The sequence below is a fragment of the Lagopus muta genome, chromosome 17 (genome assembly GCF_023343835.1).
Source record: "Lagopus muta isolate bLagMut1 chromosome 17, bLagMut1 primary, whole genome shotgun sequence".
Lineage (NCBI taxonomy): Eukaryota > Metazoa > Chordata > Aves > Galliformes > Phasianidae > Lagopus > Lagopus muta.
The window spans coordinates 1,835,872-2,111,356 of NC_064449.1; the positions used below are offsets into that span (position 1 = coordinate 1,835,872).

Genomic DNA, 275,485 nt, shown 5'->3' on the forward strand with positions numbered 1-275,485 from the left:
ACCATCTCCCACACGGCCCAGGGCCACGTGGCACCGTCCCCACGGAGCTCACCAGGATGAAGTCGGTCTGGTAGGTGGAGAGCATCAGCACGGAGACGTGGTGCTCGGCCAGCGGCGCGATGACGGAGCGGGCGATCTTGGTGACGCCGGTGGCCTGGCAGCCGGAGGGCGCACAGCCGTTGGAGACGACGCTGAGCACCAACCATGTTGAGTCTGCCACCTGCATGAACTCGGAGGGCGGCAGCTCTGTGTGGGAGAGGGGAAACTGAGGTATGAGATGGGGCTGTGCTGTGTCCCCAAACCTGCCGGGATGCCAGCAAGGGGGGACAGCGGGTACCGGTCTGTGCAAGGCTGGGTGCTGGAGGGGGCAACGGCCTGCTGGGGACAGGGTAAGGACACAGGAGTGGATGCTGAGGGTGGCTGCCTGGGGACAGCAAGGACATTGTGCTCAAGGCACCACAGGGTGTAACACTACGTACATTCCTGCTCTGATGGCAGTGCAGGGTGCTGAGTGCCAGCAATATGGGGAAATGATTTGGTGCTGTCCCCGTGCAGCAAGGGGCAGTGTCAGCTCCACACATGGGACTGGGAATGCTGGTACTAGGGACAAACCTCCCAAATCTGGGATGTGCCTCTCATCCTGCACTTGCAGAGCTGGCTGCAAGTGGGTGCAGCACGCTAAGACCCTGGGGCTGTGCACATCTCCCACCCCATCCTCTGCCCCTGTGTCACAACGGAGGGGACGTGGGACAGCCTCACACAGTGCCCAGCTCTGACAAGCCACAATCCATGAGGCTGGGCCCGTGCTGGCAGGAGGCCAGGGCTGCCTCCCAAAAAGCTGCTGTTGTTGGCAGGGAATGAGTGTGCCGGCCGGTTCCTTCCTGCCCCACACCCGCTCCCCAGGAAGGAACGGATCAGGGCCACGCTGTTCCTTCGACACCCCGTGTTCCCGAGTGGGCACCCCCAGACCTCACTGCCCAGTGCTCAGCAGCAGCCAGGCAGCACCGGGCTGAGACCATCCAGCTCATTGCAGCGATGAGGGAGGAGTGAGGCTGGATCCGGAGTTCTCAAGCCCAGGGTGCTGGCAGCCGCCTGTTCCTGTGCAGGAAGCGCTCCCGAGGACGGGGACCGCGGGGCCGCATCCCCACTTAATGGCTTTTCAACACCCACAGGAACCAGGGGCCACAGCTGGGGCTGTGACCACATGGGTGCCCCCAGATGTGTCCCCACGCCTTGGGGAGCAGCCGGCCCCGGATCCTCGCCCAGCCCCAGTGCCGTGAATTATAACACGGGGGTGCAGCAGGGCCCCACGGGGTGACCCGGGGGTGCTGGCAGCCCCCCAGCCCGGCGCCGTGCAGCGCCTTGCAGCCATTGTTTGCTGCTTCCCGCCTGCCCCTCGGGATCGAGGAGCGTTTGGCCTTAAGGCCCCACATAAAACAATGCGTGGGGATCGGCCCCGGTTCCTCCGGCAGCAGTGGGGAGCTGGGCTGCAGCCGGGTGGGAGCGTCGCACCGTGGCCGAGCTGCTGACCTTTGCTCCTCGGGGCGTGAGCAGGAGATACAGCCCGGCCAGGGGGGTTTGGAGCACAGGATGGGGTCAGGATGTGCCCCCCAGCACAGCCCGTGGGGTCAGACCCCCGCAGCAGGGCTGCACTACATGGGGATATCGCCCAGTGCCACCTTCCAGGGAGAGGGACTGATTTAGAAGGGCTAAAAGACCCCCAGCGTGCCCTGATGGAGGGATATGGGGATACGGGGATATAGGGTTATGGGGACGGGCAGCATTCCCACTCCCCACCCCATCCCACTGCAGAGGCACAGCCGCGTCCCCGTGGCTGCGGGCAGCACCGGAGCAGCCAAACTGGGAGAACCTGAGCAGGGCAGTTCCCTGCTGACCGCAGAGCTCCGAGCATCACGCAGCTGAGGCCGGCCACAACTCGTCGCCGCAGTGGCAATACCTTTGAAGCCCTCCTCGTCCAGCATGATGGTGTAATCCTCGGGGGTCTCGGTCAGGCTGAAGAACTTACACCTGCCGGGACACAACGCGGTGCGGTGGGACCGAGAGGAGGAGGAGGAGGAGGAGGAAGGGGTGAGGAAGGGGAGCGGTACCTGCAGCGCTGCGGCAAGAAGAGCAGTTTGAGCAGCGGGTGGGTGTAGAGCCACAGCCCGCGGCGCGCCAGGGACAGCACCCGAACGCGGTGCTCCAAGATGTGAAGGTCCATGGCGGCCGCGCCGCACCGCGCCGGGGCTCCGTGGGGCTATAAGGGCCGAACGGGACCGGACCGCCCCGTCCCGGCACCGCCCCGGGATGCGGGAGGGGCACCCGCCCGCCCCGCCCCGTCCCGCGACGCTTTGGGGAGCTTTGGTCCCGTATTCAGCCAAGCCGAGGGGGTTCGGGATCCGCGGATTTCAAGGGAGGGGTGGGACGCAGGAACGCGGGTTCTTCCCCGCAGCCGCTCCTTCGTGGAAAGAGGGATTTTGGAAAAGGGGAGTGGAAGTTTTTGCACCATTCCTGCCTGCAGGGAGCACCATTTTGTACGTGGAAAGCAGAGAACTGAGGCTGAGGGGGTGGAGGCGAGGGGAGCCGAGCTGTTCTCGGCTCTGCTGGGAGACGGGCGGCCGGCCGAGAAGCCCCGGGGCTGGAGGTGACCTCCAGGTGCGTCAGCAGAGCTCGGCGTCTCTCATCTGCGCTTCAAACAGCGTTGGCCCCTGGGGCTGGGAGAGGTAGCAAGGTGGGTCACCTCCCTGCTATGTCCCCACCGTGCCCCTTTCCGGGACACTGGGGTGGGACGAGGGACAGCCACGCTGATCACTGCATGGGATGTGCAAGAGTTCTCCTCCATTTATAGGGATGCTGCCACTATTCGATGCCACCTCTGTCCCCACAAGCCACCAACAGGCAGGGAAGTGAGGCCCCAAACCACGCTTTGAGTGGACACAGGGAGCGTGAGCAAGAGCTGGGAAGGGATGTCCCAGCTCTTGAGCCCTGTCATCTCCCCCCATGGCACCCATGAGAGATGTTGAACCCAGGGAGCCGCACACGCTGCGCCTTTACACAATCCTGCTTTATTTCCCCTTTGTACAAAACCACGTTGCCCCGCTGTATTTTACAAAGCCTCCCCCTGCCCACGGCGACGGGGAGGGGGGATAAGAGGGGACCTTGCAGCGGGCAGCACCCCCAGCCCCGGCTCACCTCGGCCCTGCAGGGCACGGGGTCTGCCATCGAATCCCGCTGCCTCCGGTGCGTCCCGCCTGCAGTTCCCAACCTCGGCCCCCAGCCTGCAAGAGTTACTGCCACGGAGGAATAATAAATAGGCTCAGTGAATAGGTAAATTCATACTACATATTGGGCTACAGCTTGATACATCCTCACTAGATAAAGAGGAGGGGAAGGGGGAGCAGCGGCTGCTCCCGACTCCTCACGTACCCCCAGCCCCAAGCAAAGGGGAACTGGGTCTGGGTTTGCCCCGACAGTGTGGGGCGGGCAGGGGATGGGGGGAGGGATGCAGGAGACGTGGGGTGAGGGGATGAGGAGGGGGGCTCGTGCCTGGCCCCTGAGGGGCGGCAGGGGAGCTCGGGTGGCTCAGCCACCCTGTGCCAGGGCTCCCACCGCCGTGGTGCCAGCACCCTGCAGGGCTGGGGACAGCATGGCTGGATGCGTCCCCGTGTCACCGCGCTGGGTTGAGCTCCCACCGGTCACCCCACGGGACCCTAAATGGGCACCCAGACGGTGCCCCCACGGTGCCACACGAGCCCGCTTCGGCAACGTCCTGCTCCCTCCAGCCCCAAGCCCCCGTCGCCAGGCGCCACGAGGGTCCCCTCCCACCCTGGGGTCCCCTCCTGTCCTCGGCCACAGAGGGAACAGCGTCCTGGAGCCCGGGTCCGAACACAGCCCAGCTGAGCCCGGCCGTGGGGCTGTGCCGGCCCTACAAGTACGTGTCCTCGCTCTCCCGTGAGCACAAGCTCTCCTTGGACTGGTGGTGGGGGGAGCTCTGGGGGTGCAGCAGCTCACGGGCAGAGCCGGGAGCCCCGTTGCCCTCAGCCCCGGGGCTGTTGGTGGGACTGCTGGAGGCCTTCTCACGGTTTTTCTCCTTGCTCTTACGGGCCTTGGGCACCGGGGCGGGCCCAGGGGGGACGATGATGGAGGGCACGGGCTCCAGTGCCTTGCGGGTGGGGGGCTCGGCCTCGCTGATGGCCTTGGCACCGTGCAGGCGCGGGGGGGACTTGCACTGCAACTCCCCATGTGTCTCACGCCACTTCTTCAGCTGGATCAGGTGCTCCCTCTCAATCTGCCGCTCTGTCACTGGCAGCTCGATCACCTGCAGGGAGAGAGCTGTGCTGCCAACGTCTTTCCCTCAGTGACAGTGCCACCCCCCTGGAGCAGAGGAACCCCTAAACCCAGGAATGTGGGGGACACGAGCTCTGCCCACCCACGGGCACCCAGCCCCAGCATGGCACTGGGCCCCACGGCACCTCACCTCCTGCACCAGGAAGGTCTCCTGCATGATCTTGGGGCTGAGGGCCCTCAGCCGCTCCATGGTCTCGTACTGGCCCTGGCATGACTTGAGCTTGTCTGAGGAGCCCAGGGTGTGTTTGAGCAGCACCAGGCCCACACGAAAAATGATCTTCACCCCTGCAAGTGGAGAAGTGAGGCAGTGAGTGGCAAGTGGGATGGGAGGATACGGCATGGAGGACACCTGCTCAGCACACGGCCAGCAGGTGCTGCTAGCAGCCAGGCACACGTGAGGATAAACACTGGTATTTGGGACAATACAGCCCATTGGGAGTTTGTTTGTATAAGCACTGATGCAAGTAACTGGAGGGACACCTCCCATCAGCTCAGGCTGCTGAGCCCCACCCAGCCTGGCCTCACCACTAGGGATGGGGAACCCACAGTTTCTCTGGGCAGTCCGAGCCAGAGCCTTACTACTCTCTAAGCAAAAAGCTTCTTCCAAATATCTCCCCCCTTTCAGTTCAAAGCCATTACAATTTGTCCTATCACTTCACTCCCTACAGCCCCTTTAGGTAATCAAGGCCTCAGCAAGGTCTCCCTGGCACCTTTCCTTCTCCAGGTCAAACCACCCCCTAGCAGAGGCTGTCCTGTGCCATATCCCACCCTCAGGAGGACGCAGCCCTTACCTTCACAGAAGAACATGTCCCAGACACGCAGCACGGAGCTCCAGGGCAGCGTGCGAGAGAAGGCGCACATGAACCACTCCGTCATGTACAGGATGGGGTCAATCTTCTGCTTGCTCAGATGCTTGTAGGCCACGGGTGAGACCTTGTGCAGCAGCGAGAAGAGGATCTGCCCGTCCAGCTGGATGGCCTCCTGCAGGGACAGCATTGAATGACCCCAGGCCCTGGCTCAGCCCTGGGATCAGCTTCCCTGTGCCTGGCCCCCGTCCGCCAGGACGACCACTGTTAAATCTGTGCCCCATGGACAACGGCAGCAAAGCTATGCTGAGCTCCGGGTGTGGGAGTGCCCACGCAGCCCTTCTTGCTCTGTGCACGGAGCTGTGGGCCCCTCACTCACCAGCTTCTCGCTGTAGTAGCCGGGGAGGTACTTCTCACAGATCTGCACCAGGCACCAGAACGCTTGCTGCAAGCCAAGGGACAGCAGGTGAGCTGCAGGCACCACCAGGGGACAGCCCTGCAGCCCCGTTTTGCTCCAAGGCCCTGCACAGCTGAGGGCTGTGCTTTGGGGTAATGCAGTGTCATCAGCTGAGCACTGGTGCCAGCAGCAGGTCCCCCCATACCTCGGCTGGCATGTGCATGAGCAGGACAGCAGCAATCGGGGCCTGGGCCTGGCAGTAGCCCTCCTCTGGGCGGTACAGCGTGTAGGCCTTCAGCACCCGAAACAGGTCCTGCTGCCTGCAGGAGGGAGGAGATGTGAAGGGGGGCATCTGGCACAGCCCAGCGTCCTCCCCACAGACCCAAAGTGACACCACGGTGTCAGGTGCAGCTGCTCCACTTACCCGTGGCCTCCGCGTGAGACAAACATCTCGTGGAAGGGGAACTGCCGATGGAGATCCCGCTCGATCACATCCAACCACTTGGGCTCCCCCGGGAGGAGATCCAGCTCCTGGGAGGAGAAGGTTGGGGTGAGGGCACCAACCCAGCAGCAGCCCCATTCCAGCACCAGTGCGGTGTGTATGGAGCTGGAGCCACCCCAAACATCTGCCTCATCAGCTCGTGCTGCTTGGGGCGCTCCTCAGAGCTGCAGGCACAGGAAGGTCCCCAGTCACACTCACATCAAACTTGCCAACATTCTGCTCCAGCTTGACCTTGCTGCCGGAGAGGTACTGCCACGCTCGGCCCCGCAGTGAGGGTGGGATCCCCTTCTGGCACCGCAGCCGGATCTGTGCAGGGAACAAAGCTGTCAGGGGAGCTGCAGAGCAGCAAGGAGCACCAAGAGTCCCAGCGCAAGATGTGGGTCGGGCCAGCACTGCAACCCCCATTCCAGGGGCTGTGTCCTCGTACCGCTGAGGACAGGGTGCCCAGCCACGTGCTGTGCTGACACACCTGGACAGCCCGGGGTCTCCTCAGCCCCTTCTCCCCACCCCTGCTCTCAGCATGCCAGTAAGAGCTGCAGGGAGGCGTCTGGAGCTGGCTGAGGTCATGCAGCCTGCAAACAGCTCTCAACAAGCCTAGCTCTGCCTCAGAGCAACTGGAAAAGCAAATGTCATAGCCAAGCAGGGAGCGGCTGGCTCCTTCCCCACACCACCATGGCCCAGGCAGAGCAGAGGACTCCACAGCCCTACCACGGCCCTGGGGCAGAAGGGGCAGGCTCTGAGCCCCCGAGCTCTGTGCCCAGCCAGCCCCAGGTTTCCTTGGCACCGGCCAGAGCAAAGTCCAGGCTGGGCAGCGTGGGTGCCAGCTCTGCAGCACAGAGCAGACACAATTAACCCTGCAGCTGCCACCTGAAACCAGGCTGCGTCCCTTCCTGCTCCCGTCCTGCTGCAGCCCTGGTGAAGCAGTGCCACGATCTCCCTGTGGTCCCACGAGATGGACACTTGGAGCACAAAGCCCTGCACAGTTCCAACACAATCCCCTTGCCTCACTTCCTCGCTTGGGTGGCACACACCCTGTGCCCGAGCAGTGCCAGGGCTCTGCATGCTGCAGTCAACAGCTCCCTGAGGCACCACAGCCCTGGGCACCGCCTGCCCGCCCAGAGCTCGCTCTCCCTGTTTGCCAGCGTAACTCAGGAGCAAGCACTTACGTTCCCAGCACGGTGCTGACGCCATGCTCCCTCCTGCACCCTCACCACAGCACTGCTTGTTTACCCACTTGGGCCCTGGGAGGGCTTTGTGCTTGCAGGAAACACCATGGGCAATGCCCAAGGCAGCCACGGGCAGCTCAGCCGCTGACAGCTCCTGCTTCACTCCCCTTCCTGCTGGCAAAGCAGCCAGGAAGGAAGCCGCCTTGCTGGGAGCTCAGGCTCAGTTGAGCTGTGCAGCTGGGGCAGGCTGAGCCCTCCGGGCCCCCCCAGCTCCAAATTTTGGTCCTGCCATCACCCCCCACACGCCCTTTGGGAGACCAGGAATGCATACAGGCCGGGGGAGGCCACAAGCAAAGTGTCGCCGGAGCTGCCCATGTGTCTGCACTCCCACGGGCTGGCTGGAAAGGGCAGGGAGCAGCACGCAGCACTGGCACCGCTCAGCTTGGTGGGATCTGAGCCAGGACAGCTCCATTTCAGCATAGTGGAGAAGCACAGGTGCAAATGAGCCATTCGGTTGCAGGGCCTGAGCACAGAGCAGCTCTCTGGAGCAGCCCTCTGAGGCTCTAGGCTCCGACTGTGCTGTAGGACAGAGCGCATGGAGCTCCGTGGGGACCTCCTGGAGCTCAGCCTGAGCACGAGGGAGCTGTCTGCCAGCAGCACAGCTGCCGGGCACTCACCAAAGCCAGGAAAGCACACAGAGAGCAGCGCACAGCACGGGCAGAAACAAAGCGCCTGCCTGCTGCGTCCCCAGAAGCTCTCAGCAACCCTTTGCAAGCAGCCAAGAAGCAGACGAGGGATTCCTCTGTGGGTCACCAGGCACAGAGCGGCGCCCAGGGAGTGCCACAGATGGCTCCAAGTAGGGGCATGGCACGTCAGGGTTATGCCACCCTCCAGCCCTCCCCACCTCTGTCAGAGGCACGGCAGCACCCCGGGGCTGCGTTCCATCCCTGCTCCATTCACACCCTCAGGAGGTCGGGGAGCACCAAAGCAGTCCTGCACGGACTGAGCCTCCTGCCCAGCCCCAGCTCACAGGCTGCATCCCGCACATCAGCCTCCACCATTTCCTACCCATGGCCTTTTTTGTTGTTTTGTTTTCAGCCTGCAAGATGCTCAGAGCAGAAGTTTCCATGACCTAACAATTCCCATGGCTGCACACAGGCAGCCAAGCCAGCTCTGGGAAGCTGCAGCCCGGCAGGGAGCAGCCGTGAGCAGCAGCAGCCGGGCTGGAAGGGGAACAGCCCACCTGAGCCAACAGCATCACCCAAGGGCAACACAACTGTGGGGACCTGCTACGTGTGGGATGCACTGAAGTCTCACTGGGATGCTGCTGCACGCAGCTATCCCTCCCTGCTTCATGGAGACAGCAGGCAGGCACTCACCTTCTTGTGCTTTTTGGCCATCCACTTGTCCCAGTTGTTGAGCATGTCCAGCCACTTGGACTCACGCTGCCGCAGCACCTCCAGGGGAACCTCCTCCAGTCTGCGGGGCAAAGGGACATCAGAATAACTGCAAGCTCTGTACCCAACATCCCAGAGGCCACCCGTCCCCAGGCTCCCACAGAGGAGCAGAATGTTTTCCTGCAGTGCTTAGCTTTGATGGATAACCCCAAGGGGCTGCCTGCCAGTGTTTCTGTGCTAGCACAGCCCCTCTGCGGGGTCAGCTTGTCCCTGCAGGGTCTGTCTGGTGCCACATCTCTGGGCAGCCCCATCCCGGTGGTGCCCCATGAGGTCCCACCCAGGGTCAGATGGGGCCAAGCACAATCGTTTCTGTGCAGCCTTCAATCAGCTCCAAAGGGCTCTGCCAGCACGGGGACCATCGGCACGGGGTCAGGCAGCTCCGATGTGGGGAGCTGGGGCTCAGAGAGGCGTGGGAAGCAGGAGGGATGCTGGATGCCGGGCTGGCCCATTGCCTGCTGGAGCCATGCCAGCACGGCTGGGAGCCGTTAGCAGCCGACAGCAAGCCGGCAGCGGGCGACACGCAGGGACGGGTGCCACGGGGACAGCCGCGGGATGACAGCTCGGCCCTTCCCGGCGTCTCTACTGCCGGAACGCTCCGGGAGGGTGCAGCCGCAGCAGCTTTGCGGCCCGTCCTGGATGGATGCCGCCCGACGGGACCGTCCGGAGTACCGGAGAACGGACGGACGGACACAGCCGGCGTCCCGCAGCTGACACCCGCCCCGGGCACGCAGCCCTAACGCTGACCGCCGGCCCAACGTCCGCACCGGGAGCGCCTCAAGAAGCGACGGCCGGGAATCGCCGTCCCGTCCCGATCCGTCGCACCACGGGGCCGCCACCCGCAGCGCCGCGCCCCGGGCCGTGCCTGCCGTTCCCGCCGGGCGGTGCCGCTCCGCCACAACGGAGGGACCGGGAGCCGCGGGGTTCCCGCAGAAGCCGCCTCATCCCCGGCGGCGAACGGCGGGCAGAGCCGCAGGCCTCGGAGGGCGGAAGGAGAAGGGAGGCCCGGGCCGGGCGGCGGCGGCGGGAGGAGGGCCGGGAGCAGCGGGGAGCGGCCGGGCGGATCTCCGAGCGGATCTCCCAGCGGGTTCCCCCGCGCTCTCCCTCCGCTCAGCCCCGTTCCCCCCCGCCCGGCCCCACTCACGCTCCCTCGGCGCTGCGGCTGCCCACGATGAAGCCGAACTTATCGACGCGGCGCTCCTCGGGGCCGCCGTTCACCTCCGAGTCGGAGCCCAGCGAGCTGAGCTCGTCGCCGCCCGCCTCCGCCAGGCTTTCGCGGGTGCCCGCCAAACCCCGGGCGCTGCCGGGCGAGCCGGGCCCGCCGCCCCCGCGGCTCTTGGCCATGGCGGCGGCTCAGCGGCGGCGCGGCCGCTCCTCCATGCCGCGGCCACGGCGGCGGCCACGCCCCTCGCAGCCCGCCACGCCCCGACGCAGCCACGCTATTGGGTGAGACGAGGGGGAGGAGGCGGGAGAAGCGGCTCGACCAATCGGAGGGAAGTGCGGACGCGAGGGCTCGCCCACCCGGAGAAGGGATTGGATGAGAGGCGCGGGAGAGCTGTCAGTCAGAGCGCCGCCCTCCTCCTCCGGGCCCGGTAGTGGCAGAGAGAGGGGCGGGGCGTGCGGGGCAGCGGTGGGGGGCTGGGGGCATCGGGGGAGGGCTGGGGGTACTGGGATGGGGCAATGAGAGTCGTCTGGATGGGACTGGAGGCACTGGAACAGGAGCGGGGGGGAATAGGGTGGTACTGGAAGAGCATGGGGCCATTAGGGCTGAACTGGGGGCACTGGAACAAAGCTGGGGGCGCTGAGATTTGAACGTGAGCCACGGGGCGTGCACGAGGGAGAGGAGGACTGAGGGCAGGGGGCTGGAAGCACTGGGACAGGACTGGACCCTGGCTGAGCCAACCCTGGCTACATCGGGTCAGTGCTGAGCCCACAGGCACTGCAGTGCTACCCCATACTGGGGCACTGGGTCCACTCCAGGAGCTCCAGGACTCCACCATCCCCTGGCCAGCATAGAAGGGCTGTGCTCACAGCCTCCCAGCACAACCGCTGTCCCACCCCAGAGTAGCTACCAGCACCTTGTGCAGGTAGAATGGGCAGGGCTAAAAATAAAGCCCAGTGAGTGCAGCAGGGCCCAGCCCAGCCCTGGGTGACACTGGGGAACTGCCCCAGCTCATGCTGGGCCACACCTGCAGCCCCCAGCCCTGCAGCCCAACCCTTCTCTCACCGTGAGCCAGAGCAGCGCCGCCTCCAACCAGCGCTTGATTTCCTCCTAACAGCAAAAAAAGAAAAAGTAGAGATTTGTTCATGAGGACCCTTCACAGAAGGGGACAAATCACCAAAGAACCCAGCACAGAGCTCAGCACACCAAACCCTTTCCAGATTTTTCTGGCACGCTGCACCACAGGTCCTTCCCACCAAAGTGGCAGGCTCTGATAGCAGTTGTTTTGTAGGCAAGATACACGCGGACAGACTGCTACAACGTTTATCTGTGCTATTTAGATTGGCTCACTGCTGGCAGGGCTCCATGCGAGCTATTTCCAGCGCTTCAGCACAGAGCCTGCGGCGGGTTTTCCTGCCGGAGCTCAGCCCTGCCAGGCTTGTAACCGGGGCTTGGTGCTGCTGGAGGCTGGGAATGTCATCTGAGCAGCAGCGTGCAGCCCAGCCATCGAGGAAAGCACAGCAGGGAGGAGCAGGTTCTTGCACAACGCCGTTGGCACCAATTGCCAGAGAGAGAAGAGCTGGGTGACCTTAAATGCAGTCCCATGATGCTCAGGTCCTGTGCAGGATGCAGAAATGAGACTTCTCCATTTTGAAGCTTTCTTTGCAGTTTCTATCAGCTGTGGGAAACACCGCTCACTGGCTAGCTGTGTGCATGCTGCTTTCAGCAAACCTCTCTGCGCTACAATGACTCCCAGCTGCATTGCCGCTGTTAGCTTTGTCTTCAGGGCCGTACCCAACTATTGTCTAGCTTTGAAGTGCAAAAGGAAAGTACTCACAGCACATCCACTTCCCACCCCAACAGCCTGCTGACTTGTGCCGCTGGTAATTCAGCATCCTGCAGCACGGAGGCTGTGTTGGTGTGGACAGGTGGGCAGCTGTCAGCTAGGAGCAGAACCACAGCCACCTGCGTTGAGCTCCTGCCTCTGACAGCACTGCGCTTCCGCTTCCTCGGCTGCCTGGAAGCAGGGAGCACTGAGCAGGGTGTGGGATGTTGTCTCTTCCCTCCTGCTTCATCACTCTCTCCCCTGAGCACAACGTAAGGTAAACAGGATATTCCTGTAATGCCTGAGCACCTCCAATAAAACGAACACCCCCTTCCTCCCCTTTACCCCCTCCCCCCCAAAAAAACCAATCCATGGTTTTGGATTGTCCCAAAAGAGCAGAGGTACCCAAATCACAGGGCTGCTGGGGCAGCAACAGACAACCAACCTTCCTTGGCCACCTACATGTAGCTTAACTCAGCCTCACTGTGTTTGTGCTGTGTGTTTCAAACTGCAGTACAGCTCTCATCTATTTTCGGGCCCTATAGGCTCCCCAGGACCAAGGGATGCTGACTGCAGGACAGGAAGGATAAGACACGATTTCCAAGAGAGTTCTCACTGATTAGGCTTAGGCTCAAAATCTCTCTACACCCATACACAGACATGGGTACACACAGCTGTGTTATGCTCAGGAATAACTGCAGCACTAAGGAAATTAACAAAATCCTTTTCTTGCAGCCTATTGTATGAAATGCAAGCATTTCCTAGAATGAACTCTTTGATTATGAAAGCCAGCATTTCCCCATAACATGTTTAAAGACCAGGGTGAACAAAGTCCATCCAAAAAGCCTAAATCCCCAAGAATGAGAGCTGCCACAGACAGGATCCCGCACTGAGATGCACGTTTATTAAAACAAATCACAGGCTGTACAGAACAAGCATGAAGCTGCTTAGCACGCAGCCCCAGATCTCCTTTATCACAATGGAGAGCCATGCACGCTCATACTGAGAGAACAGAACTCCAAGTCAGGGTCAGTGCAAGAGGCTCTTGCAGATAGATATGAGACAGAAAGAACAAAGAGCTTACTGCTAAGTATATAAAGAAAGAAATTTTCAATTAGGGAAAAAAAAAAAAAAGGTTAAGTGAAGCAGCAAATACTGTAGTCAGACAGATGATGTTCTTGGTCAGAAAATCCCTCAAATAAAGATGGATCTAGACTAAGCTGGGCATGACCTCAATGCTGCTTCACTAGGAAATTCACTGTAGAGACAGCAAAACTGGACAGCATCATTCTAGCTAAGCACTGATCACTAACAGACTGCTGCAGCTACATACTAGCTCACTACGTGCACACAGCTTTCAGGGCTCTTTCAGCTTCCCCCTCTTATCAGACACCCAGCTATGGGTTCACTGATTCATTGTCTCCCTTTCTAAAGTGGAGTTGGTAGGCAGTCTACAGCTTGTCACAGCAGCCCCACGAGGCTGGAGGATTTCAATGGCTGGGGTTACACCAGTGGCAAAGCAGCCCTGTTACACCTCTGGACTCCAGAACTCCTATTTCTTTCTGCCTCCTCTTTCTTTGAGTGCCAGGTGAATCAGAGAGCCACTTGTCATGTTGTAATAAGCCAGGGAATTTGAATCCTTGATGAAGATGCCCTGTGGGGAAGACAAAAATAAAGACACAGTGACAGTAGAACTGTTAATGGTGCATTCCCACAAAGCCACAGGTAGACAAAGCCTTCCTAACACTGCTCTCAAAACAGGGTGATGACAAGAGTGCTGCAGGCTTCAGAAAAACCTTGAGGGATCCCAGTGTCTCAAAACTGGCACAGGAACAGGTAGGTGTGCTGGGATTACAGAAGAGCATAGCCAGATGATACACAATTGCTCTCTACAAACAGACAGATAAAATCAGTCACAAATGAAGCTATTTGGATCCCCTCCTCCACTTTTTTGTTCTTTACAAAATTAGTTAAGCTTTACTTCTCGCTAAGGGTTAACATTATCTGCCCATAGACTAATTCCAAAGGAGGTAAGAGCTCAAAGTTCACTGCTTAGGCAGCAGGTTGAGCTGTGCACATGCATGACTGAAAACAAGTTTCTAAAGAGGAGCAGTGCCTATCTAAAAGCACCAGACTCAAGAAACTGCCTCCCTTCAGTGTTTCAGAGCTCCCAGGGTTTCAATGTACTGTTGCTCACCTCTTGAGTTCATGACAAAACAAGGGTAAGTTGCTGCACTTAAAAGCAAACAAAACTCCAACCAAGAAGTCCTTCCACAAAATTGGCTGCATTTCAGAGAATGCCATCAAGCCTTCAGGCCTCATCTTTAACACAAAGCGAAGTTGCACTGATGCCACTATCAGAAGCCTGTCCTGCACCAACAGTGCACAGTAATGTAACAGTGTGCTGCACAGGCAGAAAAATCCATTCCCTCTGCTCTTTCCTGTATCTTAGTGGTACAACCTTTTCTTTAAAAAAAGTCCATTTTAGTGTGATGCACTGTAATGCAAACAACGCTGCAGGGCTTATACCCACCTCATACTGCAGCTTCTGTTTCCCAGCTGGCATCCCTGTGGCCTCATGGATCTTAACCTTTATAACAGACACCTAGGAAGAAAAAAAGCCTTGTTCAGACCTTTTTCTTCTATACAGATGGCCAACATCAAGATCTCTAGCACACAACCCTGCCTGGCAAGACACATCCAGGGAAACATCCAGAATTTTACAGCTCCTGTCATGCAGGTCAACCCTGCTCTCAACATGAACACACTCCACAAGAACAAAGCAAGGGGCAAAGGCTGGGTTAATAAGCTACATACCTGGTCTGAGAGTGGCAGAGTGAACACCAGCACTTGGCCATTCAGCTTCCATTCAGTCTTGTCCTGCATGTTGGGGACCTGGACTTTGACTGTGACTGGGCCCTAAGGGAAATAATGATAAGGTCTCTCACAGGCAAGGAGCTCAGGACTGTGATAAGAGCAGCACAGTATTTATAGACCTTCCCAATACTAACCACATATCTTCAATTCCCAGTGAACGCAGAGATGTTATTTGTCTCAGTTCTGAGAAAGTCACTTCACTGTTACCATAACAAAGCCTTAACTTGGATTTCTCCCATCAGTCTTTTTGTGGGCTGCTCACCACGCACACAGATAGAGTATTTTGGAGGGAACGTACACAGTATTAAAGAAATGGCTTCACAAGGCAAACAAGTGTCCAGGAGAACAGCACTCCCTTCCTGAAGGGCTTAAGACCCAGCCCAACATGATGCTGTTACTCAGAAGGGAATTCATTCTAACATTTCTGTTGTGTTATGGCAGTTCTTACCTTGCCATACCACCATGCTGACACTGATCTATTACATCTCCTTGCACCTCCAGCTTAGCAGCCTTCTACTTAAAAGCTTATCAGCATTATCTCTTGTTTACATTACTATAGCCCTACATCTCGCTGCCCTTAATTACAGAAGAGCACCATCTGTGTGCAGCACTACATTGCTCCTTCTAGTAAAATACAGGGCAGTTCAGTTTACTCAGGTATGACAGTAGGAAGGAACCATCTCAGCAAGTTCCTTTCTATTGAAATAGCTGCACATCAGCTCCCCTCTGTGTTCTCAGTGGACTTTACAACCCCTTTGAGCACAAGAAGCTGAACAGCCCAGCAGGGCCAGGACTGCAGTTCTCAACAAGCAGAGTTCACACACATACCTTGTTCCTGCGCAGAAACTCCTCCTCTGGAATCAAGCTGTCCTCACTCTTCAGTTTCTTTGAAACTGGCTCATCCTCCATAGGTGGTGGTGGGTGAACGGGAGGCATTGGTGCTGGGGAAGGAACTGGAGCCACGGGAGGTGCTGGAACAAATGCTGGAATGGGATGAGAGGAAGCACAACGCAGTCATCCACTGAGAATACAGCAGATAGTCCTTTACATGAGCTCTTTTAGCGGACTGATAAAGACTGAAAATAAATGCCATCATTCATGCAAGCAGTTAAGATAGCCAACAGTACCATGCAAACTTCAAACATCAGATCTTCCACAATGGGAAAGAGTCCAGGAAGAAACAACGAGCAGAATGGGAGCTTCCTGCAGATCTTGCAGAAAAGAAAAGGCTCTGAATTTAGCACAGAGCAGTGCCAGCACCTCAATTTAAATAAAAAGGAAAAAGAACCAAGACAGAAGTGTTTTTATGTTGTGCTTCTTAATTTAACACCACCACAATGCTATGAAGCCACTACAAGGAACAGAGCCAGAGCCAGATAACAGCTTTTCCTCTGGCAGCTGCAACTTCCCTAACAAACTGTAACACTCAGCCAGGTGCTGGCAGATCCACTTTATTCTGGTTCAACTTGGAAAGTCGCAAGGATTTGTAGTGTGCACCCAGTCAGGCTCCCATGGACACCAACAAGACAGAACTCCCATGCTGGAGCAGATGACTTGATCCAGAAGCCAGACTACCATTTATGTCACACTAAACATTAAAAAAAATAATCCTTAAAAAAGAGATTTATAGTTTTTCAGTGCCAATTACGCACCATTACTACAGACAAACAGGGAAAAAGGAATCAAGCCTCAAACCCACACTAGACAGGAATCAACTGACAATTAAGTGGAAAGAGCTGAAGTCACTGACCTGTTGGTACTATCATGGGAGGTGGGCGAGGGCTCATGATGGGAGGAGCAGATGGAGGCATGGGGACAACGTTGATCCGTGGGGTGTGGATTATTGGTGGCATGGGGGTGGCTATGACAGAGCCTGGAGGTAAACGGACCACGGAGGTCATCGGGGGACGAGGCATGACAGGAACTGCAGAAACAACAGCAGCACGGACAGGAGGAGGCATCTGCAGAGAGAAGGCCATTTTTTCTTAGCAGGTGCATGCAGGAATGAGCATCCCAGTGCTGCCCACAGTTCTGATTAGATTAAAATCACCAGGGCAACACAGGGAGGATTTCTGCTGGGCAAAGGCCTGCTGGGAGCCTTAACAAGCCCACCGTATGGCAGTCCCAGCTCCCTGCAAACAGGCACAGAACCTCATTAACACATCAAGCAGCTCTTGCTTCCCTCACCACTCAGGGACTGTGAGACATGTGGCGACCTTGGAGAAGGAGTGAGCAAAGCCCTTGCTCCAGGAGAACACAGGCAGCGAGTCATCAGTGAACATTCCTTACTTGACACTTCTTAGTTTGTCCACATCATGTCTCAATTTTTTAAAATGTTTAAAAAAAAGAGGTCCCAACCCATTCATTCTTTTGCCATGCTTCCCTCCCCCAAGGTGTCACCACCCATGCTCTTCCCCTGTGCAACTCATCCAGTCTTCTTGATACAGCTAAGGATTAAAAACTCCACCTATACCTTATTTTCAGTTTTTAACTGCAAGTTTAATAGGGATGTTTGGAAGGTTTAAGAGCAGTTTGGAATGCTAACTTCTCTCAAAAGCTGTTACCAGCCAGTGTCCTGCTATAACCCTGAAGCTTTGTCAGGACTCCCTTCCAATCATCCATGGTCACAGCTGCTTTACTTATGGCAGCCCCAGCACTTACTGTGGGTGGACGAGGCACAGAAGTGATAGGCTGAGCACTCGGAGGGGGATTTGATGCTGATGAAGGAGGGGGTGGCTGGGGCATTTCATTGGGTTTGCTAGGACCAATCTTCTCCTTGCTGTCATCTTCTGGCACCAGTCCCTTGGCCTTATGGATAGCTTCAATTTGCTCTTGAAGAGTAATATTGGCCTGAGCAGCCTGTTGTGTGCGGGCCATGCTGCCTGAGTGGCCATCCCAGGTCACCTGTCAGGATAAAAAGACATCAGAGCAACCCCAGCCTGGGCAGACTACGATACGAGCTACAGACAGATCAGGACACTAGTTTTACAACAGTGACAAGGTCAAAAAGAATCCTGAGCATTCACGATGCTGCAAGAACCTATTAAAGCAGTTTCCACTCTACCTTTTCCTCTGGTTTCTGAATTTCCTCTTCACCAATCTTCTTACCAATGGCAGTTTCTTCCACACCAAAGATATCGGTACGGCGCTCCGCCAGCTGCTTCAAGCTGCTTTCGATATCCAAACCTGCAAGCAAGAAGAAACTCTTCCACTAAGTGAATAAAAAGAGACTTGATCCTTCATTAAATGACCTTTAAAACTATTTGCTACCTAATGGCCTAGAGCTGCTCTTTTCAGAAAGGAACTGCAACCGAGGACTGGCCAGCAGCAGCTAATGCTCTCTGCCTTTATCTTTGCAGAAGGGCTTCAGTGTACTAGCAACAAAAGTATCAGTATAATCAGGACGCTGAGGACGTGAGACAGAAAGCTACATTTAAGATGTAGCTTTTCCCCTGTTAGCAGGAACTCTGAGGAGCAGAGACATGCTAAAACGTTCACAGAAGGATTCAGAAGAGGAACTTGCAAGCCTTGCCAGATGCACAAGCTGACCTGGGGCATAGACCTCATCATCGCTCTGCTTTTCACGGATGGAGCGATCGCGCTGCTCCAGCCATCGAGGATCCAGCAGACCAATCCTCATGTGCTCTTGCATTTTACTGGCAGGAATCTTCTCCCCAGTGATGGGGGAAACAAGATACTCGTCTGGAGCTGGGGCAGGCGGTAACGGTTTTGAAGCTGGAAGAACAAAACCACGCTGTTAAAAGCACACCACCAGAGGATGCAGCCCAGAAACAAACAGCTTGGTGATCCTTCATTAACACAGCTGATCTCTGGCAGCTTGATTCACCTTTGGGATCGTAGTCTTTCCTCACGATGACCTGATCTGGTGTGGGAGGAAGAGGTGGCGGCATCGGAGTTTCTGGAGGAGGAGGAACTTTCTGACTTTCATCTTCGTCATCTGAGCCCTGATTTAAAGAAAGAAAATCAAAACCGTGCTCCAGCAGTCAAATACTCCCACGAAAGACTTTAGAGAGGCGTAAAAAAATCCTGTGCAAAACTACAAGGACTGATTAGGCACCTTCAAAGTAACTGAGCTATTTTGGCTCTCAACACCTCTACTACAGTGGTTCCTTTGGGTAATCATGAGTGCAAAAATTAAGCAGACCCAAAAAAGGAAGCAAGTAAGCCTCAGCTTCCACATTACCACAGCATGGCAAGCCAGGGCTCACGGTTAGCCTTGATGATCTTGTTTCTTGCTAACAGAAAAACTGCTTATATGCAGTGGTTAAAAGGAAGAGTCTAAAATGAGTCATTTTTCAACATTCCAGACCCTGGTGTGTGAGAAAAGTTCAGAAGGCTGGATGACAGAAATAAACTCATATCAATTCACCGGGTGACTGAATTCCCAGATTCCTCTTGTAAATTGTATCACCACAGAAAATATTACATACACCATATTCCAGTATTCCAGGTCGTTTTGAAATCCAGTCAGAAGAATGGAAATCTCATTCCCTCAGTATACTGAGAAATGTACTATAATGAAGACCATAATAAAGCCCAGGCAAATCTCACAGGGCAAGAATAAAGCCAATTCTGCTGGCCACCTACCTCATCCATATCCTGCACCTGCGTGTCTTGATCCAGCTGAGTCGAAGGCTCATCTGTTTTCTCTTGTTTTTCATCTTCTTCATCTGACTCCACCTCCATCTCTACCTCCTCACTTTCCCCAAACTTCTCATAGCGCTCCTGGATGAGGATTCGAGCTCCCAGCTCTTCTGGAGTGGTGGGAGGTGGGAAATTCCCTACAGTGCAGAAAACACAGCTTCTGTTTCTTGATCCCATTCGATTGCACAATGGGAAGAAAACACAAATACCAGTTTTTTGAGAAACAGTTTTTCTACAAAACAGGGGCAACAAAAGCTCCTGCCAGCTAAGGTATTTGCTCGTCCTGTTTTAAACTCCATCACGACCAACGTTATAACAGCACCTGGAGACAAAGTTACTTAAAGGTGAAAGCACCACCAGAAAGCGGGACAAGTTTTGCTGTCCTGTTTTGAGACAGAAAAGCAGACACTGCCACAGCACACTACTTGATTCCAAAACACAAAGAATCCAGCCCTGCCCATCATTAGGAAGCTTTTTCATTTTGAAGGCTATACAGCTGTAAAACCCCACCTCTTCCTAAAACCAACACTGTACTCAGAGGAAGCACAGTTTCCTGAGGTTACAATGCCTCTTTTCAGTACCTTGCTCGTTGGGCTGAAAGTCCACCGTTTCCACAACCACAAAGTCATGCCAATCAATCTGAGCATAAGCAACACGTTCCTTCTCCTTCTCTTCCTCTTCCTTCTTTCTCTCTCGCTCCTGGAACTTTGCCCACTCCACTCTGTAATACACCTGTACAAGCAGACCCAGAGTTAGCACCAAATGTCACACCAAAAATACGTAATAATCATCTCTACAGTGTCTAAAATTTATCCTAAAAGCCCTCTCAAGGTATTTATACAAGGACTGCTTTGGAGGCCAGGCAGGGATAACTGTAACTTATGTAGAAGCTCTAGGCCTGCCTACTGAAAGAGCACTGCACCAGCCTCATGAAGTGGCTTTCTAAAGCTGAAATGTGGATCTCTTGAATCAAGAGCAAGCCAGATGTGACACATTAGGTCCTCCCAAAGATTCACAGCAGGGAATTGACAGACAACAAATTAGATGTATGCAGAGACAGAATTCAACACATAACTGAAATGCTTCAGCAATTTTGAGAGTTATTCGTGTAATACCTGATCCAGGACTTCTTTGGGGTTTTCAGCCTCCTTCTTGAGCTTGATGAGTAAGCCTTTTGGTGGGATCAAGATCTGAAACACATTTTGCAGGACAGTTCATGACTGCTTTTTGCCAAAATCTTAAGAGTAATTATTCTCTTTCTATATTAATAGTAGAGAACTCTGTGGCTATATCCCATCTCTCCAGTCTGGTCAAATCATTGTACTTGCAGTTAAACCACTCACTTTTGCTCTACCTACACTCAGTACTTTAAGAAATGCCACTTTTTGAATTTATTTATGTTACTTAAGAATATCAAAGACTAAAGCAATAACCCAGAGCATACAGTGCTGCATGTTGCCAACAAGCTGCAAGAGATCCACCCTTTTTAAAGGGCAATTTTAAAGGATGGACTCCTAGACCTGTGTGTATTTCTAGCCCAGCTGTGTTTTAGGGCATCATAGTCCTCAAAATCAAGGGTGCTGCTGAAGAAATCGACCTGAGAGGTGCACTGCCACGAGTACCTTTGTGTACTGCTCAACCAGCTTTGTGAAGTAGTTGAAGAGGCTGTGCTGCGGGCGAAGGAAGTCAAACTGGTAGTTCCTCTGTTCCTTCTGCATCAGCTGAGTCAGGAACTGCCTCCCGTTCCGAGCCACAAACTGCGCTGTCAGCTTCACCACATCCAAATCAAAGGCAGAAATCGAGGGTGGATCTGCGATGAACTCAAACTCTGGAGGTGGCTCTTTTGGAACAACCGTCTCCTGGATCACCTGGGCCTGCACCTACAGAGCAGGATGGGGACTGCTCAGTGACTGCAATCGAGTTGGCACTGAACACTCCACAGGGCTAATCTTCCCTTGAAGGAAAACAAGGTTAGTCTAGATATTCTGGCAACTGCAAGGACTGGAAGGAAAGCAGTAATGCTGGGTTTCTCTCTGTAGTTGGGTGTACTTTCAAACAAATACTGTTCCCTCAGCTAATGACACTGCAGGCTATCAGGACTTCACCACAATCCTCCAGTCAATTCCACAATGCATAAGGTCATGCAAAGCATGTAGAAGGCTCAGTCAGCATCCTTTTTCCACTCTGTATCTATGAAGACAACTAAGCAAGATTAGCAATGTTTTGTACACATGTTCAGAAGATGATGATCCCACTGGCAGGAAAGAGCAACAAAACAAAACAGAAGTGTATCTCTGAGACAGTGTATGCAACGTGCCCAAACTGAACCCCAAAGGATATTTGAGGATTGTGTATGGTAGCCCTAAATTCATACACTCCACGTGAACACTGAGTCTTAAGTATCATACAAGTCAATGCATAACTAAATATAATTAAAATGCACCAAATAATACAATTTATTGATCTTTCACACAACTTTTTAGTTACCAGCAACCAGGGGATGCACATCTGCATCAAAAGAAAGTCCCAGATGCTAAATTTCATGCCTGTGAGTTGTCCTCTATTGCGACCATTGAGAAATTAAGCCCTTCCTTCACACTGTCTTTCTGCTTTCATCATTCTGCCTAGCATCACGATGTGAGAAACAATTAGTGAGAAGCAATCGAAACGAAAAGGAACATGTACCTTCTGTGGAAGCTGCTGCTGAGCAGTTTGCTGCTGTTGCATGACCTTGGGAATGGCAGCTGAGGGCTCCTGTGCTTTGCCCTCCTTGAACTCGCTGACTTTGTGCCGGTAGTACGCATGGTAAGGATCGTTGGGATTCAAGAAATTGAACTTAGGGTTATTTATTTCATTCTGACGAATTCGAGCTTCAAATTCTGGACCATTTCTGCAGGGTGGAAAAATAAGTTTAGATAACGGGTATCAACTCAAGCACAGAAGCCCGTCTCTTTCACAGCAGGCTGTGTTCATGCGTCTGCCTTCCAGCAGGCAAGTTTCTCTCCTGCGTGGAAGAAGTTTACCTCTCCCTACCTCTAAATAACCCACACCCAACACAGCAGCCAGTCACACACATGCAGTTATGTGTACATGAGCTAATTCAGTCTTCAGCATTTCACAGCAAACATTTTTAGGACAGTTAAAAACTTCCCATTCCACTGGGAATACTCAAATCAAACATGACTGGATGATGACATGGTTTATTGGAAGATATTCACGAGCTCCTTACTAGACTACCAAGTTCTTAAAACTAGTTTCATTTCAAGAAGGTTCAGCTAAAGAAAAGGTAGGTAATCACCAGCCTGCTCAGAGATGGACCACACTGGAGAGCTCCATTGCTGCATTTAGGAGAGCCAGTTTTAGCTCCTCTACTCCCACCTGAAGTTAACAGCTACTTATTTTCTGAGGGGAGATTAAGAAAGCTAAAAGCTTGCTGCAGCATGCTTCCCTTCATACTCTCTGGCCCTTTTTAGGCACTAAGTCTCTCCCAAAAGAAGATGTTTCTACAATAGGAGAGGATAAACAAAGTTTCTTCCTTATCTTGAAAGAAGCTCAGGCTCCTCAGTAGCATTTTAGAGATCAGTTACACAGCAAGTGTCTCTGACCAGACCATCATTTAGTGATTGCCTTAAACCAGCAGTTCCATTTTAGCAATGTGGAAGCACACAGCGTCCAGCCTGCCTGGATGCCATGCAGAATTCACATAGCCAGCTGAGGAATTCACTTCCTGTGCTATTTGTACTCGGCCAGAAAGACCGAGATCCAGTCCCTTGATACCCCACATAGCATGAAGGCAGCCAGAAATACTTCAGCATTTTAAGAGCATAGAAGAAGACGGCCAGGCCAACAGCAGCAGCTTGTGTTTGCACGTTGATAACAGGAGGAAAGAGCCCGAATGAGTAAAACACATCAAACTTTCAGGTTTCTCCCCCACCTATGACATCTATAGCTGTGATCATCAACCTGCTAATCAAAACGTGCCACACACATCACAGGCAGCTTGGCTACCCCAGACCTCTCCCTGAGAACATGCACTTCTACCCCCTGGGCTATAGAGGGGGAGAGACATTGGAGTCAGCATGCCCCAGAGGCTGAGGCACTTCATGGAGCTGTAGGCAAACAAGGATGGGACTGAGCCTTGGGAATCCTAAAAGAGGTGACTGCCTACACATTGTAAAATAGAGTGAAAATAAATTAATGGCTTCTTTGGCTCAGTCAGTGAAGTGCTAGTAACAAGGCTTCCTTTCCTTTCTACCTGGAACTTTGTTTGCCCTTCAGGCCATTTTAAAAAGAATTTAATTACTACCACAGCTTTTCTAGCAAAGCACACGTTACATCTCTGAGAAGACAACTGCTGCCTCTTTTCTACAACCTCTCTGGTAAAAATTCAATCATTGAAACCTCTGTGGAACGCTGTGGGACTGTGACCAGTTTCAGCTTCTGGAGACAGACAGACAGTAGCACTGGGAGGTGAGAGGCAGAAGAATCCCACAGAAGACAAGACAACACTCGTGCTGTTTACCTGGCTACGAAGCTGGCAGTCTTGTCAACAATATTCCTGACCTCAGGAGGAGGATAAATAATTCCCACCACAGGCTTGGCTGGTGCTGCTTCCTCTTTTGGCTCCTCTTCTGGCTGCAATAAAAACATTTTTCTTACAGTCTTTTGTACTGTTACCTAAGTAGAAAAATATTCCTGTACCACCACCTCACCATCTCTGGAAGATACCTTTCACTCCGCAATATTTGCAACTAGTCAAGACAGTAAATTCAGATTAAATCTAGCCTGGTAACAAGAAAAGGGACTACAAATGATCTCAAATATCACATTATACATCAGCATCAGAGTGTGAAAGCACAGCCTGGTAGTTTCCAAACATACACCAGGTTTATTTTTAGTGAGTTGAGCTGTAAAATTCACTTCCCTCTCTCTATCAGTTTCCTCATCTGCACCTGGAGTAACAGACCTAAGGTACCTTAGTGAGCTGTTCTGAAATACCATGCTGAGAGAGTGCTCTGTAAGAATTAAGTACTCCAAACAGCAACTCCTGCAGTGGACAGAACTGCCTATTCTCCTCAGTCTCCAAAGCATTGAATTTTCCTGGCACCAAGACATGGTTTAACAATCTGAACCTGCAGTCCTGCAAGGCAGCAGCACTCCCCAGCTTCCCAGACAGGGAGATGGTGTTTGTCAACCTGTCAAGGGCACCTGCTGCGGGGGCTGCTGCACAGAGGCAAGCAGGAAGGCTGTCCCACGGGAACCAAACAACTCTTCCCAGTGTTTCTACTCTTTCAGCTTCAATCCAGTGCAAGTTTATAGATGCTGAGCCAAGATGTAGCAAAGCGTGCCTCTAACACCACACATAGGAATAATTCAGCACTGCTGGACAGCTCTGGAAGTTAAGAGCATTGCAGGCTGGATATTTGGATAAATTTATTTTCAGAAAGAGCAGTGCTGCACTGGCACAGCTGCCCAGGCAACAGTGGAGTCACTGCCCCTAGAAGCTTTCAAGAAATGTGTGCATGTGGCACAGAGGGATGTGGTCAGTGGGCACGGTGGGGTGACAGTTGGACTAGATGATCTCAGTGGTCTTTTCCAACCTTAATGATTCTACAATTCCTAATGGTCTGCAGGGCTACCAGAAATGGGAATCTAAGTGCTCAAACCAACATTAAATAACACACAGCTTCCCATCCTACTAAGGCTGCATTAAAGACTTCCCCATAGCTGAGAAGAAATCAGCAGGGTGTTTTCCTCTCTGCAGCTGTGGGAGGACCTGAACCACAGCCCCAACACTCTCCCGAGGGCAGCTTTGCCTTTCAATGCAACCAGCTGCAGTTCTTTGCAGGATGCTGAAGGTGCCTCCCTTCCCTCACAGCACTGCTTTCACAGAACAGACACACGGGACATCTTTATAATCACTGAAAGCCTGGCAGGTTGTTACCACTTGTTAATTCCTTGAAAGCTTCAAGAGATAAACTTTTAATCGGGCTGCATATTAGGAAATATTTCTTTTCCAAAGAGTGGTGCTATGGTAGCACAGCTGCCCAGGCAGCGGTGGGGTCGCTATCTCTGGAGGTGTTACAGAACTGTGGAGCTGTGGCACTGAGGGATGTGGGCAGTGGGCACGGTGGGGGTGGGCTGAGGTTGGACCTTGGATCCAAGGGATCTTTTCCAACCTTAATGATCTAAGAAGCAAATTAAGAGGAAGACACAACGACTCCTTTCAACTTTCATTCCCACTTCTTCCAAACAGCAAAAAACATTAAGCCCAGGGATGTCTGATCACCCAGCGCCGTGTCGCCTCGCTGCGATGCCGCAGAGCTGTGGGCAGCCGGGAGGCCGAGGGACAGGGCCGTGCACGGGGACAGGGCCGCCGCTGCAGGCCTCGCTAACCCCGCCCGCGCAGTTCGCAGGCCCGAAGCCCTCCGGCCTCCCCTCAGCGCGGCTCTTACCGGTTTGCTCTCCGCGGGAGGCGCTGGCTGCGCCGGAGGCCCGGCCTGCACGGGACCGGCCGGCATGGCGCTGCTCGGGATCTCTCGGTAAAGGCCGCAAAGAAAGGGGCAGCGCCGCTCACAAAATGGCGGCCGGGCGCCTTGAACTGCGCACGCGCGCCGGAAGTGACGCACCGCTCCGTGGCAGGAAGGGGCGGGCAGACGGGGGGCGCGCATACGCCGAAGGTTGTTCCGTTCGCGCACGTGGGGCGCAGGGGCAGCGGGCGGAGCTGCGCATCGCGGGGCGGGGCGTTGCCATGGCAGCGGGTGCGGCGCCGCGGCCTAGGCCCAGCCGCCGGCCCTACACCCTCACCTGTCCCCGGTTGGCCCCTCCCGGCGTCCCGGCTCCCTCAGTGCCCCCACCGCTGCTGCTTGCCCTCCTCAGGCACCTCTCACCCCAAATCTTCCAGCCCCGGGGACGCAGCACCTGTCCCCTCCATTCCCCTGGCAGCCCTTTGGTGTCACCCACGATTCGTTTTTAGCGCTGCCCACCTTTGCCCCACAGAGACTGTCCGTCCATCTGTCCATCTGTCCGTCCACCCAGCCTCGTCCTGCAGCATGGCACACCTCCTGGGTCACCCTGGCTGCATGGCGAGCCTGCAGGCCGACCTGAGAGACCTGCAGGGAGCCATCGCCGACGTCACCTCCCGCACTGGCCCTGCACGCTTCCCCTCCTGGAAGTTCCCCAACAAAGTGTCCTGTGAGCTGGATCTGGTGGTGTTGCTGGAGAGGTACAGCCACGCCGAGGGCAACCCCGAGTTCAGCCAGCACGCACATGTGGTACTGCTGGAGCTGGTGATAGACAGGTGAGCAGGCAGAGCACCCTGCAAAAAGCAGCTGGGGCACAGCGGCTCCTTCCCCATGGAGGGAAGATGTCTGGCCTGTTTGATGCGGTGGTTTGGGCAGCGGGCTGGAACTGGGTGGTCTTTGAGGTCAAAGAATCATGAAATCATTGGGAGGGAGCTGTCCAACTCCCTGCAGTGAACAGGGACACCCACAGCTAGATCAGGGTGCTCAGAGCCCTATCTGGCCTGGCCTTGAATGTCTCAATCCCTTGGAGCATTTTTCGGGCCCTCCTCTGGCCGTGCTCCAACAGCTCCATGTCCCTCCTGCACTGATCCCTCCCCATCTGGATGCAGCACTGCAGGTGAGGTCTCACAGCACACAGCAGAGGGGCAGATCCCCTCCCTCTGGCTGCACTGCTTTGGATGCAGCCCAGGATACAGTTGGCATTTCAGGCTGTGAGGGCAGAGTGCTGGCTCATATCCTGCTGCCATCCATCAGTACCCCCAGGTCGTTTTTGGCAGGGCTGTGCTCAATTCTTTAGTCCCCTGCTTGTATTGATAGCGGGGGTCCCTTCCAACTCAAGCTATTCTTTGATTCTATGAAAACAACTCAATTTTAAAGATGAGCCATGCCCTCATAGCTATCTCTGGATACCTGGTCCTAACAATACGCCTTCAATAACAGCAGTGAGTGCCCCACATCTTTATGGAGAGTCTAACTGCAGCCCCTTGGAGTTACATCCTGCTGCTGCAGGGGGATTTAATCCTTCCCGGTCTTGTTCCAGGCCTGAGAGGTTATACATACACTGAAATCCAGCCTCCTTTGCTGCCGTGCTGGTTTTTCAGGCTCACTGCTCTGTTAAATGCCAAGGGCCTTCTTCCCATTACAAATATTTTATTCCTCTAAGCTGTGTTTCTTTTCCACAAAGGCTGCTGCTGCTGCTGCAGAGCTTCACGGGCTATGCAGAAAACCTGCTCAGCGAGCGAGCTGTGCCCCCAGCGGAGGCAGTGGGACCCTGCATGTCGGCGGGGCTGACGGTGAGGAGGTACTGGCACAGCATGCTGCGACTGGGAGCCTGCTACCAGCAGCTTCAGACTGAGGTGGGACATACAAGGGTGTGCGGGCACAATGGCTCAACAGCCACACAATTATGATATGCCAGGCATGCCCATGGCACGGGGCTGATGTTGCAGTCTTTCTCTGAGATGCCATGGTACATGTAGTGGCTGCTCCAGATGCACTCCCTGACTGTGACCTCCAGGCTTCCACCAGGGTTTTGGGACTGGGGAGCCTGGCTGCTCTTATTGCTTGGAAAAAATATTCTCACCTTACCAATGTGCCACCTCTGTGGCTCTGCTGACCCACACTGTGTGGGGCTGAAGTGGCTTAAATCAGTGAAATGATTTGTGGTAAAAATGCCATGTGTTCCCCTGTGTTTTATTTTCAAAATGTGCTCCTGGCTATTTTCTCACATAGCCAGGAGACAGTACAGTGAGGTGTGACAGAAGGGAAAATAACAAAAACAAGAGCCAGGGAGGAAGTTCTGCTGCAGCAGCCTTGTGAAACCACAGCTCTGCTATCTAGCAGGCAGTGACCAAAAAGCTACCTGTGAGCTTGAGAAATTCAGTTCCCTTGTGCCAGGCAGAACCAACGGTAACCCATGCTGTGTGTAAACATCATTTTGCTTACAGGGCACCTGCTTTCATGGTAACATAATAAACAGTGAACCCTGAGCACTGTACTCCAGCAACCTCTGAGGGTGCACGTTCTGACCTTGTAGCTTCTTGGCTGCACTGATATCTTGTCCCTATCCTTCATATCTCTGCATTCAGCTCTCCTGAATTGTTTGCTGATAATGGATCACAGAATCACAGAATCACAGAATCACAAGGTTGGAAACAACCTGCAAGATCATCCAGTCCAACCCCCCTCCCATTCCTATCAGTACCACAAGCACTAAACCATCTCTCGTAGCTCCTCATCCAGGCGCCTCTTGAACAACCGCCAGGGACGGTGACTCCACCACCTCCCTGGGCAGCCATTCCAGTGCCTGACCACCCTTTGAGAGAAGAAGTTTCTCCTAATATCCAGCCTAAACCTCCTCTGGTACAACTTCTGGCCGTTTCCTCGGGTCCTACTATTTGCCTGGGAGAAGAGGCCAGACCCTTTTGCACTACAACCTCCCTTCAGGAAGTTGTACAGTGCAGTGAGGTCTCCCCTGAGCTCCTCTTCTCCACACTGAACAATCCCAGCTCCCTCAGCTGCTCTTCATAACATTTGTGCTCCAGACCCCTCACCAGTTTCGTTGCCCTTCTCTGGACACGTTCCAGGGCCTCAATGTCTTTCTTGTAGTGAGGGGCACAAAACTGAACACAGCACTGGAGGTGCGGCCTCACCAGTGCTGAGTACAGGGGATGCTCACCTCCCTGCTCCTGCTGGCCACACCATTTCTAATGCAGGCCAGGATGCCGTTGGCCCTCTTGGCCACCTGGGCACACTGTGGGCTCATGTTCAGCCGAGCACCAACCAACACCCCCAGGTCCCTTTCCTCTTCACGATCATCCAGCCACTCATCCCCAAGCCTGTAATGGGGCTGCATGGGGTTGTTGTGCCCAAAGTGCAGAACTCGACACTTGGCCTTGTTGAACCTCATCCCATTCATCTCAGCCCAGCGATCCAGCTTACCTAGATCCCTCCGCAGGGCCTCCCTGCCCTCAGACAGATCCACACCACTTCCCAACTTGGTGTCATCTGCAAACTTACTCAGGGTACACTCAATCCCTTCATCTAAGTCATCAATGAAGACATTAAACAGGATGGGCCCCAGTACCGACCCCTGGGGGACACCACTTGTAACAGGTCTCCAGCTGGACTTCACTCCATTGACCACCACCCGTTGAGCACGGCCCTCCAGCCAGTTCCTTATCCAACGGAGGGTAAAACTGTCCAAGCCATGGGCAGCCAGTTTCCGCAGAAGGATACTGTGAGAGACCATGTCAAAGGCTTTGCTGAAGTCTAGGTAGACGGCATCAACTGCCTTTCCCTCATCTACCAGTCTGGTCACCCAGTCGTAGAAGAAGATGAGGTTCAGTCTGGGCTCTATGTTTGTGTCCTGTGCTCTTTTCACCAGAAGAAGACTTGCAGGAAGGATATCGCTGCACTCCAATCCACCTCTGAGGCTGAGAGAACTGCAAAGGAATGCTTGAAGGACTGCTTGCCATCTACTTCAGAGTCAAGCACACCCCCAGGTGCTGCCCAACCCAGCTCCCCATGGCAGGCTGTCAGCAATACCTCAGGCAGCTCCCAGCCCAGATCTGCCTGGAGCACTGAGGGCAGCTGCAGCATCCACATGCAGGCAGCAGAGCCTCCAGCACCCTGTGACACCTGTGACAGCTTCCAGGCTGGCTTTCAAGAGGTCAGCAAAGCCATCATCAGCATCTGCCAGAGCCAGAACATCCCCTCAGCTCTGAGCAGGTTCCAGGAGGTGGTGGAGGGCACTGAGGGGAGAAGGATCCTCTCTGCAAGTGATGTGAGCTACTGGGTCTCGGAGCAAAGCAAAGACCTCTCATGCATCAACAAACACCTCCACACACTGCTGGAGCAGCTCAGCCCTCTGAAGTCTGAGCTGTCAGAGTCAAAGAAGGAGAAGGATGAGCTGCAGAAGCAGGTGGAGGACTTTGCTCGGCTGCTTCAGGTGGAGAAGGAGACCCAAGCACGGCAGAGGAAGGAGGCTGAACAGAGCCTAGAAGTAAAGAACAAAGAGCATTTGGAGGCTGTAGCCAGGCTGGAGCAGGACAAGGATGATCTACGGAGAGGTACAGTGCTGTCTGCTGTCCCCTGCACCCCCTCCAGGTCTGGGGGTATTTGCAGGAGGCAGCAGCCTGCAGTCAAATCTTGGTTCCAGCACCACGAGCAGGGCTTTGGCCACTAGTTTTGCTAAGTCCTGCATCAGTGGTGAGAAAATGCTCCCTGTAGGGTCATTACATAGTTTTCAGATGTCTGGCATGGCTGAGACAAGGGGACGAGCCATGCTGTGGGTTTACCTGGCCCTTTATCCATGCATTGACAGCAGCTGCTGGAGTAGATGAAGGCTCCTCCACTGGCATCACTGGCTTTCCTGATGTCCTCATCATCTCCCAGCTTCTGCTGCTGCTTCTCCATTCCCATCATCTCATTTTCTACCACTGCAAGCTCCACACGCTCTCTGTGTCCCATCTCTGCAGCATTTCACATGCTGGCAGCTGTTCCCTGCTGGGAGCCTAACCCCCAGCAGTGGGAGCTGCTTGCCCTCATCATCTCACTGCCTCCTCCCTGCTGAAGCACAGCATGATACAATTACTGGGTGAAAAGATGCTTTGGCACAGTCGTTTTCTGCCTCTTTGTTTTAATTTCTTTGAGGAGCTGTTTAATGTTTAGTAGTCTTTTGTGCTGATTTAGGAGCTGCTCTGCTGGAAGAGCGAATCTCTGCCCTAAAGGAAGCACTGGCCATGAAGCAGGCTGCTGTGCAGGAGCTGGGTAAGGACCTGGGGTGCTCATCCAGTTGGCACATCTCTCCCCGAGTCTGGCTCTGATCTCACACATTTTTCACCCATGTAACTCCTGGCTCTCCCAGAATCTGTTGGGTTAAACCCAGTGGGAATGAAAGGATGACATGACCTCACTGCAGTGCCCAAACATCATCCAGTACCAGGGTGGGTTGGTACTGGTGCTGGCTGAGATTTGAGGTTCCCTGGGACACCAAGAGCCCTGCTACCATCCCTCTCCAGCACTTGCAGAGGCTGTAGGGCCCCTAAAGACACCTCCTGGCTTGGGAGCATCTTCCTATTCTGCCCAGCCTGTGCCACAGTTGCTGTGCCTCCCCAGAGGCAACCAAGCAAACTTTGCTGGAGGACTTGAAGACTGCGATGGTGGCCAGGAGCCGGGTGCTGGAGCTGGAGGAGGAGGTGCAGCTGCTCACCAGACAGCGGGACAGCCTGGGCCAGGAGCTGAGTGCAGTCACTACCCAGCTGGAGAAGGAGAAGGCCAAAGTGGAGAGCACACTGAGGCACGAGAAGGTATGAATAGAGCTCTCTGGAGCTGTCCAGTTGTGACCACAACCTCTCACTGCCATGGGTGCTGCTTCTCCCTGGCACTGGCATCAGGGCAGCAGCAGCCTCCAGCAGGCTCACCTCCCTGCACAGTCCCTGCAGGCCAAGCAGAGCACCCTGCTGCAGCAGCTGGACAGCCTGGACCAGGAGCGTGAGGAGCTGCAAGCTAGCCTGGGGGAGGCTGAGGAGAACAGAGCCCGGATGGCAGAGCAGCTGCAGGAGAGCCAGAAGCAGAAGGAACAGAGCATGCACCAGCTACGAGTGCAGCAGGTACCCAGCATTTGTCAGGGGAGCAGCCAGGACAGGACACAGCTGTGCCACAGGGCTCCCAGGAGCCACCTCTGCCCCATCTCACACTTGTGGGCAGTTCTCCCAGGACAGTGGCTCTGACAGCTAATTTGACATTGCCACAGGGCCACTTCCACATAGTGACCCTTCTCTCTTAGACTCATTTCACGGTTGCTCGAAGCAGCCTGTGCTTCAGACACACAGAGATCATTACAGATCATTACAGGGACGACGCTGTCCCTCTGTTTGGGGATATCCTTATCCCATTAAGGACAGGCTTCCCCAGTCTGTACCATAATGAGGTTTGGGAAGGTGCCCCCCAAACTCACCCATCTGTTGTGGCCCCACAGGAGTTGCTGGACACGTTGCAGCAGGAGAAGCTGAGCCTGGAGCAGTGCATCTCCAAGCTACGGGAGAATGTCTCTGGGCTGGAGGAGCAGACAAAGGAGCTGAAGGAGCGGGAGAAACTCCTGGTGTTCTTCCCTGAGCTCCACATCCCCGTTGAGACACAGTTTGAGAGTAAGGCACAGGGCAGCGGGCAGCAGTGCCTGCTTTTGCAGCAGCAGGCTTGTACTTCTGGGGTCTCCTGGAGCTCAGGCGGAATCCTGTCAGCCCTGGGCACATTGGTGTCACTTGTGTAACAGTCTGTCCTCCTGACATGAGTCAGTTGCAGCCAGGAAGGGCTCAGTCCCTGTGAGGCACTAAGCCGCTACCATCTTAACCTGATTCTTTATGTGGGTGCTGTGTCCCACATCTGGCACAAAAGCAGGGCAAGGAGTTGGACATGGCTGCATTTGTCCTTGCTGTTTCAAATGACAGATTGGGGTCCCAGCTGCCACTTCCAGGGCCGTGCTGTTGTTCTCCAGTTCAGGAAGGTTCATTTCCAGCAGCTATCGCCTTGCTCAAGAGGGAGGACAGAAGAGCAAGTGGTCCCAGGGAGCAGGGACAGGCTCTGCTGCCAGCACCTCTGTGCTGGTAGTGTGTTGAGTTTGGGATTGACATGAAGTGCCATGTTTCATTTGCAGGCACTGGGAACATCACCGAAGACATGGAGAAGCAGCTGCAGGCCAACCACATCAGGATCGGTGTGCTGGAGCAGGAGAACACGAGGCTCATGGCTGCACTGGCCAAGGTGAAGGCAGCAGCTCAGCAGGGCGTGCTGCAGGTGAGCTGGGGGGCTGGCAGGATGGGGTACACTGTGTGCCCCAGGGCCACCCTGCAAACCCTGTCCCACAACCCCTGGGGATCAGTTCCTTGGCCGTGCACTTAAAGGAGGTAAAAAAGTCTCCCAGGAGAGGAAGGCTGTGGTGCTCCTTATGCAGCATTGCCTGTGGCTCCGGATCTGCTTCTCGTGGGGCTGAGCAGGACAAAGCCCAGCTCCCTGGTTCTGTAGTGTCTCTCCAGAGATCAGTCTGGTTGAACCAGCAGCAGTAAGCTGCTTTGCTGAGGTGCCCGGGGCTGGTTCCCAGCTTCCTTACATCAGCCCTCGTGGCTGCTGTGCCTCCGTTTCGCCACTACCTGCTCAGCGGTGAAATCCACCCACGGCAGAAGCCAAGATAAGCAATCACAGAGCCAAACACAGGAGTTTCACCTCCTCTCTCTTCCCCAGCACATCCCACAGACCCAGCTGTGGACTCAGCTCAGCACTCAACGCGGAGGGGAGACTGCAGGGTGAGTGGGAGCACAGAGGACAGCACTGGGGGGGCTTCCACTTCTTACCCCCTTTCAACCTCTTCCACTTCTCCCCTCCACAGACCCCCGAGCAGCCAAGGCAGCGGAGATGGCACAGGATCACAAAGAGCCACCAGCAAGGCCTGGCAGCGATCTGTGGGCAGCCAGCAACATCAGCTGCTCCCGGCAGAACCTGCACGTGCGGCCAGAACCTGCATCACGCTGCCAGCAAAGGGCCTGGTGCTGGCTCCCCACAAGCCCAGAGGGAGCAGCAGTACAACCACAGCGCACCACTTCTTGCACCGCAAATAGCTGCTTGGGTAACTGAGGAAGAGATGAAGCATTAATGAGCAGCACACAGCTACTCTCTTTATCCCTGCAGGACCTCGTTACCTGTTGCAAACATGAAGGTACATTCCCTTGGGAAACTCGGTCTGCCTGCCTGTTGTTCTGTGCCCAAGGAACAGTGTTGCTGAGTGGGTGTAACACTCATGGGCAGTGGTTCCACAGCATCTGGGAGGCTGAAAGAAGGCTTGGCTAACAGCCAGCCAGCAGCTGTTGCTTCACCTTGTTTGCTGCAGGATGGTGGCCGCAATAAACCTGTCTGCGCAGCTTCCCCTGCTGGCCCTCTGTTGAGCAATGTGAAGTGCAGGGCAGTGGAGTGCATGGGTTGGGCTGCTGTGTTCCCCTCCTCCCACAACACAGCAGCCCCAGCACCACTGTATAGTGTTGGTGACTGGAGTGGGTTCAGGTACAAGCACTGCTGGCAGCAAGAGGACCAGCATGCAAGGAAGGAGGCCTGGGGGAAATTTTCAGCAGGCAGAGATGGCTCTGAACAACGAGCAGAGCAGGGCTGGCGGCATTCCTGGCTACTGGAGTTCAGCTGCCTGTAGCTCAGCTGCTGCTGCAATCCGTGGCACAGCTCTGATCCTGACCAACTCAGAAGCACCCACACAATGCCTAAGCACAGCGAGGCTCAGGGAGCTGTTCCCAGGAGGCGGCTACACAGCTTCGAAGAGAACTCACAGGCTTAACTTGCCAGCATGGGCTGCAGCCTAGAAAGCTCTCCTGCAGCAGAGAAAAGTGGTCAGCAGGGCCAAGGACCGCACAACACAAGACACAGCAGCCTCTCTGAGCTCTCTATTTAATAGCAACGGCCACAAGTAGTGCTGCAGCTCCAGCTGCCACATGGAACAAGAGCCCTTGTGGGCTCACAGCGAGTCCCCGAGCACTCTGTGTTCAGCTAACTCGTACTGTCCTTTCTAATAAGTTAGTATAAATAAGGTGGTCCATCCTCCCCCCCACCCCCACCCGTCCCTCAGCTATGGCAGAGCCCCAGGTGCAGGCGGGCTCCCAGCCTGGTGCTGCCCACCTGTTGCAGCCACAGGCAAATAGAAAAGACTTAGAAAAAATGATGAGCAGGGAGAGGGAACAGCCAGACCTGCGCTCTTCCCTTCAGTACCTGCAGACTCCGCCGACAGCCTCAGTGGCCCCTCCCCAGTTATACCCACGAGTGCTTTCCCTGGCACCCATCCCCCAGCCATTTGATTAATGCCCAGCCATGCCCCTGGCCCCTCTACTCACACCAAGCAGGGAGAACCCCCCAGAGTCTTCACTCTCCTAAGGGCCAGGCTCTGCCTGGTGCTGCAAAGGGCATGGCTGCGCTGAGCCTTGCTCCAGTTCCAAGCACAGCTCACCCCACGCCTGCCCTGTTCTTCCCCAGCTCTTCCCAGAGCAGCCATGGGTCCGTCTGTCCCTGGAGCACGTCCGTTGGGCCGACTAGCTCTCTCCACAGCAGTTCCCTGCAAGGGAGAAGGATGAGGGGGTGTCACACAGGGATCACAAGAGCAGAGCAGTCTGTGGCTGGCACCACTTCCTCCCAGCCCTCGTCCTGGCCTGAACACGCTCCCCAGAGGGTGAACTGGGGTGCAGGATGTGTGGGGCCCCATCAGGATCCCCCAGTCCTAGAGCTGCTCTCACCTAGGATGTTATGCTTGCAGAGTGGGCAGGTCTGCTGCAGGAGGAGCCAGGGGTCCACACAGTCCCGGTGAAACTCGTGGGAACATGGCAGCACGCGCAGCCACTGCAGGGAGAGAAGCAGCTGGGACACGTGAGCCACGAGGAGCAGGCAATCTGCCCCCTGCCCGCAGAGGGGGGCAGCCCCCAACCACACGTCCCTCTCATGAGGACACCCCCACCCTGATGAAGCACGAGAAGGCTCAGCCACCACAGAACAGAGCCAAGGGGTGGCGTTAGCACGCGTGGCCCCAAATCGTCACTGGGACCAACCCCACCAGTCTGACCTGGCTCTTGCTGAACTGGTCCAGGCACACGGCACAGCTGTCTATCTCGCAGGCCCGGCTCCGCAGCGCCTTGCCAGGATTGTACCGCCGGGTCTTCAGGGCCAGCAGCCGCCGCCGAATGAGCTGCTTCAGGTCCAGCTGGAGACGCAGAGCGGGAGGTGAGGCGAAACGAGCGGAGCGTAGAATCATGTTGGTTGGAAGAGATCCATTAGAACATCAAGTCCATCAACTAACACTACAGTTCCAACACTCAGCTATGTCCTTAAGTGCTATGCCACACATCCCTTAAATACCTACCAAATACTTTCAATATCTCCAAGAGATAGTGACTGCTGCCTCCCCGGGCAGCCCTTCCCACACCTAACCACCCTTTTTGTGAATAAATTTATCCTCGCATCCAACCTCAACCTCCCCTGGTGCAATCCGAGCCCGCTGCCTCACGTCCCATCTACACTTCATGTCAGAGAAAGAAACCAACGCCCTCCTTGCCGCAACCTCCTTTCAGGAAGTTGCAGAGAACGAGGTCTCCCCTCATCCTCCTTTCCTCCAAACAAAACAGTCCCCTCTCCCCACGTCCCACCTCAGCATCCCGCTCCGACAGGCCTTGCCGTGACTGCCGCTGCGCCTGCACGATCACCCCCGTGCAGAGGAGCAGAGCGACGAGCAGGATGGTGTTCCACAGCTGCTGCAGGTACTTCTGCAGGAACAGCACCGCCAGGCGCTCAGGGGGCGAGGGGGAGACCCTTGCTTCACCCCCAGCCTCACCCCCAGCTGCGGTGACACCGAGGAGTGGCCATGGGGACATCTGTGACGCACCTGGACCTGCGAGCTGTTCTCCCCGGTGCAGATGACACCCTGCCACTCGCCATAGAGGCCCCCTCGGGACAGGCCACAGGTGGACCACAGGGTGAGCGTCACCCCCTGCAAGGCAGGATGCCACGTCACCACAACAGCATGTTGCAGCACAGGAGGCAGGACTGAGAGACACCGGCAGCTCCAACAGCCCTTGCAGAGCTGGCTCCGGCTCCTTGCAGGTTTCCCCGCTGCTGGGCATGGCCGTGCCTCTGTCCTCATACCCAAACAGAGGAGATGGAGGACTTACATACCAGGTTCTCCAGCAGCACCGCCTGGTATGTGATCTTCGCTGTCGCCCGTAGTCCTCTATGAGCAAGAGGCACAAAGAGCATCAGCCACATGCAGCATCCCCAGCACCCAGCAGCCCTATTCCTGCTGGGCACTGAGGGAGGCCGCTCCTGAGACGTGTACAAGGACAGAGGGACACACAGAGGAAATGGCAGTGACATTTTCCACCCAGTCCTCTCAGCAACTACACAGAGATCACATCCCTGCTCCGTGCCTGTTTCCCAATCAGTGAAGCCACCACACATGCCCCTGCTCCCAAGTCAAGCTGAACGTGCCAGACACCTTCCGAGCCCCTTCTGCCTCCCCACATTGCACGAGTGCTGGCTGTGCTCTGCTGCCCACTGCACAAATCAGGCTGCTGCAAGGGAACGCTCACCGCAGCAGTGCTCCCAGCAGCCTGGTGACGTTGTCCGAGGATTGGATCACGATGATGGGCTTGGCAAGGAGCTGGGAGACATCCAGCTGCACCAGACAGAAAAGCAACAGCTGTGAGTGGGGCAGGTGCCCAGCGTGCTAGGAGGACTGCAGGGCTCTCCTACCTCTCGGATCGCATTCTGGTTCAGTGCCAGGATGAGCAGGGCTGAGGCCCCCAGCACCAGGGCTCGCTTCATCTGCAGGGACAGAAGGCTCAGCACAGCGGGCTGGCACTGCCCACATCCCTGCTGAGCACCCCAGAAGGTGCCTGTGGGTTGCTGATGGAGCTCTCACCTTGCTGACCACAGCAGCAGTGAAGGACTCCTCCTTGGCACTGCGAGGGCTGTCTGTTGGCTCCTCACCCACGGGCACCACCCCGATCCAGCTGTCAGCAGCACCCAGCTCCGGCTCCGCATCCCCCACCTGGACACACGGACAGGTCAGGGACACACGGACAAGTCAGGGGCTGACGGCATTCCAAGGCAGCTGGGCAGCAGGCAGGGTGAGGGGACAGGGCTGGCAGCAGGGGAGCTGTGAGGGGGGCACACAGAGGGGACGTGCCGACATCACACCCCCAGCCGCCCCCATCCAGCCCCCACACCGCCTCCCATGGCTCCAAACGCTCCCAGCGCTCCCCTATACGCCCCCAATTCCCACCTTACCCCACCAACCCCAATCCCAGAGCTCACACGGGTCCCATCTCCCCCCGGTTCCAGCACTCCCCAGTTCCCCATATCGACCCCAAATACCTTCCCACACCCCACCTCCCCCAGCTCACCAACACCAGCCGCCCCCCGATCTCCTCTTCCCGCGGCTCCCCGCTGCCCGGCCCGCTCCCTCCTCCCAGCAGGGCCCCGTGCAGCGTGTAGGAGCCGCCGGGACCCGCCGCCGTCCCGTCGCCGTCCCCGGCCGCGTCCCCCGGCCCCGACACGGCCACTTCCACGTGGGCGGAGGCCGCCGGTCCCGGCCCGGCCCGGCTCAGCGCCAGCAGCGGCGCCAGCAGAGCGGCACGCAGCGCCGCCATGGCTGCACGGAGCCGCCGCACAGCGCCCCCATGAGGAGGGGAGGTCCGAAGGGAAGGATGGAGGATGAGTGCTTTTGGAGGGGGGGGAGGGGAAAAGAGGATGGGATGAGGACGAAGAGGGAAAGTGGAGGGGGAGGAAGCTCTGCTCTTCTTCCACGCTTTTAATTCAGCTGTTAAACACGACCGGGCTCAGTGCTGACATCGCATGCTCTCTGCTCCTTACTGAACGACAGGCTGGGATGGAGTAATGGAAATGGGGGGGAGACTGGGATGGGGGTTGAGAAGGGAAAGAGAACGTGAAGGGGAAATGGGAAGGATTTGGGATGGGAAGGATAAAGTAGAAAGTGGAAGGGATAGGGATGAGGTTGCTGATGGGTAGTGGAAAAGTGTGCATGGAATTGGATGGAGATGGAGATGAGAGAGAGGCATCGGTACCAGCTGTGGGATGGAGATTAATCTGGGTGCAGGGACAGGTACTGGGACTGGGATGTGATTGGGAACCACCACAGGGAGCAGGGAAGTGACAGGGACCAAACCTACCACTGGTAGAGCACCAAGCATGGGGACAAGGCTGAAGGGACAGTGGGCCCCCATCCATGTCCCCTCGACATGGCACCATATACACACATCCAGGCACACACGTGTAATGCTGGCACAGCACTCCCCAACCCCTTGCAACCCAAGCTAGGAACAAGTCTGCGGGGCTGTGCCAGAGGCAGTGGCATTGAGAACATCTGTGGGGATCACAGCAGCTCCCAGCCCAAGGGATAAGGGTCCTCGAGCCTGTGGGACATCCCTGATTCCTCAGGACACACACAGCCCTCCTGGGAACACAAGCATCACTCCTGCCCACAGATACCTGCACAACCCCTGCACCCCATTCCCCTGGTGCCTCCATCTGTCCCTGGCCCCAATCTCTTATCCCTGTTTTCCATTCCCTGTCCCCAGCTCCTGTTCCTATCTATTGCCTTCCACATCTCCCACCCCTGCTCTCTGTACCCTTTCCCCTACCCCATCTCGCAGCCTTGTCCCCACCTCTGTCCCCTTCTCCACCTCTTGTCTCTGCCCCCATTTGTGTCACCCGCCTCTGTCCCATCTCCCTACCTTGTCTCTTGTTCCTATCTTCTCTCCCTGGTGCTCTGACCCCAGTCCCTCATCTCAGTCCTCCCCTGTGCCTGAGACTTGTCTGTATTCCTGCTTCTTTTTATAACCCCACCTTTCTACCCTGCCCCATTTCTAATCCCCATCTCTGTCTCCAGTTCCCATCTGTCCCTTGTCCCAATGCCTCTCCATGTCCAACCTCTGTCCTCCATCTCATCTGTCTCTTTCCCCACCTCCCACACTGACCCCACCTTTACCTGCTCCATCCTCTTCCCTGTCCCCATCTCTGCCCCCTGTTCCCATCTGTCCCCTGTCCCAGTGCCCATCCATGTCCCCACCTCCTGTCGGCTGCCCCAATGCCCATCCTTGTCTCTATCTCTGTCCTGCCCCATCTCCTACCCTGTCTGCATCTGTCCCATCTCCACCTCTCCCCTGCTACATCTCCCACCCCTGCCCCCATCTCCTTTCCCCTCCCCCATCTCTATCCCACCTTCACCTGTCCCCTGCCCCAGTGCCCACCCCCATCCCTACTCCTGTCTCCATTTCCCACCCTGTCCCCACCAGTCCCTACCCCATCTCCTATCCCCTGCCCCTATTGCCGTCCCATCTCCACCTATCCCCTACTCCTGAGCCCATCCCCATCCCCGTTTCCTGTCCCCATCTCCCAGCATGTCACGACCTCTGTCCCATCTCCACCTGTCCCAATGTCCCAATGCCCACCCTTGTGTGCATCTCCCACCCTGTCCCCACCACTCCCTACCCCATCTCCTATCCCCTGCCCCCATCCCTTTCCCATCTCCACCTGTCCCCATCCCCATCCCCATCTCCCACCCCGTCCCTCCACATCCCCTGCCCCATCACCCACCCCGTCCCAGCCGCACACCGGGCCGTACCCGTGCGGCCACCCGTGCCGGGCACAGTCCAAGGCCGGCACCGGGTGCTGGAGGCGGCACAGGGCGGAGCCGCCTCGCCCAGCTCCATCCCGGCCGCCCTTAAGAGGCGGCGCCGGGGGCGCGGGGCCGGCGCCGGCACCATGAGCGGCCGTGTCGGGGAGCTGAGCCCGCGGCAGGCGGAGGCGCTGGCGCAGGTGAGACCGGCACCGGGGGGACGGCGGCGCGGGGCGCTTTGATGCGCCCACCTCGGCCGTGGGGTCCGCGGGGACCCCCGGGCTGCACGGCGCCGGGACCGGGGTCTCATCACCTCCGGAACCCGGCAGCAGAGGGATGCGGGACGCGGATCCGCGGGACACGGGGAGGCCCGATGACACAGCTTTGCTTCCCCCTGCACGGCGAGCATCCCAAGGGCTCTGCTTGCACCCCGTTCCCAGCACGGAGCTCGGCACCCGGAGGTCCCGCGGGACGGCGATACCGCTGGATGTGCGCCGTGCCTCCCTCCGCCCCACGACGCTTCCATCCTGCAAAAACGTGGCGTGGGGGAAAATCTCCCTGCCTGGGAAGGCATTGCTGCAGGGTGGAGGGCGCCCAGCCGAAATGGTGGCTGTCACCTGCTGGGGGACACCCGGTGGCTTTGCTTCGTTCCACCTGCAGCAGCCATGCTGGCGTTTATTGGCCTCTGTGGGCATCGATCACGGAGGGTACGACAGTGGCTGCGCTATCTTATCGCCGAACTGCGGCCCGCGGGCGATGACCTGGGCGGGTACGGCACGGTGCTCAGTTGGGTTTGGGACGGGACACTGCGTGGTTGCAACCCTGATGCAAAGAGCTGTGAAACCTGTCCCCTCCCACCCGCCCGCGACCGTGTTGTTTTCCTCTGGGTGAGGGAGTTAATCCCGGGTTTAATTACACCTAAATTCAGGCGGGGATAATCCGGTCAGCCTCGTTACGGGCTGGTACGGTGCATGGGGGGATTTACACCGCCTGCCCCAGGGCAGCATCCCTGCTCACTGCCGACCTCGGCGGTGCCCGAGGCATGTGCGACGACCGCGTGGTGCACAGCCCGGAGCTCGGAGCGCCGCGCAGGGGGCAGAGGGCTGACGCCTCGCTTTGGAGGGCACGGGCTGGCTGCCTTACACGAGGATACCGGTCTGGGGACCCTCCCGCAGCAGGCATGGGAGCAGAGACTGCTCTGTGCTGCCGGCTGCCCCGGGGACAAACTTCAGGTTTTGGGCACAAGGCCACATCCCCAGCCCCGCTGACGGTGGTGCCCCTTCTCCCCGCAGTTTCGAGAGAACATCAAAGACGTGCTCCCTTCGCTGCCCTTGCAGGACGATCATTTTCTCTTGAAATGGCTCCGAGGTAAGCCCGGGGGGCGCGGTGGGGCTGGGACATCCCGTGGGGGCTGCGGGCACCACGCCGAGGTGCTGCCCTCACCTGGACTTTAGCAAGCTGGCAGCGGGGCAGAGGGCGGCAGGTTCAGCAGCGACGTCCCGGCTGCGCCCCGCGCGGGGCTGAGCTCCACTCTCTGCTCTTTTGCAGCACGCAGCTTCGACCTGCCCAAGTCAGAGGCCATGCTCCGCAAGGTGAGGGGGTCCCCGTGCTGGGGGAGCCCGGCCGAGGGGCTGGGGTGTCCTTGAGACCCCGTGTGCCCTCACCCCGACTCGCTCTGCCCTGCCTTCACAGCACGTGGAGGTCCGCAAACGCATGGATGCCGACAACATCGTTGCATGGGAGGCACCTGAGGTGGGGGTCCTTGGCCCGTGGTGGGTGTCCCCAGCCTGAGGTGGGCGTCCCCAACTGACGGTGCTCCCGCAGGTGATCAGGAAGTACATGGCTGGAGGCATGTGTGGATACGACCGGGAGGGCAGCCCCGTCTGGTACGATATCATCGGGCCACTGGACCCCAAGGGGCTGCTCTTCTCTGCCTCCAAGCAGGACCTGCTCAAGAACAAGTTCCGTGACTGCGAGTTGCTGCGGCAGGAATGCGAGAAGCAGAGCCAGAAGGTGGGCGCCTGCGTGGCTGTCCCCACACATCCATATCCCCACCAAACCCACAAGACCCCCCCTTCCCTTCATGCACTGTCACCAGCCCTGCTTTATGCCAGCTGCACAAGTTCCTGCCCGTCCCACCAAACAGTCCCTGCTGCCACCTGTGTCCCTGTCCCAGCACCACACCTTTTTCCTGCACTGATGCTCTAGAGGAAGCACTGGGCCCGTTGGGGGTAAAAGGGGCTGGCACTGGGCTGCCCTCTGCCCCAGGGGTGGCAATGACCAGGAACAGGTGGCAGGAGGGACTTGGCAGTGGCTGATGCTTCTTGGTCTATAAACTCATCGTCCCACCTGACGACTCTGTCCCTGTCCCAGCTGGGCAAGAAGATTGAGATGGTGATGATGGTCTACGACTGCGAGGGCCTGGGCTTGAAGCACCTCTGGAAGCCAGCGGTGGAGGCGTATGGTGAGGTGAGGCTTGGAGGGACCACAGTGGCCACTGAGGTCAGAACTTCATCCCTTGCTGGGCTGCAGGGTGACCTCCAAGGCTGCGACTCAGGTCCCAGGCCTCACTGCAGTTTGGGCAGGTGCACGGAGCCTCTGTTTAGGGTTGTCACCTGTGCAAAGCCTGTGCAGATGGGGCTGCCCCAGGGGGTGCTTGGGGCAGGAGGGTGTGGATGCAAAGCTCTCTCCATCCTGCAGCTCCTGGCGATGTTCGAGGAGAATTACCCCGAGTCCCTGAAGCGCCTGTTCATCGTGAAGGGTGAGCAAGGTGTGGGCATGCAGCTGGGCATCATGCTGGGATGGCTGCCCTGACACCCAGCTCTGCTCATCAGCTCCCAAGATCTTCCCGGTGGCCTACAACCTGGTCAAGCACTTCCTGAGCGAGGACACTCGCAAGAAAGTCATGGTGCTGGGATGTGAGTGGGGCTGCGGTAACCCTCACCCTGCCCATGCAGCATTGGGGTCCCCACCTCAGGCTGAGGTCCCTGCGTGGGACTCAGCCCCTCTGAACGCCCCGCTATCCCACAGCCAACTGGAAGGAGGTCCTGCAGAAGTACATCGACCCCTCGCAGATCCCAGTGGAGTATGGGGGCACACTGACAGACCCTGATGGGAACCCCAAGTGCCCCAGCAAGGTGAGGAGCGGTCCCTGCAGTGTGAGGGCTATGGGATGGCCGTGCCCTGTGCCCAAAACTATCCCTTTACAGATCAACTACGGAGGAGAAGTGCCAAAGCAGTACTACGTGAGGGATCAGCTGGCACAGCGCTACGAGCACACAGCGATGGTCAACAGGGGCTCATCCCACCAGGTGGAATACGAGATCCTCGCCCCCGGCTGTGTGCTCAGGTGAGGGGGGTCCGTGCTATGAGGATGAGGATATTGAGGCAGGCGGCGGTGACCCCGGGTCTCTCTGGCAGGTGGCAGTTTAATTCAGAAGGGGCCGACGTGGGCTTTGGGGTGTACCTGAAGACGAAGGTCGGGGAGCGGCAGCGGGCAGGCGACATGACTGAGGTGCTCCCCACCCAGCGCTACAACTCACACATGGTGCCCGAGGACGGCTCCCTCACCTGCTCCACGCCTGGCATCTGTGAGTGGCCCCTAGTCCCCACCCCCGTGGTCTGTCCCAGCACCCTGACCTCCCCCACCCCTGGTTCTGCAGACGTCCTGCGCTTCGACAACACCTACAGCTACATCCATGCCAAGAAGGTGAACTACAGCGTGGAGGTGCTGCTGCCTGATGCCACCTCAGCCCAGCAGATCCAACAGCTCGGGGACAAACTGGGCGAGGTGGCCCTGGAGCACAGCCTGTGATGGCAGCACGGAGGATGGAAGAAGGGGGGCTGGTGCCCCATGGCTCAGGGACCCGGGGGGCTGTGCCCGGGGTTGTTGGCCCCTCTGTGCCTTATGTGGCCCTCAGCAGTGGGGCTGGGTGTGGTGGCGGCAGTAAAGAGATGGACAGTGACGTGGCTTGGCTCTTTGTTGTCCTTCCATCCCATCCCCAGGCCCTGCTTCCCCTCATCACCGGACCCTATTCCTCCCCTCAGCCTCGTACCCAGATCCCGTTGTCCCTCTCAGCCCCATGCCCCAGGCTCAGCTGCCTCCCTCAGCCCTTATGTAGGCCCTCAGCCCCACATCAGGCCCCCGCGCCCTCCCCTGCCGTGCACCCACAAGCCCCGCATGCCGGCTGCGCATCCCACCCACGTGGCGGCTGCGGTCGGGTCACGTGCTGCCCGGCTTTGACTTCCCCGCCTCCATCTTAGAGCCGGGCAAGGGGGCGGGGCTAGGCGGGCGGGGCTAAGGGCGGTGTGCGGAAGGAGGAGGCGGGGTCTGATATGGTGACGTAAAATGGGGGCGGGGCTTCGAGCGGGCACGGGCGGGAGCGCACCATGGGGGCGGAGGAGCCCGACCTCTACCGGGACACGTGGGTCCGCTACCTGGGTGAGCTGCGGCACCGGGGCTGGCATCGGGAACGTAGCAGTGGGGCTGGCACGGGGAACCCGATATCGACCATGGCAGCGAGCACTGAGTACCGACGCTGTCAGAGCTCTCGGTACCGGCGCTGGCTCCGGATGCCGGTACCGGGCGTCGGCTCTGCCACTCCCCGAGCTCCGGAACGCTCCGTCCCCGCGTTCCTGTCCCGTTAAACCCCCTGGGCCGGACCCTGCCCTCTGCCATCACCTTTCCCCCCGCTATCCCAACGCTGGGATCAAGGTGACCCTCGGGGTTGGGGTGACGCCGCCTCCTTGTCGCCTGCTGCCCCCCCAGGCTACGCCAACGAGGTGGGTGAGTCCTTCCGTCCCATCGTCCCGGTAGCAGCCGTGTGGGCCAGCTATGGGGTGGCCACAGCCTACGTGACAGCCGATGCCATCGACAAGGGCAGGAAAGCTGCGGCGGTGAGTGGCCCCCCCTGCAGCCCCCGCATCCCCACATGCCCCCATCCCACACCCGCTCTGCTCTCCCAACAGACCCACGCTCAGGACCCCAGCAGGGCACGGCGGGTGGGGGTGGCGGTGGCAGATACCTTCGTGTGGCAGAGCCTGGCCTCGGTGGCCATCCCAGGCTTCACCATCAACCGCCTGTGTGCCGCCTCGCTGGCCCTGCTGGCCTCCCTCACCCGCTGGCCTCTGCCTGTCCGAAAGTGGGCCACCACCGCACTGGGGCTGGCTGCCATCCCTGTCATCATCACCCCCATCGACAGGTGAGAGTCACAGGAGCGAGTGAGGATAGCCACAGTGATCCCTGCTGCAGTCCAGGAGAGGTGGCATGGAGTGAGCTTGGGACACATCCCTACAGTGGGGATGGAGGAGCCGAAGGGGATTAGCAGGCGCTGGGGATTAGTGGGGTGACACTGGGGACAGCAGGAGGGTGGATGGGGCACATTGCAAAGGGACCCTGAGATGACAGTGAGGGGCCTGTCACCTTGCCGCAGGTCTGTGGATTTCCTGATGGATTCCAGCATCCGCAAGCTGTATGGCACCGAGGAGCCCCCGTCTGCACCCTGAATCACAGTGCCATGCAGAGCTGGGAGGGGAAACTGAAGCACACTGCTGGCTTGGGGCACTGCAGCCCCTGCACTGTGAACCCACACTCAGGTTTTGGCCACGGAGTGGCTGCATGCACCCTGCACTTGGTCCAAATAAACTATTTCAAACCTTACCTGCTGCAGGTGGTGTTTGGGTATCAGGAGGGGACACAGCAACAGCTCCCTAAGGAGGACACCAGGCTGGGTAGCATGTCCTGCCCCAGTGCTCAGCACCCTCTGGGAAGCCCCATCCTTGGGTACTGCAAGGTTCCTGCACCCTCAGCCCACCACCCCCATGCAGGGTAGGGCTCCTTGCAGTGCCTAGGACAGGCAGCCCAACCCCAAAAGCACTCATGTCCTGCAGGATACAGCCTCACCACTGCATCCCAGGCCTCCCCAGCCTGCTGGGCACAGCACCAGCTGTCACATTGTCCTGCCTGGAGGCTACATGCCCCATACCACCCTCAAGAGGAGATGGAGGGGGAAACAAAGAACTCGCATATTTAAAGAAAAGTGACTTTTTATTACAGAGAACATCTCACAGCGCTCCCAGCTCAAGGCTGCGGTACTCCATCCTGCTCTGTTCACGTTTCTCCTCCTCCCGGGTGACCAGAGCTCCCACCACAGCCTGCAGCTCAGCCTGGAAGGGACACTGCCTCCTCGGGGGTCGTCGGACAGGCCGTGCTCCCCGCAGCCTCCACGCAGCCAGACCCAACCCCAGCAAACTGCCCACAATGACGGCCACCACCACAATGCTGCCCACCAGGGCCAGCCCAGCCAGCAGCAGCTTCTTCACCGTGCGGCACGGCGCTGCGGGACGAAGCAGTTAGTGGGGTTGGGGCATGGGGAGCCCAGCTCCCATGCACAGTCAGTCGATTTGGGGGCATGGGGAGAAGCTCAGGGTCGTTTGCTCACCTTCAAACCACGGCTCCAGCTCCCGCACCAGCAGTGGGCCCGCTGTCTCCCAGTGGAGCATCCCTTCTCCTGGGAACTCTGTGAGGATGCGCACCCTACAGCTCCACTGTGTCCGCAGCCCTCCCCACCCAGCACAGCCCCCAGGGATGTACCTGGCTGCTCTCCAAGCCCAATGTCACCAGGGGGACACTGAGTGTCACAGCAATCACACACTGTGTTCCGGGAGGGATCCTCTGCATTTTGCCACCTGGGAGGGAAGGCCAGATCTGGGGATCTGTGGGTCCCCAGCTTCCACCCCAAGATACACATGGCACCATGCCCGTGGATGGAGATTCCTTTGGGTCTCAACTCCTCCCAGTAGGGTCCTTTGGTCGAACTCACCTGGCCGTGGTGTCATTGTAGAAGCAGGACATCGGGCTGTGCCTCCTGGCACCCCATGCTGACAGCAGGCAGTGCACGTAGACCTGCCAAGACAGCAGCCATCCTCACTGCCACCTCTATGGCCTCCCTGGGGCAATGACCACCCCACTGGGAAGCAGGAGCTGCTGGGGACAGGGGCACAATGCCCACGAGGCGACAACTAGCTGGGGAGACCCAGGTCTCCACCACAACCTCACCTCCTCCTCAGGCTCAGCCTCCAGCACAGGGGCCAGGATGGAGAGCTGGAGGACAGACATCCCTCTCTGCTGCTGGACGGACACACTGCCCAGCCCTGAGCCATGCAGACACCTGAAGAGACCCAAGGACAAGTTGGGGACATTCTCAGGCTGACCCCAGCACCTCTTTCCCCACCACTGACCCATGGCTGTTCACCACCATGTAGCTCTTCCTGGGGTGAGCCTGCTGCCCTGATCCCATCCCATAGCACTGCTCCACCAAGATCCTGGGGTACACGTCGGGGCTGGCATCCACCCTGGCCTCCAGGTGCAGCACAGCACTGCGGCTGAGCACCAACGGCCTCTTCGTGGCACCGGGGTCCCCTGGAGGAGAAGGAAAGGAAGGCTCAGGACAGCATCCTGCTGCAGATGGGACACAGAATTTGGCTCAGAGCACCAACCATAGGGGTCTTTGCCTCCAGCGCTCCCCAGGTTTTGGAGCCCCCACATAAGAGAGCTCTCATCCCCTGCTGGATGGCTGCCAGGCTCCATCTTATGGCCACCCCCCCCCCCCCCAATTTAGCACTTAACATACAACACAGAGCACTCACCATCCAGCAGCCTTAAGGTAAACTTCACAGGGGGCTCCTCCGAGCAGGGCTGAGCACACAGCCCACCAGGTGGGGTGGCAACAGCAGGCGCCAGGGCCACAGTTTGTGTCCCCACACCCAGGGAGACCCTCAGAGCGACTGCTGTGTGACCAGAAGATGCTGGAGCAGCTGGAGCCATGGTGGCCTCTGCAACGAGGTGAGAGATTGACTGGCAGGGCTGGGGATGGGGTGGCTGTGCCAAAGCCATGCTAGGGACATGCAGCTCCTCAGGTGTCCCTGGAGCTCATGGAGAGGAAATAGCTTGGGGACACATGGAGCTCACAGAGCTCCCCTCCACCAGCAGAACACTGGGAACAAGCAGCAGGTCACCCACTCCCCACTCCCCACCTCCCCCCTACAACCAGCCCTGCTCACCTGCTGCTCCCAGCACAGCCCCACTCAGCAGCACCCAAAACAGCCTCATCCTCAGAGAGCAGCAGCACAGCCCCAGCCCTGCAGGCCTTTAAGTAGCAGGTGGCTGCAAACTGCCCTCACCTGGAGCTGCTTGGTTTTTGTTTTGGTTTGCTTTGATTGTTGTTGTGGTTTTTCTTTTTTTTTCTGAAGGGGTGGAGGAGGAAAGGGAAAGGGATTTGCTTGATGTTCTGTGCAGTAAAATTTCACACAGTCCTGATTGCTCCATTTAGTTTTGTTCCCACCACGTGCTTCTGCTCCTGCACTCCTTTTGGTGTCATCACCTTGTTGTGGTGTTAATGGTGCCGCATGGTTTGGTCCCACAGTCTGTCCTGGTGCTCCCATGGGTGCTCTTTGTCCCACTGGACAATACAGGTCCCACCATATGGTCTCAGTGCCATGTATGATCTCAGCCCTACCATCCCACCCTTGTCCCACTCCTCACCACACCAACCTTCCGCCCTGTGGCACCCACACAGCTCCATTAAGCACTCCTGCACTGCAGAAGTGCAGCTACTGGGACAAGAGGTTCTCCTATGGGCAAGTGGGTTCTAAGTCAGGCCTGGGGACCTGGAGAAGGCCATGAAGATCCATGGAAGCCTCCTTGCAGCCCCCAAGCGTCCGCTCCCTGCCCATCCCAGCGAGCATTTTTGGGTCTTGCCAATTCAGTGACACCCCACAGCTACATCCAGTCCCCATAGAGAAGAACAAAGACCAACGGAGACCAGCTGGACCATTGGTGTATTAAAAACTGCCAAATATACAATACAATTATCTTACAAAAGTAGAATTGCTTTTTTTTTTTTTTTTTTTTTTTTTTGGTCATTGTTTTATTGCTTGCCTTCACAAACAGCAGAACATGAACGCACAGCAGGTAGCAGAGCTGGGCTCCCCGCCGCTGCCCCAGGCAGGTGACAACCTGCTGTCACCCCTGCAGCCACACGGTGCCACGGCCTGGGCCACTCTTGGCTTTGCCCCATGCCATTGTCATCCAGCCCAGCCTGAACACCCGAGGGCTCCCTGTGCTCCCCATTGGGGCTGTCCCCACCACCAGCTCTGCCCAGTCTGTCGCCACGCTGCACCCAGTCTGCTCCTGCCTTGTCCCTGTGTGTCACTCACCCCAGGCGCTGGCACTGTGGGCTCCATGCCTGCTCCCCACACCAGTTCTCACCAGACCTCGTGGTCCTACCAGAGTGTCCCCAGGAGGGATCAGCACCACGAGGTCTTCTAACTGGGAAAACAGCATGCTCGGGGGACCTGCTGCCACGGGGTGCTGCGGGAACACGCTGGGGACCACTGCTGGCACAGGCTTTGGGGTGGTTTTGATGCTCTCCAAACTCAAGCATGGACAATGCTTAGAAACCTGACGGGGCTCACTGGGGGACCAACAGCCACAGGTTCACTGAGGACCCATGGGCTGGGGAAGCCCAAGCAGCATGGTTGGTATGATGGGCTCGGACAGGGAGCCCAAAGTCTGGGATGGAAGGATAGGGAGTGGTGAAAGCAGCCCTTTGGGTGTGAGTCAGTGTGAGCTCCAAAACCACTGCAGGTCCCTGGCCCCATGCTCCATGGGTCCCACTGCTGTCTGACCCGCTGTGCACTTCCAGAGATGTGGTGGTGGATGTCCATCACTGCAACAGGGACACTGGGGCCCTGCCCTTCACGTACCATCTCTGGCATTTCCACATGGAAAGAAGAAGTGGATCCTGTTGGGAAAAACCTCAAACCCCCAAGCAACCCATACAGCCTGCGTCCTCCAAACTGGGTCCCCACGTCACCTCCGCCACTCTTGGGTGCCCGGGGGTTGGCTGGGGACCCACCATGGTGTCCTGCTCGTGTCTAAACCAAAGACACACGAAGGAAGGAAGACGTGAGCCGCCAGCTCTCCTGCAGGGCACCTGCTGCTCCTACCACTTGAGGAAGTCCCGCACGCGGCTCCACAGCTTGGTGATCCACAGGTTGACCCCGAGGTCCGTCAGGTACTGGATCTCAGGCGTCAGCATCTTGCGGCACAGCTTCTGGTGCTTCTTGTTGATCTTCTTCTTCAAGTTGTAGCCCAGGATGGATTTCTCCCCCAGCGGCTGCCAGGGCTGCATGGACGACTCCTGGATGGCGCTGGCGTCCACAGCGTGCCCCCCGTCAATGCAGATGCTCTTCATCTTCTCATTCTCCCGCTGCAGCTCAGCCACGTCTTTGGCCATCCGCTCCCTCCCATAGGCCTCCACTTTCCGCCAAAAGGTGGCATTGAAATATCGGTAGAGCTTGGCATCAATGAGGTTCCAAGCAGTCGCCTTGTCGTAGAGCTCAGGCGTCAGCCGGGACACGGTGGAACCCTTGCGAGCGTTGAGCTTGAAGTAGAGGATATCCTCCAGCTGCCAGCACAGCAGCTCCTTCAGCAGCACCAGGGACTCGTCGAAGTACTCCAGCAGCATGACCAGGTGGAAGCGCTGCTCTATCTCCCGGATGCGCTGCTCCACCAGCGGGCTGTCGGCGTTCATGTTGTTGTCGTAGCCCAGATCGAAGAAGAGGAGGTTTTGGAGGTAGTGAGCGTTGAACCCGTTCGGGTCGTAGTAATGCCAGGGGTCCCGCAAGAACTCGGCCAGCTTGTCCTCCCCCGGCAGCTTCCAGGTGAGGGGGATGATGCGCCCGAAGTAGTGGAAGGAGGACTCGAAGAGGTAGGCAGGGTCCCTCAGCACCGTCACAAAGGTGGTGTCCGCCGGCAGGAGCTTGCGCACCTCCTCGTAGTGGAAGCGCATGTGGTTGCAGATGATGTTGAAGCACATTCCGGGCCGGTAGTGCTGCACCTGGCTCCGCTCGAAGAAGGAAGGGTAGTAGAAGTCATTGCGGCCGTTGGGGAAGGCGAATTTGAGGCGGTGCTTCTCCCCGAAGCGGAAGAGGATGTTGAGGATGGTGCTGCTGGCTGTCTTGTGAGTTTTCATGAACATGATGTCCAGCTTGGGCCGGCAGCTGGCTCCCGAAGCGCCGAGCGTGCTGTTGGCTGTCACTGGCCCCTTGGCTTGCAGCTGGGAGGAAGAGCAGGAGGCGACGGGGATCCTGGTGGGGAGGAGAGAGAGGGCAGCGGTGAGCAGAGACATAACGGCATGGTATGGCTGTCAGAGGAGGCAGCAGAACAAACAAGCCCCGTGCTACGTGAGATGCACAGAGCTGGTAATGGATGCTCCAGGATTGAGTGACTTCGGGCAGCTCCATGAAGCTGCAGAGCTGATCCTCGCTAACGCCGTTGTATTGCAGTGCAGGAGAACAGGAGAAAGAAGCTTACAGAATGCCCACACACAGAGCTGTTTTATAAATGGGATAAAGTTAATGTCCTCCATAGACACGCTGCTCCCATTCCTGGGGAAACAGCCGTCACTTGAGCCCTGCTGAGTGCTGGGTTTGGAGGGGATGGGTAGCAAAGAGCATGGCACCCAACTGTACCCATTGTACACCCCAAGGCGAGCACCCCCAGCCTCCCCAGGAACCTTCCCATCACACAGACAGCACCAGGTGTGTCATGTGAGGACAGTGACATCCCAGGGCAAAGCCACCAGGGTCAGCCTGGGTGACACGGGGTCCCCACACTCACTCTGTCATGCTGACTTGCAGCGGGGGCACGGCGTAGGAGTAGAGCAGCAGCATGAAGCTGGTCAGGAGGGTCCCCAGGATGAGCCCCTTGCACATGGACCTCCAGGGCTTCCCATGTGGATGCAGCATTGTGGTCACCTGCAAGGGGCAGAGGAGATACAGCTGTCAGCAATGCAGGCGGTAAGGGATGGGGAGCGTGGGGAGCAAAGCTTATGGGAGACAAATAATGAGAAACAAAGCATGAGGAGCATCACAGGAGGCTTTTAGGGGCTAGGAAGTGGAGAACCAGTGCCAGGCTCATCCTTGGCCAAGAGGGATTTGCAGCCAAGGTGCCGCAGCTCTGCCTGTGCTGCACTCTTCCCTGTGCTGCAAAAACCAAAAGCAATTCCCTTTGCAAAGGCAAAACCTGGAAAGTTGAGGTGGGAGGAACAGGAGACTGCTCTGCTCCAATGCCAGCAAACATTGGGGATGGAGACAACTTGGCACTGAGCACTGGAGGTCCTGATCCGTGCTTCTGGGCTGCATGAGAGCTGGGGCTGGCGTGGACCTGCCTGCAGCACACACACACACACACACACACACACACACACACACACACACACACATCCATACACACTCGTGCAGGCACGCACAGGGGCACACACACACCCCCTGCGTGTGCACATCTCTGCCTGTTACACGTGCAGACATTGCACACCTCTCATGCACTCCTGCCTGCACGCCAGGCCACACACAGCTGTGTGTGCACGCAGACACGGAGCTCACACGCACACAAGGACGCGGCTGTAGGTGCACGCACACCTCCAGGCAAGGGCACAGACACCCGCAGCACTGCCGACAAGGACACATTTGCATGCATATCCCCCCCTCCCCCTCTCCCCCCAGCACCGCGCACCGCGGCTGGGCTGCCCAGGTGCCGCATTGCAGCAGGGCTTTGCTCCCAGCAGGACGCGCAGAGGCGTCCATAGGGACAGCGGCCGAGCCGCCCTACCCGCCTTCCATACGGCCTCCATCCGTCCTTCGCACCCTTGGGCCGCCCTCCGGATAACGCGACGCAAACACCCGCTGCGGTTCCTGCAGGCTGGCACGTACAGCGACCAGCAAAGACCTCCAGGGGGTTTTTAAAGAGAAAAACTACGCGGAAACGCTACCGGCCCCCGGGCGTCGTTTCGCCCCGCTGTGCACGAAGCCTCCCCGCAGCGCTTGGCTCCGTCCTCCGCCTGCATCTCTCCTGCCCCGTCCCGGCGGAGGGCAGCGAGCCACGCCGCAGCTGAGATTTCCATCTCGATGAATAATGGATGGAAAGCGTAACCAGACGCCGGGCACGGCTCGCCCTCACCGACCTCTTCCGAGCCGAGTGCTGCTCCCTGGGCTTTCCGAGCGGCAGGAATGATGGCGAGGGCACGGCCGAGCCTCCCGCAGCATCCCCATGGCTGCCGGCACCCGGCCCCGCTGGCAGGGATGCCGAGGGGATGCTGAGCTCCACCCGGGCCGCCTCTGGCGGGGTGTTCCTTGCAAACAGTTCCCAGCCCAGTTACTCTATTGACTTTGCCTTAAATGAGTGGCTTAATTATTAATAGCTCGGCAGGAGAAATGCAGAAGTGGAGGCTTTGTGCTGGGGCTCCCGTCGCAGCGGAGCGGCTGCTGGCGCCGGCTCTCATCCGTTGGGTGGAAAGTCCCACCGCAGCCGGCAGCCGCAGTGCGAAGTCGCGGCCGTGCCAGCCATGGCCCCCGGCACATCCACGTCCCAGCCCCGGCCCCGCATGCCCACGGGTCCGATGCTCCCCGCAGCAGCCATCCCCCTGATTTTCCCTTATGGGCACCGACCCCTTCGCGAGCTGAATTTTAGGGAACCGCACACAAGGCACCACCGCCTCCAGCCCCCGGCGGCTCTGGCTCAGGCTCTCCTCACCCTATGCCCATCACTGGCACGCTCCTCCCATCCCCCACGCCTTGGCATCTCATGCCACGGTCGCCGGCGCCCACCCTCCCCTCACCTCCCGCGACCCCCCCCTTGTCAGGCCCCGCGTCCTCAGCCCCCATCACCTCTTCCTTTGCTCCAGCTGCTCCCTGCAGTCCGTCCTTCTCCTCTCCTGGGCTGGCCGGGGCGTGGGGCAGTGCTGCTCCGACATGGAACAGGCTCTCCCCAAGCAGCCTGCGGCAGCTGCCTCGACCCTACGCCATCCCCTAAACGGCAGCTCCAGCTCACCCGACCCGGTGGGGATGGAGAAGCCGAATAAGAAGGATCTCCCTCCCCAGAGCTGCCGGTTCGAGGCGTGGAGCGAGGCTCCCGCTGCCACCCCGAGCGCCGTCTCTCCTCCGTCTCTCCACCCACCGCCGGAGCACAGAGGGCTCATTCACCCCGCTGCCACCCCGCGCGCACAACAACGGGGCCGTTTGTCTCCATCTGCGCCACCGCCATCAACGGGGACATTGTGGCCGAGTGCCCCGGCTGGCTGCAGCCAGAGCTGACCCTGCCCAGGCCCGGCCTGGTGCTGCCAACCCGGCACCCCCGATTATGGGGTCGGGATGAGGGGGGAAGTGGGGTTCCTGGGGTTGGTGGGGCTGGGGGATGCTGGAGCACCTTGCTCTGTAAGCATCAAGGAGAGGTCGAACACAGCGAGTGCTGGCAGTACTCACTCAGTGACTCTTGCAGCTTTTTGGCCCCCAGCACGTAGGGATGGTGGCTGTTTCTTCTCAGGGGCATCTCCTCCCTATGCAGCTCCATGGGAAGAGCTCTTCCGTATGGGAGTGGCTCCAGCCTGGGTGTTCTCTCCACTGGAGCTGCCTGCCCTCCCCTTCCCCTTGTTGCCTGGCATCTCTCGCTGGCATTTATGGCCCCACAATAGCAATGCCCATGCTCTCTGCTCTCCAGTACATCACTTGCCACGGGACAGGGAAGGCAAGTGCTCAGATGGGCACCCAGAAGGGCACCCGGAAGGGCACCCCAGGGGAGTCAGGATCTCTCCTGCTTTCTGGGGTGTTCTCTGTTTGGTGGGAGCCAGCCTCCCTTTGCCATCAGTGCATGGCAGGTCAGAGGCCACACACCCCACGGCTCCTGTGTTCCATGGCAATGTCAGCAGAGCTGTGAGGAAGCTGGTGAGCAGTGTTTCCGTCCCACATCACCCCACCAGCAGCCACAGAAGGGATCATTGTGCGCCGGATGCAGCCCTGGCTCCTTCCCACCAGCCGGGGCTCTGCATCCCTCACGCCAACTGAGTGCAGACAATGCAAAGCTGCTGCCCCATCACAGCCATTGCATTGAGCCCAGCAACAAGAAAAGCAAGAATGGTTTTCATCGCAGCAAGAAGAGGAGTGGAGAACCATCCCCTGCTCCCAGGTGTGATGGAGGCACTGGCTGTGGAGCATGCAGGTCCCTGCTCTCCTGGGACACAGCTCATGGTGTCCCCAGCTGCTATGTCACAGGCTGAGGGAATCTGTGTATGCAACCTCAGGATCTTCAAAATAAAAGCCTGAGCCTGTGCCAGCCATCCTGGCCTCCATAGCCAGAGGAGAGAAATGAGTGCATCCACAGGTGGATTGAGATGGCACACTACGGCTGGGGAACAAGTGTCCCCTAAAAACCCCATGAGATGGCACAGCCCTCTTTGGGGCACAGTAGAAGAGCACGTCTTGGGGAGGCCTGGGTGGGGACAGGACCAAGTTCCTCCCTTGATGAGTTGGTTCAGGGCACCGAGCAGCCCAGAGAGGTTCCTTTGACTTCCACCTGGCTGCCCCACACAGCAAAACTTCCTCTGGGGAAAGCAGGGTCCGTGCCAGGTTGGTGGCAGCACCCAGCTCCAGCCTGATGCATTCCCCACTGCGCCCAGCCCCGACTGGATTAGTGCCAGTGATTTATCACCCATCTCTCCACCTGAGGCACATCTGTCACAGCAGATGCTCTACGTGAAGCACACATGGCACTGGATTAAATCATGCACCTGTTTCCGGCTGTGTTGCCTTTCCATCCCTGTCCCCAGTGCTTCCTATCATGGATGGGTCCCAGTGCCATCTGGCAGCTTTCTGAGCCAGATCTCAGCCAGGAGAAAGAGCCCTGGCCCTTCTCATGTCCCACTCCTCTTCTGAAGCTCTCTGCTCTCCCTTCTTCCTACTGGGAGGATTTTCACCCAGAGGAACACAGCACCCAATAGCCGTGGATGGGACGTGGCAGTGCTGCTCACTCCCATCCGCATGGCGATGCTCACAGCTGTGGGACACAACCAAAGCAATCCGTGTGTGTGATATCAGCTCTCACAGCACTCTTTTAGGAATTCTCTTTTAGGAATGACACTGAATCCACCCCAAACCCAATGCAGTATAGCAGTGGGGAGGGAAGAGGCCCTGTGTGTGCACTCACCTTGCCGTGGATTGCAGCTCCAGGATGGCACTGCCACTGCCTCAGGGTGCTCTCATCACTGCTCCCCATCCACCACCAACTGCTGGGGAAGCACCTGCTGGAACAGGGAACAGAGAGGGCTCGACTCAAACACGGATGGACAAATATGGGGAAACACAGCTTTACGGCCCATCTGGGACTGGGGAGTGCTGCCAGTGATGGTGAAGAAGGAGGAGGTGGCAGCTTGCTGGGCACACAACCAGGCCGTGGTCTCTTCTGTCCCCACAGCAGCCCCATGTCACCGCATTCTGTAACAAGGTGTGCTGCAAAGGCCCCAGGAGGCAGCACAGCCAAACATCAGCCCCTGACAGAACACAGCCTCCGCTCCCCAGACCCTCCATAACCCTCACAGGCACCCGGCTCTGATCTCCATAATGGGCCAGGAAGCACAGAACACAGATGTCATAGGGGAACACGTGCTCCTCTGCCTCCCTCCCCAGGCCTCGGCACCACACAGCAGCGCAGGGCTGTCCCCCCCCCGCCTGGCGGCACACGGGAGGCACCTTGCAAGGCCTCGGGATGGCAGCTGTGCTGGGTGCGGGGTCACAGGGCAGCCTGGGCCAGGGAGGTGCTGCAGAGGGGGACTGAGTGAGCCCAGGTGTTGTTGGGTGGGGGGAGAATGGGAGGGAGAAGGGGAGAGAAGGAGAGGGGAGAGGTGAATAGGGGAAGGAGAGGAGGGAGGAGAAAAAGAAGAAGGAAAGGAGAAAAAGGAATCACAGAATCCTAGAATCACAGGGTTGGAAAGGACCTACCAGATCATCCAGTCCAACTGCCCTCCCCTTACCACCGCTACCACAAGCACTAAGCCACATCTCGCAGCTCCTCATCCTCTTGAGCACTGCCAGGGATGGCGACTCCACCACCTCCCTGTGCAGCCATTCCAGCACCTGACCACCCTCTGAGAGAAACAGTTCTTCCTTGTGTCCAACCTAAACCTCCTCTGGTACAACACCCCCAGGTCCCTTTTCTCTTCACTCTCATCCAGCCACTCGTCCCCAAGCCTATAGCACTGCATGGGGGTTGTTGTGTCCAAAGTGCAGGACCCAGCACTTGGCCCTGTTGAACCTCATCCTCTTCACCTCAGCCCAGCGATCCACTTATTCAGATCCCTCTGAAGGGCCTCCCTACCCCCAGGCAGATCCACACCACCTCCCAGCTTGGTGTCATCTGCAGACTTACTGAGGGTGCCCTCAATGCCCTCATCTAGGTCATCAATAAAGATATTAAACAAGATAGCCCCAGTGCTGAGCCTTGGGGACACCACTTGAAACGGGTCACCAGCTGGACTCCACTCCCCGGATCCTCCTTGTAAATGGGAGTCACATCAGTGAGCCTCCAATCCTCTGGGATCCCTTCAGATAACCAGGAGCACTGATAGATGGTGGAGAGCGGCTCGGCAATCACCTTCTCCAGCTCCTTCAGCACACTGGGGTGGAGCCCATCCAGCCCCATGGATTTGTGACAGCCCAGACGGAGGAGGAGCCCTCTAACCATCTCCACCTGAATCACCGGGGCTGTATTCTGCACAGCATCCCAGACTTCCGGATCAGGGTGTAAAGCACCCTGAGGATAACTGATCTGCCTATTAAAGGCAGATATAAGGAAGGAGTTGAGGACCTCAGCCTTATCTTTATCCTCAGTGGTCACATTCCCCGCTGTATCAAGTAAAGGATGGAAATTCTCCTTGGCTCTTATCTTTGATATATTTGTAGAAGGGTTTCTTATTCTCTTTTACTGCAGTGGCCAGTCTGAGTTCAATTGGGCTTTTGCCCTCATAACTTCTTCCCCGCATACTTTAGCAACTTCCTTGTAACCTCCCCAGGTAACCTGTCCCTTCTTCCAGAGGACACAGACTCTCTTCCAGAGTCTCAGCAGTAGTTCCCTGTTTATCCACACCAGTCATCTCCCCCTACAGCTCGCCTTACAGCACTCAGGGACAGGCTGTTCTTGTGCCTTTAAGATTTCCATCTTGAGGAGCATCCAGGCTTCCTGGACCCCTTTACCCTTGAGAAGCAACTCCCAAGGGACCCGTGCATCCCGAACAGTCAAAGCCCGCCCTCTAGAAGTTCAAGGCAGCAGTTTTGCCAAGTCACCCTTCTGACATCTCCAAGAACAGAGAATTCCACAGTTTCATGGTCACTGTGCTCAAGACAGTTCCCAACTTTCCCATCTCCCACCAGTCCTTCTCCATTAGCGAACAGCAGGTCTAGCAGGGCTCCACCCCGGTAGGCTCTCCTACCAGCTGTGAAAGGAAGCTATCTTCTATGCACTCAAAAAAACCCTTGGGCTGCCTCCTCTGTGCTGTATTGTATTTCCAACACATAGCAGGGAAATTGAAGTCTCCCATGAGCGCGAGTGCTGGCAATCGTGCGACTTCTGCGAGCTGCTCACAGAATGCCTCATCCATCCCTTCATCCTGATTAGGTGCTCTGTAGCAGACCCCCACCAAGATGTTGTCCCTACAGAGCTCCCCCCTGATCCTTACCTACAGACAGTTGAGAACTTATCGTTCCCAACCCCAAACTCTTCAACATCAAAACAGTCTTTAACATAAAGGGCCACACCACCACCCTTCCTTCTTCATCTATCTCTTCTGCAGAGCTTGTAGCCATCCATCACAGCACTCCAGTCGTGGCAGTGGTCCCACCATGTTTTGGTAACAGCAGCAAGGTCACAGCCCGATGCACAATGGCTTCCAGCTCCTCCAGCTTGTTGCCTATGCTGGGTGCATTGGTGTAGATGCACTTCAGCCAAGCCACCTGCCTCACCCCCAGCTCAAGCATCGTTCCCCTGGGCTCATCTCTTTTTGTTTTGTCCCCTTCCCCCACTGTAGCTAGTTTAAAGCTCTTCCAATAAGCCCCGCTAGCTCCTGCACTAGGATTTGTTGCCCCCTGTGAGATATGTGGGTTCCATTGACAGACAACAGGCCAAAGGCCAAGTAAACTGCCCCCCAAGTAAAGAACCCAAAGTTTCTGGCTCAACATCTGCCTCTGAGCCATTTATTCATTGCTTGTGCTTTCCAAGCCCGCTCCGTGTCCCTCACTGCTCCTGAAGGTATAGAACAAAAAACCACTGGAGCTCCGGCCCCTTGAACTAAACGCCCCGAACCCCTGAAATCTCTTTTTGTCATCTGTAGGCTCCTGTGGGCGATTTCATCACTTGCCCACCTGAACTACAAGCAATGGAAAATAATCATTGGACCTAACAGCCTTGGGATTTCCTGGTTCTGCCCTTGACCCGGGCTGCAGGAAGGCAGCTCGCTTCCTGGTGGTTTGGGGCCGGTCTGCAAACGGGGCCTTGGGTTCCTCTGAGAAGGGAGTCACCCACCACAACCACCCTCCTCTCTTCCCTGATGGAGGCAGCCTCCAGGTGCGACCGCCTCGCCTTAGGCTCCCTCCCAGGCAGATCCTCCATCACCCCCCTGCTCACCTCCCCTTTCATTTCCAGCATCTGACACCTGCAACCTTCCAGCACCGTGTGGGCACTGCAGGCTGTGCTCACCCACCGACCATCCCTGCTCTCAGCGGGCAGCAGCAGCGCTACTTACCTGCTGCTCTCTGCGAGCAGAAACCAGCTTCTGCCCTTTTCAAGATTATTTAAAGCTTACCATGTGCCAAGGTGGGTGGTGGTACATTTATAGGCCATTTAAACTGTGCCACTAACATGCCAGCTCCACCCCTGCTCGCCCAGCAGCCTGCCCATGAGCTGCCAGCACCCTGCGAGTGCTGCAAGCGCAGCACTGCTGCTGGCTTCAAAAAAGCCTTAGAAAGAGCTTTTTCACTGGCCTTTTTCACTCCAGATCCCTTGTCCGGTGCAGTTCTTACCTGCTCTGAAGGTAGCCTCCTGTACAATCAATGAATATAGAGATGATCTAGTCTAGTCGAGAGCTTGGCTCATGTAATCATTACACTGGAGCAGAAAAGGACACTCACCCTATCCTGGGTCCGTGTAGGAAACTCTGGTGGAGGGGACCTCCAGAAGAGATCCTTCCCCACTGGCAGCCAGCTCTTAAATGGGTCTAGGAAAGGTGCAGCCAGGCTCCACTCCTTCCTGCAACACAGGTGAATTGCTTTCACCTGTGCTCCCGTGGCTGACTCATTGCTCACCTTAGGTGATAGGATGGTTAGAGGTTCAGGCTGTGATTCAGCAGTCCCATACATCTCCACAGCAAAAAAAATGAAGGGAAGAAGGGAGGAAAAATGGGAAGGAAAGGAGGAAGGAACGAGGAAAAAAGGGAAGGGGGAAAAATGGGAATGGAGAAAAAAAGGAGAAAAAAAAAAGGAAAGGAAAGGAAGAGGAAAAACAGGAGAAAAGGGAAGAGGAATGGAAAAGACAACAGCAGGACTAGGGGAAATGGATCCAAGTTGAAGGAGGGAAGATTTAGGTTGGATGTTACGGGGAAGTTCTTTACTAGGAGAGTGGTTAGGCCCTGGAACGGGCTGCCCAGGGAGGTTGTGGATGCCCCGTCCTTGGACGTGTTTAAGGCCAGGTTGGACGGGGTCCTGGGCAACCTGATCTGAATGTGGATGTTTGGTGGCCCTGCTGGGCAGGGGGGTTGGAACTACATGATCCTTGGGGTCCCTTCCAACCCGGGTGATTCTGTGATTCTGTGAAAAGGTGGCAAAGGAGCACAAAAAAGAACGTACACTAAAATTGCAGTGCCCAGGTCTAGCCAGATCTGATAAAAGCCTCACACTGCCCTGTGAAGCTCAGGACATCCTGTGGGCTCTCCTCACATTCCACACTGCTGGGCAGCCCTCTGTGACCTCCATGCTGCTCCCAAGGGATGGTGGAAGCAGCCCCATGCTCTCTGGGTGCTCCCAGGCTGTGCCTCCCCAGTGCAGGAACACACAGCGAGCCCTGGGAGGTGACAGCACCCAGCAGGGATGGGGCAGACCTGCAGAGAGCTGGAATAGGGCATGGTGCACAGTGAGAAGGTGCAAGGTGAGAACGCAGTGCCACAGAGCTTGTGGGCTGAGTCACCTCCAGCCCTGGGTGACATTTGTGGACTGATCCACAGCTCCTGGCTGAGCCCAGGGTTTGGGCACACACCACTGCACCGTGGCCCTGCCACAAGGGTACAGACAACACATGGCACAGGGAAGCATCACGTTTTAATTAGAAAAAAAAAATAAAATCGCAATACAATAGAAGCAGAGGCCAAATGCAGCCCACAGTGTGGGTGGCGGAGAGCAGCTCAGTTCTGGGTGGCAGGTGGGCTCCTCTCCAATGCTGAGCACAAAGCCTGCTTCTCATGCTGGAGCCCTCACCCCTCTGAACACAACACCACCAGGTCCCAGCAAGGCCAGCAGCCCCAGAGCAGGTGGGACAGGAGCAGTCTGCACATCCCAGGGCTGCGGGTGTGCAAAGTGAACAATGCCAGAGGGAGGAAGCTGCAAGAGCCCAAAGCTTCCCTTGGCCTCCTGTTCTTCAGGCACCACTCGCTGCCCTGAGGACGCTGAAAGAGCACAGAGGACGTGCCCACATCACTGACCCTCAGGACAGGCAGTGGCACTGACGATCACTCCTCCACTTCCTGCGTGGAGGGAGTCCTGGATAAGGCACAGCAGGAGGTGTATTTACTGATGGGCAATATTTTAATTCAGTATTTCTGTCCCAAGAGGAAAGCTGAGGGTTTTTCTCCCACAAATGATGGTTGCTGCAGCCATTCCAGCCAGGCAGGGTTAGCCCCTCCTCGGGGTCCCAAAGTCTCATCACGCTCGTCGCGCCTTCTTGGTTTTCTTCTTCTCCTCTTTCATAGCAGTGTCGTGCGCTTTCCTCTTCGCAGCCAGTTTGTTTGCCTGCACAGAAACACAACCCCAGACCCACAGTCAGGTCTGTCCCCACACACAAAGAGCTGCTCCAACCTCAGACCCACTGAGCTGTTCGACGCCAGGGGATGGAGACGAGCAGTGGTGCCCTGAGCTGCACTTGCTGGCCACACACTAAGGTCCCAGGCAGGCACAGGGAGCTCTGCTCAGGGAGTCTGAATGCCTGCGGCCTGGTAATGCTGGGGAAGAGACCTGTACAGTCTCAGCCTTGTGCACCAGAGATCAACATCCTCACTGCCTCACCATGTACAGAGAGGAAACAAAAACTCAAAACATGCAGTGTGGGACCAATTTGTGATGGTGCAGCCATCCTGGAGGAGGGGATTCAGCTCTGCCAAGCCTCACAGCAGGGCAGGGAGACCAGGGCTGCAAGGCAAAGCTCCCCCCTGCAACCAAAGGTGGGGAGGCGCAGGCCTCCTTCCTTAGGTCACTCCTTCCTTACAAGATGAGGACAGACCAGGATATATCTTTAGCTGCAAACTGATTTTGGGATGACCTACAGGGATCCACGGCTTGGGGCATCCCTACATTCATACCTCTCGGATTTTGCGTTTCTTTCCAAACATGATCTTCTTGTAGAGGTATTTCTCCCTTTTCTTCATCATCATGATGGCCAGGCGCTTCTCCTCGCTCTGCTGCTCCTGCTCCAGGCGCTGCTTGTCCTCCAGCCGCACTTTGCCAGCAGTCACCTTCACGGGAAGTGCCTGCAGAGAGCAGAGAGCTCAGGGCTGTGTGTGCCAGCAGCCAGCCCTTCCCCAGGGCACATCCACACTGGTCAGTGGTAATACAAGAGACACAGCATCCTCTCTGGTCACCCCCAGACCAGGTGGCTTGCAGATTCGTGATCCTTGAGTCCCTTCCCACCCTGCCATTCAGTGATTCTGTGACCCCACTGCCATGTACTGCACCTTGTTGCTCTGCGTCTTCTGCTCTTCCATCTTCTTCAATTTCATCTCCTCTTCCTTTTCGGACTCATCTTCTTCCTCCTCTTCCTCCTCTTTATCATTGTCATCCTCCTCTTCCTCCTCCTCACTCTCTTCCCCTATGGAGAGATCACTGTTACTGACTGTGGAACACGGAGGCCCTGCAGCAGGCAGAGCACTGCTGAAGCAGCAGCACTGTCTGGATTCTCTCCAGCTCTGGGAGCCTCACATCACCTGGGTCCTCGCCCCGCTGCATGGCCAGCAACTTCAGCTTCTCTGGAGGGATGTAGTCTCCTTCCTGTTCTGTCACGAAGGGTGAGAGGTGTGGGGGCAGCAGCACACCGGGGAAATAATCGGCTACAGGGAGGCACAGCTTGGCATTGACCGAGTCAAAAACCCACTGAGGCTGCAGGTAATACCTGGAGGCAGAGGGTTACGAGGTTGGGGGTCAGACACTGCCTTCTTGCCCCATGTTCTGGTGTCCAAGAGGCTGCCAGACTGCAGTGAAGCAGGTTGGGAGCAGACAGAGCAAGGGAGAGTTCAGGACCATCCATCAGCCTAGATGGCCATTCTGGGGATGGGACACCTGGCTCACCTGCCCACAACCTGCTGCTCCACCTGGGGCCGGTCAACAATCTGGTGGGTGATGGATGGGTCACTCACATCATAAGTGGCACCGATGCACAGGGACTTGTCCCAGGACACCTGGCCACCAAAGCACCTGCCAGTCAAACACACCAAGAGGTTGGTCACACAGCAGACACTCTCGGGCTCACAGTGGCCTCAGCAATGCTACTGGAGAGGACAGGGAAGGACAGCACGAGGTGGTAGAGCTGCAGGACCACCTCCCACCACATACCGGATGATGAAGGCCAGGGGCTCTCGAGGCACCTCCCTGTTGAGGAAGAAGCGCAGCCCTTCAAACAGCTTTTTGTGCTTCTCCAGGGCCTCCTGCTCCTTCCTCCTCGCATCCATCTGCTCAGCAGTCTCCTGCTCGGGGGCAAAGCAGTCAAACCTCTTCCCCACATGCAGCACAGCCAAGCCCCTCTCTGCTCTCACTGTCCCCCATTCTCCTGCCAGCCCTCCCCGTCCCACACTGGGCACTGACAGCCTTCTCTCAGCCGTAAGATGTGCTGAGGACAAGATAGCACACAGTGTGGGTCAGCCCTGGACACCAGGCTCTTACCCCCTCCACAGGGAACTCATCCATCTCCACATCTTCCTCTTGGGTTGGGGCCACCACACGTGCCAGGCTGGCGCTCAGAGCTGACAGTTTCTGCAACCAGAGGAGACCAAGATATAAGGTTCAGCCAGGGCTTTGGAATGGGAAAAGGAATAGGGGGTCACAGAGGAAGCCCCAAAGACCAAGCACAGCTCCTCCTCTGGCCACAGCAAAGGGATGAGAAGTTGGGATCTCCACCATGCATGGATCAGGCTCTGCTCCTCAGCCCCTACACCAGTGCCCCACACCAGGAGGGGTCCCCAGCCAGGACACTGAGGACACACAGTGTCCTTGCACACAAACTCCTCATGTTGACCATGCAGGTAGCAATGCCCCTCACCTCCAGGTAGCTCTCTGAATCCATGGCATACTCCTTGCCTTCCACAGGCTTTAGCTCAACCTCAGCTTGGCCATCGATCTGCAGACAAACAGAAAGGTGGGGAGACAGCTCTCAAGCGTGGTCTGCCCAAACATCTTCCCCCTCAGCCCCTTACATCACCCATACAGGTCCCCAGGAGCAATGCTCCCTGCAGCAGCTGCTCCCACCAGCCTGGCGTGTCCCCAGGGCCGGTGGTGGCTTTACCTTGGGCGGGTAGTGCAGGTTGAGTGAGTGGTAGAGACGAAAGTTAACGAAGCCCAGCAGGGTGGTGTAGAACTCAGTGAAGGTAGCCATCACACGATAATCCACATCTGTTGGGTGCTGTGGGCACATGGGGAGGGGAAGGATACAAGGATGAGGGAGCAGATTCCCTAATAAGGGACAGCATGCTATTCACCCAGGGCCAGCTCAGGGAATGAAGCTGCTCCTCCAGGTGATACGTGCAGGTCATGACAAGAAATAGCAGGGCCAGGAGCTGAAACACAGCAGGAATACAGCCAGCCCCCACGACAGCCAGGATGCAAGGGACCAAGGAAAGTTATGGGCTCAGTGAGGGGATGCTGCAGAGGTGACACCGCCATGGGCTGTACCAAAGGCCACAAACTGGGAATGTTCTGACCTAACCAAATCCCAAAAACCGTGGGACAAAAGGAGAGCACTACAGCAGCTATGAGCTCCTGTCTGCCAGCGGTTCTGGCCCAGCAGCACCCACAGCTCTACGTCTTGGGATGGCTGCACAAGGGCTGTGCAAAGACGATACAAGAATCAACTCACCCCAGTACCTCCATCTGAGCTAACTGCCAGTTAATCTTCAATTAGTGGGCAGAACATATTTTAATAATTGACAGAAAGAGAAAAGAAGGAGCTGAGTAGACTGGCACAGCCTAGCACTGAAGTCTGATAGGAAGGGTTGTGCGATACACGGCTGCCAAAGGCCTCCTGGCCTTCACCTGTTTTGTCTCTTTGGCACAAGAGCAAGCAGACGTCCCCAAAACCCCACCCCAGCCCAAGGAAAGGGAACAACAATAACAGCACAGGTCTCGTGTACTCACATCGTGGGCAAAGGCGTAAGGGGTGATCCAGGTGATTGGCTGCCCCAGCACCTCTGCCTGGTAGTAGATACCCTTAATGGAGAGGAAGACCTGGTGGGAAAAGAGCATGATGAAGGCTACAGGCGCTCCTGGTTCTTACCAACCTTCCCTGGACGGCAAGGATGCAAAGGAGCACTGGGGACAGGCAGCAGGATCCATCTCTCCTTGGAGTCCCCACCTTGCGCAGTGAGCGGGAGGCGATGACGTAGTTGAGGAACTCAACAGCCAAGCGCCGGCACAGCTGGATGGTCTGCACATGGCACTTGCCCGTCCGTGGGAAGGTAGAGAAGAGGAAGCACATGGAGAGGGCATCATCCAGGTCCCGCAGTGCGTCCACAAAGGTTGGGTACCTGCAGCCAGGCAAGAGGAAATGATGCCATCACACCTGGCTCCAAAACCCCAGAGCTGCAGCAGCTGGTGGGGACCTCATGCAGCCAAGGGGCGGGCAAGTGCAGTCACTGTGGAATGCCAGGCAATCTGTGGGGTCAGGGCACCCCTGCTGGGCATCCAGAGTCTCACAGAGTCCTTCTGACAGCACTGCAGGGCTCCGGACTGCCCTGGGAGTCAGGAACCTCCCTAGCTGGGGGACAACAAACCCGGTTTGTCATTTCCTGCTCTGAGATGAGAGCCTGGAGCACATGTTGGGGCAGGAAGAAATGTTGTGACCCCGCAGCTCCAACAGAACACCTTCACCATTCCATAAAGCACGTCAGGGCAGCTCTTAGCTCCCAGGGCTGCTCCTCTCTCCCTGCTGACACAGTCAGTTCCCATACACCACCGGGACAACACAGAGATTTGCCAGAGCAGCTCCCCCCTCTCCTGTGGGTCATCTCCTTTTCCTCTGGCAGTAAATTAACCACCTGCATTGGCACGCTGGGTCTTTCTCCCAGAGTGTCAATGGAAAACTCAGGGGAGGACGGGAAAGTTCTCAGTGTTATCATGGAGAACCTGGAGCCATTCACAACAGCCAAGAACTCCCTCATCACTCACATCTCACAAGCTTCTCTACAAACCCAGAAACTCTACACGATGCTCAGCAATGCCCAGAGAAGGATGTGTGCTGCTGAGGAGGGACGGCCCCAACGAAGGCTCCATGGGCTCACCTCTCCTTCACGATGTGGTCGAGTTTGTAGGTGGGTTTGTTGTCCTTCAGCCGCTCCGCTGTGCCCCACTCACTCTTCCCATACGCCTTCCTCAGCTTACGGACAAAGATCTGCAGGCAGAGCAGGGCTCAGAGCACTGCAGGGCCAGCACAGCCCCCAGCTCTCAGTGCACTGATTACCTTGTATTCCCGGAACTTGTTGACGATGGGCTCATGCAGGAGGAATTTGATGTCTTTGAGGAGATAAAAGGTCCGTGCCGCGGTGGAGCCTTTGTTCACCTTCTTCTTGTGCTTGGGCTCATGGGGGTAAATCCCCTTCAGGATGCAGAGGCGCCTGTTGAGGAGGGATGGGGTGTCAGCCTGCTGCCCAGCGGCTCTGCCATCACACGGCCACCCCACGGGAGGCAATGGATGGGGCTGTGCTGCAGGGGCTGTGACCCACCTGAAATCGGGCAGGCTGAGCTGCAGCTTCTTGCGTGCCTTGTTGCGGGTGATGTAGTTGGTGGCAGAGCCCCGCTGGTACTGGGGGGGAACACATAGGGGTCACGGGGGGGAGAACCGAGGGAGCCCCAACGGGATACACGTGGGGGTACCGGGAGAAATGGGAGGGCTGGAAGACGGGAACGGGGGGAAACGGGGGAACCTGGAGGGAAACCGCGAGGGATGGGGATGAGAATAAGGAAAAGCAGAGGAGAAACTGAGAGAAACAGGTAGGGGAGAACAGGGAGAGCCGCGGGCCGGGACGCAGCCGTACCCCCCGCTACCTTCTTCTTCTCCAGCCCGCCCATGGCTCCGCTGCCACGGCCTCGTGCTCCGCCGCGCCGAAGGACCCGGGCTGCCCTCGCACCGCCTGCACCAAACTGGTCCGCGCCTGCACCGGAACCCCGCCGGGCCCGCGCAGCCCCGAGCTTCAGCGGGGCTGAAGGGTGCGGGTGGGACGCGGGGACGGAGAGCGGTGAAGGGAGGCGGTCACTCAGGCGCGCCGCGGGCAGCTCCAAGCCGGCCGGCGGGGTCCTTCGGCGCGGGGCACGCTGGGACGGAGAAAGGAGAGGGGCGGGGCCTCCGCAGGGGCGCGGGCGTCGCGCAGGGGGCGAGATGAGAAGTTGTGGGCGTGGCTACGGCAGGGGGCGTGGCTTTGCCCTCAGTGCGATGGGCGGCCGGTGGGCGCTGGGCCGCAGGATGGGCGCGTTGCCGTTCGCGTGCCATCCCCGCGGCTCTGCGTTGAGCCCCGCTGTCCCCGTAATCCCTTCCCGGGGCCGCCGCCGTCCCGTCACGCTGCTGTGCCAGCGGCCCGTCTCCTGCTCGGTGCCCCTGACCTGCCCCGCTTTGTGACTGACCCAGCGCACAGGGTCGTGACCACCCCATCTGCTGCTCCTTATCTGCGCCCCGCTCTCGCCTCCAGCCAAAGTCCTCGCCCCTTTCTGCTGACTCGGCCCCGGAGTGCGGAACTGCCTCACTCATCGCCTTCCTGCTCGGCGCCGCTCAGCCTGCTGTCACTCGCTGTCACTCGCTGTCACCCACCCGCCGTCCCCTCGCCGCGATGTGGCTGCTCCTGGCCCTGCTGCAGGCTGCGGTGCTGCCCGCCCGGCCCTGCGGTGAGTTTGAGCCGCCCGAATGCTTCATATCCGTGCTCCAACGCGGGGCCCCCGGGGCCAGGCTGTGGGTGGGAGCGCAGTGGTGCCAGGCGTTGGGTTTCCCCCGTTCCCTTTCTCCCTTTTCCTGCCTCGTGTCCCCTCTATGCTCGGCCTCTCCCTCAGCGTTGTGCGAAATTTGGGGGTTCAGCTTCACGGGGTAGAGGGTGAAGACGTGGGGTGAGGACGCTCCGCTTCCCACCTCCACCGACGCTCTTTGTCCTCCCCGCGTCCCCCGGCGCTGGGCTGCGCTCACTCCTTGCCCCCATCCTCACGGGGACCCCTGGCGACAGAAGCTCCAGCAGAGGCAGCGCTGGCGGTGCGGGCGTTTGCTGCACGACTGCTGGGGCTGGCGATGGAGTCGGGGCAGGATGCCGACCCCGGGATCTACGTGGGGCTGCGTCTCGGCAACGAGCACGATCTGAGCATGGAGCAGCGCTACCTGCAGAACCTGCAGGACACCTTCCAGGGTCTCTACGGCCGGTAGGTCCCCAGCGTGTTACAGTGGGACGGCCCCTGTCCCTTTTGTAGTCCTACTGATGCCAATCCCTGCAGGAGTCTGCACGCAGCCAGCCACCCGTCCCATGGCCATCAGCACCGCGACACGTAGGTGATGGGATGGGGATGGGGAGGTTCCCGTGCTCCTCCATGTGCTGACCCCACTGCCTGCAGGGATTCCGTGCCGGAGACGGGGCGTCTGGCACTCTACCTGCTGGGGCTGCGTGCCACCTGCCCCCCACCAGACCCCACTACCCAGCGCTTCCCTGTGACGTGGCTCAAGTACTACCTGGAGAAGGATTGGGCAGGTGAGGTACCCCACCTACAGCAGGGACCCTATGGGTGCTGGCACTGCAGCTCTGCTGCCACCAGCTGGCTCTTGTGACAGCGGTGCTCTGTCCCCAGGCTCCCGGCATCACGGCCATCCTCTCACCAGTTACTACCAGTACAGCCTGGGTGTGCTGGCTCTCTGTGTCCACCACAAGCGGGTGCGTGAGGAGGTGATCCAGCGACTGCTGGTGGCCGAGCAGCACCGGCGCTTCAGGCACGTGGATGGCAATGCAGTGGGTAAGAGACAGCAGGGACCCAAAAAGTGGATCCACCATGGGGTGGGTGTGCAGCATCTGGGCTGACACAGCCACCTCTGCAGACACAGAGGCAGTGGCAGCATTGGCCTTCGCCTGCCTGGAGAAGGAGAAACACATCGGGGCTAGGCTGGCAGCAGAGCTGCAGGCAGCTGTGCACAGGACCAAGGCGAGGCTGGTGGAAGCACAGAGAGCAGACGGCCTCATTGGGAACGCCTTCAGCACTCCCTTGGCCATGCAGGCGAGTGTGGGCATTGGCATGGAGCAAGTGCAGGAGCGTGAGTGGCTCTTGGTGAAGGTCTGAGCTTGAGCCCTGCCTGAGCACTTCCTTCCTTCCTCCCCTTCCAGGTCTTCATCGCCACCAACACGTGCAGGACAGCATACGGCCGTGCCATGGCTGCACTGCTGCGTCACCTGGACAGCTTCACCAGTGCTGCCACCATGGCCCAAGCGGTGCTTGCTCTGAACGGCCGCAGCTACCTGAGCATTGCCTCCATGCAGTGCCAGGAGGAGCTGGGTAGGAGCAGGGGATATGGGGCACTGGGTGGCCAGCATGGGGCTGGCACTGATGCCACCATGGCTCCTTGTCCCAGGCACACTGACACCCATCTTCTTGGAGCCAATGCCCCTGGGGCCACACAATGTGACTGTGCGGCTGGTGGTGGAGTGCCCAGTGCTGGGGTGTCCCCAGCAGCTGCTGTATGACAGCCTGGTGTCTGCGCCTGCTGGGGCCTCGCTTCTGGATCTGCTCAGGGCAGCCCCGCCACAGGGATCTAAAAACTTCACGTGAGTGGTCCAATGGTCAGGGGGCTCTGAGGCTGTCCTCTTGTCCTCGTTCCCTCTGCTGTGTCCCTGGGACTCCCAGATCCCTCCTCTTGCTCTGCCCCCAGGTTTGAGACCCAGGATACCACATATGGCCCCTTCCTGACCTCGGTGCAAGGCATGGCTGCGAGGCCAAAGGAGCGGCACTACTGGCAGCTGCTCAGCAGGCTTGGCACCAGCCTGCATATGGGTGAGTGATGGGGGGACACGGAGATATGGGGGCACAGGGATGTGTCCCTGACCCTGCCACCTCACTGCCACCCTGGCCACTGTGTCCCTCTGCAGGTGTTGCTGACTACAGACCAAAGGATGGGAACACTGTCATCCTGCGCCTGAGCGAGTGGTAGTGGGGCTGGTTGTGGGGCTGATGGCAATGAAATACTGCAGAACCTCCAGGCTGTGCCGTGCTTTCTCTGTGCGCTTGGGCAGGAGGAGGATGGGGGTGGGGGTTGGGCACAGCCGGGCTCCGTGCTTGGGATTCCGTGGCCTCATTGCTGCTCGGGTGGCTGAAAGCCTCCGGGTCGTGGTGTGCTCAATGCTCCCGAGAGTGCACGACCCCCTGGAGCTGCTCGTGTCCCAGGCAGGGCCACCACCATAATGGGGATCACGGAGATTTCAGCAGCTGAGGTGCAACTGTCTGCCCCCACATCAGGGGCTGAGGGTGATGGCATCGGTGGGGACCGTTCCGGCCCAGCCTTGGGATGCTTCAGTCCCAAATTTGCCTGGAGTCGACCCAAACAAAGCCTGTGCTGGGGGTGCTGCACGGGGCGGGGACTGATGCCGGTGCCAGGCCTGCGAGCCACGGCGCCCGCCTATGAGTCACCCGGGGACACTGACGCAGCCGCTCCGTCACCGGGAAGGCCGTCCCTGCTCCGCCGTCGCCGCTCCCCCGGCTCTGTTGGGGATGCGCGGCCGCCGCCTCCCAGCTCCCCGCGCGGTTATCATCCCCGCCGCTCCGCTCTCCCGCATCACCGCTCGCCTGCCCGCACCGCGCTGACGTGCGCTGGTTGCCGGGGAGGACCCTGCCCGCCTTCTCTCCCCGCCATCAAACTTTGCTCCTCCGCACCGGCGCTGCCCGCACATGGCATCCCACGGCTGAACCCGCCGCTCGTCCATCCCTGCCATGTGTCCTCGGTGCCCCGGTGGCGATGAAGCAGCGATGATGGCCGCCGGTGGGACCCTCCGTCCCCGCAGACCGGACCAGGGACAGCCGGGGGAACGACCGCCGCTACGGCTGGTGCTCACCGTCGCGGCGTGGCTGGGCACCGGCACCGCTCTGGCCGGCCTCAACAAATGGATTTTCTCCGCCCACGGTTTTCGCTACCCTCTGCTGCTCTCCTCCCTGCACATGCTGGCGGCCGTGGCTCTGGGCTACCCGCTGGGCTGGGTACGAGGACCGCCGCCGCCCGTCCGGCCCCGCGCGCGGATTTACCTGCTGAGCCTCACCTTCTGCGGCAGCGTGGCTTTGGGCAACCTGGGGCTGAGCCTGGTGCCGCTGGACGCAGCTCAGGCCGTGCACGCCACCGCCCCGCTGGCCACCCTGCTGCTATCGGCGCTGCTGCGGGGCCGCCGGCACCATCCGCTGCAGTACGCGGCCATGGGACCGGTTTGCGCCGGGGCTGTGTGCAGCATCGCCGGAGGTGTCCGCTTCCACCAGCCCGGGGGCTGCGTCCTCCTGGCTGCCACCGTCCTGCGTGCCCTCAAGTCGCTGCAGCAGAGTAAGTGCCGCCTGTCTGCCCTCGGGATGTCCCGGTGATGCCGTACCGGGGATGTGCCAGCACTCGTGGCACTGTCATGGTGCTCTGGGTCCCAGGGATGCTCTTGGTGTCACTGCTGCTCCCTCTAGTTTTGGGGACATCCCTGTCCCAGCATCACCTCGTGGCCCTGCTGTCACTTCACCCTCCACCTCCACAGCCGTCCCATGTCCTGTTCTGCCCCTTCCCCAGTGTTGCCCCACCCCCAGCATCACCCCCTGCCCACCCTGTCCCACTGTCACCTCGGTGTGACCATCTTGTTCCCCTGCCCTCCGGTCTGTGCCTGCTCCTGGTCCCATCCCCATCCTATCCCTGTCCCATCCCAATCCCAGCCACCATCCCACCCCCATCCCTTTATCCCCATCCCCTGCATGTCCCCATGTGGAGCTGCGCTGTCCCCACTCAGGGCCCCTGGCCATGGCCAGCAGAGTCACCCAGGCCATGATGTCCTTGGCAGGCGGTGGGGAGGAGCACCCTGACCACACTGTTTTTTTGGAGGGCTGGGAGCATTTCTTCCACCTATGACTCACATGGGCATCACTGCTGTAGCCACAGCCCATGACTCACAGGGCTACGGGATGGGGATGGGGATGGAATGGGGTTTGGGAGGGGAATAGGGATGAGGATGGAGGTGGGATGATTTTGGGATTAGGATGGGTGTGGGGACAGGGTGGAATAGCCTGGGAACTTATGTGTCACCTCTGGCCCCATCGTGGGCACTGTGGTGGAGATGAGAGCTGAGCATGTGCCACCCCTGGACTCACTCACCCCCAATGCCATGGGATGCCAGGGTGGGCTGAAGGCACCCCTTCTTCTAGTGATTTTTGGGCTGTTTTTTGCAGCAGGGGCTCTATCTAACTCTGCCCTGTCCCCCCCCAGGCCTGCTGCTGCAGGAGGGCCGCCTGGACGCCGTGTCCCTGCTGTGCCTCACCGCCCTGCCCAGCTTCTGCCTGCTCTTTGGGGCAGCCGTGGCACTGGAGGTGGCCCCAGCGTGGCAGGGCGTGCTGCACTACGACGGCTCGCTTTGGGGCTGCGTGCTGCTCAGCTGCCTGGGCTCCGTCCTCTACAACCTGGCCAGCTTCTGCGTCCTGTCCCTCACCTCTGCCCTCACCATCCACCTCCTGGGCAACATCACGGTGGTGGGCAACCTGCTGCTCTCCCGCCTGCTCTTCGGCAGCCGCCTGAGCGCGCTCAGCTACCTGGGCATCGCGCTGACGCTGGCTGGGATGTTCATGTACCAGCAGCCACAGCTCATTGCACGGCGCTGGGCCGTGTGGCTGCAGCACCGGCCCCCCCGGCACCAGTAGGGATGGAGGTGGTGGGATCTGAGTGTGGCACAGCTCTGCGTGAGCTGGTGTGCAAGGCTCTGTTTGCACGTCTGCGTGCTGCTGTGCTTGGCACCGAGAGCACAGGACTGTGCTGATTTGCACAGCTCTGCGTGCACTGGTGTGCATGGCACTGTGTGCACACGTCTGCTGGAGTGCATCTGCGTGCTTGGCGCTGCGTGCACAAAACTGTGCTGATTTGCACTGGTGTGCATGGCACCGTGTGCATACGTACGTGCTGGGGTGCACAGCACTGTGTGCTTGCAGGTGTGCAAGGCAGCGTGTCCATGTATGAGTGCTGGTGTGCGTGGCACTGTTTGCACACTTGTATGCTGGTGTGCGTGGCACCGTGCCTGCTGGTGTGTGTAGCAACATGCACATGTGTGTGCTGGTGTGCACAGCACATCTGTGCTGGTGTGCATGGCACGATATGCCCACAAGTATGCTGGTGTGCACAGCTCTGTGTCCTCACTCAGGGTGCTGGTGTGCACAGCAGCGTGTGCACGTGCGTGTTTGGTGTGCACACTGTGCATGCACGCATGTCAGTCCACATGGCCATGTTTATGACCTGTACGTGTGTGTTCTGGACATGCCAGTGTTTGTGTGCACAGCTCTGTGCATGGGGCACACGTGTGCTGGTGTGCACGGGCTCTGCAGGTGTGAGTGCGTCTGCACGTGGCAGTGTGTGCAAGGAGTGTGTGAGTGCTGGTGCGTGAAGGTTCCACGTGTGCAAGCAGGTCTCATACGTGTGGGCACGTGTGCTGCTGGGCAGTCTATGCGTGTGGAGTGCGTGTGCAGAGCATTTTGTGCAGGTGTGCACAGACTGTGTGTGCGAGTGGTGCTCCGTGCACAGCTTTGTGCTTGAGAGCATGAGCCTGTCAGTGCGTGCACGAGCGTCTGTGCACAAGTGTGTGCAGATCCTTGCAGGTGGGGATCCTTACAGGCTCAGCTTGTGCACAGATTCTGTGTGTGCCAGTGCATTTCTGTGTGTGTGCACGTGTGCACATCACTACTGAGCTCTGCTGGGTGGAGTGAGCATGGGGCATGCGTGCACACAGCTCCTGCCCCCATGGGACGGAGGGTGTTGGACCCTTGGGGTGCTGCGTGTCACCTCCATGCTGGTGTCCCAGTGATGTCACCCTCCTGCTGTTGGTGATGGCACGGTGGGCACGTTGGACACTGCACACTCATGTGTATTCCTGAGGAGGTGCAGTGGCACTGGGACAGCTCTGAAATAAAGCTCTATTTTTGTCATACTCCATTCTTGGCTGCCATGACATCGCACCCTGACCGCCTGTGCCCCCGCTCCCAGTGGGGGCTGTGACAAGAGACTTTAGCCTGAGCCACCCCGCATGTGCTGGGGCTCCAGACTCAAATGCTGTCTTTCTTCCACTCACTGGGATGGTGAGTCTTGAGGCTGCTTGCAGAAACACCTCAGGAACAGCTCCTCACAGCAGGGCCACCACGGTGCCACAGGGCCACTGCCATTGGTGCCAGCTTCTCCAGGGCACCTGGGGCTGGAGTGGTGCCCATCCCACAAAGTGCCCAAGGGGCGCTGAGCTATCAGAACCAGCCCGTGCCCTTGCCAAGGGCTTGGCAGGCACAAGCTGTGCCTGTCCCTTCTGCCTGTTTGCTTTTAGGGCTCAGATTTCAGAGGCTTTTCCATAGCAGGAAGGACGAGATGGCGTTTTGGGTTTCCTTCTGAAGGGTAAACCACACTGTGGACACCAGGAAAAGCCCCCAGCACAGCCTGGCACCCACACTGTCCCTTGCCATGGGCTGGAGGAGAGGTACTGGGCCAGGATCCCAGTCTTTACCTGGTTTGCCCTCTTTTTAACACTTTGTAGTGTTGGTGGCTGTCCCCTCTCTGAGTATTTCAGGCCGTGACCTCAGCCTGCTGGCATTCCTGATGCTGGGGTGTCCCGAAGGGGCGCAGGCATGGGGCAGCTCCCAGCTCCATCCCTGCAGAAGACAGTGAGCTGCCATGGCCCCGTGCTTTCTGACACCCCCATGGCTCATGTGTCCCCAGTGTGGGGACTTTACCATCTCTTCCAGCCCCTTCTAACAGTGCCATTGAAATGTTCTGTACAGGGATTAGCTGCTGCCCCAGGGTAAGGCAGTGCTAGCAGGGAGGGATCTGCAGATGGGAGGCAGCAAAGACAAAGTCTGGCTGAGTAAATGCTGTCCCTGTGTCACATGCTGGGTGATGCTCCTGAAGAGGGGGGCGGTGAGACCCCACCTGTACTGCTGCATCCAGGCCTGGGGAATCTGGTAGGGGAGGAAGAGGGATCAGCAGCAAGGAGCAGGATGTCAGTAGGTCTCTCCCAGCACTGTGCTTTTCTGGGTCTCTCCCAACCACAGCAGAAGAACAGATATTGGTCTGCTGTGTTCGGACCCAGAGTCATACCCCAACTAGGAAAAACAAACCTTGGTACTGTTCTGAACACCCTGCCTTTTTGTAAGCACAGTTTGTGCTGAAATGAAACAACAGCAGCACGTGACGAATGGCTTCGGTATTGCCAATGGGAGCATGGCATGAACGATGCTGTACGGCCTTACTTACAGCATGCCCCCAGCCTCTGCTCACAGCCCAGTCCCTCCTCCTGTAGCTGCAGAGACTCCAACCACTGGCAGGCAGTGAGAGTTTATTTCAGAGCTCTGCTGCAACTCCTCCTTCTGCTTGCCTTGGTTCCCAGCTGGGCCACACTCAGAACATCATCATCATCCTAGCTTCCCTTTCATAAATATCAGGTATCATCCCGAAGGGCGAGTGGACCATGCGGACGGTGTTGATGCCGAACAGCAAATACTCGTAGTGGATGAGCTGCCGCCAGAAGCCGTTGTTGGGCCGGATGATGGGCCGGCACGAGCGGACCCAAGCGTGAGCACTGGCCAGCGACATGGCGTGGTGCTTCATCAGGTAGGCTATGCAGACCGTGGCTGAGCGGCTCACCCCGGCTGCGCAGTGCACCAGCGTGCGGCCCCCGCGCTCACCCACACTGCGGATCAAGTCGGCAACAGAGTTGAAGCAGGCAGAGATGCGGGCTGTGGGGATGTCGGCCACCGGGATGCGCAGGTACTCGATGCCGGGGTGGAACATGTTGGCCAGCTCAAGGGAGACGTTGATGATGGTGGTGATGCGGTTGGCAGCCAGGAGCTGCGCGTTGCCCGCAGCCACGCCGTCGCTGAGGTAGAGGCAGGGGGTGATGCGGGACAGCCTGTGCCTATGGAGGTGCAGCGCAGCTGTCATAGCCCGCGCCTTCGTCCGGCAGCAGCGGTGGACACTGCTGCTCCTCCTTCCCTGGGAAACAAACAGCGTCGAGCGTAAGTGTAAAGATGGCCACGCACAGAGCGTAGGCTGAAGGGGACCTGGAAGATGATCTAGTTGCAACCTCCCTGCAATGGGCTGGTGGCCAGCCATTAGATTACGCTGCCTAGAGCCCCGTCCAACCCGCCCTTGAATGCCTCCAGGAACGGGGCATCCACAACTTCTCCGGGCAGCCTGTCCCACTGTGTTCCTCCCCTCATCCTTGGGCATGACCAACCCACATGGATGCTTCTCACTGCCGTCATTAATGAGGTTTTGCCTCATTTTTGAGCCCAGCCCCCAGTATGGCTCACAGTGGGAACACTACCATGAGTACATGGAGCAGGACTAGCCTGAGCTGGGGCATGGCCAGCCCTGTCTCCAGTGTCCTGTGTCGTGTTCCCTGTTCTCTGTCACCTGCCAGCCCCACACTGCAGTGGCTGGGCCGAATTCCCCACTCCACTGATTCCATGGTAGCGCTGCATGCACAATGGGGGGCGTGGGGCCATGGAGGAGCTGGGTGGTGTGCGGCCCCGTGTCACCTTCTTCCCACCACCCGAGAGCAGGGAGCCCACCAGGGCCTGGTGAGGGGCTGAGGGACCCCTCATACTGCTCTGGGGGTGATAGGACTCCTCACACTAGTGTGGGGCTGTGAGACCCTCTTAAAACTGCTGGGGGCTGTGGGGCTCCTTAGTGCCATTGTGGGATTGGTGGGACCCTTCACACCAATATAGGGATGGGGGGGCTGCCTCATACTGTTCTAGAGGTGGTGGGATCTCCTCATATAGTTTGGGGGCTTAGAACACACTGACGTGGGGCTGCGGAACCCCTCCCACTAGTATGGGGACGGTGGGATCCCTCACATCATCATGTGGATTGTGGGACCCCTCCCACTGGTTGGGATCCATGGGACCCCTCACACCAGATGGTGGGACCCCTTACACAACCACACCAGGTCCCCACGCACCCCAAAAAAGGCATTGCTCGTACCCCACTCTGTGTGACCCGATTTCCTATTGCCCGGAGCAGCTGTGTTGTGGACTTTGACATCAGTGTGGGTGACCATGAGCTCTGCAGCTCCCTGTCCCGATCAGCCGGCCGCTCCAGCCACCATACCCTGCTGCTCCTGGAGAAGAAGGTGACAACCTCCCTCCCCTGGGCTGCCATCCTGCCAGCATAGGGGAGGGTTTGCTGTGCTCTCTGCTGTGTTTTGGAGGCTGTGCTTTGGAAAAAAAGGAGGGAGTTCCTCATCCCCTGGCAGCAAGAGCCACAGATGACGAATGGCTGAAGAATGTCTTGTGCAAATGCTTTGCTCCCAGTTCCTCAGAACCCTGAAATCATCACTTCAGCCCTTAAATCTTCAGCCTGCCAGGTCCTAATGCAGATGCCAGGGGCTTTACTCTGCTTTGGGGCTCTGCGCAGCAGAGAGGGAAACAAATGCTGGAGTGGTCAGACCGAATCTGCCCTTAGATGTCATTGCTAAAATAGCCCTGCAGTGAGACACGAGCAACACGTTGACACCTGTCCTCCCAGGAATGGGAATGAGCCAAAGGTTTCACAACATCTCAGCTGCCTGATTGCCCCCTAAGGCCTTGTGCTTTGAGCAGTAATGAGTCTGTGAGCCATGGCAGGCGAGACACCCTCTCCTGCAGGAAGTGAGGATGCCAGGTGAAGTCTGGAATTACAATTCAGGGTGTCATCAGGCAGAGCTGGACGCTGACATGTTGAGGATCCTCATCAGCAGCCTCACAGGGGGGAGCTGAGATGTCTTTTCCTCCGTTCACCATTCCCTGAACCGGGGCTGACGGTCACCTGTGTGCTCTGTGCTCAGCAGAACACGCAGAGTTATGGGTTTCAAGGAGTTGGGGCAGCACAGCTGCTGTGAGTGAATTAGCATGAGTGCATCAGCAAAACCAGTGCTGCTCTGGTAGCTGGGCAGCTCCTGCAGTGTGGCACTGAAGGACACGGTTAGGGGATGGGTTGGGGTTGGACTTGGCCATCTTGGAAGTCTTTTCCAACCTTAATGATCCTATGATTCCATTTTTTTATTTTTATTTTTTAATCAGATCGATGTTTAAAGTGATAATTATGGATTTTGGAGCTTCTTTGGAGCTTTGAGGTCACCTTCGTGGCAGGGAGGGAGGGACCTGGCAGGATGTCTTCTTTCACAGAGACAAGCATCACTTCTAAGATCTTTACGTTGAAGTTAGGATAGAGGTATAAGGTCTTACATTTGCCTTCTTAAAGGTGAAGCACTTGGAAGAGGCCAAAAAGAAGATTGAACGTTACCACCAACGGTTGAAGCAGCAATTTGTGAAAGAACAGGAGAGAAAAACAGCCCGGTGGAAGAAGGCATCAGAAAGGTTTGAAAAATCCCTGGAGGTGTTCAGCCGCAGAGGTAGAAAGCCGTCTGCCCCTGCTGCTGCGGCCAGGCTGCGAGCAAAGGGACGTGAGAAGGGATTGGGAGAAACGTCCAGAGAGCTCCTCCCGCAGGCTGTGCTGAGCTGACCGCTGTGTTTCTCAGCTGCTTGCTTGGATTTTCAGCTCGTCCTTCCTGGAAGCCAGTGCTCAGCCTGCTTACAGCAATAAACAGCACCATCCCTCGCCATTGGGTTCTACTCCTTTCATATGGATGAGGCTGATGTGGGGGCATGGGCTGAGCAGCAGCACAGCCGTAAGAGGCAAAAAGCCTTCCAAAGGATTGCTTTCCTCTGAGGCAATAGAAAAGTAATGGAAAGCCACTAGAAGATTTTTGGGGGCTTGTCTTGGTCTCTCCTTCCTGTGCCTTTAGGGAGGATCCAAAACGTGTCATGGCTGCTTGGATCAGAGAGCCAGAGGGTGCAGACAAACCCCTCACTGGAAAAAGAAGAAAGTTTGGTAACTTAAGGCACTAGGGAGAAAAAACAACAAGGAATGAGGTATTGAAGAAGGATCCCTCAAGGAGCAGAAGATCAAGTAGATTTTACTGACTTTCCTCTGTCCTTATCCAAACCAGGGATATTCAGAGTCATGGTAGAATCCCCAAAGCAGGATGGAGTTCAGCTTATGGACAAACCACAGCACTGAGGGTATTTACCCTGATTGCCCACCCTGGTTGCTGCAGTGCTGCAGCACAGAGTACATTCTGCTTTTCCTTAAGAGATTCATACACTTGTTTTTAAAATCCTCAGCATCAGGACAGCACACCTGGCTGGATTGGACATGATAAATTTCTTCTTTCATGCTGGCACTGGGGACAGGCTGGTGTCTGCCTACATCAATTAGCTTGAGCAGCTCTATAAAGCAAGAAGAAGCGTGGTGAAAAACATGGAAGTGCCAAGAAGCAAATAATGCAGCACAGTTTTGGAGGAGCTGGAGGCTGTTAGACTGGGGTGGGTTCTGCTGGCTGCCTCTGGGTCTTCCTTGTTGGAAAACATTGGGAGAAATGGGGAAGTTTAACACTGAGCATGGGCTCAGAGTTTGGTCCAGACACCAGATTTGTGTGATCAAATCATGCTGGCGCTGCACCCTTTGGCACGCTGGGTCTGAGTGCTGCCTGATTCCCAGTCCTGGCCGTGCAGGAGCTGCTGGCAAGGCTTTCTGCTGATCAAAATAACGCGCTGTGATCTCAGTGCCCCGACACCTCCGGGGAGCTCTGCTGCCTGCAGCCGACTGCAGAGGGTGCTGGTGGCTGAGACTGGAACCAAGGGCAGGATAAATCCCAACAGCAGCCAGCACTGCCATCCGACCCCACCAGCTCCCACCCGTAGCAGCCAGAGATGCGCGCACGATGCCCTCCCTCACCGAAGAGGCTGCAGGGACAGAAGGCTGCAGCGTTATTCAGACGAGCTGCTCCTGTCCAAAGCCCCACGTGGGGAATAGCGGGTGCGCACAGGCTGACAGCTGGGAGCCACTTGGTTCATAGAATCCTAGGCCGGAAAAGACCGCTAAGATCACGTAGTCGGACTGCTGACCGAGCCCCGCCACGTCCCTCAGTGCCGCATCCCCATCTTCTCGAAACCCGCCGCAAACAGCGACTTCGGCCATTGCGCCTTTGCGCCTGAACCCACCCGCTGCCACCGCCCCCAAAATGGCCGCTCAGAGACGTCACGGCCTCTCCTCGCTTTTCATTGGACAGTACCGCTGCCCGTCAAGCGAACGAAGACGCTGAGTGGTTCCAGGGTGTCCGGAAAGAGCCCGCCCCCCCGCACGGGTTGCCTAGCGACCGGGGGACGCCGGCGGCAGTGCGGTCCGGTCGGCGGTGAGCGAAGCGCTGCGGGAGCGCGGCTCCGTACCGCCCTTCTGTCGGCCGCACAGATCCGCGCCTTCTCCCACAGCCTTCCGAGGATTGCAGAGCTGCAGTCTGATCTCTGCCTCGGCTGCTGCTTAGGAGCTGGGAGCTCTCGTCGCACCGCCTCGAAAGCCAGGAGCCCCTCGCTGCCCTCCCACGGCTGCGCTCCCGCTGCTTGACAGCCTCCCGGGGCAGCGGTCAGCCCTGCTGGCAGCCCCGTGCCTTCGTGGTCTTACACTGAGATGCTCTATCTCTTCTAGACCTGAAAACAACGAAGTCCCATGTGTTTAATGGGAGCTGTGTTCCAGCTGTGCTCTGAGTATCAGTGCAGAACACAAAGGAAAGAAACAAATTGCTGGTAATGGGCACAGAGGCTGCAGAGAAGGCAATGATGGCAGCAGGTGCCGTGAAGGCGTTAGATCTGCGCTGGTTGAAACCTAATAGCATTGAGACAGAAAGAATCCTATCTGTCTTGGATGAGACGATTGCCAAGCTGGAGCTGAGCTCCTTGATCCCACATATTATCGGCTCTCTGGACAGGTTTGCTGATCTGCTGGGACCTGAGATCACAACCAACCTGATGGAGTACCAGAAGCTTTCAGAGCAAATGGAGCAGCTGCTTGCCGCTGCTGAAGAAGAGGACACCACCAATCTCCACTTGCTGGGACAACATCTGAAATGTTGTGTTAGAAATACCCTGAGACTCTTGTTGGCCATCCCTTCACTTTGTAAGGCTCTGAAACACGAAGTTTGGGCACGAGAGCCGGCAACCGAAGCATTTATCAAAGCCTTCGGGGAGTTCAGGAATGTTATGCTTGAGCGACTCCTGACGAGTCCTACAGAAGAGGAAGAAACGGTTCGGCTCATGGAAGACATCTCCCTCCGGATCAACAGAAACACTGAAACAATCACAGCTCTGCAGGCAGAACTGGCAGCAGCAATCAGGACCCGAGATGAGGAGGTATGACAGTGTGAGAAATGTTTTCCGACAAAGGGTCACTGAAGCAAAACTTCAGTAAGCTGAAAAACAATCCCTTTCCTGCAGGTCCTAAAGAGGAGGTTCCGGAAATGATTTCTAAATCAGATTCTGAATATAATTTGAAAATGTTGATTGAATGCTTCATGTTTAAGCTTGGCGTGTTTTGAACCTCACAAGCCAACTTCAATGGCACAAGTTACTGAGCTTAAAAAGGAGCTGCAGGACAGGCACAGATGACTGCAGTAGTATTTCAGCAGGACTACAGTGTCAGCTGCCAGAGAGGCTCCATTCACTGCTGATGAAATGATGGAAAGTCATTCTAGAGAGAGATTGTTCCGATTAAAATCTATTTTTTCATGCCAGCTCTGCCTTCACTCTTAAAACTAATATTTCTGAGACTTCCAACTCTAATGCAAGCTACCTTGGAGCATTTATAATTAATGTGTGATGATATAATTTCTTTCTTTTTTTTTTTTCCCCAGTGAAGGCAGCTGAGGTATGGATTAGCTAATGGGCATTTCCCAGGCTCTTCTCGTGAGTCTGTGGGTTGAGCCAGAATTCAAGCCCTGGACTCCTGACAAGCAATCCCTTGTTTTATGTGTGTGCTTGTCTTTCTGCAGGAGGGGTCAGAAGGGAAGGTTTTGTCTCAGGCTCACTGCATGGAATGGCTCTGATGGAGACGAGGGCCTGCTTTCCCCTTTCCCTACCACTCCTGGGAGATCTGTGAATTGAGACACATGAGATTTTTATGTGTAGTTTGGCAGCTTGTCAGTGCATAACGAGCAAGTGTGTTTCACTGCTCCAAGCAGAGGATCCCTCTTAGAGGCGGCCCTCTGAGCTGTGTCCCCCAGGCAGTCACTCCAAGCCTTACCTGAAACCAAAGGGATGATCCTGGCTCCTCTAGAGACATGGCAGGCTTCTTCAGCCTGCAGTGCCAGTGAGCCTGACACTCACCTCCACCTTTGCAATGGTGTCTTTTTCCTCCTGACCGCTTTATGCTTCACCTGCTCACCCTGATGACATTTCCTTCTGGTTTTCTGGGTCTAGATTCAGAACAAAGACAATATGATCAAAGATCTCAAAAACAGCATGGAAGTTCTAGATGAATCCTGCAAGAACAACATCCTGCAGGTCAAGTGGGAAGGTGAAAAACAGCAAAAAGAAGAGCTGCAAGCTTCCCAGGCCAGGTGTGCCAGGCTACAGCAGGACATTCAGCAGCTAGAAGCACAGCTCAATAAGCAGGTGCTGGAGCATCGAGCATCAGAGTCTGCTCTCAGAAAGGTAAATGGTAGAACCTGTTGTAGAGCTGCCAGGTCTGGCTGCAAGTGATTGTTCTGTCCCTGCCTTTTCCTGGATGCACACGCTGTTTGTCAGTGTACTGTGCTGTCCTCGTGCTCTGCTGATTTCAGCAGAAAGCAGGCCTGCCGTGCTGCTGGGAAGTAGCCTGCTCACAGTTCCTCCTCCTGTTCCCTAGCTCTGGAAACTCCCCTGAGCAGTGCTGTGACACTGCATGAGAGAGCTTGTGCTCTAGTCAGAGTTCAGAGGCTGGGCAGTTGACAAAGCATCAAATGCAGGTTAGAGCCACCGTTCAAAATCCAAGCTATCCAACTGCACCTCCTTTAATGCAGTGGCTCTTTTTTTTTTTCTTTTTTTGGGCAGCCAGGCTGTTGCAGTGATCGCTGTGAGGAGTTGCTCAGCTCATGCAGAGAGATTTACTGACCACAGAGATCCTCCTTTCCCTTTCCTTGTCATGTGCTGTACCCCTGAGCAGCCTGAAATTAACTTTGTCGTGCCAATAGCTGAGAAGTGCCTCATCTGACCTCCTAGGATGGCTTGGAAGCCCGTGGGCCAGTGTCATACAGGAAATCATGTGGCTTGTGGCAGGCTGGGGCTGGTCTTTCTCTCAGAGTACAAATACAGCATACTTGGTTAGAGTACAGGGTTAGGCTGCTGTTAAACTGTCTTACACCTAGAAATACGGCTTAGTTTTAAGAGGCTCCATATTTGTAGGGCTTTCATGTTTACTCTTTCTCCATTACTTCAGTTCCAGGGTGGTTGGCCCAGTTTGTGGATGACTTGCCTCATTCCATGAGAGGTTTTCATTTCCTACCACAGAACATACCTTTCTGATGGGTTTCAATCCTCAGCCCTCCTCCAGCTCTGTACTATAGAGCTGATAAGGTGCTTTAGGACTCAGGCAATGCAGGTCTGTTCCATAAGAATCTCCAAATCAGGAGCAAAATATAGGTCAGCTGATGCAAGCTTGCCACAAGGAGGAGATATTCTACTCAAATATAATGATGCTAGAGCTCAAAGCTATGAGGCTGTTTTCTAACTCAGGATTTTACACAGAATCATGGAATCACAGGGGTTGGAAGGGACCTTTAGAGGTCATCTAGTCCAACCCCACTGTGAAAGCAGGTTCCCTACAGCAGGAACAGGAAAACATCTGGGTGGGTTTTTGTATCTCCAGAGGAGATTCTATCACCTCTGGGAAGCTTGTTCCAGGGCTGTGTCACCCTCGAAGTCCAGAAGTCCTTTCTCATGTTCCAGTTTGTGCCCGTTGCCCCTTGTCCTGTCACTGGGCACCACCAAAAAGAGCCCTGGCCCCATGCTCTTGACATCACCCCTGAGATATTTGTAGGCACTGGTAAGACCCCTCTCAGCCTTCTCTTCCCCAGGGTTCTCAGCCTTTCCCCAAAAGGGAGATACTCCGTGCTTCTCATCGTTTCTGTGGCCCTCTGCTGGACTCTCCAGCAGTTCCATGTCTGACTCAAAGTGGTGAGCCCAGAACTGGACACAGTGCTCCAGATGTGGCCTCTCCAGCGCAGAGCAGAGGGGAGCAGAACCTCCCTTGACCAGCTGGCCACATTCTTTGTAATGTACTTTTAGATACCATTGGCCTTTTTGGCTCCCAGGGCACAGTGCTGGCTCACGGTCACCCTGCTGTCTGCTAGGACACTCAGGTCCTTCTCTACAGAGCTCCTTTCCAGCAGCTCAGCCCCTAACCTGTACTGATGTGCAGTTATTCCTCCCTGGGTGTAGGATTCTCCACTTTCCCTTGTTGAACCTCATCGGATTCCTCTCTGCCCAACTCTCAGTCTGTCCAAGTCTGGCTGAAGGCAGCCTTATGGTGTGTCAGCCATTCCTCCCAGCTTTCTATCACCAAGCTTCAAGTGCCTGCAAGTAACCTGTCTTGTTTTGTTTCAGAGAAAATGCAGAGTGGAGACGGAAATTCTGAACTGGATCCAGGCATATGACACAGACATGGCAGAAAAGCAGGTATCCTCCCAAAAGCATTACTGCCATGAGCTGACACATTCAGATGGATCCCTACTGAATGGACGTTTGGCTCTCACACAGGAGGCTGTGAATGTGAGGGGCAGTTCTCCATCCAGTAGACGTGCGGGCATTGGAAAGTATCATTGTCCTAACTTTGTGTGGCAACGTTCTCTGCTGCTTTTATTTTAGAAAAGGTTGCATCCGATGCTGAATCCTGCAGAATCTGGGGGAAAATGAAGTGCCACATTCTGTCAGACAAATCCTCCTGCTGTTAGGGAACCAGGCTTTCACTTTTGCTTCAATTCTCAGTTCCGTTGGCCCTGTCTGGAATCCAAATCATGCTTCTATATCCTCTGTCCCCCTCAAGAGATGCCAGACAAGTGCTAAAAAACTTTACAGCCTGCAGGCCACTGTCTTGACATCCATGTTAACCACAGCACCTCTGAGATGGCCTGAGTTACTTTCATGTACCTGACCTTTTCACAGAGATGAAGGAAAGCTACTGGATTATTGGCAAAGTAAAATGTAGAGAGGGATCTAGGATCTGTATGCTCATTCTTAGAAATGATCCTATGATTCCTCCCTTGTCAAGTGTTTAGTAATGTCCAAGTATCCTGGTTTTCTGTCTGCTGACTGGCTGGAGCATGATGTCCCAGCAGATTTGGGCAGAAATTGCTAAGACACACATCCATGTTGCTGGTTCCTGTAACCTTCCGCTCAGCATGGCTTGTTAAAGGAAAGGAATAAAGTGCTGCTGAGTTCTGCAGTACAGTTAAGCCATTAAAACCCTTGGCGTTTTGCAGGCTGACACGATCTGGCTTTTCAGTGGAACATTTTTTTTTGCCCAGAGCATATGCAGGAAAGGCTCTGACCTGTGGCTCTGTCAGGCTCCCAGCTGAGGATGGATGCTGTCTGCAATGCAGAGAGAATCAGGAGAGTATTTCTTCAGAGGAGTGCGAACACATTAGGACCTGGCTTCTCTTGAAATTCCGTGGGCATTGGGAACATGCCTCCTTTTCAGTCCCTTTGGAAAGGTTCAGCTCAGCTCCTGTTCCAGGTCTGCCTGGATTCAGGAAGGGTAAAAGAACCCTTATCTAGGAATGTATAGGGAGAAGCTGCTGATTGCCCTCAGTAATGCTGTAGCTGGTATTTACCTATTGTCTTGGCAGGCTGAGTTTGAGGAGGTTCATGCTGCCTACACCAAGGAGAAGGCCGAGCTGTCCCTGCTGATGGAGAAACATGCTGTGCTTCTCCAGGAGTATTCCCAGATTGAGGAGGAGCGCAGGGTAAATGAGGAGAAGAAGAAGCAGGCTTTGGAGAAACTGGCTGTCATGACCCTCGCTGCCACCCGCATCCAGGCCTTCTGGAGAGGCTACTTGATCCGGTCTACCTTCAAGCCGAAAAAAAAGAAGAAGGGCAAGGGCAAAGGCAAGGGCAAAGGCAAGAAGGAAAAGAAATAATCACAAAACCTATTTCCTCTCCTGTCAAAGTAGCTGACTTCTTTGAGACAGAGCACTTCCAGATAAAAGCATTAGGGTTGAAATAGCATTTGCAGTAAGACCCAAACGGTCCAGGGCTGGAGCTGCCTCACGTATTTTGAGTATAACAAAGTATTGGCATGAAGACACGTCTCACTGTTACAGGTTTAGCTTTGCTAGCTCTAAAAGATGGAGGAGGTCTTCTGGTGAAGGGACTGGGCTAGGTGTACCAAATACTGGCTTCTCTCCAATTCTGTTGTTACTGAAGGTGGGAATAAAATCATTCCTGGGGGTGGGATGAAGTTCTTCACCTGGCTCAGTTTCTGCTTGTGTGCATTTGAGAGAATGTTTCCCTTTCCACACAAGGAAGCTGCAGGATCACGGCTGATCCACAAGAGAACTGACACAACAGGGCCAGTTTCAACAACGTGCTTCTCCTTGGATTCTCCAAGTGTTCGATGCCCTGTGAGCACACTGTTACCTTTCCCTTTCACAGAGGTGTGAGTCAAACGTGTTTAACCCTTCCCTGCCTCTCATTTTCAGTAGCCATGTAGCAACTTCATACCAGAGTTCTTCACTTCTCTGCCCCTGAGAGCTGAAACTGGTCATGGATACAATTACACAGAGCGCTTTGTCTTACATGTTTCATTTTCTTGGTGGAACTAGGCTGTTCATGTTACAGTATGGCACTTCCAAAGTGCAAAAACTGGACAGTTTTGCATTCCCTGACTTTGGAGTTTCTTCACTGCAGATTGTTTTCCCAGGACAGCGCAGTGATGCTGGGAGCAAACCCCCAACAGCCACTAGTCCTTTTTCTCCCCCTCTACCTCTGTCCATAAATGGATATCTATAGCAAATGGATCACGATACCATGACACCGAGGCAGACAGGGACCATTTTGCTAAGGGCAAGAGCACCTGGAGATGTTCAGGCCCTGCCAGATTTTCCTGGGTTGTTTATTTGTTTAAAAGCATGGGGTCACTGTGACATATCCTCAACGTGCTCAATACGAATCACAGGATTTTTGCCACCTGTGTAGTCCTGTGCAGGTTGCCAAGCACATCCTGAAATCACTCAGGCCTGGACTCAAGGATGTGACAGGCAGGATCAGGTGAGACTCCTCTCTACTCAGGCATGATCGAAGGATGTTTCTTCACTTCTTTGCAGCCACAAGAGATTCTAAGCTCTGTGGAGACTTTCAGAAGTTTGCACCCATGTGAGTAGTATGGTTACGCTTACGTCAAGAGGGATGTTTCATCTCAGGGTTTGATCTTACAAACACCTACAGCCCTTGAGATGCTGGCAAAAAAAAAAATATAAATCTGGACATGTTTTTTTTAAACTTTCAGCAGAGGACACTGTGTTGTAGGGGCTGATTTTGATGTCTTCCAGTCCGAATTTGTCTAAAGCCTCCAGAGGTTATCTCCAGTGTATGGGAACTGTTGAATGGCCTGAAGCACTGATGGAGCACCTGGGGAAAGGAGCCGGTCAGCCCTGGGAGCACAGGTGAAGGCAGTTCAGCTGTGATAGGAAGGGATGGAGCCTGGCTGCACCTCTCTTAGGCCTCATTGAAGGGCTGGCTGCCATTGGGGAAGGGTCTCTTTCTGGAGATCTTTCCTTGGTGGAGCTTTCCCCCTGGACCCTTCTGACAGGGATGAGCAATCTTCTTCCCTTTATAGCAGCTCTCTGTTGTGCCAGTCCTTTTGTTATCGCGCCTTTGTTGTAGTGCCTTTATGGTCCATGTTTCTCTCAGGTTGCTTTCAGGTATGAAATTATGAACTGTCTCAGTTTCTGCTAGTGCTATTGAGGGGGGTCTGATGGGAGGAAGCGTTCAACCAGATTCAGGAGAGCAGTGGAGCTGTGTGCAGATTCTGGCTACATCCTTTTTTCACCTGAGGATCTGGACCAGGCAGCTCCTAAGGCTCCAAGCCAAGTGTTCTCATTAGAGATGCCCCAAAGCTGGTGTCAGGGGCCTGGTGAGGCACTTCTTCCATTGCTGCTCCACGTGGCTGAGCCCAGCTTCTAACAGCCCTCATTCATGGGACTTCGTTCCTGCAAACTGCCAGAGGCGCAGGTGATCAGCGAGCTGTGATGTGATTAGTGGGATAAGAGCAGATCAGCCAGATCAGGGAAAGGAGATCCCTGCCTCTGGGAGGGAGGAGGCACAGAGGAGAGGGCTGTTGGGGTGACCAAGGTCCTCGTGGTGCGTCGTTGGGCGCTGTGTGGAGAATGAGGGACCTGGAGGTGAGGGGCTGCCGCTGCCTGTTCCAGCACCACGGGGAGTGAGATCCTGGGCAGCCTGATCTGGTGTGGGGTCCGGGGGGCCGTAAGTCCCCTTCTGATACAAACTATGCTGTGATTCTGCAGTTCTGTGATTCTAAGAAATGCCACGGTGCTGAGGGGGTGCGCGGGGCCGCAAAATGGCGGCGGGAGCAAAATGGCGGGGGGCTGCGGGATGCCGCGCCCCGAGAGGCTGAGGGGCCGCGCGCACTTCCCGCCCCGCCGCCAGGGGGCGCTCTCGCCGCGCGCCGCCTCACGTGCCCGCCTCCTCTCTGCGGCCCCCCCCCACGTTCTCCGCATGACGCACCGCGGCGCCGCCCCGCGCCGGTGCCGGCAGAGCGCAGCGCAGCGTTTCGGGGCGGCGGGGCCGCGCCGCGGGTTCTATGGGGAAAGCGGCCGCGCTGTGCAGCGGCAGCACCCGCGGGCTGGTCTCACTGCTCAGCGCCGTCCCTTGCTTGGCTTGCCACGAGCTGCCGGGCTCCGGTCGCCGCGCCATGAGCGCCGAGACGGCGGGTGCGGGGAGCCGGGGCGGCGGTGGCGGAGCGGCGGCGGGGGGAGCGCCTGCAGCGCCGGGCTCCGACACCTACAAGGGCTGGCTCTTCAAGTGGACCAACTACCTGAAGGGCTACCAGCGCCGCTGGTTCGTGCTCAGCAACGGGCTGCTCAGTTACTACAGGTACCGTGCCCGTCTCCTCGGGGTAGGATGCGCTGGGCTCGGGGTTCGCTCGCAGCCGTTTGGGAGCGGGGTTGGTGTACGGCTGGTCGACGTTCTGTAGAGGCTTATAGCTCTGAGTTGCTCCAGGTGTTGTCAGGAGGTCCGTTGAGCTGAATGCAGCTTTCCCTTTCCCATCCCAAATTCAGCCCCGCTCTGCCCTCCTCGGTCGCCCCGTGCTGCAGGCAGGTTGTGGGTCCCAGCTCCTGATGGAAGCAGCCCGGCTCCTGGCAGAAACTCGACACGAGTCCTGAGGTCAGCCCTGGGCTGTCAGGGGCCATAAGTGTACCGCGGTGCATCTGCCCGCCTGCAGCTTAACCCCAAGCTCAGAGCTGCTCCCTATCCACAGCCCTGCAGTGACCCTGCAGCCCGCACTGTGTTTGCACGCTCAGCGTTCAGACACGGCCGGGCAGAGCTGTGCCTTTGGGTCAGTGGCTGAAGCTCAGTGCTCCGCTTGCAACCACGTCAGAATATTGTCTTTGTATGGCTGCCAGGTCTGTCACGAGCAAACAAGTGGCGTTCTCCAGCAATTGCCTGAGAGTTGTACAGCTAAGGTTATTTTAAGGCAGTTTTACGTGTTTTAGGCTGAAACGACAGAAAGCTCCCAGGAAAGTGAGTTGGCAGTGTTATGTAGAAGGGCTTGCAGCCCTGCAGCCGCCGATGCTTTGTGGAGCGTTGTTGGGAGGGCTGCCTCTGACACCAGGAGCTTCTCAACCTTTCCCCCCATTGAGCCCAGAAAGAGCTGAGTTAACACATCTGTGGGGCAGGAGTGTGAGAGCAAAGCACAGAGCGCAGGGGGAGGTTTCTCCTAAACAAGTGGGAGGGAGATCTGTGATGCTTTTCAAAACCAGCTCTGTTAGAGGGCAGCCATGCCGACCCTGCTGGTGTCAGCTAGGCTTGCTTGTGGCAGAAAGCTTCACAGAATCCTGGGGAAATGGGCATTTGTTTTTCTTTTAAGAACTGTTTTTAGCTGCCTGATAGCAGCAAGGAAGCGCCAGGTATCAGGCAGTGTGTTTCATCCCTCGTTTATGTCAGGAAATTGCTTGATTGTTTGACTGGCAAAGAGTCTGAGTTTGGATCCGTGTTCTGGGGAAGCCCTGTGCTGCTGTGAGCCACATCTCCTGTTGTCTGCTGGGTCTTTGTGCTCATCCCTGCTCTGTGGATGCATGCTAGAATTTTCTGTTTCTGTTTGTGCCACCAAAGGCTGCACAGGTTAAATTGTGACCTTGCAGGTGCCACACTGTGCTGTCCTCTCTGTGGCTTTTGGCACCTGTGCCATTTGAATTTTGGAAGACCGTTCTCCTGATGCACTGTCTTGATGATATAGGTGTTGGGTTTTCAGAGCTGGCTTGAGGAAGGTGGTAAAACTTCATTCTGCTTGTCAGCTCCATCAAAACACTGTTCCCTGTTGCCTAAGTGGCTTCCTTGAGTGTATTGATTTAGCTGCAGACTGAAGCTTTTCTTATTTGAACTTCCTGCTGTTCTCTGCTTAGCTTAGCAAGGGGTGAGGAGATGGGGAGCTGCACAGCAAAATTGTTGACCTGGAAAGGGTCCCTGGTCTTTGGAGTGACCTCCTCCCTTCCAGATGCTGTGTGCAGGGATACAAGACTCTGCTGCTCCTGCTTGGGCTCTGCTCTGCGGGGTGACTGAGGTTGGACTGTGATAAAGGCAGCTGTGTTTCACAGGGCTGTGCTTGAATAGTTAAAATACAGCTGAGAAAGGGTGGGACGGGGCACATGGCATGAACTTCATGCACATCAGCCTTCTTCCTGGGACTTAATTACAGGACAGCACCCGGAGCATTGCTGGTCCTATTCAGCCAGGAGACTCATCTGCAGGAAAACCACCACGACTTTCTCATTACTTCTGAATGACTGGCATTTGGAAGGTTGAGTAGCTCCTTGGCTGCTTCTACATCTTAATAGCCACTGACTGTCTCTTTTAGGCTGTGGGGTATTCTGGCTGACTTGGAAGTCCGCAGCACAGAGGTGATGTTGGTGTTGGGAAGCAGCGTTCAAGCACGGCACAGCTACTTGTCTCATTAATGAGCAAAGCTCTCTTCCCTAACAGTACTGGCAGGTTGCCACTTGCAGATTTATCGCTATCTCTAATTGGTGTGTATATAGGAGAACTTAATCACCTTGAACAGGTACAGGTTTTCAAGGAGAGTATCTTTAGGTAAGTATTAATTCATCAAAGGTTAGCATTGGCTCTCGTGACCGAGGTTCTGGATGTGGGCTGCCTTCTCTATAAGCTTGCTCTTATTTCAGCTAGCTCGAGTTTCGTGCCGTCTCTTCTACAGGTTTGGTGCCTTAAAGCAGTGCCAAATGGGGGGGGATATTTCATGCTGTGTCTAATTTGCTCATAGTTATGATGCAAAAGGCTCCTGGCCAGCTCGCGGCCTCAGCTCCCCTTTCAGTGCTGGGCAGTGCTCCTGCAGGAACGAGCTGGTGCCTGGAGCAGATTAGCTGTCCTGCCTGCCCTGCCCTGCTGTGGCAGCTTGCTTCCCTGGAAAAGCTGCTTCCCAGAACAGGCTTCTTCGCATAGCTCTGTTTATCCGGCAGTTAACTCTCGCTTAGCATTTTAAGATCTTGAGTACAACCCAGAAGGTTCTTTTCTGGCTCCAGCTGAGAGCTGGGGCAGGGAGCTCACTGAGAATCACAGAACTGGGGGCTTCCAGAAGATGCCTCCGGTCCTCACCCCCTGCATGATGCAGGGCCCACCCTGTGAGGACAGCCAGGGCCTTTGTCTGCTGGGCTTTGACTTTACCCCCAAGGTATGAGACTGCACAGCCTGTGCAGGCCCCTCTGCCAGTGTGGGATCGCCCTCTGTGTTGAAATGTCTTCCTTATACTTAATCGTCACGTAATAAAGTGAAGGGAGAGGTACCTCCCTACAGTGGTTTTATAACAGCTCATCTCTGCGAGCACAGAAGTAGCTGAGTGTCCTTGACCATTTTTCATCCTCCAGGTGATGGAAACATGCAGGTTTTCAAGACAGCCCCGTAGCTGCGTAGTAACTCTGAGCTACTTGTATTTAACCAGCTTTTTTGTGATGCTTGTTCCCAGTCATCTTGTTTTCACAGGATGCTTGCTTTATCCATATGGTGCTGTGCTGTTAATCACTGTTCATTTTTCTGTTTTTGAGGAATCCCATCTTGGGTGCTTTGTAACCAGAGACGCAATGCAAGTCAAAGCAGTGCTCAAGCTGTCAGTTTGCAGACCAGGTTCCTCTGTTCCCAGTTTATTGCTGCATGCAGGGAGTCCCTCATCTCTTAAATCTGGTGTAATGGCCCATGTGCTTTATTGGATGAAGCTGCAGCAAAAGTAAGTGCTTTACTGCAGTAAGCTTTGCATTTTGAGGTGGCCAGAGGAGCAGTGCACTCAGTTTTTGAGGGGTGTAGGTGTAACCTGCACTGCTGACTTGAGGTAGACTTCAGACAGCATCACACGTGCTGCAGTTTTAGTTCCTGGAGACTATTGTGAGTATGGGTAGTACTTATGGGCTCACCTGCATGGGTGCCTATGGGAGAATAGTTACTGTCTGACCACTTCTGGTGTCAAATGCTCCAGCTTTTACTGTGGTGTTTGTCCTCAGCTGTCCTCCATGGAGGCTGTGGCAGTTTGCTCAGGGCTCCCTGGTTTGAATTGCTTTCCATTCAGTGCACTGTAACTCACCACAGGGCCCCTCTGCTGTTTCCATGTTGCAGCAGGTTGGGCTGCTGAACCTTTCCGTATCGTATCCTGCTTGCATATTCATTACACTGTAGCTATAGGTAACTTTGGTAATTGTAGGTGACTTGAGTGCACGGTGACATTGGAGCCCTCTGCTCCTTGCAGGGACCTCAGACCCACAGCTGATGGCAGAGCTGGAGTCGCTCTGAAACATGAGTTGTTGTTCCCTGGTGTCTTGGAAGTCCCCGCATTGGAGTGTGCTCGAAGATGGGGCTGGTGGAGGTGTTAGATTCCCCATCAAGTCTTCATTATGCCGTTCAATTATTTTAATCGTTCTCCCATCAGCTTGGCAGGGCCCTTGATACGTTTTATTCCGACCTTTGTTTGGTTTTGATCGAGAAGCTTGTTTAATAATTAATGGCTTCATTTCTCTTTGTCTGATGACTGCAGGCGGACGGGGCGTGCTGCAGCTGGCTGCGCTGCTCCTGGGTCAGCCACTGCTGACTCACACGGCTGTGTGTGCTGAGCCTCCAGGCCCTGCAAACATCAACTTGAGAATTAAAAATGCCAGTTTGAAGGCATGGTACGGCGGGGCTGTTGGCACAGCTCGGCTGGCAGCAGGAAGCAGAGCGCATCCCCTTGGCTCCTCGCTCCTGGTCGCGCAGTGTTGCGTCGCGCTGCTCAGCATTTGCTGTGCTGTGGTGAAATTCTGCAGCGTAAGTGTGCAGCGTGGCTTCTGTGTGCATGTCAGCAGTGAGCTGTCACGCTCGGTGCAGCAGCTGTGTGCATCCAGCAGCCCTTCCCTTCATGCTCCTTTGGGCCACGCTGCATTCCTGTCAACCTTCCTGAGCCTTTCTTTTTTGCCTTTCCTTTTAAATCTCGCTCTTCGAGATGGGATATTCCTGCTTTGAAATCACGACTGAATAGATGTGTGTCCCCACTGTGACTGTGGAGGAGGGCCTTCATTTCCTAAAAATAGTCTTAATTCTCCGTGTCTTTCTAGATAAAGAGCACTGTGCAGGCATGCACAGCGGGTTGGAGTGGTTTCTGCTCTGCATGGGAAGATAAATATGGTGCTGTAGGAGTCGGTGCCTTGCCTTTCCTTCTTTAACATGAAGCAGTGATGCCTAAAATCTGTTATTAGCAGCTAAAGGTTTCTGCTCAGCACTTTATAAGGAACAGAGCAGAAAATGATGTCCTTTACACCTACTGCTTGTGTATTGCTGCTATATGCAGAAGACCTCTTTCCTTTGGGTTGGGGTTGGTGTGGATGCCTCAGCAGTGTGGCTGCGTTGTTAATGAATGGAGGAGGGCCTTTTTCTTCAGCACAGCCTCACTGTGCTGTGTGCTGGCAGTGGGCAGCCAGGTGCCAGGCCCCAGCAGGGCTGCTCGTAGCCAATGCCTGCCCTGTGTGTGTCTGTTCACAACCTGTCCTTTTTCAGATCTCCTGTGATTGTGGAGGGTGGTGGCCCGTGTTGGAGGCATGGAAAGCACACAGGTCATGGCTCAGAGCAGCTTGCAGGGCTCCTGCCAGCAGGACAGAGACACAACAGGTGTATCATGGACGAGAGTTTGGGACCTCCTAGGACAGTGATGTTCTCCTCTTGGTGAGCGCCCAGCAGAGAGCTGAGAGCAGGCATGTGCTTCAGTGAGCATCTTTCTGCCTTGCAATGTGCAGCAGGTGAGCGGTGCCACCTGAGCCTGCAGCTCGTTAGGAGTTAAACCAAAGGTTAACTCCTTCATTGAATCCTTTTTGGAGGCCCTCCTGACCCAATTGTGGTCAAGCTTTCCTGCTTCAGAAGCCCCATCCTTTGTTATTAGGATGCATACCTTCAAGCATTGATGTTTCCAAGTGTGTAGCTGTATATACACACACATGCTTACTCTGAATGATGCTGTGAGCTCTGCATTTGCCATTTATTGTTCCCGTGTTACCACTTAGGTGTTACTCAGCAGATCTTGTGGAGCAGAAAGTGCTACAGGTTTATTATGTGTGGTCAGGTGAAACTAATATACGGCTTCATCCAAGCAGTTTTTCCTTTCCCTGCTGCTTATGTATCTGTGTTGCTGCAGGACTGCTGCAGGCTCCCATCTCGGCCTCTCCTGGGATGTAATTTCTGAAAGCAGCAGGAGGTAAGGCAGTTCTCAAACCAAAAGCCGTTTTGCCTGAAGTCGTCTTTTGTTTTTATGCTGCTGGTAGGTTGCTGCATATTTCATGGAAATAGTACAAAAGGTGACAGAATCGTCTTAGTCTTGTGTGATTTAAATTGAAGGTGCACTGCAGGCTCTGGGCTCCTATTGCTGGTTTGCACTGTTCCTTTCTTTGTCTTGAGACAATGCGTGGGACTCCTGGTGAAGCTGTTTGGTGTTCACAGCAGCTGTGTCTCACTAAGGATCGATTGGGAGTGCTGTGTGGCTGGATATGTGTTGAGTGCTTGGTCATGTAATGTGATTTTTCTTTTTATAGGTACCAGATTACACAATACTAGCCCAGTATTTGCTTTGGAGTATCTTTATCAGTGGTGCAATCACAGCAAGTCTATGGATGGTACAAATAAGAGCAGAGAGGCTGCTGTGCTAGAAAGTGCACCATCAGGTGGGAAACCCAGGAGGTGGGTTTTCACTGGAGGCAGGGGCCAAGCACTGGGGTCCTGCAGTGCATTCCTGGTGGTGCCCAAACTCTGGCTCCATAGGGTGCAGAGCAGCCCAGTCTGGTTGCTCCTGCATACAGCAGGTTGCACTTGGCATCCCAAGGTGCCACCTAATCTCTGTTAATGTATGGTTCTGTCCTTGTGTGGTTCCTGCTCTGCTCTCTCTGTGGGTGAGGCTCAAATCACGCCACAGGGATGTGGGGTAGGAGTGCCCATAGGGGTGTACCTTGTAATGGCTGGGCCTTGCTGCTGTGCACTGAGTTGGGAAATAAGCAGGGTCCACTGGAAGTCTGAAAAGCTGCTTTGGTGGGGAGTCAGCAAGGACACTGGTGCTTAAAGTGTGGTTCAAGCAATATAACTGCACTGTGTGCTCTGTGCCTGTTATGAAGTGGATCCTTTAATAGTGCTGAGAGTTCAGTTTTGTAGAAACCAGCAGTGCTCATCAAACTGCTCCAGCCCAAGCTTAGCAGTAGTGGTTCCTGCACTGTTTGCAGTTCTGCTTTTTTTTCCCCCCTTCAGTTTGGTAGTTTGATTCTCTAAAGTTAAGGTCAGACTAGAGGAAGGGCTCCTGTCTGATATTTGGGGGTTGACAAGCCAATACAAATGCATGCACATCATCTAGGATGTGACTAAACTGCTTTGCTGGTGTATTGTGGGTTTCATTAGAGAGTGTTTAAATACAGAATGGATGGGAATTGTGGACCTGGCCAAGCTCACGTACCTTAGGAGCAGGGTTTACTTCAGGAGCTGAAGGATAGGAACCCTGCCATGTTCTCACCTGTGTGCTCGTGTCCGTGTAGCTGCTTGGGACATCTGCAGCCCTAAGATGCCTTTACAGTGCAGTGTTGAATATCTTGGGCTTCTCCAGTTTGGGAGCGTCGCAGGTTCATGCGTGACCTGCCATCCCTGGTGAAGCACTGCTGTGATGTCACTCGCTCAAAATGTGACGTGGGAACAAGGCTTTGCTTTTCATTTCCCAATGCACAGCAGCTGTAAGCAGGCATATCAATGTGTGGGCTGTCTGCTGGTGGGAACAGGAGGAGTTCAGTTCCACGGGCCTCCAAGCGCTGCAGGATGGTGGTGGCACCTCTGCAACGAAGCTGGGAGCACACAGCTGGGCTCTCCTTGCTGCTGCCACAGGAGCTGCAGTCAGATGCAATGCCCCCTGTGTTGTACAAGTAAAGTCTGTTGTTACCATCAGGTGTGTTTCTAGTTTACGACTGGGGTTTGTTTATGGAACTGCTGGTTAATCTGCACTGATTTCACATGCACCTCACTGAGTGCTGTGGTGCCCTGTGTAGGTGTTACAGTGAGCCTATGCCCCACCAGCAGGAACAGCCTATAAGTGCACTCCATGCCCAAGAAAAACACTGAGAGAGGGCTTATTGGTCAAGCTTTATGCTGCTGCAGCTGGATGTGGTGGATGGCAGCTGCTGAGCAAGACTTTAGCACAAGGAGCAGGATGGGAAGCACAGCACCCTGCTGCTGAGGTGCTGAGAGCCATTCAGTCTTCCAAAGCCATCTTTTGTCCCAGTTGTTTTTTCCTTTAGTTGCTAATGGGAGAAAACATGATGGATGTTTGTTGGCTTTGTAAGAGAGCAGAGAGAACAGGGCGGTGGTAATGTGTGATGTATTAAGGGAGAGTTTATAGCCAGAGGAGTGAAAACCTGGCAGAGATGCTTCAAACTGCTGTCTGGTTTCAGTGTGCTCGTGTGATTGAAATGAGCGAGGGCACGTCGTGCTGCTCGGTGCTAAGTGCACCTTTTGTATCTCTAATAAAACCTCAAGAGGAATGTTTCTGCTGTGCCAGATCTCTATAAAAAGAATCTGCTCCTGCGTGCGAGCGTTGCGGGTCTGACAGCTTGGTTTTCTCCACTTGATCTTCAGGTAATCTAGCTCCCTTTCTTGGGGAGGAAAAAAGAGCATTTTGCTGCTTTTTGACTGGTGTGTAATTCTTAGTGTGCTGTTCTGGGAAAGGCTTCCTACAGCAGCCCTCCTTCTGCTGCACGTTACAGCCTTCCTTTTGCCCTTGAGATCCATCTCTCCCAGCAGCACAAAACCTCCTCCTTGTCACTGTGCCTCCAGCTGTTCTTCCACCTGCTGTCCTCTGGGGCCTGGAGGACCAACTCCTCCACACCAACACGTGCAACTGGGGGAATGCTTCAACCTCCTGCAGGAACCAGGAGTGTTGTGATGTGCTTTTCCAAGCACCAAAGACCTGCAGTGCTAGGTAGGCTGCTTTTGCTGGAATTGGAGTGCGTGATTTCCTTCCAGTGCTGAGCTCTGCTTGCCAACATCTGTTTTCAGAGGTGTGACTGTAATCTCATAACATACTGGAGGAGTTTCCATGGATGTGCTGGTGTCAGTCAGTGCACACAGTAAATAGCTTTCTGCTTTTCCTGTTTTCACTCTTTTTCTGCACTGACAAAGTGAGTGGGTCACTGCCCCTTTGTGTGGTAGTGCGTTGCTTTGGCCAGTTGGAACTGTCCTAATTAGAAAGAACAAATATCCACTCAGAGCTCAGCCCCTAGGAGCAGGTCAGACTTCAAATCATGGAATTGTTAAGGTTGGAAAAGACCTTTAAGGTGCTCAAATCCACCCCCATGCCCACTGACCCTCAGTGCCACATCCTCACTGTTCTTGTGCCCCTCCTAGGACAGTGGTGTTCTCCTCCAGGTGAGCACCCAGCTGAGAGCAGGCAGTAGATCCCAGGCAGTGCTGAAGCAGCTGTAAGAACTGCACATAAAGCTCCCTAAGCATCTTACTGCTCCAAGGGGTTTCTTGCAAAACAGTATGCTGAGGTAACACTGAACGTCTGGTTTGAGCAATTGGGACATTCACTTAGAGCTCTAACTCACCCTTTTCTAAGTGAGAGCAGCTCCTTGTGAAGGAGGTTGGCTTTGCCTCCCCCCCCCCCCCTTGGCTGCACACTTAACTTTTCTGTTCCTGCTAACCATGATCAATATCCATGGGATTTCTGCAGCAAACACGCTGCCCATCAGCACTGGTCCCAGTGCAGAGGATGGCATGACTCAGATGCCCAAGATGAATTTCTGAAGGCGTGTGTGACCTGCATGTGCTCTGTGTGGCTGTGTATTCCTGCATGGAGACAGAGGGGGAGTGTGGGTCGCACTCAGTGCTCCTTATTTTGGTGCTCTGTCACTGATCAGTTAATGCCTTGCTCTAACCATTGGGCCTTTTCCATGTTTCATCCCTGCCTGACCCTGAGCAGAGGCTGCTGATGGAAGCTGATGGCAGGTGGAACTTCAGGAAGAAATCTCAAGATGTTGATGATGGAAGGCATGTTGGGGTGTTTGGTATTGCAGGGAAAGCCCTTGAGATCAGCTGTGCAAGGTCACCTGGGCATCTGCAAGATCTGCCAGATCCCTTGGATCTGCCAGGCTGAATCATGGGCCAGTAAGCAGTTAACTCCTGATTTCTATTTTAAAAAAGCTCTTGGCATCTCTGAAAAGCCAGCTGCCAACTTTTTATTTTTTAGGCTGTGTCATAAGGAATGGGAAAGATCCCACGTTGCGTTGTACTGCCCCAGGCACTCGCATTGCACCCATGGTTTAAGTTCTTGCATTTTCTTTTTGTTTCATCAGTTATACGGGAAAAGAAATGCTATTCACTGAATTGCTAACCCCTGTGCTTCCCAGGAACGTGTCCCAAAGGATGCAGTGGTGAGCCTGTAAATCTGACCATCCTGCAGGCATTATAGTGGAGATCATGGAAGTAACTTATGTATATATCTCAGTTCCTGAGCTCATGCACTCTTCTGCTCAGGCAGCAGCTTTGTGCCAGCTGCCCGAAGAGCTGGCTGTGAGCTGAGCCCAGGAGCTGTGTGGTTTGATTCCAAATGCAGTGATCTAGCTTTGCCTCTTACCCAAATGATGTGGGTTCTGCATCCAGTTCACCTCTCCTCATCAGGTGTGTATCTAGAAGAAATAGCTCATCCAGACAGAAATTCCTTGCTGTGGTTTTAGTGCTGTTTCGAAGCTGGCAAAAAGAAAAGTGCTGACTTTAAAATGATCTTCAGTGTTGGAAGTTGCGGGCTGTAATTCATTCACAGCATCTCCGAAGGGAAATTGGTACTGAAAGCATTAACATCAACTGCATCTTGCATAAGGGCAGCAGCCCACAGCAGGAGAAACATTCTTGGGAAGAAGCTCGTCTGCCCATGTTAGGTCTGAGCAAGAGTGGATGAGACTTGTGCTCAAACCAGACCTCTGTAATCTGAAAACCCAGGGGCATCCTTAGCAGTCTGAATAGCGTTATGAATGCACGTCAGTGGGGTAAGAATACAATGTCTGTCCTCTATTGGCTGTGCTGTGCACTCATGTTCTCAGACGTGGTGGTGAGAAAATGCAAACAGGAGGTGACTGTGGTTTTATCCTGATCATTTAACACCATTTCCAAGGGCCAAGAGGCCAGTGCGAACTTAAAGGCTGCGGCAGTAACAAGCGCAATTACTGCCTGAGGCTCACGTCTGCTGGGTTGCATTTGTGTCAGCGTTCTTGTGCAATAAGAGCATTTGTCAAATTAACCTTGTGTATGGTAATTTGTTCGTTCTTGCTTAAAACAGAGCCACCAGACATGTAATTCACGCGTCTCGCCGTTTGTAAGCTAACTGCTGCCCACGTGATGGGGTCTGGACCAGGCCTTTTAACTGAGACGGTGGACTTAGTGGCAGTGCTACCCACAGATCTTGATTTGTTTCTTTTTTTACTTTGTGTGTGTGATCTTCATCTCAGTTGACCATTTTTTTCTAAGCAAAAAGACTGATCTGGTGTTTTTTTTTGAGAAGTGGGGAGGGGGGGGTTTGTATCATTGCCCTCTGAAAGCTGAGCCTTTGTGGGCTGCATCACCTGCCCTGCTGGGCTGTGCCTGGGGGCTGTGGTTTGCCACTTCTGTTTAAGCATTGTAGTTACTGCAACTCACAGAAACACCAAGGTTGGAGAAGACCTTCAAGATCATCCAGTCCAACCATCCACTCATCACCAGTAATTCTCATTAAGCCACATCCCTCAACACAAAATCCATATTAGTTCCTTGAACTAATGTGATGCCACGAGTCTCCTGTTAGTAAGGCAGACACTTTAGGATCCCTTCAATTTCACCAGCTCCTTACCACACTCAGCTTCATCCCCATCTTCCATCAAATCAGCCATATTGTCCACAGCACTCAGACCTCTGTGCCCCAATCATTCCTTGTGATTGCATCCCGAGTTCAAGGGAATTGCTCCTCCAAGCTCCAATTTCCACCAGGGAACATCACAGTTTGAACCAAGTCTGCTCACTTCTAGGCAAACTTCTACAAGACCTCACCTTGGATTTAATCAGGAATTAAACCATGTGGATGTGGAGGATACCAAAACATGAACAATGAATAATCTGATGCACGGGGGAAAGGTTTGTAATGAGAAATAAAGGCATGAGAAACAAAGGAAACGCACTGCCCTGGGATATTTCACTTACAGCAGTGGGTTATTAACTGCAGAGCTTACCATTTGCAGCAGAGCACTGTGTCACAGCACATGCTCTGACATGTTTGGACATGGAAGAATAGGGGAAAAAAGGAAAGAAGAAAAAACAAACAAACAACAACAGAGCACCCTCTCACCATCCTTTCTGATTGCTGGGGTGAATGGACTGTTACAAAACATAGGTTTTCTAACTCTTTCCTTCCCTGTCCCAGCTTATGTAGACAACAAAGAAGTCACTTTGGTCGTTGTCAGCGTCCTTTTACCCAAGGAGGCTGCTTGCTTCCATTGCAGAGCTTTGTGGTTTGCTTTCCACCTTGTAACAAGGTCCCCAGACTCACTGAAATGCCTGCAGGTGTTGCCTGTCTCGTCCCCACGCAGCCCATCAGCTGCTCCTGGTGGCAGAAGCACCAGCCCAATCTAAAACGTCTTTCTGCTGAGCAAATCAATCCCTAAGCACAGCATAAAGGGATGAAATAGCTGCTACTGTAAACACCCTAAACATCAGATGATACCTTGTGTGTTTTGCACATCTGCAGCCAGATCCCCGTGCTCACCATCATCCTGTTTCTGAACTTTTATTTGGAAATAAAGCTCACGTAGTTGTGAGGAGCTTCTTTAAAACGTTAAGCGCCTGCAAATTACAACATCCTACACGTGCAACTGGAGAATAAGTTGCAACTCATACACCTCTTTGAGAAGCCTAAAGATGATAACAAATACCTGTTCATTTAGGAGCCCTGCACCCAACACAACTCATTTCTAACACAGAGTTTGGGAGGTACAGGTAAGATCCTGCTAACTGGGAAGGACCTGGTGGGGAGGAGAGCAGCCATACTGTGCACCTATTTGTGGCTGGAGTGTTGTTGGAGCCCTTTCTTGGATGGAGGAGGATCTAAAACACTCTGAATTAAAACCTTGCTATGCACATTGCCCCAGACCCATAACATTTAAAGGCCCTGTGAGCTTCTCAGATTCAGTCATAGCAGCACAGAGCACCTTTCCCATACAGAGCAAGGGGATGGCACCCTGTGAGCCCATGGTGACGGCGATACCCTTATCAGCCGTGGCCACTGCTGGTGTCACCAGTGGTTAAATGGAGATAGCATGGCTTGCAGAGAGGAGCTGGAGCTCATGGTAACCCAAATGCCACTTGGCTGCTCCTTTTGTTTTCCGAGTGTTGGCTCACTGAGGTTTTTCTTTATCCCTGTTGGCCACTGCTGAGGTTCCCTTGGCAGAATGTCTGCACTGTGCCTACCAGAGAGTGATGTGTGTTACAGATGGTAGTCCTGAAGAGTGCATGTGGGAATAGATTGCTTCCACAGTGTCCTTCTGTGTGAGGTGGAGGCCCTGGGGAAGCAGGACATCCTTCTCATGGGGGAAGGAGCTTTGTGCTGGAAAGAGCTGGGACTTGTTTGCGTTTATTTATCACAGCATCACTGTATGCTTGGTTTGGAAGGGATGTACAGCCCCTCAGCCTGTGCTGTGAGGCTGGTTGCCCCAACTCCAGCCTGGACCTGAGTGCTGCAGGGAATGGGGCAGTCTGGGTCTTGAGAGCTGCCAAGCTGACGTGTCTCTGAAGTTCCCTCGCCTTCCCCATCCATTAGACCTGCATCCATTCCAAGGTTTGTGGCTGGTGTTGAAGAAGCCGTGGGCTGGGCAGTGCTGACATAGGCAGAATGCACTGCTGAGGTTCTGCCTCCAGCCTCTGTGCAGCATCTGTGATGGATGCGGTGCCTCGTGCTGTGCTGAGGCTGTGGCTGAGGATGTCACTGTGACAAATCACCTCCCCGTGCCTCCCCTGTGCCTTTTCTCCTCTTGGGGAGAAGGCGCTGTGAGGAGAGACAGCTCCTGTTTGTAAATGACACGGAGCAGAGAGGTGTTCTTTTGGTTGTTTCCTTGCAAAGGATTTCTCTGCACAGCCGTGGGTGCTGCAAGTAAACTGGAGCATCCAAATCCTGCAGCTGTCCTTGCACCCCTCTGTTTGGAGGAGAGGTGTCAGGCTGTGCAGATCCAACCCCTTCAACACTGCTGGTTGGTGGCTGCAGCCTGCTGCTGTGACACAACAGTGCTCTGGGACAACAGCCTGGATCTGTTGATTGTTTTTCCCTGCAACCTGATTGTCACTATTCTGTCCCCATCACCACTGTGGCCACTTGTGGATTAATCAGCCCGTAAATGAAAGCAAACAGAGCCTTTTTGCAGGAATCTCAGTCCAACCCTTGCCATATGCTTGTTTGGGTCTTGTTTGCAAATGTGGTAGGTTTGGTGAAAAGAAAAAGAGGAAGCAAAAAAAATATCTCAGCTGTTTGTCATGTGGAGCTTGTGGTTCGTATGAGATGTGCTGAGCAAGCTTGTGCTGTGCTGGTTGTGTGCATCGCCTGCCCTGTGAGCGGGGGAAGCTGCTCCTGGCCAAGGGCAGGCTTTCTCTTGGACCCTTTGCTCTGGAATTGAGTTGCTGTAAAAAAAAATCCTTCCTTGAACTGAGAGAGAGTGAGAATGCTGGGGGGTTTGGTGTCTGTGCTGGTATCTCTAACGTCAGCCACGTGAATGGGAGATCATGCTGGTGCGTTCTGGGCTTCCTGCTGCCGTGCAGCATCCCTGGGACATACGTGTGGGATTTCTGCTATTCTTTCATTTCTCTTGCTTCAAAAAAAAAAAATAAATCCTTGGGCTAAAAATATTCTCCAGGTTAATAATGGAAGCAGAATGTTCTGCATGTGGCTTTCTAGTCAGGCAATTAAACACCGAGGCATCTTCTGAAGCAAGCTTCAGTCTGAACCTTTGCTCTCCCCATGGGTTTGTTCCCCTCCCTCCATCCCCAGGCAGGACTGTGAAAGGGGTGACAGTTATCTTTGCTCAGATTTATGAAGGAATGTCTGAATGCTTTTTGAAAGCACTTTGGTTTGATTCTTGTCCTGCTGTGGAGTCGCAAGGAGCCACCAGCAGCAGTCCTGCACCCTGCTTGGCTGTGCACCCCTGACTCCAGCAATGAACTTGGCCGCTGCTTCTCCCAGATACAGAGATATGCACTTCTTTGGGACTTTCACACCCGGATTTACTTCCTTCTCTCTGGGGAAATGCTCCAAAAGTGCCAGCAGAAGGCTTGGCCAAGGCTCAGCTTGGTAAGCCCTGATCCAATCCGTGGCTGCTAACAGAACCATGCTCAGTGATGTGCTCTTCAACTCCTCCTGCTTGGGAAGTTCTTTCCAAGGATGTGCCAAGTCTCATGGCTCTCTATGGAAGAGTTGCATTGTTTTCATTTTCTGTTTTCAAAAGCTGATGGGTGTGGGCAATATCCTGGAGCTGCTAATCTCAGTGTGACCTCAGCCATCTGCCAAAAGGTCTCCTGCAGGCTGAGGGAAGGAGGCCATGTGGCTGCAGGGCTGTCCTGCAACAGCTGTGCTGTGCTAACTGCATTTCTTCTGCAGCATTCTGTCCCCATGGGAGAAATAGTTGAGCCCAGCACATCTGCATGCTGAACAAACAGAGGCTGAGTGGGTAAAATACTGAGGAGCCAAGAGGTAGGATCCAGTTAATAGATGGGTGATGCTGATCTGTGACAGCCTGTTCTCTGCCTCAGGGTCACCTGAATGCTTTGAGAGTGATGGAAAGGGAATGCAGCATTTGGGATGTGGGGCTGGGTGTGTTGGTTGCTCAGGCTCACAGCAGGTAAATGGTTTTGATCTCACAGAGGAGATATCTCTTGGAGGACAGGGTGAGCATATTGCAGAGGTCATTGCCATGGGTGCGCCTTGACTTGTGTTTGGATCTGTGGTGATGCTTAGTGATAGAGTGGTGCCAGGAACGTGGGAGCAGGCAGTAGTGACCCTTCCAGCATAGGGAAGAAGTCTCAGCTCGGTGTTTGTGCAGTGTTTTGCTGTGGATAACCCAGTTTAAAGAACTAACTCGCCAGTGTGAAGCCAAATGTAACATAATGAGGTCCCTACATGTGCTGTACCTACTGAGCTCAGCCGCACCGAAATACATTTGCAGCCACAGCAGTTCAGAAGCTCACCCTGACCCTGTGGTCGCTTGGATGGTGTGTGTGCTGCTAAGGGAAAGGAGAAGCCGAGCTGTAAGGGGATGAGGTGGTGCTCAGGGGAGGGAATCAGCAGAGCGATGTCTCATACTGCTGCAGGATCCCCTTCCGGTTAGGATGCTCCCTGATATTCTCTGTCTGCAGCTTCTTGGGATGCACGTGCAGTGTGGGCACTCACTCCTTCCTAAACTAGGGTGACTTGCATGGTTTCAAGAGGCTGAATTTTCAGAGGGCAGCAGTGATGGCCCCAGCACAGAGCAGCTTAGCCCCAAGCATCCATCATCCTTGCTTGCTGTAACCAAGGAGTACCTGGGGGCAGAGCGTGACCTGGTGCTCGCACTGCTTGCTGCCTCCCATTAACATCCTGCAGAGCTGCACAGTTGGAGTCACGGGGCACAGCAGCATCTTGCCAGCATTAAAGCAAAACCTTTGGCTGTCATGTGTAAAGCTGTGATGTCACCAAACTGAAGCTGCAGAGCTTAGGTGAAAAACTTAATCCTTTCTTTTTTTTTCCTTTGGCCTTTACTCTGTTGCTAAATCTGAGCTCTTATCATACAGCAGTGAAATTCAGTCATTGCAGAGTGAGAGCATCTTTCTTTTGCGTAACTCTGGAGCACTGGATGTGGCTCAGGTGTTCCTCCAGGACTAGCAAGGAGGCCTTTACATCACGATTTGCTCTTTTCTGTTATACCTCATCTGCCGGGTTGTGAGGTAAGAGATGCTGAGAATGAGACTGCAGGTGTTTTACGTGGGAGATCTCTCTGCATAGCCAAAAGCCCAGAGTTGTCTCGTTAAGCTCTGTGTGTTTAGATCTGTGGTATTAAAGTAACCTTAACAGCTTCTCTGGTTGTCTGCCATATGCCTTGCACGCTGTGCACAGCTATGACTTTACATCCCTGAATTCAGTAAGAGCTTTGTTCTGAGCAGCAGAAGATCCCGGCAGCGTCCAGCTCTCCTCTCGTTGAACCCCAGTTCGGCCCCTTGCAGCCTGCCCACGTGTTTTCCCATATGTGCAGCTCTCGGATTATTGCAGAAAGTGAAGAATCACAAAATCTGCCCCGGATCACGTTATGCAATAGTTGAGCTGCTGGCAGTGAATAAGCAGATCCAGCTGAACACAAGTGCTTCTGAAGGGCACCTCGTATTTTCTGCATGCGGACAGAGGAAATGGCTTGTTGGCTGGGAGCTGGGTCAGGTGCCTGGCTCGTGTGTGGGTGCTGAGTGATGGCAATTGATTTCCCATGCAGATCGGTGCTGAGAGGTGAGATAGCTTGAAGAACAGAATCCTGTACCCAATTGCTTTTCTTGGGTGGGAGAGCAGCGCTGAGTTATGGGACTTAATTTAGTGAAGTCACCTTGGAGACCTTTTGTTTCCTGTGTAAGAGAAAATCATTTTAGCTGTTTTCTAGAAGTGAAAAGTAATCCCTCCTGGGAGAATGCCAGTACATGCTGCATCACGAGGTGAATGATTCTGGCGATGAATATCAGTGCTTGGCTTTGTTTTGAGCCAAATCACCCCTCTTGCAAACAAACATTGCCACGCTGCATCGCTGAGTTTGAACTTCACACTTAGGAGGTGCCAGGGGGCTTTCCTTCCTGCAAGGCTTCTGTCTGCACGTGGAGCCTGCAAAGCAGTGCCAGAGCTGAGTAGGTGAGGAAAACCCTGGGGATGCTGTGGCTGGTAATGCAGAGTGGCTCTTACTGTTGTTGTCTGTGTACCAGGTTGGGATGCAGCTCCTTGCACCCTGCGTTGGTGATGCGTTGTTATTACAGCCATGCTGAAGGTTGCAGAGAAGGAAGCAGCTGGAAAACTACTTTGAACCATCTGGGAACAGGGGAGATGCTCCTGGCCCTGGTAGGGATGCCTTGTGCCCATCATGCTGTTGGTATGAGCTGGGGCTGTGTGCCTCTGGGAGCATTTCTGCTGCCCAGCAGTTGATGGTTTGTTCTGCACCCAGCTTCAGAGATGTGACTGAACTTGTTCAGCAGTCGTGGCCAGCAGTCACTTCACCTCATCTGTGGAGGAGCCAGTGGTGACCCGGGGATGAGAGGGGCTGGGCAGGAGAACCATGGCTGCTGATGTGGATGGAGGGAGCTTGTGAGTGTGGTAGAGAGGAATAAATGGAAACTTTGACAGAGCGTGGAGGTGGATGGAGACAGCATTCTGCACGTGAAGGGTCAGTGATAGAAGAGATGTGGCATTGCCCTGTAGGGAGCAGCAAAGCCATCTGCCCAGCTGGGTGCCTGAAATCAGGTGAGGATGATCCATCCCTTCTAGGGAGGTTGTGCCTGGCTTCTTCTCAAGCATTCGAGTGCTTGAGGAGCACTGCCCTTGCCTTGCATTGTGCTTTGCCATCTCCCACAGTGGTTTTCCTTCAGCAACAGCTGTGTGATGCTCTTTATTGCCTCCTGGTGAGTGCAGCCCCTGAGCATTTCTGCCATGCCACTGTCCTCAGGAGTTGGAGCTGCCAGAACTGGGGCCTTCCTGAGGAAGGACGGTGCCACTGGCCTGGGGGGAAATAAAGGAGCCATTCCTGTGGAAAGAAATTCCTACCAATTCCTGTTATTCCTCTTGCAATTCAGTGAGCAACCACCTAGTAATGTATCCTGCTGAAATGTGAGAGGGATCCATCTAATTATTGTGAGACATCTCAATTCCAACAGGTTTCGGTCGGGGGAAGAGGACTCTGGGAATGATTCAGATGAGAGCCATCTGGAACTACACGACCCTTCTGTCCTGCTGTTCTGTACCCATCTATCAATCAGAAAACACTCTGATTTGTTCCTGAGGACAGGGCCTGGCTCAGCCCCAGGGGCTGGGGGATGGGATTGTGGTGTTTGCAGCCCCAGCTGAGAGCAGGCAGCCCTGGGCAGGAGCTGGCAGCAGCTCGCCCTGCCCTATGCTGGGATTGGCATTGCTGGCACTGCAGGGTGGTGCAAAGATGATGGGACTCCTGGGCTGAGTGCTTGCAGGGCTATTTTAGGCAGCTGCAAATGCTGCAGTGCGTGTGGAAGTGGTTTTGGGTCTACTTAAGCATTTATCTTTGAGCCTGAGAGCCTTTGACACATCCAGTCTTTGCATGTTCAGTCAGCAGGGATGCTGTCGAGGAGTTCTTCTTCCAGTCTGTGTGCATACCTGGGGTTGCCCTGACCCAGGTGCAGCACCTTACACTTGCCCTTGTTGAACCTCATTCAGGTTCCTGTTGGCCCACATCTCAGCTCCATCCCATCCAGCCTGGAGGTGCTGCTGTAGGCAGGCATGGGCTGTGGGGGGTGAATGAGAAGCCTGATCCCTGAGTAAGGATCTGGAGAAAGGTTTGTCCTAACCAGGAGTTTTGCCTCTTGTGTGTGATGGTAGCAGCATACCTGCTTCTCCTTGCTTTGCTGGGCTGGGGGAAATGAGTGTTGAGTGTTGACTGTTGGTGAGTTCAGCCCCAGGAAAGCCTCCTGCTGTTTGTGCTTAGCTGAGTAAGCCTGCTGAAATATGCAGCAGTCCTTCCAGCTGTAAAGGTGTTCTGAAAGCTGTGGAAGAATTGTGCTGTGCTCATTTGCTTTACAAATGAATATCTTTGCATGCAAGATCTTATCTAACTTGCACATAGGAGAATGACTGAAAGGATAAGATGGAGAGAGGTGGAGTGGTATGGGGAGGGAGAAGAGCTGCAATGCCAGTGAGAAATGCCAGTGGTACATGGCTGGGGGCACACAGGAGCGTGTTGGCCACCCCAGGTGGATGCAGAGGGGTTTAGTATCATTGAATCATAAAATCATTAAGGTTGGAGAAGACCTTGATCTTAAAATCAAGTGCAACCCCAGCTCACCCCCATCACACCCACTGACCGCTTCAGTGCCACATATCCATGTTACTTGAGCACCTCCAGGGCCAGTGACCCCACAACCTCTCTGGGTATCCTGTGCCGATGCTTTTGGAGAAGAAATTTTTCCTAATATCTAACCTGAACCTCCCTGACACACCTCGAGGCCATTACCTTTCGTCCCTTACCCTTCCCTGTGCTCTGTTCCCTTGCAGGACGCAGGCGGAGATGGCCCACACGTGCCGTGGCACCATCAACCTGTCCACAGCTCACATCGACACCGAGGACTCGTGCAACATTGTGCTGTCCAACGGGGGCAGGACTTACCACCTGAAGGCCAGCTCAGAAGTGGAGAGGCAGCGCTGGGTCACGGCGCTGGAGCTGGCCAAGGCAAAAGCCATCCGCATGAGGAACAACCAGTCAGGTAGGGCATAGCTCAACGTGCAGGCACGCAGCTGGATCCTTGGGAAAACATCCCTGTAAACCAGCTCTTTTGTGCTTTCTGTATCATGCAGAAACCCTGGCGGATACTATTCTGCAATTAAAAGTTGTTGACCGTTTCCCATTGAGGCATAAGGGGTTTTAAGCAGTGTTGCATGCAGCGCACATCTTTTGATCTGGTTATGCAGCCTTACACCAATCTTTAAAGCCCTGGTAGTGGCTGTACATTGTAGAGAGCCAGCACAAATGAATTTATGGTGCTTCTTCTGGAAGGAAGGATGCACGTGCCTTTCTCCTGGGGCCCTGGCTGGTCAGTGTGATTGGGGGACATTGCAGGAGGCACCAAGCCCTGCAGGGAGCAGAGCCCTGGGGGCACTGGTCCACAGTGAAATCCTAGAGCAGTGCCTCTCCTGTTCTCCCCTAGTTTAGGGCATTGCTGTAGATGAATGATACGCAGATGTAATTGTCTGTGCACACTGCCTTTCTCCCCTCTGCACACACTAAGCTGTGCTTTGGTATTTATTAGTGTGTATTTGGGACAACTGTGTTATGTAAAGCTGTCAAACCACCATGCGTGCTCCTCCCCGTAGTGTTGTTTTTAGTGCTCTGTTGTGTAATGGATCTGATAAGCACTTAACAAGTAATATTTCAGGAATATTTGAACGTTCATAGCTCTTCTGGGATTCACGTTTGGTTTTCTTCCACAAACAAACGTGCCTTAAAATCACAGAAGGCAAAAACCATGAGTGTATTAAAAAGGCAATCAGCCACCCCTGCCGCCCTAAAATAAAACCTCTCTGCTCTCATCTTGAGTGCTGGAAGTCAGACCTCATGCAGGAGAGATGTAGTAAGCACCTGCTGTTGTTCCATTCTGCATGTAATGAAAACGTGGCTTCGTCGAACTTCTGAGGAAGGAGGAGTGTGAAGGTGAGACAGTGAGGTAGCGTGGTAAGGTCTGTTTTGGGACATCTGTAAGTGCTCTGTGTGTAAGTAAGATGGCCGTGAGGCTTTCAGAAGGGTTGCCAAGGAAGGGTCAGTGCACCAAGAAAAACCTCTGCTCCCTGGTGGAAGCACTGCACCAAAACCACAGCACGGGGTGTGCTTGATGAGACGTGCAGCTCTTCTGAGCCAAGGCTGCATGCATGGGGAAGGCACTCCTAATGCTGCTTGCTTATGAAAACGCACAGTCAAGAGAAAATTGGTTTGTCTGCAATTCTGGAAGGCAGTGCATTCCTGTTTCCATCCCTGGATTGATGGGATGGCTGTTTTGGATGCTGGCTGCAGAGCACAGTGCAGGCAGTGTGTTTTATGGAGAGCAGCAGAATGCAGAGCATAAACAACTCAGCTTGCAGGAGAATGCCCCCAGCCCTGGGCTCGTGAGCTCTGACTTCTGCATAATTAGCTGTCCCACAAGGTCATATAGAAGTTGATTAGTGCCTGAGCCATTTTCTCGTTTCCCATAATTATTTATGTACTCCGTGTTCTGTGGCACCAGTATCTACAGACTTAATTACATAAAGTATGTTGAACCCTCTGTCCTGTGATTGTGCACCTCTGGACTGTATGTAAATATTGATGGGAGTGTGGCTGGTGGAGGAGATGTGGGCAAATCTGTGGTCCAGCCATGGCTGCAGCGAGCTCACTGGGTGTGCGGGTTGCTTGTGGGGCTGAGATGGGTCTGAATCAGGATCTTGCACCCGGGGGAGGTTGGCACGTGCCTTGGTGTTCATCTCATCTCTGGTTGTTGGGCTGTGGGTGCTGGTTGTGCAATGCAGAGCTACAGTCTGAGCCTTTCGGAGGATGTCGGTGTTGTTGCCTGTGGAGCTGCATGCAGTTATTTTGGTTCAGCTTTCCACAAAAGTGACAAACGCAGAGCCTTGCTGTCTTGAGGCTCTGGATGTACTGACTTGCTGGCTTCAGCTGACTCAGGCCATGGTCCCAAGGGACGAGCAGCACAGAGGCAGTGCAGACTTCAGGTGGCGGTGCTCACTGTCTCACCGTGATGCTGACCCAGTTCATGCTGGGCTCTTCTGTCAGCCCAGCCAGCAGCAGAGCTGCTGTAAGGGACAAAGACCTGCTCCATCTGGCTTGTGTAGATGTGAGGTAATGGCCTCAAGTGGTGCTGAGGAGGTTCAGGTTAGATATTAAGGAAAATCTCCGGAAGACTGGCACAGTGGTATTGGCACAGGCTGCCCATGGGAGGCTGTCCTTGAAGGCGTTCGAGGAACACAAAGATGTGAGGTGTGTGGTCAGTGGGGGTGGGTTGGGGAAGGACTTCATCATCCTGACAGCCCAGGTCCCCATGCAGCCTGGCCCTGGAAGGCAAATGCTCAGCGTGGGGCCTTATAGTGGTTTCAGAGAACTCCTTGAAGGGTCAGAGCAGGGCTGGTGGTCTCACTGCTGGCATGCCGAGATCCTTCCAAGTCCTTTCCTTGCATTCAAAAAGGAGCAACGTAGTACTGTGATGTTAATTAATTAAAAAAAAAAAGAACTTGACCTCTTTTTGTGAAATGCTTTGAAGATGAGCCACACTTGAGTTGCTTCTGGAAATAAAACCTGACCTGAGTGTGAGCTGGGATTCTGCACTCCCTCTTTCCTGAAGGAGTAGGAGCTGTGGGTTTTGCGCTGTGCTTGGGGAGCTCCAGGGCTCGTGGCTGCGTGCTGCTGCTGGGCCAGGGCTGCAGTTTGAGCTGCTCAGTGGGGCTGCTGTGGGCACAGAGGGCTGGGCAGACAGCAGCTGCTGGAGATGGCTCTGGAGCAGATGAAAGCTGTCTGTTCCCCCAGTGGTTTTCTTGAACTAAACGCATGCAGAAGCAGTTTTAATGGGACTGTAGCTAGCTGGAGCTGTGCGTTGAGATGCCATTTTCACAGAACCGTTTGTTGCTTCTATTTTTAAGGAATAGAGAACCCTATATCCAAAGTCAGTGTTGGATAGGAGATGTTGCTGCTTCCTCTGCTGCGTAATTGAGGGGGATTTGATTTCCTCTGTATCCAGTGCAGGGCTGAGACTATTTTGGTAACGAGGCATGAGCTGGGACATGAGCAGTGCTCACAGATGTGACACAGGAGCTTGCTGCCCTTGTCTCTCTGCTGCAGGTAGCATGGGGTGCTTGGGACAGAAAGCCAGCAGAGAGCTGAGCTGCTGCCATGCATTTCTTCACTGTGGCAGCATCCCTCTTAATGCCATTAACATGGATGCATAATGTAATGTTAGGGCAGAAGGGGCTGGCTTGGGTGAGTGCCTCACATGCAGCCCCTCTGTTCATCCGACTTGAAACTTGTATTTCTAATGGTATCTCTAGAATGTGTTGGTGAGGATGAGCCAGCAGAGCGTGTTTGTAACTCAGACACAACTGCATCCTGTGCAGCATCAACTGAGAAGTGGCAGCGGGACCGGAGGGGTATTGTGCCCTCTGCTCCATCCTCAAGAGTCCCCACCATTCTATGTGTAAACCTGACACCTAAGGGACACCTGGTTCAGCCTCCCCATGGGAACAGCCAACGCAGTGCTGCATGAAAGCCTGCTCATCGGCCCTGAAAATCACAGCTTTCTGTAATCACCCTCTGTCTGCATTAATGTAAGCCCCTGGATAATTCCAGTGCTCTGTTTCCCATATTGCATCACCCCTTGGATTTCTGCCCACTTGCGCCCAGGCTCTCAGCAGCCTGAAGCTTTTGGGGGCACTCTGCTGCCCACACTCCTTTAAGTTCCCTTCCAAGCTCAGCAGTTCTGTGATTCTGCTGGCTTAACCAGCTGTTTTCTTAGCAAATGAGGCATGATGGAAGCAGCCTTACAGGGGCTCGTCTGCAGGTGGGGGGAGGCTGGGGGGCTCAGAGCAGTGCAGAACTGCTGTCCCACCCCTGGGTTTCCAGTGGGCTGTTCTGCTGCCTCGATGTGCTACTGCCTTGGAGGTGCTGAGCAGTTCCTCTAGTTGCAGAATTGATAACGTCAGTTTTGTTACTGGATATGTTTTAGCTGTTTTGTTGTTTTTCTGCCCAAGCAAGGAGTTTGTTTGCAGCAAGCTTCTTGTCTTGAGAATGCGAAGCTGCAACACATCTGCAGCCCCCCCGGCTGGCTGTGAATTGCCCTTTTGTGGGGGCCCTCCATCTCCTCCCAGCAGCCAACAACCCTCACTGCTGCTCTGACTGCAGCCATCGGGACAATCGCACTCCTTGTTGGCCTCGTGCTCCCAGCTCACTGTTTGACTGCCGCCTCCCGTCGGCTCTCTGCACCAAACCTCTCCCTTTTCCCACCCTCCTCGTGGGGTTTCTCTATCCTGTTCCTCTGTGTGGTGCTGCTTTGGGATTGCTGTCCCTCTTTTTGGGGGGCTCTGCTCTCGGCTTTCCCACTCTTCATCATCCCTCATTGGTTTGAGCTTGGGAGTGTTTCTCTTTCCAGTGGGCAAGCAGGATTTCTGTAAGGACCTCACAGTGGTGCTTGGCCCCCAGGGTTTCCTATGTGTGTTCTTTAGGCTGTGGGATGGCTCTGCTGTCTCTGTGTGTCTCCCTGGCAGTGCCCATAAAGGACTGATCCTGGTGCTGGTCTGCTGCTGGAAATCATTGTGTGTGAGTTGCAGTGTCACTACCCGAGCTGTGGGGACTCAGTGTTGAGCTTCCTTCTGCACGTTTATCCCCTGTGAGATAAGGCTCTGTTAGGCTCATTGTAATCATGGAGCCATTAAGGTTGGCAAAGACCACTAAGGTCATACCACCAGTAGTCCCACTCACCACGTCCCTCAGTGCCACATTTCCACGTCCCTTGAACATCTCCAGGGACACTGACCCCACCACCTCCCTTTGCAGCTTTGCCAATGCGTTGCTTCTCTTTCTGAGAAGAAATGTTTCCGAATATTAAGCCTGAAATAATTACTCTTGTTATAGTGTCTGATGTCAGGGTTGGGTGTGGGCTGCACTCGAAGGATGCTGGCATTGCAGTGCAAAGCTTCCTGCTGGCCATGGTTCGTAGTTGTGCCAGATTGCTGCTGGGGCTGTCTGCAGCAGGTTTGTGTGCTTCACCTGTCCTCAGTGCCCTCTTTGGGTTCCCCGACTGTTTGCCTTCACTGCTCAAACATGACCTCTGGGGAGAGAGTGGAGCAAGCCTGCTATGGAGTCAGCTATTAAGGTGCCTGTAAGTGGCTGTGCAACCAGAACTGCTCAGCCTGCGGTGCTTCCCTGCCTGGGCAGTGGTTTCTGCTCACACTGGAGCTGCCTGACACAGAGTTCTAAGCAGCAGAGAGCAGCAGCCTGCAACAATGGGAAGCTGGAGAAATTGTTTAGGATTTTAGTGTATTTCACAACTCAGGAAATCCCCCTTTTGGAGTAACTTGTGTTGAACTTGTTTTGTTATGCTCTGTTTGCAAGTCAGGAGAATTACCCAAGCAATACACTTACCTCCTTGATTTGGTGCTGATCCTTCCTCTTGTTTTGCCCATGCATCTATTATGTCATCATGTATTATTCTATATATATAATCTGTGAGAATCCCCTGTACCAAAGCAGCCCAGAAATCAGTTTGTAGGTAGGACTGGAGCTTGGCAGTGCTGTGGGAGCTCAGCAGCTCTATGTAGGGCACCTCTGCTGCTGCATCCTCATCCCTGCGGCTCTGTGCTGGAGCTGGAAGAGTTTCCTATGCAACTGCAGCAGCCAATGGCAAAGGAAAGATGGGCAAAATGCTGCAAGTACTGTGAGTAGGTAGTTTTATAATTAAAGGAGGGGTCATTTCCCTGGCTGAGAAATGGCTCCTGCTTGTTCTTTGCCTCTGTAAAGAGTTGAAGCAGTAGCATCTGTGCATTAGTGCTGGGCTTTGTCTATTGAGAGAGGACTTCCCAATGGTGGTTTGGTGCACTGAGGTCAGAGCACAGCCCCCAAACAGGCTTGGAGCTGGAGCTGCTGCAGACAGAGCAGGGACAGATGTGCTTATGTGCATTCCTGATTCTTCCCACCTTAGTCTGATCTTGGCATGACCTCCAGATAGCTTCTTGCTTTATTATCTGTGTCCTTCATCCCTGCAGGTTTGGATGCTCTAACTTGGCTGATGCTCTCCCACTCTCAAGCTCAGAAACTCTGGGGAGCCAAGAGCAAAGCATATGAGTTTCTGTTGGCAATCAGAGCCCTGCTTGCTGGAGTGTGAGAGCTGCTCTGAGCCCAGGGCAGGTTGTAGACAAGATAAATTGGCCTTGCAAAGCCGTCCTTGCACTGCTCTGCGCTGTGTGCCTCATCTCCTGGACGCAGGCTGGGCTGTCACTGTGGCTGCTGCAGGCTGCAGTGTGCTCCCCACTGGCTGCAAAGCTCTGCTGCGGTGTGGGTGGCAGCAGTGGGAGGGATGAGCTGTTTCATTGCTTTGCTGTACCTGCTAATATTAGCTTGATCTGTCACTTTGCTCACTTACAGCAGAGCTGGGAAGAAGGTGATGCTGTACTGATTGCCAAAGTGCTGGGCTGCTGTGTAGCGCTCAGCTGTGCTCTGGTTTGAGCCTACTCTGTACTTGCAGACCTGCTGGTTGGTGTCCCAGCCCCACAGCAGCTCATTCACACAGCCACAGCCACATAAACTTGCATTTGGCATGTGCTGAGCACAGGCTGTGTGCCTGCTTACAGCTGGCAGAGGCTGTGTCTGACAGGAAGCAAAGCAAACACATGGTAATTGTGTGCTTACAGCGAGGAGCATCACATCCTTGTCAGAACTTGCATCCTTCCCTTATTTTCCAAAGGGGTGCTGTGGCTGGTGGCTGTCTGTCTGATCAGGAGCAAGCCAGCTGCAGTGGGGACATCTGCTCATGTCCTCATTTGTGTCCTTGCTGCCACCTGGTAAGGCCCCATGCTGACATATCCCAGCATGTAGCAGCTGGGCAAGGTTCAAACCGAGCAAGTGTCACCTGGAAGTGACCTGAACAACGTGGTGGGGATACCTAGTGCCAAAGGGGAAGTGTTTCCAGCTCTGTGTATTTCTGGGTTATTATCAAGTGTGTTTTATTTTTTTCTTCCTGGCACAGAAAAATGCTGTTGAAGGAAAATCAATTTTTAGGCCTGAAAATAATAGTAGTTCTTGCTAATTAGAAATGAGTCAGTAAAGAGTGAATGGCTGCATGGGGGGCCTCCTGCCTTGCTTTTGGTGCACCCGAGCACATCAGCTTCCGTTCCCCATCTGCAGAACAGTGAATTAGCTCACAGCTTGAGGCTGAGGATGCAGATGTTGTGCTGCAGCCATGCGACGGTGGTAGGTTGCCCTCTCCTGGCACATTCCCTCTGCAAACCCATGTCCTCATCTCTTCCTTCCAGCACCAAAACCAGCCTGCTGCTGCAGGAGTTGGTAGCTTCAGCCCGTAAGTATGTGCTTGAGGAGCAGTGCCAGCTCTGTGCTGTTCTCTGCAGGGAGAGGATCTCCCTCTGGTGGTGAAGCTGCTCACTAGGAAATGAGCCTGGCTCCCCCCCTCGCTGCTGGGGCTCAGCCTTAGGTCTCCAGGCCCTGCACAGCCTGCTACTTGAGGCTGTGCTGTTGGCAGGATCTGGAGCTGCCCACCCTGCAGCTCTGTGTGTCCCTTAAGGCTGATGATGCAGCACGGCACTCTCAGAGGACACAAAGGGGGTATTTAAACAATTTCATTTAATATGATCCCCCCCTGTTTCCTAATGGCATCCTAGCAAGTGGTCCAGCTCTGCTTTTAGCATCCCAATTTAATGTGTTTCCTGTTGTGAATAATACTGGGGGGAAAAAGTACCTGTGGAATTGAACTGTAGCTCTCGGCTCCTGTCTAAGCCTTGGTGACCCTTCAGGTCTTCTGGATCCTAAATTGCCCAGTAGATGGGTACGTTGTATTGGCACTGGAGGCTTAAGAATGGGGAAAATGGAAAGCTCTGAGCGCTGTTAGAGCTGAAGAACTTCTGACTTCTGCCAACCTGAGTCGTGCTGGGTGATGCTGTCAGTAACTGAGAGCAGTCAATGTTAGTGGTATTGTTGGCTCCTGTTCTGCTCTGTGTGAGCTCCATGGCTTTGGTGCCTGCAGTGGGGCCGAGTGTCCTGGGAGGGCCAGGAGCCCATTGCCATGGGGCTGAGGAACAAAGCATGCAGAGGCAGCTCTGTTTGGGCAGGCTGCAGGCAGCTATTGCTTACGTTTCAGTTTCTTCAGTTTCCTTTGTTTTCATTTTTGGTGACTCCAACATCTTGGTTGGCAGGGCTCTGCTTGCAAACCCCTCCATGGGCTTGAAATTCCCAAATGAAGCAACTAAAGCTGTGCATTCCTTGCTGCATTGCTTTCCAGGCCAGATAGAAATGCCAGATGAAGTTCTGGGGTTCCAGGTGGAGTCCTCTGTTACTGGTTTTGTCATTGCTTCTTGCCCTGGTTTTTGGATGGGGCTGCACTGACACATAAGAGCAGTTTGAGCCAGTGCAGAGCTGTGCCTGGAGGAGCCCAGACTGGTCTGGGTGTTGGCAGTGGTCAAGGGGAATGTGAGCAGTGCAACAGGGCCCTGCAGAGCCTGCTACTGGAGCAGAGGAGCAGCAGCACAGTCTTGCTGGGTTTGCATTTGAATGGGTATCAAATCTGGATTTACAGCTCAAAGTTGGTGTGCTTTTCTGTGTTGGGGCACCTGATCTGTGGTTCCTTGCCTTAGGAAAGGAAGTTGTAGGAGCGCGTTAGCAGCTCTGAAGATAACAGGTTTCCTGAATTAGTTGAATAGAGGGAACTGCCACGAGCAGAGGGACTAGAGCTCCTTTGGCAAAGCTTGCACCATTTTAAGGAGGCATCTGTGTGAAAACAAATACTGGAAATGCAAAAATGCAGTTTTGTTTCCTGATGCTGAGGTTCTAGAGCTGAGAGCGCTGGCATTTTGCTCCTCCATTCAGAGCTGTGTCACACCTGTGTTTTCTTGTTTGCACTGCCATGCGTGGGCCAAGTGAAAAGCAGACCAATTATTTGCACAAAAATTACACGTTTTGGGGCACTGCTGATAGTTTCATTCCTCTCTCAGCCCACCCACCCCACCATGCCCACTGCCCACATCCCTCAGTGCCGCATCTCCAGTTCTGGAACACCCCCAGGGATGGTGACCTGCTCTCTGGGTAACCTTTGCTAATGCATCACTGCTCTTTTGGAGAAGAAATTGTTCCTAATGTCCAACCTGAATGCCCACAGCAGCCTCTTGCTGCAGTCCTGCTACCTCCTGTGTGGGGGCTGAGGAAGCTCCATGGCTCCATCCTTGCAGCTCTGTCGGTGGCTATGGGGAGTCAGGTCACCCCAGCACGAGGTACAGAGGTGAGGACCTCATTGCTTTCAGCTGCTTTTAAGTATAAGCAACATTTGCAAAGCTTGGAGAGTTTTCTTGTTGCACAGACACAGCATGAGTGACTCATCCTGGAAGAAGCAATAGGGATAGAAGCAGTAAGGTGACATTTCTGAAAGATGAGAGCAAAGGACCTGAAAAGAGGAAAATAATTATTTTTGGTTATTTTGGAATGAAAAAGGAAGGAATCACAAAGGTGTGATTCAAACACACCAAAGGCTTTAAGTAGTAGAAAGGCAGCCAGTTCTCTGTGGAGTCTGCAGAGGGCAGAGGCAGCCCTGGTGCTGTGCAGCACAAAGACCTTGGGCTGGGAAGGGCCCTGCCTGGGCAGAGTGCCTGTCTTGAGCAGCCAGCCCATGGCTGGGCTTGGGGGGCTGTAAGGACCCTTCCACCCCAACCATTCTATGGTTCTGTGATCCTTAAGGACCCTCCCAACCCAAACTATTCTCTGAGATTCATTCTATGTTTCTGTGACACGAAGCATTTCCCACATACATCTTGCTGAACCACAGGCTGTGACTTCTGCTCGGTTACTTGTTTATGGGCAAAATGAATTGAATTTAGGGATAAATCAATATTTTATCAGGGAACTTCAGACTGGTTCTCCATGCACTGAGGTGAGCCACTGCAGCTTTGACTTCTGTGCATGCAGGAGACCTTTGGCAGCTGGCAGAAGGGATCTGGGCTGCTTGTGAAGTTTTGTTGATGCCAGGCTTATGGAGAGCATCTTCTTTATGTTTTCATTATGTCTGTGATCCTCCCTTGCAGATCTCTGCAACAGCAGTGTAACTGAACTGTGCTGGGGTCGCTGCAGGAGCCAGGAGTGCATGTGTTAGATCCCACATGGGCTTTCCCCTCTCCACACATCACTTGTGTTTTTCCTCTTGAAAAAGCTTGGTTCTTACCCAGAGCAGAGGTATTTTTCCAGAATTTGCGCTATTTCCACCCAGATTGCCTTGAAAATCCGGGCATGTCTTTTGAGATGTACATACAGAAGATGGAATACAACCTGTGCTCTGTTGCTGTCCAGACGTTGGCATTAACAGGAGCTGGAGGAAAGCAGTCAGGGCGCAGTGCTGCTCCCTGTGCAAATGTGAAAGCTCTCGTTGATGTGTCTTCATTTTGCCTTGTTCCCTGGGACTGATAAAGTCTGAAGGGCTGGGAAACCCCATCCTCCAGTGCTTGGGGGGGTGAGGCAGCAGCCATCAGTGCCGTGTGTGCACATGGCAGAGGTTCTGCTTGGGAACTGTTGGCTGCGGCGAAACGGGGCTGCGTGAGTGAAATGTGTAATGAAGTTTCTTACCAAAAATGAAGGAATTCTGATGTATATTTTAAGCGAGAGTCCTAAAAATAACCTCTAGCAGCATTTAAAGGGACCGACTACCAAACAGCATCAGCTTCACCAAACTGCATCCCTTTGGCTTTAGCATCCCTTTGGAGCTGCATCCCTTCTAGCCCATTGCTCACCGTTTTTGAGATGACTGTGCCGAATCCTGCCCTTTAGTTGCCTGGGGCTGCATGTTTCTCCCTTTTGGGGGGCAGCACACCTCTTCCTGGCACAGATGGAGTTAATTAAGGGCTGCTGCATGCTGGAGCAAGCAGTGGTGCATGCCGGGCTGTGGGGCTGCCGAGCCCGGTGCCGTAGTGCCCTGCTATCAGCATGGAGCGAGACACAGGGCTGCCTGCTCCATAAGGACATCTGCTGAATAAGAACATTCTCTTTTCCTCTGTATTTTTTTTTTTCCTCCAACCTAAAGCCAACAGCCATGCAGCTCTCAGCCTCCGCCAGCGCGGCCCCGTGGTGGGCATGAAGGGCAGGGGCTGCTGGGAGGCAGGATCCGTCCGCTCCTTCTGCAACTCCACCTGCCTCAATAAGTTCCCCAAGGGTCAGTGCTTGGTGGGGAGGGGTATTGCATGGGGATAGGGGCTGCATGAGTGCTGGGTTGGGGTTGGCATCATGCCTGGAAGTGGCTGCTGGGATTGTGTGCTGTGCCCTGGCTGTGTTCTGCCTTCTGGCTTTATCAGGTGTTGGAACAGCAGAGTACTGCACCCAGTGCTGCGCTGATCTGCTGCTAGGAGGGTTACGTTTTGCATATCTAGCATCAAAGAATTGATTTGTTCATCATGGTGAATTAATTCCTGCACTGGATGCTCTGTTCAAATCTGGTGTTTGATCTCAGCAAATCAGGTAGGTTTTTGTTCTAGGAAAAAGTACTTTCTCATTAAGGCATTATGAGAGCCTGTGTGTGTGTGACAGTGCCTAGGGAAGCACAAGATGCCTGGCTGTCCTCTGGGAAGCGTTTTCCTGCTCAGCTGTGCTTGCCATCCCTTGTTGCTGCCGGGGTTATTCCAGGCATTTCCCACCAGGAGTGCTGTGAGAGCAGTGGGTTCCCCACAGCTCTGCTGGGGTCGGTGCTGGGACGCATCCCACTGCCAGCCATGTGCTGGAGGGGCTCTCATCCACTCAATGCTTTCCTGGGGTGCCGCAATATTTTCAAGGATGGGAGAGGCAACAGTCCTACAGAAATCATTAGGTGTTGCTGCTGTGGGATTCGTTGCCTAACTCTTGGTGAGGTGGTGCTGTGCAGATGTAGGAATTTAAGCCAGTTGTGGTGACCCAGGGCTTCCTTTAGGGCCAGGGGACAGCTGGGCACCCTGGAGAACCCTCTGCTTCCTCCTGAAATAGGAGCTGGGATCACAGATTGGACTGCAGGGAGTCACAGGGACTTTCCATTCCTGCTGCAATAAGTCAGATGTGTCCTTCCACCCACAAGTGGTTAAACTTGCTGCTCCCCCATGGCAAACACCGAGACCACTTTATTTTTATGAACATATGATGGGAAATCATCACTGCATGGGAATCAGCCTCCACTTGGGCTGCTCCCTGTGGCACAGAGATGGCCGCCCTGCTCCCATGCAGAGGCTCACCAGAAGTTATTTTATCTAGGTGTAATTTCTTTCCCCAGAGAACCAAAAAAAAAGGGGTACAAATAGGTCCAATTGAAATTTCAGCCATTGCAGCTTTACAGCATGCTTTGGGCAGATGATGAAAAATAGCTTTTTAATCAAATCCAGATTGTCCCCTACCCTCTGGTTTTTGCAGCTGGATGCTGTGAGGTTGCAGTGGCACGCAGTGCTCTGTGCAGGTTGGCTTCAGCAAGGAGTGAGATGTGAGCTGAACCCACAAGCTGGGAAAACACTGGCTTTAAAATCCATTCGCTGTGCAGCAAGGGAGTCCCTGGTAAGCACAATTTGCTTGGAGAGCACAGTGCTTGTTCTCCAAGTGAAAATATTTCCCGAGGATGCCCTACTTTTCACTTAATTATGTTATAGTAGCTGTTTTCGACCAAAATAAAGGCATTAAATCTGTTTATCTCACCAAAAAGGCACCATCTGAGGTACATTTAATGTGCTGATGACTGTAACAAGAGACAAGCCCAGCCTTCTGGCTGGCATGTAGTTCAGTTTGGGATCCCAATGCTGTTTATGGCAGGATCCCGCTTGCAGTTGCAGCAGGAATGTCCCTGCCGGGTCATGTTGGAGCAGTGGGTGACCCTGCTGTGTGATAACAGCAGAGGACACCTGTTGTCAGTAAAGGATGAGAACGTGGATAGTTATCTCCTGGTGGAAGCAGATCCTGGGAGCTGCCTGCATGCTGCTGGAGGGGCTCACAGCACACGTTGGCTGGGACATGCAGCAAATGCTTGAGGAGGGGTACTGCCATAGCTGCACAGCAGTTCTTATTTGTTCTGTGGGGTTTTGTGCTGCCCCTTAATGGTGTTGTTTCCTCTGCCTGTTGATGCCAGTCTTAGCAACTGCAGAAGGGGCTATTTGGATTTGCACATCCCTGGAGCATTCCCTTAGCTGGATCAGATAGAATAGCCATGACATTAACCCCTTCCAGCTCTCTGCGTGCGACCAGTGTGGAAATCCTCCCTTATTTTAACCAGAGCAGATAACCAAGGGCTCACAGGTGTCAGGGAAAAGCTGCTCTGCTCTTTGGAGCTGCTCAGAAGCACTGCTGGCAATGTGTGCTTATTAGCTAATGCTTAATGCAAAGGAAAGTAGTTAGGGAAAAAGTGACCATCTTGACAGGCTGATGGTGTAATTAGAGAGCAAAAGTGCAGTTAAAGAATTGGAAGGAATGGAGATGAACTGTGAGCTCCAGCCACACTGATCTGCAAATAGAAGCCCTGTGTGCCCTCAAATTGATTTACTTTTTGCTTTTTTTTTTTTACTGACAAGGCTGCAGCCATGGCCAGCACAGCACTTCTGGAGGAGGAGATGCTGCATTGGGGTCACTTGGGTGGGACGTATGGTGGAGGAGCAATCCTAGGGAATGCCTTTCCAGTAAGTCAGTGGTGGTGGCTGCTGTGCAGAGTGCAGCATGTGGGCAAGCATCAATGAGCTGCTCCCCATCCTGCTTTGTGCTCCTGTGGAGTTCTTCATCATTGCTGTGCTTGTAGCCTAGGGGAGATTAACGCTGAGTTTGTCTCATCCAGCAGAGTACCAACCCAGCATCAGAGGGAGGGATGCATGTTGGTTTTATGGGCTGTGCGGACTCACTGCAGGGATGGTCAACTCCTGAGGAGTGTCCAAGTGCTGAATGAGGTTCCCTGACCGCCCTGGGTCGAGTGTGGACTTGGAACACGCTGCATTTCTCCTCACCCCAGGGACGAAGTGATGGTGGGACACAGTCACCAAAGGCAGCAGTGGGCAGAGCAGTGCTGTCCCTGACTTTGGGACTGCAAGCCTGCAAGAAACAGATCCTGGGGCTGATGCATAAAGAAGGGGGGGTGTTAGGAGACAGGAGGGTGGGAAGTGGGGTTTGTCCCCACTTGGCTGTGGTCTCCTTGCACTGGCTTTGCAGCACATCACCTGTGGGACCATGCTGTCTTCCATGAGTTACTGCGTTCTGACAGGAGCAGGGATTTGCACATCCCTGGAGCAATATATCTAGGAAATATTTTGTCTGTCCAATCTGTAGGATACATGGACAGTGGGTTGGGTGGCTTTATTCTGTTTTGGATGTTTTTCCCTTGTTGAAGGGAGGGAGCAAAGCTGCATTTCTCTGCAGCCCTCCTTGCATGGACTCCTGGCTCTCCCCACTCACATCTTGCTGCCTCCATGAGTTTCTCTCTCCTTAAGCACCGAAATTCTCCTGGACAGGTTTGGAATTCCTAGAAGCTTTGTGAAACCTCAGGGTGTGAAATTCCTCTGTGCAGAGCACTCCTGCTCCTCCTTGGCAGCTCTGGAGCTCCTGGTGACCCCAGGGATGCTGCAGCTTTGCCACCACCAAGTTCTGTGGTTGGGGCTGCATTATGAGTTGATAGAAACAGTCCTAAAGAGCAGTGTTTCCCTCTTTGAGGTCAGCCTGCAGTTACTCCAGACTCTGCTTGCCCTGCAAAAATGGCTTTGCCCCTTTGCAAGCCTTCAGAGCGTGACCTCACTGCTGCAGAAAGGGATGTGAGGTGGCAGGGAGCCCACATGTGGCAGAAATGCTTCTACCCAGCAGTGCTTTAACTTTGTTTGAATGTCTCACCAAGCCCTGGCTCTGATGGGCTACTTTGTCATGAGTTGACTGATTAGATTAGCGTCCCATTTGGGACTGCAATGAGTTGGTAGGGTTGTGTGTCCATTAATGATTGAGTTGTTGGGGTTGTTTGGCCATTAATGACTTCTCTTTGGCTCTCTGAGGAATCCAGTGCCCTGCTAATTGCCTGCTCCAGTGCTGGGGAAAGCCTTCAGCCCAGAAATAGGAGGGGAGAAGGAAGGAGGGCGGTGGAGCAGTGTCACAGCATCCTTCAATGTACAGGTTTCAGCCTCTTGATGGTATTTAGCAGAAACACAAAGTGGGGAAAATGTGCCCACAAAGTGGGGATCGGTGCCTGCAGCCTTGCTGCTCTTTGTGAATTAAGAGATGCTGAGTGGTGCTGATAAAGCACAGCTTTTAATTAATGAAAATGTAACCACGTGAAAATGCACACTTTGTTGTGCAGGCATTCATCCGACCTCATGTGGGGGAGATTAGCAGTAATTAGGGAAACCCTGGGAGCAGAGGTTAGCTCTGTTTGTAAACACCAGCATCCAGCAGTCGGCTCCCCATGCAGCACCCATGCTGTGTCCTCATCCCAGGTGGGTTTGCTATGTGCTCTCCCTCTTGGGTGAAATTCTGTCTGTTTCTGGGGATTTGCCCTCGCTTTCTGTTGCTTGTTCTCTACAAAGGGACTAATAAAGCTTTTTCTTCCAGTTGAAACCCTTGAGCAGACTGTCCTGGCAGCCATTCTTGCTGATGAGGTTGGTGTATGGGGGTGTGCCATCAGGGCTTCACTTTGTCTGCTTGTAGGGTGTTGGAAAGGCTGTTTGCATCCCTCTGTCTCCACTGGCACTCTGTGACCTGCATGGAATTGTAAGGAGCTGGGTAACTTGCACCCACCCCGATCCTCTTACTCAGGGGTAAGCTGAGCCCAGGCAGATTTACATGTGCATAAGGGCACACATTAGCCTTGCATTCTCAGGAGTGCTTTCTCGGATATCTTTGCTCATGCAGCTGGCTGAGCTGAGCTTACAAGTCTGCAGGGCAGTGCAGGACGTGCATTACCCACTGAGCAGAAGCATAGACTTCAAGCTGGGTCTTTGCAGTGCCACAAGCAGCCCTCAGCCCCCAGCATGGCTGTGTCTGGCTGCCCTGCACACCGTCCTGCTGTGGGTATAGCAGGGACATTACAGCAGGATCTCCTGCCTCCCCTGCAACTGCAGCTCCTGCCCCGTGGCTCAGTCCCGTGTCACTTTGTTCTCATTACAGAGGCTTTGCAGGGAGGGAGGGAGCTGACAGAGCTTCAGTGCATCCTCTGTGCTTCCCCAGCTGTTTCCCAAGAGCCTGCAGCAGGCTGTGTTTTACCTGCTGACTGGAGGCTTCCAGAGAAAGGCTTCATTCTTTTAAAGAAAGAAAATAAGAAATCCCATGCCAAGTTCATCCTTGGTTGCACCAAGTGTGGCATTACTCTGCAGAGGGTGGCTGCTCCAAGCCTGGCTGCGCCATCACCGTGTCCCCAGCTTTGCTGTTGGGGCAGGAAGTAGAGCCCAGCATGCTGTCAGCTCCGTGCCCTATGCTGCTGAAACCAGAGTGCTGCCTGAGGCTGGGAGGTATTTAAGCATTGTTAAACATGGATTGGTGATGTGCTTAGGAGATATCCAACAGCTGAAGTGGTTTTTGGTGGCTGTGTGCTGGGTGCGGTGGCTGACACCGAGGCCAGGTGTCACCGAGGCCAGAGCAGGGATGTACAGCCTTGCTGCTCCCTGCCTCAGCTCCTGCTCTGAAGGAATCGTGGAGTAATTAAGGTCAGTTCTAAGATGACCTAGTCCAGCTGTCAACCAATCCCCACCATGCCTACTGAACACTGTCCCTAAAGGAAGACCTTTGTGCCAAGGGAAGGAGATGGCAAGACAGGAGCCGGCTGCAGGTGAGCCTTGTGTGCTCAAGTCACTGGGGGTTTTGCTCTTTGGTAGCTGTCAGGGCTCTTCCTCCAGCATATCCTGACATTGCCATTTATGCCACTTCTGCATCTGTCATGGCTCGTTGCAGCTTAAGGATGCTGCTCATGCACAGCCCAGTGCTATTCGCTGCCCTCTCACGGTGCCATCTGGTTGTGAATGCCCAAACACAAATAACAGAGTTCATAGGCTTTTTTGTATATGCTTTGTTCACCTGTTGAACAGGAGCAAATGATGTTTAATTATTTATGACACTTGCATTTATGTGTCTAAATATTCATCAGCAGACTCAGAGGTAGCTCTGAAGCCTTAGGCTGCATGCATCCTCCCTGCGGTGCTGTACCAGTCTGTGTGTTGGCTGTGGATTCTGAGCTCAGCCATAAAATAGAGAAAGCATGGTTCAGTGAAGCACATGGGCTTCCTTATCCTGGTGCCTTCTTTTCAGTGGACCCAATGGGAAGGTGGAAATTGGAATGGTATGGAGCCTGGGTGCATCTACACTAACTAAGGAAGCTGTGACTCTGGCTGATGCCCACAGCTTGAGCTTTGGAATTAAGTTTTCTCTTTTAAGTACTTCCTCAACTATGGATTTGTTGATCTCCCTTCCACTTGCTGATTCGAGAATACCCCAAAGGAATGATCTCAGCATTATCAGTTCGAATTCTGTGGTGCAGGTTGTGTTGCATGCCAGCAGTGAGCTGGGGAGTCATTTTGTGTCATTGCCTTTGTGTCGTCTTTGGTGAATCTGCAGAAGGGAGACCCTTGGTTGGACCTTGATCCTCATTGCATGGCACACGTGGGCTGGTAGGGACAGGCGTGGAGCTTCCAGGCTGGATGAGACTCTGGGCAGTAAGTGCTTGGTACCACTGGGTGGGCTTTAGGGTTCCTTCCACCCCTGCTACAATTCTATGATTCTAAAAGGGGATTTCACTGGGGGAGATGGCTAAAGATATCAGCTCAGGAGCAGCCTGGGCGGCTTTGCAGGTGTGCATAGAAGCACACTGCCCCTGGCACCCACAGTCAGCAGTGCTTGCCAAGGACAAGCAGGTGTCAGCACAGCCTGGAGCTGGCCCTGCCGCTCAGGTCAGCCTGCAGTGCGTTCCTGTTCGGAGCTGTAGGATGATAAAGTTCCTATTTTTATCAGAACATTTGTTTTTTTCCTCTCCTGGCGGTGTGATGTGCAGTGTGAGCAGCCAGCTGTCTGGTAATGAATGGTTAGTTCCCTATAATCACACCTTCACAACTGGAAGATTTTTCATTTTGATTCTGAGCTGCTTCTTGGCTTCTTCTCCTGCCCATTGTGGATATGAAGAACAGATCATTCTACTTCATAAGAATAATTTGTAGACCACATCTCCAGTCCACGCCTTAGGATTGCAGTGTCCCAAACGGGGCGCAGGCTCTTGGGCACTGATCAGAAGGCACACTGTGTCTCAGAGAGCACTGCTCTGTTCATATAACCCCAAATTTGCTTTTTTTAAGCTCTCTTTTCAAAGCTCCATTGTAACTCACACTGGGCTGGTAGCTCCTTCTCTGCCAAACAGGCAGTTGTCCACTCTCTGCTTGGTTGGAATCTCTCCCACAGTTGGTGTCTGCACTCAGGGTAGGGTGCTATCCTGCACTGACCACATCCCTCAGGCTCCCTTTTTCACCACTGTCTCCGTACTCTGAGGTTAAACCCAGTGCTTTCAGCCCATCTTTGTTGCCTGCCTTACCAGTGGGTTGAAGTTGTTTGGGTGATTTCATCAGAAAATCCCACATATGCTGGAAAGAGAGAATGACTGCAACCCAAACGTAGTGCTGAGGGTTATTGACTGGTAATATCATCTTGTGACTGCAGCAATGAGATGGCCGGATTGCAGTCATCATAATAAAAATACTTTATGTTTTCTCAGTGCTTTTCTTTCAGAAAAGCAGAAATCCTTTAGGTGCATTAATGGGCTGCGATGCCAACTCCCATTCAGGGTGGTGCTTCAGTGCTTCATGGGAGGAAAGAATGCAGATAACAATAAATGGATTACAGTTCTTTGCATGTCCACTGCCAGCACCTCTGTGGCCTTGTGCAGTAAGGAGATTGAAGTCCAAAAATGAAATCCGTTTTGGGTTATTGGAAATTTGGTTCTGTGTTGTGTAAATAGTTCTGCTGGCACTACAGCAAGCCTCATTTGCAGACTGTTGGCCTTCTTGATTGCATCACCTTCTGATGGCTTGCAAGAAATGGCCACTGCAGCGTACTTCCTTCCAAAGAGCTGTCCTGGTGGGATCAACCCTGCTGCCTTCATTATGGCTTTGCAGCTCCCCCACATTCCTGTACCAGGGTGCATTTGCCTCATGAGCTGGAATTTGTCCTGAGTAAGAGGTGAAGCCATCAACTTAACTGCTCCTTAGCCCTTCAGTTTCTTGTTCTTAGATTTTTCAGTTGTGTCCCTGTGGTGCTCGCTGACCTGAAAAACCAAGCAAGCAGTATAACGTGTCACAGTCTCACTTCACTTGGGTTTGGCTCCAGCCAGTTGCAGTGGAGTTATAATGAAACCACAATTACAGAAACCAAGAGATGGAGTCAGAAGCAAAGAATACGCTGTCCTGCTTTATTTCAGTGTGGTGAGGTGTAAGGGTGCAATACTGGCTAAGTTGGAGGTCTCTGCTCCGACCCTGGCCAAGGTTAGGTCACATCTGTGAAATCCTTAGGTTTGAATTTCTGCATAACCTGAGCATTTGGCTTCACACTGTGCTCCCAATGGATTTCTGGCAGATCTGCTGGCACAGACTGGGAGCTCTGGGTCCTTTCTGTGCTGCCCCAAGCTGAGTGCTGGTCCTGCTCCAAGGCTGCGTCCTTGGGTCATCCCCACTGAATGAGATAGAGATGTCACAGCTCGTCACAGCTGGTGAATAACTGCTGTTTTTAGGCCTGAACAGCTTTCCATTTGCATTAGCAGTAGAGGAAATATCCTTGCCAGGTTGGCAATAATTGCAAAGCGATCACCCAAATTTGGAACGATTTATGACCATTTGCTCTGTTATTTTGATGATTAAGTGCCAGTGTAATTCTTTACAACCAAAAAGTTCCGCCTGGGCCTGCTTGTGCAGATGCTGTAGGAATTCATCCCTCTCTTGGCAGCTGGGTGAAGCTATTAAATATAGACACCCATTGCCATTTAATATTCATAGCTATTAAAAGCAACGCAAGCCATTGTGGAAATGGCTTCGGTTGAGGAATGGTTGGTGATCAGTGTCCATGTGCTGCTGCTGGTCCTGGGAGGAAAGGCTCTTGTTCCCAAACCAGGTCTGTGGTGGTGGCTGCAGAACACCAGAGGGACCAGTGGGTGTTTGCTGCAAGTGCTGTTGGTGTTTCTATAGGTTTTGCCCGTGGGTCCGTGGCAGAGGTTGGGTTTGGTGCTTATTTGTCCCATAGGCCTTCGCTGTGTTGCCTGGAAGAGGCTCCAGACCAAATCAATGTGGGGTTTTTCTTGCATTTCCATACGAAGCCCCTAGGGCAGGTATGTGGAGAGGCATACACTGACATTTGTTAGATCCAGGCCCATTGAGATGAAGCTATGCTTTCTCTATAGGCAGCCTTATTATCTGTGATGATGATGGTGTCCTGGGAGCATCAAGCACGGGTTGGTTGGATGCAGCTCATAAAGAAAGCAAGGGTGGAATCTGTGAGTTGGCTGCTTCTGCAACCCTCTGACTGCGGAGCAGGGACTTTTCCAGGTGCACTTCAGATCTGAGAGCTTCCCAGCTATGGAGAGAGACGAGCAAGCTCAGTCTGAGGAACAGACTTCCCACAGGGAAGCAGTTGTGGCACAGAGCTTCCAGTCCTGGGGATGCTCTGGCCGATGCCTGTCTGCGTGTGGCAGCTTTTGTTGTGCTTTAACAGTATCTTTCTGGGATCAGTGCAGGCTGCTTGTCTCAGGAACCTCTCTTGCTCAGCCCAGTGTCTGTGTCCCTGCCTTGGAGCAGGAAGCCAGATTGAATTTATTGAGTGGAACCTTGAGAGGCAAGCAGTTCAGAGCTGCAGGAGAGTCTGGGTGGCAAGTTAGAGGGGATGCAGGATGGAGCGAAGTTCAAGGTGATGTGAGAAGGAGAGAAGTTAGAGGGGGTGTAGGAAGGAAGGGTATTTCTGGAAGTGAGGATGCAGGGATGGGAATGGTTTCTGCTTATGGGGCAAAGGAGGGTCAGGGAGTTGGAGCAGAGCCTTTGTGATGGATCCCAAGAGGAAGGTAGGAGGTGGCCCAGGGCATTAACTTTGTGCCTTTGTGTTAGGGACATCACTGCTGGGTTCAGAATGCATTTTGGGAATTTCAGGATAAAAGCTCATCAACCCCATGGCCTTTTCTTACAGACCATCTTAAACAGCTCTGCCGGCTCCATGCATCCACAGAAGCATCAAAATGCACCTGAGCAGCAGCACATGGGGTTGCTGTAGTGGCACAGCCCCCAGCTGCTCACCTGCCACCTCTGGTGTCACCGGTGTCCTTGTGGGCTGTGTGCAGGGAAGTGCCACCTCCTCCAGCCCACAGCTCTCCGCCAGCATGGGGGAAAATGCTGCAAGCAGGGTTTAGCTGAGGGAAGTTCAAGAGGCAGAAAATAAGGCTGTGATGGGAGCATCTGCCTTGCTGAGCTCCTCGTGAGCTGCTGCCCTGGGCTCTGAAGGCTGGTGTGTGCTGTGGGTTTGGGAAGCAGCCCGAGGAGGCTTATGGCCACTGGCTGCTGATCCATTTTACATAGATTAAATAGCATCACAGCTCCAAAAATAATCCTCCAGGCTTGCGGCGAGGCCCACTGTTCCTATAGCAACTGGTTCATACCAGTGCCCTACAAATAAAAATCAAAACAGATTTCCTTTAAGTTTGTTTGCAAGTCAAAACAAAGTGGGAAACGGAGAATGAAAGACTCTGGGCTGAACAAACTGAGGGCCCTCAGCCTCTCCTCACACACCTTGTGCTCTGGACCCCTCTCCATCCCACAGCCTTCCTTTGGACGCCTTCTGATGGCTTCATGTCCTTAAAGCTACTCAGAGCTAGGGAGGCACAGATAGTTTCCCTTGCCATCAGTAGGGAGAGCAGTGATGGTTGAGGAGATCCTGGGTGCTCCATCAATTCCTTTTTGCCCACTGTAACATGGAGATGTCCCTGTGGTTGTGGTGGAGGGCTGGGAGCCCATCCTGGGAGCTGTGGGTGTTGGGAGGGCTGGGAGCTGCTTCGGGTGCTTTGCGCAAATGTTTCTCCTTCAACTCGCTCTGATTTGATTGTAACCGCAGCTTTGGGTTTCCTTCCTTCTGTGCTTTGATTTCAGTTCATTACAGCCAATTTTTGCTGTTCTGCGAGTAAAGCGAAACACCTTCTGGGTGTTTATATAATTCTGCATGGCAGCAGGAGATGGGAGAGGGGGATCTGGGGTTAAACACTGCCTGGAGCAGGCAGAGAGATCCTTCCTGCTGCTCGCTGCTCCTAAAGCACTGTTTTTTTTGCAGCTGCAAATAAGGGAAGATTGTCTTTGAGAAACATCACTCATGTCTATGCACAGAAAAATGCCAAATTTGATTCTTCCCCTGCAGTCACACAGAGGGAATGGTGGCTTTGGCGTCACGGTGGTAGCTGCCTGCACAGTGGCTGTGATGGAAACCAAAGTGGATTGTGCTTGTGGTGGGTACAGGGCATTGTTTGGCTTCTGAAGGGTGGCTGCAATCACCTTCAGTCACCAAATGGGGAGAGAGAGGTTACCAGGGTGCCTTGTGTGCTCCAGGGTGACAGATATTGCAGAAGTGCTGAAACAGAATGCTGGCCTTCGGGAGGTTCTGGTTACTTCTCCTTACTGATTGCTGAAGTTTTCCCTCTAGATCTGTTGAAGATGGCATGTTCAAGTCACCAGCAGCAGAAGCCTGGTGCACCCTCTGGGATGCATCTTGCAAGCCTCATCTTCTCTCTCTTCTCCCCCTGCCCATCACGTCCATCCTACCCTGACCCCATCCCTGTGTGCTTGGAGCAGCAGGACTGTTGTTGCTCATGTTGGAACCAGATGGTCAGTAAGGTTTCTTCTGATCCAAGCCATCTGAGGGTTCTGTGGTTCATTGCTGCTGGCTTCTGCCAGAGTTTTGTTCTGCTTTCTCCTTGAGCTGTGTAGGACAAGCCCTTCTCTGGGCTCTGCCTCCTTGTCCCAATTCACTCTTCTTGAATGGCCTTGGAGGAACGCCCAGCACGTGCCTGGGTGCATAGAAGATGGGCGCTCCCTGTGCTGGCCCTGCTATGTGAGCCTGGGAACCTCACCTCCCCCTGCCCAGGTGGTGTGTAGGAATGCACAGCTCTGTTTTGGGTTGGATTTCTCTTTTTCATCACTCAGATGTTCTGGAGTTGCAGCTGTAACCATTCCCGTTGTTGTATCTGAGATTCTGACTGTGGTTTTTTGCCCTCTCAAGCAGGGGGAAGGCTGGGGGTAGATGCTGTTTCTTAGACTATCTGTTCTTTGGCACAGAGCGGACCTGGCAGAGCAAGGTTCAGCTGTGGGGCTGGGTGCCCAAAACCCAACCCCTATGGCTGGGAATGGTATCCCAATGCTCCCTGAGCTCTGGCAGTTCAGGGCTGTGCCCACTGCCTGGGGAGCCTGTTCCATATCTGCTGCCTTCTGATGCAGGACCTTTCCCTAATGCTCACCCTGCGTCACCCCGTTGCTCAGGCTGAGCAGCCCTGTGCTGCATCCCAGTGGCAGCGGAAGGAGCCCTCTGGACACCCCTGGATGCCATCCCAAATTGTTCCTTATGCCATACTCTGCATCCTCATGCAGAGGGGTGCCAGTGAGATGGGTGAACGGGGAGTCAGGGCTGGGCTCGGTGCCCCTTCCCTCTGCCCTGGCACATCCCAGCCTGTAGCCTGTGCTGGAGGAGGCAGAAGGTCCCCCTGCCCGCTGGTACAGTCCAGGGGTAACCATGGAAACTGCTTTTTTTTTCTTTCTCCATCCCTCCCTTTGCAGATGACTCGGGTGATGAGGAGCCCGCCTCACAGTCAGACAAGAGTGAGCTGCACGGCACGCTGAAAACCCTCTCGAGTAAGCTGGAGGACCTGAGCACTTGCAATGACCTGATTGCCAAGCACGGGGCCGCCCTGCAGCGCTCGCTGAGCGAGCTGGAGAACCTGAAACTGCCAGCTGAAAGTGGAGAGAAGATCAAGGCTGTGAATGAGCGAGCCACGCTCTTCCGCATCACCTCCAATGCTATGATCAACGTAAGTGTCGCCGCGTTTGCACGGAGGCAGAGGGAGATGCATCTCCTCCTCCTTTTCTTCTACTGCCCTTCCCTCTCTCACAGCCCCATCTCATCCCCTGTACCCCAGCTCAGGGTTGTGGTGAGCATGGTCACAACCCTCAGGGTGCTGGGACGGAGCTTTGTTGAGTCCTTACAGCATGCTTGCTGGGCGAGCTGCCCCAAATCTGGTTGTGAAGCATGGTACATCCAGAGGTTGGGGCGCAGAGGGCTTTCTGGACCATTCCTGGGGGTGGCTTTCAGGCCAGCTCAGCAATTCAGAGCCTGCTGTGGGTTCAGACCCCCATCCCCTTGTTGCTTGCACCTTTGCTGATGTTGGTGAAGCCACCCTCATTTTGCCCCACGGGAGTTTAATCCTGCTTTGCTGGAGCCCCTCTTTGCTCCCTGCCCTGTGCTTCACAATGGGCTTTTGTACAGCTCCTTCTGGGGTGTGGAGCTGTATTTCCCAGTGAAACAGCTCTTCCTGGAAAGGGGAGAAACAAAATGAGATAAAATATTTAAAGGGGGGAAAAAAATAAAATTAATTGAAGCCTGACAGTCGTGGAATAATGCATGAAGGTAAAGCTCAAGGAATTGTAAAGGGAGGTTAGCTCTCTCAGCCCTGAGCAAAACAGAGGTCATATGCCACCTTAGGTGTACATGGAGGAATGCCCCTCCAAACAGCTGTGTGCTGATGCTGGAGGGTGTTTGCTGGGGAGAGGTTTTCCTGTGACAGTGCTCTGTGTTTGGGGGTGCCTGTGCACCTGTATGGAGTTGGGTAAAGTTTTGGGAGCAGGGTTGGCACAGTGTGCCTGGGTTTGCCATTGGGATGTGTCAGCAGCAGCCAGGAGAGGAGTTTTGGGAAGGGTGAGCAGGGCAATACCTGCTGTGTCTGTGCTGAGGAGGTGGTGGTGGTTGTGGCACGATAAAGGCTTGAGTGAGGGCTTGGCAATCTGGACAGTGTGAAACAGCACTGAAACAGGGAGGAAAAGATGGGAGGAACTCAGCGTGGTGAGCCCACAGCAGACTGTGAGAGGCTATGGATACCAGAGGTTTTTGAGCAGCGTACATCAGCTTGTGGCTGAGCTGCCTGGGGGATCTTTGGGGCTCCCCATGGAGGGTTTAGAGAGTCTTGTAACAGCCCCAGGAGCATTTCTGCACTGGATTTGCCATGTTAGCACAGGGTGATGCCTTCTGTGACCTGCTGTGCTGGCAGCCGCTCTTAGGGTGGCTGCATGAGTGCAGAGCTGCCTGCAAATCTGTAAGGAAATGTTGGATGTCCCTACAGACAAGTCCATGGCACCCAGCCATCTCCTGGCAGCAGAGAGGAGCACTCTGTCTCACGGATATCCTGCCATCGCTCAGTACGCTTCAGAAGGGCCAGAGCTCTATGGGGTCCCTTCCCAGTTTGGGACCCATGTGACAAGTGGTGCTGCATCCCCATCCTGTTTCCATCCAGTGGGGTTATGTAAATGTCCCCGTGCTTCGGGAGCAGCAGGAGGCAATAAGGAAATGCATATGGAAATCCAGCAGCCGCCTGTTAAGGTGACCTCTGTGCTGCAAACGTGCTGTGCGTGCCACTGGGGGCTCCCTGCAGCCCCCCTTCTGCTGGGGGGATCTTCGTCCTCTCCTTCCTCGCTCTGCTGTCCCCGCACGAGGGGAGAAGTACAGACACAAAAGGATTGGATACACAGCAGGGCAGCCCCCAAAATGTGCTCCCAGCCCTCTGCCAGCCACCCTTTTGCTCTGCTCCTGTCCTGATTTTGCAACCTTGCGTAATAACGCACCGGCAGAGCCACGTGGCAGAGCCGAGCCCGACGGCGCTGGGACTTTGAGGAGCATCCGAGAGGAGACGCAGCCAAGCGATCTGCCACGGGGGAGGAGTGGGAGGTGCGTAAAAATAAGGAGAAACTAATTAAGGGGATTATTATCCTCTTAATAAGAGGAGCGGAGACGAAGAGCGGCGTGGGCTGAGTGCGAAAAGCTCCGTCTTGGAGCTGGGCAGCAGGCAGCAGCCCCATGGACGTGGCAAGGGAACTAGCTGGGGCGGCAGGAAGAGCTCGGTGTGCTGTGGGTGTTGCTGGAAACAGGGTTTTAATGGGAATGGATTTTGCTACAACAAAGCAGAGGCGGCTGAGCCATGTGCTGAGTGTAACTGTCGCTGTCTTCATTTTTCCTCTTTTTTTCTTTTTTTATGTAGTTTCTGGATTTGATTGTGGTGTGAGCGTAGGGAGCAGCAGGGTCGGCTGCATGTGACTGCTGGGTGAGTTCTGAGCTCCAGGAGCAGCTCGGCGTCAGGAGGAGAGAAGGCAGAGAAGAGTGAGGGTATGCTGTGGGGCTGGAGATGCTGAGATTTCGTGGAGTTGTATTTGGGGACGAGGTCTGTATGGTCACCGGGACCCAAAGGACTGTCCCTACAAGAGGCCAGACTGCTTTCCCCAGGGGGATTTCTCTTAATCACAGCAGTAGTTACCTTGAGCATTGTCAGCCCTCCTGGAGCTTGGAGACTTTGAGTGCACCCCACAGCCCGCTGGGAGGATGGTGGGCACAGCCTTGGTATCTCTGTGACTTGCTGAAGGATGTGGTTCCCTAGGGCTGGGAATGGGCTGCTCCAGTCCTGCCCAAATTTGCTGTGTATTAATGCAGTGCTGAGCATCCTCTGTCCCTGTGGGACAGTGCTGTGATTAATCTGTGCTACTAAAATGGCCTCGCTGTTAAAGCAGACTGATGTGCAGCATGTGCTCCCAGTGGCACCACACTCACTGTTGTGAATGGCTGCAGGGACAGCTTAACCCTTGCCTGTGCCTATGTTGGATTGCAGGACTGCTTAAAGCTGACAGGAGTCCCCTAAACCCGCTGCAGACACAGCAGAAGCATGGATCTCACCTCCCTCCTGCCCCTTACCAGTATGCATGGCACTCCCAGTTCAGCCTAGTACACCCATGGGGCTGGAGGAGCCCTGCACCCTATCACACGTGCTGATTTTGCTCTCAGAGCCCATCCTTGCATGAGCTGTGTCAGTTATCTGTGCTGCACTCCAGTGCTCTGATCAGCGCATAGGAAACCATGTCACCGACCCAGAAAACACACAGCTTTGGGATTACATCTCCATCCCAGCCCTAATCCCCAGCAAGCAAGGAGGCTGGGGCCGAGGGGCTGGGGTGATCTGCACTGCTAAAAGCTGGGACACAAACCCCATTCCTTCCCCTACAACATTTCACCAAAGGCAAGGGCTGGAGGTGAAATCACTAAAGGCTGCACGCTGGCTCTGCAGCCTGGCTCTCCAGTTACCTATAAAGGCATTCGTGTGTTGCTGGGTTGGCAGTGCAAACCTGGAAGTGGAGATCTGCACCCAGGTCCCTTGGCTGAGCTGGGACAGTGCTAGGGAGCAGTGTGCTGCTCTGGGGCTACAAAGGAGCAGGAGTTGCCATGCATCCCAGCATCACTGCTGGGCCGGCTCCTTATCCTACTGAGTGTGGCTGTTGGGCTGGAGGGATTATAGGAGCCTCGTTAACATAGCCACACTGGGGGATTTGCTGCTGTCCCCACTCTAATCCCCTGTAAGGGCTGGATTACATGGCCCCAGCTGCTGGGAGCGGGGCTGGGGTTGCCGTGGAGGCTTCACCCTGGTGAGGGGCACCTGGCTAAAGCTTCTGTGACTGGGGGACAGGCTCCCTGCAGCCTGCCCTTGTAGGGGCTGCTTTAACAAGCCCCCACAGCAAGGTTTGGGTGCAGCAATAGGGCTGGGTGCTGGCAGGGCCCTGCTGTGTGTCACCCTGTAGGGAGCACCTGGGAAGAGCGTTGGGTTCTCCATGCTGTGTACTAAGGTGTGGGCTGGAGCAGCTCTGATCCATGCCTCCACGCTGAGGCATTAATGAGCTTCCCTATACCCATGCACTGTTATTTTTGGTGGTGTTCTGAGCTGAGCCCTGCGCTTCACAGCTCCCTTCTTGCAGCCCTGTGCTGGGCAGCAGTGGCCCTTGGCGTACCTGTACCCTCCTTTCAGGATGCTGCTGAGCAGCTGGGTCACCCTGAGGGCTCTGTAGGGATTTGCTGCCGTTTCAGCCATCTGTGCAGCTCTGGATGTTCCCCTGCACTGCTGCTCCATGTGTCCTGGCTGTGGGTGCTGTGCTCACCATCCTTGCCATCCAGCTGTGTGTGAGCTGATGTGGGGTTGAGACCAGCTCCATCCTGCGCTCCTTGCGTTTCCCATTTTGCTTTCTGTCTCCACTGGGGATGAAGAGAAAAATAAACCCTCTCTTGGTTCAAATTCCATGTGCATCTCGCTGCTCTCAGTGCAAACTGCTACATTTTGTATTGTGCTGTGTGACCGGAGCACTGACGTGGTGTTAATGTGTTCTGAGCTAAAAAGAGGATCAGAAATGGCCCTTCCCTTGGGATATTTTCTGCTAAGCAGCAGCACAGCTGTGTCCCTGCCTTTTGATGAGTCCAGGAAGGAAGGGAGCACTTATCTACGCAGCACCAGGAGCGTGCAGAGCAGCAGGATGTTCTTTCCCATGATGAATGAAGAAACAGCTTTTGCTGCATAATGCACCTTTGTAAAGGAGATGATGGGGTGCATCTGGCTGTTCCCTTCTCCCACGCTGGGTGACAGAGCAGTCCCATGGGGCTGTTCCTGCAGGACCCTGTGCGGCTTTAAGCACCATTGGCATCCATCATCAGGCTGTATGGTTGGTGCTGGGGGCAGCTCTGCTCGATGGGGCTTCCTGAGAGTTGCAGAGCCTGATGTGATGGTTCACCTGAGTGCATCTGTGCTGATTCACTTCATCTGCGTGTTCTGCATGGCTCATCGCTGCCCACAAGGTGTGTGACACTGTCACCTCATCAGTCTTCAAGCAGACATCGGGTCATCGCTGTCAGCCACATCAGTGTATAGCCTGTGGGATGTTAATGACGTTCTCATTAGTCTGCAGCAAGCTGTGCAGTCTGGTGTTGCAATGAGAGTGTGAATGCTGCTAGATCTGTCCATCCCAGCGGGGTCTCTGTGACACCCTGTGTCTCCCTGTACTGGGATCTGCAGGAGCCTTGGGGTTGCTGTGCCACAAAGCCTCCTTGTGCCTCTGCATTCTGATGGCATTTGCAGCCCCGTTACCCTGCACTCGGTTGGAACCTGATGCGTAATTGAGGAGAGAAGAGCTCTGCAGTCCTCTGCCACCTGCCTACAGGTGTTGGTGGGCTCCCCAGGACCTTGTGCCTGCACTGCGGGGCTCGCTGCCATCTGTGCTCACTGGTGACGTGCCAGAAGGGCTGGGTGATGGACAGTGAACCTCTGGGCCGCTCAGAGGTGACTCAGCAGCCTCCCTGCCTGCCCCCCTTCTCCTCCCATTTCCTTCTTCCCTATTTTCCAGCTGCCTCACCCAAACCCTGACCGAATGCTGTGCCCTATCCCATGTCCCCTCTGATCCGAAGGACCCAAAGCAATCTCCCACTGTATGGGGCGTGATGCAGATGGCTCTGTTATCTATAGGATGGCTTTGCTGTGTGCCCCTGCCCTGCTGGGGGGCCTCTCACTCACTGACCTCCCCAGGGATGGCCCTGAGGACGGCCGTTCTCCCTGCACCGTGTGGATTTACAGCTCTGTCTTGCTTGCAATCCAGCTCAGGTTAAATTTAGCTGCCACCCCATAAGGATTTTATAAGCTGGATTTCTCTGCGTTGCTCCTACAAAGGCGCTACGGCTGTGCTTGTCTGCACCTTTGAAGTGAAATGAACGGCTGGTGACCCACACCAGGATTGGCCTGAGGGGGCATCAGTGACTGGGCCACCACTTTGTCCTCGGCCACATCCTTGCACAGTGACAGCTTCACAGAGCGTTGTCACTGCTGGGGATGAGGTGACAGCCACCAACCGGCACGGGAAGCGGCAGTGCATGGATAGTGACATGGATGCTGCAGGCTGCCCGCCAGCATTGCCACTGCCACTTTGAGGTAGGCTGGGAACGGGGCACGTCCCATGTTTGGGGCTGTGCAGCATCACTCTGGGTGTTGTTTTAGGGTGGCTGGAGCATGGATGGAGTTTTAGGCTCTGCTGGTGTGAGCGGGGCAATATGGCACTGCTGTGATGGCGTCTTGCCCTGTGAGGAAGGACAGGCTGAGCTGCAGCCCCAGCTCTTCTCCCAGCTCTGGGGATGAAGCCTTGGGGCTGGGGCCTGTCCATGCTGCTGTGATTGCTCAGTGCTGTCTGCAGGGTCACCAGTGGGCAAAGGCAGCTCCTCCTTGCTCTGGTGCTGCTTCCTGTTGGCTGTGCTTCAGAGAATTTTTGTGCCCATAGATGTGCCCTTTCCTGGAGCCATTTCCAAAGCACACAGCAGCTGTGGCTCCGCAGCAGCACTGGCCCTGCAGAAAGCACCAGGATGGATGCCATCAAGGGATGATGCTGTCCCAGAGCAGCAGGGACCTTCCTGTCCCCATGCCGAGCAGCAGCGTGCCACCACAGTGTGCCCAAGGGCTTGGAGACAGCACCCTACCAACTGCAAGGGGAAGATATGGATGGGGAAGGTGCAGCTCTTTGGGATTTTTGCTCATTCAACTGCATGAAAGAAGCCGTGCCACATCCTTTGATGGAAGGCAGCAGCGAGCAGGGCTTGAGGGCTTGATTGCTTCTGACAGCTGGGGAGGACTGCAGCCCCAGAGACCATCAGAGCACAGCGCTTTGTGTGTGCTTCTTTGTCCTGGGCAGAGATCAGCATGGGTGTGCTGCTGGTTGGTGCTTCACAGAGCTGCCCTGGAATGGCACCCGCACATCTTCTTATCATCAGTGAATGTGAGGACAGCCCAGCTGGTGACAAGGGGCCAGGAGGAGCTGACGTGCTTTTCTTTGGGACACCAGCACCATGTCTAGGTCCTGGGATTTCTCCTACAGCCACTTCAGCTCCGGAGGGCCCATCTCCTGTTCCTGTCGTTTCCTGTCACACCCCAAACATTCCATTTCCCGTCGCCACCTTAAAATCAGTGCTCAGCCACAGCAGGGTGCTGCCAGAGCAGCGTTTCAAAGCCCCTGGAGCTGGGACAGCTGGCACTGCTCTTGCTGGTGCCAGCCAGCAGCACTAAATGGGTGTTTGGGGTCGGGATGGAGACCTTCAGAGCAGGTAATAAGCTTTGCTGCGTGGGGAAGGTCACGCTGCTATCTGATTACTTACCCTTCTGCTTTCATCCTCTTATTGCAATGCATCAGCGTAATAGGAGAGGCGAGCCTGCCAGCTCGACGTGGTTTGGTTTGAATGGGTGCTGGGAGGAAAGCTCATAGAGGAACGAGAGATTTTCTTGGGAAGGCTCCAGCCTGCAGCTGGGTGTGAAGGCACTCAGGGCATTAGGGCACGGGGTGCCTGGTAACAAGGGAATGGGGACCAGCATGGGGAAATGTTGGAGCTCGGGTTGGTGCAGATCTCTGTAGTCACAGCAGTGCTTCCTAAAGTCAGAAATGGAAATGGAAAGCATGAAAGCTGCTGCTCTGTGCTGCTTGCCTGCAGCATTGTGCAGCGTTTCTGGTGGCGTTAAGCAAAAAACTTCTTCCCCTGGATGAGATTCAAATCTTGCTCCTGGCCAAAGGTTTGAAAGAACCTGATGAGTCAGAGCTTTTCTTGGATAAACCCTTTTAGAATCCATTCACATTACAAGAGCCAAAACCCTGATGTTGTGTGGCTGGGAAATAACTCAGCATTCAAGTGCCATCTCCCTGCTTCTCAGTGCAAGAAGTTTAATGTATACTGAGTCCCAGAGATTTAGGGGAGGGAAGAGGAGGAGCAGCCCTGCCCCTGTGCTTAACCTGGGGCTGATCATACCGGAAGCAGCTGTGCTGAGGAGGCTCACTGCCCCAACCTGATATAAAAATAACCTACAAATAGAGCTTGGAAGGTTCAGACGCAGGACATGCAGCTCCTGGCAGCGTCCCTGTGCTGAGCAGATATCCTGTGCATGGAAATGTCCCATTGCACGCCCTGTGCACAGGAGAGGCACGGTGCTGGGATGCACACAGCATCCTGTGGGCTCTCGTGCTCAGTGTATCTGTCCATGTCCCTGTGTCTGGTGTGTCCCCTTCCCTGGAAAAGGGCACCTGCTGGGGCTGTCACCTGCTGTCCTGCCTGACTTCTCCAGGATGGGGATGTCCACATCTGTATGAGCTCAGCCGGGGCTCCCCAACTTTGGGGATGTTTTTCCTAGCCGCGGGGTTGTGGGAATCCTGCAAAGCTTTGGGCTCACAGTTCTCTCAGCTGATTTTTCCCCTTCCTCCCCTGCAGGCTTGCCGTGATTTCCTGGACTTAGCAGAAACTCACAGCCGAAAATGGCATCGGGCACTGCAGTATGAGCGGGAGCAGCGGATCCGGCTGGAGGAGACCATCGAGCAGCTAGCCAAGCAGCACAACAGCTTGGAGAGAGCCTGCCGTGGGGCACCGGGCAGCACAGGCAGCACCGGCACTGCCAAGGGTGAGCCCAGTGGGTGGGGATGGGGGGGAGGCACGGGCAGTGCTCTCTGTGAGAGTGCTGCACCCCTGGACCATGGCTTGCTTGTGGTGTTTCAAATCTTATCCCTGCTAACAGGGCACATCTCAGGTCATGGTGTTTGGAGGAAACCCAGGAATCCCCAAATGCTGCTGAATTCACAGCTGCAGCGTGGCTCGTGTCCCAACTGGGACTCGTTTGCTGCTTGCAAAAGTTATTTATCGGGCAGTAAAATCAAATGGCTTTTGGATAGCAGTGCCAAATCTCCTTCCCTGCAGGAGGTGTTTGTTACAGCCTGGTGGCCAAAAGCTGCGTGTAGAGCTGTGTCTTGTTTTAAAAGAGTGTATGGGCTTAAGGGAGCAGTGAGCTGCTGGAGGTTAGTGCCTGGTACAGGAGCAGGCACAGCAGCAGCCTGAGCCCATCACAGCGGGCATCCTTGCTCCTTGAGAGGGACACAGGGACAAGGAGGTGGCTGTGCCTTGCCTGCAGGTGGCTCAGCAGCATGGGGTGCAGCAGGGATGGGGATGGAGCTGGAGGTTTCCTCCTGGTGCTGCACACACAGGACACACAGATGCTCGCAGTACCACCACCCACAGCTCTGTGATGGGAAGTTGCCCACCTCATAAGGTTGTGGTTTAATAGGAAATAGCTGCAGGTGTGGGAATGGATATTTCAGAGGTGGTCAGCACTGTGCCATCCTGGCTGCTGGAATAGAGGCTGTGTGGCAGAGCACTGAAGCTGGTACCTGCAGTGAGGCTGTGCCAGGGGGCAGTGCCACGTCTCAGAAGTCCCCTCCTGTTTGGTGTCTGGTGTGCACGTGGCTCAGGCTTTTGGCTTGCTGGCAATGGGAGAGGACAGAGCAGGAGACAGTGGTGGCAGTGAGTGTCAGTAGGTTTGGAAGGGGACTGGGCAGCAGCTGAGCATCTCAACCCCTTTGTGCCACCAGGGAGTGTGCAGTCTGCCAAAGGAGAAGCCAGTGATGAAGATGAAGAGACGGAGTATTTTGATGCCATGGAGGATGCACCAGCTTTTATCACTGTAACCGCAGACCCCAAGCACCACAGGTACGAGCTGCAGCCTTAGGGGTTTGGTGAAACTCATGGGAAAAGCATGGGAAAGACTGCCTGCTGTGTGCTGTGCTTGGCTTTGGGACAGCACCTGAGTGGTAGTGGCTGTACTGCACTGCTGTTCCCACCTTCACCAGGTGGCACTTTGTCCCCACAGGCGTTCGGGCAGTAACCTGAGCGGGGCCAGCGAGGGCCACCCTGAGGACTGGAACCTGGAGGACAGCGTGAGTTGGGCAGAGTGGGTGAGATGTGCAGTGAGATGAAACGGCTTTAGGATTGCACCTGGGTCCCTGGCCGTGGCTGGGTGAGCGCTGCTTAGACCTGTGCTCCTCCTCTTGCTTTTGCAGGTATTTGAAAGCTCAAATCAAAGCAGCTACAATGAGTCCTGCAAAGATCTCCTGCCGAGGAAAAGGAGACGGAGCCGCATCCCTGACAAACCCAACTACAGCCTTAACCTCTGGAGCATCATGAAGAACTGCATTGGCAAAGAGCTCTCCAAGATCCCCATGCCTGTAAGTGAGCCCCAGGGGTGTTGCTGCCATGCTGAAGCTGCTGACCTCAGGGTTTTGGTTCAGTGCAGAGCATTTGGGTTACTGCTCCAGGTAGTCCTGCAGGTGCTGCAGCAGCCTCTGAGCAGGACAGAGAGCATGTGGCAAACCCAGCCTGGGGTCTGGCTGCCATTAATGTGAATTGTCCAGTGCTCTGAAGAACCAGCACAGGCAGAAAGCTCGAGCAGCCAAGCAAGAGGATGCTCAGCATGGAGTTGTGCTGCTGATTGTTTTGTGGTAAATGGCTCTGCTGTTGCATTAGGGGCTGTCTGCATCAGGCTGGCTCTTTCTTTAGGGCTGATTTCTGCTTCTGTGCTGGCTGTGGAGGGCCACAGTATGCTTATGGGGTGCACCCTGGAGCTGGGGGACATTGCCTGAGCATCTGCAAACCCAGGGAGGAAGAGGGAACCAGGGCACCTGGAATCTCTGCAGATGCAAGTGTTTCACTCAGGGCAAGAGGGAGGGGACCTTGCTATTTGGAAAAGTGGAGGAGAAATCCCTGTTGTTATTAGACTAGAAATGTGTAACTTCTCATCCTCTGTGAGTGCAGGAGTATCCTACTGCTGGTTTGTACCTGGAGTGGGCTGTGCTGGTTGCTACCCACCCACACCTAACACTGCCTATAGCAAACTTCCCTCAAAACTGTAGCAGAAAGCAGTTTCCAGAGCACACCAGCCCTGTCCAGGCTGATGGCTCACTTGCAGATCTTGACCAGCCCAGTAAGTGTGGCATGGGTGCCACTGCAAGCAGTTCATTTCCCCAGAACCTGCCACGTCCTGACAAGCACAGGAGAATAGATTTAATGTCTTAGAATGGTACCTGATACACTGGAAGTTAAAGGGTGAGTTTGTCCCTTCCTTGTGCTGTTGCCAACTGAGAGCTGCAGCCCAGCACTGTCAGTTAGCATTGCTGCAACAGCATCAAGATTAGATAAGGACATGAAGGGTACAGAAAACAGCTCAAGATGTGAAATACCGGCAGCTGTGGTGCTGAGAGAGGAAAGCTCTACCTTTCTTAACATTCAGACCCACCAGAGCAGCCACAGCCTGGCAGCAATGCATGGCTGCATGTCCCAGGGGACGTGATGCATGGAAAACCTCCCTGTGCACACACTGCCTTCCTTCATTTGAATTGAATGAACACTGCATTACTTGGGAGGAGGTCATCTTCATCCCTCTGCTGGAAGGTTTTGCTGTGTGACAGTGCTGGTGTGGGATGCAGCTGCTGCTTTGTTGTTGAGCTGCCTACATCTCTCCTGAGGTTCTGCTGAGCTGGCACTGCTGTGCTCCTCGGTGGATGCTTTGCTGCCTTTGCTACATAACCTCATTTCTTGGATGCTATAAGATTGCTTACTGACTAAATCCCAGAGTGGAACAGTCTGGAGTTTGTTTTCTTTAATATAAAGCATGTAACTTGGCTTATGGAAGTGGTTCTCCCATCCTTCAGCCATCTGCTCGTTCCAAAATAGAATTTTTGTTGTGAACTGGAAGCAAAAAGGGAATTTCAGATGGTTTGGAGGCAAAAGACTTTCCACTCATGCAACAGAAAATATCTCACTTGTCCTTTTTTTTTTTTTAATGATTTCACTTGTTTCTGATACAAACAATTGCTGAAGTCAAGCACTTATTTTTTTCCCATTTGCAGCAATGGTTTGGGCAGTATATTGCAAACATCTCTAATTAACAAAGCTACGATTTAGGGCTGGAAAAAAGGTGAGCTGAGGCTTCCCCTGGGACAGGGCTGTCCCTCTGCCCATTGCTCTGTGCTGTGTGGCTTTCATCGGTGCCCCTCAATGGGAGTTTAGGGTTCTGTCATTCACTGGGCTCAGGGATGGAGGTGATGGAGGTGCTCAGGGATGCTGAGTTGATGTGGGATGTTCCCAGCAGAGAGCTGGGCTCACTGCTCAGGGTCATTCAGGGGTTTGGGGCACGTATGACCTGCCACAGTGCTGGGTTAGCTCATGGGCTGCCAGCTCCCAGCCTGGCTGTTCCCAGCTCAGCCCAGCTGGGCACTCCAGAGCCCTCAGGCACTTGTGCTATGGTTCAGGGAGCACGTTATAGTGCGAGTCCCTTGTTTTATTTAACATGTACTTGGTGCTGCAGAGGCAGTGCTTGTGCAGAACTCCCTGCCACATCCAGCCCTGTGTCACAGCGCATCAGGATGTGGTGCTGGAGTGCCCAGCTGGCATCCATCCTGCTTTGCTGACCACCACTCTTCTCCCCGCAGGTGAACTTCAATGAGCCACTCTCCATGCTGCAGCGGCTGACAGAGGACCTGGAGTACCACGAGCTGCTGGACAAAGCAGTCAAGTGTGAGAGCTCCACAGAGCAGATGTGTTTCGTGGCAGCCTTCTCAGTGTCTTCCTACTCGACGACGGTGCACCGCACAGCGAAGCCGTTCAATCCATTGCTGGGGGAAACCTATGAGCTCGACAGGCTGGAGGAGCTGGGCTTCCGTTCCCTGTGTGAGCAGGTGAGCTGTGCAGAAGGGCTCCGTGTGCCTGTCCTGCTCTTTGTGTCAAAGCAGCCCTTTTGTGTAGGAGATGCAGCACCTCCCTGTTTCAGTTCACTTCATGGCTGGATGGAGCCTCGAGATCTTGTTTCTTTCTTGTTATATTGCAAAGTTTTAATTTCCAAGCTTGGTGGCAACCTGAGAACCTCCAGCATCCCTGTGTGCTAATCACAGAGTACATCTGATGCTCATCTATCAACCAGCAGGTCTTAATTGAAAAACCTAGGGAGCATAATGGGCTGAGACCTTGGAAGGAAATTGGCTCTTTAAAGCATAGCATGCTCAGCTGGTGCTTCCCATCCTCCTGGGGATGGACAGGGCTGTTTATCACCGCTGTAGGCAGGAGATCATTTCTGGAGGGGCTCTGGGCTCCCCAGGAGGTGGCTGTGCTGTCCCAGAGACAGTGACCATCACGTTTCCCAGCACTCAGGAGCAAACCCATGGCCTCCATCACTGCAGAAACCAGTGTAGATTCAAGACCTGCAGTGCCAGTTGGCACTGAGACCCCTGGGGTGAGGGCTGTGTGGTAGCTGTTCTGTGGGGCTGTGCTTGCAAACTGTGTCCTCCAGGTGCCCAATCCCCTCTGGCAGTGCTCTGGAGATGCTGCACCTTGTTTAGAGGGAGGCAGGAACCTTTTTTGACCAGAGGAGGCAGCCTAGATAGCTCCTCAGAAGGGCACAACGTGTGGAAAGGGTTTTGCTGCTAGTCCAGATGTGGAGCAGGCTCTAGGTCACACTGTGCCCCTGTGTGCCAGTGAGAGCTATCAAGGGAGTAAAAGTTGCTTTGGTAGGTGACCTCCAGGATTTGTATCCCTGCTGACTCTACTTTCTGGCATTTCTGACCCTTCCATGTCCAGCCTGTTCCAGCTGCCTTGGGTGTACGAGTACATGAGTTTTGGGTGCTGACGCATGGTGGGGGCTGGAGAGGTTCATCCAAAATTCGGTTTGCTGTAACTCAGAGCAAAACAACTCTGTTGCCACACTCTGGAGCATTTAATCTCTTAGCAGAGCCTCTAAATCTGCCTAAATCCTGGCCCCATCTCAACGGGCAGATTGGGGGCAGGCTTGAAGCAGCCCAGTGTTGGTGGTGCAGTCAGCACGTGCTGCCCTGGGTCGTGCTGGCACCGTGGGATGGATAGATGGACAGACAGATGCTGTTCCCATGGCTCTGAACATCCCTTGGTCCACTGACATGCTGAGTGAGGCGTTGGTAATCCAGTGCCTGAAATCCAGTTATCCAAATAGGATTTTCTCCTGCCAGTGACAGTGGGATTTAATGGAGAGGTTTTGGCTCTGCTCACAGTTGTAATCCAGTTGCTCAGGGCACTCAGGCTGTAATTACCCTGGTGCAAAGTACCTCTGAACACGGTGGCTTACATATTCCTTCCAAGGGACAGTGCTTGAGTGGTGTCCCTAGAGCCACCAGGCAGGCTGTGCTGCAGCCACATCTGCTTTTCCTGTCTGTGTCCATGGGAAGGCACTGCAGTGCTGGACAAGCTGCGGGCTCAGCCTCTGAGCATCCTTGGGACCAAAACTGTCACCTCTCTTTGGGTCCTCCAGTGATGACTGAGCACTGGATGGGGCCAGCACCTGATGGGCTGTCCTTTCTCCCTGCCAGGTGAGCCACCACCCCCCAGCAGCTGCCCACCACGTCTTCTCCAAGCGAGGCTGGACGCTGTGGCAGGAGATCACCATCGCCAGCAAGTTCAGGGGCAAATACCTCTCCATCATGCCTCTGGGTAGGTGACCTGGCCAAGGGGCTGAGGGCTCACTTGTGCCATATCCTATGACTCTGAGAACCAAGCAACATGTTCCTCGTGGGCTTTCAAAATGAAAGCTTTTGGAGGACAGAAGGCAGGCATGGTGCTTGGTGCTCGGGCACCCGTCCAGTCCCCACCCTGAGCCCAGGGCTCTCCACAGGTGCCATCCACCTCGAGTTTCACTCCAGTGGGAATCACTACGTCTGGAGGAAAGTCACTTCCACTGTTCACAATATCATCGTGGGCAAGCTTTGGATTGACCAGGTCAGTGCCTGTGGGCTCTTTGGGGAACGGGGCAGTGTGGGGCCAGGTCTGGTGTGGGGTGTTTTACTTGGGCCCGTCATGCCGTGGGGCTGGAGGGGATGGAGTGGGGAGCAGATGTAGTTCTGCACTGAGGTTGATGTGCAGCTGCACAAATGACGATTAATGGCTCATTTGTCTCCTTGCAAAGTCTCTCACTTGCTGTGATTCTGTGTCTTTTATCTAGTCTGGTGAAATAGAGATTGTTAACCATAAGTCAAAAGATAAATGCCAGCTGAAATTTACCCCCTACAGCTACTTCTCCAGGGATGTCCCCCGAAAGGTACGTAGCCAAAAATCTCCCTGCTTTTTCTTTTGGCCTGGCTTTGCCCTTCCAGCTGGGTTCTGTTCTCCCAGCTGAGCTCATGGGGTCCCGGCACTGGGGTGGGATGCAGCCAGCATGGGGCTGCGGAGCTGCACCAGCAACTCAGTGTGCCACAGGTCCTTGCAGGTGGGGGTTGGGGACAGAGCTGACAGCTGGGACCAGTGTATGGCACTGGGGAGGATGAGGGTGGAGGGCGGAGGGGCTGTGTCAGCATGGGACCTTGCTGGGTTCTGTCCTTATGTCTGAGGATACAGAGCACCACTTGAGTCACTGTATTTCACTTCTCGAGGACTCTGGATGCTTTCAGAAGCCACCAGAGCCATCTCTTACACTGCTGTCTCTCCTGCCAGGTGACAGGGGTGGTGAGTGATGCTGATGGCAAAGCCCATTATGTCATGTCGGGCACATGGGACGAGAAGATGGAGTGCTCCAAAATCGTGCAGAGCAGCCATGGCAGCGCCGGCTCCGAGGGCAAACAGAAAACTGTCTACCAGACGCTGTCCCCAAAGGTCTTGTGGAAGAAGTACCCCCTCCCGTGAGTCCCGTCCTGTGGTGTTGCTTGCTGTGTGTCTGGCGTGCTCCTTGGGTTGGAGTTTTGCTTTCCTGGCTGCTGGCTGTGGCAGGGAGTGATGTTGTCCCCATGCTGGCTTTGCTTTTAGTTTCTCCATACCAAACCAATGAATCTGTGCTTCCCCTGAGCCCCTGCAGGCATCACTGGCATCTCCTCCTAGCCTCCCGAAGGCACCATTTCCACTTATGGGGTGGGATGCAGAGCTCCTTAAGGGTGTTTTTTGGGGATCAGAATAACAGGTGTAGTATTTTTGGAAGGCTGGCGTGAGACACGAGCACCTGAAGGGACAGGAGCCCTATTTGTGGTCCTCATCGGGTCTGTCTGCCTGCAGGGAGAACGCCGAGAACATGTACTTCTTCTCCAGCCTGGCCCTCACCCTGAATGAGCCCGAGGAGCGCGTGGCTCCCACAGACAGCCGGCTGCGTCCCGACCAGAGGCTGATGGAGAGCGGCCGCTGGGACGAGGCCAATGTGGAGAAGCAGAGGCTGGAGGAGAAGCAGAGGGCTGTGCGCCGCAGGAGGGAGGCTGAGGCTGTGGAGGCCCTGGAGGAAGGTGGGATGCTGTGAGGTGGGGAATGAGGGGCTGCAGGGAAACCCTGTAGGGTTGGGGAGGAAGGGCAGACTGCTCATCGTGGAATCGTTAAGGTTGGAATAGACCTCCGAGATGAAGTCCAGCCACCAACCCATCCCCACCGTGCCCATTTGTGGAATCACAGAGCCATCCGTGTTGGAAAGGAGCTGTAAGATCACCAAGCCCAACTGCCAGCCCATCATTACCGTGCCCACTGAGCGAACATTTCATTGTTCTCTGGGTCTTTATCACACCATACTGAGTGCTCCCTCCCATGGGCCACCTGTAGCCGGATTGCCACATCCCCGTCAGAAGATAATTAGTGATGTCCCTAAGTGCCACATCGTTTTGAGGGTTGAGGTGGAGATGGGCTGATGGTTGGGCTGGATGACCTCAGTGGTCTTTTCCAACCTTAATGATTCTGTGATTCCACCTCCACATTTCTCAAACACCTCCAGGGACAGAGGCTCCATCACCACCCATTCCAACAGCTGACCACTTTTTCCAAGAAAGGAGTTTTTCCCTGTACCCAACCTCATCTTCATGCCTTGCTTCTCCCCATGCAGGCAAGGACTACGAGGGTTACATCCCGCTGTGGTTTGAGCGGAAGGTGGATCCCATCACAGGGGAGCTGATCTGCACCTACAAAGGCGGCTACTGGGAGGCCAAGGACAAGCAGGACTGGAGCTCGTGCCCTGATATCTTCTGAGCTGCCGTGTTTGCTCTGGTGTGGCCAGCCTGCAGCAGGACAGACAGATGGAGGGACAGCGAGGACACACGGCAGCGTCCTGCCAGTGCTTGACAGTGCAAATAAACACACACACACAGGGAGAAATCTGACAAAGAGAATCTAAACAGGGATTCCAAACCTATTTTTTTATGCACTAATAAATAGCATCTTTTTTTTTTTCTTTTCTTTTTTTTTTTTCTTTAAATGGTGGCTTTTTCAGCTACTAATTAGGAAAGAGGACACGTGGCTCTGGTTCGTTTTTAGCCTCGGGTATTTATTGCTGTCAGGAGCTGCTGCCTGTATCTTTCAGCACCTCGGCTGCATCGGCTGAGACAACAACTTCCAAAGATGCTCGCGTCGTGGGATGCCGTGCATTTGTGTGAGCTCTTTCCTTTGGCATCTTTTTCCCCCCATTTGTTAAAAAGAAATTCTGCTCCTGCTTCAGATTCTTTCAAAACCAAACGAAAAACCAGCTGTGAATCTCTGCCCAGAAAATAGCAGGGGTTGTGGCCATTGCTGGAAGGCTGCGGGTGGTTCCTACAGCTGTCCCCATCACACCCATCAGGATGTTTCAGCCTGATGACCTGCTTTGTTTCCATGACTGTGGTGCTTCTGGTACAAAGAGGGAAGACCCAAGAGGTGACAGAGGGAACCAGAAACCTGCACACCTGCATTTCATTGTTCTCTGGGTCTTCATCACACTGTACTGAGTGCTCCCTCCCGTGTAGCCGGACTGCCACATCCCCATCAAGAGATAATTAGCAATAATGAACTTTGAGGCAATGGGAACTGAGAAACCCACAGAACACTTATGCAATCAGGTTCCTCCACCATCAGTCTCCTCCTGGTTGGCTTCTCTTCCAGCACCTGCTGCCTGCAGCAAACCTGTGTGTACAGTATACATAGACCTTGTATGGCATAACAGTAGTGAGTGGCTATTGGAGTGGCAACACCCACTGATCTCAACGTGCCCCTAAATCTTATTTATTTGCTTCTAATTTATATATATATATATATAAATATATATAAATATACATAAAATTATTTTGCTTAAATTTCTATGGTACACAATAGATGAAAAATGATGAAGACAGAACTCATCTGTCTGAGTTTTTGTAGCACGAGGATGAGTGCTTCCCTGGGCCCATCCCCAGGCAGGGTGTGCAGGGGTGATGCTGATTCATTCCCAAAGTGGAGAAGCGACGTTTTGCTCCAAAGCTCTGAAAGCTGCTGTGTGAGCTGGTTGAATGCAGCTGGCTCCAGCTGTGCCGCATCCAGCCCCAGGACACGCAGATCTGCATTGGAGATGCTCCCACCTGAATAATGCCTTATTTTCTTCCTTTTTCTTTTAAATATTTTTCATCCATGCAAGAGAGCTGGGAAAGGTGAGCAGCCTCTGCACCCCAGAACATCCCAGAGCTGGAGCCCCGTGTCCCCAGGATGCAGGGTGACGTTGCTCAGGGACTGTTGGCACCACGTCCTACAGTGGGACGCTGCAAGCTCCTGTCCTCTGTTCTCTCCCAGGATCACCGTCACAGATGCTGCACAGCTTAGCAGAGCCTGGGGAGTGTGAGGAGCACCCAGCAACACAAATCCCCCCCCACCCCCCGTTTTTTAGGCTAATTTTAAAACTTGTGGTATCTTCCAGAGATCACCGAACGGCAGCACTTCATCTGAGCACCATCTCCTGGTCTTTCTATTTCCCCCATACTCCCCACCAAAGGATTTTAATGTCATTCTACTGTAAATGCTGTTGAATGTATTTCTTTTCGAGCAATATATTGTGAGTGACCCCCCTCTTCTCCTACACGGTAATAAAACTTGGATTCAGGAGTTTTAAAAGATGCAGTGCTGAGGTTCTCTCTCGCCCCCCAGATCTGCAGCTTGGGGGTCCTGGGGGGAGCCCTGGGGTGGCGGGGCTTTGGGCATGAAGTGACCCTGCTATCCAAGGAGTGTTAGTTGTCCATTGGGAGGCCATGGAAGGTTCATGCCCAAAGGAGGATGGCCCAGGGGAGGGGATTGAGGGATGGTGGCCATGGGGAGGTTGTCCAGAGCAGGAGGTGGTTTGGGGGAGGAGGGGTAGGTAAGCAGAGATAGGAGAGGTGGCAATGGGGAAGATGCTCTGCATGGAAGAGGTTCTCTGGAGGAGGTGACCCAGAGGGGACAGAGGACCAAGGAAGGGGTTGTTCTAGGAGGGCCAGGGCAGGAGAGGATCTGGGAGGAGGTTGTAGAATCATAGAATGTCTTAAATTGGGAGCATCGAGCTCCAGCCTCAGTGATTTGGAGAGATGGTACTGCAGTGTCCCAGGGAGAGGATGGACCCCCAGGGGGAGGAATTCAAGGCTGGGAGGGACCAGGAAGGTGTTCTGATGGAGGAGGAGCAGACACGGAGCCTCAGGGGCAGTTCCTGGGGTGGAGGCCCAGGGGAGGTGGAGGAGGCCCTTGGGCGGGCTGGGACTGGCCAGGACACCACAACGTTGCCAGGTGACAGACAACAGCGTGCTGATCAGCTCCGGGCTGCATTGAGCTCGCTGACCTCTCCTCTTTTACCAGGGAGGTGCCACTCTGTGCCCCCCAGCCATCACACAGCTGAGCCCAGCTGCATCCTGCTTGGGACGTTCACTCTGAAGCGTAATGAGGACCTTGAGCCTTCTGGAGCAGAACCCTGCAATCTGGGGTGCTCCATCCGTATCCTCCCCGCAGCAGCGCAGTGCTGGGACACGTGGCAGAGCCTGCAGTGCCTCTCCTGACACTGTCAGTGTCCGTGGGACGGCCGGTGAGTGGGGATGGGGAGCTTCACTCTGTGCACAGCATCCCCATTTAAATAAGGGACAGTGCAACACAGAGGGCAAAATGGTGAGCGGTGGAGAGCAGAGCTTATGTAGGGCTCACATCAGGTGGGCGTTCCTTGCTGCAGCAGTGGAGCATGCAGCATCCTGTGCCTTTACTGCCATGCTGTGCTGTTGTGCTATGGGATAAATTGCTCTACCTGAAGCCCACACAGTGATTCCTGCTCTGTTTGCATTTTGGCAGGGGCTCCCGCTGAGGGCAGAGCTCTGGCTGCAGATCCCAGCTTGGGGGGCTCCAGACGTGTTGCTCCCCACACAGGGCTGGTGGAACGTGGAGTGCGAAGCTGCTGGGGGTCACGGTGGGGCAGCAGGAGCAGCTCCAGCTCTGTCTGCACCGAGGATGTGGCTGCCAGGTGTTGGGAGGACACAGGGGGGATCTACGAGGAGGAGGACGATGGCAGTGGACAGGATGGGGCCCTGCTCCCATGGCAGTGCCCTGAGCAGGATGTGTCCCCAGAGCTGATGAGGAGGGGAAGCCTGGAGTCACTGGGAGCCAGGATATCCAGGCTGAGCCAGAGTGGGGCTGAGACCCCCTGCCTGGCCTCCTCCAAGCACCCAGCACAGGGCAGGGGGGATGCATCCCACTGGGGACCACACTCCAAGGCAAAGCCCTCAGTCACCTCTCTGCATGGTGGGGATGGGGAAGCTGGACATCTCCGGAGACCCTCAAGCAGCTCAGCCAGCAAGAGCAGGGCCAGGGCTGTGGGACATCACAGATGGCAGGAGCTACCAGCACGCCGGGGGTGGCATGGGGGGGATTTCATCCTCGCTGCCAAGAAGGAAGATGGTGATGGGTGGAGGAGAGCTCTCTGTGAGTGTGCTGTTGGCCTTGGGGTACTGGGGGCTGAAGCAGGGGTCCAGGAGGGGTTACAGGGGGCTTGGTGGGGCCAGGGACCCTCCTGGGGATGGGTGATGGTGGGGCCATGTGGCAGTGAGGGTGGGCAGCCTAGAGCCAGTCCCACTCGTTGGTGGGTTTGTGGTGTCCCCAACCTTCTTTTACAGGCACCAAAGCAGCAGTGGGACCTGCTGGGAGATGCAGCCCCTGGGCAGAGAGGCAGCATGGGGTGTCTTGCCCAGGGCATGCAGCAGAGCCCCGGTGGCAGCACTGGAAGCAGAAGGCCATCCTGTCCCACAGGGTGCGTGTGGATGGGCATGGTAGGGTGGCTGTCCCCATATGGAGTTCCTTGGGTCCCACACAGGACCTTTTCCAGACCCTACAATGGCCGTGGAAAGGCTGTCAGCACGGGGACGTTTATCAAAGAAATGAATTGCGAATGAAATCCTGAAGAAAAACCCTCCAGCGTAGGGGCGATTGTTCAAAACCAGTTTGTAAAAGTCATTGCCTTCATCAAGTTAATTAGCTGCATAAGTGCTGGCTGAACGCCGCAACAATGCCCAAGGCTGGATGGATTGGTGCCATCCACCCTTGTCCATCCTGCTCCCTCCAGCTGGCAGCGCTGCACCGGGCCCTGAGGAGCAGCCAGGAGGGGATGCAGGAGCCAGGAGCTGGAGATTGGGGCATGCAGAGCGATGGGGATGGGGTCAGGTGTGTGCTGTGGGGTCCTATGGGCAAAGAGGGAGTTTTGGGGTGTCCCACTGGGTGATGCTCTCCTTTCTGCAGGGCACGTGCGTGGGATCGTGTGGAGAAAGGGGTGAGTGCTCTGAGATGGATGAAGGGGGGGACAGAGGGACAGGTTGGGAGGCAGCAGGGCAGGGACTGTGCTGGCTGTGCCATAAGAGAGGATCGAGGAACAGAAGGAAGGTGGAAGGGGGGTCCTTGTCTCAGCAGGGGCAGAAGGGCTGTGCTGGATGCCCAGGGAACGTGAGGAGGAAAATGCTGCATCTCAGAGAAGAGAAGCGGGAGCTGCAGGAGGTTGGTGCCCACCAGAGGTGCTGTGGGTGTGGGAGGGATGCGTCCCTTGGCAATGCAAGGCTCTCACCCAGCCACTGAGTGTCCCGTTTTGTGATACGTGTGAGCTCCTAAAGCCAAAGCGAGGTGATCTGTGGGAAGGTTTTAATTGCAGAACCAAAATCACAGCACGGTTGGGTTGGAAGGACCCTTACAGCCTCCCCAGCACCAATCCCTGCCCTGGGCTGGTTGCCCACCATCAGGGCTCCATGCAGCCTGACTTTGGGCACCTGAGGGTCCGTGGCTCTCAGGAGGGAGACCAGTGCCCCAGGTGCAGTGGGGTGCTGGGTAGCGACACAGCCTGCACTCGAGGGATGAGCCTTGCTGGCATTGGCCTGGGATGTGACACCTTTCCTTTTTTGTGACACTTTTCCAGAGGCTCTGTGGGCTGGAGCTCCAGATGCGCTCCGTGCTGCGGCAGAGGCAGGAGGCCCTGGGGCAGCTGCGGGCAGTGCTGCGGAAGGAGAGGATGGCTGTACTCCAGCAGCTGCAGGAGAGCTTGCAGAAGGTCAGGGATGGAGTTGGAGCATGGGGTGTTGGTGGCTTGGTGCCTGAGACCCTATGGGTGACCCTGTATGTGGGGACTGCAGGTGAATGGGGCCGTCTGTCAGGAGAACTGTCACCTGCAGGAGCTGGCAGCCCCAGGAGCCCTGAAGGAGCCATCGACCCCAGCCAGAGCACTGCGGGATGCAGAGATGTGTGTGTGGGACCCAGCCTGGCCACCCCCTCCTGATCCTTCCAAACCTGGGTTGAGCTGTGACACAGGTGCACAGAAATTCTGCCTCTTCCCTGTCCCCAAGCACTGTGCCTGGCCTCCAGCAGCACCAACGTGGGGTCCCAGGGGTCCTGCACCACATCCAGCGCTGCCTGCGGGAGCTGCAAGTGAATGACTTCAGTGTGCTGGGAGCAGAGCTGGGCACTACAGCAAGTGAGGAGGTATGGGGACAGCCCGGGACAAGGGACTTGCCCACCTGCCTCAACCAATGGACAAATCCAGAGTATGAGGTGCTCTGTCACTGAGTGCTCCAAGGGATGCTCAGCCTGGTGGGAGCAGCCTCACAGCAGGGCTCAGGGCACTGTGGTTTTGTTTCTAACCTAGGGACCTTGGGTAGATCCTATCACCACCGTATGGGGTTGGGCTCATCTGTGGAGGGCTGAAGGTGGGAGGGGACCTGCTGGTGGGATGGGACCTGCTATGGGGAAACCATAGGGTTCCTCAGGAGTCCTCATCTGCGTTTTCTCAGATGAAGAATGGGGTTCTTCTGCACCTCTCCCACTCTGCACCATATCCTCAGCCTTCCATCTCCCACCCTGGGATACAACCATGGGACAATCCTTAAAGGCAAATTGGATGTGGTGCTTCCTTTTCTGTTCCACCACGTTTTCATGGGTTGTGGCTTTCTCCTAGAGGTTCCTGATGCCACCTCTTGCCGTTCCTCCAAGCCCCAATGGGAACAAGCTCACTGCTACGATCAGGACTCGAGATGACGCATGGAGGTGGTGATGCATCCCTCTACTTCCCCATGCATACCCTGAGTTATGAAGCTGCTGAACGGGTCCCATAGAATTTCCTACATAGAAACTTCCCTTAGGTCCTGGCTGGGCTCCTTCCCAGGGCTGGGGACGGTGGGACAGCATTTTGGGTGTGATGAGTGAGGTCGTGTGCCTCCACCAGGCTGCTGTCCAAGGCCCTGCTGGGAGAACCCGGATTCCCAACCAGCATCTTTGCTCCTCACACTCATTTAGGAGCTTGGAATGGAGAGGTCCATGTTGCAGGGGTGGTTGCTCAGTGGGGTGGGGATGAAGCTTTTGGGTTGGGGTGAGATATGGGGAGTGAGGGCTGGGGGAAGCCTTGTGCCTTCCCAGGTCTTGTTGTTGGCTGGGCCGTGCACATGGGGAGCGCTTTGGGATGGCTGCAGGCAGAAACACTGCAGGAAAACAAAACAAAACAAAATAAAAGAAGTTTAAAAATGAGGAATTGTTCTGTTCAGGAGCTTTCAAATAATTTTAAAGAAGAGAAACGCATTTCTCAGTCTTCACACATCTCAGTGGAGAAAATAGTGCTTTTAATTTGCAGGAGAAAGCCCAAGGAGAGTTCCTCTGCGTGCGAGGGGGGAAATGAGAATTTCGTGCAGTGCTGATTGCTGCACTTCCTTGCAGGAGGAAACAGGGAGTGGAAATGGAAATCTTCGTCTGCTTTCTTCCCAATCAAAATAAAAATGTTTCCTCATGATGTTTTTCTGGACTGGGGAGATTTCTGAATTCACTTGTGGTGCACAGCTCTGTTTATAAGCTCCCTTCAGGCACTGGAAGGCTACAGTGAGGTCTTCCCAGAGCCTTCTCTTCACCAGGATACCCAAAAATGTGATATTTCTGCTTCACCTCATGCTTGGAAGGTCTGGGATTCTGATGCAACCTTGAAATCACCCAGTGCAATACATGTCCCTGGGGAAGGCAATGCAAGGCCCTTGAAACAGATGTTTAACATACCTAAAACTGAGCAAAAAACCATTGCTCTGTGCCAGGAATGATGGCCTAGGATATAGATTTAAAAGAAAAAAAAAATGCTATTTTTGTAATTATTGTGGGAAGTTCTGTTGGAGTAACATGTAATTATAGAAACTGCCCTCTGGTACAAGCCACTGTTCGAACTCTGATGGATGAGAGCTGCTCATCTCCCCCAGGAAAATGAGAAGTTCAGTCTGGGAAGGCAAAGCTATTTGTACTGTGATAATGGTGACTGTGATTATATGGCAAAGGTGCCTGGGACTGAACTGGTAACAGTAAAGGACTGAGGGTGTTTCTGGGGGGCTCTTATATCAAGAAAACAGGGAAATAGTTATCTCCATGTGGTATAAGTAGAAAAATAATAAAATGGAATGGAGTGGAATGGAGCTGGACAGAATGGAGTAGAACAGAGAGAGGGGAGGGGAGGGGAGGGGAGGGGAGGGGAGGGGGAGGAGGAGAGGAGAGGAGAGGAGAGGAGAGGAGAGGAGAGGAGAGGAGAGGAGAGGAGAGGAGAGGAGAGGAGAGGAGAGGAGAGGAGAGGAGAGGAGAGGAGAGGAGAGGAGAGGAGAGGAGAGGAGGAAAATAATCCAGTACAAAAAGAGGGTAAAATAAACTGAAGCCAGATTGATCCTCAAAAATGGCTGTTTTTCTACTATGGACAGAGGGCACCTCTGACAGTACCCATGACAGTACTGCTTAGCAGGAAGAGTACTTGCCTTCTGCTTGAGTGATTGTGTATGTTTTTATGGAGAGCACTCACCCATTACAGATATTTACTTATGGAAAGTGTCTCCTAATGCCTGGGGATTGCAGGCACTTGTGCTTCCTGGCTGATGTATTTGCTCTGTGCTGATTAAGTTCCCCCTCTAAGGAGCGCAGGGTAATCGGTGGCCTCCTCATCTCACGAGAACCATTTCTGTCTTCCCTGACGTGGGCAGAGAAGGGAGGAACACTTATGTCAGATTAATGGGACATCAGCAAGGCGAGAGACGTCTGGATAATTGGTGGCATCTGTCGCAAGGGAGGTGTCATCTTCCTTCTGCAGGAATGGCTGGTGAGGGTAATTAGCAAGAATTACTGCATAGATGTTGGAAATTGTTCACCAGTTATCAACGACGTCTCCTGCATGCTGCTGGGCAGAGCTTCTCCCAGACACCTGCTGAACAGGGAACGGGCATCGGGCTGCTTTATTCAGTGCATGACATGCACTGCCCTCCTTCACTGTAGCCCTCCTGCTTTTTAAGCCGTGCTGCTTAACCACAGCCATCTGGGGCCGTTGTAAAGGCTCCCATCATTCGTACGAATTACAGGTATGGGCTAATTGAAGGCCAATTTACTTTGTGCTGACACAGGCTGGTGCTCACGCTGCTTTCCAGGGTGGCGGTTAATTTCAGTCCCATCTGATGGCAGAAGTGCCAGGTAAGCAGAGAACTTCTGCTGATGATGAGAAATACCCGTAGCCCCTCGTCGGTGTTGACTAAGTGGAAACGCACTTGCCTTGTGTTAATTAACTAATTCCCACTCTTCCTGGGCAGCTCATCAGAAGTGTTTCAGTGAATGTCGTGACTCAATCCAGCCAATCGACAGGGAGCACGGAGGTTTTATGGGAGCTCGTTTCACATTTGCTGATTAATTTCTGTGATTCCGTGATGCCACTGGCTCACTTGAGACGTTTTTCTCCTGGTTAGTTATTAGTGTCTTGCAGTAATGCAATGTGCTGAACGGCTACAAAGCAGTGCAGTGGTGCTGAACTAACGGCGTATTTGCTGCCTATGATCCAATTCCAATCACTCCTGCAGGATGCCACCGAGTCAGAATCATTTTCCCTTGCCATTTTGTGGGTGCTGGGGATGATGAGGGTGAATTAACTCCCCTAAACCAACAAGTAGCAAATAACATTTTGCTCCCAGAGGGATGCTCAGGTTTTGTGGTTGGGGGACCCGTTTGTGCAGAGCACCCACCAGCCCCAGGACACCCCTGGGTAGCTGTGTGCTCTCTGTTCCTCTTTCCTCCATCCCTACAGCTGCTACACGTCCATCCATTTCCACCCTCCTTGTTGTTAATCAGCCACAAGTGTTGTTTACAATGCATAACTCAGACATTTGCATGAGATGGGGGATATGGCTGTTAAGCACGATTAGGCTTGTCTTATGCTGATTAATTCTCTTAATTTGTAGGTAATTAGATTTATTAGTTGCATTTCTACCCAACGGTTCCTGCCATTATTTATGGCTGGGTTGCTGACTATCAGTCAGTGCTTTATATGTCTCAAGTTGCTCCATTCCCGTGCCCTGTGGAAGATGTTTGCTCCTCGGAGGTGTTTGTGCACATGGTGCCTTTCCCCATAATGGTGATTGAAGAGGAGGGGATTTGTCATTGCCTGATTAATTCCCTTGAAAATGTTTTGTGTTCACCAGTTTCGCAGTCAAACATAGGGCTGCTGGCCATGAAAGCTCCCTTTAGGGCTCAAGAGAATGAGAATAATGGTTGCCATCACAGAAGAGCCTTATCTCTTAGTATTTCAGTGCATTAACCATTTTTCCCATTCTTTAATAAATCTGAAATGATTTTCAAGAGTTGTTTCTACGACAGGTGAAAGCAAGTAATAACCTGACACCTGATGGATTTCATGCTTGCTTCTTCATCCCGCTCAGCTTTGCACTTCATTCTTTGCTTTGCATTTTACAGAGTACAAAGAGTCCCTGAACCTGCAGATAAGAGCCTCTCTCAGCCCTGTAACTCAGGATTTATGCAGCTGCTACTGCTAAGATGATCTTGCACAACTTGCATAGTAAAGCCCTGCTCTCGTTCAGCCCGCTGGCATTTCTTCAACCCAAACTGCTGCTGATGGCTTTAGAGTGTGGGAAGACGATGGCTGAGGCTGCTCCAGGCACAGGAAAAGAACCAAGAGAGGTGGCAGTTCCTCACCACAGCATCCTGGGGCCTTTTGCTGCCCATGGCCATGCACACAGCATCCTTCTTGCTTGACATCAGCGGGCTACAAGCGAGCTTGGAATCCAACCCGGGCATCTGGTCTTTTTGTTGTTAGTGGATATAGATCGGTTGCAATGGCCATTTTGAGTAGATCCTTTCCTTACCCCCCAGACCAGCTTATTTGGAAGCTCTCCCTTTTACACAGTCCTTAGTAGAGACAAATCCCACTCTGCAGTGACTGTTACAGGCAGATAAACCCGAGCATCGTCTGCAGACAGGCGGTCACCCACTAGATGGCAAATTTGCTCCACACAAAGCCACGCTCAGCGCTGCTCATCTGCAGAGAGCACAGGAAACTGCAGATGTGTTAAAAAAGAAGGCAGCAGGTCCGATTTACTGAGAGACTTAACGATTTTTCACCTGCATAGCCAACAGGATATAGAGCAGCATCAAGGCTATAAGCCAAATGGGCAACTGCAGGAGCAGCTGGGCTTTGCATTGGAGTGCATTGGTGGCAGGGTAGCAGAAAGGGATGAACTGCTTCCTTCTGGGACACAACCAGCTGTAGCAATCTATATGAAACCACAGCTGAGAGTATCTCGAATGTGGCAGTGCTTGCTTCCTCTGGAAGTCTGCTGTTCCAAAGTACTACCTTTCAATTTTTCATTATCACCCAGTAATGGGGAGCACGCTGGCCTCTGCTGAAGCACGAAGATCTGACATGGAGAAATAGGAACAGCTGAGGCTTGAAACATTTCCCACATGCCATCTGTAGGATCTGAACCTTCGATCTATCACCCAAAAGCAAACCCATGGACTTGGGCTTTTATGTAGCCCCACAAAGGGGGCACAAGACACAGCTGCCCCTCTTCATGATTATTTCCATTAGCTCTGCTGATTATGAATCATAATCTTTGTTGACACTCATGGACTGCTTGCAAGACCACTGTTTTGTGCTCTGCATGAAGTCACCCAAGGAGAAACCAGAGGCTTCTTGGTTCTCTGGAGCATGGGGAGAAAAGCATTATAAAAAGGCAGCAGCACCTTTTGTATGTGGTGATAGGATGACCAGAATGCTAATGCAGTGGGAAATAGTTCTCATAGGTAGGAATTGCCTGTAATAGAAAAGCAAATCCACTTTTTGCTAGATACAAATTCCACTGAGCAGTTCAAAGCCTAAATGAAATATTTGTAGAGGCTGTAATTGAATTAGAGCTGATGGAGAAAGGTTGTCGTTCTGAGCTCTGTGGAACTGGAGGAATCTGCAGCTTTGGACCAGGTGGAGGAGATTTGTGGAGCACAGCTGAGGCTCTTAAAGGGGGAGAGAAGAAGGAGAACATGGAGCTGCTTGGTAGAAGGAGGGTGATATTTAGCTATGGGGCCAGAGGGCAGGAAATGGCAGCACTGGCAGTGGTGTGGTTCTGACCAAACTGTTACAGCAACTGCCAACCCAATGCTAAGGAAGGTGATGTATCCTGTCTCTGGTGGTGACAAGGTGGGTGCTGATGCTTCTGATGAGGACTTTATGCCTTATCTCTGCTCTAGGACACCAGTTTGGTAGGTTTGGGTATGGGGTGAGGGAGAAAGCAGTAATGCAGCTGATTTGGCAGCTGCTTGGTAGCATGGCATTTGCTGAGATCTTTCTAATGTCAGCCCCTTTGTGCAAGGCAGTTTCTTCAAGCTGCTGATGGGAGCACTGCATTTTGGGGAACTGGGACGAGATACATAAATAGGCAAGGAAAAGTTGTAAGGCTTTGTAGGTGTGAATTGACTCTCCCCAGTACAAGGAACCAGTCATGTTCTTGTTTCCAGCATGCACACTGAAGCCACGCAGGGACCACGCAGCTCTGCTCTGCCTCTAAAGCATCTGGCAAGCTGTCATCTGCCCACCACGTCCACTCCGCATGCTGCATGTCACTCAAAGCTCTTTAATACTTGTCTGATCACTTTGGTCTTTTTTATGTGTTGTACCCAGCTGAGGGGTTGGCCATCTTCCCCTGTGGGATCCATGCTGACCTACAGGTGACAGTTGGTGTCGAGGTGGGGAAAGCAGGCTGCAGTAGAAGCCAGCAGCAGGAAAGAGTGGCTGGAGCAATACAACTTGAGGCTTTGGATACCAGAACAGGGCAATACTGTGGGCAGCCTCCACCACAAGACAGCAATGGACAGTCACTGTTGGCCATGTGCTACCTGTTTTGCCCTTGAAAATCTGATGTTTGCTGTCTTTGGGATGAGAGGCAGCTTCCCAAAGCATCACCTATGCTGCATCAAGGGTCACTCATCCACCAGTGCCCACTGCTAGCTCAGGCACTGCCTGCTAACAGTATCTTCTTTCTCAAGTGCACTCAAGGATCAGCTAATAATCTAGGTACAAAAGCACGTAGCAAAGAGGATGAGAGTGCAGCAGAGAAGCTGAGTAAATGTTCCTCTTCTGTGGAGGAGCTTACTGGAGTCCCCAGCCCGGAACATTTCTTAATGGGGACGAGTCAGAAAATGTGTCTCAAAGCGATGTTTCAGTAGATGAAGTTATAAAGCACCTCAACAAAATAAACGGTGCCAGTTCAGCAGCACCGAGTGGTTTTCAGCTGAGCTCTTAAGGAATTCAGGGATGAAATAGCTGAACTATTAACTGCATTAAGTCTACTGTGAAACTTCCTACTTAAAATATTCTCACTATAGGGGGCAAGAAAGCAGTGAGACCTTGATATTTATTTATTTTTTTTTTAATGTTTTTGTGCAGATCCAGGAAGAGTAGATCATTAATACTGATGCTTAAATGAGGTAAAACTGGAGTATGGAAGGGAGTTAGGGAGTGTGTTAGTGAGGTGTGATTTATGGGAAGAGTCAACAAGGCTTTTGTGAATGGGAGGACTACCTGAAGGGTCAGCAAGGGATCATATATCAAAATGCTGAGAAATGCATGGTGTGGTCTGCTCGAGTTTCCAAAGGACTTCAACAGATTCTTTGTTCCAAGGATCTCAGAGAAACCTTATAGGAGCTCTGAGTTGCTTTGAGAAGGAAGGTGCTCCCATAGGTGAGCTGATGGAGTCAAAGGGAAGGAGACACAGGTCAGCCCTTGTGGTGAAGAACCCCCCCAAGGCTTCACCTTGGCAATGATTTAAACTCAGGCTCCAGCTGGACCCACAACTGAAACATGAATCAAGAGCCCTACAGTCCCACATGGTGACTCCAGCTGGCTTGAGATTCACTTGCAGGTGAAACGGGGTGTTTTACAAGTTGGGGTTGTGTTCTGTTCATTCCTGATATCCACTTTTCTTACTTTCTGACCACAGCAGAGAGCTGAGCTGACTCCAGCTCTTATTCTTGAGTGATATTTTTTCAGAGCCCACCACAGTGCATCTGAAATCAGGATTTGTTCTTCCCCTGTGTGTCACTTCACATTTATCTGTACTGAATTCTATCTTCCATTCTGTCACCCTATCAATATTATGTATTTCCTCTTGTTTAATTTGTTGCTCCTTCTCTCCTCTGCAGGGAGAGAAATGAAACACTTGGCCCTACGCATCCTCTCAGGGCTCTCATGAGCGTGGCTTCTTTCACACGTCCACTAACCCAATCCCTTCCCTATGCTGAAGGATCCTGTCCTCCAGGTTTTCCTCATACAAAAGCCATTCCAGGCCTTCCATCACCCTCCTGTCCTCCCCTTGTACCCGTGTCTGAGATGAGGGGTTTGAAACCACAGCATGACTGAACCAATGATTTATACAGCAGCAGAACTGCACTTCCCATTGATCAGATAATCTACCGTTCTCTAGGAGCTCTTCCTTGAGGCTGCACGCCGTGTGTTACCGGCACAGATGGCCCATCTGACAGTTTAGATACCGTCTTACAAATGGCCTTCCTCCACCTTTGCTTAGTTCTGGAGTCCTCTTGTCACAATGACTCACTGGAGTGCTCCTCTCCCAGACCTGTTTGGTGATTGCCTCCCCGTGATTTACAGCTCAACCTCAGCTGTTCTTACCTGGCATCCAGAGAGAAATGTGCCATCTCCCTCTCCTTGCACTTGTAATTTCATAGTGTTTGGCTTTCCATTCCTCTTCCAAAACCACTTTGCAAGGTTGTTTGCTCTGTTACTTCACTCCTGCTTGGGAAGCAGGCTGATTTTTGTTAGTAATATGGCCAACTTCTGCACAGCAACCACAAGGCACTAAATGATGCTCATGGTTGCCTTAGAAAAGACTGATGCCCTCATGTTCTGACTCAGGCTGTCTTTTACTGGACGCGATCGTGCTGTAGGTGGAGCTGCTCTATTTGATGCCTGGTGGGTTAGCTCCCTTATAACATTTCAGTGATCATTTGCTGTAGGACATGGGCTCTCAATGGAGGTCAGAGGAGTGGAGTGTGCAGACTCAGAGGAGGAGCACTGGTGATGCAATTAGGAATTAAGCCCAAATAGGTATTATTTTGAGACATGAAAGTAGCTCTGTTGGGACAGAATGCTCTCTTTCTAAAGGAAGTGGATGCCTGGCCTCTGTTTCCATCCGCAATGTGTTTCATACTGATTTTTCCATTGGGATATTAACAGCTCCTTAGAAATCATCACCCTGAACTGTTCTATACCAAGTGACAAATTACCTGTAAAAGATCTCAGTGAAAGCTTCTTCTGGAGTCGAAGAATTGATTTCCAGATATCTCAGCACTTCTTCCATCTTCTCAAAGACAGCACTTCTCCAGGGCTGCTTGTTCTCTGGGACACTCAAGAATGCCAATAACAAGGGAGTACATCACATCACATCACATCCTTGCATGCAGGCAGCAGTGTAAGGGGAGCATGCATTGTGACTGTCATCATTTTATTCACCTCACGTGTTCAGGACCAGGACTGCTCACAGCTGCATCCTTTCTGCTGTGGTCCATCACACCACAGTGGCCCATGCATCGAGAGTTCATCCATGCCAGTAAGGGAGATAGGGCATCCTTCAGGTCATCCGTGCATCCAGCTCCTTGTCCACATCTGAGATGTATTTGAAGTGACAAAACTGACCCTGAAACAAAAGCTGTTTGCTGTTCAAAGAGATGTCTGAAGCTCTCATCTAGATGGTGATTGATAGCATGCACAGTGAACAGCGTGCCGAAGGAGCCTAGTGAAATAGGAGCTTTTTTTCTTAATTTAAATTTTTATTTATTTAATATGTGTATGTATGAAGCCTCCTCCTTGTGTGACCCAGGATTACTTTCAGACGAGGCTCTCTGGCTCTGAACTGCCTTCAGGTCTGCTTGATTTATGGGGCCTTGTGTGAGCTTCTGACAGACAGAGCTTCAGCTGGCCACGTGCGCCCCCTCTTTGAGACGTGATCAAAAGTTCACATTTGAACCTGTGCAACCACCCGTTTCAGTGCTAATGACTGCAATAGGTGAAGCCTGAAGGCTGACTTTGGGCTCAAGTTTTTCTCCTTGCAAATCACAGAATCACAGAATCACCCGGGTTGGAAGGGACCCCAAGGATCATGTAGTTCCAACCCCCCTGCCTAGCAGGGCCACCAAACATACACATTCAGATCAGGTTGCCCAGGACCCCGTCCAACCTGGCCTTAAACACGTCCAAGGACGGGGCATCCACAACCTCCCTGGGCAGCCCGTTCCAGGGCCTAACCACTCTCCTAGTAAAGAACTTCCCCCTAACATCTAACCTAAATCTTCCCTCCTTCAACTTAAAACCATTTCCCCTAGTCCTGCTGTTGTCAGCCCTTTTGAAGAGTTGACTCCCCTCCTGGGTGTAGGTTCCCTTCAGGTACTGATAGGCTGCAATGAGGTCACCCCGCAGCCTTCTCTTCTCCAGGCTGAATCAAGCATGCAAACTGCTTGCTGCTGATTCGGTGCTGTAAGTTTGCTCCTACACCAAGTGTTGGGTTTTGGACCATGATGTATTTGCAGTGGTGCACATTCAACCTCAATCTCTGGTCACCTCAATTCGCTGTATTGTTAACTTGTAGGAGGTATACAGAGAAACCTGTCTGAAGGCATCTGGAAGTCTGCCCTGGTTTCCTTTGCCTTTCCCTTGTCTCTGCTTAAGAAGAGACCTGAGTTAAGATTTACAAGACCGTGGAAGAGCTCCTCTCCCCTGCTTCAGAGGAAAAATTGCTGCTCTGCCCCTTTTTGCTGTGATCTCATCAGTGATTGCAAAGCTGGACACCATTCACCCACCAGGTGAGCAAGGGTAGCACTACTGCGTGTATCTCACGTTCAAATAGCAAATGAGAAAGATGTTTGAAAAGAAAACCAGATGCAATTTCCCCTTTTGTTTCTTTATTGTTATTAGAAATCAGAAAGTTTTCAGAAAAGAAAATGGAAATGATGGATAAACCCCAATAAACCCTGTGTTTTCAGACAAAAACGTACCCAACGAATTAAAATATTTCTCAGCTTTTACACTAAAGCCATCTCCCAGTCCTCTGCCCCTTAGGATTGCCTCTGAAGGTGGCTCTGTGTTGGTCCCCAGCTCTTTGCCATCAGCTCTGTGAGATGTGCTCCATCTCTGTGAGCCACACAGTGGGGCTGTTATCCCACCTGACGCAGGGATGGCTGAGGCTGGTTGGGCTCCTCCTGCAGCAGCTGTTTGTGGCAGGCAGATCTCTCACACTTGCAGCTTTTTGACCCCCTTGAAGTGACTGTGGAGCCCGGTGGTGTCCCTGCTTTCCCCCTTTCCATTGAAGTCATTTCCACCCCTTTCCATTGAAGTCATTGATGGAGGCTCTTCCGCTCAGTGTCCCCATCTGTGGTGGAGCTGTGCATGATGTGGTGGTTGGTGATGACTGGTTTTAAGGTCTGGCTCCAATGAAGAGCATCTTCAAGCTGCCTTAGGATAGCACCTGCTGCTCTGATCTGGGCTTGGAGGAGCCCAGCTCCTCATGGCTGCGTCCTGTTCCAGGGGATGGTGCTGGTGCACCGTCCTGCTGTGCGATTCATCAACAAACCTTGGTAGCCTATCCGTGCTGCTCATTGCTTTCCAGCCTTTGAAAGCCATCACAGAATCATTAAGGTTGGAATAGTCCTCTAAGTCCCCCAAGTCCAACCCATCCCACCATGCCCACTGTGCTCCTCAGTGCCACTTCTGCATGTTTCTTAAGCACATCCAGAGTTGGTCACCCCATCACCTCCCTGTGCAGCCTGTGCCAATGCTCTACCACTCTTCCAGAGATGTTTTTTCCTAATATTTGAGCTGGACTTGGTGGTCTTTGTCTGTCTCTTCCAACTCAGGCTGTTCTATGATTCATGCTACCCACTGTGGTGCTTCCTCAATGAGTGCAAGAAATCTAAACCTGGGAAACTGCTTTGCTCAGATCAGTCAGTGTGCCCTGCTCTGTCTTCCTTTCTTTGCAAACTAATGCTCCTGAGCACACATCAAGGGTTAATTTGCCTCTTGGTGCAAGGGAGAAGTCTGCAAGTACAGTACCCATGCCATATGCTGAGGATTTAGCTTTATAATCATCTTGGCTTTAGCAGCAAAGCTGGGAAGAGAAGCTTTTTTTGTATTTATTATACATAAGAAGATCTCGGTGGTTAAGAATGTACACGGCTGAAAATGGGAAAGGAGAAAAACACGACTTTGATGAGCTTTAAAGATTTAAGAGACGGGATCTGCATTGCCAAAAATACCTTTGTGGAACCCGGCTGCTGGGAGGGGTGAGGCACGTGAGCGGGGGCACCTTGATGCCATGTTCACCCAAGGGTGCCACGAGTCAAGCAGTTCGTAGAATCATAGTGTCATTAAGGTTGGAAAAGACCACTAAATTCATCAGGTACAACTGTTGACCCGTCCCCACCATCCTCACCAACCATGTCAATCTCTTCTGCTGCACTACACGAGGGTTTGGCTGGCACAGCGCCTCTGTCCTGTTCCCCACCCCATCCTGGCACACACGTGGCACCCCAAAAGCTGCTCCAGGTCAGAGGATGGCTGCTGAGAGCTGTCTTTCCAGGGATTTTAATGCTCCATTAGCCTGAAGAGCTATTTACAAGGCTGTCTCTTGAGAAATCAAGGGATTCCGACACACTTACTCAAACGCGTGTCATCAGGATGTAAGGGCTAACTGCTGTGAATGAGAATAAACCCCAGCACACCATGGCTATCGATCACAGGGGGTTTTTTATGGCTGTTCTTGATGAATGAAACTCCTTCCCATTGGAGGCTGCAGCTCAACTCGGGTTCCTGAGTGGTGGATTCAGCATTCGACCCTGCAGTCAGCCCAGAGCTGTGTTGGAAGTAGTGTGGGATTTTCCACTGTGGGTTCCTTTTCCTCAGCAGGCAACTTCTGGGTCTTCTGAACTCTCTTTTCAATCCTTCCTTTGGGTGCCAGCCCACACCACCTATCACTCTCTATGGGTGATGGAAGAGAGATGCCCATCAAACTGCGCAGGGTGACGGGGTTTCGGCAGCAGGGGGGAAAATGAGATGCATGGTGCCTACATGGGGAGGATGGAGGTGTGCATCGCAACCTCCAGGTCGTGGTGATTTCTCATGGTGATTTCCCCACTCGGCTCTTGCCCACGTGGTCTCTTTTTGCTCTGCTTGGAGTCATTTGTATGAAATGCATGACCTGAATGAAGGCTCCCTGGTATCAAGCTGTGTTGGAAATACCTCTGAAACCGTGGCAGTAGTTTTTGAGGCATAAATATTTTCTCTTGTGGCATTTTGGTCTCTCTGCTTTGGGGTGGAGGGAACAAAAATATTTGTCAAAAAATGTTCCCCTATGGACAGAGTTTCTGCAAGCACATTTCCAGAATGGAGGGGGGGAAAAACAACCAAAATAAAACCCGAAAGGAAAAAAAAAAACAAAAACCACCCATATTTCTATCATAGTCTTTGCTGTGAAAGTCTCCTAATATGGCCTGGCTCCAGCAATATGTCTCATTTTTTCTTTTCTCCTTTGCCAGAAGATTTGTCTTTTAAAAATTCATTGAGCCCTCCGGTGTGGCCCCGTGCCAAGGTTGTTGGAAGTCGCTGGGTGCTCTGGTTGCTTTAATAACTCAGAGAGGATTAAAGTTCAAGGGCAAGGGTTCGGCGCTTTCGGAAAATCAATTCTCTCTTGACTTGACCACCCAAAAAGCGGGGGAATGTGAAATTAATAAGAATCAACCCAAACCCCTGGGTAGAGTCCTTCCGCTGGCGAGAGAGTGAAATAAGGCTTAGAAAGTTATTCTGCCCTTTTGCATCTTAGCTTTAAAACTTTGGATCTTTTTTTTTTTTTAACCCATACTAACAAGTCGTGCTTGCAAGGCTAAAATTTCACAACACCAACCCATTGCAGACCCTTTCCTCCCATTTTTCTGCTGTTCTGACGTTGGTCTAAGACAACAGGTCAAGCCCACGTGATCGCAGGTTCTCACTTGCTGATTCCCCTCTGTAGCCCTGGTTGTTCCCACTGTTGACATGTAAGGAGTGGTAGAAGACGTGCCATGGGCATGCTGTTCCCAGAGGGAGGTTATATTTCAGGTGTATTGAGTTTTTCCTGTGCACTGGCTAGAATATACAAGCCTTTAATGCATATTATATGCCAGCACCTAATTAAGCAATCAGCAGCAGGGCTCTCCTGTTCAATTTTTCAACGTTGTGTCTTTAGTTACAATATGGGAAGGTTTAAAATGCTGATGAGTGATCACCCCCTTCCTTCTCGTCTTCTTCCTACTGCCAACAACTGGCAAAGCTCTACGGTTGGTTTTCATGTTTTTGATACTTAAATGGACAAATTAGCTGTGCTTTCTCTACTGAACCAGGTCAAATCCTGTTCCTCCTCCTAGAGAGGATGCTTTGGAATGGTGGTCAGCCCACTAAATGGCCCTGTTTGGTGTCCCAAATAGGGATGAGGCACTTTGGGGGAATTTGGGCACATGGTGGGCAGGTCTGAACATTTGCCCAGTAGTAATCTAGGTTCATTTTGGCTAGTTTGGGTCTGAGCCTAATCCCACGTATTTTGGTGGGAGATAATAGCTGAACAATTGCTGCTGTCACCACCTTATCCTAAGGTATAACTTTTAAAACAAACTTGCCACTCTGCTTCCTATGCTTGCAATAGCCCAGGCTGAGTTGCTACCAGGAGAAACGGAGCTGATTCCGTTGTCTTTCTCAGTAGCCCTGATTAGAAACATTTGGTCAAAGCTGGCTGTGCCTCCTCTCTGTGTGCTGAAACCCACCCCCGATAACTCACACACATCACATCACAGTTGTGAAGGAAATCCGCTGCTGGGAGATGCCAAAATGCAAACAAAGCCCCACAGCAAGTAAATGCAGGTGATTTGCACTGTGTAGCATCTGGGTTACGACATTAGAAAGCAGAACGTTAAGATCCACCCCTCCCCCCCCCCAGGCCCATCCAAGAGGGAAGGCAGACTCCATAGGTACTCTGATGGGCTTTCTGCCCTGCCAGCTGTCATGGTAACCCCACTGATCAGCTGCCACATCAGCATGGCAAAGGAACAAGTGTCAGGTTCAGCAAGAGCTCTGTCTGCCCTTGGGCTGCACTTTCCTTCCTCCTCCTTCAGCCAAAGGAACAAAAGCACATATGCCTGGCTAGGAGGACCTTCCCAACATCTTCATCCTGGCCATGGCCCAGAGGGAGGATAGAAAAAGTCCTTCAACATGGCCTGGGAGGAGCAAATTCCTCCCAAGTCCTGCTTTCTTCTGCTTTAAGTTGCTGGCACGCTTGCAGGGCCATGGATTTGCCACAGACAGCACAGTGGAGGAGGCAGAATCCACAGTGGGATCAGGCAAAATTTCTTTTGGGAGATGCTGGGCATCTGCAGTATATTTTAAAGCATGTCTCCTGAACCAAAACCATGAATTCTCTCCATTTTGCATTTTTTATCATCCCCTTTATATTCTGCATAGGTTCTATATTGTGGTCAAGCTTGAGTTCTCCATGTCAGCTCCACTGCATTGCTCTCGATTCATCATTTTGCTGTGCAGGATGAATGAGGAGTGACATTCTGATCACATGTGTCTATGAGGGCTCAGTTTCTCTGGTGCTGGCTTCTCTACTGTTTTGAGTATCTCATTCACATTGGACAGAAATAATCCTCATTGGGTGCACCCTGCCCACATGGCGTTTTTTGTCTTTCTGGTTGGGTTGACATACGACCCTTTGATAACTTTTAAGTTCACTCACTGGAGCAGTTTTCTGGGGATATAATGTCCCCAGAAGCTCATAAACTTCTGCAGAGTTGGTACGAGTTCCTGGGGGGGTACTGTGACAGCCTTCATCCTTGTCAATGACCCAGAGCCAAGCACGTGTTAAATCATCACATGGATTCTGCAGGTGATGCAGATGGGTGCACGGGGACAAGTCAGTGTTTGCAGAATGAGCCGAGCTCCTCAGCAATGAGGCTTGCAGGCAGCATGTGCTTTAAACTTGCTACATGCAAGGTGATATTTCTGGAAAGGAAACTGCTTTTACCTGTGAACCTGAATGCTGCAGTGAACAAAAGTGGAGACGGGTGTGAGGGTGCTGGAGAGAACTGAATGAATGAGCTGATGTGGCCCATAAAGGCTCTGGCTGGTAATGAGCAGTTACAGTAAGATGTGGGCAAAAATAACGATGGTTTCGTGCAGAATGTTTCACTGTTAATTTAGTGCATTGGCAGCAACATATTAATCCGTTCAGCCAATAAAATAAAGAGAAATAAATTCCTGATGAGTGTTCAGTCATCTCTGATATGTTCATCCTTCCCTTTACTAACACTCGCTCCATCCAAATCTGGGAATGATGATGCATTGCCTCTAAATGACTCTTCTTCATTTTCTTTCTTCCCAGGAGAAGTGACCAAAGTTGGGATCTCCCATCAGCCTCACGTTTTGGACCTGCTTCATCTCTGTGCCAGAGGAGGGTCAGGTTGGATGGAACAATTTCTTCTCAGAAAGAGTGGTTGGGCATTGGCACCCAGGCTGCCCTGGGGGTGGTGGGGTCACTGGCACTGGAGATGTGACACTGAGGGACATTGCCATGGTGGCCATAGGTTGGTGATCTTGGTGGTCTTTCCCCACCATGATGATTTTGTGATTCCCCATGCCTATGCCCTAATATACATGGGACAGTTTTCCTTGACCATCCCAACTCTGCCAGCTTCCAGGACGTGCTGCCAGGAGCACATGTCCCTTCTAAAGGCTGTTTTGGGGCTTGGGAGCTGTGTGTGCATAAGGGTGGGAGGGCAGGGAGGGCACTGGGCACATCAGCTTCCTGAGTATTTCCACTGTGCTGGTGTATGAACTGCAATAAATTAAAATCACGAGCAGAATGGCATGTTCTGTCTTCAATTTTGAAACAGCCATCAGTGTCTCCTGCCTGGCTGCTGGCTGCTTTGCTCTTCTCATGATGCTGTCTCAGCCCATCCATCCCTGTCTGCTCCTCCTCTCCCCAGCTCCTTCCCAGCGCTGGTATGAGATTCATTTCCCAGAGATCCTTATCTACGCTGAGTGGGGGGAAAAAAAATTGCTTCACATTTGCACATCAAAAGAAGGCCACGTCTGCTATCGGGAAAATTAATAAGAATTAAGAGCCTTTCAAAAAGCCCTTTCAAAAAAAAAAAAAAGACCCAATTAAAAATATTCTGAGACTGGAAAAGCTCTCGTGTGCTCGGGTCTGGGCTGAATGGACCCTATGGTGATGGCAGAAACTCTTTCCTTGTTCAGGCAGCCAGGAAAATCCCCAGCCACTGCTTTCTGGGGGAGGAACAGACATCAGTTAGTGAGTGGGAACATCCTTCCCATCATCTGATGGGGCATCATCTGAGAAGAGAATAATGCAGAGAGAAGTGCAGGAACAGCATGTGACAAATGAGGAAAACAGTTTGTTTATAGGGTGCAACAGCAGAAGGATAATCTTTTGTGATGCAGCTTCAAACAGAGGAAAAAAATCTGTCAGTCTCTGAGAACAAAGAGAATATTCTGGAAGCTGCCATGCTTTATTTACTGTTATTATTTATGTGTTTCAAACTGTGTATTTATCCTCTTTAATTTTAGAGGAATGGAGTTGGGTACCAAAGCTGCGTTTTGTGATCTGTTCCTACTCGAAGCTGCAATGTCTGGCAGCAGAGGGATGGACGTGGCCAACCTGGAAGTGTGAGCAACCCTGAGTTGGGATGGCACTGAGCTGCATGCCCATCGATGTGGGATTCAAGAGTGCAAAACTCAGATGTTGTTTTGGAGATGTCTGAGCTGACAGTCCCAGATTGGGCTCACTGCAACCAGTGGAGTCTGGGACATGGTTCATCTGAGATGACATGAGCTGAGCTGTAGGATGAGCACTGCCTGCCCTGGGCTGTTCTCTGCATCACTGCAAAGTGTGGGTCTGCTGGATGTCTCTTTGCATGGAAGCATTGTCAGGCTCTGGGGACCCCAGTCCCACTTTCTTTGCCACCCCTTGCTGTGCTGCACCAGCCTGATGCTCCAGATGCGGGGTAAGTGGGGTGTGCACACCCTGTAGGGTGGCAGGAGTGGCTGATAAATCATGGTGGGTCATTGGTAAGGAGAAGAAAACTCTTTCCTGCTTGCTGCCTATTACACTGTAAGGAGGACTAAAAGCCCAGCAGTGCCAATCAGCAGCTTTTATGGAATCAGAGAAACATAGAATGGGGTGGGTTGGAAGGGACCTCAAGGATCACCTAGTTCCAAATCCCTGCCAAGGGTGGGGTTGCCACCTGTGAAGCCAGGCCCCAATTCATGTCAATGGCACCACTCAGCCTGATATCATCTGCAAACCTGCTGAGGGTGCACTCGATCCTACCATGTCATTGACAAAGATGTTAAAGAGTATCGGTCTCAAGATGGACTCCTGGTGGGCACCACTCAAGGCTGGCCTTCACCTGGACTTAGAGACACTGACCACAACCCTCAGGCTGCAACCTTCCATTCTTTATCTACTGAATAGTTCAGCCTTTGAACCCATGTCTCTCTAACTTGGACATAAGGATGGTGTGCAGGACCACATCAGAGGCCTTGCACAAGTCCAGGTAGATGACATCAGTTGTCCTTCCTTTGTCCATCAGTGCCATCACTCCATCATAGAAGGCCACCAGGCTGATCAGGCACGATCTGCCCTTAGAGAAGCTGTGCTGGCTGTCTTGGATCACATTCTTGTCTCGCATGTGGGTTAACATAGCTTCCAAGAGGATCTGCTCTACAATCTCCCCGTGCACAGAAGTGATGCTCACTGCCCTGTAGCTCCCTGGGATCCCCAGAAACCATCCCCAAAGCCTCACACAGGAAATCATTACCGCTTGCTCTGCTCCTGATACTCTGCTGTTCACCTAAGAAAGGGAGAAGGGCTTGTGATGCCAAAGCAGCCTCCTGCCACCTGCTCACCCTAACCCCAGTCCACCAGCCACATTCCCCCAGCATGGATTCGTTCCCATCACAGAGCAGATGCAAAAAATCCCACGTTTCTGAGAGAATTGCCTTCGTGTTGAATGACATTTCTGTCTCATTTTAAACCTGGGTGACTGGCAGTAGGCTCAGTGCTGGATGGGCTGTGGGAGCAGTGCTCCCATCCTCTCACAGAAATGCACATAGATCAGAAAGCACAGAGGGCTCTTAATAACGTGTCCACATCCAGCCCATCTCTTTACACTCAGTGTTATTCCAGGAAGATAGCACTTCACAGAAGCTATAAAAGACACATCATCTCTCAGTGACACTCTGGGACAATGCAGGATAAAATTCAATTAAATGCAAAATCCGAAAGAAGTCTGATGGAATTTCAGGTGCTTTTCAATTCATCACTTTTCAATATTTCTTGAAATTCCCCAGAACCAAATATCCAGAGGTCATTTCAAAAGCTACAACAAAGAATGTGCCGGGGTAGTTCTCATCAGGGACCCTGGCTTGCTCTGTGATAGAAAACTCTATGAGTCAGAAATTTGGGACCAGAGGAAGCTTTGTGCTGAATAATTACAGCTGCCTGTATCTTCATCACGTGTTGTGACTTTGCTGGAGCTGATCTTGCATCTGAACCAAAGTGCAGGCACGGATCCACTCTCCTGGTTTTCCTGGCTCTTCAACATGCACACTTTGTATTGAAAGGAGCACAGGGATGGATGTGAGACATACTTTTCTTTAGAACAAATGGCTCAGCTTCACTAATGGAGATGCTCACACCGTTTCGGTTCGCCAGTTGCTCACTGCTAACTTATTTAAAACTCATTCTCTGTTGATTAATGCCTGGTAATATTAGAAGGGTAACCTGCTGCTGAGATGTGTACATTAAATCTGCTGATTTGCTTTAATTAGAGGGAGAACTATTATTGGGAATCTGAAAACAAGTTAATCTCTTCTTTCACTGGTACCTCAGAGCAGGGCAGGCCCAGGGGAAGGAGCAGAGTGGCATTTGGGACACAGCATAACTTACTTACTCTTTACACTTCCAAAATGTGTGCACACCAAGCATTTGATGTCCTAATGACACACAGCGAGCCAGCTTTATTTATTGAAAGCCCATAGAGGCAATTTGGAAGTGATAAAGCCCCCAGACCTCCCAGCAGTTGCAGCTCACTGCCTTGCTATGTGCTTCAGCTTTACAGCTGCATGATGATGAGTAACACGAGATTGGTAACTTGGCCCATTTTGGAAACACAACTCTTCTCCTTGGCACAACTCAATTTGTGACCAAGAAAAGTCAGAATTGGGAATGGTTAGAGATGGAAGGGAGCTTAAAGATCACCTGGTTCCAACCCCCAGCTCTGTGGTTACCTCCAAAGACAAACATCCCTGCACACCCAGAGTCCTTGACTTGACTTGAGCACTGCATGAAATCACATCACTGGGGACAGGCAGAGCAGACCAGGTGGGGATGCCCTCGAGCTCATTTCAGCCTCTGAGCAAAGCAGAACCACATCTTTCCTTGTCCAGGCCACAGCAGTGACTCCTCACTGCGGATATCTGCATTTCAGTCCTGCTTGGCAGCATTGTGCGTCAATGGGAAGACTGATCCATCATTGCTGGGACAGGTTAATCTGATTTATCAAGTCTCGGCTGGCAGACTGAAGAGTAATTTTGTCTTGCTGAAAACGTGGAGAAGTCGTGTGCTTGGACAAACAGACAGGATTTCACTTCATCACTTAAGAATCCATTCGGGAGTTGAACAGCTACATTCAGTTTCATATCCATGAGATGGGGCAAGGAGCAGATGGCAGCACTGACACATCTGAAGGACCAGAAGCATCACCCTGTGATCTGCCTAGCTTCTCAGTCCAAGGAAGGGTTTCGGTTTTTGGGTCTGAAAGCTGATAGGCAACAGCCACAATTTAGTGTGCAAATCCAGATGGGCCTGGGTCAGGACTTGCTGAATGGTTCTGGGCAGCTCCCTGTATAGCACTGTGGATTTTTTGACCCTCTTTTTCCCTCCAGCACAGTGGTATGATCAGCTTGAGACTGGCAGACCTATTTTAGATGATGGGAAAAAGGGAGAGCAAGCGCTGACAAAGGCTCAAAGGCCCCTTTGTTCTCCTCCTGACCCACCACAGCTTCTCAGCCAGGCTTCAGGGCCACACTCCAACACCTTTCTTTCTCAGCATCCATATCTATTTAAAAAAAAATGAACCCACCCAGGTACTGTCACATTTTGCTGCCATTTCTATAGCAGTTTTGCTTCTTTAGCTCCTGAGAACTGAAGTCGAAACTGTTCTGTGATATACAGCTTGCTGTTCTGAAAGCAGGGGCTCAAACAGAGCAGAATGTGTTTAAGAGAACAGACAGAATTGGAAGAAGTGTTGAGGAAAAAATGTGTAAATGTGGAGATCAGTAATGAGTTAATCCAATCCACGTGGTTCAATTTTCCTGTGCTATGTCTAATTTATAAGGTTAATTTTTCATCACTTCTTATGAGGTGATTAATTATTGTATGCTGAAATATAAGAATAATATTGTATGCTCCAAAAAATTCTTTGCTCTGCTGCAGGTGTTCACCTCAAGGAAAAGAGAATGAACCTCCTAAAAGACAATCTGGTCATGCTGAACCCCAAATCTGCTGCTAGAACACACTGTAGTACAGCCTGCAAGTTATTTTCTGGGGCTCTGGGGGTGTTTTTAACAGCTTTCTCCAGAATACCCTGGGTTCCAAAATGGATGATGCACATCCCTGTGGCACTGAGTGACATGGGTTAGTGGGCATGGTGGCAACGGGCTGATGATTGCACTTGATGTTCTTAGTGGTCTATATGGTTTATATTCTGTATGGAAGCATGCAACAAATGCTTTCAGGCCTCTGCTGCCCATGGAAAAACGCTGCTTGTGGAAATGCACTGGAGTCAATCGAGGTGGATGCATTGAGATCCATGATGTCCATCCATGAGGATGACATGTTCTGCCTCTATCACCTCTGCCAGCCAGTCTTGCTCAGAGCCTGAGCTTTTCCAAAGGCATCATTCGGGTAGCAGAGAAATGCTGAGCTGGCATTGGGTTTTAATTCAGTACTCATGACAAAGGAGAGCACTGGCACTGTGTGTTTTCACAGCAGCTTCCAAGGACGTGGCCAACTCCTGCAGCACTGTGATGTAAGTGCACAGCTTACACTAGCCACAGCCAGATATGTTTATCCATGCATGACAGTTGAGACAATCGTGTTGCCTAACCAGGGGGAGAATGCAGCTTTAAATTCTGATCTGAAGAAAATTGATCTTACAGCCTTTATATACACTCTTCTTCTCTGAAGCCTTATGCAGGTGTTGCATTTCCCAGGCACGTGTTTCTGTAACTAACTCTCACCAGTGACACAGAGTCACACAGAGATGCTATCTGTCATGCTGCACGGATGTGTCTTCACAACGGAAGCGTGGCAGTTTGCTCATTCATCATTTCACCCTGCATTTGCACTGCTCCTAAACGCCTGATCATAGCTGCTGTTCCAGTTATGCCTGCTCCATGGAAAGACCATTCCTGCCTTCGTGACAGGGGCTTCCACTGCATTAAGTGATTACTGCATGCAGAACTGACATTTCAGCACACTGGTGCCACCAAAGCTGCATTGTTAGGTGCAGGAATTACAAAACCCAAGCCATCCTAATCTGATTTCAGTGTTCACCCTGCTGCAAGCACCATGTTGAGAGACCTCCCCAGCCCACCTTGTTCATAGTTTTCTATTTCTCTTGCTCAAGTGTGATACAAACTGCCTCTATTGCTCTTCCTGCTGTGCATCTCCTGCTGTCCATCAGCATCCTCACAGCTGTAGGGATTGTTTTCTATCCCAGCAGTGGTTAAAGCTGCTGTTTAACAGTGATAGCCAAATGCAGTTATTTTAAAACCAGTGCATCCGGGTAATTGCATCAAAGGCTTTAACAAGGTTGGGCCAAGGCATTCTCTGAAATGCTAATGGAGGTTTCCAATAAACACAAAGAAAGGTGGAAGCCCCAGAGAGCTATGAGTAGGCTTAAATGAATGATGCAGGCATCTCCAGCTGTAAGAAAAACCACAAGCAGCAGTGGAGCTGAGCAATGCAGAGTTACAGGAGGACTGGTAATAACTAATTGATAGTTGGCTCTGGTTTGTAGAATTTGATTGTTTTTTTCTTTTTGATGGGACAAATAACACCGTGGTGACAGAAGATATTTCTGGATTATACCTCAGTTGATACTGCATGATCCTGTCCTGCAGGAGGAACACCAGTGAGGCCAACCAGGATTACTGCCTGGGATCACAGATAGAGAGGGTTTTCTATCCTTCAGTACAGCAAACTGCTGCAGATAGTGCTACATCCATAAGCTTGGTGGGCTGTAGAGCTCTCCAAGAGCCTGAGCATCTCCACAGCGTTGAAGAGTGGTGGTGAAGCATTTTCCCTGTGTAGGATCATGGAGGGGCGACGTTGTTTGGGAGACCCCAAAGGACTGCAGAGATCCCTGGAGGGATCCACCTGCAGGCGAGCTGGGACTTGAGGAACAGTAATAGAGAACTGTGGTCCTCCTGGTCTTCTTGTCTGTGGGATTTCTTTTACTACAGATGCTATGTGCTGAGTGTGACACGGTGGGTGAGGACTGAAGGCAATGATTTGTAAGCTCAATTCTGAAGAATAAAATGGAGAAAATCTAGAGGAGGTCAAAGTGTGAAATCCTAATTTGTAAATGTTAAACAGAGTGATTGATGGGTACAAGCTTTAGCTTGTAAGTGTTATCGTGTGGCTCGAATAGAAAGGAGAATACATTCTTTTATGAGTGACTTGCATTAGACAACTGATAAGAGAAATTATGCTGAAATTTTAAGAATCTGTCCATAGGATTTGCCCAGAGAAATGCTAGATGCATCATCCCTGCAGACACCCAAGATCAGGCTGGAGGGGCTCTGAGCACCTGATGGAGCTGTGGGTATTCCCTGTTTATTGCAGGGGGGTTGGATCAGATGGCCTTTAAGGGTCCCTTCCAACTCAAGAGATTCTATGATAGCTACGTGGTCTCAAGATAGAAGTGGGAATTAGCCAGGGAATCTGTCCTGGAGCAGAATGGAACCTTCCAGGGCACTGATGCCTTGAGGTTGGAAGCAGCCTGCAATGAAATGTTGTGCATTTGGGGCTGTCATTGGGAAGTTCACAGCTCCCTGTACAGCCTTTTCACAGTCTGTATTACAAACAAATCTGGACTCCAACACACAGTGACAACACAGCTGCAAGCCATGATGTATTTCGGGAAAGAATTGCTTTGTGTTGATGGCAGAAGATGCTGAAGGCCTCACCTTCAGTGAATGCTAGAACATTAGCCTGCTCCTTCAGTCTTTCCTGGGCCATGGGGAAGGATGTGTTGGAATGGTCTTTGCCAATTGCTTTAAAAATTATGACAGTTAATGTATTGCACTTTCAGGCTCCAACATAACTTTCTCCAGAGTAATTACTTTCGATTTCCTCACAATAAATACACTGCTGTTTTTTCCTTTCCAATAATTGAGTGTATTTATTCTTAACTAAGATTAACTGTCTTTTGGAGCCCAAAATGAATGGGGTTGCCTTGGAAGATCAATATGATTGCTCACAATCATTGTCTGCTCACAAAACCTGTGCTAGTTTTGGCAGCATGGCCACAGATGAGCCCTCCTCTCCTCTCCTCTCCTCTCCTCTCCTCTCCTCTCCTCTCCTCTCCTCTCCTCTCCTCTCCTCTCCTCTCCTCTCCTCTCCTCTCCTCTCCTCTCCTCTCCTCTCCTCTCCTCTCCTCCCCTCTTCTTCTCCTCCCCTCTTCTTCCCCTCCCCTCCCCTCCCCTCCCCTCCCCTCCCCTCCCCTCCCCTCCCCTCCCCTCCCCTCCCCTCCCCTCCTCTTCCCCTCTTCTTCCCTTCCCCCTGGTCCCAGGGCAGCCCCCTGCAGGACACTACTCATGACTGGATTCTACCTGGACATAGAGCCATAATGCTCTGAAAAAGTATCTTTCTAATCACTAAGTGACAGGATATTTGATCCCATAAGCCATAGATATTTTGGCCTTCTAAGTACATTTCCCTCCAGCATCAAGGTCAGGAGAGCTGTGGAGTGATGAGCATCCATGCAGAGTCAGTCCCATGATTCCCAACAACTCTCATAACACTTTCCTGACTCCCCAGAGGGAAGGCTCAGTGTTACTGTTCCACCTATTAGCAGGCATTTAATAAGTATTAGTAATAACTGGACGGTATAAATTTTAGTAATTATTATTATAATTCTGAGCACAGCCATTAATCAATTCATTATTATTGAGGTAAAAATTACTTAAAGATTTATAACTACATTTAATGCTTTCTAATTAATTTAATTTGGTGAGGTGAGGAATTTAAATAAAAACACACAGCACTGCTGGCATTTCTCCCCTGCAAAGGAAACTGGTATTTCTAGCTGGGGATGGGAGAGAGTGTCCTTGGTGGGAAAGGCCATGGTTGGACCCTGGGATGGAGGTTTGTCCTGAACCACCTCATGTTCTGAGCAGAAAGAGGAATGGGATTCATGGCCTGAAGTCCATTTGAGCACTGGAGTTTCAATCAAGCAGCGAATTCTTCATATAAAGTTGTGCTAATGCCTAAGAAACACTGCTGTGAATGGGATGAGTATTTAAGCTGAGAATGGGAAAGAGCTCTGCTCTGATGCTGGCTGTGCCATGGGGAACTCATGCTCGGTGACCAAGGGGAGGTTATCAAATATGGATTATTTGGGTTGGGGTGTTCCTTTCTGTGTAAACTGTGCTGCTTTCCATGAAGGAAAAATGAGTTCCAGGAATAGGAAAAACACACTTGGTTGGGAGGTTTGGCCGCTCAGTGGCAGCAGCTGTGTGTAAGCAGTGGGTGGCCGGTAGCCTCTCATCAGGACAAAAGTCACACACAGTATTCAGATTTTTAAATGTTTGGACAGGACCTGAGGCTCAGCACCCCAGGGTGTGTTACCAGACACTGGTCAAAGCAGCTCTACAAATGATAGGATGGGAATGGCAGAGATTTCCAGCAGGATGTCTTACCAAAGGCGTATCTGGTGGGTTGGCTCTGGCCAGCAGCTAAGTTCCCATTGCTGTCCAACTCTCTCCTGTGGAATTTCCCTTGCTCAGGCCAAATTATTTTTCGTACAGCATCTATACTCTTCCTCCTGAGCACTTAATCTTTAGGGATTACTTCAAAGAGTCTCTGCTCCATTGCTTCGCTGATGGAGTCTTTCTGAGAAGGCCCCCAGGTTGGAACCATTTCAATTAATTTCCATTCTCTCCTTTATGCATAAACCTCCTCGTCCCCTCAGGAAGCATTGCTGTTCCCACTTACACGTAATGTAATGCGTGCCAGTGTTTTATTTTCAGATTGACATTTACCTGGGATTTCAAAGGGAGTTAAAATCCGATGCAAGTTTCGTTTTGTCAGGGGTGTATTTTGTATTGGATTTATAATTTATAAGAAGTGCCTCTCCTCCCTGCAGAAGGCACTACCTGGGAGGGAGCTTCCAGTTTGCTATTTTGAGAAGGGATCCTAACAAGGTTTTCGTTTTGCTGTACAGGCAAAATTTATTTAATGGAATACCACAGGAACGTAAAAGGTCTGCATTCAAACCACACCAAAATCTGCATTTCTGAGATTATGAACTTCAATGAGTGGGGGATGTCAGCAGTTAAACTGTGTCATTTTCTCAAAGTGGTACCATTTTTCCATCTGCTCGTGTCTGGGGACCTGATGACAACAGGTGTGGTACAAAAGAAGGACTTTCTTTTTCTTGCATGGCCCTAAAGGTTCTTCTGACCTTCACCCCTCTCCAGTTAAAGCCACCACTGGAAGAACTCATGCAAATAAGGTTCAAGGATGTCCCTATGGATTTTCTCACCGTGTTTCAGAAAACAATCCTATGTCCCAAGCAGCAATGACCTCTGAGGATCAAGTCTACAACAAAGATACTGGGAGTCCTCAAGAATGGAGCCAGAGATGGGCTGTACCAGTGTGCTAACAGCACTGCAGAGGCAATTTGTCTTGGCACTTCTAAGACAGCCTGAAGAAACTCTCTTTGCATAGTGAGCAGATGTAGGGGAACACCACAAACACCACTAAGTGACCCCCAGAGCATCCCGTACATGACTCTTATGTTGCTATTAGGAACAGAGAGGTCAACTCTCTACTCTTTAGCACGTTTATCACCCTGCTGTAACTCACAGGACAGGTGAGCAGAGGAAGAGGCTAAGACCCATGCAAGGATTTACCTTTGTGTTAAATTTTTACCCCAATATAAAGTGCTTATCTATAGGTTCTCCTTCCAGGAATCTCAAGGTTGTTGTTGTCCTGTACGTATCAGGAGGGCATCTTCTGGCACAGATGTGTGGGGAAAGCATACACCTTTCATTGCATGGCAGGGAGAGTACTTCCAGTCTGCCCAGTACGCATTTACTTTGCTGTCCATCACTTCTTGGTCTGCTGGTGCCTTTCCTCTTAGTATCTCATGATTGCTTCCAGTGACAGGGGAGGTTTAGGTTGGATATGAGGAGGAAGTTTTTCATCAGAGGGTGGTGAGGCACTGGCACAGGTTGCCCAAGGAGGCTGTGGATGCCCCATCCCTGCAGGCATTCAAGGCCAGGCTGGATGTGGCTCTGGGCAGCCTGGGCTGCTGGTTGGTGACCTTCACACAGCAGGGGTTGGAACTGGATGAGCACTGTGCTCCTTTGCAACCCAGCCATTCTGTGATTCTATGACATCTTTTCTGCTCTGCAGTGCCTCTGCAGGAAGCTGCTGCTCCGCTCAGCTCTCAGCCTGTCCCACTTGAGCTGCAGTCTGACATCTTAGATCTTCTTTTGTCTTTGTAATTTTGGGTCATGTAACCCTTCTGGGACTCTCAGGATATTTAAATAGCCTCTGTGCTGAGGAGAGCAACCATTATTTCCTTGTTTTTTGAACTAACTTCCTCATTTACTGTTTGCACGGAGTGGTTTCTGGGGCTGAGTTTCAAAGAAAAGATCTTTGCATATTTTGCTATTCACTCCAGTTGTGCTTACCCTGTTCCACGGCAATTGCACAGAGACTAACTTTTAATTAGCTTCAAAGCTGTGTGATATCTTTGGGAACAGCCAATACAGCTATTGGGCTTCCTTCATTTGTGGAAAAGACTTGAAAAATATGCAGAATAAACTGTACAGCTCTCCATAAGGGAGGGAAAGCAACAGTCCAATTTTATGTAGTGGCAAGTTTTCTGCAACTTTGTTTTTTTGTGAGAAAAGGGAAGAAAAAAGGAAACAAAGAGAAAAGATGAGGAGAAAAGAAGCATTTATTACACTGTAATGAGGTAAAACTAAGCTCACATACCAATAGGGGAGCTGACAATAATATATGGCTTTAATTAGCAATCAGGATTTGAGAAACAGCTTATTATGCTAATAGTTTCAAAGCTTCCCAGTAAAAAAGTGCCTATGGAGAGATTTGCTAATGACAAGGAAATCTCCATTTTGTAATATAATCATGTAATTCTCTAGACAATAATTACACATTTCTTTGCATGTTTGTTGTGAAACTCTGGACTCCAGATTTTGTGCTATGCACTCCCAGGGGGATAAATAAATATATATATATATAATAGCCCAAAACTTTGTTTCAAAAGGCAGTGTTTTGGGCTTAAGATGAGAGTGATGTTGATAACACAGCGATGTTTGAGTTGTTGCTCAGCACTGCTGCACAGAGCCAAGGGATTTGCAGGTGTAGAGGATCACAATGCATTTGAATGGGGACATTTTGCAGGACTGGGTCTTTCTGGTGCTTTTTTTTGTGTGTTAACTTGTGCTCTCTGGATTATCTTATATCCCTGCAGCTCACCTGAGCTGGCAAACAGAGGCTCAAGGATTTGGGCATTTCCACTCCAGTCTGTTGTGTTGTTCTGGTCCAGACCCTTGGTTTCGTACTGAGCTCCATCTCTGCTCTCTGTAAATGAAGATGTCTGTGTGCACACTACTTATTATCATGAAAGGTCCCCTAGAATTATTGTATTCACTTAGCCACAGATGAGCTTTGGGTAATTCTCCTCATCTCATGTATATTCATCTGCACAGAATAGCCAAAAGCTGCAGTCATCTGGATACGAGCATTTGGGGCCATGCTGTCTGCTCTCACTGTCCCCTCCCAATGAGAGAAAAATGCTTTCCTAGCTTCCAATTGGATAAGGAAACCTCCCAGGAACAGCAGAAAAATTCCTTGAATTAGCTGTTTTGAATGCAGGCAGAAATACCTTTAAAGCAAGGAGGCAAACTGCTATCAGCCCTTTCCCCAGAGCGGAGAAAGAGGAGACTGAAAGCAGAATTCCTAATTCCCAGGATTAGCACGTGGACCAAAATCAAATGCAGGCTGTAAAACTCCCAAACCCTCAAACAAAGCCCCTCCCAACCCAGCACTACAGTGAGAGTAAGAGATGAATACCCACTCCCCTCCTTCTGAACTGGGGGAACCAGCATCTGCTGCATCCAATTCACAGCAGTAAAACAAAGAATTCCAGGCCTGAACCACACATAATGCATATTGGCAGTTCCCCACCTAAAGCCAGGATGGGTTTGTGTTGTTGCCCCTGATTTTCCTCTTTACCAGCTCCCACATGGATCCTTCCCTGTAAGACTGCCACCTATTTGTGCAGGCATTTTGTTTTCTCTCTTTTTTTTCTTTCCTTTTTGTTTGTGAAAGCTGATTTTTGTCCACCTTGCTTAGCTTAGGCCTTCAATAAGGATGATTTAACCGCCCCCTTTTACTAGCTAAAATGGAGAAAGTGCCCAGAAAGTGGACTGAATTATGTGGTAATGCTACCTGGGAGACCACAGGAGTGCACTGTTTCAGCATATCAAAGCAAACCTCTCAAACCAAAGATTCCATCTCTACAGCCAAAGTCCACTACAGACGAAGAGGACAAGCAGGGGGAGGATTCAAAGATGGAAACAGTGCTCTTTCAGCATGGAAATATGGAATGAAAGCCAAAAGTCCAAGTGAGGAACACTTCAGACAGAAAATTAGACATTAAGATTCTTCACAGTTTTCTTGCCTGCACATTTCTCACCGTCAAATATCTGCAGGGTATTTAGTGACGATAGGATGGAGTAAGAAAACACTGAATAGTGAATGTATTCTGATTTGAGATGGGCTCTCACAGGTGGTATACAGACAGAGCTTAGCTGGTAGGTGAGAGCTGGAGTGAAAAGAGCCCTCGACAGCATCTGTGCCCACAGGAATACAGCTTTGCTGAAGGAGGAAACCAGCTGTGCTCTGCTCCATGCTGCCATGCTGCAGCAAACGTTCAGGTTTGCCACATGGTCCCATCAGCAATCTGCAGATTTCTTATGTATCGCAGGGAAAGCGTTGAAATATTGCTGCTGAAAACTGCTCTGGCAGTTACTTGCAGTGGAATCATCTCTTGTTCTTGAGATGAAAGAACCCCCCCCGCCTTGGTATCTCAGGGGCTGTGTGTATGTACCCCAAACCCTGATCAAAGGGGTTGTGCGACTGCGAGCTTTGAAACTTTGGCTCACTTCTCATTAATGAAATCCCTTCATCAATGGAGCGTATAAAAGAGACTGACAAGGAGCCCTTTAAAAGGCAGCTGAGAAATGGGCTGAGTCATTTGTGTAAGTGGGAAAGAGCCTGAGTGCTCTGAGACTGCTTAGGTGCCAGGCAGATGGCAAAGATAAAGTCTTAACGAGATGGATGAGTCAGTTTGCTTGGCTTACAGCCAGTACTGGGATGGGATGGGATGGGATGGGATGGGATGGGATGGAATAGAATAGAATAGAATAGAATAGAATAGAATAGAATAGAATAGAATAGAATAGAATAGAATAGAATAGAATAGAATAAGCGGGAATATTTTTACTTTTATGGACTTTTATATCAACAAGCTTATCTCTAGGACCTTACACTTTCATTTTTCCCTTAAAAGCATCTTTCAGACCAGGTACATCTGATAACTCCTAAACTATCAGTATGCATTCTAATCCAGGGAGCATCACATGACTTGGTGATGTAAATTAGAAATATGCAGGCTAATGGTATATTTTTGGGACTCTTCCCAACCAAAGGTTTCCCTGTGCCCTGGGCTGGAGGGCAGCTCCCTCCCCACTCCTGCACTCACACATTTCTCCTCTCCTTTTCCATAGCACCCTTCTGTCAGCACCCAGGAGATGGCATCAGCACATAACAACTTTCTTTGATTCTTTTCTTTTCCAGGCCTTTTTATATTTTTCTCCACACCAGGGGTTGCATTGCTATATTTTCTTATCCTATTCATTTCAATTAAGCGATTCATTTTAATATTCCAGGTTATTATACAGAATGTTTAGGTATGCTCACTGTTCTTTTCCTCTTTATGCTAAGAAACTCATTTCATTCCTGGATGTTACAAAAATTTAGAGGAAGCAGTAAAAGCCTGTAGTTTCTCTAAATAGTGCAGATCTCATACATGCATTCTTCTTCCTATCTAATATTTTTCAGCCAGCATTCTTAGAGACATACAACAAAGCAGGAGACAAGGCAATTAAAGAACATGACAGATGACCCACATATAGAAAAATAAATACCTGAGTCGGAAGATTGATAAACACACTTTTGTTGCTTGAAGTTAATTAGGAATTTTCTTTAGAACTTTCCATTTTGTGGTTTCTTTTGCCTAGGATGAGTAATCTCTTCCATCCCCATCTGTGGCCCTTGGTTCAGCTGTGAGGTACAGTACGACCTGCTCAGCAAAAACGGATGTCATTCTGTTTGTCAGCCTCTGACATCTCCCCCTCATCAGGGAGAAATGACAGCTGGCTGCCAGGAGCTTTGGAGGGATCCTTAGCGACTGAGGCAGAGGATGGCAGGTGAAATGCAATGCCAATAATTGCAAAGTGAGACACAATAATTCACAAAGGCGTGTGCTGAGCTGGCTATTATCACTCAGGAAAGAGATCTTGGAGCAGCTCTGAGGAGTCCTCTGCAAATGCCAGCTCAGTGTTCAGTGACGTCTCGAGAGCTTTGGGTGTCATTAAGATGAAGTGATGATGAGGACACCAACCATGCTTGTGCAGCACTGCATGTCTCCACGTGTGACCCTGTGCCAGACTGGTGGGCAGGGGTCTGAAAAGATCCAGAAAAAGGCAAAAAGAAAGGGTCTGGATTGGCCTCCACTTTACATAAAGCAGACTGTACCCATTCAGAATGGGAAAGACATACATGAATGTCTATTAAGGATTTATAGATGCATGAATGGTATGGGAAGAAAAACTGCAATGACTGTTCACTTTCTCTCTCCCAGTCTGAAAATTTGCAGTGAGTGAACAGCTGACCCAGCCTGGCCAGGTGGACGTTGCATATCGTGTGGCACTGTGCTCAACAGGAACGATGGGGAAGTTGGCTGGGGAGCTGCTGGCTGCGGGCTGCTGGGCCCCACAGAGCTCGATCCTCCCCCCTGTGATGGGGGTGAGAACTGGAAAAAAGCAAAACCAGTGGGCAGAGATCAAGACGATTTAATAGGACAGAAAATGAAGGGATAATAATGGTAATTATTAATAATAAAGCTATATACAAAACCAGTGACGCGCAATGCAATTGTTCACCAACCAGTGGTGGGATCTTCCATTTCTGGATGAGACCCACCACATTCCAGCTGACAGGGCTTCTCACACCCTGCCATGCCTCGTCTTCAGTCCACACACCTCCTGATCCCTCTGTGGAAGATGCTGAGGTACCGCTGTGCTCCTGCTCTCATGGGCCACCCATCCTCCAGGGCAGTGTTGGTATTGGTTCCTGTCGAGCATTGCAGTGGAAAGTTTTCACTTCTCATTTTGCAACTGCTGTCTTTTAGGCTGCAGAGAATATAACACCGTTTACAATATAATATATTGTAATTGATTATACAATTTAAGAATCAAAATCGCACCGCATTGTGCCAGAATTAAATGCTCTCATTGGCTGGCTGTAATTTCCCCCTCTAGAATTATCCATGAAGAATATATAAATGTTTGGTTTCTCATTTCTATGGGGACCATATTTCAAATTCTCTGAAAATCTTTGCGGTAGAAAACAATTCCTCTCTTCTACACCATTCTGCTCAGCAGAGCTGTGTTAAACCCACACAGAGCAGAGCTTTGTCCTTGGGAGGGAAAAGGATCAGATATTGCCTGAAGCTCACCAGGGATTTAATTCTAGTTATTAATTTTATACAGAAGCCATCCGGATACTACAAAGAAAGGGCAGGAGTGTGAACTCCTCAATTAGATCATCAGCAGAAATGTATTAGCAATAACATATGTTGCAAAGGGAGAAGTGGGTCTGATTTGCCTGGCACTTCATTCCACCTGGTATTTCTCTCATCCTTTGACACAAGGGAAAGAAAAGACAAATAACGGCGATGCCGATCACCCATGCCTTGCTGTGTGCTGTGCCATTAGCAAGATGTTATCGCCGTGTTAGAAGAATGATTTTTCTTTTTTCTCGGATAATTTTGTTCCCTGGTGACAGTCGGGTTTGTAGCCTGCACTGTGAAAGTCTTCCTGTGGGGGTCCCTCAATCCTGGGGTTCAAAAGGATGCATACAAGAAGTAGGCGTCCTGAATTAAAAGAAACAAGGAAAATGCTTGTGGGGAACTTGCTGGGAAAGCATTCGTCCTTTGTGTCCCTTGAGGAGATTTATTCCTGGAGAGGTTTGGCAGCATTTAGGGGCACGTGGAGGTGTTCTAGGAGTTGGACTAGATGATCCTTATGGGCCCCTTCCAACTGGGAACACTCTACAGTTTTCTTTATACTCAAGACGTAACGTTTGGTGGAAGGTTTTCCAATGGGGAAATTCACACAAAGCAGTGGTCAGGCCTTGAAGAACTGCTTTGTAACAAGATCTTTTGTGCTCCAGTGCTGTGCTGTTCCACATGGGCTCCAGCTGCGCTCCTGATCTCACGTTGGCACCCACAGGATGGCGCAAGCAGGTTATGGTAGCAAGACAACACTGAGTTTACACAAATCACTTTTGGCCTTCTGTATAATTAATCTACATGCAGAACCTTACAGGGGTATTGCGAAACAAATTAAACGTTGATTTCTCCTCCAATTCACACCTAACGATTCATTAGTTATTATTGGAACAAATGCAGTGAGCACTGGGCTACATTCCTAAAGAAAATGGATTGTGATGGCTTTGTTTCTTTTGTTGTTTTACTTTTTGTTTTTTTTTTTTTGGTGTGTGCAGTTCAACAGAGAAAACTGCAAGTAGGTGTCATGGTGAAGTGCCCATGGGTGCCCCAGACTTTGTACCTGTGCAAAGTGGTTGAAAAATGACAACATTCTTGGGTAGGTATTGGGTTGTTTTTTTTTTTGTAATGGCACAGATTTTGTGGGAAAATACAGGTTTGATTCTGTGCATCTTAAAAGGAAGAAGTTGGATGCATAATGAATTATTCAGACCTAGAGGGACTGGCATTAGTGTGTATATTGGACACGTGAGCTTTTCAACAGGCCTGGATTCACAGAGATGATGGGTTTGCTGTGAGCTCATAAGGAGGTGGGTGATGGCATCTGCGTGCCTCCAGACTGGGGCTGTGTCCAGAACTGCTTTGTTCCTTTTGTTGGTCCATTTCTTGCTCTGATAGCTTCTGCATGACACTGACACTGCAACTCATCAGCGTGGTCAAAGACTGCTGTCCTCAAGCACATCTACCTTTTTGCAACAGATTATCTTCAGAGTTGCAAAGGGTTGGGCAACCTGCTCCAGCCCTTGGGTAGCCAAACTGTCCCCATCTCAGCTCCAATGCTCTTTCCCCTCCTCTCCTCCTCTTGCTAACAGCTTTAAATACAAATATATCCAACAACCTATGCCAATGGTGGACCATTCCTGTATTTGAAAGCAGCCCAGTGCCAACACTTGAAGTCCAGCACCACACATCTTGGTGCAGCGTGCAGTGGACATTGCCTATGTGCACACTTAATGATGCAGCTGCTAGAATTGAAAAGTTTGCATGTGGGTGTATACGTGGTTTTCTTCTGCCTCAGGGCTCACCATTTGGCAAGGAAATAGCTGCTGTTGCACGGAGGCAATTCCTTAAACATAAAGAATTAAAATGTGTAATCAACAATCCCTTGCCAGGGATGCATGAACTGCATGAACTGCATGAACTGCATTAACAAAAACCAATCCAGAGCATGTTTCCTCCTTGCAACTTTTAATCTCCCATGTAAGACACTTGGAACGTTTCTATGGTTACCTCCTAGAATATCAGTTTGCCAATATCGGGTCATTTCCATCACAGAACTGCGATTCAGACTGGTCTTTTAGCTGTGCTGAACTTTAGTACTGATTTTAGACTCCCAGAGAGCTGGAGGTGTAAAGTCAGATGCGGCTTCACCACCATTTCTGTAGTGCTTGCCACAACTTTGATAGCAGTACAGGATGGAGGCTCAGCAAGGGAAAGGCAAAATACCAAGGATTTCATGTCCAGAAATTATGTAGTCATGTGGCAACTCAGAAATACACTCTTGAAATGATGACGACAAAACATGCATGGGAACTGTTGAATGGCCTGCAGCACTGATGGAGCAGCTGGGGAAAGGAGCCGGTCAGCCCTGGGAGCACAGGTGAAGGCAATTCAGCTGTGATAGGAAGGGATGGAGCCTGGCTGCACCTCTCTTAGGCCTCATTGAAGGGCTGACTGCCCCTGGGGAAGGATCTCTTTCTGGAGATTTCTCCTTGGTGGAGCTTTGCCCTGCAAGCCTAGAATCTTCTGATGGGGTGAGCAATCTTCTTCCCTTCCTTTATAGCATCTCTCTGTTGTGCCAGTTCTTTTGTTATCACACCTTTGCTGTAATGCCTTTCCCATTCTATTAATCCATCCAATTGCTATATAGACTCATGATCATTTCATTATCTTATCTCCTGTTTCAGGCTCTGGAAATCTCTGGGCTCAGTGTCAGGAAGGTGAGCAAAACTCAACTTTTTCATCATTGAAGGCACTAATGGCATTCAACAAAGTAGGTAAGACTGATTATTCCTACCCAGGAACTGCATGTGTTCGTACACAAGAAGCACGCCACTTGAAAATGTGATAATGGATCAGATATATCCTTTCTCATAATAAGCAGAAGTGGGAATTCTGATGCTGCCTGGGCCGCTGTAATTCTGCATTCAGCAGCTAATCATAAAAATACATTCTCTAAACCCAAACTCTCCTGACCTGAGTTTGAATGCATGGGGAGCACAGAAATACAACCCTCTAAGTGCAGTTTCTGTTACCAAGTTGAATTAGAGCTATGCTGTGAGTATGAGAAAGAATGTGAAACCTTCTTGTCAGCTCTAAGCAGAACAATCACTTATTTTTCTTTTCAAACCAGGGAGGTCGTGTTGCTGATAGTCACAAAAATAAGCTTTTTCGAGTCAGCAGCTTTGCCTGATCTGTTGGAAATGTCACTACTTGCTGGTAAATATTCCAAGAGCCAGAAGTCTTTGTTTCTAAACCCAATTATGGTGGCTGTCTGACAACAATGCACTTACTTCTCACAGCATCCAAAACACCTGACCACTTAAAAGCAGCCATGTGAATAGTTAAGGGCATCATAAATCTTCCAGGGCTTAAATAACAAACAAAATTATTCTTAATAAGCTCGATTTTTATGACAGTACGAGGGCTCTAATTCTGACCCGAATGGAATGCTATTGTTCCACTGGTAAATTCAAAATGCAAAAAAAAAACCCCAAAAAACCAAACAACACAAATCCATTTTTTTTCAGTAAGGGCATAAAAATCATGTATCTGTAGTTTTATGACACAGCTGGCAAAGCAATGACACTATTCCTGGTCTCAGTGCAAAACACAGTCAGAAGCAAATCTGAGGCACAGACAGATTTCTGAATATGGTGAAGGAAAACTCTTTAAGCCGTGGCAGTGAACTCAGGAACCTGGAGATTTGTAAAATACCTTCAGTAAAAAGCAAATATAGATTTAATGAGTGCCTGGAGGTCTTTCTGGGTGTAAAGCCAACTAATTGTGCTGCTGAAGGCATGCATTCTTGCTTTACCCAGGGATTTATCAGTGACCTAGGCCTGCAATAGGAAACCCAAACATTTAGCAAGGAGAACAGTGGGGAAGATCCCAGGTGGTTTGCTGGGAAGCACAACCTATGCTTGACAAACACTGCAGTGCTTTGTCTAAAGCATGGGGTCTTTGGCTGCTGTCAAAAGGGAGAGAAGCCAACAAATCAGCCTGCTGGTGAGGTGCTTAATGGGAGGGCAGTGAGTGAGAAGGCCAGTTTGGGTGCCTAGATCTGGAAAGAAGGGGAATGATGTTCGTAGGACTCACTGACAGGACAAGGGGAAATGACTTCAAACTGAAAGAGGGGAAACTTAGACTGGATATAAGGAAAAAGGTTTTCTACAATGAGGGTGGTGAAGACGTTGCCCTGAGAGGTGGTGGATGCCCTGTCCTCAGAAACGCTCAAGGTCAGTGGGCAGGGCTCTGAGCACTGATGGGGCTGTGGATGTCCCTGGTCATTGCAGACAGTAGAAACAGATGGCCTTCAAGAGTCCCTTCCAGCTCAAACAATTATATCAAACTGTACCATGTCCTACTACCTAGGGACAAATCACTTTTTCTTTTTTTTTTTTTTGGAGATGATCCTGATGGTCTCTCCATGCCCTGGAGCTGCTCCAATGCTCTCTTGCTTTTGCTTCTGTGGATTAACTTAGAGCAGGACTAGATGCTGTGGTCTGTCCTTACAGTTCTCTCAAGTTTTCCAGGAGGTGAGGATTTGCAGAAGTGAGAGATCTTTGCTTTCAAGGAAAGGAAACAGGAGGTGTCCTTTCTTCCCGCTGGTGGTGGCAAGCAATGCGTGGGACTGTGAAACCAAAATGGCAAACAAAAGGAGACCAAATATCCATTATCTGAATATGATAACATCTGTGAACCAAATTGCACCAAATTCTATCATTTAGCTTGGATATGAGAGAAAGGTTCTGCACCAGAGGTTGGTCAAGCAATGGCACAGCTCCCCAGGACAGTGGGCAGGACATAGGATTTGGATGGTGTTGTGTGGGGCCAGCAGTTGGGCTTGTGGGACATCGTGAGTCCCTTCCAGCTTGGGATCCACTGTGAATCCCACAGGGACACGACTTTATTCTAATGTAAACAATTGCCAACCAACCTTTAAAAAAAAAAAAAAACCACAAACAAACAGATGTCTTCTATCTGTATTTATGCATCCATGAGCCTCTGCCACATGGACCAGCTTTGTAAACACATTGCTTAATGAGTCCTAAGATCAAGGCAATTCTCTGCTTTTGATGCAACATTGAGAAAGTGTGTTTTTCCTACTCTGTGAGACAGTGAGAAACCATCAGATGATGCAGAGCAGGAAGGAGGGCATGGACGTGTCAGTGGACAGTGCAGACAAAGAACAGGGGGAGACTGCTGAGTTGTCCTCCTTTGCCATGGAGGAGAGCACAGCCAAAGGTGCACCTCAAGTGTGTGTACCAAACAGTGATTTGGGCACTTGGTTTCCACTAGGTTTTCCTTCTCATTAGTGCTTAATTTGTTGCTTTGTGTTGCTAACATGCATCTTAAATATAAAACTGAGAGAAAAGAAATCTTCTGCAGATCTATTTAATGAGACGCAGACACAAATGGTATTACAAGGTAGTTCTTTAATATGTGAGAATTAAATCTGATGGAGAATTTATGCAATTGAATTGCTTATTTATGGAGATGTTCAAAGCACCTATCTGTAACAGTGAGTAAATTTAAAAAAAAAAAAAAAAAAAAAAAAAACAACCCACAAGCAGGGATAATCCCAAAGGATAAAGCCAGCACTAATCTCTCTGACTCTTGCTGGAGATGGGCTGTCACAAAGATTTTTCAATTCTCAAGTATGCTGGCTCACTTCGGTCCCCATTTTGTGTGGAAAAAACATTCTGTACTCCTGCAAGTCCTCCCCATCAAAGCCTAATCAGTCTATAGTAAAACTCAGCCCTAGAAACCAAGATGAGGTTTGGTTTCTCCCTTGGCTGTGGTGTGCCATAGTGTCTCTGGTGTGAGAAGTCCATAAATGCAAGGACTTCTATTTTTCAATCAATGCTTGAAGGCTGAGGGATGGGCTTTGTCAGCCTCTGTCTATAGGAACCCAGCCCTTTTGATTGCTTCCTGTTTAGATTGCTTTATTTTTACATGGTTATTTCTATTTTTTTTTTTGTTATTCCTGCACTTTATTGCCTGAGCTGGGTAGGAGAGCAGCCTGGAGAATGAGAAAGACCCAATGGAGAGGTTTGAAATGCTACCTGTAGGCAAATTGAAAATTGCCCCTCTGAATGCTAATCTTATCTTTATTGCACTAATGACAGCAGACGTTATTGTTCATAGCCAATGCTGGCGTGTTTGTTTAAAAGACAAGACAATCCCTGAAGTGCTTCAGGTAAGAAAAGAAAATAATAAAATCTTTTATTCATTCCAAAATGAAACGTTTCCCTGGTGTCACAATGCCTGTAATTAAGGAGCTGAAATCCACGTTGAGACAAAGCTGGGGGTTTCCTTTTGTCTTTATCTGGCAAGGCATGGTGGAGAAATCAGTTCCTACTCTAAGTGCTTCCCAGAACATCCACCTTGTGGTGGTTATCACACCAGGGGTGAGCTCTCTTGCTCCAGATCAGTGTCCCAGCTGTACCCAGGAAGCTGCTGTGCTGGAGCGTGGTACAAAGAGCACAACAAGAGCCCTCCTGCCCCGAGGAGCTGCAGGGATAGCCCTGCCACAGTCGGGTCCTGCCTGAAGGCACTGAAGCTTTGCTCTCTCAAAGGATGCACGAAGACCTGAAACATCCAGCCTCACTATAAATGGCTCTTTTAATTCAATTACTTAGCAAAATTGATTTAATTAAGAGCACAGCCTCGATGGGATTATTGCAAGGCCGTAGAGTGTTGTGAATAGATTACAGTGTCACACAGAAGGCTTGCTGTGCTCCCAGGAATAAGAGGTAGGGCTCATGCCACAAGCTGTTGGTACCATCACAGGGCATGAACAGAGTGTCTGCAGCAGCACTGGTGGAGAAAATCCAAGCACTGAGACTTGGCCATAGCATCTTAGTGAAGCCAGCACTGTAGAAACAAAGCCTTCATATGGGACCTTCCTCATCCTCCCCTCTGCCATAAGCCCAGGCTAACAGCTTTGATCCCTGCAGCCTCAGAGCTAGAGCTCTCCTGGCCATCAGGGCACATGCGGTTTGCACCCCTATCCCTACCTTTCCCCAAGGAAAATGAACTTAGAGCCCAAGGGGTCACACTCTGTGAATGCCTCAAGCAGTCTCCTGCACTCCCCTGTATGGAACCATTATAAAACCCATCTTCTGATCACTCATCCAGACAAGGTAGGGCCATTGTACCCTCTCACTAGCTCTCAGCTCCTCCCCCTGGCTCTGATAAACTACTCCTTGCAATATCCTCTGTTTCCCATTAATCATGGTTTGCTAGAAATGTACATATTTATTGCTTTTTATCTTGTTTAATCTATTGGGTCTTGCAGTCCCTATTCATTTTTGCTGCTTCCCTCCTAGCTCCCACCCATTTATCTTCTCCGCTATTGCATCTGCTTGAGTACAATTTGATTATCTCCTGCCAGCACTTATGCCAGCCCTGAGCTCTGTGGTGGGACTTCATTCTGCAAAACAGTTGGTCTCCCAAAGTCATCATTGCCTGAGTTACAGTAGGGGTGTGAAGAGAAGATCTGGTGTTCTCACTTGTCTGCTTAGTGGGGTTAATGTTTAATAGTCTTTGGAAGCCTAAAAAGTAACCAGGCATCTTATCCACAGCTCCATGTATCTAGCAGAATAGCTCCCTGTGCTTTGCAGAGCTCGATGTCTCTGTCAGTAACCTCCAGCAAATGGATGAGCTCTGGGAGGGATCTCCCTGCTGTGGGGATGCCCGAGGCCAGGTAGAGCTCGTTTCCTCCATGCTGCTCTTTCTTCATGCCCATTCATGGGAGCAGGAACTTGGCTCTTCTGGGGGAAAAATACTAGTAATGAGGCACCTGGGTCTCAGGGAAAATTGTAGGCTTTTTTCTAAGCCACAGATGGCCATCCACAGTGAGATGGATGAGAAATGCATTTGCTTTGAAGTTATGCCACTCTGATGCCACCAGTTCAGCTATGGTGCCTTTTGCATCTTGCTTTGTGGCATAGAGCAAGGAAGTCACTGTGGCAGCTGGGCACTCCTATGTGACCACAGCACATGGTCAGCATGATTTTTCAATGATTATCTGCCATTCTACGTGGCTTGTTCAGGGTCTTTGACTACTTTCTGAACTCCACCTAGGTAATGATGATTCCTGAAAGACACAAAACAATTCAATCATATGATTAGATGCCTTATTAGACAGAAACCTTCTGTAATGCAGATTGATATCATGTAATAGCTCTGGGGCAAAAGAAATGCAACCAACAACTTGCTTAGAGGGGGTGCAGCTGCTCACTGCCTCATGGATGGGATGGGAGAAAAGCTGCTGGCAGCATTGCTGGCTCTGATGGCTGTCTATGGCAGTGGGGTGATGGATGTGCAACAGACATTTGTTGGTTAGTGCAAGGGCCACAAGTTGGACTGCTGCTGGGATGTCTCTAGGCTGAATCCAGTTCAGTTCTGCAGAACTGGGGAGACGCTGGAGGGAGTGAGTGTCATGCATCCTCCTGAACGGGCCTTAGGCATTCACAAACCTCTTATCTCGTGGAGCACTGAAAAGCAGCCATTTCTGGTGTGACTTCTGGCTGCTGGCCAACAGCTTCCAGCAAGCACGTCTTGTTGGTAGTCACAGATGAAGAAAAATCGTGTGCTCAGTTGGAGTCGAGGAGAGGGAGGGCTGTATAAATGCTCTGTCAGAAACTGGATGGGCATGAAGCTCCAAAATGAGATCTCTAATTATGGGAACCCTCTTAGAGACATCAGTGTGATGGATGGCAGATTCCATACTGCACATGACTGTAAATCCTGCCATAATCTTCTCTTTCCGTGCCTGGAGGAAGCATCTCTCTAACAAATCCTGATTCCTGGCTGTCTTTAGATCTGTGCTTCCAGCTCCCCCTGCTCTGCTTCAGCCTCTCAGGTGCTCCCTTCCTTTGGCCATGTGTGGCTTCTGGGGATGGTGAGCTGCAGCACACTGTGGATCCAGGCAGGTCACTGTGTAAGACTGTGAGAGGCTGATGAGTTGTCTTTCATGCTGGTGGCTGTGCAAAAGCCAGCCTTTCTCACAGGACAGTTGTGATTTAGCAGGAAAAATACAGTAGGGCAATGATTTGCTTGTATTTGAATGCTTCGTGCTCACACGGGGTCCAGGGTATAGGGACACTGCCAAGGAGCAGCCACCTGGGTCAGGAGAAGCACCAGGGGCACGCAGTGACCCTGACTCACTGTGACAGAGCTGAACCATTGGAATTGGGTACAGGGGTTGGAGACACTGGGACAGCAGTAATTTGTTAGTGCAACTAAAAACCATCACCTCTTCTCCTGTTGCTGTTACATGGGAGCAGAGGCAGACCCCCACCTCACTACAGCCTCCCTTCAGGGAGATGGAGAGAGCAACAAGATTTCCTTTGAGCCTGCTCTTCTCCAGCCTGAACCATCCAAGTTCCCTCAGTCACCCCTCATAAGACATGGGACAGATTCCCTGGGCTTCAGTGCCTATCACTCCACTGGACCAAGGGATGTTCTCAGGCTGCTGGACAGCAGCACTTAGGTGGCAGGGAGACTTATCAGCTCAGGTGGGAGCTGGCATCTCCTGGAGGACTCCAAGAGATGAGTGGGAGCTGCCTGCACCCTGCAATGGAGGCCGATGCTCCATGTTCCCACATAGCTGTGTGCTGGTAGGACATGGGAAGGGATGATTAATGAGTATAATAAAAAAGTTAATCTGTAGAAATGAAACCTTCCTAATTAAGAAGTGTCTTCTGAGACTTTTGCTTCTCCTTTCCTAAGCTGCTGTGTGTGCACGGAGCAACTCCATCCACTCTGGTGTGATTAACAGAAAGGCCAACGGTGCCAATCGTGCACCATTCATCCACGTTTGACAAAGGGGATTATTCCCAGCTCCATCTCCTTGGCAGAAAGGGATGAGAATGCTCCTGCACCACTGACTCCTTTCTCCTGATAACAGTATCAGCTATGCTGGAGAAAAGCAGGATTTAAGCTAATGAAAGGATTAGAATAATCTCTGTGCAACCCAGTGCTCTATGGCTGCTCAGATCTTTAACACAGCTGTCTGTCTGTCTGTCTGTCTGTGCCAGGCAGCAATCGCCTGGCTGGACAGAAGAGAACTGTAATGGCAGCCCAGTGGTTCTCCTCTGTCTTCAGGAGCCACCAGATGAAAACCACAAACAGAGCTTTTTTGTCTTGTGCTAAAAGCCTTATTTTCTAACCTTCAAATTACTCCAGAAAGCCCTTCCTGAATTCTTTGGCTTGATGCTTACTGATATACGGGCTCTGGATCTGAGCTATGTGTCATACTCACTGTCATATAGAACTGGGAGTTGATAAATCGAAGGATAAGGGGGGGGTGGAAGGGATATTTATGGCAATGTAGGGAAAGTGCTCTATTGGATCTGAGCAGAAGGGAAGAATCTGCTTGCTGTGGCTGTTTCTTCTTGAGCCTTGCACCTCCCTTATGGCTCTGAGGTCAGAAGAGTAGGAACCTTAGGAGCATTGCTCAGACCATCTTTGGTCTTCCAAACCACCGGTGTTTTAAGGATACATGTCTTTCATTGTCTGTCTTCTTTTTTCTTTCTTTCTTTCTTTCTCCCAAACAGATGTATATACTTCCCATCAAAACCCTCCAAATTCCAAAATTAAAGAACAGAATAACAGAGTCTGGGGTCCAAAATATAACATCACGACAACAAACCATACAACTGTAACAGTAACAACCAACCAAAGCCCTGCTGTGGAAAAGTTTAATGAGAAGTGAGAAGTGGAATTAGATACAGGGATCAGAACACAGCACAGCTTGGAGGTGCCTTTCTGAGTAGCTTTTATTCCCAGTGGAAATTATTGCCAAATTTTCTGGAAGGATGTGTTTTCTGATGCATGATTATTTTGCATTTGTAAAGTTGGTCTTAAGCTCCATTTCCTATCAGAAGAAATCACTTCTGACAAACAATGAGGCAGCCCATTAATTAGTTGTCTCTAATTCTCCTAAGATTGTTGCCGTAATTAATGTCTGACTTTCTGAAGTATGCTTAAACTGGAACTGTTCCATGTTTAATAGCTAAAACGTCCCATTAGATAAAGTTAATGCAGCCGTCCTGGAATGGCAAATAGGGGCTGTGAGGCCTTTCTTTAAGGAACGCATAAATAATCTTAACAGAAAACATGCAGGCTGAATGCAGGCAGAACAATGTCAATATCATTAGAAATAGCCTTTCACGGGCTTTAGTAAACAGCAGTCGTTGGGCTTGATGGCTAATTAGAAAGACTCTTTTCTTGGACTGCCATGGCATCTTTTACCCAGCTATGGACTGGACATCAGGTTGCAACATCTACGTGTCCCTGTTAATATCCCAGAGATCTGACTCAGACTGTGTATTTGCTGTCAGAATTTTCAGGAATTTGAAGGCAGAGACCAAAATCTTCCTGCAGGTAGATTCTCTTTACCAGGAAGATCACAGAATCACAGAACTGTAGGGGTTGGAAGGGAGCTCTAGAGACCAAGTCCAACCATCATGCAAAGCAGGCTCCCTACAGCAGGCTGCACAGGTAGATGTCCAGATCAAAGCATTAGAGTAAAAAGGAAGATTTTTCAAGGAAGACAAATGAGATAATTGTGGTTTTCTTTCCTTTGAATTGTCCCTTTTCCAATGGTGATCTAGAACTTAGGAGTATATCACAGGTACATCTGTTGCACTGTTCACTCTCTCTTGAGGAGGTTTAGCTTTCAGTCCAGCTGTTTTTCTTTCTCCCTTGATTGCAGGACTGTCTTTCTCTTGCTTGAAACACCTTTGGGGATTGCACTGAGATGGAAGCAAAGTGATTGCACTGTGTGCTTTCAGCATGATGCCTCAGGGAGTTTGGAAGTCTGCCTACAGAGAGGACCAACCTGACCTGTTCTTCCTCCTCCAGGTGGTTCCCACTGTCTCACACCAATGTGATCCTTCAAAGGTTGCATCAACCAGAGAAACGCTGACCATTCTGAACTTCTTATGTAAAGATTTTCCAACTTTTAGTTATTTTTTGCTGCGGTTTTCTGATCTCCTTCCAATGGGTCAACAGCCTTTGCAAGCCCAGGACTTAGGAGTAGAATTATGAGCCAGTGACAGTGTAATTGTTCTAATGCCAGAGAAAATACTTAATGTTCTTTCCCTTTGATCTCCATCTTACTCTTTGCTGAACTGTGTGCTGGCAGCTCACAGTGCTTTGATTTCCACCATCCCCCTCTGATGCCCTCGGGTCACTCTCCACCAACACAGACTTCGACACTGTACCATCTTGGTTCTGGCTGCATCATTCTCACTTTACTTTTAGCACATTTAAAATGTTGGTTAAGTCCTGTAACCAAGCAGTCAGGTCTTATAATGAATTTACTCATCAGTCCTCATTCACTACCTCAATAGATGCCCTGGTGCTGGCTACCATTGTCAACAATACTTAATTCTAAATTCTGTCCTGTGTTATTTCATGCTGAGAATAATTGTGGTGGAACGTATTAGAAACACCTCCATTAAATGGCACAGCTCCGTGTGAATTATTGATGAAAGAACTCCCCAGAGCTGTAGGGACATCATTAATTCTGCTTGGTGATAGTCTTCAGATGAAAATGTTGGGCAGTGCTGTCAAATACCGCAGCACAGGCTGAAGCATAGGAGTGTGAGTCAGCTCACCACCTTTTTCTTTCTTTAATGCAGATATCTGCGGATGAAATACTCTCTCTGGCTTTTCCTATGGCCAAAAGAGAGGAATAAATGCTTTGTAGGGGCAGTCAGTGGGCAGGATGTGTGATGTTCCTGTTTCTTCCTCTGGTTACAAGCAAAACCTCATTTTCATCTTCTTCTGACTTTTTGATCTGATAGTCAGCCCAGCCTTGATTTTCTTCCAGTATTTAGAATGATGTTGTGCTGGTCTTCTGCCCCTGCAGTGGGCTCTGTGGGGTCTCAATGAGAGCTGCTGTGTCTCAAGAAAGGCCTTTTCTTGAATGAAAGCTTCTCCAGCACAAGAATTGTTGACATCTTGCTGTGAAGGTGTTGAGAGACTTCTTGAAGTAATAGCGAATATTGCTTTTGTGTATCATCTGCCTTTTTACTATTTAATCACAATAAACATAGTGAAGCCTTCCCCTAAGCTCGCTCCCAGGTGTATTTTTTTAACATATTTTTCAAAATACCTCCCCCAGTTTTATTAAGCATAAAAAAGACGAATTGTAAAACCCCAGAAATAGGCCCAGAGCTTTTATGCTGCGAGTGCAAAGGCTGGTGGGCAGCCCTTGGGATTTTTTTGGACATAATTATTGTTTTGGGGGTTTCCTCTTTCAGAAAGCATGGAAGCACTCAGCGTTTGATGGGTCTCACTGGACAGCTTCCCAGGCATGGAGAAAGGGGCACTTGGCTGAACATGAATCAGCGATACTCGTGGCACTTATGATAGCAGGGACGTGCACAGAGAATATGCATGAGTTCAGTTTCTCAACACGGTGCGTAGGGCTGTTAAAGGTTATAGCTGGCAGAAATATCCCAAGATGCATATTTAACATCCCTTCATTATTTTGAAAGCTGTGCTCATGTAGGAGCTGGAAGTTTCATAAGATGTATTTAAATTTTTGATATTCGATTTATTTTAAATCTCTTGTCTGGCGCCTGTAATCTGATTTAGCAAGATACATAAACCAATTTGGAATAGTGAGTGTGACCTCTTTCCCATCCTGCCTGCACCCTGTGCTGCAAAGCAGGCTGAGCATGGGCGTTCTATTTGCATGTGTGCAAAGAAGATAAATCAGCAGCAGAGAGAATGGTTTCACTGGGTCTCTATTCTCAATGCTGCACTGTTTCTGGTAATAGAGATTCCTCTGTCTATTGAAATTCAAGCCAGAAGTGTGTTTGCTTTTTCCATGTTTCTGTTGAATAATTGTTCTGCAGAAAACCCCAGGAGGGGGGATTGGTGGGTGAGCAGAAAAGAGGCCCCTGGGGCACTCATCAGCCTGCTCTGCAGGACTCTGGGACAGAATAGCTTGAGGATGGGGCTCAGGTTGTGCCTGACCACCCCATGGAGGTGGGGACAACATGAATATCCAACCTTGGTCGCAGTGCCCAGCAGCAGTGCCACAGCTCTGCGTGGAGAGCTTCCCACCTGCTGCCTTTGGGCTCAGTGTGTTGGGATTTTGAGGTCCACTGAGCTCAGTGCATTGGGATTTTGGGGTCCAGACCTTACCTCACCATTCTGCTGGGACAGCAGCAGCATGTACTTCTTTAGTCCCAGGGTCAGCGAGTATTTGCCTTATAGCTAATGCTATTCTGCAAGTCTGAATTGTTATTTCAAGCTTGTCTCTCTAAACGAGAATAATTATTTTAAGTATCTTCTATGGGGTTTAATAATCAGTTTTAAACTAATACATACCCAATAAACTGTAACAACATAATTACTTAAAGTTTGTTGCGCCTTCCTGTGAGATCATTGCCAGGAATCCCTAATTTGCTTCTGATCACTTTGGATCTGCTCCACTGCTCCCAGCACAACGAGCTGGTGGGAAGCACCTTGGAGAGCAGGATGAGATGAACTGATGGGAAATAGTGGTGGCAAAGTCCAACAGGGCACAGCTCTAGGCTCCTGACTATGCTGCTTGAGCAAGGAGGTTGGATCAAATGGTAGAATCATATAAACGTTATGGTTGGAAAAAGCCTCTAAGATCAACCAAGACCAACCATCCCCAACCCATCCCCACCATGCCCAACTGACCACGTCCCTCAGTGCCACATCTCCATGATTTTGGAACATCTCCAGCAACAGTGACCCCACCACCCCCCGGGCAGCCTGTGTTTCCTGATATCCAACCTGAATAGAATCATAAAACCATTAAGAATATAGAATTACTAAGGAAATAGTCTATATAGGTTCCTTCCAGCCTGACATACGCTGTAATTTTGTGCAGTGAGCCTTCCTCTTTTTATTTTCTTGAAAATGTTCATTTACTTGGTACTGAAAGTTATGGAGAGCTAACAACCTGACAGGAGATGATTTTTCTCCCTTATCCTGGCACGTTGATGATATTAATTAATTATTAAGGCGACAGTGTGCTGTGTTGGTTGCTTCTTAGTGAGCAGGGAAATAGTTTCCTCCTCCAGTATGCCACAACTGTCAGTATCTGCTGCATTAATCAACTTGTTGCCTGTGTCATACAATAGCAATAGCTTTCCTTACCTCTCATTATAACGTGTTGTTATAGTACAAGGTGGCTTATCAGTATTTTCACCTCTTTCTTTCCTCTCTGGTTCAGGTCTTTGCATATTTATATGCAGTTAGGCCAGGGTAGGAGCATTCCTCTAACAGCCCCCGCCAAAATCAGCATCTGCAAATTCTGCAAAAGTGAATAAAATCAACCACTGAGTTGGACTGGTCACTGGCACCGTGGAAAAGGCTCCTCAGTGGGGCAGACAAACATATCTGCAAATGCTACATGTTTGGTCTTTGCCACCAAGCATAAGCTGGCAAGTCCAAATGCCATAACATCAGCTGGGCTATCACAAAAATAATATTAGCAGAAGCTGTTTGGGGCACAATAAGACAAACCACAATCTGAGATCAGCCATGGCTCAGCTCTCCCTAATTCTGCCCATAGCAGCTGTGGGGGATGAGCAGTGCAACCAGGTCTGGGCATAAGGCTGCTGTGGGCAGTGCCCTACAAATGTTGCAGATGGCACTTGCTATGCAGATCAAAGCAGACGTACCACTGAAATCAACATCATTTTGTTACTCTTTTTGTTTCTAAAAGTCAGACCAGGAAAGTTGGAACTCTCGGTGCTGCCATGTGAGGGATGGAGCAGCAGGGAGTCACAGCTGTGGTTCTCAGTGCAGTGCTTGCTCTCTAGGAAGCACTCCTCAGCTGCAGAAGGACTTACACATGAAGTCTCTTGTCTAACATCTGAAAGGCATATGGTGGTAGCACGCACGTGACGTGGCTCAATTTCTAAATAAACCACTGTCAGCAAAGAACTGGTTAATCCAGTGATGGAGGACTGGCCCTGCTAATGATGGTGCAGGATGGTTATTCTGAGGGCTGGAAAACTACCAGTACGTGTTCTGATTTGTCCTTGTTTGGTACAAAGTTTTCCCCAATAGCAATGATGGATCCTCCACATTCGTTGCCAATCCTGCAACAAGCCACCTGGTAAGTCCTTCTGGACACTGGGACAGGAATTTAACCCTGAGCTCTGCTTGTTTGTTTTATGGCTTTGAAGGCTTTAGAAGCCACATTTCCTAATCCTCCTTGATAATTAATATAGTAAGAGCTAGCTGAAAACAATCCAACAGGGATGGTGAATTGCAGTGGTGGAGTTGGGTCTAGGCAGCACAGCAAGGCTGCAGAACGCTTGGGGAGCAGGTGGCAAAGGGAATGCAAAAGCAGTGGGTGAAGCTTTGGAGAAAAAAGGTTTGGCAGATAGCATCACACCAGTATTTACTGAGAAATATTTTCTCAATTAAGTTATTCAGCTTTTCATTAGCTGAATTTCTTCTGCTTTTTCTTCATTTTTATGTTGTTCTGAGTAATAAAAGCATTCTATTTGATAAAGTTCTCAAGTTCTAAAACCCCAAGGTCTCCGAAATTCTGATTTAGTTTCTTTAATTAACCCCCTCATCCTCCTCCCAAAAACCATTTTGCTAGCACGAGGTGTTCTTTCAACCACCCAAGGTCTCAGATGTAGGCACCAGAAGGTTGGGATGAGTTCAGGGAGACAGAAGGAGATTGCAGAAGGAGGAAGGCTGTGGACATCTGGGTGCTGGGGGCTCTGAGATGGCCACTCTGCATGGGTTCCTGTTGGACATGAGATGCAGGCTTGGGGCTTTGTGTGGACACTCAGGGCTCTGAGTGACATGGGTCAGTGGGCATGGTGAAGATGGGTTGATGGTTGGACCTGGTGATCTTGGATGTCTTTTCCAACCTTAATGATTCTATGACACAACGAGCTGTGGCACACAGCACTGACTGTGGGAGCTGAAACCACTGTAAGAAGTAGGGTAATATCCATGGCACTCTTAACATGTGTTTCTTATGTGGTAATATTTTTCCTTTAATGTTTAAATTCAAATGCATAGTGCACAGGGCTCGGTGAAAGTCAACCAGATATTAATTAACCCACAAATGTCCATGAGACAAATCACACTTGCAGACATCAAATTAATTTCAGATCTATTGGGATAATTCTAATGAACTGCATGCGGTCTACAGCCCTGTATCTGGCAAGGCAGAAGGAACATCAATATTCTCTTCGTAAAAGACAGCAGGAGCTGGAGGCTCAGAAGGAATACACTGTGCAGGCTGTCAGCATGGAGACACTGAGCTCAACTTCACCACGACAGGCAGCCCCCAGCACAGTTGTAACAGAGAGGTGAGATAGTACTGTCAGTGTTTCAACATTTTCATTCCTCTTCTGTTATCTGCTCTTCTCTAGGCTTGTGTGCAATTAAAAGAAATAATATATATATATTATATTAATGTTGTTTTTGTTTTCTTTGCCATATCCTCTTGGCACTTCAAATTGTACATAACATCTTGGAAATTATGTAGGTTTGGACTGGTGTGGACAGAAGAAAGTGGAGATTCCCTGCCCCACAACAGCAGCCATGGGTTCTGTGGATCCCAATGGAAAAGGTTGTTAGAAGGGCCTGGTTCTGCACAGGCTGGTTCTGCTCAAGGGTGGAAATCCACAGAGGATGCTGGGCACTTTGGTGCGACATAGAAATAACCTCATCAACACACATGGAGCACTTCCATCCCTCTTTGGGGATTGGATTGGTGGTGATCACTGGGAGGAACAGAGAGAAGCTGTGTGGCACTGAGTGCCATGGTTAGCGAGGATGGTGGTGATGGGCTGATGGTTGAACTAGACGATCTTAGTGCTCTTTTCCAACTTTAATGATTCTATGGTTCTATGAACTTTCATATATTTCTGACTGTACAGGCCTGGGTCTGTGTTCAGTGCTGACTTCTGCCTGCTGCATTCCCACCTGCTCCTTCCTGGCTGCCTCCCCTCACTGACATCAAATGATCTTTTGGGAAAGACCTCTCCTGGTGGCTAGAATGCCTGTGAATTCAAAGCAGCACAAGATCTCCTGCCAATTACCTGCTATCCTTTGTGTTATTTAAATTATTCCTAAAATTATAATGTCCTTGGGGAAGAAGAGGAACTCTGTTCCACTAAGTAACATCTTATTAATCAGATTCTATGTGGCACTGAATGAATGACTGAAGTCAAGCCCATCAGTTAGAGAGGATCGTGAATGTCAGATTAGCTCAGATTAGCTCAGTAATTATTGAAAGACTCAGTAATACAGTTCTTGAAAGGAGACATGGAAAATGACTTTCCTCCCTTTTAATCAGAGGTTTGTGCTCTGAGAAGGCTTTTAGAAAGTGATTTCTTGAGAAGGTCTGGCTTCCCCTCCATAGGAGAACATGGTGTGTGGGTTGTATGCAAGCCTGTACAGGGTGGGGGGGACAAGGGAGAAATCCATGCTTGGGACATGGTTAGTGGGCATGGTGGGGATGGCTGAGGAGTGGATTTGATGATCTTAGAGGTCATTTCCAACCTTAATGATTCTATGATTCTACTCTAGGGCTCTGATTCTATTCTAGGGCTCATGTCCCCCTCAAGCACTCAGCTCCCTACTATTCACCCACCATAGGCATCGAATGGCTGGCTGCCTTCTCTTCTATCAGCACGGGCAGGTATAGGTGCCACAACGCTGTTCCCTGTAATGAAGAGGTGCCTTTTCCAGGTGCCTGCAATGGGCACAGAGCAATCAGGCTGCAAAGCCACGGCCTGAACACAGATCTGCGCAGAGATGATTCCCCACCACGGCTGGCTCTGCAAGTCATTAGAAAAAAGGCAATCCCGGCCCCAACAGCATCTGCAACAAACATTGGCCCCTTCTCTTCACGCAGGAGAATGCCAGTGATCAGAAAAGCGGGTGTGAACAGGTCTTTATTCTTCTAATTAATTCTCAGTGAGCCGTATTGAAATTGTGCCTCAGTGTGTTTATCATTAAGACAATTATTTTAGGCTGACCTACTTTCCTCTGTCTCTTCAATAACATGGGCCACATCGTTAGTTCTGTACGCAGGCAGCAGAGAAGGGAAGCTAATTGGTAGCAAGCTCTTTAAGAACTAAAGCAGCCTAATCGTTTGCCTCCTCACGTTCTTCCATTACAGCTGAGGAACTGCAGAAGATGTTCGCTGATTAGTCTGCTGAATTATGAATTAGGCTTCTGGTCCCAGTGCAGCTGTTTTCTCCATGTCATTCCCAGCACTTTATTTCCCCATCTGCTTATAAAACCGGGAGCTTGATCCTGCAATAAACACTTCAAATGCTTTTTTTTTTTTTTTTGGAGGCTAATTAATTGTGTTGCATTTCTCGAACGCATGTAGATACCATGGCATGCATCAAACTAACAATGCTAATTTCTGTGTGCCCAGACAACCCCTCCTACAGATGAGCTGGAAAAGAAAGAGGATTACATCAAACGGGTTTTATATTTGTGTTTCTCACCTGTTTGATAGCTTCAGTGCACAATGCAGAAAGGGTGTCAGCAGAGCAGTTGCATTTACAAACCGAGTTTACTGCTCCCAAAGCTACCTGGATTGATCTGTCCTTGCAGGAGCCAAAACAGTGAAGTGACATTAGCAACTGGCTCACACCTCATGTTCTGCCCTAATCTCCAGTTGCTGCCTTGCCAGCTGGTCCCAATGAGCTGGGAAGAGAAATGCTTGGCAGCCAGTGCAGCGTTAGTGGGGTGCGCTGGGGTCTGACTCTGTGATGAGCGAGGCTGCATAAAAGTAACAGCTAAACAAGAGACTAGTTCAAATTAATGAGCCCTTTAAAGTATACAAGCCACTATGCTTTGTGGTAATTACACAACAAATTGTATTTTATTGCCTATAGTGATCTCACCCTGCATTTGCTTCACATGTCTGCTTGGAGTGCTATGGAAGGACACTGGATGTTGCACCCAGAGCAAGCTGGACTGGTCCATGCTGTTTAATTCAGATGCCAACAGTGTCTTGCATATGCAAGAAAATGAATTGGCTTCCCAAACACACCTGCAGCTCACAGGAATCCTTGGAGACCTATGGCTTAATGCACTGAATTTTGCATCACTAAGAAAGTGCTAAGTTGGAGGTTGAGATGGCATTTCAGGACCAGCTTTTTCACAGACAGCTTTTGACCTGAGGGGACAAAATGAAGAGAAGTGTGTTTGGAGGATGGTGAGAAAGAGGAAGGCAGGACAGGAAGCATCATCCCTAGGTTTATACATCTTGCTGGAGGTGTCGTCTTCTGCATGAGTAGCCCAGGATCTTCCTACAGTCACTAGAGAGAGAGAGAGGTCAAGAGGGCCATTGATATAAGCTATACTATACTTTTCCTCTGGGATGGATTGATTAATATCCTAAACCTAGAATACTAGAATCATTAAGGTTGGAAAACACCACTGGGATCATCAAATGAAGCTGTCAACCCATGCCCACCATGCCCAATAACCAGGCCCTCGGTGCCACATCTACCCTTTCCTTGGAAACCTCTAGGGAATGTCAGTTCTCAGGTGGAAATGAAGGAATTGGGATGACATTTTTTTCACCACTGGGACAGCTGAGTAATGGAAGCAGTTGCCCAGGGAAGTTGTACAGTTTTCACCGTTGCAGCTTTTAGGACAAGACTGGACAAACCAGTCTTGTGACTGGTGAGCAACCTCATCTCATCTCATAGCTTTTGTGCAAGAGGTTGGACTAGAAGCTTCCTGAGGTCCCTTTGATGACTCAATGGCTGAAGCCATAGCCCAAATTTCACTGACATTTGAGAGTTATTGCTAACTAATGAATGCCCTGTCCTGGTCTAGCTAGCCTTTCGTTTAGAGGAAGCCCTTCAGTATCTGGTGATTTCCTCAGTGGCTTTGCCTTCCAATCACAGCCCTAGTGCAGAATAGAACAACTCAACTGTCTGAGCAACTTCCCTCCAGCCCCACTACTGGCTGCCAGATGCCCTGGGGCCTTTGCTATAAGAAATAGTGATGAGAGGTGATCAGCTTACTTCAGCATCTTTGTTGCTCATGATGGAACCTGTCACCATCTTCACTGCCAGTTGGCCAGATGTAGTGACCTTCAGTTTACACAATATTATGCTGCTGTACATTTCTTTCCTATTTTTGTTGCTGAATTCTGGTAGTTGTTTTTTGTTGTGTTTCGTCTCTTTTGTTTGTCAATGTTTGTTGTCTCTTTTTTAGCATTTAATCATTCAGGGCTGTTCTCCTTGGAGGTCAGAAGCCTTCTTTTAATGTATGTTTTTTAATGATCTGGATGTAACTCCATCAATCAACAGAGCTCAAGGATGAAGGCAAAGTCCTGGCTGGCATCAGTCTTAGCTACATTTCTGCTCTTTAGCTAAGGCAGCAAAACCTCAGATTTATGGTTTTAGATTTGTAAATACTTCTTCTAAACCCAATAAATGAAACTAGCCCCTGGTGTATCCTCGGTGCTCAAGACTGAATGAATCCAATCAGCCTGTGAAGAGCTGCTCCCTGCAGAATAATTTCAGTGTTTGGGCCAGTCCATTGTGAAAATCATTTATGGCTGTACCTCAGCATTGATGGTTTCTTGTTCAGAGCAAGAAGCTCCAAAGGTGACTTGGTTTCTTGCCAGAACTTCTTTGTTGATAAACTCTTGTTCTCTCTTTCATCATCCTGCTTCTTCAGTGTTCTTCAGGGGAAGACAAACAATAAATGCAGTTTATAAAGAAGATGAATACTTACTTTGCTCCCTTTTGTGTTTTCCTGTTTGCTGTCTTCTCAAGCTGGCTTTGTCTTGTGTTTTTTTTGTATTTTTTTTTTGGTATTCTGGACACATCTGTAGCTATCTGGCACAGTGCATGAATGATAGCAACCCTCTGCATTAGCAATGGGTCATGGCATTAACAATAAATGATAGCATCTGCATGAAATTCATACACTTGTCCTCCCTCCTGCTGTACTTCGTTACTGAAGACTTTGCAAATACCTTAGGCCAGATAAAGTCCAAGCTACAAAGGGAAGATATTTATTTCTTGTTGGGCTTTGTAGTATGGAGGGAAGCAGTTTCTCCCTGTCACAGACGTCCACAGAATCCACAGATAAGAGGTGATGGGTGACCAAGTGATGGTACTGCATCCCATGCAATTTCTTCTGCAGGTGAGAAGTGCTTTGTCAACAACTGTGAGAAGTATCTTTCGTCTGAGAGCTTGAACTTGAGAGCAGGCAGGGAAAACATCAGTTTACTACTGCAATGGGTTCTGATTTCTCATGGGTGTGTAGGAATTTAAATTCCAGGCTGCAGACAAGCATCAGCACAAGTTTGCCTTTGGATCTACCAACAGAGCTTTCTCTGGAGTTTTGCCAGGGCTCGGTCTCCTCTTAAGTTAATGAATATTAACAGTTAAGTTCTGCAGCGCAGATAGCGGAGGACAGCCCTGTATAAAGCCCTACACGAGGACTGAGCTGGAAAAATCACGCATGCAGTTGCGTGTTGTATTTGTTTTGGAGAGGAAGGGTCACAGCTGGCAGAGCAGTGGTGGTGGGCATGCCAGGATCATGGGGCAGCTCTCTGAAGGTGGTGATGAGCAGCCCACTCTCCTGGCCAAAGGTGGATCCTTCCTTGGGAATCATTCATCTGAATCCTGAATCCAGAACACAAAAACAAAGCAAAAAAAACCCTGTATACCTTGCAGTCCTAAGATGGCTGCCACGGTCAAGGGTAGATGCAGAGCACTGCATTGGATGTCATAAGCATCTCTGAGGTGCCCCTGTGAACATGGGTCCAAACCCAACCTGGAAGCCACATCAGTGGGGCTGTATGCTGAATGCTGGAGCAACACTTCCAGGGCTGCACAACAATTGAAAAAGAAGATCTCAAAGAACAGCACAATTTCAAACATGGGCTTCTAGATCTAACTAGCTCCTAATTTTAGTGTCTCTGTCAGATTTACTGATGAAAGTTATTCATATTGTGAGTTTGCGGTGAGACTGTGGATGTGAATACAAATATTGTTTCACCTGCAAACTGGATAACTCATCTGTATACTCTGTTTCAGGGATCACGATTTAGAGCTGAGCAACTACATTTGCATGACAGCTCTGCCCTTCTGCTATTGAACATTCGTTCTGCAGGAGGAAGGGTACATGGTTTGGTTTGAAAATGGAATGGCTTTAAGCCAAATGAGACGCTGTGATGTGTGCCAAGCTTGGATGGCTTGGTGGAATTAGTAAGGTGAGAATGACAAAAATAGCCTGCAATATTTTGACATCGGAAACTGTCTGAGAGCTGCCAAACCTCTCATCTCTACTGTTGAGTCAGTCACAAATTGCATTTATGTTGCTCCCTGCAGTGCTTGCTGTCTAAATCTGCAATAAAACTTGGGGAAGTGCTCAGTGGCCACTGAGCAGAGCACGTATCAGCCAGACCCATCAGCCCAAACGTCTTTCTGTCTCCTCTGGAAAGGAACAATCTCAGCTGGAAAATGCCTATGGATGGCATGGGCTTGTCAATATCAAACAGTGTCAGAAAACTTTTGACCAAGATGCTGAGAAATGGTGAGAGTGTTTGAGAGCAGCACATTCCAGAACTTGGGGGTGTGTGAATTGGAGTGCCCAATATTCTGCTGGTCTGCTGAAGCCTGTTGTGTTGAAGTGTGTGGAAACTGTTGAGTCCAGGCCTGAAGCACTGATGGAGCAGCTGGGGAAAGGAGCCGGTCAGCCCTGGGAGCACAGGTGAAGGCAGTTCAGCTGTGTGATAGGAAGGGATGGAGCCTGGCTGCACCTCTCTTAGGCCTCATTGAAGGGCTGGCTGCCCCTGGGGAAGGATCTCTTTCTGGAGTTCTTTCCTTGATGGTGCTTTGCCCTGCAAACCTGGAATCTTCTGATGGGGTGAGCAATCTTCTTTCCTTCCTTTGTAGCACCTCTCTGTTGTGCCAGTCCTTTTGTTATCACACCTTTGTTGTGATGCTTTTCCCACTGTGTTAATCTGTCCAATTGCTTCACCAAGTGACGTACAAAGGCAAGTGTTTACTAGCTCACTGTATCACTTTCCCAGCACTAAAGATTTGTAGGCAGGTGGGACTTTATGAAAAGGCTTCATATCCCGCTGGGCTTTATGAGGTGCACCACAATGACTTCAGCCTTTTCTTCACTCTGTTTTTGCTGTTGCTTATGACTTCTGTCTCAGGATACCACCCACTGAAAGTGGACTTGGGACCCCGTGATTTCAGAACCTTTGTGCAGACATCTGCCTTTGCTGCTGGCCTGGATGCTCAGCATTACAGCGCTTGCTTTGCCTCACTTCATCCTCCTTAAATCAAATATCTCTTTTAGTGCTGAGTGTCTTCACTGGACCATTGGCAGGCTTTTTTTGTCATTAGATCATGTGGCAGACAGCATACCTGCAGAGTCAGGGCCATGGGTCTCCCATTCTCCACCTTTTAGAGAGTAAGGAAAAGCGACCTGATGAAAGCAGTGGTCCCAACACAGGAGAATCTGCCGGAGGGATCCCTTAAGTGGCTGCCGAAAGGGATCATTTATTTACTTATCTAAGGTCTGAAAAAGATAATTTTCAGCTTTTATCTTGAGTAGAGTTGGTGCCAGTGTTTGATATTTGACAGCCAAAGCCTGAGGTGATGGGAATGTGGTGGAGAAGGTGATGACCTACCTATGGCTGCATCAGCAGGGGAGAGAATGAGTGCTGACAGAATATAAGAGGAGCGGACCGTTCATTGACATCAGTGCCCAGATAAGATGGCAGTTAACTTTCAAGTTTAGTTGTACCCAGAGAGAGAAACTGCACCTCTGCCTGATGGGTAGGTGAGGCTGCCCTACTGTTCACAGTGGTTATGTTTGGTGTGGAGTGAGGTTGGTAGTCACTGGGAAGAGCTTCAGGTTGGATATTATGAAAACTTTATCTGAAAGAGTGGTCAGGCATTGGAATAGGCTGCCCAGGGGGCTCACGGTCCCTGGAAGCATTCAAGAAACATTTAGATTTGGTACGAAGGGATCTGTTTTAGTAGGGTTACGTTGGTGGTAGGTGGATGGTTGGAGTGGATGATCTCGGAGGTCTTCTCCAATCTTAGTGATTCTGTAACTCTTTCCCATGGTGGTTTGTGAGGAGGATCATGTTGTAAGCTACCTAATATGCATTTAGAAAATAGCATATTTGAATTAGGACTGGTTAATGTTCAAGTAAGTCTGAATCAGAAGTCCAGTGAGTGTTACTGCTCTAGAAGCATGAAATGGAGTCAGTTCCTGCTGTTAAAAATGCATTTATTATTATTATTTTTACTAGCATTCTATAGCAACTCATGGGTGTTTAAGGTTGTACTTCTCTTTTCACATAGTCCTAGACTCACAGTATCATTGAAATTGGAAAAGAACCTTAAGATGACTGAGTCCAACCCAACTCACCCCACCGTGCCCACTGACCACATCCCTCAGTGCCGTGTCTTCATTGCTCCTTATAAGCCCTTCCACCTCTAGAGAGAGCCCCAGGGACATTCGTTGTGCTTCCATTTCACCAAGGCTGTAGTCTCATCCCCACAATGGCTGGGATATTTTGTTGAAGATATGTTTAAAGGTAAAACAATTACGGAACCCATCAGCAGTAAGAGGTTTCCTCACCACGTTCCCATCCCATAATATGCAGCTCAGAGTAAAAAAAAGGTCACAAATACCCATTGCTCATCGCAATAAGTCTAACAAATAATTGGCTAGGAGTAATGGGATGAAAATGAGGAAGGGATAGTGAAGCTGACTGCCAGAGAAGCTTTCCCTAGAGATCAATTTTGCAGCCGAAGAAGTTCTGGGATGGAGATGATTGAAACTTCACATGTTCAGAGATGATCTGGAAAAATAATGGAGTTATCGTGTCAGTGACCCAGCCTAAAAATCCTCCTGGGTTTGCTGGGGAAGGATTTTTTTGTTGTTGTTGTTCTTGCACATCATATGAAAAAAAAATAATTAATTTAGGGTCAGCCTGGAATGTGTTTTCATTAGGTGGATAAATACCCTGCTTTATTTTTGAGCTATTTGCCTGGTTTATGTGTGTCTTTCTTGCTTGATGTTGGCCACTTTTACATAGAAAAGACGCAATTTAATTTAAAAGGAAAAGAAAAACCAACACAAAATTGAAGTGCTCCTGCATTTCTGTAGCGCAGCATTTCCATTTGGAAGGTGTCTAAATGGAACAGTGGTGTATTTCCAATTTCCTCTATTACTGCATGCACAGAGCACTAGTTGAATTTGGTTAAAAACGAAACATAGTCTCATTCACTCTGAATCTCAGTTTATTAATTGCATCTTCTCTTTTTCATCTTTTTTTTTTTTTTTTGTCTTGCTCTACCTGAGGTGCTTGAAGCCAGACAGAATTCAGATGCCAACAGAAAGCTCCAGACTGCTACAGAAGAAGAAAGGAAGACAAGAAGAAAGAAAATGAGATGGGATTTTCCTTATCTTCTGCTCGCTGTGGGAACTGCTGAGCTCTTGCTGTAAACTGGAGCAGCACGACACGAGTCGGCCATCAGCAGCAGGTTCAATTAGGAATGTTTTACAGCCCAATGGCACGAACAGGGAGACCTCGGTGGGAGCCATTTATTGTTTGATGACCTGATGCCAATCAAATGGGAGTCAGATTTATCCCAGCCCACTGGGAATGACCTAAAAACTCATGGTCAGTGCAGTATGGCCAATGACTGGCAATGGCAGACTCTGGCAGTGGTTTTTCCCACCTGTGCTGGCTGCCTCCCAATACAAACTTTTTGGCTTAGCCTGCAGGAAGTTAAAGCTCCCAGTCTCCCGCAACCACAGCAACAGATAGACGCTAATTTCTTTTCCTGAAAGATGTATTTTTCATAAATTTCATTTTCAGCGTTTGCAGTGTGGGCTCTTTCCCAAACAAAGCAGGCAGCGACTGAGCCTGGGTTTATTGCCTCCACAATCCAAATTGCAGCTATTATCGCTATCTACAACCTGCAATTATCCTCAGCTTGCGTATTTCATTTCTTTATCAAAACATACTTTGTGCTGATGGGAGGTGATAGACTGGCAGCTCGGGAAGCCGTGTCTGCTCTCCCAACAGCAGCTGCAAAGGCAGAGAACAGCCCTCACTCATGGCAGCAGATGTGTGATTGCAGCATTCAGGGACACAGAACGTCTCATTGCGGTGAGGGGAGTTCTGATGCATCTCAGTTCATCCTAAGATCAGGTCTACCTGCGTTCCTCTGCCTTACATTGTGCAGAATGAAGGGAGCCCACCATTTCATGCATTTTTTTTCATGGCCCTGCCATGTTATCCATCCTTTGTGCTGCCACAGCAGTTTTTTTTTTTCCTATGCCATGATGGGGATTGATTTACCTATCCCTAAAGATCTGCAGGCTGCCAGGCTGGAGGGTTCTGCTATGTGGGGTCTGCTGTGCAGCTGCGTTTCCTGGGAGACACCTTCTATTTCATCCAGCAATTCCATCTGGGTGAAGTAGAATTAAAACTTAATAATAACAACTTTGGTCACTGGGCAAGTTTGTAAATTGAAATGGCGATGAGATCTGGTGGATGCCTTCAGGAGGCTCAGAGAGGAACCAACCTGAAATGCTTGGCTCTAATCTGCATTTCCAAGTAACTGTGTTGCAAGATGTCCGTTCTGTTGAAAATGAACAAATCCAGTCTCAAGAAGATCAGCTACTTTGTCCCCATCAATTACCACTTAATTAGAGGCTCAGGATGACCCTGACGTGGCAGTGGAGGGATGGCTGCCTGCCTTCTTCATTCCAGTGGTAAAACACAAGACAGGTGTAGAATCATAGATATAGAATTGTTTGAGTTGGAAGGAACCCTTAAAGGCCATCTGGTCCATCTGTGATGAATGGGGACCCCCAGAGCTCCATCAGAGCTGAGGGTCCCATCCCCTGGCCTTGGCTGTCTGCAGGGATGGGGTATTCACCACCTCTCTGGGCAACCTGAGCCACTGCCTCACTACCCTCATTGTAAACAACATTTTCTTTATACCCAGTCAAAAAAAAATCCACTCTTTTAGTTTGAATCCATTTCCCCTCATCCTGTCACACAGACTGTACTGAAGAGTCTGTCCCTTCCTTTTGTATGGCCCCTCATTAGATACCAAAGGCTGCTCTCGGCTCTCCTGGCAGCCCTTCCCTCTCCAGTCTGCACAACCCCAACTCTCAACCTGTCCTCATGGAGAGATGTTCCATCCCTTCTCTGGCCATGTCTCATGTTCATGTCTCTCCTGCACTGAGCACTCCCCATTTGGACACAGGCCCACTATGAAACATGGGGCTGAGATGTGGATCTGTTCTACACTGATGCAAAATTTAGGTGTCTGTTGGGTGTTGGGATACTATAATTTTGGTTTCCAACATGCAGATGCTGCAGACATTCCCATTTTTTGCTCAAAATGGAATTAAAATTTTTGTTTTTAATCACTGAAGTAGAATTTATTTTTTCTTTTATGTTTTCTTGCTGGAAAAAAAAAAAAGACAAGAATTTGGATCACATTGATTTCTTTTTCCCACTTTTTAACTTAGTAGTTGAACTGAAAAATCAATTACTCACCCAGCATTGCTCCCTACACTGTCCAGGTGTAGAAACTTGTTTCTGTTCGATAGCAGGTGCTCAGTAATTTGATCAAATGAATGCCAGGGTGAGAACAGGTCATCTCATTGCCTTTTCTAACTCATCCCATCCTGCCTGCAACCCCCCGGGGCTGCAGGAGAGGCCCCAAAGTGCTGCCTTTCCTTCATGCAGTGCACATGTGGAGTACAGAGCCAATTTAGATGGCAATACACAATAAGAGCTTGGTTTTGATCCTAATGGCTGGTGGTAGTTTTCTAAAGTATGCTTCAAAATCAACATAAGTTTTGTTGGACACAATAACCAGTTCCCCTTGAGAAGCATTCCAATAGTTCCTGCCTTGTAATCTTGTATAATAACAGTCTCCAAAGGAAAAATGTTGTCACTAAATGTGAAGTGCTAATGACTGTGATGCTGTGTCATAATAAGAAACAGAAGAGAAAAACAACTTTGTCAGTGGCATGTTTCCAAACAAACAGCTCTGCTGGAGAGAAATGAGCTGTTTGAGCAGCGCAGTGGCTGAAGGAGAGGGGAGGGAAGCTGATAACTGACAAGTCTGTGGACAGAACAGAACGATCAGGTCAGCCAACCCTGAGCATCTGGAGTGTGCGTGTTTTGTCTCCTGCCCCTCCATCACGGACAATGCATCGTTCCTTTCAGGCTTTCTGAACCATTCTATCTCCTGTGGGCCCTTAGTGGTGGAAATACCCACCCAGTTCCATCACAGCTGTCAGATAAGGAACGTTTTCCTGTCCAGTAGGTCAATGTCTGCTTCTTGTAGGATTCTCATTGCACGGTTGTGTGTTTTGCTACAGCATCACTGGAGGACGCTGGACACCCAGCCCAGATTTGGGTGTCATTGCTCTCTCAACGCTTTTGCTGTACAAGAGATCATGCAAGGAGCTGAGAACAAATCCATCATGTGGTAACAGCAGGAGGAGCTGGCAGCTGGGTCTAGGGAAAGCTTACAGCAAGCTAGTTGCAACTCCTGCCTCCTCCCTTGACCTCCTCCAGCCCTGGCCCTGCTTGATACTCGCTGGGCTTTAACCAAAATGAAAAGTCTGCCTCATAAGACAGCCAGAAAGAAAAACTGTCAGCAAAATAATAAAAATATCAGGAGGTGAGAGCAGGCATGTGCCAGCAAAGTGAGCACTGCGTTATGCCCTACAGTCAGGGTGTCTGTGGGCTCTTGTGTGGGATTAAAACTGTCCATCTTCGCAATGGATGCTTGGAGTTTCTGTCTTGATGGGTCCCCGGGGGGTGACGGAGGGCTCTTTTTTCCATTTTCATCTAACAGCTGCTGGAGGTGGCTGCACCAGGGATAAATCTTGACTGTGCTGCTGCAGACTGGCAGGGCAACAAAACACCATGGGGCTGAGTGTGGCCAAACGCTGCTAACTGGGTGCGTTGAGGACAGGAGAGGCAAGCTCTCATTGCTCACTGCATCTCGTTGAGGTTTTAGTTCAGTTTTAGTTAGGTTTTAGTTAGACCTTCTGCACATCTGCTGGTGGGAGCTGAAGGTCAGCCAATGGCTTGGAATGGCATCCAGAGAGGTTGAGAAGCCTCCATCCTTGGAGGAGACCAAAGCCTGACTGGCCGTGGTGCAGGGTGACCAACTGGAGCAAGGAGCTGGATGAGGTGATTTCCAGGGATGCCTCCAATTTCTGCAATTCTCATTTTCTCTAAAAAACGAGGCACTGCTGACTGGGAAAGAGGAAATAATGCTCTATCTTAAGTGTATAACCAAGATGTTATAATTGCAATATACTCAAAAGAGTAAGGCAAAGCCGTATAACCAAGATATTATAATTGCAATATAATCAAAAGAGTAAGGCACAGCAAACAGGGATCACAAAAGAGAATAAGTAGAAGAGCTTACCCTTGGGTTGAGCTCACTAGAAGATATCAAAGAGGAGGATCTCCAGAAGAGATCCTTCCCCTCTGGTAGCCAGCTCTTAAATAGGTCCAGGAGGGGTGGAGCCTGGCTCCACCCCTTCCGGCAGCACAGGTGAATTGCCTTCACCTGTGCTCCTCTGGCTGACTCATGGCTCACCTCAGGTGATCAATCAGAGGTTCAGGCCGTGACTCAGCAGTTCCCATACACTCCACCCCTTCACGGCGTGAACCAATGATCAGGTTAACAAAAGGGTAAGCTTTCCCTAATACAGAGATCCGGTATATCGCGACGCTTATACAATTTTATCGCGACGTATGTTGGTACAGTTCAAGACAAGTGATGATTAGTGGATGTCCATACTCTTCTATGGGCCAGTGCTCGATGATGTGCCTGGAGGCATGAGGTCCTGAGGTGCAGGTCCGTTCTATGTTCCATCAGTCCCATGCAGACCATCACCGGGTGTTGTACGTGATCTGACAGCAACACTGGAACGCTTGATGGCATTTTGTTCCTTCCGGTGGTCCTGAAGGCTCACAGACTCACGGGGAGTAATACAGATGTTTTACAGGTACCAGGAGGGGAAGGTCTGCTCTCCAGGGCAAGATACAGGCCGTATTTCTGTCTTGGGTCAACACTTCCGCTTGTACTGGGGCACGTCCTGGCCGCCTGTACCACACCTTTTTGCCGGATATCTGCGGCTGCATAACGATATCAGGCACCAAAGGAGGTGTCCTGATCTGCCACAGGGACATGATGGGGGTCCCTTTAGCAATAAAGATCGGAGTGTTGACCATAATATCAGTAGGCCATGTACCTATTACTGGAGGGACTACTGAGCCTCCCACCTCCAATAGTCTCCCCCAAGGTGCAAGTAGGCCACACCACTTGGGTCCTACCTGCACCTTCCAGGGCCATTTTATTTTATGGGTACCTGGCTCTAAGTTTTCAGGGGCAGGGAGCAGAAGATTATTTTCATTACCAATTTGGGGTCTTACCTGATGATCAGTGCCCGTAATTTGGATCCTAAGCGGGGTGGCCCATGTCGTCTGCAACATTCTCAGGGCACTGGGTCTGCCATCTCGAGGTCTTTCATTCAGGTCCCGCAGGGTTTCATACAGTCTTTTTGTCCACCCCTGCAAGGACTGGGAGTCTGTCTTCAGGGCAGCCTTAAGAATACCATTATAACGTTCGATGAGGCCTGCCCCTGTTGGATTATATGGCAGGTGGAATCGCCATTCGATGTTATTTTCTTCTGCCCAGCGCTGTATCGTTGCACCAGTAAAATGAGTCCCTTGGTCGCTCTCGATGACTTGAGGTGTCCCGTAGGCAGACATCAGTTTAGTGAGTGCCTTGATGGTATATGCCTGGTTTGCTTTCGGTACTGGATAGGCCTGCAGTAGCCCACTTGCAGTGTCGACACAGGTCAGGGCATATCTTGCCCCTTCGGAACGAGGAAGGGGCCCGATGTAATCGACCTGCCATCGCTGGAGAGGATTGTGTCCCCTAGCAAGATGGGCTGTTGTTTCGGGCAACGATCTCGGTCTCATCTTGGAGCAAGCGTCGCAATCCTGGCATGCCTGGACGATATCAGATAGTTGTATGGGCAGTCCCCATGCTTTAGCAGCTGCCCACATTGTCTTTTGTCCAGCATGCCGTAGCTTCTGATGTAACCAGCGGGCGATGTTCTCAGATGGTGAATTCTCAATCCATCGAACTCGGGCCAATGTGTCGGCTTCATCGTTTCCCGGTGACTGTAGGGGCTGATGACCAGAAACATGGTAGACATGTACAGTCCTGTGTTTGACCGTATTCCATATATCTAACCACATGTCTTTGCCCCAGATCGGTCGGGCGTGGATAGTCCATTCCTGGGTGGCCCACTGTGCAATCCAGAGAGTGAGCCCCCGGTACACAGCCCAACTATCTGTGCAGATGTTCAGGATACCATCACCGGGTTCCTTGGTTATAACCATCCACACGGCTCGCAGTTCTGCCCATTGGCTGCTCTGGCCATCCCCCTCATCGAACCAGATTGTCTCGGTGGAAGGATGGTATGCTATTGCTCTCCACTTGCTCGGGTTGCCCTTGCTGGACCCATCTGTGTACCAGGCATCTTCAGGGATAGGATATTTTCCCTCCTGAACGGGACTCTTCTCTGGTGGAGCGACCAGTATTTCTTTTGGTGCATCACTGTGATACGTAACTGGGCCTAGGATCTTCTGAAGTTCTTCTTTCAAGGGGGATGAAGACAGACTGCTCCTTTGGCTGAGATAGGCGACCCATCGTGCCACTGTTTGTGCTTGGGCCACCCCTGTCTTAGGAAGGTGGGTCAGATCCTTCACCCACCCCTGAATTGGCAGAGTGGTCTTAACTATAACTGCAGCTGTCTGAGTTATTGGCTCTACTGCCTGTAATGCCGAATAGGCAGCCAATAACTGTTTTTCAATCATACTGTATCTTTCTTCTGCTCCGTGCCAAGCCTGAGACCAGAAACCAATGGGGGTCCGAACAGAACTCTGGCGCTGCCACAGGCCCCAACCGAAGCCGTCTTGAGTAACATGAACGTCCAACTCGGCTGGGAGGGTAGGATCGAATATACCCAATGCCTGAGCTTGTTTAACTGCCAGTTTTGCTTGTTGGAAAGCATCCTGTTCGGTTTTCCCCCAGTCCCATAGCTGCCCCTTTTTTGTGAGTCTGTATAGTGGCCTTAGCAGCTGCGCTAGGTGAGGTATAAAGGAACGCCAATAACCCAATATACCTAGAAACTCTTGCAGCTGCTTTGATGTTGTAGGGACTGGGAATGCCTGAACCTTATCTATAACAGCACTGGGTAGCACTTTGGTCTTTCCTGACCAAACCACCCCCAGGAATTTTACGGACAGGCCTGGACCTTGCACCTTTTGGGGATTTATAGCCCATCCCCTTTGTTGCAAATAGGCAGTTAATGAATCAGCTGCCTGTCCTACTACCTCCAGTGAGTCGGATGTCAACAGGAGATCATCAATATAATGATATAGGTTAACATCATCAGGTTTTCTCCAGTCAGCCAGGTCACGCGCCACTAAATTGTGACAATATGTTGGTGAATGCACGTACCCCTGTGGCAGGACCTGAAAGGTCCACTGCCTGCCTCCCCACGTAAACGCAAACTGATCTTGCGATTCCTCAGCAATTGGGATACTGAAGAATGCATTTGCTAGATCTAGGACACAATGATAGGTTTTTATCTCCCTACTCAATGTGTCCATTAGGGAAGCAATATTGGGTACGGCCGCATGAATAGGCGGCGTGACCTTATTTAATTCTCTGTAATCTACTGTCATCCTCCATGTGCCATCCGACTTTCGCACTGGCCATATGGGGGAGTTATACGGGCTGTGTGCAGGTCTTATAATGCCCACTTTTTCTAATTCCTGCACCGTTCTTGATATTTCATCTTGCCCACCCGGGAGTCTATACTGTCTAACGTTAGTAATCCGGCGCGGTTTCGGCAGGCAAACAGGCTCATGTTTCGCATGGCCTCTTAATATTGCCTGCACCGCCCGGATACTGATACATCTTTGTCGAAGTCTGAACTCTCCCACAGTTGTTTGGAGAGCCAGACCCCATAGAATGTCTATGCCCAGGATGTATTCTTGGACTGGGGCAATAGACACCTTGTACTCCCGGGGTGGGAGACGCCCAACCCCCAATTTTAACCATGTTTGGGTGACAGGAATAGTCTGTCCCCCAAAACCACCAATCATCACTCTGTCGCCATGAAATTTTTCCGGATCTCCATAGATAATTGATGTTTCTGCTCCAGTATCTACTAGTGCCATCACTCTCTGAATATTTTTTCGGGACCAATAAATCGTTAATTCTACATAGGGCCTCCGGTCCCGTCTGGAGGCCCTACGGGGACTAACACCCCTTGTCAGTGCATGAATTGTGCTAGGGCCAGTTCTTTTGCTTCTGATGGCTCAGGCATTGTGGCCCGAGACACCTGAGGTGGCTTCTTTTTCCTGTTTGGAACAATAAAATCTTCTAGGTTCCATGTTGTTGTTGGAACCCTTTCTATAGCTCTTACCCTGGATTTCTTAGGGTAGCTCTGGAATTTTTGATTGTCCTTTAGTTGTCTCCAGAGCTGGAGAAGGACGTGATTGGGTTGGCGGTCGATCTTAGCAAATTGGACCCCAGCCCGAATTAAATCATTAAACATTTGTTTTCGGGATACCCTTATGGGTCCCGATCGAGGAGCTCGAGTAGCCGGCATTCTGGTTTTATTTACCGGCAGGACCTCTGCTTCCTCCAAAAACCGAATATTGCGCCTAGTCCGCAGGCGTTCTGTTTCTCCCAAATCGGCAACTAACTGGGCAACCTGCTGGACTACGGCTTCTGATGCTACAAGGGGATTTAATATTGAAACTAAGGTACCGTACAGATGGGAGGGAGCTTGTTGTAGAATTAAATCTCTCATCCCTGCTGAAAATTTAACCATATCAGGGCCATCAAATGTATCTTCATAGATGGCCTCTCTTACACCCAGTTCACGGATATAGTTCTGAAGGTCCTCCATGGAGGACCACATACCTGTATGTAACGGTATGTCTGATTTATTCGGCCATACCATACGGCAGGCCGCCATTAACCATTCTAATATGGAATGGTTTTCATCACGATATTGATTGCCCACGTATAACCTTTGCCTAAGAGCAGGATGGACAGTCATGGTGGCCAACTTAGATATTTCTGGGCCATTCACCAAGACACTTTCTGCCCCAGAATCCCACAGTCTCAATAACCAAGCCGGCACACTTTCTCTGGGCTTCTGCCGAAATCGTTGTACTAAGTCCATTAATTCTGTCGCCGTGTATGGCCGAGCTGTCACATGTAAATGAGTCTGGGCAGGGGGCCATTGATCAGGTGGCACCCCTGCCGGTCTGTCCTGTACTTTTTTTGTTTTTTGGGTTATCACAGGACGGACCTCCAATGGATCAGTTTGAATTGGACATTCAAGGTCTGATTTGGATTTCTTGTTGTCCTGATCAACGAAGTCTGTTGATTCAGGAGCCTGGTCATCATTTATTGAAATATTACGAATTTGGCTTACAGGAAGATGTAGAATTGGCTTCTTCCCCGTTAAAACGCCAAGTTCGTGCTCTAACTTTTCAATGCGATCTTTCAAAAGTTGATTTTCGGTTTCTAAAGTATTATTTCTTGAGTCCGCATGATTTAAAGCGGTTAATAGTGGCCATGCCACCATGGAGGCAGCCAATTGTCTTTCTTTGGTGATGAGAATGTCCTTGCCAAGTCCTTGAAAATAGTCTGCCATGCGATATGGGGAGAGATTGCCCATAACACGTAAGGGACCCCATTTTTCAATGATGGCAGCTAACTCGTAATAGGGCGATCCCTCAAATCCTGGGATCTGCCCTGGAATCATTTTCTCTAGGGGAGTATTGTTCTCCCCCTTGACCCATTTATAGAAGTTCCACAGGAAATACATGTTAATTTCAGTATAATCAGCCTGCCTGGCTCGCCAAGTGTATAACCAAGATGTTATAATTGCAATATACTCAAAAGAGTAAGGCAAAGCCGTATAACCAAGATATTATAATTGCAATATAATCAAAAGAGTAAGGCACAGCAAACAGGGATCACAAAAGAGAATAAGTAGAAGAGCTTACCCTTGGGTTGAGCTCACTAGAAGATATCAAAGAGGAGGATCTCCAGAAGAGATCCTTCCCCTCTGGTAGCCAGCTCTTAAATAGGTCCAGGAGGGGTGGAGCCTGGCTCCACCCCTTCCGGCAGCACAGGTGAATTGCCTTCACCTGTGCTCCTCTGGCTGACTCATGGCTCACCTCAGGTGATCAATCAGAGGTTCAGGCCGTGACTCAGCAGTTCCCATACACTTAAGTAACGTTTAGAAAAACACACTTTTCCTCAGTCATTCATTTATTTTTATTTCTGCTAGATGTTACTGCTGCTCTCATAAATAATTCAAACTTTGTAAAGTCTGTTGTATTATTTAAAGCGGTACATATTAATCACCTTTAGTGCATTCTAGGGCATCAGTACCACTTTTAATGAATTGTAAAACACTCTTTACATGTACAAATAGGATTAACTGTAATTTGCAGGCTAGCCCTAACAGATTCAGTATTTCATAGATCTCTGCAGCCTATTTGTATTTAGTTATTCAATGAAAATATTCTTTTCCATTGATATTTGAACAGCGTATGTCCCTGATGTAAGACTTTGGAAGAACCTGAAGCTTGAAATTCAGCCTTTCCCACATACCAGACTCCTGGATTGTGTATATGCACTGTGCTGAGTTTTTCTGTCCATAACAGCCCTCATATAAGTAGGTAAATGAGCTTAAAACATCTGGAAAACCCCTGGAAGGGGAGAGGAAAGGGAGAGGGAGGGAAGGGAAGGGAAGGGAAGGGAAGGGAAGGGAAGGGAAGGGAAGGGAAGGGAAGCCCCCCTCTTCACCCCAAGATGGCTACATGCAATGTACTGAAACTCCTGTGCTTCCCTTCCACTTTGCCAGTGCCAGTGTCTTTAATAGGAGCCTTACTTGTGGCCGAACAATCTGTCACCATTTTTTTGCCTTTAACTCACAGTTTGGTATCTGTAATACTTCATAAACAGAGCACAGGATGAGACTATTTTAATTAGCTGTGTTGTAAAAAGAAAAGCTTGTAGTGTCTCGGGAAATGAGTAAATATACATGTACGTATTGCTTTATTATAAAGAGGTTCTCTGCATCACTGGCTTTATTGCTGTTTAATAACTTTAAAAAATGCAATATGGAAAGCCTTTCCTCAGTGCACAGAAGTAACCTCTAATAACTGGAAAGCAGAAAGATCCTTTTGGTTGCACAGTGGAGAGAGAAACGTCTTGAGGGGATAAACCTCAATATTTCTATCTGCTTAGGGTTGCCAAAAATGAAGGAAACCTGCAGTGCTGAAAGACCTTTCATAAATTAAGAGTGATTGAAATTGTTTATCGATGATTTTCAAGATAAAATGATGACGTATCTATGGCATATTATATCAGCATAGAATCTAATAACGAAGATAAGTAGTCAAAATATCAAAACGTTTGATTTTTTCCTTGTATTCTGAAATAAACACTGTAGGGTCTTTCTTATCTTGATAATAATCAAGTAGATGATAGCAAAGTTGTAATACAAATGTTTTTCATTTGCACAGCTTGAAGCACCAACAGTAAATTAAAACACACCTAGTCTATCTTAATAGTTTTCCTTAGTTGAAGGAGAGGCCATGTGCTGTTGATGGTATGCACACCTTTTTGCCCTGCCAGGATTTACCATTTTATCAGGAGGTGGAGCCAGACAAAGAGCAATGCTTCATTTCTTATCACAATCACAAAGTCCATGTTTATGATCACCGATAATGCTGCAATGCACTCCTGTTTCTGCAGCAGTTATTTGGCCTTTTCCAATATTTTCCTTGGGCAAAAGTTCCAGGAGGTTTGCTCTTGCAAGTTCCATGATAAAGTAATTATACATATAATTATTTACAATTCTATTCTGTGGAATCCTAATGCCATCATTTTAGCATTTGTGCTTTCATTTGCATAGCGACTTGTCTCTAATTACCCACCTCAAGCCATTGAGAACCTACTTCCATATAAACTCCAGTAGCACTCATGGAAATGGTGGCTGTGTTTAGTGATCCATGGAGGACCTTCTCAGTGGGGAAAACAGAAATCTGCTCTCTTTATAGGGCCGTGCTTTGGCTTGCTGCAGTCACAATTCACATGGGATATGGAAATCTTACCAAGATGGGGCGCAGCTCTTAGTCACTCTGTTTGCCCTCCAGATGATGTTTAACTAAGAAGTGCTTATGGATTAAAAACTACCCACATGGAGAAAAGGTGGACTATATATTGTTATCACAGCTGTAGGTTAAAATCCTGTAAGCACACATTCCAAATGTCATTTTATCTCAACAGAAAATGGAAAAACTTTTGAAGAATACCCTATAAGTAACATAGTAAATATTTGGTTTTCAAGGTGCAATGTAGATGTGATTTCTTAGTATTTGGGATGAAGTACGCTGAAGTACTCCATCCCAAAGAGCCCTGTCCAAGAGGTGATGATACTCAGCATTTCAGTGCCCTGTCCTGCTCATTAGACTCACCAAGTCTTTGCAATAAAATGTCAGCGTGTCCAGATAGGCCGAACATTTGCTGCTTTGTCTCAGTGGATGTGTCCAGGAGCCTTTTTGTATGCCTTTTCCCTGCCTGATTGACAAGTGCAGAAGCAAAGGCCGATGATAATAGCACGTCTGGCAGAACATAATGCTGTATCTGATTTGCAGTGTGAGTTACGGGGAACGTGGCCTTTGGCAACACAAAAAGATCTTTTCTCCTTAACTTTATGACTGGTTTTGTTAAAAGATGAGGCCTCCCCAGCTGAAGTCCTGCTGAGAGCAAGCTTTAATCAGCAGTGGCGCTGACTTGTTGGAATGGCCAACCTATGTCTTGTGTGGCAAATGGAATAGGGATCCTCCCTTGCGAGAGAGTATGAGCAATCACCTCCCAAAAGAAATGAAAACTAAGAAGGATTAATTAGCCTCTAAAATGAGGGACAGGAGGTCATCGTGATTCTGGCTGCCATGCAGGTGGTTCCACAAGAAGGACTAAGATGTGAATCCAGATCCTAACTCCGATGAACACAACTCTAGGTCATACCCAGTGTGAAAACACCCAGCTGGGAGGGGGGGAAGAAGCTTTCTGCTCTCAAGACAAAAGGTGAAATGTGACTCTGATTCCCCATTTTGTCTTCTCCCGATCGTTCCTTGCTCTGAATCGTGGTGCATGTCCATATGGCAGTCTTCTCTTTGAACTGCACTGTGCCAGTCTCCCACTGTTTGACAATTTTCTAATATACTCAGGAATTTTTCGCTGGAGTTTTTCCTGCTATAGTTTTACCTGTGAAGCTGGAAAGACATTGAGTTCTTAAAGAGCGCCTACAGATGGGGAACAAAGCTGTGAACAAAGCATGTCTGGAGCACATGTCTTAGAGGAAGTAGATGAGAGGGCTGGGATGGCTCAGAAGGCTCAGCAGAGACCTCATTGCTCCCAGCTGCTGAAAGGAGATTGTGATGAGGTGGGGATTGGACTGCTCCCATGTAACAGCGATAGGACGAGAGGTGATGGCCTCAAGATGTGCTAGAGGAAGTTCAGGTTGGCTATTAGGAAACATTTATTCTCTGAAAGAGTGGTAATTAGGAAACATTTATTCTCTGAAAGAGTGGTAAAAGATGCAGTGGCACAGCTATCCAGGGAATGGTGGGGTCACCAACCATGCAGGTGTTCCAGAATGGTGGAGATGTGGCACTGAAGGACACGGTCATTGGGCAGTATTAGTGATAGGTGTGTATGGGCACTGCTGAATCACAGCCTGAACCTCTGATTGACCACCTGAGGCAAGCAATGAGTCAGCCACGGGAGCACAGTTGAAGGCAATTCACCTGTGCTACCAGAAGGAGTGGAGCCTGGCTCCATCTCTCCTAGATCCCATTTAAGTGCTGACTGCCACTGAGGAAGGTTCTCTCCCTCGAGGTCACTTGTTGTGGAGAATATTACAAGCCTGCAATTGGTAAGTATTTTCCATTTATTATCTTCCTGTTGTGATAATCTTACTTAGCCCAACTTTCCTGTATCTTTATTGTTTATACATAGGTAGGACCTGATGATCTTAGAGGTCTTTTCCAACCTTTATGACTTTAAGTGGCAACTGAACTGTTATTTTTGGTGAGTTCAGGGACAGTAGCAGTCGTCCAAAGCCCTGGACAGCATAGATATGGGAGGAAAAGCAGATGTGTTTGGGTTTGCAGAGGACCTGTGATTTAAGCTTTATGTATAATAAAAGCAGCACTTTCTCAGAAAGATCCACCACGTTCTCCTAATAGCTTTTGACCTTGTCTCACTGGGATGAATTCCACATATACATCACAGCCTGGTTTACGCAGGGATATGTTCAGGCAGCAAATTGAACTCTTCTCTGTCCACCACAGCCAGCAGAGCTGCCGGCCTTTTCAGTTCTCAGAGAGATTAGGTTGAGAGAAGAAATGCACCCTGTAGCTTGCTCCTTGGGTAGAATTGCTTTTTTGCTGAATGCAATACATTATAGGACTGAAAAGCACCTGCAAGAGAATATCTCCCTGAATGTATTACCTTAGAAGGAGTTAAGGGCAGAAAAATGTCTCTGTCGCCTCTGCTGATCCCAAATGGCCGTGGGGATGCTCAGACACATGGTAAAGGATTGTGAAGGACTGTCCCAGGGTTTGGGGCACCTATCAATGGGGCAGATTATTTGTGGGGATGGGATGATATGTACAGGGAAGGTTTGGGTTGGATATCCAACCCAAACCAAAAAGCTTCTTCTCTGGAAGAGTGGTGATGCACTGGTGCAAGCTGCAAAGTGGTGGAATTGCTGTCCCTGGAGGTGTTCTAGAACCATGGAGATGTGGCACTGAGGGATGTGGTCAGTGGGCATACTGGGGGTGGGCTGAACGTTGTACTTGCTGATCCTTGTGGTCTTTTCCAACCCTAATGATTCTATGATTTACTCCCCACCTTTACTTTGGGTAAAAAGGACTGGCTTTCTACCCTCTGTGTTCAGACAATGGAAAATTTCCCTTCAGTTTTCCACCACTAAGCATTACCTGGGCAACATTTTCCCACTTACTGCTTAGTTAACTGAAGAAAATCCCCAGTTAGATAGAAGTAGAGACCAGGTGACTGCCCAAGGGTCAGTGTTCAGGCTGGAAAAAAAGTAAATTGTCAATACTTTTGGACAGGGTTAGCATCCATGCCTTCTTCTAACAGTTTCTGGTGTAAGCTAAAGTTGTGATCAGTGAGGATGCCCAGGTACAGCAAGATATTCACCGGGGGATTTTCTCTTCTTAATTTTAGATGCCTCTTTATGATCTCTGTATTATCTAGGTAGAAAGAGGCACCCTTGGTTGCTGTTGGTTGGAACTATTTTGAGCATGCACTTCAGGATGAGATAAATGGTGACGTGGGCTCTGCTGCCTGTGCTGATGGAAGCTCCAGCAACTGTCAAGGGACAGATAGGGAGGCAGACCAAACCCCAGTAACAGCAGGATGTAGGGGCATTATGCACTGACAGATAGCTAGATGCATTGTTAGACTTTCACCATTTTCTCAGAGTTATTACTTCATATTTTCAGCAGACAGCCCAGGTTACACCTGCTTCACATTGGAATGTGTTGTTTACAGCCATAATGGATTAAATTTTACCTCCAAATCTGCTGGATGAGAGCTACATCGTGGCAATGGCTGGGAAATATTACAGAGCCATCAGCTGCATTGTGACCATGGCTGAAATGCATCCACCCTTGGAGTACCACATGACAGCTATTTGACACCGTACAAAGCAAATTAAGAAATAATTATTCCTTAATAATGTCTTTAGCTCAGACTTCAGGGGAATTTAGGTGAACTCAGTGTAATTACCTTCACTGGAATTTGACCAGGACTTCAGGGCAAGAAAGCTAATTTGTACAGAAAGCAAGACATTATCTCTGTGTTTCACCCTAAATTAAATAGCTGCGGTGACATCTCTGTTATTGCTGGGAGAAAAGGGAGAGGTTTTATCTCCCAGCAATGAAACTGCTTCAGCCTGCAGGTGCCAAGGGGCAGTTCTGCAGGGCCATGGGCATGAGCATCTGGTGACAACCACTGCTTGGGAAGCTAAGAGCCCGACAGCACCAGCTCTGCAGGGGGCTGGTGGAAGCAGCATGGAGGGTGCGTGGGATGCTCCAGTGTGCACAGCTGGGGAAGGAGGGGCAGCTCTGTGTTGCATGTGTCATTGCTGAAAGCCATCAGTGTCAGAAAGGAGAGCACCTTGTGTTGATCAAGCCTGCATACAGCTCCTAATGACAACATGGGGGATAGGGGATGGCTGCATGACTCAAGATCCTAAGGAGAAACTGATCCTCTGTCCCTTTGCCCAACTCTCCTACTCTCATTTCTCTGTCATGCAGCACTGCCCTTCTAATGCATGCAGAAGAGCTTCCTTTTGTTCACTTAAGTGAGCAAAAGCTCTGCTGCTAATTGACTTCTGTAATGAAGTGCTATCAATGATGCCAGGTTTGTGCTTGCTGGATGCTTGTGCTCTACTTTCCTGTCTGCCACAACAAGGAATTCCACTGCTGAACTACACATAGTGTGAAGGCATTCAACCCTTTCCTTGTCTCATGCCTTGTACTTCCAGGTTTCACAGAAGCCTGTTGGATTACCATTAGAGAGTGAGCAACTATTCTCTAAACGCCTTCTCTAAGATATATGGGATTTTATAAAAACGTGTATCTCTTGCAGTCACCTCTATTTCTTTCTGCAATCTCTTCAGCTGCTTCACAGACAGAAGCCCTCCCATCACATTGCTCACCACACTGTGCTTCTCTCTACCTTTTCCAGCTCTTCTGTATCTCTTCCTTCAGATGGGAGAGACCAGAAGTGCATGCAGTATTATGGTAGAGGTGTATCAGTCCTCTCAGCTGTCCCTCAGTGTGCTCTCTGTAGAAGATGATCTCCTTGGGAAGGGGTCTGTGGACTCCTTTGGTAGCATTTGGTAGCAGCTTGGCTTCCCCTGAGAATGGCTGCATTGACTCTCTCTCCCAATATGCTGCCTTTAGCCATTTCCCTACAAATGTCTGAGGATTCTTTTGGATTTGTGAGGCCAGCAAAACCTGCACAGCTCTCCAATCTCCTCCTTGCCCTTTGCAGTTGATGAGCAGAGCCTGTCCTATTGCAAGTATCCACACGCAGAGCTCCAGCAGAAAGGCTTTCTGCTCTGCACAGCATCAGAGCTGTAAAACAGGGAGTCAGGGGCTGCAAATTGCTCCGAGTCAGGTTCAGGGCTAGGAATCTGTCAACACAGCAAAGCCAGGTTGCAAGGAGCCCACGAAACCCTTATGGTGCCTTGTGTCATGATTTTCTAGCACCAGACACAAAGGCTTTAGGCTGGGGAAAGGCTCAGCATCCATTTCTTGCCCTTGTCTCAGTCCTGCTAGAAACAGAGATGCCAGGTTGACAAATTACCATCGTATTAATTTAATATTATGTGGAGATTCATAAAGCCCTGACTGCCTCGGAGTCGGTGTGTATCTCTGATGAATGGAGAGTTTCTGCTCTGAAAGAGTTGTCATCAAATGATATGCTTTGAGAATGCAAATGAGCAGTAATGAAACAGGCAGCAGGATGGCTGTGATCAGAAGTTTGAGGACGGCCACTGTACAGGTGGCTTTGGAGCTGGGGTATGGAGGGTTTGTAGTATCTTCTTGGGTATAAAATAGGCTGTGACAGGAGTGCTCTGGGTCAGCAAGCTCCCATGCTGTGTGGTTTCCCCATTCCCCCCCCAGGTTTTCCTGTTCCTTTGTACGTGGGTGTCCCTTCTGCAGCCTCTGCTGCATGGTCTCAATGTCATGAGAGACGGGTTGGACAAAGGAACTGCAATGTCAGAGCTAAGGAAGGCAATATGTTCCCCTTGTTAGCTTGTTTGCTGCCTTCCTTAATTAATTAACTTTACTAACTCAGAGACCTCTTGGGAGAAGCCATGAGTAATTGGGTTGTGTCATTTTCTTTCTAGGAACTGCTTACAGTTTTTTTTTTTTTAAATCCAAACAAAAAACCTTCTACAGCCATGGGTCAGAACAGAAGTCTCCCTGATGGAAACAGCTTAATTGCAACAGCTCCTGGGTTCAACCCCATGCAGCACTCACTGTGGGCTCTTGTCACTACACTGGAGTCAAGTAGAGGAGCACCTCACTAAAGGAGACATTGTCCTGCCCTTAGCAGCCCTGAGTGATGCTCTGAGTGATTTATCCCTTTCATTTTTCTCCCATTTGATTGATGTGAATCCAATTTACGCCTTATCTCATAAGCATATGAGGTGACCTGGGTGTCTTTTCCACGCAGAACCAATTGGCACTGCCTGGGGGCCTGTGTTGGCATCGTGCTGTCAGAAATGACCCAAATATTCCTACTGAGGAGATGCTTCTGCTGAAGAAGAGAAGGTATCCTTCACCTCATGAGGACTCGAGAGGTCTGTTTGTGGAGTTATTTCTGGGATGGCAGTGCTTCTGCAATGGCTTGGCTGAGAGGTGATGGTAGAGCCAGGAGGTTTTGTGCATGCTGTGATTATTTCCTTCAGGGCTGTGCAAGGAGGGAACACGTCCCTGAGAGGGCAGGCTGAGAGCTGGGGCTGTGCAGTCTGAAGAAGGCTGCAGGGAGAGCTGAGAGTGGCCTTCAGTATCTAATGAGGGGCTGTGAGAAAGAAGACTTTAGCAGGGCCTGTGTGACAGGATGAGGGGAGATGGTTTCAGACAAAAAGAGTGAACTTTTAGACTGGATATAAGGAAAATGTTTTTTACAATGAGGGTAGTGAGGCAGTGGCTCAGGTTGTCCATAGTGCTGGTGGATGCCCCATCCCTGCAGACACCCAAGGTCAGGGGATGGAGCTCTGAGCAATGAAGGAGCTCTGGACGTCCCTGTGCACTGAAGGTGGTGGGACCAGAAGGCACTTAAGCATCCCTTCCAACTTGATTCTATCATTCTACAACCCAAAACTGGTCCATAAGGCTTTTGAAACTCATGTTCCTTACTGCTGTGCAGCTCTGCTGTCTGCAGGAGCACATCTGCCTTGGTTCTCCCACAGCCCAGCCCAGCTGTGCAGTGAGGCACAGAGCCCAGAAAGGTGGATCTGCTAGGAAGAAAACACCTTGCACGAAAAGGTGGAAAGGGAAGAGAATGATTACGATGGCAGCAAAAGAAAATGAACAAAGACAGTTAGAAATTGATACTAATAACACACGGGCTCCCTGAAAAGTTAGCATTTGGAGATGCTGACTCTTCAACTTGCGCTTTCTGCATTAAGGATATAATGCAGTAATCCAATCAAAATGCTGCTCTGGAAATGTCAGAAGGAGCTCCAACAAATGTGCTGCAATGCTCTCCTGAGCTGCCCTGGGGGGAACATAGTGCAGAAAGCAGCTGGGAAGAGAGGAGAGGGGGAGCTCTGTGCTGCATGCATGAATCAACTGCCCCATTCCCCAGGCTCCCTCCTATATCATCCCCTGGTATAGGTGATCTCCAGTCCTTCAAATGCACAGGTACTATTTAGAGACACATCTGAGTAAACCAGTGATGAATAGAGATGGCTGAAAGAATGCTGTACAGGCCTGAAAAATGCCTGGTTATTTGAACAGCAAGTGAATTAATGGGGAAACGAAGAGTTCAGCTGATAAACACACAGGTAGTAATCAGCAGGAATGATGACAGCAATCCTTCAAAGGACAATGAAGAGATGCAAAAGACACCCGAGGTATTGCATGGTGAAAGATATGCAGGGCACGCAATACCTACACACAGCTTTTGGAAGTATGTGGGATGAACGGTGCTGACAACAACTACAATGTCAGCGTGTGTTCAGTGTACGGATAAAATCATCAATTGACTCGAAAGAGCATAACAAACCATGATGGGTGATAACTGCCATTATGACAGCATAATTCAGTGTATGAAGGACTGATTCAGTTACTGATCTCATTACTCAGCACCCGTGAGAGTCTACCTGCAGAGCTTCCCAGTTCCAGAGAGGTGCTGGGAGACTGGAAGGGACCCAGGTGGAAGGCACCTAATGAGGTGGCCTAGGGCTTAGAGTGCTCGTCCTATAAGGGGACACTGAAGAGCTGGATGTTTTCATCTAACGAAGAGGAGATGCAGAAGTGAGCTAATTGCAGTATACATCTACAGGAAGGAGAGTTGCATGGATGACAGAGCCAAACTCTTCTCCAAGAAGATACAGCAAGAGACAGCAGTGCTTAGCACAGACAGAACGGTGGGAATGCTCTTCGCTTCTTGGTCCTTTGGGAGGATGTGGTGTCCAAATCATAGTCATTATGGTTGGAGAAGACCACTAGGATCATCTAGTCAAACCATGATGAATGGATTCTCTGTATCAATATTCAGAGACCTTTCCAAGAAGGATTTCTATAGCTCCACTACTTAGAGGCTGATTAATGTATGTCCACTATTCCACACAGAGGATAATTTTTATTTATTTATTTATTACAGCCTGAAAAGCTAGGAAGTTAGAATACATGAGAATAATTAGGCATCTCCATTGGCTGTGAGCAGCTTGAAACAAGGACCAAGAGTTCTGTTTTCAGGAGGGGTGATGGGGAAAGGAACCAACAAGTGTAAGAGAAGAGCAGGAGCATAGGGAGGCACAGGAAGGTGAAATGCTGACATGCTGTCACCCTGCAGTCCATTGGCATACAGCTGGATGGACCATAGGAGGCTGCTGGTCTTCCTGAGCTCCCACTGCTCCATAAATCCCTCCATGCATAAAGCTGGAGTGCTGCTCCCTCTGCCCCATCCCACAGGGTGGGGATTGTCCATGGACAGGAGCCTGCTGGCATCCATGTGCCTTGCTCCATGCTCCTTTCAAGCCAAGATTTGAATATTCGAAGATGGTAAAGCCACAGGTAATTTCCAGCCTATCATTACCCCTCCTCCTGGAGCCCATTGCCATCAGAAGGGCTGTGGCTCCATGCAGCAGGGCTGTGCTGGTTCTCTTCAGCCTGCTAGGGCATTGCTTTGTGCTCCAGCAGCTCGTTCTGCAGTTTGTGAGTATGCCTTGCTGGTTGTGAGTAATTTATGTATTTATTATGCCCCCTGGCAGTGCTGTTTTACTAAAGCTGTCCCCTTTTTTATGTTGCTCCTTTATCCCTCTGGGAACAGGACTTATATATCTTTAAAGAAAACAGACTTATTTCATATTTTTTAAATGGGAATTTAAGTGGAGTAATGCAGATGAAGGGGAGAACACAAACACAATAATGCTTTGTATCTTAAATAAAAAATACCTTCCTCAGGAAGGCATGCAGTGGTGATTTTTCTCTTGGGCTTTCTGCAGAAAGTGCTGGCTGTTAAAGGACTTTTCTATACGTCTCTAACCAATTCAGAGCACATTTTTCCTACGTTGTTCTGCTCTGTGCTGAAGAAGGCGGCTTTCATCAAGTGCCTTTTTGTGTATCCAGATGGTTTCTTCAGGTACTAAACAGGGTTTAAGAAGATGCTGGAGTCTTTTCAGATATGAAGGAAGGGAGAGGGCAGCACAGATGCTTCCAGACACTGATCCTGGTAAATTTCAGGAGGAAATGAGATCTATGTTATGCCTGGGGAGGGCACTGCTGCCCTTGGGGCTCTCAGCCACCTGCCCCTCCTGCTCAGCTGCCTTGGGATCAGGACTGGAGAAAGGATTCCTGCTCCTCATGGCCAAGGCCAATGCTTCAGGAGAGCACGACCCTTGGTATGGTTGTGCACAGGGAAGGATTTCAGGGTCCCAGTCTGCACCAAGAGGCTGTGGCTGTAAATTGTGGACCCAGAGCATTGTTTGTGGGATGTGGGATTTTGACAGTGCAGTAGCACAAACCATCCTCCTGATTGATCTGCTGCCCTCAATACTGGCATTTTCCAGCTGCCAGAGGGACTGGTGGAGCCTGCTGCAGCCACAGCGGTGTCAGCCCACAAATGGAGGTGTAGGCAATCTACAAGCTCAAGCCCATCTGAATGTTCTCCTGTCTCACGGGATGATGGACACAAGGAGCTCTGCTCTGCCCCACCACCAGCAGGCGGCATTTTATTGCCTGTTCATGTCTGAAGCCTTCTGCACAATCCAGAGCACTGGTGAAATGTGGGGGCTGTATCTAAAGGAAGGAGGGGCTCAGTCTCAGCACAAATCCCATAGGATGACAAATGAGAGAACAACGCAGGTGGGAGGTGCAGCATTAGGGATGCACCCAATTTTCCTCCTTGGAGAGGGGATCCCGGTTCAGCAGCCTGTGAACTTCAACAGCCTCTGCTCAGCTCTCTCCCCATAATTTATCACTCTGCTAAGCAGGACTGAATGAGAGCTACAGCAACACTTAACTCTCAACAGCACCTTCAATCTGAGCGCTCACAGCTTCTTGTAGCGTGCAATTAACCTTCCAGGCACGGAAGTAAATTACAACTCAGGGCAAAGAATGAATCAGAAGCTTGCCTCAAAAAGCGAGGTCTGAGTTCCACCCTCTTGCTGATGCTGAGTCTGCATGCACCTTCTTAGGAGCACGGGGATTTGTGTGCTTTGCCTCTAGTTTGCTAATTACAGGACTGGTGTGGTGCCCACTGCAGACATCACACTCACTCCCTCTTCCCCTCCACCCAAGGGTAAACACCTCTGAGCCCTGCTCTGCATCGTTCTGACCCAGAGCTGACATCTTTGCAGGGGAAGCAAGATGAGTTTGTAGCACAGCAGTGATCAGACACGTGCTATGTCCAACACCAAGGTGCAGAGCTGTGCTTGCAAACCAAGGGCTGACCTTCTCTCCAGTGAAGTTTGCACTGAACCCAACAATCCAGCTAAAAAATTAAAAAGCTGAGTTATTTACAAATAGAAATAGTAGGACTGTTCACTAAGAATCAAGGGCATGTTGGCTGAAATGCTGGGATCTGGGTGCAGACCTAAGACAGGTGCAAAGCTGCTGCTGGACCCCAGGTGGAGCCCCTGATCTGTCAGCGTGCAAGGTGCCAAAAAGGGGCACTTCTGAACAAGAACAGGAGGGGGAAAATATCCAAAGCTCAAGCCTTAGCATCAAAACACCCTGTGAAAGAGATCTCGTCTCTTCCCAAAGGGAAATTTACCGCCCTCTGCCTTCATAGGAAGTTTTCCTTAACATTTACCCTAATGATACCTTCTGCTGCAATTCCTTGCTTTTCTTTCTGTTTTTGAATATAAATGGCAGCCTATTTTTTCATCTCTGCAGCCCTGTTTAGCACAATTGCAGCTGGCATTGTGTCTCCCCTCAGCCATCTCTTTACTTTCAATGATCAAGGTTCTTCCAGATGTTTTCTTAGACTGGTGCCCTCCAAACCCATCTGTCTCCTTGGAGGATGCAGACACATTCAGGCTCAGATTTCCAGGCCAAGCCCACCGGTGCTGCACAGAGCATCCCCTTGTCCTGGAGAGCAAACCCATGTCACACCCTGGATGGGATCCCACCTCTTCCCACCACAGCACGATGATTTGGGCTCTCTTTGCTGGGTCCCTGTGATGCTGATTGCTCCCCAGCCCATCTCTGGGCAGCTGATTTTTCCTCTTCGTTCAGACATCCATCGCTGCTCAACTGAGCCCAAGACCTGCTTTGCTACCATGGAAGGATATTAAATTGATTTAATGTGACTTGTTCTTGGCATAATTCTGTAATTCCCTGCCTTGTTATCTCCCAGGTGCTCACAAGTGGGTTCGTTGTTAATACCTTCTCTCTCTTTTCCAGGATTTCAGGCAGCTGCTGGTCGATAGATCCCCATTTTATCCTTCCCTTTTTAAAGATGGGCTTTGCATTTATTTCTCCGGGCCTCCAAAGTTTTATCCATTCTCCACACACTCTCAAAGATAAAAGCCAACTGCTCTAACATTGATTCAGCATCCTTTAAGCACCATAGAGCAAATGCTGGCAGGCCCAGGCAATTTGAAACCCTCTAATGTACCTAAGTGCTCTCTCACCCATTCTTTCTGTGTTTCCGAGTAAATTCTTGCCCCTTTGTCACTGAAGCTGTTTGCCTTAACCATATAATTGTCACCAGCTTTTAGTGCAGGCTGAAACAAAAAACAGCGGGACAAATCTCTTTGTCTGGGGCACCATCACTCAAACCACCCTCAGCTCCCTGCAATGGCAATGGGCCAGGGAAGATCCTCTGTCTTTTTCCCAGTACTAATTTAATTACAGAAAGCTCCCTCCTTAGTCTTTGTGTCTCCTACTGGTTGTATTTCCCTTTGTGCTGATGTCACTTTGTTTCCTCCCTGACCCGACCTGTTCTTCTCTTTCACATCTGCTTTTTGACATGGTCCCCCATAACATCCTTCTCTCCAAATTGGGAAGGTATGGATTTGATCCATTCAGTGGGTGAGGAAATGGTTGTGAGGTTGAATCCAGGGAGTGGTGGTCAATGGCTCCATGTCTGGATGCAGATTGGTGATGTGTGGTGTCCCCCAGGGGTCAGTGCTGGGACAGGTGCTCTTTAATGTCTTCATCAATGAAGTTGACTACGGGATTGAATGCACCCTCAGCAGTTTGTGGATGACTCTGAGCTGTGGGGTGCCATGGACATGCCCAAGGGATGGGATGCCATTGGGAGAGCCAGAAAGACTGAGCAGTGGGTCCAGGTGAACCTCGTGAGGTTCAGCAAGCCAACTGCAAGGTCTGCACCTGGGCTTTGCAACCCCCTCTACCAATACAAGCTGGGGGATGGAATGATTGAGCACAGCCCTGCCAGAAATGACCTGGGGGTACTGATGGATGGCAGCAGGGTATGAGCCAGCACTCTGCCCTCACAGCCTGAAATGCCAACCGTATCCTGGGCTGCATCCAAAGCAGTGCAGCCAGAGGGAGGGGATCTGCCCCTCTGCTGTGTGCTGTGAGACCTCACCTGCAGTGCTGCATCCAGATGGGGAGTGATCAGTGCAGGAGGGACACGGAGCTGTTGGAGCCCAGAGAAGGGCCACAGAAATGCTCCAAGGGATGGAACACCTCCCTAGGAGGACAGGCTGATAGAACTGGGGCACGGTCCCTCTGTGCTGTGCTGTTGGGTGCTGGCTGTCGTTGGAGCTCGTCCCCTCGTGGCTCTGATGACAGAGTTGGGATCTTGTCACAGCAGAGCTGCTCTTGCTGTCTGCAGCACTCCCAGGAAGGAGGACAGAAGTGGCACTTGTTACAGTTTTAAAAGTCATTGACTCGTTTTGCTCCCGGCAGGATGGGAGATGGAATAATAGGAACTAGGAGCAATCAATCCCAGGCTATTAAAAATGGCACTTTGATAGGACCATTACATCAATTAATTCTAAAATGATCATTCAGTTTTAGGACCATGTGTTGGGCTGCCATTTCAGCCTGTATTTCTGTGTTCTCATCTGTCACCCTGTGAGACACACGTGCCCCAGAGATGTCACAGCCTGGGAGGGAGGGAGATGTCATGCAGAGACCCAGCAGTGCTCGGTGCCTGAAGGCTCCTGGAGGGTATGGCCCTCCTGGAGGCAGCATGGCCCTGGCACAGGCTAATCACATAATGAAGGAACACATATTGTACATCCCTCTGTTATTCAGAGCTGAGATCCCCTTGCGTCCCATCCCCTCTTAACGACTTGATGATGATGATGATGATGTGGTCATTAAAGATGGTTACTGGCTCAGGGTTCCTGCACATGAATTACAAGAGTAAAACGTTAAATGGAGAGGTTCAGAGCCCTTGCAGAGCCATCAGCATTTCATGATTGCTAATTAATCCAGGGTGTGATTAACTGTGGGCAGTGTGGCAGCTGCTTTCAGAGCTGCTATGGGTAGTGCTGGTGCAACACCAGAACTACTCTGTGTGGATCCCATCCACTCCATGCTCCCAGGGCATCAACTTGCACTGCCTTACCATGCAGCTTAATGCAAAGCAGCTGGGCTCTGTGCCTGAGCAGCACCCCTGCCTGAAACCCTGGTGATTAGGTCCCTTTGTGTGACTGCAAGTGAGAAACCTCTGTTCTGGATCACTCGCTTCTGGGTCACAGGGGACTCCTCTCTTTCCAATTCAAACAACTCTTTTTTTTTGGCAGTGCAATGCACCTGCAAGCTGGGGAGCGCCTCACTGGTCATCAGGATCAGCCTGAATTTGTTTCCATAGGGCAGGATGCAGGTGCCTGATCTTTCCATATTCCTCTCCATATCTCCCCTCTGTGCTGGCTTTGGAGGGATATCCACACCAATACAACGTGGAACCATCAGCTCACTGCTTCTGAGGGGCTCAAAGGCAGAAGAACTGCACTGGGGTTGCCTGTGGCCCCACAGCACAGGGATGCCCCATACTGAACAGCATCACCCAGCTCTGCCTGCTGCAGGAAAGGAGGGGCAGACATCTCTTGCAAACCCCATGTTCCTCAGGGTTTCCTAAGCTTGGCCATAGATCTTTGTATTCCCTGTCTGTAATATTTATGTCTGACCTTTGCCACTCAGACATATGTGCATGAGCTATGGAGGAAAAAAACAATGAAAGATTCTGAGACCTCCTGGGCGTATGGCATTGCAGATGTCTACCAAAGTGCTATTGATTTCTCCAGGATCCCCTCAGGTCAGCTGTGGCCTCATCAGTTTCAGAGAGATCTAATGGACTCTTGCTTCTGCTCCAGGGTTAAGGACTCATCCTGCTGGGATGGATTCCTGGTGTCTTTGCTGGGCTTTAAATCTCTGTTTCCCTGCAGCTCCCTTCACTCCCTTGCTCAGTGTTGAGAGCACAGTGTCACCCTCTGCCATACAGAGGGCAGCTTCTCACTTCTTTGTCTGACCTGACTCACCAGAGGGGTGTCAGATCCACTACTGAGCATGCAGAGCATCTCTGCTCTGTGCTGGTATCATGCACAGGGAGCAAGATGGGAGCACTACTTCAGTGCTGCTGCTCAACAAAATAGAAGTGGTCCACAATGCCTTTTGGTCCCTTGGAAACTTGAGTATTGAACATTTCTTGCTGGGACAAATGTGACCATTGCACTGTAGCATTATCTTTGATTTCACAAGTTTGTCCATGCTGCTGGTTAAAACCTCACTCAATGCTTACAAAGGATTCTCCAGGAATTATGGGGGTGGTCACCTCTGAGCCCACACCTGACCTCCACCTCCTCCACAGCAAAAAGCAAAAAGAAACCTCTTCTATGTGCCTGCTGTATCCCCAGTTGTTCTGTAAGGCAAAGCTCCTCTCCCTCCTTGACTTCACTACTGAGGAAAGGTAAAGCTGAAAAAAGGGTTTTGTCCACTGAGCTGCTGATGTGCACAGTGAGTGAGTAGAAAACCTTTGTCTGCTCCCAATTTGCTCATGCATCTCTCCTCCCCTTGCTATTTTGCTGGGCTGTGCCATCACACAGGATGTTTCTCTTGCTCATAGCTCTGCTGGTCCCATCTCAGCAGACACCAGCTGCAGGCCAGCAGGATAGTGCTAATAATAATGGGATCATCTGCATTGCTTCACAACCTCTCACGCAGAGCAAATCATTTCCAAACCCTTCAGTACTGAAGCGGGAATTTTAATTAAAGAGGACCTTGTGCCTTTGGTCAGTGTTGGACAACACAGAGATCACATCTGTGGTCAAACTACCCCACTTCTGAGCCTGTTCAGTTGTTGGCCTTTCCTTTGGCCACCCTCCTTGTTCCACCGTGATTGGCCCTCCAGCTCATTCCCTTTAGTAGGATCAAAGATCCTGCCCTCTTCTCTCCACTTGCATGGATCTTTGCCTGTGGTGGGCTCTGCACATTCTGGTGTCTGCACTCATTCACCTTTGACATCCACTCTGCTGTGTCCCCATCCCCATTTTGTGGTCCCAAAGTCAAAGATACTCAATACCTTGCCCAACACCCAGCAGTTTCCAGACAGGACGGTGCCTCGTTGTGCTCCTCTCCTCCCTCGAGGTCTATAAGAATGAACATCGAGAGATGAGCAAAGTGGGCTGTGACTGTAAGTCCTCTTGTCCCTGCTCCCATGTCGTTCTGTTGGTAAAAACCATTTCGTTTATGGCCAACACATTTCTCTTTGTCCATGTGGTGTAGATGTACATGAGCAACTTAAAACAGATAAATCTTGGTATCCCAGCCTGCCTCAGCTTGGGGCCCAGACCCTTAAGGCAGTGGTTTCAGAGAAGTCAAATAAATCAGAGAAGTGATTTTAAAAGAACATCTCCGGAATTATTAATCACTGAGAGCAGAAAATGAATTCCTGGAATGTAATACATATATTTAATGAAAACTAGGTATATGATTTTAAAACTTAATGGAAAAAAGGAATGACTTCTAACAGTGAGGTTCCTGCAGCCCTCCCTTATTCCCATTTCCCTGAGTGCTGAGGGCATGGAGCAGCTAGAAGCCCCCAGGATGGGGCTGCCTATGTTCACCCATGGGGACGGGGCTGCACAGCAGGGCTGATGCTTCTCCCTTCAATGTGCTCCCCAGACCCTCCAAGGGCATAACAAGCAGTCTGCAGGCAGCCATGCCTGATAGATCTGCAGTCTTTTGCAGGCAGAAAATAATTTTCCAAGGGCAGAAAGCTCAGCATGCTTCGTACAGCCCTTCTGGAAGGGTGCACTGTGTTTCTGAAGCTAATCTTTTGCATCTATTTGGTTGTGCACCAGTTAAGTCCTCAGGAATACAGGCGTATCACTTCTGCTGCATAAAAGTAATTTATGAATTTATCCACTTCTTAACTTTCCGCGTGCTGTCACATTTTTATTTTATATACAAATAAAAATATATTGGTGAGGAATGAAGTGCAATAGCTCCAGAATGGATGAAAACAATTTCACCAGCAGAGAATGAAGTGCAGGGGCTCAGCTGCATGTGGGGATCCTCGGTCTCCTGTTAGGCGGCAGGGGAATGAATCCTTCACTCTAACTAAATAAATAAAGAGACCAACTGCCTTGGAAAGAATAACATGTTGTATGTCAAAATATATTTGAATGGGCCCATGCCAGCATCAAGCCATAAAACACAGAGGATGGGGGCTTAACAGCTCCTGTGTTCAGGAGCTCCTCTGTTTCTCTGTTGTGCAGAAATGTTGCTTAAATAGGTAAGCCATGAAAATGAACTTTAAAAAGCTGCATGTGTGGCTGTGCACCTCATAAGAGAGGAGTGGGAGCTCCAAAACGCTGCAGGAGGCTGTGAAGGCGATGCTGCCTGTAGACAAGGTGCTGAGGGATAGGCAGGGCTGGTGGGTGGCAGGGGACAGAGTGACACATATCACTGGCTGTGTGGGGATATGGGGCTCCTATGAACATATATATACTCCTATGAACATCTGTGAGCACATTCTTGGGTCGCTGGGTTAGCTTCAACAGCCTGTGCTGAGCTGCACATCATCCCATTGCCCTGAGTGCTCCCCTGGAGGGAATGGCCTCATGCTGTGCCAGGAGAGGCTCAGGTTGGATATCAGGAACAACAACTCCAAAAGAGTGGTGATGCATTGACAAAGGCTGCCCAGGGAGGTGGTGGGGTTACTGTCTCTGGAGGTGTTCCAGAACCATGGAGATGTGACACTGAGGGCTGTGGTTTAGTGGGCAATGGTGGTGGTAGGCGATGGACTGGATGATCTTAGAGGTCTCTTCCAACTTTAACCACTCTACAATTCTATACCGCCACTCTGTGAGTTAATTTCTGTCCTATAGGACAGCCCAGGCATGAATCCTGTCCTTGCTCAGGCAGGTGGCTTTGTGTCGGGCCAAGATGGAGAGCCCTGGAAGGGGTTGGAGAATGCCCACAAGTTTAAAGGTTCACGCTGGGACCCCATGCTGGCAGCTAAGAGGCTGTAGGCATTGCTCTTGTATTATGGAGCATTTGCCTAAATCAAAAAGCAGACAGAGATGGGCAGAAGATGAGAAGGAGAGTACAGATTGCAACCCATTGGGTCATTAAAGAGGTTCAGAGCTCCTATAGTTGCTAAAGCAGAGATCCTGGCTGTGAAATGAAAGGGGTAGCAAAATGGATAATCTGCAGCAGATGCTTGTAGTTCTACAAGCTCACTGACTTCAGAAGAAGCCCTTGCAGGCTGGATGGTGGCCAGCTCCTGCCACTGAAGGAGCATCTGGAGGCAGTCGCAGCAGGACGCAGGCAAAGACCTTCCCTGTTTGCTTATTGCTGTGGTGCAGCAAACTGTGCTAACAGGAAAGTGAGGCTGCTGGTGCTTGGGAGAACAAGATGTCTGAGATGTGAGCAGGGATTCCTGCAGGAAATCAGCACCTCTGAAAGGCTTTCTGCAGGTCTCCCTCCTTCCTAGCATGCTGTAGAAGGACCTTGTGTCTGACTGTAGAGTTTGCAAAATAAAGAAACACCTTTTGGATTGAGAGAGAGCAGCAGGTTTTCTTGCTGTAATTTGGTGGATGCAACACTTGTCTGGGGGATTAATATTAAAGAAATGTCCATATTTGCTGCTGATCAGTGCCCATTTAAATGTATCCAGACTGCAGTGCCTGTGTGGGATGGAGGCTGCACACTTAGCTCTCCTCCACAAATAAAAGTGCACTGCTTAGCCTTACCCACTTGAGCAGTTTGGTTTCTGCAAAGACAGAGGAAAGACATTAGAGGTTTTGCTTCCCTGCCCACCCAGTTTTTCCCTGGTCCTCTTACAGCTTTCTTGCTCTCAGAATGGCCTCTCTTGATTGCTTCTCATTTCTCCTCTCCTGCCCTGCCCTTTCCTTTTACATCTGCACATGATCCTGTTATTGCTTCACCTTTTCCCCCCCAAGCTGACCCAGTTTCTACTCTCTCTCTGTGTCACTGAGCAGCTTCCCTGCTTGGGAAGGTTTTGTTCCGCCAAACCTAATGTGATTCACTTATGGTATTACAAAGCCTCTTGAATGCTTTTCCTCGCAGGTTATTTTTTTCCCATGAAAACTCATTTATCAAGTATACTTTCAGGCTGCTGTCTCACCTCATGGTCCCTCCTCCCTCTTTTCCTTGCAGTGTTTACCATTTCGTGTCCATTTCTGCTCTCTCTCCAACAAATTCCCTTTATTTGCAGCTGTTTGATATGGAGAGCAACAGGTGGCACCCAGGATTGCCTTCAGTTCCCGAGGACAGAAGTTTTAAGGAGAACAGAGGACTGCAAATTACCAACAGCAACGTTAGGACTGCAAATAATGAATAACAAAAAGCAAATATTTGGTCAGGCACACAAGAACACGCACAGTTCATGAATGAATGAAAGCCAACAGCCACTCCCAAAATATCTCAGCAAAGGAAACCTGCTGACATAAATATTTGCAAATGGCACATCAGAGGCTGAGCCAGAAGGGTTGGCAAACATTGCCTGAAAACAGAGAGCCCTGTAGACAGCTTTAACCACTGCACTCCCAGCCTCTTCTCATCAGCTGCATCCCTTGTGCTCCTCCCCAGAGAAACCATTGCCAGTCTTCATGGAAGATCATAGAATCATACAATTGTTTGACTTGGAAGGGACCTTTAACAGCTATCTAATCCAATATCTCTGCAGTGCACAGGGACACCCACAGCTCCATCAGTGCTCACAGCCCCATCCCCTGACCTTGGGTGTCTGTAGGGATGGGGCACCATCACCTCTCTGGGCAGCCTGTGCCAGCACCTCTCTGCCCTTACTGTGAAGAGCCTCTTCCTTATATCTTCATTCTCCTCTGCTTTCCTCCCTTACCAGCTCACAAGGAGGAAGCTCCCAGTGCTAAGCTTCATGAAAAATGGAAGATGAGATTGGAGGAGTGTCGGTGGGAAAGCACAAAGCAGAGCAAAGCCTCACGAAACCGAGTTAGCTGCACTGGGAATGGATGGGCATTTTTATTTTTTTTTTTTTCCCTGAGGAAAAAGTGCAAATTGGTTTTGTCATAATTGAATTTCAGTTGCCAAAATGCTCGTTTTCATCTTTTAGTCCAACCAAGATGTCAATCCAAGCTGTGCTTTGTCAGCAGCACTGCTGACAGCCCGTTCTTCCTGGCTGTCCGTGCTTCAGCCTTGGCACATCACCACCCCAGGGCTGCCTTGTTGAAAGGAACCGGGGCACCTTCACTTTTGAATGCATAAAGATCAATTCTTAGGGTTTTCTATCTGTGTTTGACTTACCCATAGAGTCACTGGGAAAGTACTGTTTGAAGTGACATTTCTGGGCCAGTGCCACATGGATTCTCGAGGCTTGTAGAAACTCTCTGGAATGAAAAGCAGTGCTCAGTATCCAATGCACTGCCAGCACTGACAGGGATGCCTTCAATGAGTTCAAAGCCCAATATGGGGCAAAGCATCCCGGTGCAATGCAGCAGTGCTGGCTGTAACCCCAGCACACAGATTAATGGGTGCAGTAGAGAAGCATGGAATGAGCAGGGTGGAACCGTTCAGAGCATGAGGACCAGCAAACCCAGGCACTGGTAGCACTGGTTGAATGCAAAGGCAGTTGGAGCTCAGCTGAGCATATCCCCAGCCCCCCTCCCAACACCTTCCCCCGTGCCTTTGGGTAGCTCTTTAGATGTCTTCCTCTTGATTTTCCATTTTCCCTTTTGCTCTTTATGCTAACCTTGAAGCCTTCAGCAAGGAGGAATGTGTAAATGAGATGAGAATGCTGGAAGATTTAGAAAAAAAAAAATAAATATTTAGATGAAAATAAGAACCCTGAGGATGAGAATGTAAACTGGCTTAGGGCTCGTCCAACCCAAACCTCGCTCATCAGTCCCAGGGGACAACAAAAGACACTTCTGGCACTGCACATTTCCTGCACCCATCCAGATGAGTGCAAGGGAACCGGGTTTTACAATGAGGAGATGCAAATTAAGGAAGTAAATTGTCTTTCCAGAGGAGCTGTCTCACCTTGAGCAGGGCAGGAGGACACTGTCACGTCCATGGGACAGAGCCCACACATCCTGGGAGGGAAAGGCTGGAACATGAAGTGCTTGGAGACACTGAGTGGCTGACAGCAATGCAGAATGAAAGCTCTTGGCACAACACCCATACTACCCCACCTGCATTTTACGTCCCCTAATTGCAGGATTGCTCTCATGGGTTAATTGGATTCCTTGCAGTGCATCCCTGTGTGTCATCATCAGTCCCACTGAAGGCAGGAAGAGCCATGGGGAGATGATGCTGCTCATCCCAAGCTGTGCCCAGCTCCATGTGGCACTGCATGTCTGGGGATGCACTTCTGCAGGCATTAATTAATAATCATGTTGCTCTTACGACTTGTTTGGAAGAGGAGAAAGTTCAGATTAACACACGTGCCTCGATTTTATTGATCCTTTTCCAACCATGTGTTCCTTCTTGCTAAACCGTGCAGGGAGCTGGAGCCGTGTGAGGAGCACAAGGGGCATACAAAGCAGGGGATGAGCACAGATCACAGCAGAGGAAGTTATCTGGGATTTCTTCCATCTTGTGGAGACCTCGTGATCCGCTTGTCAATGCCCTGCACTAAACAAAGCTGCTAGCTTTCTGTGGGTGGCAGTGAAGGAACAATTTTTGCTTCTCTCCTCCCTTCTCACCCAAAGAAAATAATGCTTGGCAACACATCTGAGTTGCAGAAGTCTAAAACTGTCTCGAAATCCCACATTCAACCACCATTGCATTTCACTTTTATTTCTCTTTATTGGGTCTTCATTTTAATATGATTAGTTTATAGGATTTCCTGACAGAGCAGTAATAGAACAGCACAATATGTATGGCTGTCAGTGTCATACTAAATAACCAAATAAACTCTGTTAAGCTCTGTATGATTTTATCTGTTTTTTATTCTATTTTCAAATCCACTGAGGACTCTCCAAAGCACCTTGTGTGCTTTTTTTCCCAGAGGAAAGTGTCTCCTGGTCACTGGAATTAGGCAGTCTGAAAGTCAGAGTGGTTTTTTGGTGCCGTCATTCAGGCTCAGCTCCTCTCCCTCCAGCGTCTAATAACATCTCCATCATCCTTCCCTACAAACCCTTTTATTTCAGCCACTAACTCAGAGGCTTCGGGCTGCCCTGTTCTCATTTCAATGAGATCTTTCTTCATACTGGGAGAGTAAACCTGTGTACATCATCAGGTTCATGAGAGCCTTGATGAGGGCTGACTTCGAAATGACGCTCAGTGCCTCAGGAATGCAATAGTGCTCAATGTGATTAACAGTTGTCTTGAAATTAGACCGACATCTCTCTGCCCTTCATTTAGGAGTCCGTGCCAAAGCATTCAGCAGGACAGCTCTCAGTCTGCTGTAAGAGCACCCCTGGTGCAAGTGGGCAGCAGGATCTCAGGGGATGGAGAAAGCAAGCATGGGATGTGGAAGAGCTGATGTAGGACTGGCATCTCTTGGGGCGTGAGTCCCCTAACCCCCATCCTTGCATGAGCAGTGAGGCAGCACTATAAGCCTCAATTATAAGGTAGTATTAAAAGCCCATACAGGAATTCATCATGGGAAACCACTTTGAGACAAGCCACACGAAAGAAGTACAGATTTATGGAATTTATTGGTCCTCCTCGATCCAGAGTGATAGTTCTCCCATTAGGAAGTAATCATATTTGTCTGACAAGATTTACGTCTGCTACACTCAGACTGAGTCACACCTCTCAAAAAAACACTTCCCTAAGTGTATCCTGAAGGTACCCAACGACGGCTCTTCCTCAGCTTCCTTTCCACGGGGGTTTGGCACCAGGGTGGCAACGTGCAGCTCCCAGCAAAATTGATGATATCTATCAGAGCCATACGCGATGTCACTGGCACATTTGGTATTAAATCATAAGGAGATCTTTGATTCCCAACTTTGTATTTCATTTAGAGATGGGGTCCTGAAACCTTTGGGAGCAAAGCTTTGCTCCTTTTTGGGAGCAGAGCTTTGCTCTGTTATGCTGGGAATGCCTTGGCAGTTAATATTTGCTGTAATGAATACAGATGTGAGGAAGGCACCGGTACTTCACACATACCTTTCCAGTAACAAGTAATTTCCAACTCTCCTGCCTTCTAACACTAGTGATTTTCTCATTGTTAAGCTCCCAGATTATGACACTGATTTAATGTGTTGCACTGGTGATAATAATAAGCAGCACTGTGCATCATTAGGCCCTAAAATGTTCTCCCCAAAGAGCGTATCACACTCAGTTGGAGAGAAAAGCAAGGCGTAGTGTAATGACAGACCTGTGATGGTGCTTCAGAACAGCTGCATAATGCAGAGCAAACCCCCAGATTTTAGGGTTGGCTGCCACACTAACTGCTTTCTCTTTGTCAAGCTTAGCCATGATCATGGCCTCATTGCACTGGCCATTGCAATACATGGTCAGATGTCTCTGCTTGACACATCTGCAATGGAAGATGATGGTATTCCCAAATGTTGGCTGACTTGTGGTGCTGTATTACAGTGCTCTCATGTGCTCCATGCTTCCTGCAGCCTGCTGGGATGCATCCACCATTTGTGGGGTGCTTTGGGTCCTGCTATGAGGCCACACCAGCAATGAGACACTTCACTCCTGGCCCTATATTTATATAACAGGCAAAAGAATAACGTCAGAGGATGCATCTTTCTTCACTGCTGCCCACGAGGCACATATCCTTACACCAAACTCTGCTTCCACACAAAGAAAAAAGGCTTCAACAGCCTTATGCAGCCATAATAAAGGAGATCAAATATCGCAGAACTGAGGGCAAAACTGCTCAGTGCAGGAGGGCCATCAGGCACATGGATCACTCTTCACGCTAATTGGCCTCAGCTGGGACATGAGTGATATTTGTTCTTACATCAGGAAGAATTTTACCAGAGAAAGGCCAGGGAAATTTTGACACATCTCTGGAGTGAATCAATCACTTTAATTAGACCATCTAATATATCTGGAAAGAATCCCAGAGACGTTTTCAAGCACAAAACCCTTTGTTCATCATGGGACCCAAATGGCTCAGTTTTTTTCCCCATCTGTACTGTCAGTCTGTTGGAAGCTGCCACATCTCTTTGCTCCTTAGCCTCGCTGACACCTGCTCACTCACACTGATGACAACAGCATTTGTACAAATAATTTCTCTTGTCCTGTTCCAATCTTGTCTATCTTTATACTTCCCTTTGTTCTCCTAGGTAGAGACATAAGCTTACTTCGTATGCATCCATCTGCTCTAAATACTTTTTCTTCCCTTGTGCTCGCTGCCTGAGCTGCTGTCATCTCCATAGTAACTTGGGAAAACGTTTTCTCTCCAAGCGTAGAACTGGACAGAAGGAACTGTGAGTGCCTCTGGATGACCACCAGACATCAGTGGGGTGCAAAGCAGCAGGACAAGGAATAACAAAACCCACTCAGTTGCCAAAAGCTAACTTGTGCCTGCCTACCAAAGAGCCTTGGTCTCGTTTCTCCCCACCAATCAACAAAGAGGAAGCGATGCCCTGGCTCTTTTTGTGATAAGGGGCCCAAAATCTAAATGCAGCATGGAGAAAAAAGTCCCTCTTTCAGGGAGAAGCTCCCGAGGTGTTTCCACTAAGCTTTGTAGGAGCAGAGGTAAAGGTGGGGTGATAACAGCCCATCGATGATCCACAAATGGCCATGAACCACCTGGCATGGAACAAATGGAAAAATTCCCTTTCCTAATACCACTTCCTGCTCTTTCATTTTTCAGGTTTATTTGGTTTTTTTTTTGTTGCTCTGGGTGATATTCCATGGCCTGGCCTGCTGCACACAGCTCAGAAATGTATGGCCTGAGCAACACTGAGTTCATCCTGGTTAAGCATTGATGCCTTCCTATGAACCCGTCAATAGCAGCTCCCTGTGAAGTCAATATAGACAGTAGAGATTGGGTGCAATTCAGTTCAATTAAAATGATTGCCTACATTTGATCTGATGAGTTAATGTCCAAGAACTTCCTATTTTTTTCCACTAGAATAATGGAAGAAAAAAAAAAAGGCATCCTGGGTGACTCTGCATTAAAGCTTCCCATTGAGTCTTCTCTTTGACTGTGCTTTATAGCAATACAAAAAATGGCTCTTTCATCTAGCTCAGGTCTTAGTTAACATGTCTCCGTAGTTCTCTGCTGCAAGGGCTGACTGGTGCATGAATTTATTCTAAAGTGCAAGTTGGAAAGTGGTGAAAATGGCACAAAAAAGGAATAGGCTGGAAGAGGTAGTGCAGAAACAGAAAATGCAACGGCATTCAGCTTACATAATGCAAATGGGTGTGTTTGCAGAATAAGTGGGCAAGCAGTGCAAGCAAATAGCTTGACCATCTTTAAATCCAAAGGTGAGAGTGCGTGGCAAGGCAGTGGTGCCAGATGGCAGTGGGCAGAGCTGGGATGGATCTGTGCAATCAATCCCCAGAAGAAAGGGATTTCTTTGTGCTGACACACAGATGCTTCCAGGACATAGGCAGGAAAAAGAAACACTCTTTTGCCAAGTACAAGTAATGAACAGAACCTTTTTCCTGTGATGTATAGCTGTGGCTGGAGGTCTGTTTGTTCACCATTTCTCTCAAAAGAAAGAAGAAAACAAACAGCAGGCTGAGCTCCCCAGCAGTACGGTGCCACAGGCTGTAGGGCTCATTTTGGAGAGAAGGGCAGGTCATTCCATCACCTGCAACACTGCAGCTCCAACACACCTATCATTGGGATTGGCCTCCTTAGAGGCAGACTGGGTCACTTCACGGAGCTTTTCAGCCTCCCCTCTACGACACCATGGCTGTGGATGGTGCTTTCCTTTGCAGATGCCTCCGGTATATTTTCTGTTTCACATGAAGTAATTCATGAGAGCAAGCTGGTTGTGTGGGCTGGAAATTTATTTTATACATAAACATCTAATGTTTTGTCTGTGTGCATTTCCTTGGGGACGGGTAATAAAGCATCTGGGACATCCCCCTAGATAACAGCAAGTTGCTGGGTATCCAGCGATTTTAGCCAACAGATATGACAGAAGAAGAACAATTTGTAAATGAGCTGATAGCAGTTAGGTGTCTGGTTTTTCCACATAATACCCCAGGCTGATGGTGGGCAGCAAGCTCAGGTGAGCAGCAAGGAAATAAAACCAGCTCCTAGCAATGGTCTTGCTACTCTCAAACCAAGTGATTGAGTGGGATTGTACGCTCAGTGTGGTAAAGCTGAAATTTCTGACTTTATGGTTTTATAGGTCCTTTGCCCACAGACCTAAACTGGGAAGAAGGAGAGAAAATTTTGGCTTTGCCATTGCCTTTCTGAACTGTTCTGGTTGAGTTCCGGCCACCAGTACTGCTCTGTTGGATAATTTGGATGCTGCCTTTAGTAGCAGTCTCATAACTCTTCTCATGTTGTCACTGCAGATTTGTACTGTGTTTACCTTATGATCATTTTACAGTGGTTTAATTAAAGGCTCATTCCCTGTGCTGCTCCTTGACCTGTTTCTGTGTGGCAGGGCCATGATTTTTTGCTACTTCCCACGACTCCAGCAAAGCCCAGAACTGGTGCAGGTCCTTCAAATTCTTGCAAAGTGAGCCAGGATGTGCTTGAATGTTCCATCCAGCTTCATCCTACATGCTGTCAGAAGTAACAACAATCCAGACAGGACTCTCCCCCTTTCTCCCTGTCTACCCTGATCAGGCCTCCTCCATCTGTCTCCTGGTGGGTTTGGAGTTAACCCTTAAATCAGAATTGTCAAACTTGTGCAAAACCTTGGGAATCCTATTGAGATGGAAAAAGGAAGACGAAAAAGTTTTCCAGGGTAAGGTTCTCAGCTTGTCCTTGCCAGGACAGTTCACCCAAGGGTGAAGCAGTGCCCAGGCAGCACTGAGAAAGGACAGGGTACACTGCCCCTCCAAGAGCTGACGTCCCCATCCTGCATTGGAGGGGACCAGGAGGGCTGTGCTGACCCTATGGCCAAAGCTCCTTCTGGATAAGGGTCTCCATGCTTGGGGCTGCGGTGACAATCCTGGCTGTGGGGTCAGTGCCTATAGAGCTGTAGGTAGAGCTGCAAAATAAAAGCCCTGGATGGAGCATGGAGGGCTTGAAAGGGCTATGAAGGCAGGAGCTTAAGGACCTGAGCCTCACTGCTCCCCACCTGCCTCTTTTTCAGTGCATAGAGTGCTGTTAGAGTGGAAGAGTAATGATTTCCTGGGGAACAGAGTAAAAATCTTGCAAGGTAATATAAACTCAGCATGAGTGATCGAGTCATGTTGTGGCAGAGATGGAGTTTGCTGTAAAAACCTGTCAAGATTTTGTAAATAAGAGCTTCTGCCTGGGAAACACCTGCATCTCTCAGCCTGCAGGGCTGTGATGGTGGTCCCCCACCACAGCAGCACCAACGCTGTGGCATCAGCAAAACCAGGAGAGCAGCTCTGTCTCTGTACCAAATGCTGGTGTTCGCCTCCCCTTTAATGAACAACACAACCAGCCTTGGGAAGATGCTCAGCAGCACTCCAGGCTCAGTCCCACCTCATGGAGAGACCACATTTGTCCATCTGGTGGCAGTTATCACCCCTCTTTTATTCTGTGGATGATACCTAGCTGAATTGTTAATTAATTACTGGCTAGGTTGGGATACCAGTGCTCAGGCAGCTTTAGACATAAGCCATTGAGCCAGTGTGGGGGGCTAGCTATGCCTGAGCACCTCTCTGAGGAGCTCAGAAAGCAAGGGGTCCATTCTCAGCCTGGTGAGCCATCAGGAAGGCTTCCCCAACCCATTATGCATCAGCCTCCTGCCCTTCATGTGGCAGCCTTGCACAGCTAAGGGCCTGGAAGGTGACGTGATGTCAGTATGGTGTTTTTGTCGTGCACCAGTATGATGTTTTTGCAGTGCACCAGTGGCACCAGTATGGTGTATTTGGTGTGCACCAGTACCACATTTCTGCTATGCACCAGTGGCATCAGGACAGTGTTTCTGTTGTGCACCAGTATGATATTTTTTCAGTGCATCAGTGGCACCACTATGATGTATTTGGTGTGCACCTTCACTTGGGTAGGGTGCCTTAACTTACCCTCTGTCCTTCACACTTATGGCCTGCCACTGTGTGCGGGGGGTCAGCATTCCCATGAGCAGTCCCTCACCTCACAATATTCATTTCTCCTTAATATCTTGCCTTTTCGTCCTTCTGCATGCTTCAGATAAATGCAATATCTTCCCTTCCCTTTCTGCCCCATGCTGTTCACCCTTCCCAAACCAGAAGTGTGAGCATTTAGCACTGTGGTGACATCTCAGAGGAACATGGGGATGGCTTTGTCTTGCCATCAAAGGATGTACACTGTGATTAGTGTTGGGAAGGAAACCCAGCTGGTGTCACCTTCAGAAGCCAAGCCAGTCTCAGCAGCAGGAAGTATATGGCAGAGGAAGGGATAGAGATGTTCACAACCATGTAGATTGTCCGAGAGCAGAAGGTGTTACTTACCCAGACAAGGATCAGATCACCACACATAAAGAACTAGACAATCTCAACAACTGAAGAAATAGAGAAGAGATTAGATTTAATAGCTCAAAAGTCAAAGTCTTGCCCTCTGGAGTACAAGGAGAAGGTTTTTTTTTCCTACAAGCTGAGGATTCACCGATTAGATATAATGAAAGAGGGAGGTCAGTGTCAGTTTGTGTTGGTTCACACTAGTGCAACTCACAACTGATAACGTGATGAGGGTGCGAAAATAGTGGCTGTAATTCTGGGGTGCTTCAGGAGAAGTATTTTCAGCAGTTGAAGAAGTATTAGCACTATATAGAGAGCATTAGTAAGAGTTTGATTGAGCTGTTGTGTACGGGCTTAGTCAAAAAAATTACTTTAAGATTGCATCAGGAAAGAGGAGAGCTGTTGAATCAGGCAGTTTGGGGGAGTGAGGACCTGTCCTCGAAAAACACACTCTGAAAGCTTTGCTTTGTCAATATAGCAAAATGACATTGGGAGGTTGGGTGATGATTCTTTATAAATACATCTGGGGGATAATATCAAATGTGGAAAAGCTATTAAGGGATAAGATGGAAATAGATCAAATAGATATAAACCAGTCGTGAGCATAGTGAGGCTGGAAATTAGAAGATTTCTAACTATCCAAAGAGTGAAATTCTCAAATGCTTTCCAAAATCCATTTGTCTGTATGGAGATGAGGAGGGAGAAGGCAGGAAGGAGGGAACATAAATTACATGAAGATGGAGCTCTTGATGAAAGAAACTGAGAGAGTAGAAATAATTCTGGGGCTGGAAGGTAGAGGCTTTGGGCATGTGATTTATTGCCATTCCAGCAGATGGAGATTTGATCACTGTGTGCCAAACGTATTTGTCTGTCTGTGCTATGTTTATATGACATTAAACCCAGATTTCCAGCTTCTGCTGGTGGATTCCATGCTCTAGGAAGCCTCTCAGGTCACCATTGGATTTCTGGCACCGTTGCAGCTTTCTTCTGCATCGCTGCAAGTGCTGTCCCCAGAGCTGGGCTCAGAGCAAGGTGCTTCTTGTGGGTGATGGTGGTGGGAGGGGGAATTGCACCAATCATAGAATGGCTTGAGTTGGAAGGAACCTCAAGGATCACCAAGCTTCAACCCAATCTCATCTCTGGGATTGGGAAGGAGTTCTGCTGGTAAAAGATGAGGTTGTCAGGATTTTTGTTTTTATTACACAGTCCATACTGAATCTCAGGCCCTGGCAGTCCTTCTGTGAGGGCTCATGAGGATCTCTTTAAACTTCTGAAACCTACGTGTTGGGATTTGTCTCCATTCTTGCAGTCTGGCCCGATTATTTCAGCATCAATATGGAAAGGGGAGGTGAATCAGGGAAGGAGGAAAAATGATCTAAATGAGTTGAGGCAGCATGTCTTCTCTGCTGGGAACAGCTTGTACATTTTCTCTGAGTTTCTGGTGGCCTTGGCTCCCTCCTGAAGCTTTCATGTGAAACTGAGTTGGCTTTCTAAAGGTGGAAATGCCTGTTTTCTGTACCTCTATATCTCATACCCTTGTCTAATATGACATAATTACATGGTGCTTTTGAGTTGCTCTTAAGGGGCAGATGACCAAAGGAGCTGTAATGGTTCATATATTCATATCTTATCCCTTCTCCTCCAGCACAAATGTGCACTTCTTGGGTAGAACATCCCTTCTGCAGGATGCCCTTAAGCAGCTGTGAGTGGAGCATCCTCCTCCTGCTGTCTCAGCAAAGGGGTGCTCACTGCTTGTCAGCCAGCAATGATGGCACTTTACAGCCACATCCTGGGTGGCAGGTGAGTGACAGGGAGACAGAGCTCCTCCTGTGGGCTGGTGGTGGTGGTGGGAGGGCAAAGGGACTGCAGGGATGTCCTGCTGTCTTTCCTTAGAGCTGTGAACAGATGATGGCAAGAACAGGGTATTTTTGACTCGTAGGAAAGGATCAAAGTGGCAATGCCATGCATACCCCTGGTCCAAGATGAGCTGCTGGGATTCATTCTGAGTTCTCCACCCTTAATTATAAGAGATGTAAGTGCACTGGTGTATTCTCTTTGTTCTTTTAAGAGCAGGATGTTGTCTGATCTTCTTCCGTGCACACCTCTTTAATTTTAACTAATCCAAGCTTGGATTTTGCTCACTCTTGTTCCTCGTTTTCCTACAAGGAAAGCACAATCCTAGGAGCAAGGAGAGCACAGGTGTAGGATGGTGTATGGACACTGCTGAATCACAGCCTGAACCTCTGATTGACCACCTGAGGTGAGCAATGAGTCAGCCATGGGAGCACAGGTGAAGGTAATTCACCTGTGCTACCAGAAGGGGTGCAGCCTGGCTCCATCTCTCCTAGACCCCATTGAAGAGCTGATGGCCAGCAGGGGAGGATCCCTTTTTGAGACTGTTCTCTTGGAGTCTTCTCAGCAAGCCCAGGATAAGGGTAAGCTTTCCATCCATTCTTCTTTGGTTTGATAACCTGTTTAGCCTAACTTTCTTGTGTGTTTCTTAATTATAACAACTGTATATTCATTGGTTATACAGGTGGGCTGTGCAGCATTATCCCTGTTGAGCCAGAGCACTGGGTCTGGGTCTTTGCAAACCCCAGAGCAAAGCACAAGGAGAGGTGAACGTGCTGTGCTGCAGCCTGGCACTTGGAGTTCAGGGCAGAGTCCAGAGCTGAGCAGAAGTCAGTAGTGTATGCTTCAGTGTCCTATTCCTGCTGTGTGAGCTCAGATGTTACTCCATGTTGGGTTGTAAAGGCTACAGCAGCACCCGGGGCTGTATGATAGAGTATCTGTTCTTCATAGAGAGTCATCAGCAGCCCTGTTAGCTCTTCCCCAGGCTTTTGCAGAGCTTCCCATGTGAGATCGCTTCTGCATGGGGGGAGCAGAGGTGGCTGAGCCCAGCCAGGACAGTGCACTCATTCCTCTGGGCTCCAACAGCAACCAAAGCAACAGCTTCAGTTCATGAAGTGCTTCTCTAACTCAAACCTTGTTTGCAGCTCTCGTTTGAGCCTCTAAATGCTTTGTACAAATATTGATTTGGCTAATAACAAATAAATAGCTGTTGTTAGTTTTAGTTACCACACTGGAACACAGGAAAAGCATGGCAGCTCCTTCGTTTTCATTGTAATAATGAAGAATGAAATGGATGAAGTGAGTGAGATTTCTGCCTCCTTGTTTCGTACAGTCCCAGAAGAGCCTTATGTCTAAAATATTCATCTCCATTAATGCTTCAGGTTTTTCTAAAGCTTACCTGTTAACTTGGAGTTCCACTTTGGCCCAGAGGGTCCCAATGATACCCTCCTTTATTTCCCAAGCCATTGATTTCATTGCTCATAAGTAGGTCTTACTCTTTGGTGACCACATGCTGCACCTCCCACTGTCTTCCCTACCGTCACACTTAGCTGTGCACACTTCTGTGTTCCTCACCTTCCCATTTGGAGTTCTAGTTTTCTTTTCTCACCCCTGGTGCTCGTACAACAGGTGCTGTGTGCTGGGCAAGGTCTGGGAGGAGAATGCTGAGGAGAGTTGTGATGCACAGGCTGCCTTCTCTCTGTGCCGGATAAGATGTTGTATCACACGGCCTGGCCAATTCAGGCACGCTTGAGACCCTTGCTATATCATTTGGAATGCTTCATCCATCCTCCATCTGTAACAACCATTTGTTTTTTTGGTTTTTTTTTTCCTGAATGCAGCAGAGCAGTAAAAATAAACCCGTGGCTCTCAGGTGGATTTCATCTGCTCTCATTTTCCAGTGGGAAACCACTTCTTTTGCACACTAGTATCAGTAATGAGCTGAGCAAATTTATAGCAAAGCAAACTTTCCAGCTCTCTAAATTATTATTGTAATGATATATTGTAAACCCACACCACCAAACAATTGGCTTAGTTGTTTTACATTTATGGCGAAGATGATTTAGATCTCAAGTGGGGAATAAAATGTTGAAGATGTGAAGTTTATTATAGAAAAATACATTAAGAAACCATCTTCCAGGCAGGGTAGAGGGGGAGGAGAACGTATGCTGGTGATGGCTGCTTCAAGTGTCTTGAAATATGAGTTATCAGTTTACCATTTTTGCTGAGCACGCCTGTCATGTATTGGAGAAGTGAAGTGCTGACCTCTGAAATCGAGCTTGCTCTGGGTGCATGTTGGTTGTCTGTCATTCCCATGAGCTGCCAAGATGGTAATTTGAACAGATAGAGAATAAGCCTCTTCCAGTAGGAGAATCAGGATAAAAAGAAAGACCTCAGCAAAATCCAGCAGCGAAATTTGAAATTTGTACTGAAATTCTAAACGCTGCTTTTGGTCAATGTGTCTCCATTCTGAGATACCATCATTGGAGTATTGGGTCCTATGGAGGCTGCAGTCCATGCTGTGTGGGTGCAGGAGCAGCAGTGACCACAGCACAGCAAGGGGACACGCAGGAGTTGTGCAGCTCTGGAAGCAATATCACAGCAATATTTCAGCCAGTGCATAACGTTTCCATGGAGCGCATGCACGTTTCACACACAAATTGCTTTAGACAAACCCCCAAAGTTTTCAAAACACATTTGAGGTGGCATTTCTAACCAGCCTTTTCTGTGCCACCACATCATCTGAAGCGGCAGCGCCTTTCCTTTCTCCTCTGCCTACATTTCCATCTCTTTCTCTGCCTGCTGAGCCTACAGCCATTTTCTTCTTGTAGCAGATCTTGCTTTTTGCAGAGGACATAAAACACTGCTCTCCTTCTCTGTTCTCTCTGCTCAGTACCCAGCTCTTATTGTTTTTTATTTTACAGTAAGGGAGGGGGAAAAAAAACACACAAAAAAGCAATTGGAGAGTACTGATTTTGCTTTTTGTGTATGAGAAGCAGTAGCGTGCAAGCACATACCTAGTATGCATTGAAGTGACACTAAACCTGCTGCTTCAGAATGTATTTTTGTAGGTACTACTACTGTCTACTAAAGTCACTCCTGAACATTAGTAACACCACTCTAGTGTAGTTTGCTTCATCAGTTAGCTCTGCTCCTCTGGCACAGAAGCAGCAAATAGAGAAATGAGAAGTTGTTGAGTGCTATAAAGCCCAGCTTGATGGAGATGTTCTTCCTGGGAGTGATGCTTTTGCATCATCTAAAACCAGGGGGCAATGCTTGGCAGTGCTTGTATGTATGTGTGTGTTAAGCAACAAGTTTTTCACACTAGAACAGGTTGCCCAAGGAGGTTGTGGATGCCCCAACCCTGGAGGCATTCAAGGCCAGGCTGGATGTGGCTCTGGGCAGCCTGGTCTGGTGGTTGGCAGCCCTGCACACAGCAGGGAGTTGGAACTCAATGATCTTTGAGGTCTTTTTCAACTCAGGCCATTCTATGACTCTGTTTCTCTGCCTACAACAGATGGACCCATGCAGGCAGGGTGATGCCTACTGGAGGCTGTGTCTCCATGCCATGCAAGGCAACACCTCTGTGTCAGCAGGACTGCTCTCCTCACTGTATCCCCATGGGTTTTGAAGTGATGTCTGTAGGGTGCATAGCTATCTACACCCTGCTCTTCCTGATGCCAGGAGCTCTTTATAGAGGAGTGATTGCACTTAGCCCACCTCGTGGTCTCTGCAGCACTTCTGCACTTTGGCTGTGTGCTCAGAAGTACCTCATTCAGCACCCATGGCTTCTGCTTGAGCTCCCCTTGGGCCAGGTGCCCTGCAGCCCTGCTCTCATGCTGTGCCATATCCCTGCTCCATTCAAGTGGAATCTAACAGGATATACACACGTGGCTTGTTTGCATACTGCAGCTCCAGGGGGATCGGCACAGTCCTCGGGCAGCTCTCTGGGCTCTGTGCTCTTTGCGTTTGCCTGCGGATGGAAGGAGAGCTGCAGGAGTCAGTGGTTCAGTACACACAGGCAGAGATGGAGGGAGGAGAAAGCAGCCCCGTTGTGTGACAGGTGACAATGACACCTGCTTGCTGCTGGCTCTGACACAGGTGGGTTGAAGATCTGCTCCTGCTTCCAGTGCTCTGTTGAAAACTCGAGTTGGCGTTTGAGACAGGAGCTGGTTTAATGGCTGCACGATCCTGCTCCTCAGGCAGATGAATGTCATATTGCATCAGCTGTGCTGTGCTCCTGGCTAGAGAGCCAGCTGAGCCTGAGAATACCTGCAGCTCCTGTGGCATTGCCTGTCTCTGCTCCAGAGAGATTGGAGTCGTGGAAAAACAGTTCCACAACCTCAGGCTGGTGTCAGGGCTGCCATCATGCTCTGAGTTCTCCTGAATGGGAATACACTTACCAAGAAGACAGGAAGGGGAAAATAACAACAAATAAACAAGGGGAGATGCAGAAAAGACTGCACAATGATCAAGTCTCTTTTGTTCCTCCTAGCACGACAGCTGTGGACACTGAATTAAATTAATAGGAGGCCATTTTAAGACAAAGAAAATACATATTTATTGTACTGAGGACATAATGATGTTCACTCTAAGCCAGAGACTCCCTTCTGTTTTGAATAGAAAGGACCCTCAGCATCATCACCTCCAGCACTCCTGTCCCAGGCACTGCATTATCTGCTTCCCTCCATGTATCCCTGTCATGAGCAAGTTCCTTCTTCACACTTGCTATTGGCTTTTTGGTTTTTTTTTCTGGCTTTCTTTATTTTTCCTGCTGTTCACTACCATCTGTGAGGCACTGCCAGAGTCTCATTACTCCAGCTGTTAGGAGCCTTCTTCCAATTTCCAGCCTGAATTTATATCTGGTCAGTTATAGACACACATTCTTGTGATAATATTGCTTTTAGTTTAAATGCCTCTCTTCTTCCATGGAGTTGCTGCCAGTGAATTTAGAGAGCAATATCCCTCCTAGCCTGGCTAGATTAAAAAAAAAAAGCCAAAAAAAAAAAAATCACTCCCATCCTGAACTCTTTATGTTTCCCACCATATAACATGTTTGTTCTTCATCCAAGAATACCTGCTTCAGTCTGAGCCCTTCCTCTTGAACACGAGGGCACAATGAGCAGTAGATGGAGGGAGAGCGGCTCCTCTGATTCATGCTGGGATTGCATTTCAGTGTTGTTCATGTTCATGATGCCTTCATTCTGTCATCAGCCTGAGTATCAAGATCCTTCTCGGTTGCTTCTGGCTTATGAGCAGCAGGCAGAGCAGAGTGCAGGGATTCTTGCATCCCCTGCAAGGCAACCTGCACCGTTCTGGATGGCACTGCAGCCATGCAGCATCACTGATCCTCTCCCCATTCAGAGCAGGTTGCAAGAATACAGGGAGATCACACTTCTCCAGCACACATCCCCTTGCTGTTTCTCCCCCAGTCCTTCTTCCTGTTGCAGTGCACTTAGCAGCTCAGCACATGGAAGGATGCAGTTGTGGGGATGCTTGATTTCCCTCCTGCACTGCTGTCTCCATCCGGTTAGGAGGATGCACAAAGTAGGAGGCCTTTGGAGACCTGATAGGACATGGAGGCCTGAGCTCCTCCCCAAGTACAAGTGAAGGCAGTTATGAAAATGTGACTTTGGGGTGCTGCTGTCTGTTGGAAGGATGGACGGGACCGGAGGTGGGACACCTGCACCAGCACATGGGCATCTGGTGAGCTCTGGAAGCTGCTTTTGCATGTGAGGTTGGCAGAGCAGAACTGACTTCTGCTTTGTGAATCCAAGGAGAACCAGCAGGGGCCTGACCTCTGGCTCTTGCAGGAAGAAAAGGTGTTTTTAATGGGAAGCCTGCAGCGTACATCGCATCCTGCTGCCTACCTACCGTGGCCCTTTGCACCCTTTGCCTGTGGTAGTTTCTTCAGACATTTTCCATTTGTTTGGGTTTTTTTTCCCCTTCCCTTTCCCCCACAACCAACTTCTTTTTCCTGAGCTTTTATTTGCATTTATCCTCACTGAATTTTCTCTTACTTAATTTGCATCATTTTTTGTGGTTAGCGTTGAGCTCCAGCCCTGCTCTCCAAGGCAGTTTGCTCCTTCCAGTCAAGGATCACCTACAATTTTTTACATGCATTCACTCGTCCATCATCCCTGTCATTAATAAAAAGGCTGAACAGAACCTGACCCCTGCAGGGCTCTGCTTGCAGTGCCCAACCAGCCTGTGTGACTGTTCTTTGAATGCTGTTTTGCAGCGCTGCTCCTGTCTGTTTGCCTCCTCCATCCAGAGCTTCCCCTTTCTGTTTAGTTTCATTGTCAGGGCATGTTCCCCTCTGGCCTCTGTATTTATAGGCAGCTTTTACTGAGTGCTCTCCCCGAGCAGATGTGCAGGCAGCCACAGGAAATCTGTGCAATGCAGCGTTCCAATAGGCAGCTTAATAAATCACAGGTGCTGTGAAACAATCTGTCTCCAAAGAGCTGGATGCTGGACGAGGGAGGAGTCGCAGCCACACTGATGGGATGAGGAGCATATGCTGAGCTGTCTCACATCTTGACAGTGCCACACTGGCTGTCTGGTGGCACAGGGACTGAAGTCACCTTCACGGGGGCATGGGCAAATGAAGATAGTCCTGCAGACACTGCCTCCCAGCCAAGGTTTCTGCTTTTTCTAGCCGGCTCTTCTGAAGAGTTCTGTACTGCCCAGGGGTGCCACGTAGCAAGAAGGGTTCCCCCACCAGTAGCACTTTCTGCTCAGCAGAATCTATTCTGGTCAGCTTGACAGCACTGGGAGCTGAAGTGAAGAAAAAGGTAGGAGTGGTGTGAGCACTGTTTCTATTGGATGCAGGAGCATTTGGTTTGAGGATGGCTTCAGGGTCTGTCCCCTTGCACAGTCACTCTGCAGCCTCCTGAAGCTCCCTGATTCAGCAGCTCCTCAGCATTGCCAGGGGTCTGGTGTTAGCTAGCATCCTAACAGCAGGCTCTGCAGGCACTGTCACCAAGCTGAGAATGTGCTAACAGGGGCAAAGAGGCTATGTTTGAATAATGCAGAGGTAGATGGACATGCCTCACTACAAGCTGCCCTTATCCACAACCAGCAGCAATAGGCTTGGTATAGAGCCCTGGGGCAGGTTTCTGGCTGGTTCCAGTCAAAAGTCAGACTCTAGGCAGCAAAAGCAGAATGACAGGGCAGAGAGCAGCACAGTGCCTGTAGGACAAGCCTTGCATGCTGAACCCAGGCTGCTGTGACTGCAGCCTTTTCTTCTGTTTTGGCTCAACTTCCTTGCTCCAGCAGGAAGGAGGGGGCTGAGGGTGGGCCAGTCTTGTCCTCCCTGTGGGCCAGGACACTGGATGGGGTCTGTGAGTCCCCAGTGGGAAGGCATATACTGCCCTGGGCTGGCAGGGGAAGGGGGTAGCGAGGCTTTCCTTGCATTTATTTTCCAGCTCCCTGCTGGGAGCATGCCAGTTTTGTGCTGCCTTTCACTGACCCAGGCTTGAAATCCTATGGTGGTATGAGAGCAGAGGGAGAGCTGATGCAGGGGATTTCTGTTAATGAGCCGTGTGCAGGGTGGATCTCCCCAGGGCTCCCTGGAACTGGCTGCACAAAGAAGAGTTTTGCACGTGCAACCGTTTACAATGAGAATCAGCCACAGTTTTTTGATCCCAAATGTCCCATCCCAGCACTGCTCCTTACTCCCACCTCAAAGATGCTGAATTATGATGTAATTGTGTGTGAGTCAGGTTGTGAATGAAAGAAATGTACTGAGAAATGGGACATCTAGCAGTGTGTGCACTGTCCTGTAGCTCTGCCGTGGCCTAGCTTGAGTCCTTAATATCAGGGTGACGCAGTGCTGCTATCAAATCCCCCCATGCTCAAATAATCAGGCTGTAACCCCACTGCTGCAATGAAGCTCAGTCCTTGCGCCAAGCCATCACACAATCTAGGAATGGGCTTTCAGCTCTGTTCTAGCCTATTTTGGAGCTGTCAGATACAACAAGCAGTGTGAGCACCAAACATGTCCTATCTGTAATGGTGAAGTCCAGGACAATCCCTAGGCACAGCCAAGTCATGAAGTGGTACTGCTCTTGCTGTGCACTCATGGGTCTCACCAACACCACAAGTCACCACTAAGCTCCCAGATGAACATCCAAACCCAAGGATGCTTGGGGTAAGAAAACTTAGCATTCCTCCCCTCTCTGAAATTCCAGTTTGGTTCAGCTTTGAATCCTTCCCATACAGACAACCAAAAGCTATTCCACCTTAAAAAACCTCAGTGCCTGAGCTGGACAATCCCAAGTCACATCCCAACAGTGCCACACACAGTCCCCAGCACACCCTGGTGCCCCTCACCCTGCAGCCCCTGGGGCTGCTGCTGCCCTTTGCTCATGCTGAGATTGATCTACAATGCTCTCTGTCAGAGGGCTGTTGTGGCACATAGATCAGTGACAGCGTGCACAACGTGTGGGTGTCTGCTTTGTCACTAATACTTCATCATCTTTTAATTCATTAAATATGTTTGTCATCTGTCTCTATTACAGGTTGACACCGCCGCTGTTTGCTCTGCCCTGTGTCAGCGTGCTTGTAAATATATACAGTAGCCACAAGAAAAATCGTATTTGTCTTCTTCTGGATCTAGAAAATGTGCTTTAGGAGACGAGCTTTTCTACTCCATGAGTTCCCAGACCTTCCAGCTTTCCACCCCTGATTTCCCATCACCCTGCCCAGCTCCCAGCCATGTCCAGGCTCTTCCAGGAGAGACATTGCATTGAGTCTTGTGGAGGTACTGAGGCGGACAGGAGCTATAGGATGGGGCATAGGAGGAGATGCTGAACTTCACTCAGCCAGAAGAGGAGGAGGTTTTATTGCTGCTTCCACCCCTCTAATCAGAGGGTGTAGAGACTCAGCAGTGCACAGGGATGGGGCAAAAACATTGGGCACAATCATTGTGAAATTCCAGCCTAATACATGAAGGAAATTTCCTACAGTGAGGGTAGGCAAATGCTGCAGCAGGGACATAGAGAGGCTGTTCACTCTCCTGAAGATATCTGAAACTCAGCTGGACAAAGCTTGGTGAACCTGCCCCAGCCATGCTCTTTGCAGGGGTTTGAGCCAGAGACTTTCTGAAGTCTCTTCCAGCATCATTTGATCACATTCTTTTTGACTTCTCAGTTTTCAGTCCTCCATTTGGCTTAAGCCTTCTTTTCTGTCCCACAGAGGGGGAATTCTGTGCCCTTCCCATCCAGCAGCAGGCAATCAGCCACAGCCTGACCCTGCAAGCCTCCACAGCTGGGGCTCCAGCAGTGGAGCTCTGAACCATCAGATCCCATTGCTGGGCTGTGCTGGGAGAAGGTCCTGTGGCTCAGCGTGTGCTTTCTTAATGGTACATCTGCTCTCAGCTGGAAACCCTGCTCACCTTGTCTTGGATTGCACTGGCTTATTAGAAGCACAGGTCTTTGTCTGCCTCTTTAACAGACGTGTTTGCTTTTGTTAAATGACACCATGTTCAGCTTGCACGTTTCTATTAATCCCTAAATAATGTAACAGTGTGTTGCAGCCAGACATTTGCCAAGACTAATTCTATTAACCAGCAATGTTTGCTTTAAGCTTCTATCTAATAAATGCCAGGTGATTGCAGATGGGTTTGCAGGAGGAGCAGCAAACCCAGCCAGCACCTCACTCACCCTTCACCTCTGCTCTGAAGAGAGACTTAAGAGAAGGCAGGGTTAACTCCTCTTGGATGTGGAGGACGAAGCAGATGGAAGAGCAGCCTGAAGGTTAACGCTGGACTCGCTGGTGTGAAGTGATCAAGGTTCACATCTAACATTCTGCCTCACCTCACACCTGGATGCCACACTGGCCCTCTGGGAGCCTTGCACAGCTCTGGTCTGTGTGTGTGCCTTTCCAGTCTGTGAGCTCAGCCTCCAGCTCCTCCTGTTTCACTCACCCTCCTTAATGCATTGCCCTCGTCTGCAGGAAGGACCATGGGGAATTCTGACAGGTTTTCTTGGGTATCTTTATTTCAATGGAAAACAGTGGGGAATAAAGGAATCCTGTACGTAACAATAATTGTGTCTGTACTCTTAGAAATACGCCTCTTTCTTTGCAGATGTCTCAGCTTTAACATAAGGAATGACTCAAGCTAAAGGCAAACACTTAAAACTTTAAGCATTAACAGTGTTGTTTTGGCTCGAGAGAAAGAGAAGGCTGTTGGTAGGCAGAAGGAAGCCTCCGTGCTTCTCCCTTTCTCTGCATCCCTGCCTGTGTTGAGGCACTGCTGGATTGATATATATAGAAAAGGCAAGATCCATTCCTTTAGTGGTTCTGCTGTTAGAACAGCCTGGATGAGGTGGGCTTGGAGCAATATGGGGTTTCCTTGCCAGGTCCTGCTCCAGCTGGTGCAGCACAGGGTAAAGTGGGGCCCAGCTGACGATCCTCAGACTTGTTTGTGTGCAGAAACATAATGGTCAGTCTATAGGTTTGGGATTTGCTCTGTTTATCCACAGTCTATATAGTGGTTAGGAAGCAATATATCATGGATTAAAGCAGTTCCTAACACTCTCTCTGATGCATTGGGGTTCTGAAATCTCTCATGCTGTGCCTTTTGTTCAGCAAACAACAATCACAGCACGTGATTTGCTAGCTGTGATTCCAAGGCCAACACTTAACAAAGGCAATGATGCACCAGAGCAGCTACATTGGTGTTAACATGCAGCAAAAATGCATCTCATGAGATGTGAAGCTGAACAGCCCAAAGGATGCCTGTGATGAAAGGAGTCAGACAGGATGATTCTTATAGGTTCCTTCCAACTTGAGATACTCTATATTCCATGTGTCCTCTGAATGGAGATCCTCAGGTTCAGGTTCCTCTTTGCTTGCTTATTGCTAACCGCTGGATATAAATGCATAGAGCCCAGTAGCCAGGTGCTGCAATGCAAGGCTCCATCTGCCCCCTGAACTCAAACGGGCAGTGAAGTGGTTTGCAGCCAGCTGACAGAAAGTGCTGTGTGCAGTGCTAAGAGCTCTGGCACTGTTCTGCTTCCCTGCCCACTCCTAAGCAGCTTTTTAATTCCTGACATGGATGATTCCCATAGGAATGCTTTTCCTGAACCAGCTGTTGGCTTGTTTTACCTGCACTCCATGACCAACAGTTTCTAGAACAACAAGGGATGTTACTTGGTGCTGGTACTGCTGTGAGTCAGGCACAGCGACGAGCAGATGGAGCAACAGCTCCATATTCAGAGTGCAAGTGATTTGAGTATGCTGATCTTTATGTGGACAGAAAATCATTTCAAGACTGTTACGGAAGTTGTTTGCATCTTCTGCAGAAAGAGATTGGGTCTGTCAGTGTTTCTGGGAGCCAGTTTTGGGTGCCTAGCCCTGGATCAGGAGGTTCAGCAGCAAGTCACTTCCACCTGCTCCAGTTAATTCAGCATTGTCCCTTCAAATTGTGATCCCAGCATGAGTTCTGCTGTGCCAGGTGCACATCCCTGCTCAGATCTGCGATTAACAATCAGGAAACCTTGGCCTCGGTGAAATTAAGGGCACTCCTGGCACTCTTGCCTCAGCTCATGGAAAAGTCGATAAGAAATAAGTCAGTGATGACAGCGTTGCAGAGTGCAGATCTCAGGCAGGGCTCAGTCCATGGGTCTCCTGCATGCAGCAGGATGGAAAGCTGTGCTCCCCTCCAGCTCAGACATGCTTATCTGGTCCTTTATTGCTTCCAGTTTTGCACTGGCACTGGTTCTCAGGTACGCTCAGCATCATCTCACACACATCACACACCTGTGGCATAGAAGTGCCTGGAGCATCTCCATCTGCAAAAGGAGTACTTGGGAAAATACTTTGGTCTGCCTCTGCCATCTTAAGGGAAAAAGAGCCAGAGGCAGTAATAAGTTACCAATACACTGCCCAGGCATTACGACTGTGGGATGAGAGAACGTGAAACCACTCCACTGCAGCATATGGATGCTGTTGAAAAGAGCAGTTGTTGTTTTGTCATCAGCAGGTAAACTGCCAAAGAAAGCTCTCTCTTTGGGGTCTGTGCTATGGGGCACGATTGCCTGGAGCATGTCCTGCACAAGCCTACCCTCCAAGAGCACCCTACCATGTGCCTTCTGTCCCCATTACCAGCTATGTGACACTGGCTACCAAGTGGCCATTTCCAGTGGCCACAGGGACTGAAGGATAATCCATAATATGGGAAGGTCTGTCCCTGCTGTGTTGGGACAGACCATGCTGCAAGAGGGCTGGGATGACAGTCACCTGCCAGCAGGAACATCCCATGTTGTGCCATGGCACAACCAGAGTGTGGGCATCCCACGTCCCTCAGCATCAGTCAGCTCTCTGAACGTGCCATGCAATCATCCAGCCCTGCTGGTATCGGTGATACATGAGTGACAAAATAAAATAGAAATTACTAATTTCAAGCTTCGCTGGTAGTCAGGAAAAGAAAATCAATGCTTGGCAAATGGAATCAGGAGAAACCGGAGGAAAAGCAAGGCTCTCGTGTAGCTTCAGTAGCTTGGCTGTGAGGTTGAGGCAGCATTGCTGTTTCACCTGCTGCATATTAAAGTTGTCTTTTTGCATATTAATGAAAAACAAGCTCTCTGCTTGTTGTCCTGTTGGCACCGTGCCTGCTCAGTGCCACTGCAGAGTGGTGGCGGGGTGGTAGCATGCAGGCATGTGGAACACGTACCCTGCTTTGTTTGGAGCAGCGTGGGACGTGGTGCTGTGGGTCCTGTGCCTGCTCACACCTCAGCTGTGGCCTGCACAGCCCGTGCACAAAGCATGAGATGTTCTGCAAAGCCAAGGGGAGAGGGCACCTGGAATGCAAAGCTCTGCAAAGCAAAGGCAGGCTGCACCACTCAAAGGAACTCATTCATCAAAATTACAAGCACCGGGTACAGCAGGGTACTGGGTTCAGGCACGGCACAGTCAAATTCCAGAAGCACAGCTCATAGTTAGAGACCCAAAGCACAGGGCTGAGGGCTCTCAGTGGCTCTGGGCTCACAGTAACAGGAGCTTTGTTGGGTTGAGAGCACACGGTTGCAGAGGGCACAAAGCGTGATCACGGGCTGCAGAAACTCTGCCTGAGAGAGGCTGGAAAAGATTAAGGACTATTCCTGCCATGAGCAGCTGAATGACAAAGGGTGTTGTAACTGCCTGTAAGACAGCCAGGTACAGATAAGTCCTCTCTGCCTCCTGACACAGGCAGGAGCATATTTTCAATTAAACTGAGAGATGGCAAATCCAGAATTGATGAAAGGACATTCTCTTCTGCACTGCGAGTTGGGATTCAGCTCCTCCAGCCAGAGACGTCTGAAATTCAGACACCTGCACCTGTGCTGCCTATGTGAGGCTTCCCTCTAAGACAGCCAGGGGAGAGAGGCGCTTCCAAGCAGCAATTCATCTGAGCAAATACAAATATCCATTTGCAGAAGAGGTAACTGCACGCCTCATGCTCTGCTGGCTGTATCGACTCCATCTCTGCTGCTAACGAGGATGACGAGGAGGGCAGCCTGGGTTGGCACCTGCCTGCTCAGGTGAGCTTTGCCTTGCAATATGAAACTGCGGAACTCATTTCTGCAAGAGGTTACAGAAGGCAAAAGATAAACTCCGTTCAGACAGGGGCTGGAATAAATGCAACAAACCAGAATAGCTGCAGTTATCGCAGATGGTAGTAAGAGCATTTTGGAACAGATAGAAAACGCTTCTCTTCGAGGCTTAAATCCATTTTAAACTCCTAGGATTAGGATTAAGATCTTCACGTGGGTATTTTATTTCATATCTACCTGCTGGCTGATCAGGGATAGGCTGCTAATTTGGATGGATGGTGAATCTACTTGAAACTGTCAATATTTTACCTGCACACAGTCCCCCAAGATTTCTTGAAAATCTTCCAGCTCGTATTGAATTCTAAACAGCGTGAAATCCAAAGTTTAGTGGAGTAGTGCAGATCAGACTGGAAAGCAGAATGAGCAGGATAAAGCAGAACCAGAAAACGACAACAGATGCACATGCAAAGAAAATAAAAAGCACGTTGGAAAATAAAAAGCACGTGTGTTTTTGTACCACCCCTAAGCATAGGGCACAGAAGATGCTGAGGTAGGTGGGTGTTACCTCTCTTGGTCTCACAGTGGTTTTTGGCAAACCTGTAGGACCAAGTGATAGCCAGTCAGAGCAACCCATGAGCAGTGTTATGAGGAGTCCTGGTGGACTCAGCATGAAATAAAGTGCACAGCACATCACTGTGAGCCTCAGCACTGCAGCTTCCAAAGGGGCTTGTGAAAAAAACCATTCCTCTAGAGCCACGTGCCTGTGATCACTTCTTCTGATTCTTCCCCACCTGATAGAGGGTTTTGGTTTGACCTAGGAAAGCTCATTTGAGAGCATCTCTTGCAAAACAAAACAAAACAAAACAAAACAAAACAAAACAAAAAAAAAAACCAACAAAACTGCACAGAAATCTTCTATCATTCATCCACTCCTCCTAGCTCTTCTGTATATGCTTTCTGCTATTGTTATCTTGCTGCATGGAATTAACACAAAGAGAGCAAGGGAGAGAGATACTGGTTACAGCCCAAGCAGGAGGAGCCACAACCAGCCAGCAAGCCCAAATGGCCCTGGCCCATGGCACAGCAAGAGAGATCTCAAGGAAAGGGTGGCCATAGGACACAGGAAAAAGCAGGCTGCTGTCATTTCCCATTGCCCACATGTTGCTTGAGCACAGATGGAAGATTGGCAGCATCTTCCACCTACATGTGACAAGTTTGCTACTGGCACATCTCCTTCTTGAGTCATAAAGTCTTCCCATAAGTGAACTGTGTGCCTGACTTACAACAGCCATAAAATCCAGACCAGGTGTGTAGAATCTTGTACCTAAACTGCAGCAGTGACACACACAACCAAAGGAGCATGATATAAGGAAAACTCAAGACCCATGTGCCCAAGACATAAACAAGAACAGGGAAGAGCCCACGGCAGGCACTGTTTTGTGGCCATTCAGTATGGAGCTCAGGGTACGAATCCTCATGTTTCCTGCCAGGACACAGTGAGAGGCATTTGGGGAGTGATGGCACTGCTCAGCAGAAAACCTGAATGCCACAAAAAAATAAACTTCTTATGGAAGTAGGAATTCGTAGCCAGTCATAGCCTGGTCCTTTGGGGGTAGAAATAAGTGAATACTGATAGAAAGAAGATAGTAATGACCCACAAGTCTGAGGTCTGGCTGAGATTTTTAACAGTGCACAGAAAAAACATACAATATGGTAGAATGTTTGGGGCCATCTGTTTCCATTGGCTATGACAAACTTTATCCTGCAGCTGCAATCAAGATAACAGCAGATCATACAGTGCTTGGAGTGAAAAAAATACACGGTTGTAAGTAGGAAAATACGTTGTAAGTGTGCCTTGAAATGTAGCACAGTGCTCTTAGCTTGAGCAGCTCCCACCAGCTGAGGGTGAACTTCTGCCTTACAGGAAGCTGCTGGTGGTTCCATTGGCCCCAGAGCTGCCAGGCACCTTGCTGTGTGTTGTAGGGTTTCTGCCTGCTCCTCTGCCATGGGTTGCCCACAGTTTCCAAATGTGAAATCATATCCAGGTCCTGAGCTCTGTTTGTTTGACAGACATAAGAGGCCTCACTCCTGGAAGACTCCTCCCAGCACTTAGCTTTTCCATTAGTCGCTGCGTTCATTATTCATTGTTAATAGACATTGTGTGCTCTGAAGGGTTCTGATCACAAGGCTGACAAGTAGTAGGGCTTCTCCTGGCTGTTAGCAGCCATATGGGCTGTCTCATTTCAGTGCCAGTGTATTCTGTTTGGAAGAGCAACATCAGTCTCCAAAGCAAGCTGGTGCATGGTGAGGAAGGTGCCTGCAGTGCTGAGGCTGCAGCCTTTCTCCTCTTGAGAAGGGCTCTTGTAAGATGCTAATACACTGCGTTTCACATGCACCTTCCTCACAACTAAGAGCTTAATACCCAGTACAATGCCAGCCTCACAGAGCAATAGAGGAACCGCTGTTCTGCCTTTGTGCAGGGAGCTGAATATTGCTTGAATGCATTCATACATAGCTTAGGGTCCCCAGAGGGCCGTTGATTTATCTGTGCTCCTGGGCTCCCTATTTGGTGCTGATACTGTGTGTCAGGGAGCAGAAGGGAAGGATTTGCCGCACCTTATCTCCATTCAGACGATAGTGAAGCTCCCTGATAACTCGCTAATCCACGGAGATAAGGACGCTGCAAGCAGATTTTGCAGCCTTTAGGATGAAATGTGTGCAGGGATTTATGTTATTCTTGCAAATGCTGAAATCATACATTTTGCTGCGCGAGCCACAAACTTCATGTCACTGTGCCAATTAGCTCCTGGGATTGGGCTTATTTCAAACAGCATTAACCAGATGAGCAGACAATGTGAGATAATAAAGAGAAAAATAAGATCAGATGAGCAAGACACTTAATGTAGCATCACTCTTAGCACTGCAAACTATTGCCAGAGAAACAGAAGATGTATTTTGCTGCTTTTTCTTTTTTTTTTTGCCTTCATCACTGTATGGGAAATGTTGAGTCATGGCCTGCAGCACTGATGGAGCACCTGGGGAAAGGAGCCGGCCAGCCCTGGGAGCACAGGTGAAGGCAATTCAGCTGTGATAGGAAGGGATGGAGCCTGGCTGCACCTCTCTTAGGCCTCATTGAAGGGCTGGCTGTCATTGCAGAAGGATCTCTTTCTGGAGATCTTTCCTTGGTGGAGCTTTCCCCCTGGAGTCTTCTGATAGGGGTGAGCAGTCTTCTTCTCTTCCTTTATAGCGCCTTTCTATTGTGCTGGTCCTTCTGTCGTTACACCTCTGGTGTTATGCCTTTCCCATCATGTTGGCCTGTCCAATTGCTACATTCTTGTACTGGTGGTATTGAAATTCTTGGCTATGAGAGGTATCTGAGCAGCACAGGGCACCAAGAGTAATACAAAATTATGGTTATAACTGTGACAATTTTGAAATTGGATGCTAGATGCAGGGAGAGTCCTTACTGCAGCTAAGCTCACTCAACACCTATAGGAATTTTAGGGCTTAGTGGCTGGAATGCAGAACAACTGAATTCTACACTTCTTTGCCTCCAGGAGACTTTTTACCATCTGCATTAAAGTCTAAGTTTAACACAGTAATGGCAGGTGTCTCAAAGGCTTCCAGCCTAGACCTATAGGTAGGCACAGCACTACAGGCTGCTCAACTTAAAGAGCAGAATCTCAGGAGAGCACTGACAGAGCAACGAAGTGCCTCAAGAAGTCAGGCAGTAGGTCCTTACAGCAGCAGCTCTTCTAAAAGTCCCTCTGCAATCCATTCCTGGTGGAACTGTACTCCCAGAGAGTCTGTCAGAGCTCAGAAACACTGCCTTCCTCCAAAGGTTTTGCTGTTAATATATCAGAGAAGGGGTAGAACCTTGTAAAATGTTCTCAGAATCCTCCTGGATTTTACCATTCACTGAAAAAAAAATTGCTGGATTCATTCTGTTTTGCATTCTAGAAACTCTGCCCAGGGCTGTCTGAGAAGATGGCTCCTAGCACAGATCCCC

The 275,485-nt window shown here is 51.2% G+C and overlaps 16 protein-coding genes and 2 long non-coding RNA genes across 34 annotated transcripts in view; 10 read left to right on the forward strand and 8 right to left on the reverse strand.

Annotated features, from left to right (window-relative positions):
* CASTOR1 (cytosolic arginine sensor for mTORC1 subunit 1) overlaps positions 1–2,281 on the reverse strand; it is a 4,222-nt gene extending 1,941 nt beyond the window's left edge. The window contains exons 1-3 of the mRNA XM_048964271.1: positions 2,109–2,281; positions 1,958–2,028; positions 53–246 (exon numbers count right to left, since the gene is read on the reverse strand). Coding sequence (XP_048820228.1) covers positions 53–246; positions 1,958–2,028; positions 2,109–2,221 — 378 coding nt within the window. The 5' untranslated portion in view covers positions 2,222–2,281. The remainder of the gene's footprint in view (positions 1–52; positions 247–1,957; positions 2,029–2,108) is intronic.
* A 765-nt stretch (positions 2,282–3,046) lies between these two features.
* Positions 3,047–10,054, reverse strand: TBC1D10A (TBC1 domain family member 10A). Its single transcript, XM_048964270.1, has 9 exons — positions 9,817–10,054; positions 8,598–8,697; positions 6,251–6,358; positions 5,975–6,081; positions 5,756–5,870; positions 5,533–5,598; positions 5,139–5,328; positions 4,478–4,632; positions 3,047–4,318 (listed from the first exon to the last, which is right to left on the reverse strand). Exons 1-9 carry the CDS (start codon positions 10,014–10,016, stop codon positions 3,926–3,928), a joined length of 1,434 nt encoding a protein of 477 aa, XP_048820227.1. The 5' UTR covers positions 10,017–10,054; the 3' UTR covers positions 3,047–3,925.
* A 2,489-nt stretch (positions 10,055–12,543) lies between these two features.
* SF3A1 (splicing factor 3a subunit 1) lies at positions 12,544–25,850 on the reverse strand. The gene is made up of 16 exons (XM_048964259.1): positions 25,657–25,850; positions 23,724–23,836; positions 21,887–22,091; positions 20,824–21,081; positions 20,317–20,391; positions 19,783–19,933; positions 19,145–19,338; positions 18,384–18,501; positions 18,086–18,271; positions 17,601–17,722; positions 17,198–17,440; positions 16,287–16,497; positions 15,365–15,519; positions 14,477–14,578; positions 14,193–14,264; positions 12,544–13,313 (listed from the first exon to the last, which is right to left on the reverse strand). Exons 1-16 carry the CDS (start codon positions 25,720–25,722, stop codon positions 13,212–13,214), a joined length of 2,373 nt encoding a protein of 790 aa, XP_048820216.1. The 5' UTR covers positions 25,723–25,850; the 3' UTR covers positions 12,544–13,211.
* A 151-nt stretch (positions 25,851–26,001) lies between these two features.
* CCDC157 (coiled-coil domain containing 157) lies at positions 26,002–34,544 on the forward strand. Of its 5 annotated transcripts, none has more exons than XM_048964400.1 (10): positions 26,002–26,501; positions 27,410–27,581; positions 29,612–30,296; positions 30,919–30,996; positions 31,345–31,535; positions 31,662–31,838; positions 32,207–32,375; positions 32,882–33,021; positions 33,466–33,527; positions 33,611–34,544. In XM_048964400.1, the coding sequence occupies exons 1-10, from the start codon at positions 26,254–26,256 to the stop codon at positions 33,837–33,839; spliced, it is 2,151 nt and encodes a 716-aa protein (XP_048820357.1). In that variant the 5' UTR covers positions 26,002–26,253; the 3' UTR covers positions 33,840–34,544. The 5 variants fall into 5 exon arrangements, with proteins under 5 accessions (XP_048820357.1, XP_048820354.1, XP_048820356.1 ...); XM_048964397.1 differs by having other exon boundaries at positions 26,153–26,501; positions 29,615–30,296; XM_048964399.1 differs by having other exon boundaries at positions 26,153–26,501; positions 33,466–33,703.
* A 295-nt stretch (positions 34,545–34,839) lies between these two features.
* RNF215 (ring finger protein 215) lies at positions 34,840–38,427 on the reverse strand. The gene is made up of 10 exons (XM_048964402.1): positions 38,166–38,427; positions 37,682–37,810; positions 37,513–37,584; positions 37,350–37,435; positions 36,937–36,991; positions 36,647–36,751; positions 36,411–36,527; positions 35,831–35,968; positions 35,508–35,610; positions 34,840–35,329 (listed from the first exon to the last, which is right to left on the reverse strand). Exons 1-10 carry the CDS (start codon positions 38,409–38,411, stop codon positions 35,307–35,309), a joined length of 1,074 nt encoding a protein of 357 aa, XP_048820359.1. The 5' UTR covers positions 38,412–38,427; the 3' UTR covers positions 34,840–35,306.
* Positions 38,428–40,493: 2,066 nt separating this feature from the next.
* Positions 40,494–44,364, forward strand: SEC14L2 (SEC14 like lipid binding 2). Its single transcript, XM_048964001.1, has 12 exons — positions 40,494–40,599; positions 41,692–41,767; positions 41,948–41,991; positions 42,092–42,151; positions 42,224–42,412; positions 42,773–42,868; positions 43,100–43,160; positions 43,234–43,317; positions 43,430–43,536; positions 43,609–43,748; positions 43,820–43,989; positions 44,062–44,364. Exons 1-12 carry the CDS (start codon positions 40,546–40,548, stop codon positions 44,211–44,213), a joined length of 1,233 nt encoding a protein of 410 aa, XP_048819958.1. The 5' UTR covers positions 40,494–40,545; the 3' UTR covers positions 44,214–44,364.
* Positions 44,365–44,753: 389 nt separating this feature from the next.
* On the forward strand, positions 44,754–46,058 carry MTFP1 (mitochondrial fission process 1). The gene is made up of 4 exons (XM_048964160.1): positions 44,754–44,840; positions 45,168–45,295; positions 45,368–45,600; positions 45,832–46,058. The coding sequence occupies exons 1-4, from the start codon at positions 44,789–44,791 to the stop codon at positions 45,902–45,904; spliced, it is 486 nt and encodes a 161-aa protein (XP_048820117.1). The 5' UTR covers positions 44,754–44,788; the 3' UTR covers positions 45,905–46,058.
* Positions 46,059–46,334: 276 nt separating this feature from the next.
* Positions 46,335–48,549, reverse strand: LOC125701731 (zona pellucida sperm-binding protein 3-like). Its single transcript, XM_048964161.1, has 8 exons — positions 48,461–48,549; positions 48,047–48,232; positions 47,639–47,819; positions 47,457–47,568; positions 47,221–47,303; positions 46,992–47,086; positions 46,840–46,917; positions 46,335–46,734 (listed from the first exon to the last, which is right to left on the reverse strand). Exons 1-8 carry the CDS (start codon positions 48,507–48,509, stop codon positions 46,463–46,465), a joined length of 1,056 nt encoding a protein of 351 aa, XP_048820118.1. The 5' UTR covers positions 48,510–48,549; the 3' UTR covers positions 46,335–46,462.
* A 780-nt stretch (positions 48,550–49,329) lies between these two features.
* GAL3ST1 (galactose-3-O-sulfotransferase 1) lies at positions 49,330–60,471 on the reverse strand. Of its 9 annotated transcripts, none has more exons than XM_048964012.1 (4): positions 60,410–60,471; positions 56,439–56,535; positions 52,083–52,219; positions 49,330–51,550 (listed from the first exon to the last, which is right to left on the reverse strand). In XM_048964012.1, exons 2-4 carry the CDS (start codon positions 56,505–56,507, stop codon positions 50,404–50,406), a joined length of 1,353 nt encoding a protein of 450 aa, XP_048819969.1. In that variant the 5' UTR covers positions 56,508–56,535; positions 60,410–60,471; the 3' UTR covers positions 49,330–50,403. The 9 variants fall into 9 exon arrangements, with proteins under 9 accessions (XP_048819969.1, XP_048819968.1, XP_048819970.1 ...); XM_048964011.1 differs by having other exon boundaries at positions 56,439–56,532; positions 60,410–60,438; XM_048964013.1 differs by lacking the exon at positions 60,410–60,471 and adding an exon at positions 60,302–60,403 and having other exon boundaries at positions 56,439–56,532.
* Positions 60,472–61,574: 1,103 nt separating this feature from the next.
* On the reverse strand, positions 61,575–68,015 carry PES1 (pescadillo ribosomal biogenesis factor 1). The gene is made up of 15 exons (XM_048964300.1): positions 67,790–68,015; positions 67,468–67,547; positions 67,206–67,359; positions 67,027–67,136; positions 66,102–66,273; positions 65,885–65,974; positions 65,037–65,153; positions 64,794–64,871; positions 64,418–64,507; positions 64,091–64,221; positions 63,827–63,952; positions 63,466–63,650; positions 63,217–63,350; positions 62,845–63,012; positions 61,575–62,278 (listed from the first exon to the last, which is right to left on the reverse strand). Exons 1-15 carry the CDS (start codon positions 67,811–67,813, stop codon positions 62,192–62,194), a joined length of 1,746 nt encoding a protein of 581 aa, XP_048820257.1. The 5' UTR covers positions 67,814–68,015; the 3' UTR covers positions 61,575–62,191.
* A 153-nt stretch (positions 68,016–68,168) lies between these two features.
* On the forward strand, positions 68,169–70,953 carry TCN2 (transcobalamin 2). The gene is made up of 10 exons (XM_048964302.1): positions 68,169–68,620; positions 68,950–69,139; positions 69,212–69,262; positions 69,329–69,462; positions 69,560–69,721; positions 69,804–69,979; positions 70,087–70,255; positions 70,332–70,524; positions 70,629–70,750; positions 70,846–70,953. The coding sequence occupies exons 1-10, from the start codon at positions 68,566–68,568 to the stop codon at positions 70,905–70,907; spliced, it is 1,314 nt and encodes a 437-aa protein (XP_048820259.1). The 5' UTR covers positions 68,169–68,565; the 3' UTR covers positions 70,908–70,953.
* A 472-nt stretch (positions 70,954–71,425) lies between these two features.
* Positions 71,426–74,868, forward strand: SLC35E4 (solute carrier family 35 member E4). Its single transcript, XM_048964114.1, has 2 exons — positions 71,426–72,278; positions 73,194–74,868. The coding sequence occupies exons 1-2, from the start codon at positions 71,684–71,686 to the stop codon at positions 73,619–73,621; spliced, it is 1,023 nt and encodes a 340-aa protein (XP_048820071.1). The 5' UTR covers positions 71,426–71,683; the 3' UTR covers positions 73,622–74,868.
* Positions 74,869–76,346: 1,478 nt separating this feature from the next.
* On the reverse strand, positions 76,347–76,889 carry DUSP18 (dual specificity phosphatase 18). The gene has a single exon (XM_048964437.1). It carries the CDS (start codon positions 76,887–76,889, stop codon positions 76,347–76,349), a length of 543 nt encoding a protein of 180 aa, XP_048820394.1.
* Positions 76,890–81,187: 4,298 nt separating this feature from the next.
* IQCD (IQ motif containing D) lies at positions 81,188–87,238 on the forward strand. The gene is made up of 4 exons (XM_048964146.1): positions 81,188–82,177; positions 83,243–83,476; positions 85,406–85,477; positions 86,647–87,238. Exons 1-4 carry the CDS (start codon positions 81,578–81,580, stop codon positions 86,935–86,937), a joined length of 1,197 nt encoding a protein of 398 aa, XP_048820103.1. The 5' UTR covers positions 81,188–81,577; the 3' UTR covers positions 86,938–87,238.
* A 2,330-nt stretch (positions 87,239–89,568) lies between these two features.
* On the forward strand, positions 89,569–152,875 carry OSBP2 (oxysterol binding protein 2). 4 transcript variants are annotated; one of them, XM_048964153.1, is made up of 14 exons: positions 89,569–89,911; positions 109,827–110,035; positions 133,794–134,044; positions 142,318–142,504; positions 143,466–143,583; positions 143,744–143,828; positions 143,934–144,098; positions 146,361–146,606; positions 148,263–148,383; positions 148,565–148,668; positions 148,892–148,987; positions 149,380–149,564; positions 149,932–150,152; positions 150,737–152,875. In XM_048964153.1, exons 1-14 carry the CDS (start codon positions 89,619–89,621, stop codon positions 150,877–150,879), a joined length of 2,424 nt encoding a protein of 807 aa, XP_048820110.1. In that variant the 5' UTR covers positions 89,569–89,618; the 3' UTR covers positions 150,880–152,875. The 4 variants fall into 4 exon arrangements, with proteins under 4 accessions (XP_048820110.1, XP_048820111.1, XP_048820112.1 ...); XM_048964154.1 differs by having other exon boundaries at positions 143,744–143,810; XM_048964155.1 differs by lacking the exons at positions 89,569–89,911; positions 109,827–110,035 and adding an exon at positions 120,462–121,216.
* Positions 152,876–152,895: 20 nt separating this feature from the next.
* On the forward strand, positions 152,896–157,856 carry LOC125701729 (uncharacterized). 2 transcript variants are annotated; one of them, XM_048964158.1, is made up of 11 exons: positions 152,896–153,676; positions 153,934–154,560; positions 154,752–154,885; positions 155,198–155,295; positions 155,371–155,401; positions 155,536–155,622; positions 156,035–156,166; positions 156,249–156,355; positions 156,459–156,594; positions 157,067–157,155; positions 157,736–157,856. In XM_048964158.1, the coding sequence occupies exons 1-11, from the start codon at positions 153,535–153,537 to the stop codon at positions 157,797–157,799; spliced, it is 1,647 nt and encodes a 548-aa protein (XP_048820115.1). In that variant the 5' UTR covers positions 152,896–153,534; the 3' UTR covers positions 157,800–157,856. The 2 variants fall into 2 exon arrangements, with proteins under 2 accessions (XP_048820115.1, XP_048820116.1); XM_048964159.1 differs by having other exon boundaries at positions 156,288–156,355.
* Positions 157,857–213,521: 55,665 nt separating this feature from the next.
* LOC125701872 (uncharacterized) lies at positions 213,522–216,245 on the forward strand. The gene is made up of 2 exons (XR_007380388.1): positions 213,522–213,591; positions 216,058–216,245. It is a non-coding gene; the product is annotated as an uncharacterized LOC125701872 (long non-coding RNA).
* A 58,384-nt stretch (positions 216,246–274,629) lies between these two features.
* LOC125701767 (uncharacterized) overlaps positions 274,630–275,485 on the forward strand; it is a 5,318-nt gene continuing 4,462 nt past the window's right edge. The window contains exon 1 of the long non-coding RNA XR_007380352.1: positions 274,630–274,694. This is a non-coding gene — a long non-coding RNA (uncharacterized LOC125701767). The remainder of the gene's footprint in view (positions 274,695–275,485) is intronic.

What these genes read in the sequence shown, in the direction of transcription:
- LOC125701731 (XM_048964161.1), bottom strand. Translation starts at nt 48,509, where the DNA reads ATGAGGCTGTTTTGGGTGCTGCTGAGTGGGGCTGTGCTGGGAGCAGCA. An exon ending in TACCTTAAGGCTGCTGGATG is followed by an intron (nt 47,820 to 48,046) that starts GTGAGTGCTCTG and finishes CTTCTCCTCCAG; the next exon opens with GGGACCCCGGTGCCACGAAG. An exon ending in TACAATGACACCACGGCCAG is followed by an intron (nt 47,087 to 47,220) that starts GTGAGTTCGACC and finishes CTTCCCTCCCAG; the next exon opens with GTGGCAAAATGCAGAGGATC.
- LOC125701729 (XM_048964158.1), top strand. Translation starts at nt 153,535, where the DNA reads ATGAGGACCTTGAGCCTTCTGGAGCAGAACCCTGCAATCTGGGGTGCT. An exon ending in GGGATCGTGTGGAGAAAGGG is followed by an intron (nt 155,402 to 155,535) that starts GTGAGTGCTCTG and finishes TCCTTGTCTCAG; the next exon opens with CAGGGGCAGAAGGGCTGTGC. An exon ending in AGAAGCGGGAGCTGCAGGAG is followed by an intron (nt 155,623 to 156,034) that starts GTTGGTGCCCAC and finishes ACACTTTTCCAG; the next exon opens with AGGCTCTGTGGGCTGGAGCT.
- TBC1D10A (XM_048964270.1), bottom strand. Translation starts at nt 10,016, where the DNA reads ATGGCCAAGAGCCGCGGGGGCGGCGGGCCCGGCTCGCCCGGCAGCGCC. An exon ending in AGCCGCAGCGCCGAGGGAGC is followed by an intron (nt 8,698 to 9,816) that starts GTGAGTGGGGCC and finishes TTTGCCCCGCAG; the next exon opens with ACTGGAGGAGGTTCCCCTGG. An exon ending in AGAATGTTGGCAAGTTTGAT is followed by an intron (nt 6,082 to 6,250) that starts GTGAGTGTGACT and finishes TTCTCCTCCCAG; the next exon opens with GAGCTGGATCTCCTCCCGGG.
- RNF215 (XM_048964402.1), bottom strand. Translation starts at nt 38,411, where the DNA reads ATGGCGGCGCTGCGTGCCGCTCTGCTGGCGCCGCTGCTGGCGCTGAGC. An exon ending in TCGGGGGGCGGCTGGTGTTG is followed by an intron (nt 37,811 to 38,165) that starts GTGAGCTGGGGG and finishes CCGTGTGTCCAG; the next exon opens with GTGGGGGATGCGGAGCCGGA. An exon ending in ACCAGAATGCGATCCGAGAG is followed by an intron (nt 37,436 to 37,512) that starts GTAGGAGAGCCC and finishes TGTCTGGTGCAG; the next exon opens with CTGGATGTCTCCCAGCTCCT.
- OSBP2 (XM_048964153.1), top strand. Translation starts at nt 89,619, where the DNA reads ATGGGGAAAGCGGCCGCGCTGTGCAGCGGCAGCACCCGCGGGCTGGTC. An exon ending in GGGCTGCTCAGTTACTACAG is followed by an intron (nt 89,912 to 109,826) that starts GTACCGTGCCCG and finishes GTTCCCTTGCAG; the next exon opens with GACGCAGGCGGAGATGGCCC. An exon ending in TCCGTTCCCTGTGTGAGCAG is followed by an intron (nt 146,607 to 148,262) that starts GTGAGCTGTGCA and finishes TCTCCCTGCCAG; the next exon opens with GTGAGCCACCACCCCCCAGC.
- PES1 (XM_048964300.1), bottom strand. Translation starts at nt 67,813, where the DNA reads ATGGGCGGGCTGGAGAAGAAGAAG. An exon ending in CTTACGCCTTTGCCCACGAT is followed by an intron (nt 65,154 to 65,884) that starts GTGAGTACACGA and finishes ATGTGCCCACAG; the next exon opens with CACCCAACAGATGTGGATTA. An exon ending in GCAGCGGGGCGAGGACCCAG is followed by an intron (nt 63,351 to 63,465) that starts GTGATGTGAGGC and finishes ATCTCTCCATAG; the next exon opens with GGGAAGAGAGTGAGGAGGAG.
- GAL3ST1 (XM_048964010.1), bottom strand. Translation starts at nt 53,364, where the DNA reads ATGGAAATCTCAGCTGCGGCGTGGCTCGCTGCCCTCCGCCGGGACGGG. An exon ending in GAAACGACGCCCGGGGGCCG is followed by an intron (nt 52,220 to 53,232) that starts GTAGCGTTTCCG and finishes TGCCCCTTGCAG; the next exon opens with GTGACCACAATGCTGCATCC. An exon ending in CTGCAAGTCAGCATGACAGA is followed by an intron (nt 51,551 to 52,082) that starts GTGAGTGTGGGG and finishes CCTCCCCACCAG; the next exon opens with GATCCCCGTCGCCTCCTGCT.
- SLC35E4 (XM_048964114.1), top strand. Translation starts at nt 71,684, where the DNA reads ATGTGTCCTCGGTGCCCCGGTGGCGATGAAGCAGCGATGATGGCCGCC. An exon ending in CCTCAAGTCGCTGCAGCAGA is followed by an intron (nt 72,279 to 73,193) that starts GTAAGTGCCGCC and finishes GTCCCCCCCCAG; the next exon opens with GCCTGCTGCTGCAGGAGGGC.
- DUSP18 (XM_048964437.1), bottom strand. Translation starts at nt 76,889, where the DNA reads ATGACAGCTGCGCTGCACCTCCATAGGCACAGGCTGTCCCGCATCACC.
- TCN2 (XM_048964302.1), top strand. Translation starts at nt 68,566, where the DNA reads ATGTGGCTGCTCCTGGCCCTGCTGCAGGCTGCGGTGCTGCCCGCCCGG. An exon ending in GCACTCCCTTGGCCATGCAG is followed by an intron (nt 69,980 to 70,086) that starts GCGAGTGTGGGC and finishes CTCCCCTTCCAG; the next exon opens with GTCTTCATCGCCACCAACAC. An exon ending in GCAGTGCCAGGAGGAGCTGG is followed by an intron (nt 70,256 to 70,331) that starts GTAGGAGCAGGG and finishes TCCTTGTCCCAG; the next exon opens with GCACACTGACACCCATCTTC.
- SEC14L2 (XM_048964001.1), top strand. Translation starts at nt 40,546, where the DNA reads ATGAGCGGCCGTGTCGGGGAGCTGAGCCCGCGGCAGGCGGAGGCGCTG. An exon ending in CAGAGGCCATGCTCCGCAAG is followed by an intron (nt 41,992 to 42,091) that starts GTGAGGGGGTCC and finishes CTGCCTTCACAG; the next exon opens with CACGTGGAGGTCCGCAAACG. An exon ending in TTGCATGGGAGGCACCTGAG is followed by an intron (nt 42,152 to 42,223) that starts GTGGGGGTCCTT and finishes GTGCTCCCGCAG; the next exon opens with GTGATCAGGAAGTACATGGC.
- CCDC157 (XM_048964400.1), top strand. Translation starts at nt 26,254, where the DNA reads ATGGCACACCTCCTGGGTCACCCTGGCTGCATGGCGAGCCTGCAGGCC. An exon ending in CGTTGAGACACAGTTTGAGA is followed by an intron (nt 32,376 to 32,881) that starts GTAAGGCACAGG and finishes TTTCATTTGCAG; the next exon opens with GCACTGGGAACATCACCGAA. An exon ending in CGCGGAGGGGAGACTGCAGG is followed by an intron (nt 33,528 to 33,610) that starts GTGAGTGGGAGC and finishes TCCCCTCCACAG; the next exon opens with ACCCCCGAGCAGCCAAGGCA.
- IQCD (XM_048964146.1), top strand. Translation starts at nt 81,578, where the DNA reads ATGGGCACAGAGGCTGCAGAGAAGGCAATGATGGCAGCAGGTGCCGTG. An exon ending in TCAGGACCCGAGATGAGGAG is followed by an intron (nt 82,178 to 83,242) that starts GTATGACAGTGT and finishes TTCTGGGTCTAG; the next exon opens with ATTCAGAACAAAGACAATAT. An exon ending in CAGACATGGCAGAAAAGCAG is followed by an intron (nt 85,478 to 86,646) that starts GTATCCTCCCAA and finishes TTGTCTTGGCAG; the next exon opens with GCTGAGTTTGAGGAGGTTCA.
- MTFP1 (XM_048964160.1), top strand. Translation starts at nt 44,789, where the DNA reads ATGGGGGCGGAGGAGCCCGACCTCTACCGGGACACGTGGGTCCGCTAC. An exon ending in CACGTGGGTCCGCTACCTGG is followed by an intron (nt 44,841 to 45,167) that starts GTGAGCTGCGGC and finishes CTGCCCCCCCAG; the next exon opens with GCTACGCCAACGAGGTGGGT. An exon ending in ATCATCACCCCCATCGACAG is followed by an intron (nt 45,601 to 45,831) that starts GTGAGAGTCACA and finishes ACCTTGCCGCAG; the next exon opens with GTCTGTGGATTTCCTGATGG.
- SF3A1 (XM_048964259.1), bottom strand. Translation starts at nt 25,722, where the DNA reads ATGCCGGCCGGTCCCGTGCAGGCCGGGCCTCCGGCGCAGCCAGCGCCT. An exon ending in AGTTTCTGCGCAGGAACAAG is followed by an intron (nt 14,579 to 15,364) that starts GTATGTGTGTGA and finishes TATTTCCCTTAG; the next exon opens with GGCCCAGTCACAGTCAAAGT. An exon ending in CTCTGCCACTCTCAGACCAG is followed by an intron (nt 14,265 to 14,476) that starts GTATGTAGCTTA and finishes TTTTCTTCCTAG; the next exon opens with GTGTCTGTTATAAAGGTTAA.